This window comes from Homo sapiens, chromosome 8, assembly GCF_000001405.40.
Source record: "Homo sapiens chromosome 8, GRCh38.p14 Primary Assembly".
Lineage (NCBI taxonomy): Eukaryota > Metazoa > Chordata > Mammalia > Primates > Hominidae > Homo > Homo sapiens.
The window spans coordinates 133420771-133703636 of record NC_000008.11 but is presented as its reverse complement, the minus strand read 5'-3'; the positions used below and the strand labels follow the sequence as shown (position 1 = coordinate 133703636).

Here is a 282866-nt window from a genome sequence, read left to right as displayed (position 1 = left end):
TGTGCACACGTGAGGAAAGGGGCATACTAGAGAGATATTTGAGAGGTCAAGTTGAAAAAAGCCACTGAGAACAGGAATGGAGAAGAGTGAGTTTTAGGATGTGTAACCTGGCTTCTCCCTGAGACAAAGGATGGAGTGTGTTCTATGCCCACATGACTAAAGGTTCTCCATTTTCAGAGAGATGAAGGAAGAAAGGAGTAATTAAATGTTCAGCTTTGCCTCTCTTGAGGAAATAAACAGAAATGGATGCTCCCAACCGTGGATGATTGAATGAATGTAGAGGTGAATTACAGATGCCTTCGATGTCAGAGCTAAAAGAAATATGAAAGGGCTCATGATCCCAGGTTTCTGCACTCCAACCCCTCCCTTCTCATACCAAGCTGCTTGGCATTTATCTGTCCCACTGGAGCCTGTTATGTGAGTGACTTGCTCAGGAAGGACTTAGTTAATGCACAGGTCCTATGAATGTCTATGCCACAAAGAGGTAACAGTATCCAAAGCATCCCAGGCTATATTCAGATCAACCTATTTCAATTAAGCACCTCCACCTGGACTCTGTGCTGAGCACCAAGCTCTGAGATGCAAGAAGACAATGGTGAACAAGACATCAGCCCCCGCAAAAGATCTGCAGCATGAGCACTCACAGCTGTGGCTCAGGTAGAGGTTTTAAATAAAACCAACCCGGCAAGAGGTTTTAAATAAAAACCAATGCTCAGAATGCATTTAAAATGTTCCAGGCTCTGTTCTAATATTTTCCCTCTGCTAGCTTGATAAATCCTCTCAAAAACCTTCAGACGTAGAATTTTCATGTTGTTTTTCTTTTGCTAATGAGGACAATGGAACTCTTGTCCAAGATTTTGTACATCTTAGCAATGGAGCTGGGGTAGAACCCAGGTAACCCAGTCCCAGAACTTGTTTATGTGACCATCACATTATCTCACTGACATAATAAGTTGACGTTTGTGGACTGCTGCTTATGTGCTAGCCACACTTTTGCATGCAATTGACATCTGTTGAATCCTCATAGCACCTCTAGGAGGAGAAATAGCGGTACTGGACTGTGAGTTCTGCAACACAATTTTATGGGATCGGCTTCCAATTCCAGCATTCACTAGCCATGTGACATGGCCAAGTCTTTAACTTCCCTGTACTTCAATTTCCTCATCTGTAATAGGAGGTAATTATATGTCGACTTTGAAGGCTATTGAGAAGATTTAATGAGTTCACACATTTAAAATGATGAAAGTGTAGCTGTCACAAAAGAAATGCTTTTGTTAGAGAAGGGAAAGTGAGACTTACTAAGGTTACTTGCACTGCCCACCATTTCACAGCTGGTAGGTGATGGAGAATGACTCCTACCAGAGTGTTCAAGTTCACTACCAGGCTGTTCACATGCTGCATCTTGCAGACCCAGAAGCTGATATAAGGGATGAGTGAAGAGTGAATAAATGAATGAACTAAACATAGGATTTTGGTACCGATTATATTGTACCTGGACAATTTCACATTTGTTATTTCCTTTGACAATAAATTACCTGGAGTTTAAGGACTATTATCCCTTTTAGAGAATAAAAAACAACTAAGACTCAGGAGAAAAAAAAATCAATCTACGCTATGAGACCTTCCCCCCTCCCCACCATCACCTCAGAAGACAGACCAGGATTCAATCCCAGGTTCTTGACATCAAGGTTAATGTTGTTTCTTCTTTACCACCAGAACAAGCCGAGAACTGGTGCAAATCTAAAACAGATGCTTCCCTTTGCAAAACTCCTCTTAGAGAAGTGTAACCAGGGAGAATTGCAGAGGTGATATCCTACCTCTGCTGATTTCCAATCAGAATGTGGGCCTTTGGGCGCATTAATGATCTGAACCTTGGGTTCTTTCTTGTAAAATATGCATAGCAAAACTCATCTTCTTGGGTTGTTGGGAGGATCAATGAGAAAATGCAGCACAACATGTAGCATCAGACCAGACACACAGGGGGCATTTAGTAGACTGTAGTTAATTAATGTCACCATATGTTAATAACTATAAGTGTATTAATTAATAATGATCTCATCTTGGAAGCTGAGCAAAGTAATGAGGAAATTGGGGCCTGATGGAAACACAGGTAGGTCTGCCCTTCACAGGGCAAACCATCTCGAAATACTGTGAGAGCTCCAGGGGGTCAAAGTCAGCTTGGACAATGGTGTCTTTCTCCATTACTCTCCATGCAGCCTGTTAAGATAGTACAATGCCACTGGGATGAGGGCGAACTCACTATCCTGATCACAGCTGTAAACTCAGAAGTAAAGGGGAATATCCTTAGAGAGGCAGAACCGCTATGACGACACCCATGCACTAAGGTTTCTCCACATAGACTATCAAAATATACTGCCACAGTCTGCTCATGACTCTTGCAGACCTTTCATGTCAGTGAGAATGCTTGGGGCTGCAAGCAAAAGAACCTTCAACTAAAAATGGCATAAACAATCAGTGGTATAACCTCATAGGACAAGGAACTTGGGGAAAGAAGGCTCCTGTGTTAATTCGCCAGTTCACAATCTTGTCTGAGCCCTGAGACTTCACCTTTCCACTGTGACATCTTCAGCAGGTGGGCCATGCCGCCTTCATAGTTTTGACACGGCTGTCAGAGCCGTCCTTGCACAACCTGTCCAAAAGCAAAGAGAGGAGAATTACTATCTTATTTTTTGGAAAACCAGGAATACCTTCACAGAAGCATCCAAGCAGAATTCCCTTCATGTCTCCTCCTCTGGGGCTGTGTCACATGGTCCTACCTAACTCAAGACCCAGCAAGGGAAAATAAATTACCATGAGTACCACGGAAGGAGAGTCACCCCTTCCAAAGGTGGGGTTAACACTTGAGCACAATCAAGCCCCGTCCACAAGGAATAAGCAGGACGATGGACCACTACAGTGGAAGCTATAATGATTCACTCTCTCATTCCAGCCCTCCAGGACCCTGTAAGGTAGGAAGAATCAGGGATTTGTTTGTCCACTTCACCTATAATGGAGCTGAGACTGATATTTTAGTGGTGTCCTTGGCAGCTGATGCACCTCACTTCAAGTCCAATGTAAATTCTTTTCCCAGGTGGTTTCCAACAGGCAGATGCCTACACAACACAAGTTCAAGTTGGATTCATGTGCAAACACAAGGGCAACAGGTATGATACTCTTATTTGAAATCATGTTATCCAGTTCCTCTTTAAAGCTTAACATCTGGGCCAGGTGCAGTGGCTCCCACCTGTAATCCCAACACTTCGGGAGGCCAAGGAGGCAGGATCACTTGAGTCCAGGAGTTTGAGAACAGCCTAGGCAACATAGTGAGACCCTCCTCTCTGCAAAAACAAAAATAAATTAGCCCGGTATGGTGTTGTGAACCTGTAGTCCTAGCTACAAGGGAGGGTGAAGTGGGAGGATCACTTGAGCCTGGGAGGTTGAGGCTGCAGTGAGCTTTGAATGCACCTCTGCACTCCAGCCTGGGTGGCAGAGTGAGATCTTGTCTCAAAAAATAAAATAAAATACAAAGCTTAGCATCTGTGTCATCAAAATACGTCAGGCTGAGCAATAATCTCTGGGTAGATAGACATAGGTCTTGAGAGTCATCTAATCTGTTTTGCAGGCAAGATAGCAATGCTGACCTGGTATAGGTCTGGCTTTAACATAATTCTCACAGTTAATGGAGAGACAAGTCCATGAGAGCTGCAGACAGCTAGGAAGTGAGCAGAAGCCAGTGGTGCCCTCTAGCCCAGGGTATGAAATATTTATCACCCACTTTAATGGGCCATGGCTGCCTGACCCACCGTGCCCTGGAGTGGCTCACAGTTATGAGGCTTTAACAAGAACAATTCTGTGCTCTGCAAAGCTGGTTCAGCCTTGACTTGCCCCTGGACTATGGGAAGCAGCTTTTCAGGGAACAAGCTGCAGGTGTTCTCTGTGGGTTCTTTCCTTGAATAGGAGCGATGTCTTGCTGGCCCATTACACACACCGTCTTTCATGTGTGTCTTCATTTGGTGACTGTTCACCAGCCAGCTATGGATGCGGGGGCTTCAAAGTGGAATTGCTTCTCTTCTTTGTGGATCCCAAAGTGCTTTCCATATGATCTGCCACCCTGTGCTCTGTCAACATCATGGGATAACAGGAAACATCTTTGAGAGATGCAAAGAATCATAGCATTGAACATTTCCTCTCTCAAAGTCCAGCCCTCTGCTCTTGGGTCTCAGTACTGACCGCAGAGAGAGAGCTCATTGTCTTGCCTCTGATAGTGTTACTACTGATCAAAAACAAACAAACAAAAAAATCAATAGTAAACTATATGATCAAAAAAAAAAAATGCCTAACCTGTGAAGGTTAAAAAAACAAACTCAAAACACCTCTGAGACCCTCCATCCAGATGCTCTTAGCCTCCTCTGGCTTTCCCAAAACACCTGTGGTTCCCTTCGCAGAATAATGTTTGCCAATGCATAAAACAAAATACACAGGACTAGAGAGCTACCAATTAAGTTGCAATATGGTCATCAAAATAGTTTATTTATTTTTAGTTTATTTTATTTTTCCTTTTTTTGAGACAGGGTCTCACTCTGTGGCCCAGGCTGGAGTGCAGTGGCATGATCCTAGTTCACTGCAGCCTCAAACTCCTGGCCTCAAGTGATCCTCCCACCTCAGCCTCCCAAGTAGCTGGGACTACAGGCACACACCACCAAGTTCAGCTAACTTTCTTTTCTTTTTGAGACAGCTTTTTAAAATTTTTTGTAGGACAGGGTCTTGCTATGTTGCTCAGGCTAGACTCAAACTCCCGGCCTCTAGTGATCCACCTACTTTGGCTTCCCAAAGTGCTCAGATTACAGGCAGGAGCCACCATGCCCAACCTTTCAAACTAGTTTAAAAACAAATTGGTAAAAGAACAACATACGGGCTCTCTAGTATCAGATTCTATAACAAGAACTAATGGGGAGTGTGATAAGGGCTGTGTTTATGAAAATGATGAGCATCTTTTTCTCCTATGGCAAAAATCTCTGTGATATCAACTAATGACAAATTGATAGACACCGCTGAGGGGACTGCGCTCCGTGCCTGTATTCATGATTGAAGCAAATCCTAAATATTGGTTAAAAGTTAGGCAAAATGAAGATGGATTTTTATTCCTGCCTCTAATAGGTTGAACAGTGGCTCCACAAACAGTATGTCCATGTCCTAATCTCTGGAATCGATGAATGTAAACTTCTTAGGGGAAAAAATGTGGTCTTTGCAGACAAGTAAGTTCAGGATTTGGAGATGAGAGCATCCTGGATTACCCAGGTGGGCCCTAAATCCAATGACAAGTGCTGTTATGAGAGATGAAAGGGAAGGCATAGAGAACAGGAAAAGGCCATGGGAAGATAGAGACAATGTGACCAGCAAGACAGAAATTGGAATGATGTGTCTGGGCACAGTGGCTCACGCCTGTAATCCCAGCACTTTGAGAGGCCGAAGGGGGTGGATCACGAGGTCAGGAGTTTGAGACCAGCCTGGCCAACATGGTGAAACCCCATCTCTACTAAAAATACAACAACAACAAAAAAATTAGCCGGGCGTGGTGGCGGGAGTCTGTAATCCCAGCTACTCAGGAGGCTGAGGCAGAATTGCTTGAACCCGGGAGGGGGAGGTTGCAGTGAGCTGAGATCGCGCCACTGCACTCCAGCCTGGGCAGCAGAGCAAGACTCCCTCTCAAAAAAAAAAAAAAAGGAATGATGTGTCCAAGGAAGCCAAGGAACCCCTGCAGCCACCAGACACTGGGCAAAGCAAAGAGGTATTCTTCCTGCAAGCCTTCGGGGAGAGCACAGCCCTGCCAACGCCTTCATTTGGGACTCCGGCCGCCAGAACAGTGCCAGGATAAGTCCCTGTTGCTTTAAGCCACACAACTTGCAGCTATCTGTTACACTTAATGCACCACCCAAGTGAGTGGATGTCCCAAATCCTAGGATAAGGACCCTGTCTGGTATCACCTTGTCTCCCATTCACTCTACACATATTTGTCAAGGGCTTACCTTGTTCCAGGTTCACTTGTTAGCACTGCGGATGGGGCAGCAGCCAAGCTGCAGATCCTATGCTCAGGGAACTTTCATTTCAAAGGAGTGGGTGACAGAAAATAAACAACTGCATAATTAACAAACCTAATATCAGGGAGTGATAAAGGCCTTGAAAAAAAATAAAACAGTGATGTTTTCAGATTAATTGAGGGAGGAACCCTAGATGGGGTCAGGGAAGGCCTTGCTGAGGACATGACCATTTCGCTGAGATTTAAATAGTAGGAAGCCACCTACAAAGGTGGGGGGAAGAGTTTTCTACAGAAGGAAGGTGCAAAGGCCCTGAGGCTTGAGTGTGCTTTGATGAAGAGAAGGGCTGCACAGCCCTCAGCAGAGTGAGGGACAGTGGAGGAGGGGCCATCACCGAGGCACAGACCACTGGGGTGTTGGTCTGGGATCTCCTGAGATGGAAGTCTGCAGGCAGGGGAGTCATCGGGACGTGCTCTTGGGACTGTCCATTTGAAAAGGAGTGAAAGGGAAGCAGAAGTCTAGCAGAGAAGCCGGGCTGCCTTGTATTCACAAGAAAGGTCTCTGCTGGCCCCGCAGGGAGCATAGAGCTGGGAGGGCCTGCAGAGGTATCAGGCCGGAGGCTGGGCCTGACACCTGCATGGGTGTGTCCCCGGCTAGCTGCTCCCTAGGGATGGGAGTGTGACCTTGGATGAAGGACTCTTCGTTTCTGAGGAGCACAAGCTGCCCACACTCCGGCAGCTGGGAGACAGGGGGCTCAGTCCTGAAGGAGAGTCATGCACCGCAGCGCCCACTACAGGCCTGGAACACCTTGGCAAGGAGTTTGGGTTTTACAGCTTCGCATGTGGGGAAAACGAGGCTCAGGAGGTTAATGAGTCTCCTGAAGTCGCCTAGTAGGCTGGGAGCAGAGACAGGGCTTAGCCCCTTGCTTTCTAAATCGGTATTCCTTCCATTACTCCGCATCCTTTCCTGGAGTCATTATGTAAAATTCTGCTTCACAATCTGATGCTCTGAGCTTCCCAGGGCCAGGCCACTTCCATAAATGCCTTGCTAGTAGTTGTTTCTAAGGAACTGTCTTGATCTGCCCCTCTGTGAGACCTCAGTAGGGCTGGAGATGCACATGTGTGTACATCAATGCACTTGTGCACACACAAATGCACTCATGTGTGCACACAGGGGCATGCAAAGCATGTAAACTCACATATGCGTGCACACACACTTCAATATCTGTGCATTCCCTCCACTTCTGTATCTCTGGTAAAGCAAATTCTCCAGCCTTCTCCCGCAAGTGGGTGATTCATTACACCCCCCAGCAGTCATCAAGGGAGGTGCGGCCACACTTCGAAGAAATCACCTAAAGACGGGTAACCTGGCATGTGTGATTTCTTCTTAGCAGATAACATCTTCCAGGGGCCTGAGGCACTCAGATGAGATGTCACCTTCTCCAAAGAAAAAACGCATTTTGCACACGTTTCGGATTTTAGTTTACCAGCACTGGCCAATGAATGACTTTGGATTCTAATAACACTCTCATCTTCATACACTCTGAGGGCAGCCAGTCAAAGCAAGCCTGGTGCCTTGCAGGGCCTGGAAACAGACCAGACAAGATTTAAATGACCTCTCAGAATATCAGAAAAGGCCCTGCTAGACCTCACCCCCACTTTCCAGTGCATTGTGAATCTTTACACTTACCCTTTAAGTTATGTTTCAAAGAAAGCACACACATGCTTAGGGTCAATTTCACAGTCTTGCCAATGCTCTTAATGAGGTGAGTGGATAATGAAGGCAGTTCATGCAGTCAATGCCCCCTCGACTTCAAAGCCAAGAACTAGACCTAGCTGCTCCATCTACCAGCTGCGTCTCCTTGGCTTTATCGCTTAACCCCCAAACCACATCCACAAAATGGAAATCACAATCCAGTTTTCACATTTGGCCTGAAGACAAAGTGACACTTTATATAAATGTGGCTTTCAAACTCTAACTCCAATGTCCCTTTCAGGAACTATTGTGATGAGGCGCAGGTAGGCTAGAGCATGAGCTGCTCAAATACCCCACAGGCAGAAGCAACAGGTATGTCCTGGGACTCCAGCTTTGTGTCTGGGGCTGCACCTTCCCTCCAGGTCCACAACTGAGAGCCAGTGAATCCTTGGAATCTGGTTCTGCCACAAGTTTGCTGAGTGACTCTAGGCGAGTGACCCACCGTTGACCTCAGTTTCTTCATCTTCTGTAAAATGCTATCTGTCCTACCTACCTGTCCTTCCAAGTTCTGTGGTTGGAATTAAAGACTCCAGCCTGGAAAAGTGTCAGCCTACTGGATAAGGTCTCTCATGGCTCACACTTGCCTCCATCCCAGCTGCCACTGCACTGGTTTGGGGCCTCTGCCTGGGCTTCGTGTCCGGACTACCCCCCTCAGCCTCCCACCCTCACCCCATCATCCCTCAGGAATGGTGAAGCAGTCCATCAGAGGTCTAAATTCTCGCGCGTCATTTCCGAACTCAGAAAACACTACAGGCCCTCAAAAATGTGAAGGAAAACCTCATCAGCATCAGAACCACATCGTATAGTGGGGAAAAGTGCAGAATCTTGAGGCTGCCTGGGTTCAAATCCCATTTTCATCACTTACCAGCTGTGTGACTTTGGGCAAGTTCATTATCATCTCTGTACCTTACTTTCTTTACCTATAAAGTGAAGATGATGCTGATGAAGGCAAGAGTACCTACTTAATGGGAGATTTTGTGCAGATTATATGAAGTGCTGATCAGTGGCCCATTGCGAATCCTCAGTAAGTAGTATTCTCATCGTGACAGAATCTTTCATGTCACGCTTTCTAGTGGCAAAGACAACACTGCATCCAAGATCAAATAAACAAACGACATTTATCCATAAAATTGCAGCAAGGGAGGTAGCCTGCTGTCGCCTTCATTTCAGCAGGGCTTCAAAGGTGTTAGAAAGGAGAGTCAGTTTTATAGAATAAAAACAGGAAATGCTGAGACAATCTTGGATTGACAAGTATACTATTAAGGCGGGATTTTTAGCTGCGAGGAAACATCCTAATAGGTCCTCAGGTAGATTCAGCTGCCCTTAGCTGCAAAGGCAGGCAAGCAGCTCCTCAGTTTCAAAAGAGGAAGGATTGTTCAATATTAGGGCTAAGGGTTTCTGTGGCTAACCGTTTCCTGAAACAGGTCGGGGGTAGATGGGGTGCTTTTTTTGTGGTCAAACTGTCATAATGCATAATCACTGGTGTGGGGGTCACCAAGACAGGCACTTTTCACCCTCCCCCAGGCCCTCTGTCCCAAAAGAGTATCTGCAATGTGGCCACAGGGCCCCCAGTAGCTGCCCTCCACTCTCCAGCTCTCCCTGTCACCTGTATCTCCCCACCACTGCCCATTCTGCTCTTCCACCTACCTGGATTCCCAGGCTTCCCTGAAACCCCATGAGCCATCCCACACTGAGGGCTTCCACAGCACCAGCCCCACTCCACCCTGACCCAGTTATCCCTTGGGGATGCCTTTCCTGACATTCTGCCCCAGGGAGACCTCCTCTAAGGATGCCTCTGCCCTTGGTCTGGGATTGGCCAATCTATACTCCTAGCACTGGTTCTGCTTCTCACCTTGCCCCCATGATACCATGTGTGTGCATCTTTACCTATCACGTCTTATCTTCTGCACTTCAGCTTCTGGGGGAAAGACCTTCTCACACCTCTGCAAGGTTCAGTGTCTAGCATGGTATATTTTTAAGAGATGTTGACGGAATATAGGAATGTGTTCATGCATGAATGACTGATGTGGTTTCCATGGTGGGTCTCAAAGGTGAGTAGAACTTTACCAAGGAGAGGTGGACAGTAGAAAATAAGCCCCAGTGCATAGGGATTTAGTCTGCTTTGCTCACCTCCTATTCCAGGGCCTAGAATGGCTTCAGCATATTTGACTCTCGACAAGTATGTATTGGATTGGACAAATGACAGGAAGCCACTCTTCTCCTCCTTTCTCAGATACTAAGTAAATGAAGAGGCTTAGCCCACAGAGAGATTTCAGCAGTGATGCTTGTCACAGGGTAGTGTTTCTTCTCTGCATCCGTGAAAGCCTCCCAATCACCAAAGCTTGGAGCCCCAGGCAACTCTAAGAACATGCCAAGACTTCATCCAGACTAGAACCTGTGTTCTCAAAGCATCAACCATGTTTATAACATTCCCAGATTCTTTCTGAAATTCCCAAGGAAATGGCCCTTGGATTCCCTTCAACCTGATGCGCCTCCCACTTTATCTGAGTTTCATGAATTCGGGCTGAGTCCTCTCACTTCCCAAGGCATGAGTCCTGGGAGCCCTGGGTACTAGGGAGCATGTGTGTCTGTGTGAGAGAGATGGGGTTGGTATGGAGAGAGAACAAAATGAGTCACTACTGAGGAATGAAACACTGTGGTTATTAGTGTAAAATATTCAAATCTCACACTCTTAATTTGTCACAAACCTTTCTCCTTGAGGTCTGACATTTTGAAATATACATATTTTTTCCATTTGTTAAATTGGCCCTTTGGCATAGTAGCCTTTAAGTTTTACTTCAATGGTATCACCCCAAAATCTGCTTCTACAACTGTGGCCACTTCCCCTCTTACATCTTCCCAGTATGCTCACCTAATGTCCATTTAAGTATTCACATTTGTCAGACCACGGCCTTTTGATGTTTTGCTTTTGGTTCAGAAATGTGATTCCTGTCACTGCAACCAGTTTCTCAGTCTTGCCAACTGGCCACCTTACCAAGTAAATTGTCCTCTCGTCATTCCTTTAGAACCACTTCTGCTAGATTTCATCGTATTTTGTAAAATTACCTTTTATAGTCATGTGATATGCAAACTACGCATGGTTCTGGGTAATCCAACTGCTTTGTAATGATGATAATGAAGATGAAGATAGTAATGATGTGTGTGTTAGGCAGAATGACTCTCAAAGATGTCCACTTTCTAATCATTTGACCCTGTGAATATGTTACGGACCTGACAAAAGTAACTTTGCAGATCTTATTAAGGTTAAGGGCCATGAGATTGGAGGATTAGCCTAGATTATCCAGGTGGACCCACTCTAACCTCATGAATCCTTAAAAGCAGAGAACTTTTCCCAGCTGTGGTCAGAGAAAGAGGCATGACAACAGAAGCCAAGTCAGAGAGGTGCAACATTGCTGACTTTAAGAGGGAAAAGGGGAACCTAAGCCAGGGAACATGGGTAGCCTCCAGAAGGTGGAAAATACAAGAAATTCGATTTTTCCCTAGAGCCTCCAGGAGGAACCCAGCCCTGCTGATACCTTATTTTTAGCCCAGTGGGACCCATTAGGACTTCTCAACAACAGAACTATAAGACAATGCATTTGTGTTGTCTTAAGCCACTGCCTTGTTATTCATTTGTTACAGCAGCAAGAGGAAACTAATACAATGATGATGGTAATAGCATGCCTGATGGATTAAGAATTGTTTCCGGCCGGGCGGGGTGGCTCATGCCTGTAATCCCAGCACTTTGGGAGGCCAAGGTGGGTGGATCACGAGGTCAGGAGATCGAGACCATCCTGGCTAACACAGTGAAACCCTGTCTCTACTAAAAATACAAAAAATTAGCCGGGCGTGGTGGCGGGCGCCTGTAGTCCCAGCTACTCGGGAGGCTGAGGCAGGAGAATGGCGTGAACCTGGGAGTTGGAGCTTGTAGTGAGCCGAGATGGCGCCACTGCACTCCAGCCTGGGAGACAGAGTAAGACTCCGTCTCAAAAAAAAAAAAAAAAAATTGTTTCCATGGGTTATGCAATGTGCCAAGCACTTCACACATTGTTTCTCATTTAATCCTCACAATCACCCTGGCAAGGTAAGGACTCTTATCGTCCACACTTTACAGAGGGGGAAATTTAACCTTGGGGAGATTAAGGGACCTACCTAAAGTCTCATGGCTTGAGTTTGAGAAAGTCAGGATTCATACTAATTTCTTTTAGACTCCACGACTTAGATTCTGTCTATCAGAGAGCTCTGGCTGGGATGGGTTTCCGGTGTGTATCTTCTCTTATTTTAACTGAAAGCCATGGGAGGGTGCCTGTTGGTGCCAAGGTATTTTAACCCCATGCTAACACCAGTCAGGAAACTGTTGAGTAAGGTTGCTTCCCAAATGAGCCAAGATTTTAGAGATGCACTTGTTATGGGATGGCAATTATTTCCGTGACACAGGATCAAATCTCCACCCAAGCTGACATAGCTCAAGTTTCAGTTATTATTAGAGTTCTTTGAGTACAAGCAAAAGAAACTGATCTTAGCTAATATACAAAAATATTGGAATTGGAATTGGAATATATTGGAAAGTACGATCTACTATGACTAACTTAAAAGGAGAAAGAATATATTGGAAAGTACAATGAGCTTTTTTTTTTTTCTGAGACAGAGTTTCACTCCGTCGCCCAGGCTGGAGTGCAGTGGCGCAAGCTTGGCTCACTGAAACCTCCGCCTCCCAGGCTCAAGCGATTCTTGTGCCTCAGCCACCCAAGTAGCTAGGATTACAGGCATGTGCCACCATGCTTGGCTAATTTTTATATTTTTAGTAGAGACAGGGTTTTGCCATGTTGGCCAGGCTGGTCTCGAACTCCTGGTCTCAAGCCATCCTCCTGCTTCAGCCTCCCAAAGTGCTGGGATTGTAGATGAGCCACCTGCCCAGGCTACAATGGACTTTTGTTGATTTTTTTGGCTACCTGTTGTCATTCTCTCACACTAATGATTCCAGCACCCCTCAACTCTCACTTGTGGATCCATCCACCCACTATTCTCCATCCACATGATTCTGGTGGTGCTGACTTTACCCCCATGCCTGGGCTGGAACATAAGCCCTCTGTCTAAAAATATTGGTACATTCCTTCTTCCTGGTTTCAGTGATGGGTTCAGGGAAGAGTGGCTGACTCAAGACAGAGGGCAGGCAATTTAACCTCAGTCCAGCAAACCCTGCATTTGCCCTTTTCCACCAGGTCTGACCCTGGAGGGATGCACGAAGGAGCTACTGCAACCATTTTGCCACCATGAACACAATACCTGTGTAGATAATGGAGCCAATGTCACAGGCGGTGGAGCAAGTGTCACAGGAGGCCCAGCCAAGAGATGATGGAAGGAAAAAACCAAACCCCAAGTCAACATCTATGTCTGGACTTTTTAGTTATTTGAGCCAATACATTTATGTTTCAAGCCAGATAAGAGCTGCATTTTCTGTTCACTGCAGTGCTTTAAGAGCTCTCAGGTAGCAGAGGATTGCTTCTAAGATGCATGCAACCAGCTGTGGTTGATTGTCTTCTTCTCGTTCTTTCTGATTTTGTCTTATTTTGTCAAGATGCAAAGCCGCAGGAGATTCCCTACAATGTCTAATTTCAAGTCTGAGCCTGCCCTTTACATGTGGAGGATAAGCACCTTCACTCATTATCCCCCAATGCGAAACCATTTTCCAAAAAGAAATTAAGTTTGCTGTTGATTCCATAAAAGGTGGCAGCTGAAAATACAATTTTTAAAATAGTTAGAAGAAACATTGCTACAACTCCTGCCCCTTCCAAATTGCCCTCTCTTGGAGATAGTTTGGCCAATCTTTGCCTCCCATCCCAACTAGGATACTGGAGAGCCTTGTCCACATATCTCTGTGTGTAGGGTCTGTTTTATATCTGGGCTCCCTGTCAACTCCCTCGACCTCATCCTGCCAGGCCAAGCACATTCTTTCTTCCCAGAAATGTGCCTCTTATCGCTACCCCTGTCCATCACTCGAGGCTGCCAGGAGCCGCTGTATGCAATCGCCAGAGTCTTGCACAATCCAGAAGAAAAGATTGATGGAGAGGAGTTATGGGCCTTGAGTCCATTTGTTCCTGTGCTCAGGGCTCTTTGTCCCTGTAAATCCAGGGTTTCTATGACAAATGTTTATGGCTCACACAGCCCGGCCTGCAAAAGGGAATTCCAACCCCCTACTGCCTAACAATTGTCCACCCCCCACTTTACAAATCTGAGGCCTTGGTCTGGGCGAGGAAACACTAGGTAGAATATGCAAAGCTGTTAATTCAAGTGGTGACTCAGGCCAAGAGTGACCTGCATGTCACTTTCCTCCACGTTCATGATGCCTCTAAGACTCTGCAGACAGAGATCTGGTCCTGCCCTCAATGCACCATGGACCCTCTGGACAGTTCCTTCCTCTCTCTGGGCTTCACTTTACCTGCTCAGCTACCTCCTATCCAGGGCAGGAGTCTCCTTTACAATTTCCTTGATAAGCATGCATCCTTGCATACCTCCAGTGCCAGGGACTCACTTGCTCACAGACAGCCTGTTCCAACGTCAGAGACCTCTCAAGCTTTGCATGCATAGGTAGGGACTGGACCGAGGTCAGCCCAATGCCACTTCTAGTCTCTTGGTGGCCACCCACTCACCAACTGCTCTTAGTGTGGCTTTGAGGATCTGGGTCACACCATCATGTGGTCAAATAAAGCCTCAGTTACTGGACACATGATCTGTCTCTAAGCCACTTCTCTTCCATCTATTTTAAAGCCAATGGGTTTTGCAAGACTGAATCTGGGGTTTTACACTGATGCCTGTGAAATCCCAGAAACATTTTTGCTCACAGAGTTTGTTTCTTTGATTGTTTGTTTTCCAGAGTGAAATCTCTGGAGTCAGGTAGACCTGGTTTGCATTTTGATTCCAGCTTACTTGCTGTGTGACTTAGAGAAGGTTTCAGAAACTATCTGACCCTCCTCTTCCTCAGCTAAGGGATAGGGATGATCAAATCCACTTGTTTTGTGAATGCTGGAAGGAAGATTCAGCACATGAAAACAGAATATAAAAGACTTTCTCATTACCTGGCGCAGGGTGAGTGTCCAGTGAAAGGCTGTTATTATCCCATGCGTACCTGCCCAGGGAGGATTCCAGGTGTATGAATGTACTTTGTGAGCTCTGGGGGCACCTCCTAAGAAGCCCTGCACATCTGGGTGCCATTTCTCTGGTTACCATCCTGCCATGGCCCCCCTCTGAGGAAGCTGAGCAGGAAGAAGGAGAGAAGCGTGAACCTTAGACCCTGGATGAGTCACTTCATAACTGTGATTCCATGGTACTGCTTGAGGATAAGAGGGCACTGTGTTTGGGGAAGGAAGGGTCTAGTTTTTGGGGTGCAGTCATTCCTGAAGGTGGAGAGATTTTGAATGTTAAGTGTTAGATGTCCTGGCTCTATCTTGCCCTGAGAAGGACCCTCACCCCCAAACCAGTATGGCCTTTAGCCCAGAAGGCTGTGTGGTCAAGAGGAGAGGGCTTGGGCTTTAGGCCCAGGCTACAGGAGTTGAAATCCCACTCTACCATCACACACAAGTTCTTTTCCCACTGAGACTGGCTCCCTCTCCCTCCTCTTTCCTGACTCTTTTTTGACAAGCTCTATTCTCTTTTCTCCTTCAAATTTAGTTCAAGCAGCACCTTTCCCAGAAACTCTTGGAAGCCCCCGAAAAGACTCAGGGATTTTTCTCCCTGTTGCCCCCAGCCTACCCTGTGTTCTGACACCAGCCACACAGAATTGAAAAAGCCTGTTCAGTATCAGTCTCCCTAACCACCTGGGAGCAATTTGAGAGGAGCGACAGAGTCCTGTTCATCTGCGTCTCCAGTGCCCAGAATGATGCCTGGCACCATGAAATGCACCACAAATATTGGTTGAGCTAATTAATTTCAAATAAAAACAGAACCGAAACCAACTGGCTGGATGCTAGAAACCGTCACAGGCTGGAGAAGAAGGAGGAAAGGGAACAGGAATGGGCTGTTTCTTGAACCCAGAAGAAACCTGGACCAGGTGTGACCCAGATTCTAGTCCAGGCTCAGCCACAAACTGCTTTGACCTTGAAAAAAGGCAACTCTAGTCACTGGATCCAGCCTCTCTCCCTACAAATTCAATCCTCTCTAAGTTCCCTTTCATTTCTAAAGCACTTTGTAGAAGGAGGCCATTGACTAAGGTCAGGGTTCTAGTCCTCCCATCTTCCTTTCAGCTCAGGACCAAGCCTTTCTAGGAAAAAACACACCTCCAGGAGAGGGCATATTGTTATCTCCCCAGACAAGCCTCTAATGGGCTGCACAGCTTGAGGCAAAGAAGAGAACAATTGTTTTAGGCATGCATGCCTCATGATCCAGCCTTATTACCAGCAGGTTTTCCATCCTATTTGTTTCCTTCTGAGTGATTTGAGACATTCATTCAGCATCAGCAACACTTACAAGAAATATGAGAGGAAATAAATTTGCCACAGACACTATACACCATGCTGCAGTAATTACAAACTGCTGTCCTGAAAGCAGCCTGGGGTAGTTGAAGCATATGAATGCATAATGCTGGGGAGGAGGAAAGATAAAAAAAGAGAGAAAGAAGGAAGAGGAGGAGAAGGAGGGAAGATGGGAGGGAAGGAAAATAGACCCCACCGATTATCAGTGATCTATATGGCAAGCACAATGCCAGGCTTCTCACCGGTGCAACCTCATGTAATTCTTTCAGGATTCATATGAAATAAGATGATTGTTGACTTCAGGTTATGGAAGAGAAAGAGAGATGAAAAGTAGAAAAACAGATACAGCAACAGTAGAATAGAACAATGAGAAATGAGTCAAATCACCCTGCAGAAGCTCCGAAAGGCCCTCATGCAGAGCGCCGGGTACTTAGGAAGGTAGGAGCAAGGCTGAGGGTGGAATTGTCCGGAAATGCATATGCAAAGCAGGTAGACACCTATCCACCCAATTTCTACTGATCCTGTCCAGCCAGGAAGCCAGCTACACCGGTGCGTGCGCATGGGCATACAGAGATCAGAGGCTTATCTTCCACACAAATTGAACTGAAGGGTTCTCAGACTTAACACACCAGGACATTGGAAACGAGTGATAAGGGATCAAACAGAATTAGGAGGATCTGATGAGACCACTCCTGCCTTGTTCTCAGAATACCAGCAACCAAGTTTATACCACCCAGTAGCGTACTGAAGGATTTTTTAAATAAGAAACAACACTGCAGCAAGAATGATGATGATGACGATGATGATGAAAAATATTTATATGCAATAATCCCCCTTTGTTTATGGGGGTTACATTCCAAGCCCCGCAGGGGATGCCTGAAACTACAGTTGCTACCAAACCCTAACCAAGGAATACCAGGGTTACATTTTTACTTAAAAATCACTTTACTGGCTGACACAGTGAAACCCCGTCTCTACTAAAAATGCAAAAAAATTAGCCGGACATGGTGGCGGGTGCCTGTAATCCCAGCTACTCAGGAGGCTGAGGCAGGAGAATGGCGTGAACCCAGGAGGCGGAGCTTGCAGTGAGCCAAGATCTTGCCACTGCACTCCAGCCTGGGAGACAGAGTGAGACTCTGTCTCAAAAAAAAAAAAAAAATCATTTTACAATTTCTCTTCGGCATATCTGAATTGCCAGCATCACTACTCTTGCAATCTGAGGCAATTCTTAAGTAATGTAATGGTGACTTGAACACAAGCACTGGCGATACTACGACAGTTAATCCGGTAACTGAGACAGCTCCAAAGTGACTCAATGACGGGCAGCGTCTACAGTGTGGAGACACAGGGCAGAATGATTCATGTCCAAGGTGGGATGGAGACAGGCAGTGGGAGATTTCCTCACTGTCCTCAGCATGGCACACAGTTTAAAACAGCAATTGTTTATTTCTGGAATTTTCCATTTAATATTTTCTGACCACAGTTGACCAAGGGTAACTGAGACCACAGAAAGTGAAGCCTCAGAGAAGGGGCAACTACTATAATGCTTGACTCTGTGCCAAGCATTTTTCTAAGCATTTTACATTCATTTATTCATTTTATCCTCATCTTAAAAGGTAAGTACTATGATTATTACCATTGTTTCTATGAGCAAACTGAGGCATTGAAAAGTTAATAATCCTAATACTAAGTTCTGTTACTAAGAAACTAGTAATTGTCAGATACTGGTGTTTCAGTTTCAATCAGTAAAAAAGTCAACTCACACATAGTCCTCCTGAAATGAAACCAATAATCCATAAGTTCTGACTACCCGTAAAGAGCTCACAATAATCTTTTTTATGATTCACTCACTTCGTACTTGGGACATGGAAACTAGTAATCATAAATCATTAAAGAAAGCTTCCAAACTGGAAAAGACAGACAAAAACAAGCAGTGGAAGGAGAGAGTCAGAAGAAATGAAGCTAATGCAGGAGATGGAAGAAAACTTTTCTAAAATTCATTTTTATCTCCAAAAGAGTAAGAGAAGATATGATATCTGTCCAAAAAGAATAGTTAGCAACAAAAAAGAAACAAATGAGAAACAAAATAAAAAAAAAAGTCTTCAGCAATTAAACAAGAAAAGAAGAAAAAATAAAATCTAGGGAAAAACATAGACAGCCTGAAAGTTTAAACAATAAAAAACTCTCAGAAAGTATAACAAGAAAAAAGAGAAAAAAGACTAAAATAAATAAAAATTAAAAGATTAAACCAAGAGGTTCGACATATGGTCTTCCAAAATGAGCTAAAAGAAGAATAAGGTGAAATTGTCAAAGATACAAGACAGGGAAATTTCTGTACCTGAAAGGCATGCACATCCAGTAACAAGTATAATAAATGAAGGGGCCCACTGAGCACTCACATAATGAATGAGAAGTTGCCTTATCAGGAAATTTCAAAACTACAAGTAATAATGACATGATTCTAAAAGTTTTTATAGGGGGTAACATATAAAGAACCTGGAGAAAAAAACAACAGTGGTCTTTTCAACAGCAACATTAGTACCTAGAAAAGAAGAGGAAAAATTCTTAAATACGTATATGAGAAAAAAAAATAGATTTCTACCTGCATTTTGGCTAAGGTTCCATTGAAGACAACAGAAACCATGCAAGCTGCTAGAGCAGAGATTTACTTCTAGGGTATTGTGTAGATTTTAAAAATATGATATAACATCTGGAAAACAAGCTGTAGGCTGAGCTTCCAGAACAACTCTTGGCCCTCAGAAAGACACTGGTCTTGCTAAGATAGAAAAGTTGCTGCCATCACTATAGGGGATTGTCAAATAGGGGAGCTTTTGACCAAAATAGCCTCCCTATCTCTGCCATCCATCCTATTAAAAATGAATTATCATACAGTTAACTTCCGTCCTGTTCCAAGGTTCACACGAGTAATTCTAATCAATAAAACCCGAATTACTCAGGAACCCCAGCTACAAGGAAGTGCTTCTTCTTGTTGTATTATGACTTTTAACTTTTTATTATTGTGAAAATTTCAAACCATACTAAAGTTGAAAGAGTGAGATAATGCACATCTATATAGTCCTCAATTAGAGTCACTGATAATGCCAGTTGAAAGGACACTAATGATGAGACTGAGTTAGGATGCCAGAGGAGAGTTTATGAGACATCAAGGGAATTGAAGCAGCACTGGCAGGGAGTGTCTCAGACTATGATAAGGATCTGACAAGGTCTCAGCCGACCTAACACAGAGCTCCAGAGCAAAGATTTCCCACTGCACAGCTGGTATCACGCACTGATCAGTCACTGGCTGGGCACTGCTGGGGAAGAGTGTTGCCTCAGCTCAAAAGCAGAATCGGATCCTGAAGGACCTAATGACTAGAAACTTCCAGCTGACTACACTCTGCAACTGACTGGTAAGTGCTTTCTTAAAGGGAAATTGGAGCAGGGAGCTTCTATGGCTGTGACAGCAGTTTCTGATATTTTACTTTTTTTTCCTCTAAACCATTTGAAGGCAAGTTGTAATCACCAATCATGGCATTTTGACCACTAATTACACAGCAATATGAATCTCTTAACAACTCAACATTTTCCTACATAACCACAATACAATGATCACACTGGATAATTATTTGAAACAATAATATTATCTGACATGTTGTCCATATTCAAATCAAATTCCATTAATCATCCCAATTAAGTCTTGTTTTTTCCGGGTGTGCATGCACATGTGCACATGTGTGTATCTGTGTGTTTGAGCCATAATCCAATTAAGGGTTATGAATTGCATTTGATTCTCCTGTCTTTTTAGTCTCCTTTAATGAAAAATAGTTCTCTTACTTTTATGCATTTTCAAGACTTTGGTCTTTCTGAAAATTCCACGTCATTTGTCTTTTAGGATGAACATCAGAATTTGTCTTCTTATTACTTCATGACTAAATTCAGGATATAATTGTAATACCTCACTTTTTAGTGTTTTCGTTTGTGCTTTAAATAGTTGTGTTTTGTGTGAGTTACAAGAAACAAGAAAAGTCTTTTATATTTACCTACTTATTTACTATCTCCAGTGCTTTTTATTTTCCCTTGTAGATTTGAACGTCTATAGAATATTACATCTCTTTGACCTGAAGGACTTGCTTTAGCATTTCTTGTACTACAAGTCTGATGGAGGTAAAATCACTAAATTTTAATTTAACTGAAAATGCCTTTATTGCGCCCTCATTCAAAGGATATTTTTGTTGAATACAGAATTCTGTACTGACAGTTTGGTTTGGTTATTGCTTTTCTCATTCAGCACTTCAAAGATGTTATTCCATTATCTTCTGGCCTCCATTGTTTCTGATAACAATTCAGCAATAATTCTTATGCTTGTCCCCTACGTATAATGTGTCTGTTTGCTCTGGCTTCTTTCATGATGTTCTCCTTATCTCTGTTTCTCAATCATTTGACTATCATACTACTGGAGAGGAAACTTCTTGTATTTATCAGGTTTTGGTATTTGTTTAACTGCTTGGACCTGTAAGTCATCAAATTTGGAGAATTAGAGACTATAGTTTCTTCAATTTTTTTTTTTTTTTTTTTTTTTTGAGACAGAATCTCACTCTGTCACCCAGGCTGGAATGCAGTGGTGCAATCTCAGCTCACTGCTACCTCCGCCTCCCAAGTTCAAGTGATTCTCCTGCCTCAGACTCTCGAGTAGCTGGCCACCACGCCTGGCTAAGTTTTTTGTATTTTTAGTAGAGATGGGGTTTCACTAGGTTGGTCAGGCTGGTCTTGAACTCAAATGATCCGCCTGCCTTGGCCTCCCAAAGTACTGGGATTACAGGTGTGAACCACTGCGCCAGGCCAAATATTTTCTTTGCATTTTGTTCACTAGTTTCTCTCTTAGTGCTGATGTGTTAGACTATTTGCTATTTTCACACAGAGCCCTGGGGTTCTTTTAAACTTTATTCAATCTTTTATCCTTCTTTCCTTCAAATGGGGCAATTTTTATTATCTATGTTCAAGTTCACTGACTTTTTCTTCTGCCATTTCCAATCTTCCATTAGACCTGTTCAGTAAACTTTTTATTTCTGTTCATTTGTTTCAGTTCTAGAAATTCTATTTAATTTTTTTCCTTTTTTTAAGATGGAGTTCTGCTCTTATTGCCCAGACTGGAGTATAATGGTGCAATCTCAGCTCACTACAACGTCTGCCTCCCAGGTTCAAGCAATTCTCCTGCCTCAGCCTCCTGAGTAGCTGGGATTACAAGCACCCACCACTATGCCCGGCTAATTTTTGTATTTTTAGTAGAGGTGGGGTTTCACCATGTTGGCTAGGATGGTCTTGATCTCCTGACCTCATGATCCACCTGCCTCAGCCTCCCAAAGTGCTGGGATTACAGGCATGAGCCACCGCAACTGGCCACTATTTAATTTTATAGTTTACATTTTTTTCTATTGAATTTTTTTTATCTGCTTACTAATTAAAATCAAATTTTTCTTTATGTAAACATCTTTACAGGAGTAATTTTCAAGTCTTTTCTTAGTACAACATGTGCATTATCTTAGATTTGGTCCCTGTTGACAGTTTTGTTTTGTTTTGTTTTGTTTTTTACTATGAATCATATGTTTCTCTTTCTTTGTATATCTACTGAAATTTGCATTGAATACTGAATGTTGTAGAAAAGACATTGAAGAGACTCTGGCTTCAGTATTGTCCTCTCAAATTCACAAGTCGTTCAATTACTGGTTAATCACCTGCACTTTTAAATGCTTGGTTTAACACTTTGTTCATTCAAGTCTGTGAAAAGCTCAAGGTGTTTTCCAAACCTCTCTAACCTCGAGGGACCAAACACTAAACTCAGTATTTTCTAGAGATCTTTTCTGTGACCTTGGTTAGGCCAGGTCCATGCTATGATCCCTATTGTTAAGACACAAGCTTTCTGGAGTCTCGGCTAGATGCTAGGGTATTAATGATGGATTAAGAAGATGTCTCCACTCTGACAGGGAAAGAACTCCAACTTCCCTTGCACTTCTCCTTCCAAGAACTGCTTGACTTCTCATATTTGTGTTCTGCTCTTAACAGCATAGTATGTGCTATATGGTAAAGCTGGATGGCTTATCCTGTACATGTACAATGAAAATTCAGCCACAGAATCTCAGGGATTCTCCATCAATTTATGGAATCCCCTGTCCACAGAGGTTCTTCTACTCAAGGCCCACCTTGAGGATTCCATCTGCCTCAAGCCCATAACTCTTAATTGTGATCTCTGTTTGGTCAGCTCACTGGGGCCATGCTTTCTGTTTGGACTCCAGCTTATTGTGCTGCAACCAGGAAATTGTTCTAAGCACAGAGCTGGATACTCACAAGAGTCATCTCAGAAGTTTCCCTTCTCTCAAGAATTGCAGATTTGCATTACCTACGGCCCACTGCCTGAAAATAGTTATCTCATATTTTTATCCAGTTTTATATTTGTTTACAGGAGGAGGGATAATCCAGTCCCAGCTACTGCACCATGACCAGAAGCCTGTGAAATATATTTTTAATTTCTCAGACTCTAAATTATAGGAAAGCACAGAAAAGGCAAGATGAAATGGCTGTTGGGTAAGCCAATCCATGGTATGATTTACCAACCTGGAAATATATTATCAGTCAACTCCAAGGAAATGAGAGCAGTTTCAGACTTGCCAACACTATAATAATGATAATGATAATAATAATAATAATAAATGTAAAATGGCCTTCTATATTTCCTTTCTTAGGAAGTACTGAAGGAGGCACTTACTGAGATGAAGGAATAGAAAAGGGAGACCCAAGATCCAAGAGACAGAGGATCCAACTGAGGAGACCAATATTAGCAAAAGAATGGCCATTATGTATCAGATTGAAAAAGTGATCTATGCAGACTGAAATAAAAACATGATCCAGGAGGCAGGTTTTAAATACCATAAAAATAAAACTGAGCCGGGCGTAGTGACTCATGCCTGTAATCCCAGCAACTTGAGAGGCCAAGGCGGGTGGATCACCTGAGGTCAGGAGTTTGAGACCAGCTTGGTCAACATGGCGAAACCCCATCTCTACTAAAAATACAAAAATTAGCCAGGCGTGGTGGCAAATGCCTGTAATCCCAGCTACTCGGGAGGCTGAGGCAGGAGAATCACTTGAACCTGGGAGGTGGAGTTTGCAGTGAGCCAATATCATGCCACTGCACTCCAGCCTGGGCAATAGAGCAAGACTGTGCCTTAAAATAAATTAAATAAAATACATAAATACAACTGAAAGCTTATAACTGTGGTTAAATATTTGAAGAGCTATATATAGGCATATGATGGAAGGTGGAAACACTAAAAATGATAATAATAGGCAAGTAGAAAATAAACAATGGAAAATCAAGGCAATTATTAACTCCAAGTAAAACAAAAATTTGAAGGAGAAAGTTGATCTAACTGTGCACTACTTAGCTTAGCAGGGACCTATATTTACATAGTCATAATTCCATAAACGTTGTTACTGGTTTAACCAAAAATTGTGTACATATCTCATTCAGGGATACAGGTGAAAAGACACAGGCAAGGAAGTGATTGTGTAAAAAAAAGTGGAAGTTCTCTCATTCAGATAGCCCTGTCTAAAATCCCGGCTCTACTTACTACCACTTACCTGGGTCTACTTGGGCAGCTTCTTTTAACTTTCTGAGCCTCAATTTCCCCTTCTACAAAATGTATAATCTCTCATAAGACTGTTGTATTAAGTAAAATAATATATACAAAGACTGCCACACAAGTTGACACTAAATATATATTTCTTTCCATGGTTTTCTTACTTATGCACCCAGACAACTCTTTTGCAAAAGAAAGTGGTAAAATTGGATCTAACCCAACCCCAGCTCCCACAGCTTCCTCACCCAACTCCAGCCCCAGGCATCGGAGAAGTCTATGCTGTGATTGCACAGAACTGCTCACCAGTCCTCACAATACATTGCACTGCAAGTTATACTTCTGTGCCATGATGTTTTGTCTGCCAACAGTTCCCTCTTTAACCATCATGTCCATTTGTTAAGAACATCAATATTCTATTATACTTCCAAAGCTTCCAATTATAATGAATTATTCTTTTAGTGTTTGGCACATTCTTAGTTGTATTGTGGCCTATTTATGTATCTATGTCTTTCACCAGATTGTATAAGCAAGGACTTTGCTTTAAATTAGTCTAACCGATACTTATTTTTTGAGTAACTATTGTGTGCCAAGTACTGTGCACATTACAAATTGAGGATCTAGGATAATTTAGACACATGTATTCATTCAAAAATGAACCTACTAAGTGCCAAGAATTCTAATAGGCATTGAGATCCATGTGACCATGAGAAATAAGATCTCCTCCCTCATCGTATTTGCAGTGTGGAGAGAAGGGGCAGGCACACAGAGAGGGAATTACAAAGCTAAGTAATGTCTATATCAGGGGAAGTATCTGGGTCAATGAGAGACAAAGAAGGGACATCTGCACAGACATGAGAATTCAGGGAAGGCTTTTTGGAAAAAGGAACTTCTAAACTAAAAATAAAATGAGTAGTAGCTCACTAAGGGATTGGAGAAGAGAGTTCAAGATGAGGAAAAACATAAAAATATGTACACAATACAACAGAAGCAAGAGTAATAGGTATTCATCTCTACCTAGAGGAATCAGGGAAAGCTGTGGGGGCATTTGAGCAGAACCTTCAAGGATAAGTAGTTAATTATTGGTAATACTCTCATTCTTTTTGTTGAACAACTATATTAATGCATTAATTGTCATCCTTAGTCCAGAAAGAATAATCTAATTGCTACTATAATAATTTTAATTCAGTTGTGTTATGTTTGCTACCTAAATGGTAGGAATTTTTATTATCATAAAAGCATGGACTTACTTCATTTTGAAATATATACTACAAACTGAAAATTAACTTAGATTTTTGAATCTTGCTTATTTTGACTCCATTCTAGTATCCAATTTAATTAACATTTTTAAATAAATTCAGGTTGCTTTGTAGAGGAAAATACAGAAAACTAGAAGAAAAGATTGGCAAGTATATCTCATGACGTTTACTATAGAGCAAGACTTCAAAACAAACCATTGCATTTCAAAATTGATAATTTCGGTTGTATTATCATTATTTATAAATATAGGGCCAACATGAATTCAAGAAGAAGCAAGTATCTAGTTAAACTGAGTGGTACAGGCTAGGTGCAGTGGCTCATGCCTGTAATCCCAGCACTTTGGGAGGCCGAGACGGGTGGATCACCTGAGGTCCGGAGTTCGAGACCAGCCTGAGCAACATGGAAAAACCCCATCTCTACTAAAAACACAAAATTAGACAGGCATGGTGGCACATGCCTGTAATCCCAGCTACTCAGGAAGGCTGAGACAGGAGAATCGCTTGAACCCGGGAGGTGGAGGTTGCGGTGAGCCGAGATTGCACCCTTGCACCCCAGCTTGGGCAACAAGAGCAAAACTCTGTCTCAAAAACAAACAAACAAACAAAACTGAGAGGTATAGACAAGAGTCAGCACAAAGAAAGGCGACTAGAATTGAAATGATATTTTCTAAGAGCCACCAGTGTGCTTATTCTATGTCCTGAGGAATCAGAGATGAAGAAGTCACAACTTCTGCTATTGAAAATGTGCATTGAAGGAAGAGTAATATTTCCTAGGCAAACAACAGTCTACATCTCTCCAACTCATCTCTTTCTTTATTCCTACAATAACTGTCTTAACTTAGGCTCTCATCATCTGATATCGAGATCACTAAAATAGTCTCTTCCCTTCAGTCTTTCTTACCCATCTATTCATTACCCTGTGAACAGTGACCCTTCTAAAATGTATATCTAAACACATATCTCCTCTTATTTACCTGCATTTGGCCTTCATTTTTGAAAGATACTTTTGCTGAGTATAGAATTCTAAGTATTTTGTCTTTTTGTTAAGTATTTTAAAGATGTTGCCCCATTGTCTTCTGGTTTGTGTTGCTGCCAACAAAGTTTGTTGTCATTCTCATTGTTGTTTCCCTGCACATAATGCATTTACTTTTCCTGGATACTTTTATGATATTCTCTTTATATCAGTTTTAAGAAAATTGATTACAATGTGCACTGGTGTCATTTTCTTCAAGCTTCTTCAGCTTGGAGAGTTCTCTGGGCTTCTTGGATTTAGGGGTTTATAGTTTTTGTCAAATTTGTAAAAATTTTGAACAGACTTCTTTGAATATCCTTGTCTTCCCCTTTTTCTCTGGGACTCCAATTACACATATCTTAGACCTTGTGAAACTACACCATGGCACACTGATGGGATAATGCACATCAATGTTCACTTTATTTTCCGTATTTTTTTGTTTTATTTTAAATGTTTTCTACTGCTTTTTTTTCAAGTTCACTAATCTTGTCCTCTGCAGCCTCTAATTAGCTATTAATGGCATCTCATGTATTTTACATCTCAGGTATTTTTTATCTCTAGAAGTCTGATTTGGATCTTTGTCATATCTTTTACATGTCCATTTAACATGCTCATGTTTTCTCTATCTTCTTAAATATACAGAATGTATTTATAATAGCTTTTTTAATTTCCACATGTACTAATTATATTATCTGTGTTATTTAATTAATGTCTGTTTCTATGGATTGATTTTTAAATCTTTATTATGGGTCATATTTTTCTTTGAGTATCTAGTGCTGTTTGGTAGGATGCTAGATATTGGTGACTTTTAATTTTGGGGTATTACATTTTTTCTGTATCCCTATAAGTATTATTCGGATTTGTTCTTGGGTCCAGTTAAGGTAGTTGGGAACAAACTGATCCTCTCAAGACCTGTTTCTATGCTTTGCTAGGCAGAGACACAAACTAATCTGTCCCCATCAATGAGACAATCCCCTTTTGAATACTCAACCTGATGCCCTGCGCCATATGAGGTATCTTATAATGGCTGTCAGGAACATGAATTATTCCCAGTCCTGTATGGCTCCAGAAATTTTTCTATCTACTCCTTCCGGGTGTTTTGTTTGTTTGTTTGTTTGTTTGTTTGTTTGTTTTTTCCTCCCTGGCCTCAGGTAGTTTTCTTTAGCGCAGGTGCTGATTAGTACTCAGCTAAAGACTCAAAAAGGACTCTTCCACAAAACTCCAAAGCTCTTTTTCTGTGAAGCTCGCTCCTTTCAGGAACACTACTGAAAGAATCCCAGCCACACTGGCCTCCCTAAATTCTCAGTCCTGCCTCCTAAACTTAGGGAGACCACTGGACTCAGTTTGAGCTGCTGCTTCTTGCACTGCAGCCTGGAAACTCTCTCCAGGCCAAATAGAGAAATATTCCTAGAACTTGCCCCATTGGTTCTTTTTTCTCAAGTATTACTGTCCTGTACTGCCTGTTTTCTAGTGTATGAATACTGTTATTTCATATATTTTGTCCATGTGATTAGCTATCTAAAGTGGGAGGATAAGTTCAGTCCCTGTTACTTCATTATGGCTGGAAGTGAAAGCTGACCATTATTTAAACAGTTGGTAGCTTCTAAATGCTTTCAGAAAAACATGCCAACTGAAAGGCTACAACCTTAAGTCCAGGCCTGGAGCCTCGCATTCTCTTTCATATCCTGCTCCCATGCTTGCCCCATGGGGTCTTGTTTGACCTTCATCCACTTCAATGGTGGTGTTGAGGGTCTCGAGATCCCTCTTGGGACCTGGCCAAGAGCACGTGGGCTCCAGGGTTAGGTACCAGGGGAAGTCAAAGAATCTCCATAGGACCCAACCCTCCATCTCACTCTCCAGCTCCATTTTCCCAGAAATCTCAGCAGTAAACAATACACATTGCTTTCCCAGTGATTCTATGAATGAAATGTGTTTGCTTCCCATATGGCTATCTATCTTTTTTTTGTTTTTGTTTTTGTTTTTGTTTTTGAGACAGAGTCTCACACCGTCGCCCGGGGTGGAGTGCAGTGGCATGATCTTGGCTCACTGCAACCTCTGCCTCCCAGGTTCAGGTGATTCTCCTGCCTCAGCCTCCTGAGTAGCTGGGATTACAGGCGCCTGCCACCACGCCCAGCTAATTTTTTGCATTTTTAGTAGAGACAGGGTTTTACTATGTTGGTCAGGCTTGTCTCGAACTCCTGACCCTGTGATCTACCTGCCTCGGCCTCCCAAGTACTAGGATTCCAGGCATGAGTCACCGCGCCCAGCCTTGGCTTTCATTCTTGTACGTACAGTTCTTTTGGTCTGGATCTCCAGAGAGCAGAAGTGAGTTTTGGGATCAGCATGCTGCGTCCCCACCCTAAATTCCTAATAAGACAAAGAAGCTCACTGTATAGTCCAGAAGAAAGACATTTAAACAAACATAACAGAATGCTTCATGTAAATCCCTCATGAATGCTTGTCACATTAAATAAAATATAAGCACAAAGATACGCACTCAGTTCTTAAAGAACCCAGGAGAGAAGCCTGTCACTTGGCCTGGGGCTATCTAGGAAGGCTTTCACAATGAAGTGACTAGCCCTTTCCCTGACATTTACCCAGAACATGTATTTCCATAACGACATTCCAATGACAGTGACTCAATAGAACAACTCTGGCACTTTAGAAACATTTTGACAAGATCCTAGTTTGGAGAGCTCAGCGGTTATTAAGATAGAAGAAGCCAGCCAGAGGCTCTGTCAAGCAGCCAGGAAGGTTCCTGCTGAGGCCATTATAAAAGGAAGCAGTGGGGGAAGGCATTAGGAGAGTTGAGGATTGAGTAAGGACCCCAGATTGGGTCTCCCCGAGCCTTTGATTAAGACGGGCCAAGTTTGTCCTCACCACTCTCAAAAACGTGCTTTCCGTGAATCCAGGGCGCAGAGTTCTAAACAAGGAGGCTGTTAAAAGATAGATTAAAAGGCATAAAAATAGTATTAGATTTCACGGCACAGTGAGGCCTGTCAAGTCCAGGCTCACAGAGTGAATTGCTTAAAGGCGATGATCAAAATGAGTCACCAGTGTCTGCTCCGATTGTGCTGATGCCTCTTGGAAAAGCAAAAGCCGGGACTATTGTTTGTGTCAAAAATACTTCTGAAGAGGCTACAGAAATCAAAAGGCGCTGATGTGCCAAAGTCTGAAGGGAGACGAAGGGGAGAGAAGAGAGGAGAGTCAGGGGCTCGAAAATGCAGGGGAAGCAGATGAGCAAGGGACAGCATCTCAGGGCAGGGTAGAAGGGAGGGGCTGATGGTGGAAAGGGGCTGAGTTGTGCAAGCAGAGTGGAGTTGAGTCCTTGGAGACCCTCGCTTTATCAAGCTCCTACTGTGTGCTAGAACTTGTGCTGGGCACCTTAGGTGTGATAACTCAGAAAACAACAAACAGTTACTTGAGTGAGCGGTGTGGCCTTGAAGGTGTCTCTGAGCCTCTCTGAACCTCCGTGTCTTCTTCTGGAAAGTGAAGTTAAACAGCCATACCTCTCAAGGTGGTTGCGGATTTTATGTAAGATAACAGGGGCAAAAATGTCAAGCATCCAAAAAGGGCTCAATATACCAAGTTGAATCTGAAGACAAATCACTGGGCAATCCTAATCACAAGAACGTTCACTGAGAAAAGGTTATACTCTAGGCACTAACATGAGCAGTCTATATTCAGGCATTATCTAATTTAAACTCTCCAGACCTATGAGTTAGGTAATATTTCCATCCCCATTTGGCTTATAAAGAGACAGAGTCTTTATGTAAAGACTGGGACAGTAAGTTGCCCAATGTCACACAAGAGAGAAGCCACAATCTAAAAATCCATCTGTCTAGTTCCAAAAACCTGTAATGCTTATCATTTTGCTGGCTGGTTGTCTAGAATGATAGAAGGCTAACATTGGCGCCATCTTCAAGGTGACTCAGTATCAAGCCCTCCACCTCTCTGCAGGCCTCCTTTTCATGTGTGAACCCCTCTGAAACATCCTGCCAATTAGCCAGCCTGCTCTTGTTTGCACTCTTCCCATGACGGGATGCTCACTTCCTGCTGAGGCAGCCTGACCAATTTCCCAACAATTCGACTGGTTTGAAAGTACTTCTTTCTCCAGTCCATCGGATTGATTACAGATTCAAGATCAGCACCAAGTAGACGCATTCTCAATTGTCACTTCCAGGGAGGAAATCTTTGACAAGTTCCCACTGCTTTTTAGAAGTAAAATAGTCATAACTTGTTCTTCTTAAAAACTGCCAACAGCATGAAGAGAATCAAGACTGAAGACCAAAATTGCTTTTCTCTCCTCTCGATAACACTGTCAGCGTGGAGCAGGCCGACTGTGGAGGAACTTCAATCGGGGCTAAATTTACATTCATTCAGGTGTCACCGGACTCTGCTTTCTTGCCTCTCTTTTCTGATCAATGCACTCATTAAAGGGCTCAAGCTTGGCAATAGATTCACCTTAATGCTCGTCACCCTGGGGTTTCAATAACACAGGCTCTGAGACTCTAACAAGCTGCTGAAGAATGAAAAGAAAAAAAGCAAAAAAGCTTTATCTTTCCCTTCTTGTATAGAGTCCTGAAATTGTTTCTCTTTGTCTTTTACAAACAGTTCTATTGACTGTAGTAATTTTATGGAGGAGCTTTGAGGGGCATATATGGGAAGAGAGAAATTTGGAAAATATGTGGAGCAGGTGTACAGAACGAATATACATCTATTTATTCCAAAAGAGTGAGAAATTTGGATCACATTTATTTCTGTTTTTCCTAACTTGGAAGATTTGTTTGGAAACTTAAAATAAAAGGTTTGTTTAACTTTTACCAAATTACATTTTATTTGTCTTAACAGAAGGATGCTTTCACTTCTACACATTCCATTGTAGAATCTGTCTACATGCTCATGTATTTTCACAGTCCCAAGCATGGTATGCAGGTTGATATGTGGTTTGGATCTGTGTCCCCAACCAAATCTCATGTCAAATTGTAATCCTCAGAGGGGCATGGTGGCTCACACCTGTATCCCAGCACTTTGGGAGGCCGAGGCAGGCAGATCACTTGAGGTCAGGAGGTTGAGACCAGCCTGGCCAACATGGTGAAACCCCATCTCCACTAAAAATACAAAAATTAGCTGGGCATGGTGGTGCGTGCCTGTAATCTCAGCTGCTTTCACACTGCTGTTTTCACACTGCTGATAAAGACATACCCATGACTGGGCAATTTACAGAAGAAAGAGGTTTAATGGACTTACAGTTCCACGTGGCTAGAGAGGCCTCACAATCATGGAGGAAGGCGAAAGGCACTTCTTATATGGTGGTGGCAAGAGAGAGAATGAGAGCTAAGCGAAATCGGTTTCCCCTTATCAAACCATCAGTTCTCATGAGACTCATTCCCTACCACAAGAACAATATAGGAGAAACTGCCCCCATAATTCAATTATCTCCCACTGGGTCCCTCTCACAACACATAGGAATTATGGGAGTACAATTCAAAATGAGATTTGGGTGGGGAAACAGACCCAAACCATATCAGATGTTAAGTGAAAATCAAATATAAACTGCATAATATTTGTGGGTAGTTGTGGTTTTCCTGCTGAGCTCACTACCACTGGGCCGTGAGGTTATCTTTTCCCACCACTGCCACTAGATGTTTTCTGTACACAAGGTAGTTCTCCTGCCCAGCCCACCACCACTGGACTCCGTCTCCCTGTACGTAAGCCCCTAATTAAACCCCTTGTCTCATTTGCTGGCTCTGGGTGCTTTCTTTGGCCTCTTGAACTTGGTGCTTTTCCAACTGAGGCTAACAGGGGCTCAGCACAACACTGCCTTCTGAGAGTTAATGGCTGTGTGCCCATCTAGTGTTTTGCATTAAGCAGTTTATGATGGGTGGGCCAGCTATTGAGCTCAGGAATGAATCTTCACCAGGTGGTAAGGCTACAGCTAACACCACTGCGCTGGGAGCTACAATAGTCATGCTTATTTAACAGATGAAGAAACTGAGGCACAGACGAAAATGTTCTGCTGCTCAGTGGTTGGGCTGACCCAAAGCCATGTTTTCCACCTGACATTCAGGATGGGCTCTTTTGACTTTGCCAAAACTGTAATTGTGTAAAAGTCAGAAGTTAAGCTAAGGTTGGTGTTGTGATGCTACTACTATAGACACCACGTTTCAGCAAGGCTGGAAAAAGTCCTAAAATACTTCTCAATATCATAAGAAGAGAAATAATTCTATACAGTCATCGGATACCATTAAACACTGCTTTTGACTAGTGTATAACTGAGCTGCTATTCGATCAAAATAACAGCTGGAACTTGTGCGTCCCTACCCACAAAGTTCTGTGCTAAATGCCTTACAGGTGATATCTCAGTATCAGTTTCACTGCATTTTATAGACAAGGCACCTGAATGTTATAGAGTTTAAGAAACTTATCTAAAGGCATGTGTGCAAGTGGTAGACCTGAAACCTAAAGCTTCATCTTTCTAATTTCAGAATCTGTCACCCTAACAACAGGTTAAGCACTGGGCATTCAAGCTGGCCACACCATGGGATGCATCTTTGTGCAACTTCTCTTTTTTTAGAAGAAAAATCTTAGTTAGACTAAGAGAGGTTGAGTTATGGGCCCAAAATCACATACTGACAGATCCATCTTTAAGGCCAGGCTCCCCAAATCTTCCTTTAGAAGAATTCCAAATAATGTATCAGATACATATCCATGAGGCAGAGCTCAATTCCTTTCCTCTTGATTCTGGGCTAGACTTAGTAACTTGTTTCCAAAGAAAGAGGTATAGAAGTGAAAATATAGAAACCAGGTGGACACTACATTGATCAAGGTTACCACTACCAGTGATAAGTTATCTTGCTTGCTATCACATACCCCTCAGCACGCAACCGGAAGAACACTTCACCTCCATGATATTTTTCTCAAAAATCTATAACCCCAATCTAATCAGACAAGCTCAAACAGGGGGACATTCTACAAACTACTTGACTAATAGTCTTCAAAATTCTTTAGAGAATCAAAGAAAAAGATTAAGAAGCCCTTGGATCAGAAGAGACTACATACATATGACAACTAAATGCAATATGCAATTCTGCATTGAATTGGATCCCGTTGAGGAAGAGGACATCAGTGAAATAATAGGTACCAACAAAATGAAGTCTGTTAGCTCAGGGTACTAGACCAGTATTAATTTCTTAGTTGTCATAGTTGCACCATGGTTACGTAAAATGTTAGCATCAGGGTAAGCTAGGTAAAGGGTATGTTTGCAACTTTGCTATAAATCTAAAAATACTACAAGATACAGTTTCAGGTAACATAAAAATAAAAATAAACAGGTCACCAAAACTTTAGCTGCCATTTCATGGCCATTTCCTTATAGCTTGTAATTCACTCACTCCTTTTATGTTTTGTTTTGTTTTGAGATGGAGTCTCACTCTGTTGCCCAGGCTGGGGTGCAGTTGCACGATCTCTGCTCACTGCAACCTCCGCCTCCTAGGTGTAAGGAATTCTCCTGCCTCAGCCTCCTGAGTAGCTGGGATTACAGGCACCCGCCACCACACCTGGCTAATTTTTGTACTTTTAGTAGAGACGGGGTTTCGCCATGTTGGCCAGGCTGGTCTCAAACTCCTGACCTCAGGTGATCTGCCCACCTTGGCCTTCTAAAGTGCTGGGATTACAGGCATGAGCCACTGTGCCCAGCCTCCCTCACTCGTTACAAAAATTTAAAAAAAAAATGAAAAACAGGGGTCCAAGAAGATATGTGTGAAGACCACTATTCACTGAAAACAACCTAGAGCAGTTATTCTTGGAATGTGTGTGGCCTCACAAACACCATGCCCTACACATACACACTGCACACTGCTAAGACTGGTTCCAAACACACGGCTACATTATTTTCCCTTCAGAAAAGACAGCCTGGGGTTTCACTTGGCCACTGGCTAGGGCAGGATTGTTCCGGGTTGTTTTTTTTTTCTTTCTTTTCCTTTACTGGGGCAACAATGCTGCAGCTGAGCCTCTGTAGAAAGAGAATGACTGTTTTTCCATTTTTTTTTAAGAGGAGCAGTTAAAAATACACATTGGTACATACTGTAATTATCATTCAGAATAAATGCAGGAATGGTGACATTAACTAATGGGAGTGCAGCAGCTGCTGGCTTGTTGAAAGCCATCCTCAGCGTTGTGCGGAGGTGTCCAATGCTAATTGCTCCTTTAGTCTATCTGATGTCACGAGGGAATCCACTGGGTAAACCCAAGGCTGCTTTGTACCTCAGCATGGCCCAGAGTTGGCTTGTCTTCAATAAGGTGTTTGTTGGCAAGCAGGTAAAAAGCTACAATATGATCATGGTTTCATTAACTTAACCTTTAGCAGTGCCTTTGATTAGCTGGAATTGCCCAACAGAAGGCTCAAGGAAAACCCATAACAGACTAATTATTAAAGAGGCACTAATGTTAACTGAAAACCAACCAAATGCCAGATAGCACCAGGCGCTTGACCAGGTCTTTAATCCTCTGACCAATCTGCTGAGAAGCAGTGCCATGCAACTTGTAGAAATGGGGCTTGGAGCTGGGAAATGACCACCAGGTTGACACTTCGGCAAGCGGCAGGCATGGGCTTCTCTCCAGCTCAGCCCAGAGTGTCAGCGTCATGCCTTGCACTCTGGGTGCCTAAATGACTGTTTTACTCATTTATTGATTCTATCATACCCCCTTTTCTGAAAAGGAATGAGAATGTCTTACAGAAACTCCACAAAACTGGAGAGAAAATTATATGAATTCCCAGCTGGGCGTGGTGGCTCACGCCTGTAATCCCAACAGTTTGGGATGCCGAGGTAGGCAGATTGCTTGAGCTCAGGAGTTCGAGAGTAGCCTGGGTAACATGGTGAACCCTTGTGTCTACCAAAACTACAAAATCTTAGCTGGGCATGGGGATGTACATCTGTGGTCCCAGCTACTTAGGATGCTGAGGAGAGAGGATCGCTTGAGCTCAGGGCAGAGGTTGCAGTAAGCCAAGATTGCACCACTGCACTTTAGCCTGAGCAACAGAGTGAGGCCCTATCTCATTAAAAAAAAAAAAAAAAAGCATTCCCAAAAGTATCTCGTGTAGAAGTTGGGGCTGGAGGTTTCTGATGAGAATCTAGCAGTCAAAGCTGCAAGATCCATGATGTGAGTGAGGAAAAAGCAAACAGCAGAGAAGGTGGTGGGGGCACAGCAGGGTACATGCTTAAGGCATGCCCCCCTTCTTAGAATCTGCCTTAGACTGTGGGGGGCTTTTGTAGCCCTCTGTTGGGCTATGTGTCCTTTAAGAGCAGTAGACCATGTATTAAATCATTTTTTTCCATTCTCTACAGTGTCTTGCACCTACTGAATCACAAGTGATGCAATTTGCTCATCTATAAATAATAATATCCACTTCAAAGGAATACTGTGAATGTGATTAGGCAACACAGGTCAGCATGTCAATGGGTCAGCACACGCCTGTATATGGAAGGGTTCAACATAAACGTAATACAAGGTTATTAACTTGGATTAAAATTGTTCAAAGCAGACAAAACTGCTAAAGGTTACATAGTAGTGGGGTGACATGTTTCAGCACTGCCCACCTGTGGGAGAGGTAGAAGAGGAAAGGGAGACTAGACTAGGGAAAGGAAGAGGGGAAGAAGGCAAGAAATAAGAAGAGAGGTGAAAAACAAAGGGAAGGGAATGGGAAATGGGAAAAGCAGAGGAGGACAGGGAGAAGGGAGAGGTGGAGTGGAGAGAAAGAAGGGGAAATGAGAAGTGGGGAAGAAGAGAAGATGAAGGGGAGGGAAGAGGAGGGGAGGAGACCAAAGAGATTATCAATATGACCAGAAAGAGGAGCCTCTGCTCCTGAAGATTCCAGAGTGGGAGGAGGAGGAAGAGGGAGTTCCCGCATCTTACTGGGCCTCTCCCCAGGCACAGAAGCCACATCTCTGTCTATTTCCCTATCGTCCTGTCACCTTGTCCCGTGGAGAACGACTGAGCTCCTCTGTGCTTTGGTGACATGGAAATGGTCCTTCCCTCTGCCTCTGAGAAGCTGGGCTGGACCAACCCCCATCCGTTCACCCTTTCGTTTACTCAAAAAATGCCTGTGGGTACCACAGCAAGCAAACAGATGAACCCCGCCCTGGTGGAGATGGTGGACTATTGGAGGACACAGGCAGAGAACTGGAAGTTACAACGTGGGGTATAAAATCTTTGACAAGAAAAGCCCAAGGCAGGAGCCAAGTCTAGAGGAACATGGGAAGTTCCCCAGAGAAAGAAAGCAATGTCCCCAGAGGGACTGAGGTTCCCTTGGAGTCTCCCCACAAAGTGAGAGCTGAGAGCAGAACAGAGGGAGGAAGTAGGATGTGCAAATCTCAGAGTTCAGCAGGAACATGGCAGATCCTGGAAATGAAGAGACAATGACCAAAGCTGGAACACAGGGCTGTGCTGGACAGGGTTGGGGGGAATCCCTAGGAAGGAGGAGAGACCAGGCAGGGATGGCCTCGGAGAGAACAATGAGAAGCTAGACTTCTAAACTGTGTCTCATCGAAGTATCTTGTAATGAGACAAGAAGATCCTCTTGGTTGTTTTGTTTTGTTTTGTTTTGTTTTGTTTTGTTTCCAGGAAGAGCCTCTGATGGCAGTACGAGAGGGGACCAGGCTGGAGAAGGAGCCAGAAGATATTGTGAAGGCTGTCACAGGCAGCTAGAGAGGACCCAGGGAGAGTGCCAGGGTGCTGGGGAAGATATCCAAGGGCTACTCAGGAGACTGGATTTGTTGGACTGGATGTAGTATTGGGTGTTGGGTTGTGGGGAGATGCAGAGAAAGTCAAAGACAACTCTAGGGCTTCAGGTTTGGACAAATGGTGGAGGGAGATGCTGTCCCTGAGACACAGAAAGAAAAAGAAGGTAGTTGGTCTTATACAGAAGAAGGTCTGTGGTCTCATGGGAAGGCCATGTAAATTGCACAGAGAAGTTGCATATTTGGGTCTAGAGCAGAAGTCAGCAAACTCTGAAAATGGCCAAGGAGAGGATGTTTTTTGTCTTGCGGGTTGTACAATCCTTGCTACAACTACTCACCTCCACTGTTGCAGCTGGAAAGCAGTCACAGATGATGTGTAAATCATTGGATGTGGCTGTATTCCAGTAAAACTGATTTACCAAGGTAATGACAGGCTGAATTTGGCTAGAGAGCCACAGCGTGCTGACCCCTGATTGAGAGCATCAGATAGATGTCTGGGCTGGAAATAAATATTCAGGGGAAGTGATTTGAAGTAATGAGTGTGGATTACATAGAGAGACATAGATTTAGATATATCTATTGAGACATATACTCTATTTTTCTATGTATAGATATATAGATGTTGAGAGATTTATTTTAAGGAATTGGCTCACATGACTGTGGGCCTGGCAAATCTGAAGTCTACAGGGCCTGGTAGCAGGCTAGAACTCAGGCAGAAGTTGATGCTGCAGTCTTGAGGCAGAATTTCTTTCTTTCTGGGAAACCTCAGTGTTTGCTCTTACAGCCTACAATGAATTCGATGAGGCCCACCCTCATTACCGAGGCTAATCTGTATTCCTTAAAGTCAACCGCATCTGCAAAATACCTGCCCAGTGCACCTGGATTAGGTTTCAATTAAATGACTGGGTACTATTGCCTAGCTGAGCGGACACATGAAAGTCACCATCACAGAGATCATCTTAGAATTCTGCTACTCCACTTTTGTAAGCAGCCACATCATGCTAATAACCCATTTTGTGGTTACGGTCAATGAAGACCCCAATATGTTAGGGTATCATTTCTGTTTTGATTCCAGATGCCCCAAGTGCCCATATCAATATATATATATTTTTTGAGACAGAGTTTCACTCCTGTTGCTGAGGCTGGAGTGCAGTGGCATGATCTCGGCTCACTGCAAACTCTGCCTCCCAGGTTCAAGAGATTCTCCTGCCTCAGCCTCCCGAGTAGCTGGGATTACAGGCATGTGGCACCACGCCAGGCTAATTTTTGTATTTTTAGTAGAGATGAGGTTTCACCATGTTGGTCAGGCTGGTCTCAAACCCCTGACCGCAAGGGATCCTCCTGGCTCAGCCTCCCAAGCTGCTGGGATTACAGGCATGAGCCACTGTGCCCGGCCCAGTGCCCATATCAATATCGATGTTTCAGGTTATGTCTGCCTTTGCCCAAGAGCAGAACAGCGTTTACTGCTCTTTTTCTGCCTTGGAAAAGCCCCATTAAATACCTCTCAGGTAAGATGGTCACCCAGGGCCCTCCCTTCTCTGAGGCTCATGGGTTCAGAAGGTTGTGAAAGGAGTCACAAACTTCCTGCCTCCTTCCTCATGCAAACCCCAGTCATGAGTGCCTGCGTATCATCAGCGGAGGAGCCCCATGCGCTGGCAATTCTTCAGTGGGAGAAAGGCATTTGCAAAGCCATTATGGCACCATACATATGTATACATTTTACACAAAGCCCGTTTATTTTAAAAAATCAATTTCTTTCCTACAGATGGCACATTGCATAAAGAAACGCGAACCCAGCAGCACTCCTGCCAGCGGCAATTCTGAGTGCTCATTTCCACTTTGCCAAGACATTACATGGGAAGGCATGTGCGTTTAAGGGCATCCAATTGTTTCTGTATCAGAACAGCAGCAACATCCCGGGCAGGCCTTTCCTCTGGAGTTCACGTGTAGGTCGTACTGACACACAACATGGCCTAAATGGACCATGGAGGAGGAAGGGACCCCAAATCCAGGCCAAATGGGAGCAGGGTTGTCCTCAGGTAAGTGCCAAGAACATAGTGCCAGGAAAGTTTATTGCATTCCCTCAGTTTCCCCAGTCATAAACATTCAGGATCTGATGACTTCCTTATGAAAGGTAAGGTAGATTTGCTACCTTCTAGAGAGCATGCGCTACCCTACCCACATCCCACATCACCTCACCCACATCCACGCACATTGGCAACAGAACTGAGAACCAGCTTGCCTTTCCAGGAACACAAGCATGTTCAATACTACTGGGCACACACGTTTCATTGCAAATCACATCATAATATGGAAGCAGACATGACTGTCACTGTCACTGTGACTGTCATTCTCTTCCTCACCTTTGACGATGGCTGCCACTGGTGTGGATGTTTCCAGGGGACTTCTGTTCCCCTGGTGCTAGCAGCACCTTGCCTCAAACACGCACAGCATGGCCTTGCTTTCTGTGCCTTTGGAAGGGCAGTGCTCCTACAATGATGTTCCTCCAGGCTATATGTACAAGCATAGATCAGACATAAAGGGGTGTGAGCAGCCCTGGGGGTGCCCTCAATTAAGAAGGCAAGGTGGGAACCAAAAGCCTCCTTCCCTCCCTGCTGTCACTTCCCAGCAGCATCCTGAGTGTTTCACAGACAGCCCTGGAGAGACCGCACTCCACAGTCCACAGCAGCATCCTTGGTAACACACCTGGCACTGGTGTTCCCTTCTTACCTGCTTCCTTACCCCTTGATAACCTGCCAAATAAACCATCTAGTAGAAGTCTTCATCCAAGCTCCTTCTGATTTCAGGAGGACCCCAGCTAGAAGACTTTCTCTGGAACCCACGGTGCCTCTCACTAAAGTGCCCCAACGTTGGCACAACACCTACCGAATTGTTGTTGCTGACTCTCTATGCCCATGATTCAACCAGAACAACATTGATTCGTTAAAAGGTGCATGAATAAACTTGACTCTGGAAACAACAACAGGTCCCCGAAAAATTTATGTCTCTAGGAAATTAAGACGCCACGGGAATCCTGGGAGACCGAGGTGGGTGGATCACGAGGTCAGGAGATTGAGACCATCCTGGCTAACACGGTGAAACCCTGCCTCTACTGAAAATACAAAAAATTAGCCAGGCGTGGTGGCTGGCACCTGTAGTCCCAGCTACGCAGGAGGCTGAGGCAGGAGAATGGTGTGAACCCGGGAGGCAGAGCTTGCAGTGAGCTGAGATCGTGCCACTGCACTCCAGCCTGGGTGCCAGAGAGAGACTCCGCCTCAAAAAAAAAAAAGAAAAAAAAGAAACTACGGTAATCCCTTTACAACCTCAAACTCCCTTCCAGGGAAATTATAATCCATTCACCTTTACTTCTCCATAGTTACTTTCAACAATGCTGTGGGTCAAGTGTGTAGAGGGGAGGGCACTCACAAAACATACTGACACGATAGCAGTGAGGGGATTGGGGTCAGAGCCAGAGTAGAGATTTTTTGCAGTGAGATCTTGGGATGGAAAGGAAGCAAAACACACTCTCATCCTGGGGTCTACTTTCCCTGAAATGCTGCAGAAAGAAGGAAAATTTGTGTTGAGGGCCTTCAGACCATGAACGGGCATTGCTTTCTAGAAGGCAGAGTGGTGGGAAATCAAAAACGTAACAAATATATGGTCAAGAGCCAGACACACAAAATAAGAGTTATGTGTCTATGCAAACATCATAGTATTTTGTATCAGTCCGAATAAATGAGGTTGTGTTATGTAAGAAATAATGCAACATCTCAGTGACCTAAAGCCACCGACTTTTACTTCCCTCTTAGGTTGGCTGCCCATCAAGGGCTGTGCTCCGTGTTGTCTTCCCTCCAGGGCCAGGCCGATAGGGCAGCCCCTGTCAGATTCATGACCATGATTGCAGGGGAAAGAGTTGGCAAGTTGCTCACCGGCCCTCAAAGTTCCCACCCAGGTGTAACACACGTCACTGTTGCTTACTTGTCATTGGCAAACACCCATCACATGGCCACACCTAAAGGTTAGAAAATACAATCTGTCCTGGCATGGTGGCTCATGCCTGTAATCCCAGCACTTTGGGAGGCCAAGACAGGCAGATCACTTCCCCATACTTACTTTCAACAAGCAGAGCCCAGGAGGTGGAGACCAGCCTGGGCAACATGGAGAAACCCCGTGTCTACAAAATATACAAAAATTAGCCGGGTGTGGTGGCATGCACCTATAGTCCCAGCTACTTGGGGGACTGAGACAGTAGGATCACTTGAACCTGGAGGTCAAGGCTGCAGTGAGCCAAGATGACACCACTGCCCTCCAGCCTGGGCAACAAAGTGAGTCCCTATTTCAAAAAAAGAAAAGAAAATACAATCTTACCAGAGGGCTGAGAGCTAGAAATACTTGGTAAAAAACAATGTTAATTACTACAAACCGCATTTGTGAACGTCTCCTTCAGGCTTCAGAAGAGGAAGCTCTTGGACTTTCAGGGCACAAAGGATGCTAAATGGGTATTCCATGTGTAATTGGTTTTTATTTTTCTTGCAATTTTCAGGTACAGCAAATCCTATTCACACTTTGTTACCTGTAGTCTATCTTTATTGTCTTAATAATTTTTATTAATATATATACATGAATTTTAAAATAGTCACATTTTAGTTATATAGAAATGTATATATTTTAAGATTATTTTTAATGTAATTTAATTTATATATGAAGGCATTTATCTTTGCACTCAAGGACTTCAGCCACCCTCGTTCTTTTTTCCCATAAAGCCCTACATTCTAGAATCACACATTTGCCTCTTCTTAGTAACTTTATGATCTCTTTTTTGGTACTTGGGGAACCCCATCACAGAAACCAATTCCACGGTCCTGATATAGAGGAGCACTCCATATTAAGGGCAAAAATAGGCATGAAAAGGAGAGGGAGAGAAACAAAAATTAAATAACCAAGAAGGTCAAAATGAAGACAGAGAGGGACAGGGGCTGATGATACGGCGTAGAGGGCCTACCTGTCCCACGCCCCTGCCGCGTGAGGTGGCTGATCACGGGGGCAGCCTTGCAGGGGATTGCAGCTGCAGAAGGGCCATTCAGAAATGGAGAGCTGTGCTTCCAGGCAGCCCTAGTCCTTCCCACACAGATTGAGTCTTAATTAGGAATGTGGTCCTCAGGCCTCAGGGGGACCACCTCTGCACACGGTGGTGCCAGGGCCCCAAAGCCTGTGGGGCTGGTGGTGAAGGAGGAATCTGAGGTTTGGCCTGGGGACCAGGAGGGTCATGTCAGCCCCAGGATCCATCCTGCAACATGGCCCAGAGACTTGTCCTCCTCACCTGGCCAAGCAGGATCACCCACAACACGCACACTCCAAACCATGTGTCTCCCTCCAACCTGATCACGGCAATGCCCCGTCTCAGAACCCATCCACTGAGAATTCACGACCAAATTTGAGAATTAAAGCAGATAGGGCCTTCGTGGAAGAAGAAAGTCTTTCTGTTTGTCTGTCTCTTGCTCAGTAACCAAATGCATCTAGATAATAAAATAACCCAGAGGGAAGGAGCGTCAGGAAAATGGGTTTATTTATGGTTTCTAGCCAGGACTGCACTTAAGTTTTTCTGATATTCATAATTAGTTGGGGAGGGAAAGATCACTGACTTTTCAAGCACCATGTCTTCATTAGGCATGTGGTCCTTAGGCCCTGTGGGAACTGCCTCTGCACCCTGTGGTGTGGGTGCCCTAAAGCCCGTGGGGTTGGTAAAAGAGGAGGAAAAATCCGAGGTTCAGCTCAAGAATCATGTGCTCTGGGAGACGAGGTACCCAGGGCCCACGTGCTACCTGTGACAACCCACAGGCTTTGTGTCTCTGCACAAGTCCCTTAGCACCTCTGAGTCTATCTCCTCAGCTCTAAAATAGAAAACAAGAAGAGGCTGGATTAAAGGCTGGCAAAGGTCCCTTCCCACTCTAAATAACATACTGTTATGAATGCCAGGATTTGGGCCCCATTTTATACCAGTCTAGAGTATGATAAAAAACTTCAACACCTCATCCTCTCCACCTGGGCTACACTTGACCCTTCCTCTCATGCAGGCAAAGTCCATGGAGGCAGACTCCCTGTCCCCCCTTGATATGGTTTGGCTGTGTCCCCACCTAAAATCTCATCTTGAATTATAATCCCCATAACCTCCATAATTCTCATAATTCCCGTGTGTTAAGGGAAAGACCAGGTGGAGGTAATAGAATCATGGGGGCGGTTTCCCCCATGCTTTTCTCATGATAGTGAGTGAGTTATCATGAGATCTGATGTTTGTATAAGGGGCCCTTCCCCACTTTGCTTGGCACTTCTTCATGCTGCCTTATGAAGAAGGTGCCTTGCTTCCCCTTCCCCTTAGAACATGATTGTAAGTTTCCTGAGGCCTCCCCAGCCATGCTGAACTGTGAGTCAATTAAACCTCTCTTTTCTTTATAAATTACCCAGCCATGGTCAGTTCTTTACAGCATTATGGAAATAGAATAATACACCCCCTCCTACATCTTCCCTCTGACTGTCCAGAAGTGGAGATGCATCATAGATATTCTTTCAGGAGACATGTTGAGACTACACAAATGACAAACCCTTCTAGGCCTCAGTGTTCTTAGCTCTTGTCAGCTTTACTTAGATATGTTAATTCACTTGTAATAAGAGTTCACATTTTCTTAACACTTGCTATATGCCAGGCATTGCTCTTAACAGGTTCCTTTTTCTAAACTTTCTCATATTCAGTCCTAAGTAATGTGATGAGTCAGGTGCTATTATCATTACCCCCATTTCACAGATGAGTTCACTGAGACACAGAAAGGTAAGTACCTTTCCCAAGGTCATACCTCTAGGGAGGTGAGGAGCAGGACCAAAACCTGCAAGTCCAGCTTGAGAGCCTATGTCCTTCAATTTCTATTGATCTATCCACCCATCCACTTCTAGAGGCTTCTCTCTGCTCATGCCTCTTCCCTTCTTCTAAAGGTCAGCCACAATTTCTCTGCTCAGGATTATACAGTGTCTCTGTTTCAAGACAGTTGCTACCTTTGTACAACTATGGCCTCCTATCATCTCTCAAAACAAAAGCCTGAGAAGAGAAGAGATGAAAATACAACCTTCGTAAGATTGTGTGTGTGTTTGTGTGTGTGTGTGTGGCAGGGAGGCCAAGGACGCTGTGCCAATGCCAGTTGTGAATGGAGTTGGGGGTCTCCACCATGCCTCTTCCTCATCCACATCCACTAAACCCCAGCATTGCCCAAGCAGCAGGCCAGCTCTACTGCAAGAAACTCCACTCTAGCCCAGAAGATATTTTCTAATTTCACCTCCTTGGAGTTTTCATTTCAGCAATGACTCTTATCAAATAGCTATTGCTCCAGAAGCATTTTCAAAGAAGAAATGAAAACCATGCTCACCAGGGTGAGGAAACAGATGCATTTTATTCAGTTGTAGAAGTGAGGAGACCAAAATCACTCTCCCACCTGGAAAATGCACTCTTGTTGGCTGCTGATCCAGGCTTCTCTGTGTTTCTGACATCAGACAAAGAGCAGCAAAGGACTTTACCCAGCGATGCCTGTCTGCAGTTTCCCCAGGCCCTGTCTCTGCCCTCACTCATCTCTGGAAGACCAGGCCTGGTGGAATGAGCATCTGTCCATGGCTCCATTTCCTCCCCTGTCAGATGATGAGACTAACACCTGACCCACCAGCGGTCACCAGCATTAAATCCACGTGGCATGAAAAGTCTACCAAACAGCCCCAAGCACCGGAGGGTGTCTGTGAATGATAGCTGAATTCAAATGGAAAAGGATCTTGAGAATGAATGTGTTTGATGAGCTCAAATTGGGCAAATTCTGGCTACCAGGTGGTTGTTTAGATGCTATCTGAGAAAAAAATCCGTCTCTTCACTCAGAGTTTGCAGAAATTTAAAATGGCAAATATGCATATAACCAGTGCTAACTCAGATACAGGGAGATTGTCTTATTATTTCAGGCACAACTAGAGTAGTTTCTGCTGTGGCCATTGAACACTTTGCTTGTAGAGGCTCAGATGAATGGCAAAATACAGAACATCCGTGAGACCAACAAACATAATTATGCAATCATAACTTTCATCTATGGAGCACCTTCCATGTGTCACACATTGTGCTCATATTAGCTCCATTCATCCCAAGAGCCCTTTCACACTTCCCATTGCAGAGATGAGGAAATTGACCTCATTTCCTCAAAAACAGAAAACGTGGTTGGATCCAGTGTCCCTAAGGTTCATTAGAGATGGGGATCACTATCCCTTCTTCCTAGATGAAGAAGTTGAAGTGGTTTGTCCATCTCAGCCAGTCAGGAGTGGAATCTGGTCTACATTTTAGGTCCTGCTGACTCCAGACCCCACGGCATCAAGTACTACTCACCAGCAAACTCAGCCCCTGATGAAGTCCGTGATGCAGCAAACCAGGACTCTAACACGGGGATCAGGTGAACCTCCCACAGGCCAGCAGCTTTGTAGGAGAAACCTGCCAGAGGATGTGAATACAGATGTTGAGGACAGTCCTGGAGCGCTCTTTCTGTATCAGCAGTTCAGAATCCCGGTGTTGCTGAAGGGAGAGGTGCCATAGCAGAGATAAGATATGAGGTACCATGGGGATGCAGAAAAATGAGTCAGAAGTGGGGGCATCAGGAGGGAAGCAGAGGTTAAGCCACGGCGACCTTGACTTCGCCCAAGACTGCAGACTCTGTGCTGCCCACGATGGGGAGCCTTTGAAGCAAGGATCTGGCAGGGTCAGGTTTGTGGGTTAGAATGAGCTCTCTGCAGGAAGAGCTGAGGGTGCAGGAAGCTGGGTCTGCATGGAAGAGGATTGGCGGCCCCAGTTGCAAGGAGACCTTGGGAAACAAAGAACTGTTTGGCTTTTTTCTCTTTATTTTTTCTTTCTTTTCTTTTTTCTTTTCTTTTCTTTTTCTTTTTCTTTTTCCTTTTTTTTTTTGTGCCTTTTTTGTCGGCCTCCATTTCTTCGTGATGAGAGGAACTAAGAACTTCTAAGTAGGGGCTGTCACTGATACGTGTGCTTATTGCACAGACATTAATTATTTGCCTGGTTTGTTCACTGATGTATCTCTAGCCCCTAGAAGAGTGCCTAGTACAGAGTAGGCACCCAATGATATACATCAAAGAAATATATGAATAAGTGAATGATGGAAAGATGGCAAGAGCTGGGTGGGGGTGGAGTATGAGAGTACCCAGCCCCCAAGTTTTAAATTGGAGCCCTCAGAGGATTCAACTCATGGCCTGTGCCTGACTCCAACCTGGTGGGAGTCTGAGCACCTGGTATGTGCCAGGTGCAGTTTTGGTCCTGGGGTTGGAGAGGACACAGAGATGAAGACCGTGTGGCTCCCTGCCCTGCACAGACTGAACATCTCCCAGGCATGTGGGTTTCCACCTCAGTGAGCAGAAGAACGAACAAGGACTTCTTTGTCTCTGAGACTCATTCCAGAGACATAGAGGCCAGGGATGGAAGCAAGATGTGAGGAAGTGAGATCCCCGTTAGGCGGATCAGCCTGAGACCTTCCACTTTAATGCTGAGAGAAGCTTCTCTGGGCCAGGCTACCTGCCCAAGCCTACCTCGCCCTGGGGCTGTCTGGAAACAATGCCCGGTGGGAGGCTGAATAAAGGCCACCTGAAGATGTATATGTCCTAATCCCTCATCAGAACCTGTGACTATGTGGCCTTCCATGGTGTCTTAGTCTGCTCAGGCTGCCTTAACAACCTACCATGGACGGGTGGCTTAAAAACAAATTTGTTTTTTCTTAGTTCTGGAGCCTGGAAAGTCCAAGGTCAAGGGGCCAGCTGACTCAGTTTCTGGCAGCAACAGTTCAAGGTCGATGTTATTAAGATGCCCACTTTAGAGATGGGAACAGTGAGGCTCTTCCAAGATTACACAAGGGGTTAGTGACTTGGATTAGACTAGATCGGTTGGCTCCATTTAACGCAATGCTCTCTGGGCACCTGGTATGTGCCAGGCACAGTTCTGGTCCCACGTAGGGAGACAGATATAAAGACCATGTGGCTCTCTGCTCTGCACAGACTGCGTGTGTATCTCCCAGCCCTATGGGGTCCTGCTTCTTTGTTGCTCTGAGCAGAGTGAACTGTCCATCTCTCAGCAGCTCCAAGAGAGCAGGTTTCCCTGTAACTGACCACTCACCAGAGCCCTCTGTTCCTGACTTGCAGATGGCTGGCTCTCCTCTTGTTGCATCCTTACATGGCCTTCTTTCTGTGATCACTGTCACAAGGCCACTAATCCCATTGTGAGGGCCCACTCTCATGATCCAGTGTAAACCCTAACCCTCCCAAAGGCCCCATCTCCAAAGACCATCACATCGAGGGTTAGGGCTTCAACATATGGATATTGAGGGAGCACAAGCGTTCAGTACATAACACAAAGGGACTTTGCAAATAGGATATTACCCTGGATTATCTGGGTAGGCCCAATGTCATCACAAAGGACCTTATAAGAAGGAAGCAGGAGGGCCGAAGTCAAAGAAGCAGAAACAAGGTCAGAGTGATGTGGCCATGAGCCAAGGAAGACAGGCTGCCTCTAGAGGCTGGAAAAGGGAAGGAAGCAGATTTGCCCCTAGAGCATCCAGGAGGAATGTAGCTCTGCCCACAGCTTGATTTTAGACTTTTCCCCTGCAGAACTGTAAAAAGATGAATTTGTGTCTTTCAAACTACTAAGTTCATTGTCATTTGTTACAGCAGCAAGAGGAAGCTGCAATATACCCTCTGACCCCCTCCTTAGCCACCTGCATTTCAGCCTCAGGAGAGCCTAAAACTAGAGCCCTGTTTCCGTCAAGTATTGCTGGGACATACTGGAGATCTGAAAATGTTGTTAGCCAATAACTAAGGAGAATACCAGGGAACTAAACAGTCTGACTTGCAAAGAACAAATTCTGCTCCCTCCCCACCAGCTTGTTCCCTTTCCATATGTTGTCTCCAGATACTGACATTCTAACACATTCAGAACAACCTATATTAACACAAAAGCTACTTCAGGAAAAATTAAAATACTTACAAGCTCTAACTTTTTTCATTCAAAATGAAAATAGCTTTACCGGGCCCTAGGCAGATAATGTATGTTTGTACAGCATAGAGAACTATTAGAATTGAGCAATTCCCATGGGGAAACTGGCATGTTCAGACTCTAAATTAACATTTGGAAGAGTTGCACAGTAGTAACTGAGAGGCAGCTTTCTAATCTTTTGTTAAAGTTCATAAAGAGTGTCTATGCCCATTTCTCATTTAAACTTTAAAACAGTCCAAAGTTAATGTTATTGAGATGCCTGCTTTACAGCTGGGAACAACGAGGCTCTTCCAAGATTACAGAAGGGGTTAGTGACTTGGATTAGACTAGATCAGTTTGGTCTGTTTAGTGCAATGTTGTCATGTCGTCTGAGCACCTGCTATGTGCCAGGAACAGTTTTGGTCCCAGGTAGGCAGACAGATATGGGGGCCATATTGCCCTCTGCCCTGCACAGACTGTGTGGGTATCTCCCAGGCCTATGGGGTCCCCCACTTTGTTACTCTGAGCAGAGTAAACTGTGCAGCTCTCAGCAGTTCCAAGGGGGCAGTTTCCCTGGAACCGACCTCCCACTAGAACCCTCATGGAGCCCCCGGCACGGACCTTAGACCTACCTCACCCACCCACAGGAGCACTGGGACTTTGGGATAAGGAAGGGGACTTTTCCTCTAAGCCTGTGGGATCTCCTTGAGGAATCCACCTGCACTCATCCTAACCCATCTATGAAATAAAAATCAAAAGCAGCGTTCAAGTAAATGGGGCCCATTCACAACTGGGGGCCATGAGGAGGACTCATGCATTACCTTCTTTTTATAACCACAGACATCTTCATGTTAAAAAGAGAAAAATCGAAACAGAGTAAACCCAGTCCCTTCTGCCTGCTGGGCTCCTTCCAGGGACCTGCCTTTCCCCCCCAGTGACAGGTGATACCTGCCCCGGCCCCCAGTTGATGTGACCTCTGCCCTAGTTGGTGTGACCTTCACGGGCTGAGATCAAACCACCCTGGTGTGATGTCATTGCCAGAGCATTTAGAAAACAGGAACAACTCTCAGGAAGCAATGGGGAAGGGTCGCCCTGCAGCCTTCTGGGTGGAAACAGATGGGAGGCAGACAGAGAACCTAAAATAGCAACTTTGTGGCCCCAAGCAGAGGATGAATACACAGCAGGCTTGATGGCAACTCTCCAGCCCTCCATCATGAGGCAACCTTATCTCACAGTTCACACAAGGAAGTGGAAATCTTCACCAGCATCCAGACTGGAGATTTGGAATCTGCTCAGCCCCACGGTATTGGTTTGTTCTCAATTGCTATACCTGCAACTGGGTAATTTATAAAGAAAAGAAGTTTAATTGGTTCATGGCTCTGCAGGCTGTACAGGAAGCATGGTGCTGGCATCTATTCAGTTTCTGGTGAAGCGTCATGGAGTTTTCAATCATGGTGGAAGACAAAGGGGGAACCGGGCATGTCACAAGGCAAAAGCAGGAGCAAGCAAGACAGAGTGCAGGGGAAGGTGACACAGACTTAAACAACCAGATCTTGTCTGAACTCAGAGCAAGAGCTCACTTATCACCAAAGGGATGGCCCAAGCCATTCATGAGGGATCCACCCCCATGACCCCAACGCCTCCCACCAGAATCCACCTCTACCACTGGAGATTACAATTCAACAAGAAATTTGGGCAGGGACAAATATCCAAACTATATCACCCTCCTCTGGCTTAATGGTCACCTACTAAGAGCCACGTGCTTTCCACTCATCAGTGGAGGCCATGCAGGTATCGTGCGTGACACCACTGTCAGATGATGGCCAAAATCATACCTATCCATCCCCTTGGAGCTCACTTGAAGTCCATCTCAGAAGGACAGCGGGGTTCCCTTCCCTCTCTGGTTTTCCTTCTCCTACGATTGCAGTAATGTGAATTCATTCCCTTCTTCTCCCTGTGCCCTGCACCCACACCCCACCCCAGACCCCACCCTGGATGAGAGCACCTGATATTTGAGTTTCCATGACACGGGCCCTACCCTGCACCAAGCGAGCAACTGAGCTCTGTCTTTACTCAGGCCCAGCGCTGTTCCATCCCATCTTGTCCTGTCCGCCATCTACAGAGCAGCCCTGTGTCTGGAGCTTGGCTTGCCAATTGGCTATAGTCACCTGTGATGATATTATCTTCCTTTTCAACCTTCCTATGCTTTCTTACCCCCTCTCCTCTTAGCTCCCAAGCATCGGTGAAGATCTCCTTTAAATTTGACTCCCTTTACCTTATCAAAATTACCTGCTTCAACATTTTTTATAACTGCTTCATAACTGGGGGTGATTTTGCCCCCTAGATGACATTTGGGATCTCTAACGGGCATTTCTGATAGTCACAACTGCAGGGTAGGGGGTTGTTTTCCTACTTGTGTTGAGTGGGTAGAGAGTTGGAATGCTGGTAAGCATCCTGTAGTGCCCAAAACAAACCTCCGTCCCTAACAAAGGATTCACTGATCCAAAATGTCAATTGTGCTAAGTGGAGAAACCCTGCTCTTGACTAGCTGTTGGTTGAGGGTAGAAATCTCAAGTTACTCATTTTTAAATCCCCAACACCTAAACATAAAACCCGATACAGAGTAGTCATCCAATATACTTTTGCTGCTGGTAAATAAATGTATGAGTGAATGAATTCTCACCTTCCTGAACCCCTTGTGCTTGCAGAATCACCTACACGTAAGCCAGTCCTCAGGCCTCCAAGTATCTATGTAAGCATACCTGCACACACATGCATGGACACACAGAGATGTGCACACATCCAAAGACAGACCATGCACACACACTCCCACCTAATGCTGAAGTCCAGGGACCTGCCTGACTCTGAGACTTAATCACTCAATTCCTGTTCACCTGAGAATCAGGAGCTTCTTTTCTCTGCTACACTCGGAACGATCTCTGCCCAAACACCTCGGCAGAGGCACTAAATGTTCTCCATAATTAATTTCACTGACTAGACGCATTTTCTTATTGTGACTCTAGGATTAAATAAGCAGTGAACCCAAAAGGAGGAAGATCTTTTTTTGCAATTACACATGCAGAAGGCAACTCAACAACTGGAAAAGTGAGATGTCAATTTTGACAATGGCATAACAGCCCAGGAGTGTGGCAGGCAGGTCTGACTCATGACATCTAGCAATATTGGTGGGCATTGAAAATGGGGTGGCGGGGTTGCGGGGAGGCGGGCTGGAGGAAACAGCGGGATTGATGCCAACCCCGTGGGCAGCACGAGCTGGAGCAGGCCCAGGAGAGCAGGGGGTGACAGTGACTATGAAGCAAAGGTGCTCCTCTTTCTTCCATGCCACTTCCTTTACTGGGGACTGAGGACACTGTAGAAATGGACAGCAAAGAGGAAGGCCAGTCCACAGGGGAGTTGGCACGGAAGTCTTGGTGCCAGTTTTGTGGAAACATTGGAACAGCAAAAGACAGTGATATATATACTAGCTATTGGCTCTGTGAGGCAGCTACAATTACACCTTCCTCACTTCCTCATTGAAAACCCCTGCAAGTTCTTCAAGGGTTTGCATGGCTGCAAGCACCCTGGGCTTCCCTCTATCCTGGTATTTGTCACCTTGTAGATATTTCCTGATTACTCATTTTCCTTCCCTGTTAGGCTGTGAGCGTCTCAAGCAAAAAGAAGTCTTACTCCTTTCTGTATCTGCATTGCCTAACTTAATAAATGTGTGATGAATGAATAAGTAAGTAAACAAATCAGTGAGCACACTTCAGTCAGATGAATCTGCCTAGAGTTTCAGAATGAAGCAGGGCATAAGGGCAAGGTGACAAAAGACCATGTTTGCTGCGTCGAGGAGTTAGGATTTTAGCTGAGAGCAACAAAGAATCGGCCAGGGGAAGAGCGTGTTAAGTTCAGTGTGTTAAAGTGATCCCTTGGCATAAGCACATGCACTGAGACTTTAAACTTATCACTGATGTACTGAGTTTTTACTTTGTGCTTTTTGTCTAGTTTTTCATTGGAAAAACAGATGAACCCCTTGGTGCTGAATAGCCTCTGACAGTGAAACCCTCTTCATGTCATCTTCAGCCTAAGACCTAGAATTTGTCTCTGCTAACTACACTTTAACTTAGTGTATGCCGTATAGTTTCAACGATGTAGTACAACTCTGTACTCCAAAAATATAATAGTCCAGGAACAGTGGCTCATGCCTGTAGTCCCAGCACTTTGGGAGGCTGAGGCAGGTGGATCATGAGGTCAGGAGTTTGAGATCAGCCTGACCAACATGGTGAAACCCCATCTCTACTAAAAATATAAAAATTAGCTAAGGCATGGTGGCAGGCACCTGTAATCTCAGCTACTCAAGAGGCTGAGGCAGGATCGCTTGAACCTGGGAGGCAGAGGTTGCAGTGAGCCGAGATTGTGCCACTGCACTCCAGCCTGGGCGACAGAGCAAGACTCAGCCTCAAATAATAATATTAATAATAATAATAATAATAAAGAAACATACTAGGATATTCCAGTTTGTTGCCTCTGGAAGATAGGATTCTTTGTGTTTGGTTCAAATTATTTTGTTTGGTCCAGATATTCTCTGGTGCACATGTCAATTGAACCTTTATGGAGTTGCCCGCCCCATCCTCAGCTGTTCATTTGGAACCTTCCACTTCACGAGTTCAGTAACATAAACGTTGCCACGTGTGCAACATGACCACACGCCAGGCTACTGTCCACCACTTAGATATGGACCCATGAATCAGATTGCACCATATCGAAGTCTTTTCCACAGGGTTTCTGGAAAAGAAACTGAGACGACCCTTTCCAGGTGGTTGAAATATGAGGTATGAGAGCTTGAGAGTTGATGGCAGCTGGGTGAGGCTGAAACAGAAAAGAAAGAAGCTATTTTCCAAAGAGGTAGCTCTAAGAGTAGGTTAGAAAGAATCCCGTTGTTTTTCAGGCTCTGGCTTCTGAAGTTCGTGTTCCCAAGAACTGCCATATTCCCGTCCCTGGTTCTGGGAACTGCCTCAGTAGCTTCCCAGCAACTCTCTCTCTCTTGCAAAAACAACCTCCAGTTGGATTCCTTCCACTCATGCTCCAACTGATTATAATTCATAGGTTTGATTTCCTTTTACAATCTCAAAAATATCTTGAGAACATGAGTGGATGTCATTTAAATTTCTGGAGCCTCTTGCCTTTCCTGTAGTTCAGATCTAGGCCTCGGCAACTGCGACAAACCCACCAAACTTTGCTTTGAGGGATTTCTCTCAGAACGAAAGATGGACAACCCGTGCTTTCTGGGTACTCCAGTAGAGCAATTTGCTCTAACAAACCTTGCTCGCTGAGACCTCCCTCCCCACAAGGTCCTGGCCAGGAGCTACCATTTAATGGGCAGCCCTGCAGGTAAGCTGGCCAGGAATCCACCCATTATGAGTAGGTAGAAGCTGGCATCAGAGAGACCTGGACACGAATTACTGCTCCACTGTGTATGAGCTACATGAGTGTGTCAGTTACTAACTTCCCTAAGCTCCAATTTCCTGAGCTTTAAAATGCTGCTAATCATGGATATCCCCCTTCTAGAACTTGGGGAAGGATCAAATGATATAATGCCTATAATCTCACTTTGCAGGGCTGTTGGCACACAGGAAGCACCATATAAATGGTGGCTCACATTGTTAATGGTGTATCTCATCTTCTTGGTCCTCTTTAGAGTAACCACCACTTTAACGAGAGCAGCTCTCTCCCAGAATGTCATACTCCTGTATCACCACCGCCACCACTATGTCTGCTTGAACTGTATAATACTAATGTTTTATTTTTGATGCTCCTAGTCCTCGGCTTTTAGATCTTCTGAGGGTAACCACCTTGCATGACTGGCTCAGCCATCAACAGTGGTGTATCAGTTAGCTTAGGCTTATGCTGAAGGAACAAATGACCCCCAGAATCTTGGTGGATTGCAGCAACTAAGATTTATTTCTTGCTTGCAATCACATTCATCTCAAGATGCACATGGGCAACATCTCTGCTCCACACCTCTTTATTCCAGGACTAAGGAGCAGCTCCTATCCAGCACAAACCTGCCTCATGACAGTGAGAAGAAAAAGAGAAAACCTTAAAACAGCCACCAGAGATGATATACATTAATTGCACTTAAATATGATTGGCCAAAGCAAATCACATGGTCAAACGTTATATCAGTGGGAAGTACAGTCTTCTTGCATGGATGGATTCAAGAAAATATTTTGAACAAATAATAGTCTTCCACTGAGAGTTCCTCCTCCTGGTTTTAGGGACACTCTGGCTGTACATAGAAAAAAACATTTAACTATAATGCCCCACATCTTGGTTCCTTGTGGGTGGGGGAGGTGGGAAGGATGACTCGGTTTCTCTTTTGCCTTCCTCCTCTGAGCTCCTATCTCCCTGGGCTCCAGTGGCCTCCTGCCTTAGTAGCAACTGATAACTTAATTCTAGCTATCACAATGATGTTCCTGTCATAATAATTGGAAGGAAATTATCCAAAATCTGATTTTGTTTTTTCCTCTGAAATGATTTTTGGGGTACCTTCCAGATTTTCTAGAATGAATGTGTATTTATTGACTATAAGACTAAAAACACTCTATTAAAAAGGATGAGTCTGGCAGCATGGGGAAGATAAATTAGTGTGTCAGAGGCTCAAGGAGGAAAATGAACCTGAAAAAGGGCAGTGACGGGGTGGGGCAAGGGGCAAGAGCAGGCTGGATCCAGTCCTCTCGACTTGGACTTGGTAGGACTGGCCACCCCAGGAGGTGGGGAGTCAGGAAAAGGGAGGCTTCTTGTTGACCATGGACCTTGGGCCAGCACTGAGGGATGTGAAGGCCCTTCTGACCTGCAGAAGAGGGTATCCCTCTATGAGAAGGCTGTAAGAGTATCTTTGAGTGCAGAAAAGTTACAAGAAGTTGCTTCCTTGGATCCTCACTCCCAACACCAGTATCCCACTCAGGTTCTGCTCTGGTAAGTCAGGTCCATGTCTGATCTTTAGACATAATTTTATGATTTGGAAACTGTCATTGGACTGCCACCATCTTACTTTTAGAGAACAAAGACTTAATGGACAACTTATGGGTTATTTCATTCATCTTCCTGCCATCATGGGAGGAAAGTTCATATCCAGTTTCTCTTGACATTGCAAAAGACATAAGCTCCCAGAATAGAGAGTTGTATTCAAATGGTGTGGCCCTAGCCAAGTCAGTTGGCATCTCTGAGATTCAGGTTCCTTATTATCTAGATGAAACTATAATACCTGTTTCAAAGAGTTTGTTACAATAGAAAGAGACCATCTTTGCCAGATTAAAAATCTTTGTAATTGTTAATATTACAATGTCTAGCACATTATTAATTATTATAAGGATAGAGATATACCAGTAAAACAACACAATGGTACAAAACTTTTAGCAAGGAAATAGCTGTGGCAAACACCTATAGTCATAATCAAAATAATAAGCAAAGGCCATTGTCTTAGTTCATTTTGCACTCCTATAAAGGAATACTTGAGGCTGGATAATTGATAAAGAAAAGAGGTTTATTTGGCTCACAGTTCTGCAGGTTATACAAGAAGCATGGCACTGTCATCTGCTTCTGGTGAGAGCCTCCAGCTGCTTCCACTGATGGTGGAAGGGGAAGGGGAGCTCGCTGTGCAAAAATCACATGGTGAGAGAGGAAGCAAGGGTTAAGGAATGGGGAGGTACCAGGCTCTTTTTAACCACCAGCTCTTGCAGGAATTAATAGAGCAATAAATTATCACCAAGAGGACAGCACCAAGACATTCATGAGGGATCCACCGTCACAACCCAAACACCTCCTTTAGGCCCCACCTTCAACGTTGGGGATCAAATTTCAACATGAGGCTTGGCAGAGGAATGTCTAAATGATAGCAACCATCTATAACTTATCTATCCATTCTACCATTTAATGCTCAGCAGGTCCTTCCTTAAATCCTACCTAAATTTCTCCACTGCTGCTGAACGTATAAACCAGCAACCTACCATGTGACAGTGGCCCCAATCGGAAATGTGTAGAGTCTCATGAGTAGAACATTTGCTCTGAGCTCACATTGGTCTACTTTATAACAGCTTGACTCTGAGTATGTCACTCAAATCTCTTGAGCCTCAATTTTGTCCTTTTAAAACGGGAATAATATTGTCTCTCTTAGAATCCTGTTTTGAGAATCATTTCCAGAGCAATATATGCAATACATCTGGCTCATAGAAGTTGTGTATTAAATGACAGCTCCTTTCCATGTATTCTAATGGATTTTACCATTTAAGGAAAAGCATATTTTTTAAACTAAAGTTTTTTTCAGCTTATTATTTTGTATCCAGGACCATGATAGCTATTAAGTGTTTTGGGCTTCTCTGTCTCCAGAGACATTTTATGATGCCAATTAGAAGTGTAAGTATATTGAGATTAAAAGGTAATGACTAGCAAAATGAATCACGGCTTCCCTACTTACACCCAACTTGCTACTCCTGAAGCTCATCTCCAAATACCTTACTATCTAGGGAAAAAAAAAAAAAAATTCTAGGGTCAACGGAATATCAGAATTTTATAATTCATAATCATTTGAAGACCTCTGGGGAGAGGGGCGTTCTGTTTCTACAAGGAAACTCATTTATGTTAAACTTTTGTACAGGCCGGGTGTGGTGGCTCACATTTGTAATCCCAGCACTTTGGGAGGCCGAGGCGGGTGGATCACCTGAGATCAGGTGTTCTAGATCAGCCTGACCAACAAGGTGAAATTCTGTCTCTACTGTAAGTACAAAAATTAGCCAGGCGTGGTGGCAGCCTCGTGTAGTCCCAGCTGCTAGGGAGGCTGAGACAAGAGAATTGCTTGAACCCAGAGGTGGAGGTTGCAGTGAGCTGAGATTGTACCACTGCACTCCAACCTGGGCAGAGCAAGACTCGGTCAAAAAAAAAGAAAAATTCTTTGCACAGACAATGTTGCCGTCTTTATTAGCATGGAAATGTGACAACATGAAAATAATAATTAAATCTTAGGTAGCTGAGGAGATTGAGTCAGAAATGGGATTAGCCAAGGACCGGATTTAGTTTTACATGCACTGATCTCCCATATTTTGTTATGACACACACAGAAGTCTCTCAATAAACCTGTAGATGCATTGATGAATTCATGCTTCTGTTGATGAAATTATATTTATTTTTCCTTTCAGTTCTTTTCTGCCTGTTTGGTCCCTTTTTTCTATGTCCTTCTCTCCAAAGACCATAGGCATAAGAATAAAATTATCTAATTTAATTTTATGACTGTGAATAAGTTTCCTATCTTCTCCAAAAACCACTTTTCTCCTCTGTAAATGGGATAAGTAATGCCTACTTCCCAACCTCATCTATTTTGTGCCTGTTACCGCCTCCTTAGCTCAGGCCGTTTCTCCCTCCTGGATTATTGCAGCTGTGGCCTATCTTGTTTTCCACCCTCTAGAATTAGCCTCACTGCCTCTTCGCTTCCCATCCCACACCACCCATTGTTGCTGGAGTGTTCTTTTGGCTATGCAATCTGGCCTTGTCAAGCGCCTTCATAAGTCTGTCTCCAGTAGAAGGGACCGGCCACCAGGAGGCGGAATGCTGAAGAAGGACTGGGTAGACCTGGAGCCCATCCCCAGCTCACCACTCCTGCCCCTCCCACTCCTTTACTCTTTCACTTCACGTTCCAGCCATGTGGGACACTTCCCCCAAACCCGGTGGCTTTCTCACCTCCAAGTCTATGCGTGTGCTCTGTTCTCTTCCTGAATAATTCCTTTTTGTGGGAGGGAAATCAACTTAGAAATCTACTCTTCCAAGAAGCCTCCCCTGACTGCTCCAGGTTTGATTAGGGTCCTGTCTTATGTGACTCAGAGCCCTCTGCCCTGACAGCATCCAGGAGCTCTTCCTGCTGTTTGAGGTCCCATCTCCCCCTCACTTGTCAGCTCACTTGTCATTCTCACATCCACATAGCATACTGGAATCGTCAAAGTCGTGTTTCAGGAGGGCATGAAAAAAATGCATACTTTGTAAATGGATACATGCTATAATAGACATGTTTGAATATCCCAGAGCCTAAAGCTGGAAGCATCCAAAGAGTAGACTCATTCAGGGTGGATGCTGTTATGATCGACATTTGGTAATGTCTCTGTTGAATGGCTGAATTTGGTAAGGTACAATTACAAAATAGACTTCTTCAGATGCAGCCTGTCATCACTCCCCACCCCACCCACGAGTGACAGCTCCAGCAGAAACCATGGCTTCGAGCTCCCCTTCAAGAACAACATCTGAGTCAGAGGGCAGCCTGACTGACTTGGCTCAATTTGCTCGAGGTGGAAGTTAAGTATTACTTAAGGCTGATAGTTCAGAGCCTCCACCATGAGTCACTGGTCTCCTCCTGTCTGTGCTGTAGGAAGACACCACCAGGGAACAGTCCCTTCCACCTTCCATGGGTGGGGCCTGCACTTTTCTTCTGAATATCAGCATGTCAGGGCTCCTTTTTTTTTTTTTTTTTTTTTGACAGGGTCTCACTCTGTCACCTAGGCTGGAGTGCAGTGGCATAGTCTTGGTTCACCGCAACATCGGAGGGAGGATGTTTGAACCAAGTTCAAACGATTCTCCTGCCTCAGCCTCCTGAGTAGCTGGGATTATAGGTGCATGTCCACCACACCGGCTAATTTTTGTATTTTTAGTAGAGACGGAGTTTCACCATATTGGCCAGGCTGGTCTTGAACTCCTGACCTCAAGTGATTCGACTGCCTCAGCCTCCCAAAGTGCTGGGATTACAGGCGTGAGCCACTGTGCCCAGCCTGAATGTTAAGAGTTCTGATCAATCTTTGTTCTCCATGCTGGGATTTCATTCAAGTTCTAACACAATAGAAAAACAGTATTTTGTTATCGTAAATCATATTTTAGTAATTTTAGAGAAAAAAGACAGGAAATGTACTTTGATGAGTAATATTTAAATATTACTTCTGCACTTATGTATGTTTTTGTTTAAACTGTGGACAAAGACTTATGGATAAGTACAAAAAATAAATCCTCTTTTGCAACCCAGAACTCATTGTTCAGTATGAGTTTTAATACATATAGCCAGGGAAATTATGATACCTGAGACAGCTGATGGGAGTATTGATAGCCATAAAGGTTGGTTCCAGGACAGGCACAGTGGCTCATGCCTGCAATCCCCACACCAAGGTGGGAGTTTTGCTTGAAGCCAGGAGTTCAAGAATAGCCTGGGCAAGAAAGTAACAAACACCTCATCTCCACAAAAATTTAAAAATTAGCTGAGTATTAGGGCATGTGCCTATAGTTTTAGCTACTCAGGAAGGGGAGGCTGAGGCAAGAGGATTGAGCCCAGGAGTTGGAGGCTGCACAGAGCTTTGATGGCACCACTGTACTGGAGCCTGGGTAACAGACAGCCCCTGTCTCTTAATAAAAAAGAAAAGATTGATTCTAGGACTATAGAATAGATAGTTAAACAGCATGGGATATGAGGGAACGCCTCAGCTGTATTAATTTTGTATTCCAATTTCATGTTGACTTGATACATACATGGCTTTTTGTTTTAAAGGCTTTTATCTTCAGAACATGATGTCTGGAGTTAAAGGTATTGGCATATTCCACACATCTGTACTATTCTTGAGTGTGATCGCTTAGGAATGAATATAATTTGAACTCATTCATGTTAAGAGAGGGTGTCAAATTGAGAACCAGGAAGATCCACCACCTACAGTAAAAATGACTCTAAAGTAAATTGGCTGAAGAACATAGATCCCAAAGATTCTTGATGAATTTTGAAGTCTTCATCAGTATTTATATATTAACACGAGATGAAAGAAGCCGAAATAAAAGAACTATGGACTGACAGGACAACTGGATTAAAATAAGCTTCAGTTTCATTAAAAAGGGCTAACTTGAAGATAAATCTTTTGACTCCAGCTCTTTAGAGGATCTAAAGTGACTTTGATGGACAGTGGAAGAAATCACAACATGGAATTCCTTGAATAAAAATGTATTGACTTTAACTTTAAAAAAATAAAAAATATTACTTAAGAGTAATATTTAAACTTCTATCTCATGCAAATCGAGTCAGTCGGGCCGCCCTCTGCCTTGGGAACCAGCAGCAAGAGGCCAGGGACAAGTGGGTTTGGGCACTCCCCTAGCTGCGGCTCCCACTCTCTCTGCTGCCTCTGGGCCCTCCAGGGTCAGGAGCTAAGAGGAATGAGGATGAAAGACAGAAGAGACAAAAGTCTTTCCACTTAGCTGGGGCAGTGGGTGTCTGCTTGTCAGGCTCACAGTTGCTGCCCCTTGAACTGGTTCTCTAGAGACCCTGACAAGCATCCCTGCACCAAACCATGTCCTGACACTTGAGGACCTGCATTCAGCTTCTGTCTTGGCCAGTCCCCCTGCAGCTACCTTCTTGTGGGTTCCACACACCTAGCGGGCAGCCCTTTTGAGTAGGCTGCACAGGAAACCCATTTATCTATCCTTGCCTCATACAGCTCACACAACACTCCCCTTGTCTCCTCGCAGCTCCGCTTGTCTCCAACCTCTCCCTTCTCCAGGTGAGAGGTGCCACCTGCCTGTGTTCCATGTTTGCCCCAGGACCCTGGGACATGTATGCCAGGTTCTCCAGTACTCCATGCTCTCACAACCCGGTGTACAGAGGCTCACAAGCATCCGCCCTGATGGTGCTCAGCCGCCTTTCTCCTCCTCCTCCTATCTCTAGTGAGGTTCTCTCAGAGCCCAACTCTGGATCTCCTCTTGACACCTTGGAATGACACCTTGGTCAAGAGGAATCAACACCTCTTGACCTCTTGGAATGTCCCTCATGAGTCACTGGCCTCCTCCTACCTGCACTGTAGGAAGGCACCGCCATGCACCAGCCCCTTCCGCCTTCCACAGGTGGGGCCTGTACTTCCCTTCTGAATGTCAGGGCTCAAATCAATCTTTGTTCTCCATGCTGGGATTTCATCCAAATTCTTACACAATAGAAAAATGCATATTTTATTATCGTAAATCACAGTTTGGTAATGTCAGAAAAAAGAAAGGACAGGCAATTTGCTTTGATGAGTGACACACAAGAATGTGTGTGTTCTGCTGAGCTACAAATAACGACGGATGGGTGCTCCTTACCAGGAGAGGTGAATGTTTGTCATTTATAAGACCCGTACAGGAAATAATGTTTTAAAATATTGACTTGCATTTGTGTGTATACACTGGTGTGCAAATATCTACCTCATATGCTTAAAGAAGCTTTTAGTACCCTTGGGCAGGGTTTCAGTTAAAAATGCCTAAACTCTGGAAATCCTGGCAATATAGAAAATGCCAGATTTTAGACCTGGAGGGAAATCTTCTGTTGGGTCTACCAAAGGCCCAGGCCACAAAGAAGGGAGCCATCAGTTATGCTTGGGCCGGGCATAGAAGGCTTTACAGAGGGATTGGAGCTTGAGACTCAGCACAGTTTCTCTAGGGGAGATGGAAGATGCAGGCCCTGGAGGGAGGGAGCAGCTTGAGTCCAGCAGGAGACGCACAAGGGCCGCTCGTATACTGAGACACAGTTTGTGCTGGGAGCTGAGAAAGGGAAAGAAACCACCCAGCCCTTTCTCTGTGGTGTAGACCCTGGGGTCTGTGCTTTGGGCATCTTCTCCCATCTGGTCCTCACAGCAGCCTCGGGAGGGTAGTAAAAGCCTCTGGGATTTTTCTTTTTCTCTTTTTGTTTTTGTTTTTTGTTTTTTTTTTTCAGGTGAAGAATAAGGTTTAGAGAGGCTAGTTGACCTGTGATAAAAACAAAGCTGGGAACTGAACTCAGGTTGGGCCTAACTCTAAGACACGTGGACAGAGGGGGAAATGGTGCTGGAAAGTTAGCCTGGGCCTCAGGCCAGTCTGGCCTTGCACACAGGGCCCATTTGTGCCTGCCTAAGAACAAAACCCGTCACTCCCCACTCTGCTGAGCAAACGCAACAGGTGTCAGGAGTGGCCTCGCTGGACAGTAGCCGGGGCTGGCCCTGCTTCTAGGAGAGGGACACAGAAATCCCTGGGCACAGACAGGACAGGGTGCAACAGGCTCTTCCACAATGGGATGTCCAGATCTAGGCCCTGTTCCAGGTGTCCCTGACCCCATGAACCATCCTGAGAAGATTCCATCCCCAGAACATTTCAGAATTTTGTAAAATCATCCCCGAGGCCCCAATCTCTAAACCCGTGGAGGCTTCCTCTCTCATTTATGAGAGGCCTGCAGCTGAGGAGCTTCTTCTAGGAAAAAGCACTGCTGATGTTCACTGAGGCCTGCCTGCTCTTCCCACAGAGGCCAAATCCAGGTAAGGGCAAGACTCGCAGAAAGCAAAAGGCCAAACCCGAAGTCCTTGAGTGTAAGTTGCCCATTTTGTGGCCAGCTCTGTCCTGGGCACAAAGGGCACAAGATGAATAAAATCCAGGTCCTGCCCTCAAGGGACCACTGTCTGGGGGCCTAGCGGGGAACACTCACAGGCAGCCAGGTGCAGTGGCTTACACCTGTAATCCCAGCACTTTGGGAGGCCTAGGAGGGCAGATCACTTGAGGTCAGGAGATTGAGATTAGCCTGGCCAACATGGTGAAACCCCGTCTCTACTAAAAATACAAAAATTAGCCAGGGGTGATGGCAAACATCTGTAATCCCAGCTTCTTGGGAGGCTGAGACAGGAGAATCTCTTGAACCTGGGAGGCAGAGTTTGCAGTGAGCAGAGCTTGGACCACTGCACTTCAGCCTGGGTGACAAGAGCGAGACTCTGTTTCCAAAAAAAAAGAACACAAGCAAAAAGTGACGATGAAGCACCACCAGCACGCGCTAATATGCCCATCGTTGCCTGGCAGAGAAAGGTTTACTTAGTCATTCAGTAGTTCTAAGCTGCTCATGAAAAAACCCACTTGACTCTGTGTCTATTCCCCCAGCTCCTAGAATATGCCTAACAGGCCAGCAGGCCAGGGCTGATTAATCTGTCCAAAGGGCACAGTGGATCCTGGAGTCTCCAGCCTCAAAGAAGAGGGAAATAATAATGACAAAAACAGTGAATATTTACCGAGATTGTCCTCTGGCCCAGACGTTATGCTAATTACCTTACATATGTTGTCACATTTCATCCTAACAACCACCCGGTGAGCTGGGCACTGTGATCATCATCCCTGTTTACAAATGAGGAAACCGAGAGCTAAACATGTGGGCAAGCTGTCCTGGTGGCAGCAGACAGCATAGCCAGAACACCAACACAGGCTGCCTGGCTACACCCCCGTCTTCCATCTGGCCACTGCCCAGTACCCTCCTCTGCCACTCTACAGGGAGCACATAGTCCCCAGGGGGCTACTGGAGTGCACTGAGATGGTCACGGGTTCTTCTCTCCAGGTTACTGTGCTTGGTCATGGACAGTTCACTGCATGTTGTAGCCCTCATGGTCCAGCTTTCCAGAACTCTCCCCGACACCCATACACCATGCAGGGAGCCATTTTTTCCAAGGTCACTCTTGGGTTGGGGCTGGAAGGCTCTAGGATGAGAACCATACCCAACCCTCCATGTTGAGTCCTTCTCAGAGGCCAGTTTTACACACTTGGCAAAGTCAGATGTATCTCTCCACTAGGAATAGGCCTAATTTTTATTCTTTTATAATAAAGAGTAAAATATACCTGTATTCATAGCAGCACTATTCACAATAGCCAAAATGTGAAAATAGCCCAAGTGTCCATGGATGGATGAATGAATAAACAAAATGTGGGATGTATATACCACGGAATATCATTCAGCCTTCAAAAAGGAAGTTCAGACACCTGCTACAACGTGCATGAACCTTGAGGACGTCATGCTAAGTGGAATCAGCCAGTCACAAAAGGACAAATATTATGTGATTCCATTTATACGAGGTGGTGGTGACAGTTGCCCAGTAATGTGGATGCACTTAATACCACTGAACTGGATACTTAAAGATGGTTAAGATGGTAAATTTTGCATTATGTGGATTTTACCACAGTTTTTAAAATGTTAGCATTTAACAAATAAAGAATAAAGCAGAAAGAGCCATGAGGTGCCTGGTGCAGTGGCTCATGCCTGTAATCCCAGCACTTTGGGAGGCCAAGGCGGGTGGATCACCTGAGGTTGGGAGTTCGAGACCAGACTGACCAACATGGTAAAACCTCGTCTCTACTAAAAATACAAAACTTTGCCGGGCGTGATGGTGCATGCCTGTAATCCCAGCTACTTGGGAGGCTGAGGCAGGAGAATTGCTTGAACCTGGGAGGTGGAGGTTGTGGTGAGCTGAGATTGTGCCATTGCACTCCAGCCTGGGCAATAAGAGTGAAGCTCCATCTGGAAAAAAAAAAAAAAAAGCCATAAGCAGTCCCCAGAAGGTTCTCCTGCAGCCCCTCTATTCTCTCTAGACAGCACTCAAACATCACCCTCAGGATCCAGCCCTCTGCTTAGGGAAGTTCGTTGGTTTCAAAAGTCCCAGTAAATCTCAAGCCACCACTGCTCCTCCGCCACCTCTACTTGAAGGAGGAAAGACCCTTAGGGTTTTATCTACAACTGGACATTTGCTACCCAGGGCTTCTGCAGCTGGGACCTGAAGTCTGACCATAACCGCAATATATTCCTGGGAAGAGGGTCTCAGGCCACTCCCCCACTCTCTCTTGGAAACACCAACAGCAGGTTGGCATAAGATTTCGAGGACGATCTCACTGAATCTGCACCAGCTCTGCATGATCTCCCTGTTGAAATAATGTGATTTTTCTTATTTTTTGAGAAACAGTACCCACAGGTCTTTGAGAACTATAGACAGCAGACACAAATCACTCCCAACTTGAAGCGTGAAAGAGAAAATAAAAGGTTCTCAGCCTTAGGCCTCAGTGGGAAATCTGATAGAGGCTTCCAGATAAGAGCCCTGCCATTGGACTACCAACTGTCTTCAATCCTCCAGAGACTGAGAAAAACCCTGAAACAAAAAGAGAGTCAATATTTTCTGCCATGATCTCGAAAAGACCATGGGGTATGTGCACTCACAAGAATCAACCATTGTGTTCCCTGAACAAACATGGAAGCTTGACTCCTCCAAGGCTAAAGAGTAAAATGGCCAATGAGTTTTAGGGGTCAACTTTATTCCTAAAAGAGGAATATCTTAAGTCTTTTTTTTTTCTTTCTTTTTTTTGAGGTGGAGTCTTGCTCTGTTCCCCATGCTGGAGTGCAGTGGCGAGATATCGGCTTACTGCAAGCTCTGCCTCCCAGGTTCACACCATTCTCCTGCCTCAGCCTCCTGAGTAGCTGGGACTACAGGCACCTGCCACCACGCCCAGCTAATTTTTTGCATTTTTTTTTTTTAGTAGAGATGGGGTTTCACCATATGAGCCAGGATGGTCTTGATCTCTTGACCTTGTGATCCGCCCACCTTGCCCTCCCAAAGTGCTGGGATTACAGGGGTAAGCCACCATGCCCGGCCTAAAAATCTTAAGTCTTATGATACATCCCTTTATGAATACAGCAAATATAACCAGTTTGGACATCCTAATGAAGAGACCAAGTGGGAACCATTCAAGCTTTGGACACTAGGGAAGTCTACACAGATGATCTGAGAACTGAGTTTTGAAGGATGAATAAGAGTGTGGCCAGTGAAAGGGTTGAGAGGTCTCCCATAAACCAAGGTGTGAGTTTGGCTGGGGGAATTGTGCCTAATGCTGAGCAGAGGCAGTGGCTGGAGATCCAGCTACCAGGAAAAGCAGGGTGGCAACTCTGAAGGACCTTGAGTAACATAACAAGGAGCACCTTCTCCTACCTATAGGCCCATTTCTACACGCATTACAATGCTTGTCCCACTTCAATGAACATCAAAGTCCCAAGCCCTTTTTTCATCTGAAATTTGAAATAAACCATTCTCCTTGCAGTAAATAGAGTAATCTTTATAAAACCTAACTCACCCCATGTCATTTTTTTGTTTAAAATACCAGTTGTTCTTAGGATATAAGTCCCCAGGGGAACAGGTAGTGCTCCTGTAGAACCTCTGCTGTAGGCCAGTCCATGGGGATCCACAATAGGGGGCCAGGCCTAGGAGTTACAGATTATTATCAGCTATTGATATTTTACTACATGCCAAGTGCTTTGCCTGTACAAATTTATTTAATCCTCATGACAAAGGTATGAAGTAGGTGCTATTGTCCACCCACATCACATTTGAAGATAATTTACCCGAGATCACAGAGCTTGTACATGATTGAGCCAGGAAGAGAACCCGAGCGATCACACTCTGGAGTTCTTGAAAATGCTATGCTGCATGGATTTCCGTGATCATATTGGAATGTTCATCACCATATGCTTTTCTCCATCTTCTTTTTTGCCATTTCAACTCAAGCCACCACCATGGTTTGCCTAGGCAATGGCCATGGCCTTTGAACTTGACTTCCTCTACTGCCTCCTACTCACTCCTAGACCTTGTCATTACAGTGACTTTAGCCCCTCCAGAATTCCAACCTCAAGCATCTCTCTCTCAGACCACCACCTCTCTTATTTGCAGTCCATCTGCTATATACTACGTTAACTCTAACAAGTCCTTGGCCTCAACACAACCCTATAATCCATTGACCCTACCACAGTTTTGTTGTCCCCTACCCCACTCACGTGGCCGCTTCCCTGCAGCCTAGCATAGATGTCACAGAGCACCATTATAATCATCTCTTTCATACACCTTTATCTCCACTGCCCTTTTCTTTGTCATTGTACTTGCCTGGAAAAACTACAATTCTTGTTAAATCCTCACTGCTCACACTCTCTGCCTGAACCCAAACAACTGTCTTTCACTGGAAGACAACCCAAAGCAATGTTGATTTTAAATTAATGACAACCTGACCACCAACCTCAAGTGAGTCTTTAAGGCTACCCAGCTATCTTGCCGCCTTTCCCGCATCAATCCAATCTCCTACTATTTTAGACTACTCCATGTCTACTCTCTTCTCAGACTTCCAAAAGTTCTCTCCACTTTTACCCTTTTCTCGCTACTTTGCTGAGCAAGTTAGGCAATTAGAAGATAAATTCCACATAGTGCCACTACCTCATGTACCTCCCTGCACCTGTACTCCCAACCTCTGCCTTCCTTTCAAATGCTACAGACTGTCTATGCTCCTATATAAAGCTAGTTCCCCTACATCCCATCTTCTTACCATTCTCATCTTTCTCTTTTGCATCATTATTTTAATATTTTAATATTGAATTAATATTGAATATTAATTCAAATATTCTCTCTTGTCCATGCATCTCCCTTCCCCCTCTTGGAATGAATTGTCTACATTCACCATTTTTTCATTCTCTATTTAACTCCAACCAACCCTAATTCTGTCTCCACTAATCCAACAAAAGAACCATTGTCAAGGACTCCAATAGCCTGCACATTGCTATATCCAACAGTTATGCCTCAGTCTTGTTATATTTCACTGTACCAGCCATGTTTGATAAGTTAATCACTGCTTCCTTTTGAAACCCTTTCTTCAGTTGGCTTCTAGGACATGGCTCTGGACTGTCCTCCTCCTCCATTGACTTCTTGCTTGCCAGTTCTTCCCCATGTCAGCCACTAACAAACACTGGAATGACCCAAGCCTTACTCCCCAGACCTCTTCTCTTTCTACATGCACCTTTGAGGTCAGCACCTCAAGATAATGACCTAAATATCATCTATTCTTTGATGACTCCCCCAGTTTTATTGTGGAGAGGTCTGATATCTCTCTTGCACCCAAATATCTCCACTGGATTGCATAAAAAGCATCTCAAACTTTATCTGTCCAAAAATTTCTGATTTCCCACCCTTCTTCCAACTTCCTCCTCCCACAATTGTCTTCATCCTAGTTAATGGTAATTTCATTCTTTTGGAGCTTGGAAAGACCTGAAGTCACCCTTTACATGGAATCCATAGCAAATGTTGGCTGTACTTTCAAATAAACCCCGTAGCTGACCGTTTCTCATCATTCCTATCACTCACACATTGCTCAACAGCATTGCTCCATTAGCCCCCAAACTGGTCTCACTGCTTCTGCCCTGTGCCCCTATAAGGGCAGAGCAGCCACAATGACCCCTCTGAAACATAGATCAGATCATGATACACCTTTCGACCCTCCAATGGCTCCCTATCATTGTTAAAGCCAAAGTCCTTGACAATCACCCACAAGAACATAAGTGCTCTGCTCCCCAGCCCCCTCACCTCTCTGCCCTCAGCTTTACTGCTCTCCCTTGCATGCCCTCTGGACCTTACAATGTTATATTTAATGCCAGGGACCATGCCCATTTTCTTCACCTGTGCATGTTTAGAACCTAGCATCATACCTGACGTCTGTAGGCACTCAGTAAATACGGGCTGACGGAAGCACTCTGTCTCTGTCTCTCTCTGTCCCTCTCCCTCCCTCCACCCACCAGATTAAGCACTCCTCTAGACCACAAGCCTGGCCTCATTCCCCTTTTCAGCCCTGTTCACTCCCCAGAGCCTGACACATGGTGGATCATACAAGCAACAGGCTGTTCCAGTGGTACTCTTCCCGCCTCAATTTAAACACCATGCCTGGACAAGGCCAACAGAATCCCAAAGGGGATATGGGGAAAAGCCCACACCAACACAGGCAGCTGCAAAATTTACAAAAAGAATGAAGGAAAGCCTGTTCTACTGCTCTTTGGATCCCTCAGTGGGAAACAACAAGGTGAGAAAGAAACTGAAAAGACAGTAGTGGAGAAACCTCTGGAGAGAGTGATGTGAGTCCATAAGGTGAGAGCCCCTATCCCATCATCTGGACAGGATGCTACCTTCCATCCCAGCTCCAGAAAGAGGGGCTTCAACGGGGCTTGCAAGGACCTGTTCTATTCTACCCTCTGGAACAGGATAAACTAGGTCTGACTTCTGCCTAAGTGATTAAAGAAGATGAGCAGCTGCCCTGGGGGCCATGAGTGCACTGCTTCATTGGAGTATGTTCGCTCATAGATGGGCAGGGGTGTAAGTGCATGCTGTGGTCAGACGGTGACTCTGCAAAACGTGGGCTATGGCAGGCAGCTTAGAACAGCCTCAGATCCTTCTCAGTGGAGGGTGGGAAGAGGAGGAACAAGAAGCTGCAGGTGAGCACCTGGTGGCCGAAGAAGGGGATTCAGGAGGCCACCTCCCTGGGTCAGAGGGGTGCAGGGAGGCCCTAGAGGGCCGTCCAGAGCCCACAGGAGGAAAAGCTCTTTTTTTGGACCAACATCCAGGCCCAAGGGGACAAAGCTGGTTTATAACTAGGACAGCTCTAGGGAGACTTTTTCGGAAGGTCTGTTTGCATTTTCTATGGCACATCAAAACCAGTCATAGAGAACGAAAAGAGCAGACCAGGTAGAGAGATGGAACAGAAGCAGAAGCCAGCCACACCCCCATTTGCCACTGCAGGCTGCACCCCAAAGCCAACCCAAGCTATGAGAAAAGAGATTTAGCACCAAGGCATCTGGGAGTTCTGGTGAATATGTGGGACTGGAATTACCACAACTCTCACATTTCAAAGTCTCAGATTTCGAAGTGAAAACCTAAAGCAACGCAGGGAATGTCTGCTAATTTTCCTGTGAGTAAAAAGAAATTATTAGCCTATCGTTTTCATCCCCAGTCAGAGGACAGGAACCAAAACTGCCTAAGGTTGAAAAGTTGCATCTTGATTATCATTCAAATGTCATCTGGCTTATGCAATCTGCACACAGATTGAATAAACCACCCCCTCACCCCCCAACTCTCTCTTTCTGTCTCTCTCTTTCTGCTTTTCTCTCTCTCTCTCTCTCTCTCACACACACACACACACACACACACACACACGCACACACACATTGAACTCAACTGGGGATACAGTAATAAATAAGACATAAACTCTACACATAAAAAACTCATTTGGGGGGCTGGGCACGATGGCTCATGCCTGTAATCCCAATACCTGCACTTTGGAAGGCCGATGTGGGTGGATCACCTGAGGTCAGGAGTTTGAGACCAGCCTGACCAATGTGGTTAAACCCCAGCTCTACTAAAAATACAAAAAATAAGCCGGGTGTGGTGGCATGTACCTGTAATCCCAGCTATTCAGGAGACTGAGGCAGGAGAATCGCTTGAACCCAGGAGGCTGAGGTTGCAGTGAGCCGAGATCACACCACTGCACTACAGCCTGGGCGACAGAGTGAGACTCCATCTCAAAAAAAAAATTAAAAAAATTAAAAAATAAAAAAAAACTCATTGACTCATTTTTTGAAGGGGTCAAATACATCCTTACAGTACATTGTAACAATTCCTGAGATAGACCTCAAAGCAAAATGCTGTGGAAGGTCATGGGAGAGAGACTGGGGCAGTGCAGTGCCTTAGATCACAGGTTTTCCTGTCTTTGAAATGTTTGAGAAACCCTGAAACAAAATATTTTGATTCTTTTTAATAAGTGTAGAAGGACCATTGTCTTAGAGAATAAAGGAGGTTGCACTCGCTTCCCCAGTCTCAGCAGCAAGTGAAGTTCAAAGGTCTGATCCTGGCCAAGAAACTTGCCCCATCCTGGGGTCATTGACAGTCTCATCGAGGGCTTCCAGAGACAAAATGCCTAGGAAAACAGTGAAGAAGCCCAGAAGCTCCAGTTTGGAATTTTACCAAATTCAGTACCTACGTCCACGTACAAACACTCCATCCTCCAACTGGAATAGCTGGATTATCTTGCCCGGTGGTTCTTCAGCCTCCACTTTCAAGTATCCTGAGGCTGCTCAACTCAGCTCTGGACAGGTCTGATGGGGAGAATATTCCCTCCTAGTGTTACCTTAAAGATGTGGCTATCTCCCTGTGGTGTCTAGCTCTTCATCCTTGTTCTCCCCAAATTTCCTCACACAGCAAGCCTGCTGTCTTTCCACGATAGTCCCTAAGAAGCATGATAATTCCAACTCAGTCCTGTCCCCCAACTACCAGGTGCCTCTTCCCTGGGCTAAACTGCCCTTGTTCTTCAACTGTTTTTTTGTTTTGTTTTGTTTTGTTTTTGTTTTTGTTTTTGTTTTTTGGGGGTTTTTTGAAACAGTGTCTCCCTCTGTCACCCAGGATGGAGTTCAGTGGCGCAATCTCGGCTCACTGCAACCTCCGCCTCCTGGGTTCAAGCGATTCTCCTGCCTCAGCCTCCCGAGTAGCTGGGACTACAGTTGCGTGCCACCACACCTGGCTTATCTTTTGTATTTTTAGTAGAGACAGGGATTCACCATGCTAGCCAACAGGGTCTCGATCTCTTGACCTCGCGATCCACCCGCCTTGGCCTCTTAAAGTGCTGCAATTACAGGTTGAGCCACCGTACCCAGCCCTTCAACTGCTATTTTAAGCCATGACTTTGAAACTCCTGTTCATCCTGTCCTGTCTTGTGAATGTATTTCAGGTGGCCTCTCAAATGAAATCAGCTTTAAACTGAGAGATGAAAGAACTGAATGAGCAACACTATAACTGTGAGAAGGTTCCAGGAGGAGGGGAAGGCAGAGGCAAGACCCTGAGGCAGAGGCATGCTCACAGCTCCTAGAACAGCAAGGAGCACAGTGCCGCAACAGAAGCATGAGCCGAGCAGAGTGCAGTCAGAAATGAGGTGAGAGGGCCAGGCATGGTGGCTCACGCCTGTAATCCCAGCACTTTCGGAGGTAGGCGGATCACCTAAGATCAGGAGTTCGAGACCAGCATGGCCAAACTGGTAAAACCCCATCTCTAATAAAAATACAAAAACATTAGCCGGGTATGGTGGTAAGCGCCTGTAATCCCAGCTACTCCAGAGGCTGAAGCAGGAGAATTTCTTGAACCCAGGAGGTTGAGGTTGCAGTGAGCCCAGATTGCACCATTGTACTCCAGCCTGGGTGACAGAGCAAGACTCCATCTCCAAAAAAAAAAAAAAAAAAGAGAAAGAGAAATGAGGCGAGAGGCAGTCACAGGTTAGGCTAGGCTGGGTCTTATAGGTAGACCGGGACCTGGGATAAACTTCCAAGTAATGAGAGTGGCATTATTAGATTGATTTTTGAAAGACATCACAATGTAGTTTGAGAGGCAGGTGGCAAGAGATGATAGAGCAGACCTCTGAAGCATTGGTCCCTGGGGTCTGGGAGACTTGACATGGCATGTCCTGGTGCACAGACATTGGTCATTGTCCCTGCAGGAAGCCTAGTTGGGGGGGAACTCAGAGGCCAAGATGGAAGAATCATAACATCAAGGGTTAACTTTATTTTTTTTTATTTTTATTTTTTATGCTTACGATGTGTCTGCCACTTTTCTACATGTTGCAGATGCTTTAACTCATGGAATTCTCATGATCATCCTGGGACAAGGGTTTTGTAAGAATTAAAGCCCCCTTTTACAGCTAAGGCAACTGGGATACAGAGAAGTAAAAACGAACTCCACGGGAGAAAAAACTGGTGCTGCGGGGAAGAGGTCTTGGGCTTCCCAACTGCCAGCCCCACACTCCTCTGAAGTGTTCTTGTGTTCATCTTTGTGTTCAAAGCCTCGAGAATGTACATTTCCATCCAAGGTCAGCATGGTAGGGGGTGAGGCCAATGTCCTCACCAGAATGCAGCAGTGTTGTCCACTGAACTAACCCCATTATGTCACAGTTGGATGTGGAGGAGCAAACCAGGCAGAGTCACTTTGTGAAGGGCTTCAAGTTGCTCTGCCAACCAATGAGGAGTCATTAATGATTCCATAGTCCCCCTGGGCCGTTGGCATGACATTGATAATGGAGATGAAGAGATTTGTGTCCTTGTTCTCCAAGGCTAGGCAGAGATAGAGCTCATCGCCAGGTTCCAAATTAGCAGACAAGGCCCTTGGAGAACTTGTGGGGCTAATTAGTATTAGGGATGAGTTTAGAGATGAGCTTGTGTGCACACGTTCTCGGGACAGTCCCACTGGACCCATCCTTGGTTCTGAGTGTTAATTAAAGCTTCTACACTGTAGCTTGAAATTTAGTAGGAAATAAATTAACATAGGTTAATTCCATAGACAAAAGAGACCATCCTTCCTTGAAGTCTCATTCTCTTCCATATTTGGGCAGCTGGACAAGTTCCAGGGGCACCACCTGGTGATCTTAGAGTTCATTCTCCAGATTTGTTATAATCCCTGTAGTGTCTCTCTAATTAGCAATGTCAGAATCTTCCTCCTGGCTCCCAAATCTCTTAGGTTAACTGAAGGGCAGAGTGGTGAGAGGAAGTCTGAAAGATTGGGGCTGAAATTCTTGTTCTGGCAGTAACTAACTCCAAGACCTTAAAGTTGCAGAGCCTCTCAGAGCCTCAGTATCTCCATCTGGAAAATGGGAATGAAAACAGCAAAATGCCTCCTGGAGTTAGTGTGAAATGAGAGGACTGAGTGATATCCAAGGAAAAGGCATGAAGTGAGCCCTCGGGAAAGGGCTGTCTCCATGTGCACAGTCCTGGAGTGTGTCTGGTCACTGTCCTCCAGGTACCTTTGGAGAAATGCACCCTCCTGATTCTAATCTACAGCAAAAAGCACAGATGTATCTCCAGTGCCCTAGGACTGGTACTTTATGCAGAGGCACCCTGGTACCCAGAGATACTGGGTCTTTCACTGTGTTGCCAGGCAAGCCTCCAATGAGAAGGAGCTGCTAGACACCAAGGGGTGAATCCACAGTAAGGAGGGCTCTGATTGTACTTGGCACTTGGACTTGGTCCAGTAAAGGCAGAGATGATGAAGAAAGCCCTTCTTCTAAATGGTTCCAGAGCCTTCTGCAGACCATCACATATTAGGACTCTGTGGGGGTCATTAGCCAGAACTCTGCCCACCTCACCCAGGGAACTCTGACCATCCAAGGCATGCGGCTCCTAGTGCATTTAACTCTCAACAGAACCCACATCGCTCCCTCACTTTGATAAAAGGCTGCCCTGCGGCAGCTGGAACCCACTCTGGGGGTCAATGCAACAGACAGAGTCCCTGGGAACAGCCTTGGGTTGATGGGTATAGGTTATCAGTGCTGCAGCTCCCTGGCCCCTGCCTAGGGCAGCTCCGAAGTATGACCTACACCGTTTCCTGAGCTCCTCTGTGGAGTTGAGCCAAAGTCAACCTCCGCAGGCCTTTGCTTGACATCACAGCCTTGCTTGGTCTCCTCCCCTACGCAAGCCCACTGCCCCAAAACCACACCAGTGTTTTCAGGTGCACACTTCCTAATGCACCACTTTCACATTCATTATTTCAGGATCTGCTTCTGGGGAAGCCAACCTAAGGCAGAAGGAAATTCAGATAACAGGTATTTTGTACCCGCTAAGTGCCAGTCACTGAGTTATAATGTTTTTCTTATTTTTAATACATTATCTCATTGTATTCTCATAATTAATGTTTGGGGATTTTTAAAGGTAAGGAAACTGGGGCTCAGAGATTTAAGCAACTTGCCCCAGGTTACACAGCTGGGAAGGGGTGAGCATCTTAGCCTGGGAATCCAGTCCTCTTGCCTCTGCCTCTTTGCCTTGGAGGGTAGGGTAGAGATGGAGGCAGGAATGCTAAGAGCATCTCCAGGATGCTGCAAAGCTTCTGTCTCTTCTGTATGTTGAAGTTTCTGTGCTATATTTTATTTTTAAAATAGGTTCTATTTTACAAAGAGAAAGTTGAAAGCCAGTGCATTTTATCTTCTCCACGGGACAGCAATGAAGATAAAATGAAATAATGACTGTAAAGTGCTCAGCACAAAGCTTGGCACACAGCATACAGCCCATAAATGTCTGCAAACAGGATTATATATTTATAATGTGCACTCACAATTTATATGTGCTTGTCATAAATATGCCACCTATAATTTAAGAAAACAAATAATTTACCTATTTTCAACAGATGCAAATACTGTCCATGTCTAGTTAGTAGAAATAAATTATAGAAGCATGCATATATGCATTATTTCTACCTATATATTTAGAGTGAGTGGATACAAATGATTTGACTCGGCCGGGCGCTGTGGCTCCCGCCTGTAATCTCAGCACGTTGGGAGGCCTAGGTGGGTGGATCACCTGAGGTCAGGAGTTCAGGACCAGCCTGGCCAACATGGCGAAACCCGTCTCTACTAAAAAGTACAAAAATTAGCCGGGCGTGGTGGCAGGCGTCTGTAATCCCAGCCACTCGGGAGACTGAGACAGGAGAATTGCTTGAACCCGGGAGGCGGAAGTTGCAGTGAGCCGAGTTCATGCCATTGCACTCCAGTCTGGGAGACAAGAGCGAAACTCCGTCTCAAAAAAAAAGATTTGACTCTAAGTTATGTGCATGTGTGATTCCTCACAGTAATGTAGCGGGTTCTGGAATGTGGGTCCTTAAGAAAGGTGAAAATTGGCCGGGTGCAGTGGCTCACACCTGTAATCCCAGTACTTTGGGAGTCCAAGACAGGTGGCTCACCTGAGGTCAGGAGTTTGAGACCAGCCTGGCCAACATGGTGAAACCGTTTCTACTAAAAATACACAAATTAAATACACAAATCAGCCAGGCGTGGTGGTGCACGCCTGTAATCCCAGCTACTTGGTAGGCTGAGGCAGGAGAATCCCTTGAAACCAGGAGACGGAGGTTGCAGTGAGCCGAGATCGAGCCATTGCACTCCAGCCTGGGCGACAAGAATGAAACTCCACCCTCCCCCCACCACCCCCCGAAAAAAAGAAAAAGAAAGGTGAAAATTGGCCAAGCATGGTGGCTCACACCTGTTATCCCAGCACTTTGGGAGGCCGAGGCTGGCGGATCACTTGAGGTCAGGAGTTCAAGACCCAGCCAGGCCAACATGATGAAACTGCCATCTCTACTAAAAATATAAAAATGAGCCCGGTCGCGGTGGCTCATGCTTGTAATCCTAGCACTTTGGGAGACCGAGGCAGGCAGATCATCTGAGGTCAGGAGTTCAAGACTAGCCTGGCCAAAATAGTGAAACCCTGTCTCTACTAAAAATACAAAAATTAGCCAGGCATGGGGGCACAAGCCTGTAATCCCAGTTACCCGGGAGGCTGAGGCAGGAGAATTGCTGGAACTTGGGAGGCGGAGGCTGCAGTGAGCCGAGATCACGCCACTGCACTCCAGCCTGGGAGACAGAGCAAGACTCCAAAAAAAAAAAAAAAAAAATTAGCCAGGCATGGTGGTGGGTGCCTATAATCCCAGCTACTCAGGTGGCTGAGGTAGTAGCTCGCTGGAACCCAGGGAGTCTGAGGCTGCAGTGAGCCAAGATTGTGCCACTGTACTGCAGCCTGAACAACAGAGTGACAATCTGCCTCAAAAATTAAAAAAAAATTTAAAAAAAAAGGAAAGAACAGGACAGAAAAGAAAAGTGAAAATCAGCTTGATACCCCCACCTCAGCCCTATCCCTACTCTCACCCTCATTGTCTGTGTATTTGTCAACAATTGAGGGAATTTTCCTCACCATCATCAGCTCATCCCATCCCTGTGCCGCTGTGCACCAGCAGAGAGGACCCACGGACCATTCTCCATCCAGGTGTGGGCCACCCCTGCCCCAGACCCAGAGCTCCATGCTGCATCCACTCATCACATGGCAAATACTTGGCAGGACCTATTGCGTGTCATGTTCTGTGATAAACACTGGGACAGACAACAGCAGAGAAACAGCAAGGACAATAATTCATCAGACACTCCCCCTATCCCCATAGTGAGGGAGATTGATAATAATCAACCAACTGTACACACAAATGTATATGAGCAGCTGTAGTAACTCTACAAATGCTATGGAAAGAAAACTGTTTCATGATTCTAGGACAGAAGCGTTCTCTGCAAAAGAGACATTTGAGAGGAAATCCAAAGATGAACAGGTGTTAGCCAATGGAGTGAGAAAATCTTCAGATGGAGCTAAGACCCTAAGGTGGAAGGGAGCAGGGGATGCTCAGGCACAGGGCCGGCACCCGGAGAGGATGCGCAACGTGAGGCTATAGAGGTGGTCAGGGCCATACAGGCCACATTAAACACATAGGGCTGGATCGACTGTGGGACCAGGCAATTATTAAGTGATGAAGTTCAGAATTTGCACAAAGCACTCTAGTGACTAAAGAAAAATGGAAGATGGGAGAATGGAGAAGCCACAGGCAGCCTCCAGTCCGGAAGCTGCCCATTGCTCCATCGTTCAAAACAAGACAGCAACCCCCTTCCCGCTGCTGGCTCACTGGTCTATGATTTAGGGGACATGCCGTACCCGCCGAACCACCAAACATTACCCACTCTCACCCCACCTACTCCCCTCTGGCCACGTGGACAAATATTAATAAATTATTTCCCAATCCCCAGTTTTCCTTTCATTCCACTTGGAGAAATAAAATCAGATTCAGAACATGGAACAGCTTATTAAAAACGTAAACTCACTCCTGGCCTCTATGTGTTTGTAATAAAAGGTACTTTTTAATCAAAAGAAATTTCTAACTTACTGCAGGGCTCAGCTTGCTGAACTTAATCTGTGTGAAATGCCGCTTTTCTATAGGACATGGGCTGGCATCTGGTAGAGAATTAAGCAGCTATCTCAGCTGGCTCTGATCAGCTCTTTAAGAGGCTACACACTTGGGAACACATCAAGATTGGAGGAGTCTGAGGCTCATCACCAAGAAGGTGTTTGGGTCGGATATGTTTGAAAATGGATGAACACCTGAACAAAGCTTGGCCCGAGGAATGGAACAAGTCGATTTCATTCACTCAACTGTTTGTTCAACAAATATTTATTGGGCTTCGTCTATGAGCTTGTCTGTCTATGAGACAGTCACTGTCTCAGGCATGGAACGTCTAGAAATGACTCCCATATGGTTCCAGCCCTCAAGGAACACCCCAACTAGTGGGGAATCAGATAGGCCAATCATATCCTGCAACACAATGAGCCAATTATAAACTACAACACAATGATGAGCGCACTCAAGGAGAGATACACAGCGGGAAGGCAAAGAAGAGGAAGAGAGAAGAGCTTCCCCCAGGAAGGAAGCATTTTACCTGAAACTACTCAAGACCCTTTCTTTTTCTTTTTCTTTTTTTTTTTTTGTGAGACAGAGTCTCGCTCTGTCGCCCAGGCTGGAGTGTAGTGGCCTGATCTCGGCTCACTGCAGGCGCCGCCTCCTGGGTTCAAGCCATTCTCCTGCCTCAGCCTCCCGAGTAGCTGGGACTACAGGCGCCCGCCACCGCGCCCGGCTAATTTTTTTTGTATCTTTAGTAGAGATGGGGTTTCACCGTGTTAGCCAGGATGGTCTCGATCTCCTGACCTCGTGATCCGCCCGCCTCAGCTTCCCAAAGTGCTGGGATTACAGGCGTGAGCCACCGCGCCCGGCCTACTCAAGACCCTTTCTGTTGCCGGGGACTTATCCGGACTCAACTTGGCTTAAACGAAAATTTATCCGGACTCAACTTGGCTTAAACGAAAAAAGGGAATTTATTGGCCCAAGTAAACAAGTCTAGAGGTAGAGCCTCAGGCATGGATGGACCCAAGGAATCTGGCCAAAGGAAAGGCCTGTTTGCAGGCCCCACAGCAGCTCTCTCTCCACCTCCTGGCTTGGCTTTCCGCTCTCAGCAAGCTTCAGCCTTGGGCACATTTCCCTAAGTAGTGATCAAGCAGCCCCCAGAGCCTCCAGCAACTCCTGAGAAGAAAAGAGCGTATTTCCCAGTAGCTCCAGGAGTAGTCCTGGGCCGACCGTCTTTGGCCTGACTTAGGTCTTGTTTTTTTTGTTGTTGTTTGTTTTTTTTTTTATTTTATGTTTTTGAGACGTAGTCTGGCTCTGTCGCCCGGGCTGGAGTGCAGTGGCGCGATCTCAGCTCACTGCAAGCTCTGCCTCCTGGGTTCACGCCATTCTCCTGCCTCAGCCTCCTGAGTAGCTGGGACTACAGGCGCCCGCCACCATGCCCGGCTAATTTTTTTCTGTTTTTAGTAGAGACTGGGTTTCACTGTGTTAGCCAGGATGGTCTCGATCTCCTGACCTCGTGATCCGCCCGCCTCAGCCTCCCAAAGTGCTGGGATTACAGGCGTGAGCCACCGCGCCCGGCCCTGGCTTAGGTTTTGTATCTCCCTGGGCCAATCCCTGCTGCTAGCAGGTGTGAACCCAGAAAATCTGAGACAGGTCTCAGTTAATTTAAAAAGTTTATTTTTGCCAAGGCTGAAGACGCACCCATGACACAGCCTCAGGAAGTCCTGGTGACATGTGCCCAAGGTGGTCAGGGTACAGCTTGGTTTTATACATCTTAGGGAGACAGGAGACATCAATCTATACATGTAAGAAGCATATTGGTTCAGTCTGGAAAGGCGGGACAACTTGAAAGGAAAGCAGGAAGACTCACAGTGGGAGGGAGCTTCCAGGTCACAGATAGGTGAGACACAAACTGTTGCATTCTTTGAGCTTCTGATTAGCCTTTCCAAAGGAGGCAAATCAGATATGCATCTATCTAAGTGAGCAAAGGAGTGACTTTGAACAGAATGAGAGGCAGGTTTGCCCTAAGCAGTTTCCAGCTTGAGTTTTCCTTAGTGATTTTAGGGGCCCAAGACATTTTCCTTTCATGCAGGGGTAGGAGGTGTTGCCTGGGGTAGGCCTGGGCCATGTGCCCATCCTTACAGTCAGAGGAATGGGGAAGAAGTTGTGCCAACCTTTCCTAGTGACATTTATTCCCAAACATTCATTAAGGAATATTGTGAGCCAACCACTGCCGTGAGACAAGAGGGGGCACCAGGACAGAAAGAACAGAATTCCCTGCCCTGGGGGAGTTTACAAACGAGTAAAAGACACAGTGGGGCAGATTCAGGAAGTGCAAGCACTCGGGGAAATAAACCAAGCAATGAGGGTGCAGTGCTGGGAGAGGGGTCTAGGCTGCTGTATTAACAAGGGGAGTTGAGGGTCTCACTGAGAAGGAGACACCATTCGTACAGAAGCTGAAGGGGCTGAGGCCTGAGCCAAGTGACTGCCTGGGATAAGAGAAAATTTAACAGAGGGGGGAAGATTTTTTTTTTTTAGATGGAGTTTTGCTCTTGCGGCCAAGGCTGGAGTGCAGTGGCGCCACCTCAGCTCACCACAACCTCCGCCTCCCAGGTTCAAGCAATTCTCCTGCCTCAGCCTCCCAAGTAGCTGGGACTAAAGGCGCCCGCCACCATGCCCAGCTAATTTTTATATTTTTAGTAGAGACAGAATTTCACCATGTTGACCAGGCTGGTCTCAAACTCCTGACCTCAGATGATCCACCCACCTCGGCCTCCCAAGGTGCTGGGATGACAGGTGTAAGCCACGGCGCCTGGCCAGGAAGATCCATTTTTAAGGTCCTGAGAGAGCAAGGGCCTGACAGTTTTCAGGAGCAGCAAAGAGTCCCCTAGCTTGACCCAAGCGAGTGACAGGGAGAAGAGCAGGTCAAACGGGGGTGGGAAGGTGGGGCCAGAGCATGTGGCACCTTAGAAAGTGTGAGAGAGGTGGCACCCCAGAGGAAAATTAAGATTCTCTGACCAGAGACCCAAGGATGGATCCTGGGGAGATGAGACAGAGGTGCCTTGCTCAGGGTCCAAGAGGAGCATGAACGGACAGGTGAGGAGAGAGTGGCCTTGATACAGGGAATGGCAGGGAACAAGGACAGAGAGATTAAAGACACAGTGCGTTCTAGGAGCCAGCCGCTGTTTGGGCTACAATATTTAAAGAAAGAGACTGCGTCTGGGTCAGGGTTGCCAGGAGGAGACACAGGAAGGAGAGGGACAAAGTGTGCAGCTACGCTTTGCTCCAGGCCCCTGACGGAACTGTGCTGGCGTTCAAGAGAGTCTCTGGAGGCAGAAGAGGGCTCACAGAATCAATTGCGCCTCCTAATCTCCCATCCCAGGAAACCTGCAAATATTAAAATGACCACTCAAGGGGAACATAATTTGATTTCAGGTTTAATTGAAGGACATCGTGCAAATGTGGAAATTTAGAGAGAGAAAATTATTCCTGGAGATGGTTTCATTTGCATTTCTTTCCAAAAACATGGCAAGCTGCGTGTTTAAAATGCTAGATGAAGAATATTGCAAGCAGATAACTATCTATCTTCTTTCCCTAGAAAGGGTAGATGACATTTGGGATCCCCTTGGCAGATAATAATATTAGTGAATATTCACAAAATACTGAAGTTGGCAACGCACTGTGCACATATGTGTATCATTAGCAGAAACAGTAGCAGCTAATATAGTGGAGTTCCACCCCACATAGAGTGTGAAGGGCCCAGAGTCCTAGAAAATCTAGTCCCACCCAGCAGACACATGAAATTCAGCAAACTCTTGGGGAACTTCATCAATATGCCACAAACTGGGCCAAGCCCTGGGGGTAAACTGGGTTTCTGCTAGAAGCCAGGATGGTCCTGGAAACCAGAAAACGTGAACCAGAAACACAGCCCTCCAGGATAATAAGAACAACTCCATAAAAATGGTCACAAGCACAAGCTCTGACCTTATTTCGGGATTTGTAGAGCATTTTACTCTTAGCAAAGTGCATTCTTGTGCACAACTTCTTGCCCTGGCAGCAACTCTGTGCAGTAGGAATTGGGCCAGATCTGCATCACTTTGGTGTTTTGGTGAATAGGATTTGATCTTTATCTTAAAATCCTGGGTGACCTAATCCAGCACGTCCTTCTACTTGCTTCCTGGCTTCTACTGTCAGCCTAAGAGCCGTGATTTTCATTGATTTAATTCTCAGAATAACCTATGAAGTCCCTATCTTCAGGTTAGGACATTGAAATCTAGACTGAGTCAACTGCTTCAAGGTCACTGTCGAGACTTGACCCCAGGCTGTCTGGCTCAGGAAGCTACAGTCTTCGCTACTTCCCTGTACCACAAATGGGGGTGAATGTGGGTGTACCCAGCCCTATGCTTGTTGTCTGAGGGTTGAGACTTGGATGTGAATGCAATTTGTGTTCCCTTTTTTTTTTTTTTTTTTTAGACAGAGTCTCGCTCTGTCGTCCAGGCTGGAGTACAATGGCATGATCTCTGCTCACCTCAACCTCCACCTCCCAGGTTCAAGCAACTCTCCTGCCCTCAGCCTCCCGAGTAGCTGGGACTACAGGCATGCACCACCATGCCCAGCTAATTGTTTGTTTGTTTGTTTGTTTGTTTGTATTTTTAGTAAATACAAAGTCTCGCCATGTTGGCCAGGCTGGTCTCGAACTCCTGACCTCAAGTGATCCACCTGTCTCAGCCTCCCAAAGTGCTGGGATTACAAGAATGAGCCACGATGCCCAGTCTGAGGTGTTCTTTTTAATGCTCACTACAATCCCTAAAAGCTTGCTCTTCGTAGCCCCACTCTTAGGCCTGGAAATAAAGCCTTAGAGATACTAAACCACCACTAACGTCAGAGTTTATCCATTTAAAAGAGCCAGAAGAGGGGTCCTGATCCTGCTCAGCTCCACTCAACTCTCTGAACCTTTATCCAGGACTTTGCATCTGTTAAAGGCTCATCTTGTCATCATTTTCCTCTCTTCTCCTCCAAGAGAAGCCCACTTACTATGTCCCTGAGGGCTCAGATGGGAGCAGGACTCACATTGTCACTCAACTTCTGCCATGTCCTGTCCCGAAGCTGAAAGACTCCTGGGGGAAATCAGGTCATCGGTATTTCTATGTCCACAGACACAACCAGTCTGACCACAATTCAACTAAATGGATCCACTGTTAATCAGGAAATGACTGCAGAGGACCTGTATTGATGGAAAAGATTGCTGAGCTGGGATTCAGTCAATATGGCCTGAAGAACCGGTCAGTTCTGTCGTGACCAGGGAGTTTACTGTTGTGGAAAGGATGCTAGACCCAGGGTGGGAGGACCTGGCTTCCCACTCTGGCCTTGCTCAGCTCTGTACCTCTGCTTCCCCAGCTGTGAAATGGTGGCAGTGAGGACTCAGTAAGGACGAATGTGTAAACATGCCCAACACATCATCTGCTCATAGTAGGTGCACAAAAAACACTAGTGAAATGTACTGGCTGAATTGAATGGAACCACTTAAGTTTGTTAGTTAATAAAGGGAGACCTTTTTATTTTTTTGATGTAGTCTCGCTCTGTAGCCCAGGCTGGAGTGCAGTGGCATGATCTCGGTTCACTGCACTGCAGCCTCTGCCTCCCAGGTTCAAGCAATTCTCCTGTCTCAGCCTCCTGAGTAGCTGGGATTATAGGCGTGCACCACCACGCCCAGATAACTTTTTGTATTTTTGGTAGAGATGGGGTTTCACCATGTTGGCCAGGCTGGTCTCGAACTCCTGACCTCAGGTGATCCACCTGCCTTAGTCTCCCAAAGTGCTGGGATTACAGGCATGAGCCTCTGCACCGGCTGAGGGAGACTTTTTAAAGTGACTGTTTTTACTGGGTAAATAAATAGTTAAATTTTTTTTTCTTTTGTTGACTGGTAGTGTTTGTAGAAGGACCTTGTGAAACGAGTCCTTGCACTGGCCTCAACAGCCTCTTGGTCAAGCTGGTTGTGTTGTTGCTGTTTACTTCTCCTGCTCTGAAATTCCACAAAGAAACCTGCTGCAGAAATCCTGAAGGCCACCTGGAGACTGTTTCCTTCTCCAGGGGCTTCTTTTGAGCCTTTGATCCTCTGTAGGAAGGATATAGTTGGAAGAAGGAAGCAGCTGCTAAGAAGGAGACCCAAGGGGGCACCTGAGAAGTAGGAACTTAGGGCTGGGAACAGAGTGGCCTGAGACCAAAACCTTACTCTTCCACTAAGAGGCTGCTTACCTTTGAAAAGCCACTCTATTTTCCCTCTGGGTCTCTTCAGGAGGGGGAAGGGATGGGTTAGAAATCTAATACCCACCACAATAATTAATTAGAAGAAGAAATATTTTTCTGAGCCGAGAGGAGCTGACCATGTTATTAAAACACATGACAGTCACCATCTCGTCAAATCCTTACCACAAACCTGCAGACTGGGGTGAGCCTCCCCATTTTCCACATCAAGATATGGAAGGAGAGATGAAGTAGCCAGCCTACTGTCACAGGAAAAGAGGTGGCAGAAACAATTTCGAGGGCAAGCCCTTCAGGAGCCAACGTTGAACACGTGGACGCCCTCTTTTGGATGGTCTTTCGTTAGGATGCTCTGTGAGGGTCAACTCTGACATATTAGGAGCTGATGCTTCCAAGTGAAGTTGGAGTTAGTCCCTGAAACATTAACCGCAGTTATGTTTTGCCTTTTAAAGAAGACATGAGGGCCAGGCACAGTGGCTCACGCCTGTAACCCCAGCACTTTGGGAGGCCAAGGCGGGCAGATCACCTGAAGTCGGGAGTTCGAGACCAGCCTGACCAACGTGGTAAAACCCCATCTCTACTAAAAATACAAAAATTAGCCAGGCATGGTGGCGTGTGCCTGTAATCCCAGCTACTCAGGAGGCTGAGGCAGGAGAATTGCTTGAACCTGGGAGGCGAAGATTGCAGGTGAGCCAAAATCGCGCCATTGCACCCCAGCCTGGGCAACAGAGCAAGACTCTGTCTCAAAGAAAAAATAAATGAATAAATAAAGATGACAAGCATTAAGCCTGACTTTGTGGGAAATTAATTTCAGTGTTTCCGTGCAAGTCAGGAGGGGCTTGGGAGGGCAGGAAGGACACATCACCATGAGCCTTCTCCCACCCTCTCTGTCTCTCAGGGCATGGCTCCATGCTTCCCACAGTCACCCAGTAAGAGACCTCAAGGTCTGCCTCACGCCACCTTCTTCCCACTGAAATCCAATGAATCACCCACTCCTACCCAGCACTTCAGCCCCATTCCCACTGCCTGACATCAAGCTCTGTGTCTGGCTGCAGTGTCAAGAGTGGTGATGCCTCCTCTCAGAGCCAACACCTTGTGGTGCCAACATTTACAGGCATTCAAATGAGTATTACTCTGCTTAGCCTGCACTGATTATTCACAGGGTGCTTCACAGTTTGTAAAGCTCATCCACACATATGGCAGTGTTGGGATGTGCTGTCAGTTTCACCAAACTTGGGGTCTTCAGGGTTCAGAAAGCTCCCCTTCCATGGTGCCCCAGTCTCGCTGACATCTTCACACCACTCCCTTTGAAAACCTGCAAACTGCCGTGGTGCTCAAAGGCCAGCTCAAATGCCACCCGCTCTGGGGAGCCTCACACCCTCCCTTGGACTTCTGGCCCTGCTTCCTCTGGAGTTCCACATCTCACACTGACCTTGGTGCGGCATTTTCCAAGTTGTGTTGCAATTTAGTCATCACTGATTCTCCCTGCTGGATGAGGAGCACCACAAGAGCAAATGGCTCAGTTAACACCTGAGGGTATGAAGAGTGAATGAATGGATGGACGGATGAATGAATGGGTACCCAGCTTCTTATTAGCTAAGCTTATTAGCTCATAGGCTTCTGTATTAGCTAACTTCCCTCCACTCCCTGATTCCCTAAGTCAACACAGCGCCACCCTCACACTCACCATACAGCATACTTATGAGGGCCTTCTGTGTCCCCAGGACTATACCAGTTATGAGAGACACAGAGGTGAGCTGGAAAGGGAAGGCCCCTGCCTGTCCTCATGGAGTTTCCATTGTGCCTGTACACAGTCAGGGCACTTCTCACACAGATGTATTGATATTCATCGCTCCAAATCTCTGCAAAGACCAGCACTATGTATGGCTTATCTTCATACCCCAGCACCCAGCTCAGTGTATGGTGAATATGAGTACTCAGTGAATGTTTGGGGGATGGATGGGTGGGTGAGTGGAAAGACATTCACCATAAGCTGGGTTCCTTTGCCTGCCCTATTTCTGGGTTCTATCCAGGACCTAGGAGTAAACTGTAAACATATTTCCTAACATTCCAGAATTTCAGGCAGCACCCTGAGCAATGAATGCTTTTATTCTTAACCTATTCATGCTCAAGACAGGGCTATGGGTAAAGCCTGCATGAGTGTTTGTGTGTGCGTCCCGCTCCCCCTCCCCGCCCCATACACACACATTCATTTATATCCATCACCAGTTCATTTGCAAAACATGGAACAGAGTCCTGTAGTCAAAACCTACTTTGGTGAAGATTTAGAAATCAAAATAAAGATGAATAGTTGTGTCTGACATGCTGGGACCACTTCAACAATGCTGTCTTTACACACACACATGCACACACACATACACAAACACATGTATGTATGCACGTATACCCATTTGGAAACAGTCCTCACATTATGGCTCAAGACAAACATTAATTCATGCCAAGAAAATAAAACAGAAATCTGCTTTCTGCTTTTCTCAGAACTGCCCTGGAAGCCACTGAGGTAAACAGGCAAGGTGGCAGGGAGCTCAATAGGCCTGGAGTCTGCTTGGCCACCCACTAGCTACATTAACATAAGCAAATCACTTCACCTCTTTGAGCCTCAGTCTTCTCACATGTAAATCAGTGTAGGAATAAAATAGACAACCACATTTTACCTACTTGCTGTCACTGATTTTTATTTTTTTATTTTTTTATTTTTTTTGTACAAAGAGGCCAGGAGCAGCCAGGCGTGGTGGCTCACGCCTGTAATCCCGGCACTTTGGGAGGCTGAGGTGGGTGGATCACAAGGTCAGGAGTTCAAGAGCAGCCTGGCCAAGATGGTGAAACCCTGTCTCTACTAAAAATACAAAAATTAACCAGGCACGGTGGCAGGAGCCTGTAATCCCAGCTACTTGGGAGCCTGAGGCAGGAGAATCGCTTAAACCAGGGCAGCAGAGGTGGCAGTGAGCTGAGATCGAGCCACTGCACTCCAGCCTGGGTGACAGAGTGAGACGTTGTCTCAAAAAAAAAAAAAAAAAAAAAAACCAGGAGCCTAGATCTTCAAAACAGGCAGAGGAGTTCAGAAGGAGCAGGAAGCAGAGTGTGCACCAGAAGTCAAAGAGGCAGGTGAGTGTTCAGTGAGGTATGACTGGGGCTTTACTTCTGGTAAAAATATAGTCTAATCCAGATCCTGTCTCCTAGCAATACTGTGGCCTTGGGCATGTCACTCCAGCTCTCTAGGCCTCTCTTTCTTCATCTGTAAAGTGGAAATCATAATGCTTTATCTGGCCTCAGGGTCTATAGCTGTCAGGTGCCCTCTTCCTGCCTCTGCTTCCTGCCTCACATCTCTGGTTTCTGGTCTGCAATGGCCTGTGAACTTGTGGTTTCCAGTCCAATAAGGGTGTCTGTGCTAAGCTCAAAAAAGCTTGCTGCACCCTCCAGAATGATTTAAATATAAACTACAAAGTTACCTAGTCTCAGGGAGGTATGAAACAGATGGATCTGCTAGTCACTGAAGATGGAAACCATAACCCCTTTATGCAACTGTTTGGCAGTACCTACAAAGGTCGAATACACACATAAACTTTGACCAGCAATTCTGCTCCTAGCTATGTTTATCCAAGACATGCACTAAGGTACTCATACCAACACAGCTTCTGGTGGAAATACCCAAATGCCCATTCACTGTAGACTGGACAAATGGATCAATTGTGGACCCTTCACATCATGGAATATTACAGAGCACTGAGGACACAGCCCAGCAACTACACACATCAGGTTTATGAAGAAACCTCACAAACATAATGTGTGGCAAAAGAAGCCAACACAAGAGTCTACCTGATTCAATACATATAAAGTACAGAAAAAGAAAAAAACAAATATATAGTGATGGTGTTGGAAGTGAGTGTCTTGAGGCATGGGTCACCGTCTGTATCTTTATTGGTCTGCTGATTTCATGAGTGTGTTCAGCTTGTGAAAGTTCATTAAGCTATTTATATACTTAGGTTAGGTGCACTTTTCTGTATGTATATTACACTTTACTTTTATTTAAAGACAGAGAGAGAAAGAAAGGAAGGGAGGAAGGGAGGGAAGAAGAAAGAGAGGAAGGGAGGGAGGGAGGGAAAGAAGGGCCAGTGAACTGTGAACCTGAGAGAGGGAGAGGGGAAAAGGAAGATGAACAGAGAGATTCCCTTCAAAGGAATATCAATAGGACTGATAGCTTACTTTTTAACAGAAACAATATGAACTGGAAGACAATGGAATAACATCTTTCAGTTGCAAAAAAGGAAATAACTGCCAACTAGAATCTTATATAGGTAGTAAAGTTATCCTTTGAAAATGAAGAAGACAAAATATTTTCAGGCAAACTGAAACAGAAAGAGACAAAAAATAGAGTGTTCATCACACAAGAGGAAAACAATCCCAGGGAGAAACATGAAAATAAGAGTGTGATAAAAGAACGTTGGGGAGGATAAATATAAGTAAGTAGTGACTGTATAAAGCAATACTTGTAATGTTTTGTGCAATTAAAAACTCTGTTGATTCAAAATGCAAAATGCTAAAACCAAACAAATAAACACAAATGGTGCTGGTGTAACAGAGCTGCCTATCCCCTCCCTTACATGCAAGAAAGAAGCATGTGCCCCCCTCAGAATCGCCATGACAAGCAATGACTTCTCTGCTGAGTCATGTCAGTGCAGCAAGTGCTGTCTAACACATACTGCCAACCCATAAGGCCCTGTGCTGGGACTCTACCAATCAGGAAGTCCACAGTTGAGGAAACTGCAGGTCAGAAACAGGAAGATCTTTATTCAAGTTTACACAGCTGGGGCTTGCACCTTTGCCACTTTGACTCCAAGGACTCCATTCCTAACCATTTCATCTAAAATGTATATGACCATGATGTATAGTTGGTGTACAGTCTGATACGCTTCGATTGTTAGATGCATTCTATACTTACCTATGGATCTGCAGTGTCTGTCTCTGAATAACTAAGTACAAGGGTTAAACTTACAATGATTCCATTAATTTGGTACTGTTATTCTCCATTAATTGGATGAGAAAGCTGAGGCACGGAGAGGTTCAGTAACTTGCCTGAGGTTACAAAGCCAGGAAAGGGTAGGATGGATCTGAACCAAGCATTCTGCCTCCCTTTTTTCCCTTTCTCTTAGCCAACACAAAGGCATCACAAAGCCTAAATCCTAATCCTTCTATGGGGGCACTCTGGAACCCTCTCTTCTCCAGGCTTCATTTCCCCATCAATAAAATGGGGTAGTTTCAATGGATTTACCTCTAATTCTCACCTCCATACCCCACCATGGCTCTAGCAATTTGGGCGCCCACGTATATGCACTGATTGTATTTAAGTCCAGTTGCAATACAAATGGAATTTTCATCCAAGAAGTTAAGAGAATTAGATGACACTCCAAAAGATGCTTAACACAGAATAAATGCCCAAAAGGACAACCCTGGCAGATCCTCAACTCTGCAAGTGAATTCTTTCAGTTACTCCTTTCCTCTGCTAAGTCCATCCTGTCAGCTATAACTGAGGACTCAGATTTGATAGACATTTATTTATGTGCCACAAGGGTGATGTGTGTGATCTCACCTCATCCTCCTCTCCAGATGAGGATGCTGATACTGAGGGAGACCAAGGTATTGGCACAGGATCACACCCCAGTAAAAAAGTGAAAGGTCCCTGAAAATCCACCCTTCTGCACACCCCAGCCCCTCTGCAGTCCTCAGCCATCTCCACTGCTCCAGATCTCATCCTCTGAAAGGCCTTCTCAGCTTTCTCATTCTAATATCTATCAGGACAGAGGATTGTAATCTTTCTTTTGAGAGAGGGTCATCTCTTTCACCCAGGCTAGAGTGCAGTGGTGTGATCATTGCTCACTGCATCCTAAAACTCCTGGCTCAAGCAATCCTTCCGCCTCAGCCTCCTGAGTATCTAGGACTCCAGGCATGCACCACTATGCCCAGCTAATTTTTTTTAACCGAAATTTTGTAGAGACAAGGTCTCACTATCCTGCCCAGACTAATCTCCAACTCTTGAGTTCCAGCAATACCCCCACCTCGGCCTCCCAGAGTGCTGGGATTGCAGGCTTGAGCCAACATACATGGCGATTGTAACATTTTTGAAATTAAATCTCTCCTGCTTGTCTTCCAGTTAAGGAGATGTGCCAGACCTTCAGCTGTCTCTTTAAACCTCATCCTCTCATTTTCCTCCATCATTTGATCTTGCTTCAAGACTCTGTTTGGTCCTTCATATTAAAATGTTCCTTGCAGGATAGAATCATCTGAGAGTCCCCTCCAAAACAAACAGAGAATGTTATTCTCCCTTTTTCAGTCTTACTAGGAAAAGGAGATAGCAATCCTGGAGACTTGGGATCCTGACTCTCTCATGGATTCCACTTATTGTCCAGCCTCAGCTGCTTCCACTGGACCCAGGTTTGTAGCTCCCTGGGGAGTCAGGGTTTGGCACACAGCACAGCCCTGGAGTGGAGCTGCACCAGGTGGCCTCTGCACTTCCACTTCTTCGTCTCTAAAATAAGACTAATGTTGCCTAACTGGAGCACTGTTAGGGTTGTGGAAGGATTAAAGGTGGTGGGAGGATTAAATGAAAATATCCAGGTAAAGTACAAAGCCAGGTGGTAAGCAGAGAAAAATAGTAGATGTTGCTGTGGTGGTGGCGATGGTGGTAGTGGTCCTTCTCATGACTGTTGTTTTATTACTACTTGCCAGGTAATACCCTAGGCACTTTACATGCATGACCTATTTCATCCTATGAAATCTGAATTATCCCCATCCTACTGCCTTGAGCATGCCACAGCTGTACCCTACAGAGTGAGACATGCTTACTCACATGACACCACAACATCACCATCCCAAGCCACTCTGACACTGTATCAGTGTCTCCTAGTGTCCTCACCATGTCCTCAACCCAACTTCAGAGGCAAGCTGGGCAATAAGGCTACAAGGGCTGGATCCAGCCAAGCTTCCCAGATTAGAAGAAAACCTGTTCTTAGAGGGTGTGTTAGTCACAGCTGTCCAGAAACACAGAACCAATAGAATATGTGGAGATGTGTTATAAAGAATTGACTCACACAATTATGGTGGCTGAGAAGTCCCACTGTCTGCCATCTGCAAGGTAGAGACCCAAGAAAGACAGTGGTGTTATTCAGGCCAAGTCTGAAGGCAGGAGAACCAATGGAGTTTATGGTGCATATGCCAGTCTGAGGGCAGATGATGATGAAAGAGATGATCCAATTCAGGCAATGAGGCTGGAAAAAGAGGCAAGTACCTCCTTTCTTCACCTTTAATTCCTCAGGCCCTCAACAGATTGGATGAAGCCCACATTAGGGAGGGAAATTTACTTTACAGAATCCAATCCAAATGCTGATCTCATCTGAAACACCCTCACTGACACACAAGAAATAATGTTTAATCTGGGGACCCCTTGGCCTAGTCAAGTTGATACATAAAAATAACCATCTCAGGATTGTTATGAAAGCCAATTGACATAATACCACTCATTCTCAAAGTTCAGCTGCATGGTAGACTCACATGGAAATCAAACAAAAAACTCATGCCCTGAGATGTGGGCTGAATTGATCTAAGGTATGGCCTGGGGATGAACATGTTTAGATTCTTCCCTCCTTCCAAGTAACTTTAATGCATAGACAAGTTTAAGAACCGCTCCCTAGATAACATGCAAGCGTGTGCTTTCCAGCCCAGTGTCCCGCACAGCATGGACAGAGTCAGAATGCGACTACTATGGAGCTGGGGAGGTGTGGTCAGCCATCCCAGAGGTGGTGCATATCTCTATCATAGGCACTCACTTGTTCTCTCTGTTTATTGTCACTTTTTACAAACACAATTTGTTATTTTTACACTTTTGCTGAACAAATAGAAGTCCCAGTCAGATCACATTTTGTGTGGAAATGCACATGGCCAGCTTCCTGTGCCACTGAGCTGCCTACTCCATCCCATTCCCAGAGCCTCCCTAGCCCCTACCTGGGAGGGACTGCAGTACAGTGGGAGGCAGAGCTCTTCCAAACAAGGGAAATCCAGTACCTGCTCTGTGTCATAGATTTTCAGTTGAGATCCAAATCTCCCCCCTGCTCCTCATACTCTGACAGCTCATGTGCTACCTCATTTTTTTTAATTTATTATTATTATTTTTTTTAGATGTAGTTTTCACTCTGGTTGCCCAGGCTGGAGTGCAATGGAGTGATCTTGGCTCACTGCAACCTCCCCCTCCTAGGTTCAAGCGATTCTCCTGTCTCAGCCTCCCAAGTAGCTGGCATTACAGGTGTGTGCCACCACACTTGGCTACTTTTTGTATTTTTAGTAGAGATGGGGCTTCACCACGTTGGTCAGGCTGGTCTTGAACTCCTGACCTCAGGTTATCCACCTGCCTCAGCCTCCCAAAGTGCTAGGATTACAGGCGTGAGCCACCGCGCCCGGCCCACCTCCTTTCTTCTACTCAGATTGTGCTGCCTAGTCCATGGTCATAAATGTGACCCAACAGTGGGGTCTACATCTCAGCCAAAATATCAATGAACTGAGCAGCAGTTGAACTTGTTCTCAACCAGAGCGGAGGCAGCCTCTTAGGAGCCAAGGAAGCAGGGCTCTATTATACCCAGGTAGCAGAAAGGTGAGGTGCAGGGAAGGCCGCCCTCATGCTCCAAACTATGCACTCTAACTGCACCCCCGGACATACTTGGGGCTATACCTGTTCAACTGTAAAGTACTACAGTGCAAAAAGCAGGGTTTTGAATTCAGGAAAATCTAGGTCTGTTTAGCAATATAGTATTTGGAAAGTCATCTTGCTCCTCTGAGCCTCAGCTGCCTCAGCTTTCATATGAAGTTATCATTTCTGCCACCTGGGAATACTGTGACCATGTGCAATGACATATGTAATATCCCAGGTGTGTGACAGGTGCTCAGGAAATGCCACTGTCCTTCCCTTGCCCATGCTTAGCTATAATAGCAACTATCAACAACCCCTCAATCTCTGCCTCTGGCCTGAAGCCTAAGGAAGGAAAGGTGCTTTCGAGAAACTCTAAGCCAAGCTAGATCTGCTTTATAGATTAAAATCACCACCCGTGCCTTAGAACTTGGTATTACTTCAAGAAGGCTGAACAGAAGATGAGGAAGATAGGGAAGGAGATGGTGAAGGATGTTAGGCACTTTTTCCCCTAGAGTTGGCAGGATTGTATCTGATTTTCCACCCACTGCCTGACCATCTCCACTTCTTCATTTGAATGCACTGATCTGATTCAGGAAAACAGTAGTCTCTGTTATTCATCTCTCCATTCCTATGTGTTTATTTGAGTGAGCATCAGCTGACCATTTATAATATTCTAAGGTGGGGGTTGGCAAACTATTCTAAAATAGGACCAGATAGCAAATATTTTAGGGTTTTTTTTGTTTGTGGTTTTTTGTTTTGTTTTGTTTTTTGTTTTTTGTTTTTTTGAGACAGAGTCTCGCTCTGTCACCAGGCTGGAGTGCAGTGACTCAATCTCGGCTCACTGCAACCTCTGCCTCCCAGGTTCAAGTGATTCTCCTGCCTCAGCCTCCCAAGTAGCTGGGACTACAGGTGTGTGCCACCACACCTGGCTAATTTTTGAATTTTTAGTAGAAATGGGGTTTCACCATATTGGCCAGGATGGTCTTGATCTCTTGACCTCATGATCGACCCACCTCAACCTCCCAAAGTGCTGGGATTACAGGCGTGAGACACTGCACCCGGCCAATATTTTAGGTTTTGTAGGTCACAGGGTCTCTGTTGTAAGTGCTCAACATTGCTGTTTAAGCATGAAAGCAGCCACAGACAATAAGGGTGTGTCCATGTTCCAATGAGGCTTCATTTATAAAAACGGATGAAGGGCCAGATGTGGCCCATAGTTCAACCCTGCACTAGGACATATGCTCAGTGCTTGGGAAACAGAGATGACCAGTTTCCCTTGGAGAAGTTCACAGAAAATGAAATGGCAAATGCAATACCCCCAGGCCTTTAATCCAGAGGTTTCTATAACAAGATGAAGGGTCACACAGAGAGGAGCGGTAGACGCTTTCTGGGAGGCCCAGAGAAGGATCAACATGGGAGATGACTTTGATTGGTCTTGAGAGGTCAGTAGGAGTTCACCAAGTCAAGGGCAAAGAGTCTTAAGGTGAGGGGAACAGTATATGCAAAGCAACAGGGCTGGAAAGGATGCTGCAACTCAGAAGCCTGGGGTTACCCTTGGAGCACCATGTTCCTTCTCTACCTACCTTAAGGCAAATCTTCTGTTTGACTTAACCTACTTCCTTGTGAGTGGGCTCCACCTGTGTAGTGTAAGTTCTGCGAGGGCAAGAATGACCCATAACATGGAATGAAATGACCCCCTTTATGTTTTCCTAGCACCCCATGCCTGCTAGCACCATGGAATCCACTACCAGTTTGGAGTAATTGTCTGTTCGTGTGTCTACCTCTCCTTCTATGGTGAGCTGCCCTGGGACAAGACCTAGGTCATCCTCTGCTCCAAGATCAGTGATTGAGGCTCAGTAGTTACATGTTGTTGGTGGCATCAACGGAAGTCACTCTGTGTAGTGCAAATGTGGAGGTCAGGGACTAAAGCAGAGGTGTAGGAGATCAGTCAGCGTGTGGGAAAAAGTATAGAAAGATGCAAACCTTCTTGGAAGGCTGGAAGGTTTTACAAAAGCTTTGGGAAAAGATTTGGCTGGAGGCAGCCAGATTCTCTTATCCAGTGCCTGAAAGCTTAGGTTAGATAACAAGCGGATGTAAAGAAACTGATCTAGATAAGTTGGTTTACTTAGTCCTTGGAACCTGCCCTTTAATCATCTGAGTGCAGGATTACTCTCTCGGAAGGGGGCGGAGGGGGCGGTGATGGAGGTAACCATGTGAATTGCCCACAAGTGTGTTAACTCAAAGTCTTTGTCATTAAATCTATACTGAATAAATGCCTGCAGCGCTGGCTTGTCAGGGCCACAGCTGCTAACTCTTTACAGCACCCTCCTCGGTGTCTGTGAGTGGCCCGGTTCCCTAGCCCACTCTTTCACTGAATACCTGTGTCTGAGTGCATTTGTTCATCCCTCATTAGGCTAGGGTCTGTGGGTCGGACTCGGCAGAGGGAATGTCAGGAAACGAGGCTCGAGAGAGGTCAAGAGCTAGGACGTAGACGGCCCTGTGTGTCATGGGAAGGTGTTGGAAGGTTGTTCCAGATGTGCTGAGCATGGGTTAGACCGAACAAAACTCAGTCCCTGTGCTCACAGACTGGGGAGACCGTTCCATAAACTGACAATATTAACACATTGTGAAGACATCGATAGCAACAAGGTAGGGGCTCCTACATCATGAGGAAGGGGTGCCCTGGCTGTCTGATAAAGGGTAGGTAAGCATGGTGATGGACTTCAACACCTGTCTTCCCGCTAAACTAGGGGGCAACCACACCCCTCAGGGAAGGGGTATTTACAAACCTGTAACCTGAGGCAAGTTAAATCACTGTGTGGTCCCTCTTTCTTCATCCAAAATACAGAAGGAACCAGAACACCACTGTTCAACCTCAGGTTCCCTGGGAAGCAAGCCTGGGGAGAGATGTGGGTTGAGAAGGGGTATGAGGGAGTGGACCCCATCAGCGTTTGTAGGAAGGGAGAAAGTCAGGTTGGGTAGGAGGAGGAGCTGGGCTGCGAAGTTGACTCCTCAGGGAGCTCTGGGTATGAATGGTCCTGCAGGGTTGGGCTGATTTGGGGTCAGAGGCCCTGGCTCTGTGCCCCTACTCAGACCAGTCATTGGATTCAGACAGCCTGGGGACAGAAGCATGGCCTGAGGGGAGGCAGCTCCCTTCAACTACCAGCAATTCCTGGTCGGGAGGATTCAGCTCTGAGTTTATGGCTGACAACTCTCTCAGCAACTGAGGGCCAAGAGTGTTCCTGAAGGGGCCCTGGGCAGCCCACCACACCCACTACAAGCCTGCTGGGTGAAGCACAAATGTGGACCTCCCCAAAGACCCAGCCACTGTGAATTGAGGAGATCTTGTCATAATTCTTGTCTGACAACAAGTTAGGTGACTGTATGGGTGTGGGGCCATTTCTCAAACACTGGAATGACTTTCTTTCATACGCGTCCATGTGAAGAGACCACCAAACAGGCTTTGTGTGAGCAACATGGCTGTTTATTTCACCTGGGTGCAGGCGGGCTGAGTCCGAAAAGAGAGTCAGCAAAGAGTGGTGGATTATTATTAGTTCTTATAGGGTTTGGGATAGGCGGTGAAGTTAAGAGCAATGTTTTGCCGGCAGGGGTGGATCTCACAAAGTACATTCTCAAGGGTGGGGAGAATTACAAAGAACCTTCTTAAGGGTGGGGGAGGTTACAAAGTACATTGATTAGTTAGGGTGGGGCAGGAACAAATCACAATGGTGGAATGTCATCAGTTAAGGCTATTTTTTACTTCTTTTGTGGATCTTCAGTTACTTCAGGCCATCTGGATGTATACGTGCAAGTCACAGGGGATGTGATGGCTTGGCTTGGGCTCAGAGGCCTGACACTTTCTATAGTTTCCCCTTGAAAAAAAAGTTGAGAATCCCTCTCAATCCCTGAAAAAAAAAAAAAAAAAAAAAAGACAGGGAAGCTTGAAATTGTCACTCTTAGGTAATGAGTCTCCTTCAGGTCCTCACACCATCACAGCAACCAATTCAGCCTCCCTTTAAACTCATGGGAAAACTGAAGCCCAAAAAAGAAAATGGTAGTTGTGGATCAGAATCTACATTTTCTGGGACCAGGAGCTGTTGCTCATGCCTGTAATCCCAGCACTTTGGGAGGCTGATGTGGGAGGATTGCTTGAGTCCAGAAGCTTGAGACCAGCCTGGGCAACATAGTGAGACCCTGTCTCTACAAATAACCAAAAATTAGCTGGGTGTGGTGGTGTGTACCTGTAGTCCCAGCTACCCAGGAGGCTAAAGCAGGAGAATTGCCTGAGCCCAGGAAGTCAAGGCTGCAGTGAGCGGTGATTGTGCCACAGCACTCGGCTTGAGTAACAGAGTGAGACCCCCTGACTCAAAAATAATAATAATAATCTACATTTTATTTTCCAACAGACAAGTGTCTTTCTATGTCATCCTGCTGGCTTTCCTTTCCACCAAGATTCTCTCAAAGCTCATATCCAATTGTGGAAACAAATTTCTTAATCCTGATTTTTTAAAGTCCTTGTGATGTGATCCAGGGATTAAGCTCTCTGGCTTTGGAATCAGGCAGATGTTAACGTGGATCCTGGCTCTGTCATCCACCAGCTGCAGGACTCAGGAGGAGCCCCTTGCCTTCTGACCTTGTTTTCCTATCGGTATACTGGGCATGATAATACCTACCTCATAGATGATTGCAAGAATGTAATAAAATACAGTGTGGATAAAGTGCTTAGCGTGGGACTCAGCACACTAAAACACACAAAAAAGGCAGTACCATTATGATTGTGTGGTTGGTGCTGGGTTAGGCACCAAGAGGCTTGGAGGGAGGATATGAGGATGATCTCTCTCTTTGTGGGATTTATGATAAAGAGCAGAGATTTATAGTTAGGGATGAATGCTTAAAGGACAAGTAGCAGGGAAGGTATAATTAAGTGATGATATATATGAGATTGAGTAAAATATATTTTAAAAGAAAGGAGAAGGGGGGTATATTTTAAAATATATTTTAAAAGAAAGGAGAAGGGGCTGAATTCCAACTGATATTAGTGGGCATTTGACATCTTTTTACTTTCTTATTAAAAATTTAGCTTTAGGGTCTGATATCAGGTGCTCCCTTATCTAATCGTCAAAGCAGTTCAGCTAGGCATGGGAAAAGCATTTCCATCTTACACAACAAGGCACATGACTCAGAGGAACCAAGGGACTCACCCCAGACCACACAGTCAGACACTTTCAGGGTTTTTTTAATGATGAAAGAGCATTTGTGGGTGTCTTTTAGTTCTTGGGATACATTTTTTTCCATTAAGATGAAATTCATATAATATAAAATTATCAGCCGGGCATGGTGGCTCACACCTATGATCCCAGCACTTAGGGGGGCCAAGGTGGGTGGATCATCTGAGGTAGGGAGTTTGAGACCAGCCTGGCCAACATGGTGGAACCCTGTCTCTACTAAAAATACCAAAAAATTAGCCGAGCGTGGTGGCACATGCCTGTAGTCCCAGCTACTGGGAAGGCCGAGGCAGGAGAATTGCTTGAATCCAGGAGGCAGAGGTTGCAGTGAGCCAAGATCACGCCACTGCACTCCAGCCTGGGTGACAGAGCGAGACTCCATCTCAAAAAAAAAAAAAAAAAAAAAAAAAAAAGACAACAAAAAGAAAAAGAAAAATAGAAAAGGAAAAAAAAAATAACCATTTGAAAGTATAGGCCGGGTGTGGTGGCTCACGCCTGTAATCCCAGCACTTTGGGAGGCCGAGGAGAGTGGATCACGAGGTCAGGAGATCAAGACCACCCTGGTTAACATGGTGAAGCCCCGTCTCTACTGAAAATACAAAAAATTAGCCGGGCATGGTGGCGGGCGCCTGTAGTCCCAGCTACTCGGGAGGCTGAGGCAGGAGAATGGCGTGAACCCGAGAGGCGGAGCTTGCAGTGAGCTGAGATTGCGCCACTGCACTCCAGCCTGGGGGACAGAGCGAAACTCTGTCTCAAAAAAACAAAACAAAACAAAACAAAAAAGAAAGTATAGTACAATTGATTAATATAAAATTAACCATTTGAAAGTATACAGTTGGTTAATATAAAATTAACCATTTGAAAATGGTATTTAGTACACTCACAATGTTGTACAACCACCACCTCTATCTAGTTCCAAACACCTTCATCACTCCCAAAATAAAACCTCATACCCACTAAGCAGCGACCCCCTCTTCCCTCCTCCTGTAGCCCCTGACAACCAGCAATCTGTGTTCTGCCTCTGTGGATTGTGAATTATGCTGTCATGAGCATTGGTGTGCATGGGTCTGTTTGAATACCTGTTTTTGGTTCTTTTGAGTATATATTTGGAGCGGAATTGCTGGGTCATATGAAAATCCTATGTTTAATTTTTTGAGGAATTGCCAGTTTTCCACACTGGCTGCACCCTTTTACATTTCCACCAGCAGCATATGAGGGTTCCAATTTCTCCACATTCACACCAACACTTGCTATTGTGTGTGAATGAGAGTGTGTGTGTGTGAGTGTGTGTGTGAGTGTGTGAGAGTGTGTGTGAGTGTGTGACAGTGTGTGGGGTGTGTGTGTGAGTGTGTGTGAGTGTGTGAGTGTACGAGAGAGTGTGTGTGTGTGTGAGAGTGTGTGTGTGTGTGTGTGTGTGTGTGTTCATACTATCGGAAGGGAAGTAGGTTGTCATTGTGGTTTTAACTTGCATTTCCCTAATGCCTAATGATGTTGAGCATCTTTTCATGTGCTTATTGACCATTTGCACACCCGCTTTGGAGAAACGTCAGTTAAAGACCTCTGCCCATTTTTAAAAATGATTGTTTGTCCTTTTTTGTTGTTGAATGGTAAAGATTCTTTACATATTTGGGATACTAGATACCTACCAGAAAGATGATTTGCAAATATTACCCCCCCTTCTGGGGGTTGTCTTTTTACTTTCTTGATAGTGTTTTTTGATGATCTTGAAGTCCACTATGTCTATGTCTCCTTAGTTGCTCATGTGCCTTTGGTGTCCTCAGGGCTGATATTTGAACCCTGGCCCTCTGGCAGCAGATCGAGGTCATTCCTGGTATAACCCAGCAGCCACTGATGGGGACACGAGGGGAGCTTGTGCCTGATGAACACTAAGCAGTGGGTCATGAGGTCTGGGGGTTCTGGGGCCAGAGACTGGGTGAACAGACAGTCCCAGGTGAGGGATTGGGGCTCCCACAGCTGTTTCTTCCCTCTCAGCTGGAGGATGAGAAGTGGGGTGGTCCCCATTCTAGATGCTTCTATGGCACTGCACAGGAGGGGCTTGGAAAGGTACTGCTCTTAAAAGAGGGCAAATCTCCAAACAGAACCTTTGAGGCAGGGAACTAGGGGCAATCATGTGGGATGCAGGTGACAGCAAGATAGAGGAGGGAAGGGACAAGGTGGGGAAGAAAGAGAGGAATGTCTTGGGCTGAGGAAGGGACTAGAACAGATGTTGGAAAAATAACTGCTTTTCCCAACACTCAAGCACAAACTCAAAGGCCTATCTGGGAGAAATAACGGAGCACGGGCAGCTTGGGGCTCCAGCCTGTGACCCCCAGGGTGCCCTGGAGACATGTGGAGTGAGGGCTTGCCTTGAGCGGCTGCAGGCTCAGATATAGGGATAAAGGGCACGTCTGGATCATCTACCAGGTGCCAGGTGTCTCCACATACATCATCTCATTTAACCTGTCTGGCTTATTCCCTGTGGAATAAGTATTTGTCTCCTGTACTTCACAGGTGGGTGAACTGAGACTCTGAGAGCTGAAATAACTTGCCAAAGGCCCTATTATAAATCAGGGACAGATTCAGACCAAGATTTGGACTCCTCTGACCCATAGCCTTGGATTATTTCTGCTACAACAGAGCCACAGACAAATCAACAGTGACCCTCAGTGAATCCTAGAGGTTACTTAAAAGCAGGGGCAACCTCCACGTACAATTGGCTTAGAAAGTCTTGTTACTCAGGCCAGGTGTGGTGACTCAAGCCTGAAATCCCAGCACTTTTGGAGGCCCAGGCAGGCAGATTACCTGAGGTCAGGAGTTTGAGACCAGCCTAGCCAACATGGTGAAACCCCATCTTTACTAAAAACACAAAAAATTAGCCAGGTGTGGTGGTGCACGCCTGGTATCCCAGCTACTCGGGAGGCTGAGGCAGGAAAATTGCTTGAACCTGGGAGGTGGAGGTTGCAGTGAGCCAAGATTGTGCCACTGCACTCCAACCCAGGCGACAGAGCATGACTCCATCTCAAAAAGAAAAAAAAAGAAAGCCTTATTACTCAAAGTGTGATCTGTGGACCGGCTGCCTTGTGTGCCCTGGGTGCTGGTTAGAAATGCAGAATCAGGTCCACGCTAGGCCAACTGAATAAGCAACTGCATTTAACAGGATCCCTGGGTGATCTGTGTGCACACACATTTTAGGAAGCATGCATCTATGGGGTGTCATTTTAGACTTTTAAGAACTTTTGTTTTTAGAAATAAAGATAATAATAACAGTGATCATCATAATTGAGCTTAGCATCCTGATCCATCCACAGACTACTCCAGACTTTCAAAAATATCATCTGAAGAGAAGAGCTTATAAAGTGCTTTGCTTATCAACCAATGGCTGATCTCAGTACCTCTGGCAAGACAAAATGTTCTGCTCTCCCAACGAGATCAATATTACACTTCTGGTACTGTATTTATTTAGTTATTATTTCTGACATGTATTACATAAAATGCCCCTCTTCTTTCTGCTATCACTGGTTTATTTGAATTTCTCTTACATTCACCCTAAACCACATGGAATCTTATGCAACAACCCAAATGGCATCTCCTCCAAAGTCCTCTCTGCCCCCTGCAGTGGCCTTGGCTCCCTGCCCTCATCCCACAGGCATGACAGCTGTGTGCAGCCTCTGATTCTCTAGGCAACTTTAGGATCCAGCACTGGCTTAATCCTTGATGCCTTCTATTCTTTGAGGATTTTCTGGACTTGATGAAGCTCCTTTTCAGACTCTCGTTCTCAGCTTTGCAGGTCTTAGAGACTCATAGAGAGAAGAGGTGCCTGGCTCAGAATCTAAGCAGGAAATACTGAACAGCATCTTCCTCCCATATCTAGATGGGGAATAGGGTGGGCCAGCTGGTAGGTCAGAACCAACCATGGGATCAGCTCTGCCTCTTATTAGGTGACATTGGGTAAATTACTCATTCTCTCTGAGCCTTTCTGGCCTCATCTATAAAATGAGGATATGATCCCAACTTCTGAGGGTTAAATTAGGTAATGCAAGTAAAATACTGGACACTATGCCTGTTAAGGACTGTATGTTCACGCCCTGCCCCCAAATTCTTATGTTGAAATCCTAATCTCCAAAGTAATGGTATTAAATAGTGGGGCCTTTGGGAGGTGATTAGGTCATGAGGGTGGAGCCCTCATTAATGACATTAGTGCATTTATAAGAAGAGATCCCAGAGAGCTTTCCTGCGCTTTCCATCTCGTAAGGACACAGGGGCAAAGAAGACATATGAACCAGGACGTAGTCCCTCATCAGACACCAAATGTGCCAGCATCTTCATCTTGGACTTCACAGCCTGTAGAACTGTGAGAAATAAATGTTTGTTGTTTAAGCCACCCCATCTATGATGTTTCTGTTATAGCACCCAACCTAAGTCAATGTCTGTCACATACAGATATTAAATAAGAGGAGCATGCATTTTCATTAGACAGTAAATCGTTGAGGGATCGTGTCAACAAATACCACGAATCTCTCAACTTTTAAAAACAAAACAATTAAAAAAATGTTAGTGTGCTTCCAGCATAAAATTCAACAAAGGACGACTGAAAAAATAAAAAGATAAATGACTCCTTTAAACACTTGATGCAATTTCTAACACATGACATATGCAGTGTTGGCAAATAGCAGTGCACTAACCAAATTGACCCATGCCATAGATGTCTATTTTAATGATCCACATGAATTTTACATGGCTAAAGATTTGTTTATGTACGAATACATATATATATATTCAGCAGAGACCATATGTGGGCAACGAAGGCGAAATTACTATCTTTCCTTTGCGGAAAATTATTGCTGACTCCAAATTACAGAATAAACATAAGAAGGACCCATCCATATCACAGGCACACATGTTGGGAGCCTTTATGGATAACGTTTAGTCTTCACACTAATCCCATAAGATACCCATTATCATCCCATTTTACAGCAGATGAGAAACACTGAGCACTAGGAAGTATAAATAACTTGACCAGGGTCACAAAACTAAGGACCTGCTGAGCCTGGATTGAGTACCAGTGCGGTAAACAAATTACCTTATTGTAGGTCTTCTGAAATGACTCTACAAAGAGTCAAAACCTACAAAGGAATATCCACAAATGCCAAGGGACCACTTTACACACGGAAGGAGATCCAAGCCTGTGGCCTTGTCAGGGAGGCTGAGGTCAGGCAGGTCCAAAGTGAAAATGGTCTGTCTGGGTCAAGGCAGGAGCTAAGAGCAGGGAGAGAACTGGGGTCTGCTGCCAGTGTGGGCTGCCCCGATGCTGTCTGGGGCGCGTGTTGGGATGCTGGAAGACAAATAGGGTATGGAGAGTAGGCTTTGCAGCTTACTTCCTCAACCCCATTGATCTCAACTCAATTTATCAGTGGTGGGGCCCCATGCACATGCTAGGTGTGGTCCCAAGTGCTAAGAGAATGCAAAGATGAGGAAGATCTACTCCCTGCCCTTCAAGGTCAAGCTAGTGGGTGGAGAACAGGCTGCAGAGATCAGGCCCATGCATCACACCCTACAGCTCAAATGTGATAGAAGAAGCATGGGCGAGTCCACTGGGGTCTCTTTTTTCTCTTTTCTCTCTCCCTCTATCCCTTCTTTCCTTCCCTCCTCCTTTTCTCCCTGTCTCCCTCCCTCCCTTCCTTCCTTCCTTCATCTCTCTGATATTTTCTGAGCATGATCAAAAGCCAGGTGCTGTGCTTGGTATAAAAGGAAACATAAAGAAGCAGCAGGCACATTCTTCATCCTCACAAGCTGGTGAGATGATGAGGAGAAGCATGGAGCAGAAGTCCACCACAGCAGGGCAGAGGCATGTGCAGCCATCAGGGAAGCTGGAGGGGCCGGCAGATGGGGAGGCCCTCCAACAGAGCTTGCCAGGCACAGTCAAGAAGACTTTACCAACAGGGTTCCATCTGATCTGGATCTTAAAGTGGCACAGTCAGAGCAAGGACTCAAAAAATGCAAATATACCGAGGCAACAGCCAACTCTGTGCAGGACCATTGCAAACAGTTCTGCAGGTTGCTCACCACACAAAGGGGACAATGAGTAAGGGCAAAACCCAGCCCACCCTCTTGTGATCAAATTGTGTGCCCTGGTGGGTGCAGCGCTACACCTGCCCAAAGCAAGTGGGACTTTTTTTCTCCAAAAGTAGCCACCGCATCCCAAGTTGAGCACTGCCCAGCAGATGCACCTTTTCCTAAATGCCTGAAGAATTTATGTAAGCCAGCGATGCTCAGACTCTCTGACTGAGGATTTAGAGGGAGCCAAGCCTAAAGGGTCTGGAGCAATACGGCATCTTACCTTTAAAGCACACCAATAAAAGCAAAGCAAACATTGCTCCCTCTGTTTTACAGATGAGAAGGCTGAGGCTCCAGGAGGCAAACCAACCTGTTCAAGGCCCCACGGTTTTTTAGTGGCACCACTCAAAGAACCCTTACTTGTGGCAGTCCTCCCTCCCAGCCCTGCAGCCTCTGAGGGGGTTCCTAGAAATGCAGGAAATAGGACAGGGAGAGCTGACTCCAGGGCTCAGTCCTCAGCGTCACAAACAATGACTGGGCCACAAGATGGTGTCATGTCTTTATGACTCCTTGGAAACTCAAATTCCTTGGGGTCGGAAGAGTTCCAAGTTCTTTATAAACAGCAATCATCGTATTCATGACTATATTCAACACAGGCCTGGTGAAAATAACAATAGCCGCAAGAGTAGCAATACATTGCGGTAATTTTCTAGTCAACTTCTATTTTCTAATATAGTGCTACATGTTAAGGTCTTTTGTATCCCTGTAAGTGAGGAGTTAGAAAAAGAGAGTATAAGTGACGGGGGTAATGTTTATTGGCGAGAGGACGGAAAGGGAAAAAAGAGAGGGTCACTTACATTAAGAATTCCAAGAGTGTCTGGGTGCAGTGACTCACATCTGTAATCCCAGCACTTTGGGAGGCCGAGGTGGATCACTTGAGCTCAGAACTGCTAGAGTGGAGCAGTGTAGGGTGCTGGGAATGTTGCATAATGTGATTGAGGTGACATTTCTTTATGTAGATACAGACACGTGTTAAAATGCATTGAGCTCTCCACTGAAGATTTGTGCATGCTGTATCAGTCATGCAAAGGAGAAAGGTCCCTGCCATGTACCTTTCTACCATAGGCCATTTCATGCATTGTCTGTTCCCATCGCCATGCACTCCTGTGTGGAATGATTGACAGCTTCATAGAGGAGGGGACTCAGTTCTGCCACTTGAACACACAAGCTCAGACAGTCTGCTGGAAAGTCTACTTCTTTACCTGAAAGTGATTCAAGTTAAGTTCGATTCCATGGAATCATCTGTCCACCATTGGTCACAATGGAGGGGGCACATCAGCCTCTGTCACCTTCCTCCCCCTCCCTGCCACACTTGCTCATCATGCTAATTGATGTGGATGCCTTTGTCTGCTCATGAGTGGGATGACAGGCTGGCTGTTGGAACAAGAAGGTGCACTCCATCTAAAGAGTCTTCATGTCTCACTTCTCCTTGTGCCAGCTGCTTGAACACATCATGGAAGGACGGGCATGGCCCCTTCTTCCTGCTTAGTGTAAAATACTCCATTGCACACCTTTGTTAAGCTGTCATAAAACTGTTTAAAAACCTTAGGTGGAAGGCCGAGGCAGGCCTACTGTTTCCATGCTACTTAAAATGAGATCATTCACTGTTAAACCTGGAAAACCACTGTGTGTGTTATGTGTGTGTGTATGTGTGCGTGTGTGAGAGAGAGAGAGAGAAAATGAGATCATTCACTCTTAAACCTGGAAAACCACTGTGTGTGTTGTGTGTGTGTGTCGTGTGTGAGAGAGAGAGAGAGAGAGAGAAAGGAGAGAAAGAGAGAGAGGAGAGAGAGAGGTTAATGCAGAAAGTAAACACCCCAAATCCCTTTTTTGGGGGGCGGGGGGACGGAGTTTTGCTCTTGTTGCCCAGGCTAGAGTGCAATGGCGTGATCTCCACTCACTGCAACCTCCACCTCCCGGGTTCAAGCAATTCTCCTGCCTCAGCCTCCTGAGTAGCTGGGATTATAGGCATGGGCCACCACGCCCAGCTAATTTTGTATTTTTAGTAGAGACAGTGTTTCTTCATGTTGATCAGGCTGGTCTCAAACTCCCGACCTCAGGTAATCCGCCTGCCTTGGCCTGCCAAAGTGTTGGGATTACAGGCGTGAGCCACTGCGCCCGTCCCCAAATCCCTTTTATCTTAGAGACTGCCTGGTTGTTTTTTCTGCTGAGCTGTTAGTCTGGTCAAAGGACATGGACAAATGTGTATTCATTTAAAATGCTCCTCAAGTGGCTAATTTGTGCAGGGGTTTGGAAGAACTGGTACAATAAGTGTAGAAATTAGGGCAGGGCTGCGTGTCTTTCATCAGCCCCTGCCTGTGCCGGCTTCAGCCTCATTGTGGTTGGTAATACCATGTTTGTTGAACTGAGCAAGGAAAAGCTAAAAAACAATCCATCTCAACTGTGTTCTCCTAGAGATCAATCCAGGCATGCTCACATCTAATCGAGTCAAATCCCAGCCACCAAGTAATTACTGAGCTGCTATTATGGACCAGAACATATTGTCTTCAGTTGTTTCCTACTTCATTCAACAGGCATTAGCTATTAAGTTCTGTATCTATCGGAAACTATGTTGGGTATGGGGCAGTCAGTCACAAAGGGGTAAAACCAGAAGCCTCACCTTAAATAACCCTAGAAAAGGACGGACACACGACCTGATAAATATAAGAGTGTGCTGACTCTCCTGGCATGTGCAAAGTGCAGAGAAGCATTTTGGCTGGGGGCATTTGGAAGGCAGATACGTTACAACAAAGTAATCTCACTGCAAGTTCAGAAGTTCAGAAGAGGAAAGGGAAGAAAACAGGTATTGGCTAAACGCCTCTGTGTTCCTGGAACTGAGTTAGGGGTTATCCACACAATGCCTGTCGCTCTTCGAAAGACCCTCTTAAAGAAAGGGATTTTCCTCCTTCTGCAGATAAGGAGACGGAGCCTCAGAGAGGTGAAAATGACTGTTCAGGGTCATGGACTTAGAATGTAGCAGGTTCAGGAGTTGGATTGTACTTTTCCTGACACAGGCAGGGGGAGCAGAGGGTAAACGGGGTGGTGGGGTTGGGGAGGCTGGCTGGGTAGTATATTCTACAAAGAGTTTGCACTTTGTCCTTCAGGCAAGATTGCAACTTGGCAGCACAGGGGCCAAATTTGGATCCTCATGAGCCTTAAAAAGCAATGAGGAGAAGTATAGAAGGTAAATTCTAGAATAAATGCCTGGTCTGTAATCACAGTTCCACCTCCCACCAGTCGTGTGATGTGGGGCAAGTTACTGAACTTCTCTGTCCTCATTTACCTCCTCTGTAAAATAGAGATATTCACGACCAAATCTGTCTCCCAGGACTGTCTGGAAGGTTGCATGGGTCATACATGTCGCCCCACATTGAGAAATGCTTGGAATATAAGAATTGCATAAAAATTGCTAACCATTCTGATGGATATACAGCACGGTCTCTGGGAACTAAGAAGCACTTAAAAAACGACTATTATTCTTATAATACATTTTATCAAAAATTACCAAATATATTGAATAATTAGTTAACCTCTTTCACAGTAAGGCAAAGCAGGGGTGTGTTTATTATCCACTGATCCCATCTTCAAGCAGGGACATTGGGTTATAAATTGAGTGCATGGCCAGGTGAGGTGGCTTATGCTTATAATCCCAGCATGTAGGGAGACCAAGGCAGGAGGATAGCTTGAGACCAGGAGCTTAAGATCAGCCTGGACAACACAGGGAGACCCCATCTCTATAAAAAAATATCAGCGTGGTGGTGCACACCTGTGGTCCCAGTTATTGAAGAAGCTAAAGTGGGAGGATTGTTTCAGGGAGGTTGAGGCTGCAGTGAGCTGTGATTGTGTCACTGCACACCAGCCTGGGCAACAGAGTGAGACTGTGTCCAAATAAATAAATAAATAAATAAATAAATGTATAAAACCTTTTTTGACAGCTCAGATGTTAGAGAACAAAGAAAAGTCATTTTCTTGACTCACTGTGAGCTTGTACTTCCAGATGTGCAGGAGGGATGTGAGGGAGTGAATGTCTGTTTGCAAATGGGCTCATGTGGTTTGTCCTGTGGGCTCCTTCAGCTGTGGGCTTGGAGACAGTCAAAAGTTTCTTACTCTGAAATGCTGCTTGAAAACTATCTCAGGTCCCTGGAACAGCTAGATTTTTCTTTTGGCTCTACCACCAGTTGTGTAATCTTGGACATGTCCCTTTCCAATTCATGTTCTTACTGGATCTTTTTACTGTTTCATGTAATAAATGGAAAAGTGATAGAAATTAAGAGATGCATCTCAAATTACAGACAATTAGCCTAAGGATATGACTGGAATGAGGAGAATACACTGGACTGAAAACTCCTGGCCAGATCTGAATGTCGAGAGGATTCTGCACTCTACAGGGCAGGTGGAACAGACCCCCTCTTCCCCCAGGAGTCCCCTCAGCTCCTCACAGCTTCTCCTGTCTCGCTACCCTGGCCACCCCAGCTGTTGCTGTTCCACCCCAACTCTGCATGGGCTCAGGCCCCCGCCCCCACCACTACCATGACAGTCTTCTCAAGGGGTCCATCTCTCTGTGGTTGCTGAAGTGGGAGACACCCATCCCCCAGCCATGGCTGTGCACCAGTACCCTGGACAGGGCAGGAAAGGTAATGTCCATGGGGAGAACCGTGGGCTGATGGGAAGTAGGGCTGATGGGAAATAGTACAGACATTCTGCTCCCTCCCTCCTCCCACCTTCACAGTCTGTTCCGAGGTGCTGTAGTCCCTAAGCATCCTGGAAGACAGTCCAGGAGATAGAACACTCAGTGCACTTGGCACCAAATGTGGCCAGCTTGGTAACACGACCTCTCATTTGTCCCCTTCCTTCCCTGCCTACCTCCTTCTCTCTCTCTCTCCAGCTTCTCTGGGATCATTCTCTCTGGTAAAGTAGCAGCATGTCAGGTTTTCATTAGCCTCAGCTTTCTGGGAAAGCCAGGCTGAGACAGATTCTAAAACAAAGTAATTTCTACTCTCATTAATTGGGATGGCTAAAGAGAGAGAGGAAGGGAAGAAAGGTGAAGGAGAGAGAAAAAGAGAGCCTTTGGCTGTCGATGGATATTGAAGAGGTATGGTGAGTATTACAGGAGTGGAAACCAGTTCAACGCACGGAATTTGGAACCAACTGCCTGGGTTTGCATCCCTCTTAATAATTACAAACCTGTAATTGAGCAAGTTACTTAACCTTCAGTTTCCTCATCAGCAAGGTGTCAATAATAACCCTAAATGTCATAGGGGTTTTGTGCATTTAAAAAGTGCTAATATCTGTAAAGCACCTAGAACACTGTCTGATACACTGTAAGTATTATCTACGTCTTCATTAAATGTACAAATCAACAAACAACTCCCTTGAATTTATAGGCAGGACTCTGAGGAAGTCAGTGAGTTTCTCTGGGCCACAGTTTCTTCAGCAATAAAATGACAGATCTGAATTAGTAATGTTCAAGTATCTGGCAGTTCTGACCCTTGATATTCTAAGGATAACCCAGGCACTAACATGAATTCGGCCCCTTTGTGGCACAGGAATATTCTGAAGAGCTTATATATATGGTCTCAATGTTGGAAATATTATACTATAATTAATCCTCGCAAGAGCTCTGTGACATTGTGGTGCGTTCTCCTGTAATTTACAGATGAGAAAAAGGAGGATCAGAGAGGTGAAGTGGCTTGTCCATGGTGCAGAGTGAACTGAAGGGTTAGGATATAAACTTGGATCTGGTTGAGTCAAAAGCCCTTCTTTGCAGTACAGAACCCACTGATTAAGTAAGACTGGAGATACCTAAGCTTTGGTGTTGAAGATGTAAATAGCAAGGCTGGTTGCATTCTTGGCAATTTTTAGATTATGGAAGGGGTATCCTTCTGCATATTTGACAAATCACAATTATAAAAACACAAATGGTCTGGGGCAGATGTGTGAAATGAGATGGATTCATACTTGTGCTGCATTATAAAGGTCTGAATAAAGAATAACACACAGGCTAGGTGTAGTGGCTCATGGCTGTAAGATCAGCACTTTGGGATGCTGAGACAGGAGGATCCCTTGAGGCCAGAAGTTTGAGACCAACCAATACATGGACAACATAGGGAGAACTCATCTCTACATCAAGCACAAAAATGAGCTGGGCATGGTGGCAATGCCTGTGGTCCCAGCTACTCAGGAGGCCGAGGCAGGAAGATTGCCTGAGCCCAGCAGTTGGAGGCTGTAGTCATGACTGAACCACTGCATATCTGCCCACATGACAGAGCAAGACCCTGTCTCAAGAAAAAAGAAAATGCTATTTGGATTAGAATCCACTTGCTTGTTTCCCTGCCTGCCAGGCTGCGTGTTAAATCTGGCACATTGTGGGTACCCAGCCCAGGACCCCATGTGGCTGTTGCAGCTTCCCTAACAATTTTGGATAAAGAAGTGAATTTTTTAATTAGTTTTTTTTTTTTTGCAAGATGCTGTCTGTTATCATAAAACACTTCATATTTTATTAAAGAAACAATTGCATAAAATAAACAATCTATGGTTTCTTTTGTCACCTTCATAGAAGAACCGCCATTGGAGAATTTCAGAGCCTTTGACTTCGTCTGTCGGTTTAGAAGGGGAAGATGCTGAGAGGTCATGGGTGCAGGGACTGAGCAAGAGAGCCGCGCACCCATAATGTCGTCTCTCTGTCTTGGGTCCCGTTTCTGTGCGCATCCTATCATGTTCCTTCAGTCCAAGCTAACGGCATTTGCCATGATTTTGTTTTGACACTGTCACACTGTCCCCAGGGTGACATTGACAAGCTTTCTTTTCACCTTGGTATCACAGTACCAGATACATTGCTCACGGGTATCAGAATCATTTCACCTTGACACCAAACCCTGGCATCTACAGATTTCAAGTAACAGGCTTCTGCTTCCAGGGAAAGCTCAGACAGTCCCTCACGTTGGGGCGAGCAGAACATGACAGCCCATCTATTTGGCTGAGATTGCCTTTTTATTTAAGGCCACAGTGGGCCTGCATTTACAGAGATATGCAAATATGTGAGTGGATAAATTTGTTATTCTATTTAAATCAGCTTCATTTGAGCATCTTCTTAAGTCACTCACGTTAGGCACCGGGGAACCAGCTATTAAAAAAAATAAATAAGACAGGCTGTGTCCTCATGGAGCATCCCTTTAAGAGGAGATGCAGAAATCAAACCAATACTTACACCAATAACCAACCCAGCTAGAATAATGATCTACCAGCCAGGCCCAGGAAAGAAAAGCATGTCAGAGAGGAACAGTGTGGTCTGGGGAAGATTACATTTGGGAAATATTCAAGACCACTGGGTCTGTGTCAGGGACTAGGTTGACAGTCTGTTCTCAAGGAGGTCACTTCTACTGCTTGTAAAAACGGAGTTATGTACCAGGTGCAAATGGGCTGTAGAGGAAGCAATTCAATGGCAGGCCTGGGGAAGTTGGGGACAGTTTCCAGGAAAAATAGCATGGAAGCTGAGGCTTGAGGAGAAGTAGGTATTGCCAAATGGCCAAGAGAGCAAGAAGGAAAGGAAATGCATAAGGTATGGAGGCATGAGAGAACATGGAATCGATAGGATGTAGTAGGAGGCTGGTGTTGCTGGAACATGAAATCTGATGGGAGGAGAGAAGAGGAGAAAGATTTGAAGTGGAGAGGTGGCAAGGGCAGTCCGTGGAGGTCTGTGAGCATCCTGCTGAGGAGTTGTCACCTTCAGTCCACAGATGAGAGGGGTCATAGAAGAACATGTTAAACTACAACACCTAGCTGTGGTCCCAGCTACTGGGGAGGCTAAGGTGGGAGGATCGTTTCATCCTGGGAGGTTGAGGCTGCAATGAGCTGTGATTGCGTCACAGCTAGGTAGTCCGGAGGAGGAGGTGATGGTGCTGGTGCTGTTCTCCTTCTCTCCCCCTTCCTTCATTTTAAATTGGCCTTGTTGAATGTATTGTAAAATTACGAGTTTAGTTCCTTGTTTTAATCAGCGATTCTTGTGAACATCATAGGTCCTCCTTGGCTATTTGTCCAAAGTGCGAAGTCACTCTTCTGCACATGACCCTGTGGCCCAGGCCCACAGAGGTAACTGGAGAAAGAAGTCAGAGCCTCTAAACCAAGAAGGATCTCTTATCATAATTGAAGGCAGTGGGTCTTGAACTGTGTTAGTTGGTGGCCCCTGATCCGTGATCTTAAACTGCAGCAGGTAAAGGGAGGTCAATGAGGTGAGGCCAGGGCTTTCTCTTCCTGCACTGAGGACACCTTCTTTTACACTAGGCTTGCTACACCCAGAAGACTTTGCTTACAAGGAAAAGAAACCAACCCTAGTTTAAAAAAGAGGCAAAAAGACATTTACAAAATTGAAAGAAAACCTCAGCAACTAGGTCTTAATAATAAAAATGGTAATGATAAATAATAATAACAATAATAATAACAATAATAATAATAATACATCTCCTGTGTAGCAGTTGTTATTCTAAGAGTTTTACATGTATTAACTTACTCTTACAAAAATACTAGACAGAGGATACTATTATGATCCTGATTTTATAGATGAGAAAACTGAGACTCAGAGAAGTTAAGTAACAAACCCAAGGTCACACAGTGAAGAAGCATCAGAGATGTGATTTGAACACACAGAATCTGGTTTCTGAATCAATACTTCTTACTACTATGCTAAAAACTGGAAGCAAGAAGGTAAAGGCTAGTGATCTAGGTAGAAGGAAATAAAGCACAGGCTCTTCAAGGAAGTGGCACGGAGGATATACCTGGCTGGGGACACCTGCCACCCTGCAACTGAGGAAGGGGAGTCTCTTGCCTGACAGGTTTCCCAAATGACTTGGAATGGGGGAGGGTCACTTCTCAAAACAAAGGCCAAACGCAAGATTTCACATTAGATTTACCTTATTTATTTAATTTTTTGAGATGCAGTCTTGCTCTGTTGCCCAGAATGGAGTGCAGTGGTGCAATCTTGGCTCACTGCAACCTCCACTACCTAGGTTAAAGTGATTCTCCTGCCTCAGCCTCCTGAGTAGCTGAGACTACAAGCACTCGCCACTACTCCCGGCTAATTTTTGTATTTTTAGTACAGATGGGGTTTCACCATGTTGGCCAGGTGGGTCTCGAACTCCTGACCTCAGATGATCCACCTGCCTCGGCCTCCCAAAGTGCTGGGATTACAGGTGTGAGCCAGCCTAGATTTATCTTGGAACAACAAACAAATAAACAAATAAGAGTTCCCCTAATAGACAATAAAGAAATTATCCCCAGAGCCCTTTTAGTTTGTTTATAAACAAATAAAGATAAAAGTGAAGTTGTCAGTGTGAGTTTAAATATGTTATTATCTATGAGGGCAGCTTTTACACACAGAAAAAATATTTAAGGTTGGTTTCTAAAAATGTATTAACATGAAATCCACTTTTCCTCAGGTTTTAACTTCAATTTGCAAATTCATTTAAACATAGATGATGCTTTAACCATTACTTGCAAGAGGTCTCTTGGTCAATGTTGAAATAAACTTTACGCGGTGAGTTCAGGTAACAACTAAATTCATTAAATTGCCCCCAACGTTTAAAATGATGTAACAAGCAAAGGTAGCCAAAACATCTGGTACAGCAGATAGGCACAGTGGCTCATGCCTATAATTCCAGCACTTTAGGAGGTTGAGGTGGGAGGAATGCTTGAGCCCATGAGTTCAAGACCAGTCTGGGCAACTTGGTAAGACCCACATCTACAAAAAATTCTACAAAATTAGCTGGGCACAATGGCACTCACCTGTGATCCCAGTTACTCAGGAGGCTGAGGTGGGAGGATCACTTGAGCCCAGGAGTTCAAGGCTTTGGTGAGCCTTGTTTGCACCACTGCACTCCAGCCTGGCAGACAGAGTGAGACAAAATCTCACTCTCTCACCCAGGCTGGAGTGCAGTGGCACAATCTCGGCTCACTGCAACCTCTGCCTCCTGGGTCCAAGCAATTATCGTGCCTCAGCCTCCTGAGTAGCTACGGATGCAAGCCACCATGCCTGCCTAATTTTTGTATATTTAGTAGAGACGGGGTTCCACCATGTTGACCAGGCTGATCTCGAACTCCTGACCTCAGATGATCCGCCCGCGTCAGACTCCCAAAGTGCTGGGATTACAGGCATGCGTGCGCCCGGTGAAAATCTGGTAAAGTAATAACTAAGCTTACAGGTAGAAGGACTCTTGAGTTCTTTTAAACAAACATAGTAATTTTTCTAACATTTTCCTGAATTTTTTTCAATGAAAAAGCATGTCTAAATCAAATTACTACTCAGTTACATTTTAAATGGCCACTGTAAGATTAATTTGTCTCTAATATGTCAAAAACTTTTCTAAAAAAATTATACAGAACTCAAATACCAAACATAAGCTGATTTCCTGCACAGTGTTATTTCTGTGATTTACTTTCTAATCTCTCTATATAATTAATCCTAAACTTTTCCGGCGTGAAAAGATAAACAAGCTGTGTTTAATATCACAAGAAAGTTTCATTCTGAACTCATGATCTATCAGGCTGAGATTTTCTGCTAGAATACAAGGTCTAAGGTGTAAGAACAACTTTTTCTTCATCACAGTTGGGCATATTCAGTCTTCTCTCTAGTTACTTCTAGTTACTAAGGCAACAAGAAACTCCAAGTCCACACATTATAGATGAAACTAGTTTTTGCACCATTGGCCCTGATCTAAGTTTAGTAATCTAACCCCTTTTACCCTGAAGCACAGACTGCTAATTGTCCCCTAAATGCCAGTACTCCTCGGCACATATGTTCCTGGGATAAAGGCTAGATATACCAGCATTGCTTGCAACTAGGCAACTAGGAGAAGACTGAGGGGTGAAATGTAAGAAGTAGTGTTGTGAGCAATCTGTAAAAAATGCCATGAAAGGTAAAGATCATGTTCTTCTCTCTCTTTCTGCCTGGAATAAAGATTTGATTGCTGGAGCTACAGCAGCCAACTTTGGACTATGAGGTAAACTTGGGGATGAATAGTATTTATTATTTACTATTGCAAAACAACAAGGTGGATGAACCCTGAGTCCCTGGAACTGTAGAATGCCATACCAGCCTTGTTTACCAAGACTTATAAAAGGAATAAATTAACTTCTATCTAATTAAGACACTCTTATTTTGAATTTTCTGCAGCAAAACTTAATCCTAATGGCTGCAGACACTATCACATGATTTGTAGAGATGAAATTCTCCCACTCCCCACAGGATTGTTCACTAGTGAGCTGTTTGACTGCTTGATACAATTCAGCCTTCTCCCCATGTCTGGCCATAGAACACAGTCCTAAGGCACCTTAATGACTTAAACGGTTTTACCTTATTGGTATCCAAAATCAGTGGCAGGATATCACATCTCCTAAAACTGGGAACATAGCTCCCAAGGTAACTTCAAGGTCGATTTAGCTGCCTCCAGAATCATTAAATGCAGATCATTCAAGGCAAGAAGCTAACATTATTTTATATTTTGTATGAGTTTGCAGTTCAAAATTTGTAAGTCAACACCAGAATATTTGGTAAATCATACACCAAAAAATAGTAATAGCTATTTTTAGTAAGTTGGCTAACTTACTGAGCACTTACTTTGCATCTGGCTCATTTAATACATCACCTTACTGAATTTTGCAACAGTCTTAGAAGATTCATTCTAGCATCATTCCCATTTTAAAGACAAGAAAGCTAAGGCAGGCCATGCGCGGTGTCTCACACCTATAATCCCAGCACTCTGGGAGGCTGAGGCAGGCAGATAACCTGAGGTCAGGAGTTTGAGAACAGCCTGGCCAACATAGTGAAACCCCGTCTCTAATAAAAATACACAATTAGTTGGGTGTGGCAGTGGGCACCTGTAATTCCAGCTACTTGGGAGGCTGAGGCAGGAGAATCGCTTGAACCCGGAAGGCAGAGGTTGCAGTGAGCCGAGATGGTGCCATTGCACTCCAGCCTGGGCAAAAAGAGCAAAACTCCATCTCAAAAAAAAGAAAAAAAGAAAGCTAAGGCTAAACATCTCGCCCAAGTTCCTACAGGCAGCTTCATTCCACAAACCATTAAGTGATAGAAGTACTCCTTAGCTTGGACGTTCTCTGTATGGTTTTAATTATCAAAAAAAAAAAAAAAAAAAAGGAAAAGGAAAAGATTTGAAGGTTTAGTCTCAAAGAAAGTTAACCTATTAAACTGCAAGATATCCACATAAAATTTTTTCCAGACCTCTTTTCTTTTTCTTTTTTTTTTTTCTTAAGACGGGGTCTCACTCTGTCACCTAGGTTGGAGTGCAGTGGCGTGACCTTGGCTCGCTGCAACCTCCACCTCCCAGGTTCAAGCAATTCTACTGCCTCAGCCTCCTGAATAGCTGAGACTACAGGCCCGCACCACCATGCCCGGCTCATTTTTGTATTTTTAGTAGAGACAGGGTTTTACCATGTTGGCCAGGCTAGTCTTAAACTCCTGGCCTCAAGTGATCTGCCCACCTCAGCCTTCCACAGTGCTGGGATTACAGGTGTGAGCCACTGCGCCTGACCCCCTTTTATGTTTCAACAACATATATGGGTGTCAACTTCATTCTTTTTGAGCATGGAAATCTTATATCCCAAATTTGGATACTCATGCTTGGTTTCAACTGGGAAAAAATAACCTGCTCTCCCTTGCAAAAAATAAAGGGAGGGAACAAGCTCAAAATTTTAAGGCTATCACCATGGGCACATATTGGTTTTTTTGTTTTGTTCTGTTTTTTGTTTTTTGTGGTTTTTTTTTTTTTTTTTTTTTTTTTTTTGGAAATGGAGTCTCACTCTGTCACCAGGCTGGAGTGCAGTAGCGTGATCTCAGCTCACTGCAACCTCCACCTCCCGGGTTCAATGATTCTCCTGCCTCAGCCTCCCGAGTAGCTGGGACTACAGGTGTGCACCACCATGCCCAGCTAATTTTTGTATTTTTAGTAGAGACAGGATTTCACCGTGTTAGCCAGGATGGTCTCGATCTCCTGATCTCGTGATCCACCCACCTCGGCCTCCCAAAGTGCTGGGATTACAGGCATGGGCCATGGCATCCGGCTGGGCACATATTGTTAAAAAGAATTACAGGGCTTTCTTCCCCAGAGAGATGCAGTTGGCCTGACAGATTTCTGATACTGGGCAACTCTCAAACGATGTAATTTTCCATTCTCCTTTATAAAACATTTGCAGATATGCTGACAAGCATAGCACATGTAAGAAAGATGCTAAAATTAGTAATAACCATCACTTATTGAGTGCTTACTATCTGGCACTGAGCTAGTAACTTTTTCTATGTAATCTTTCTTAAAATGACTGAGGCCAGTACCAGATGCCCATTCTGCAGTTGTAAATCTGAAGACTCAGAAATATAAATCACCGCTGGACACGGTGACTCACGCCTGTAATACCAGCATTTTGGGAGGCTTAGGTGGGTAGATCACTTGAGGTCAGGAGCTCCAGACCAGCCTGGACAACATGGTGAAACCCCATCTCCACTAAAAATACACAAATTAACTGAGCGTGGTGGAGCATGCCTGTAATCCCAGCTACTCATGAGGCTGGGGCGGGAGAATCAACTGAGTCCAGGAGGCAGAAGTTGCAGTGAGCCAAGATTAGACCACTGCACTCCAGCCTGGGTGACAGAGTGAAACTCTATCTCAAAAAAAAAAAAAAAAAGAAAGAAATGTAAATCAGTTGGCGGGGCATGGTGGTTCATGCCTATAATCCCAGCACTTTGGGAGACCGAGGCAGCTGGATCATCTGAGGTCAGGAGTTTGAGACCAGCCTGACCAACATGGTGAAACCCTATCTCTACTAAAAATACAAAAATTAGCCAGGCATGATGGTGCATGCCTGTAATTCTAGCTACTCAGGAGGCTGAGGCAGGAGAATTGCTTGAACCCAGGAGGGAGAGGTTTCAGTGAGCCGAGATCATGCCACTGCCCTCCAGCCTGGGTAACAGTGGGAGACTCCATCTCAAAAAAAAAAAGAAATGTAAATCACTTGGCCAGCACATCTGGTGAGCTGCTCAACAACACATGTCTGAGCCCAGAGTCCTCATCCCCATCCTCTGTGCTCTGCAGCTTCCGGTGCCAAGCAGGGCTGCATTTCAGTTTTCCTTTTCTGATCTCTCACTCAATCTCTCAGGTTAAAGTGCTAAGTTTTGAATGCCATCAAAGTATGATATAGAACATTTTTGATCCCTAAAGAGCCCCATAATTTATTTTCAAGAATGAAGGTGGTAACCTTGGGGTCTTAGACAGATGTAAAATCCAGTAATTGCATTCTGACTAAATGACTGTACTTACAGGTAAAATCATAGGACTATAATGTCCTTCTATGATTTTACCAGTTGCAAGGTTTCCAGTTGCAAGGGCCCTTAGAGAGCACCTAAGCCAGTGTTTTCCATCCTGAGAACAGTTTGTCCAAATGGCAACCCAAGCAGAAGCACACACACACACACACACACACACACACAGACACACAATTTCAGCTATCTTTGCTGCTGTGCTTTGTGCTGTGTGTGTCCCAGTAAATTTCATGTGTCGGAACTTGAAACCCAAGGTGATGGTATTATAAGGTAGGGTCTCTGGGAGGTGAATAGGCTGTGAAGATGGCACCTCCTGGATGGGATCAATGCCCTTACAAAAGGACTTTAGGGAGTGAGTGTGTCCCTATGTCCCTTACACCGTATGAGGACACAGAGTCTGTCTCATCTCTTCCACCATGTGAGGACACCTATATGACACCATCCATGATCCAGAAAGCAGGCCCTTGCCAGACAATGAGTTTGTCATTGCCTTGATCTTGTACTTTGCAGCCTCCAGAACTGTGAAAAATAAATTTATGTTGTTTATAAATGACCCAGTCTAGGATACTTTCGTTATAGCAGCAGAAATGAATGAAGACATTCGTTGTCTCTTACCTTTCTTACCTTTTCTCACAGCACCTAGTGCTTCTCCTTTGAAGCATCTTTCATAATGATGATGATTATTATTATTTTGAGACAGAGTCACCCAGGCTGGAGTGCAGTGGCACAATCTTAGCTCACTGCCCCCTCTGCCTCCCAGGTTCAAGCAATTCTCCTGCCACAGCCTCCTGAGTAGCTGGGATTAGAGATGCCTGCCACTGTGCCTGGCTAATGTTTGTATTTTGTAACGATGGGGTTTCACCATGTTGACCAGGCTGGTCTCGAACTCCTGACCTCAGGCGATCCACCTGCCTCAGCCTCCCAAAGTGCTAGGATTACAGGCATGTGCCACTGCACCCAGCCCCATAATGATAATTATTCATTGATTTTGTAATTCCTGGCCTTTTCTCCTACAACGTCAGCCCTCTGAAGAACACACAGTGCCCATCTGGTATGCCACTTCATGCCCACCACCTAGTCCAGGGACTGACATCCAGCAAACATTCAATGAATATGAGCTAAATTGATTGATGCAGATAGGTGTCCAACGTGGAACCCCTCAGGTTCCATAGAGGCTAGTTGGAAAATACTGCTGTAACTCAACTTTCTCATTGTACTGATGAGAACATTGATGTCAGAGAGGGAAACCGTCAGAAGTCAGGTGGCTGCAAAGCAGCAGAGCAAGGACCTGAAGCCAGAACATCTTAGCAAAAAGACTGCCTTGTCTCTTTGGGATTTATGCATGGGTGGCTGAGGACGGGACTGTCTGTGAGTGTGGTCGGCCCAGCCTCTACAGTCATGATAGGAGGGACTTGTTTTAAACAGGCAGATTCCTGGACTGCACTGCAGGTCTACTGTTTCAGTCTGTTTGTGCTTCTCTAACAAAATACCTTAGACTGGGTAATTTCTAAACAACAGAAATGTACTGCCAACAGTTCTGGAGGCTGGGAAGTCCCAGGTCAAGAGGCCAACTTATTTGGTGTCTGGTGAATACCTGTTCTCTGCTTCATAGATGGCACCTTCTAGCTGTGTCCTCACACCGGGAAGGGGTAAATGAACTTCCTTGGGCCTCATTTATAAGGGAAGTAATTCCATTCCGCCTTCACGATTTCCTCAACTCCTAAAAGCTCCACATTAATATTATTGCACTGGGAATTAGGTCTAAACATATGAATTGGAGTGGGACGAAAACATTCAGATCTCAACGTCTACTGAATGAGAATTTCTTGGAAAAGGGGTTCAGGAGTTTATATTTAGAATAAGCCTCCTGAAGTGGTTCTTGTGCACATTAAGGTTTGAGAAGCAGAATTCTAAGGTTCCCTGTCTGACCCCAAAAGGTCACTAGAGGCTCAGCCAACTGAGAACCTCTTACTTGGGCCTGACTAAACAATCACTGACCTGGAGAATTAGCTATACAAAGTCATGTTATTGAATGAGTTATTCATTCCATTAGCCTTTCCTGTGAATCACCATGTCGGCAGGGCCCCATCCTTGGCCCTCTTTTCATTTTCTGCAATATTCCCAGGCAATCTCCTCCACATCTGGCTTCACCTCCCTCTGTTGGCTGTGAATTGAGTCTGGCCCCCAGCTCCTGAAAATGCAGCTGCCTGTGGCTGCATGACTTTCTAAAACATGGCCACAGACTCTTTGCCTTTCTCCCCCATCAAAAAGAATACAGTTCAAAGAAGTAAAGCTACCTTACTTCTGGAGCTAGACCACAAGAGGCACGTGGCTTCCCCCAGTTCCCCGGGAAATCTCACTCTCACGATCTAGCCCCCTTGCTGCAAAAAGCCCAAGGCATGTGGAGAGGCCACATGGATGTGCTCCAGTGGGCAGTCCCTGCTGCATCCAGCCCTCAAGTCAGCTCATTCCTTATCCTACGTACATGAGTGAAGAAGCCTCTAGGTGACTCCTGTGAGTTACCCTCAGTTTCAAGTCTTCCCAGACACGGTGGGGCAGAGACATGTTATCCCTGCTGAGTATCATCCAAACTTATGACCCACAGATTCCATGACCATAATGAAATATCAGTTTTATGTCTCTAAATTTTGGGATGGTTTGTCAGGCAGGATTATTAACTAGAACCAGCAGCAACTAAATGGTGCACAGAAAGTACCGTGACAAATAAAAACGACACTGCCTCCTCTCCTCCGTCTTGGCAGATGCCCCATTCTGCAGATTGTCACCATCCACTGAGTGTCGGTGAGGGTTGTACTTGGGTTGCAAGTAACAAGAAACCTCCATATGCTATCTTGAAGGACTAGGACTAGGGCTGAGTATTGTTGCATTTTTTTTTCTTCCTTTCTTTCTTTTTTTTTTTTTGTTTGAGAAAGAGTCTTGCTGTATCACCCAAGCTGGAGTGCAGTGGCGTGATCTCAGCTCATTGTAACCTCCACCTCCTAGGTTCAAGCAAATCTCCTGCCTCAGCCTCCCAAGTAGCAGGGGTTACAGGCATCTGCCACCATGCCTGGCTAATTTTTGTATTTTTAGCAGAGATGGGGTTTCGCCATCTCTGGCTGGTCTTGAACTCCTGACCTCAAGTGATCCACCCGCCTTTGGCCTCCCAAAGTGCTGGGATTACAGGCATGAGCCACCCAGCCCAGCCATTGTTGCATATTTTCTTTCATAAAACAAAGAAAAGATCCCCAGATAGGATACTGCTGGCATCGATTCCAATGCTCAAGAATGCCTTCAGGGATCAAAGAGCTTTCTATCTTTTACCCCATATTTCTCACGCTGGTCTTGCCCTACTAGATGGATGCTACCTCTCCAGATACCACATGCGTGTTTAAAACAAAACAAAAACAAAACAAAAATAATTCTGTTGCCAGAAAGAAGTAAGAGATGGATGCTAGGGGGCAGTGTAATTAGCAATGCCACTGCTTGCTCTCATGGAAAACAGAAATACAAGCTTTTTCCTTCTCCTCCTGCCCCTGACCAAAATTGTTGTGATCTATCTATTTCACCTTCTTTGAAACTCATCTACCTCTTTTTAGGCTTCTGCCACTTCCTTAGGTCAGAACCCTGGCAGCGCTTAGATGATTGAAATCATGGTCTCATTGCTTCTTGTCTGGACATATGGCCACAAGGCTGCCTGAGGTGTCTGCCTAGCATGCAAATCTGCCAACGCTCACCATGTAAAATTCTCTGAGAGCTTCTGACTGCTCTCAAAACAGAGCCAGACTCTGGCTCACAGAGTTCTGCTGGCTTAGGGCGGCACCACACACACTCGGCTTGCACACTCAGTTCTCGGCGAAAGCCCAGGGAACCTGACCCCAGAGGAGGTCTCACTACACCCACTTCTGCCCAAATGTGGAGAAATAACTGGAAATTAGTCAGGCCCCCACCAAACTGTGGATTCCCTGAGGCAAGGAACTACGTCATGTCCACCTGCACGTCTTCAGCACTTAGCACAGTGTCTGGCGCACAGTAGATGCTCAAAAAATTTCTGCTGAATGAATGAATGAATGAATGAATGAAAGAAGGGAGGATTGCACCTCTCCTTCAGGATCTGTCCATTGAACAGGAAATAGAGCCTAATAAGCCCGTAACTGCAAAGGTGCAAAGTGGTGATGGATTTTAAGGGAGACCCAGTAGGGATAAGCGGAAGGGATGAGGACTGTACAGGGCCAATAGCAAAGGCCTCATGTGGGGGCAGCCCTTCCACTACCCACCCCCACTGCCCCCGCTGCCTCAGGAAGAGCTGTGCACATTAGACAGGAGGGGATTCAGGTGGTGGAGAGCCTTCCAGGGAACTCATGGTTCATACGCAAAGCCAGGTGGTGGCTCTTCTAGAAGGAACGATGGGTATTCCATTAACTGATGTGTGTGGAATGCAGGTGCAATAGGTATGGCAGGACACTTCAAATATTCATTTGTGGTTTTCATCCCTTATAGATTCCCATTTCCCCCATTTCAAGCCTGAAGTCAGGCCCTTAATGTTTCCTTGCCTCAAGGACTAGCTACCTTAGGGAAAATTAGAAGTTGCTGAAGGTCTAGCTTTTTGGAAATCAAACTTAAATCCATTTACATGAAAAAAGGGGACAGGAGTCTGCTTCTGAGAACACCATAAAGAAAAGGATGAAAAGGGTTTCCAGGGCTGCCCGTCAGCTGGAGCTACAGAGAATGGAAGCCATCTGCTCCAGAGGTGGGCATGGAGATGTTGGTGTCCCTGGTTTAGTGGGTTGAATAATGTTCCTGAAATGTTCATGCTTACCAGGATCCTCAGAATTTGACCTTATTTGGAAATAGGGTATTTGCAAATGTAATTGGTTAAACAAGTTGAGATGAGGTCATATAGAAAGGCACGGGACAGTTTCTCTCTGAGTCTCCAGCAGGAACTAACTTTTGCAACACCTTCATTGCAGCCTCCTGAACTGTGAGAAAATAAATTTCTGCTGTTTCTGGCCACACAGTTTGTAGTAGTTGGTTATGGCTATCCTAGGAAATGCATATATCTGGGCCAGCTGGACCTTATGGCAAGGAAGCTTAGGAACCATGATCCTTATGGATCTCGCAGCCCAGGACAGTGGGAGGCTCTGCAGAAGCAGTGAGGATTGCCAGGAGTCAGAGTTTCCTCACACCAGGCCCTGCATTAGCCCTCTGGACTTCTGTATATCTTGGGGGCTTCACCAGCCCAGCAAGATAGAGATCTATGTTGATTTTAAGAACATAACATATAAGTTAACCAGAGCTTCTGGGCCAAGCTATGCCTGCTAGTAGAGGGTTTGTAAAGAGGAGTATTAGAAGGAAACAAGTGAGAAACACACGTTGGGACCACACCGAGGGTCTTAACTGCTAGACTCAGAAATCTGGACTTACACCCCTAGGCAATGGGAAGCCACAAATGTTTTAAAGGGTTAGAGCTTGGAAATGACTTGAGGGAAGGAGAGGGGCTTCGGGACAATCAATCTAACTGTCGTTATCAAGGGTTTTGTTGCAAGTAACAGAACTATGACCTAAAGTGGAGTAAGCAAAAGAATTTTATTGACTCATGAAACAGAAAGTCCAGAACAGACTTCATGCATTAGTGTGATTACGACTCTGAACCTAATGTCTTTATTTGGCTTTCTTCATGGGCACAAAGATGCCTCCCAGAGCAACTGTGTTAAAAATGCTCTTTTGTTCATGTCCAGTTAGAAATAAGCTATATTCAGGGCTTACTCTTAGAAACTTTTTTCCTAGAAGACTCAATATATTTATCTCTTTATCTTGGTGGTCCAAGTAGGGATTAAAGCTATTCATTCATGAGCTGATTTTTGACAAAGAGATTAGGGTGGGCAGGATGGACTGAGACTAACCAGATGGCTTAGCATAGATTTCGGGTCTAAGACCATCAGGAGTGGCTTAATGACAGAGACACATTCCAAGAAAAGCGTCATTAGGCAATTTAATGGCTATGCAAACCTCACAGAGTTCACTGTAATACAGCCTCAGGCAGGACCTTCAGGATGTGTTCCAGGGAAAGGCACTGTTACCTTAGGGGATGGCAACTCCATGCAGGTTATTGCCCTTAAAGACCTTCCTGTGTTTCAAGATATGCAGTGAAAGACAGTGATATTGATGACTGACGCTGTGTGGGCCCAAGCTGATGTGAGTGTTTGTGTCTTAATTTTACCAAAAAAGTTGGAAAAGTAAATGAATAAATAATTTGTAAATAGAAAAAACTTGTGAAATAGGGATATAAAGAAAATATTTTTAGGCTGGGTGCAGTGGTTCATGCCTGTAATCCTAGCACTTTGGGAGGCTGAGGTGGGTGGATCACCTGAGGTCAAGAGTTCAAGGCCAGCCTGGCCAACATGGCGAAACCTCGACTTTACTAAAAATACAAAAATTAGCCTGGCCTGGTGGTGTGCACCTATAATGCCAGCTACTCGGGAGGCTGAGGCAGGAGAATCGCTTGAACCCGGGGAGCGGAGGTTGCAGTGAGCCAAGATGATGCCACTGCCATCCAGCCTGGGCAAAAGAGTGAAACTCCAATACCAAAAAAAAAAAAAAAAGAAAAGAAAATGAAAATATTTTTAGTGCAGCTGTTCAATGTGTTTGTATTTTAAGCTAAGTTTTATTACAAAAAAGTCAAAAAAGTTTAAAAAGTGTATAAAGTAAGAAAAGTAACAACAAGCTAGGGTTAATTTATTATTGAAGAAAAACACATTTTTATAAATTCAGTGTAGCCCAAGTGTAGTGTTCATAAAGTCTACAATAGTATACGGTAATGTCCTAGGCTTTCACATTCACTCACCACTCACTCACTGACTCAACCTAGAGCAACTTCCAGTAACGCATGCTCCACTTATGGTAAGTGGCCTATACAGGCATACCGTTTTTATCTTTTATACTGTTTTTCTATAGTACCTTTTCTATGTCTAGATATGTTTAGATACATACATACATACCTACCATGGAGTGACGATTGCCTACAGTATTCAGTACAATAACATGCTGTACAGGTTTGCAGCCTAAGAGGAATAGGCTAAACCATATAGCCCAGGTGTGCAGTAGGTTTTACCATCTATATTCGCATAAGTACACTATGATGCTGGCACAGGGATGAAATTGCCTAACAACACATTCCTCAGAACGTATCCCCATCACTAATAGACTCATAACTATGTCCATGGTGGTTTGCTTCATTTGTTTCTTTTTTCTTTTTCTTTTTTTTTTTTTTTTTTTTTTTTTTGTGCTTTGAAGCTCCAGCTCAAAGGGTTTTTTGAATCCTGGTTTTGCTTGTAGGCAGATAATGCACCATGAACTTTCCTCTCTATTAGTGAAAACCTTTCAGTTTTGGGGTCCATGTTTTCAGACTTCTTAAGGAGCTTGTTGGAGACTGAAGAAGCTTCTGCTAAACCCATCACTGTGAGTATTCTTGGGAGTTCTTTTTTCCCTTCTCCTGCACTTTCTTTTTCTTTACCTCTTCTTCAGCTATGCACTCCTATTCCAGTTCCAACAGCAACCCATTAGTCAATTCCTCAGGAACCCCCTCTAGGAATTACTCAATGTCATCCACATCCACACCCAGGTTAAAGTAGTTTGCCATCTCAACCACAGCCTTCTTGATTTTTGCAACTTCCTCATCCTTGGCAAATCCTTTGAAGTTATTGACAAACCTCTTGCGTGTCTTCTTCCAGGTGCCATTCCTACAGTCCTTAGCGACATAATCCAAGCCTAAACAAGGTTCTTGATGCTGTTCAGAATTTCATCAGAGTCTTCTCAGTGTCTTCCTCCACTGCAGTATGGGACTGGGCAAAAGTCCTCCCTTCTCAGGTAGTAGAACTTAAAAGCTGCTATAACTCCTTGATCCATTGTGTGGATCAAAGAGGTGGTGCCTGGAGGAAGAAATATCACTTTGATATTAGGAATGAAGATCACCCGTAAAAAAGAGGACATGTGGGAGCATTATCAACAATAAGTAAAATCTTGAAAGGTGGATCATTCTCCAAACAGTGCTTTTCCTTTCAGTGGTACAGCATTGCAGGAGAGCATCCTGGAAAAGAAGCTGCATCTGTTATGACTTCTCACTACTCCTGTAGCCCACTGGCAGTATGTGCTCAGTGCTGTGCTTGAAGACCCTCGGGTTCTCACTGGGCCAGATCACGAAGGATTTCAACTAGTAGCCTGTACCATTTCCCTCAAGCAAGACTGTTACCCTGTCCATCAAAGCCTTGAAACCTGACATTGACTTGGCTTCCTTATAGATAAAAGTCATTCCAGGCATCCATTTCCAGAATAAGGAGATTTCATCCATATTGAAGATTTGCTCCGGCAAGTAAATTTCCTCCACAGTCAGCTTATCTACAGTTTCCAAAAATTCTTCAGCTGCCTTCACATCAGCACTCACAGACTTACCACTCACTTTCATATTACATAATAAAGAACGATTCCTGAGTCCTTTAAACCACGCAGAGCTAGCAGTAAATTCAACATCCTAGTCAAATCCAGCCTTTTCTTTCAGCATCACAAACTTTCTGTTTTGGCTGGGATCATCGTGGGGCTGGGTGGAATACATGTGTGTGTCAGTCTAGTCTTCAATCCGGGTCATAAGAAATTTCTCTGTATCTGGTATAGACCCTTCTTAAATTGTTGATAGTCTCATTGCCTCCAATGATGCAGATAGTTTCAACTTCTGTCACTTTGTTCTTCTTCCCCAAGATTGTAGCTATGATCGAATGCGACCTACCTGCCTGGGGAGCAATAACCATCACCAATTTTCCACCTCCGTGGTCTTTAATCACTTTTAATTTCATTTCCAGCTCAATCACTGATATGGTTTGGTTGTGTCCCCACCCAAATCTCATCTTGACTTGTAGTTCCCATAATCCCCATGTGTCGTGGGAAGGACCAGGTGGAGATAATTGAATCATGGGGGCAGTTTCCTCCATCCTATTCTCATGATAGTGAGTTCTCACAAGATCTGATGGTTTTATAAGGGGCTTCTCCCTTCACTGGGCACTCATTCTTCTCTCTCCTGCTGCCTTGTTTTTTTTTTTTTGTTTTTTTTTTTTGTTTTTTTTTTTTGTTTTTTGTTTTTTTGAGATGGAGTCTCACTCTGTCACCCAGGTTGGAGTGCAGTGGCGCGATCTCGGCTCACTGCAAGCTCCGCCTCCCGGGTTCACACCATTCTCCTGCCTCAGCCTCCCGAATAGCTGGGACTACAGGCGCCTGCCACTGCGCCCAGCTAATTTTTTGTATTTTTTAGTAGAGACGGGGTTTCACCGTGTTAGCCCGGATGGTCTCGATCTCCTGACCTCCTGATCCACCCGCCTCGGCCTCCCAAAGTGCTGGGATTATAGGTGTGAGCCACCGCGCCCGGCCCTGCTGCCTTGTTAAGAAGGATGTGTTTACTTCCCCTTTGGTGGTGACTGTATGTTTCCTGAGGCCTCCCAAGCCATGCTGAACTGTGAGTCCATTAAACCTCTTTCCTTTGTAAACTACCCAGTCTCAGGCATGTCTTTCTTAGCAGTGTGATCATGGACTAATACAATCACTCAATGTGGCTTCTCTTTGGCAACATTAGCCATGGATTCTGTACGCTTAGGGACCGTGAGGAACAAAACAGCATGAGATTAAATCAAGCACAAGAGAAAATGATGCAATCGAAAAAAATGAGATGAATGAGGCTACTGCCGGTATGACACAGAATACTGTTTTACAGTAAACTCTTGGTTTTATAAGCAGAAGAAGCACACTCTAAAATGATTTAAAGTATAGTACAGTAAATATATAAGCCTGTTACATAGCTGTTTATTATCATTATCAAGTATTATATACTGTACATATTGTATGTGCCATACTGGTAGTGCAGTAAGTTTGTTTATACCAGCATCGCCACAAACACATGAGTAATGCACGGAGTTGATGTTATGCCAGCTACACCACTAGGTGACAGGAATTTATCAGTGTCATCAGAGGGGACCACTCTCATATACGCATTCCTTTTTTGACCAAAACGTCATTACTCAGTGAACGACTGTACATGTGAGAAGTGTGGCTGGGTTCTGCCAAATAGTTTACTAACTCAAATGCCTGCCAAGATTCTCAGAGTCAGGACCATGTCTCCTACACTCCCTCTAATGCATCATCTCCTGGAGGACTGTCCTTCTGCACAGTCATTCATGGGATGAGCTCAGGCTGCCTGGGCAGTCCATCCAGTATTGGATTGGTGATTCATGACTCTGTAGATGAGGCCTGTCAGTCAGATTCCTCTCCTGGAAAAACTAAAACACCTGGTGGAACCACAGTGGGAAGTGAAGCTGAAAAGATTATTTCCACAATTGCCAGGATGCAGAAAGGCTGAGGCCATAAACATGCAGAAAACTTTAGAACAGACCCCAGGATTTAACAGAGAAAGCCTGTGGGCAGAGAGAGAACAGAGCGGAGAGGGGGAGGGGGGGCAGCGGTGGGGGTCGGGAGGGAGACAGAAACACAGAGATGGGCTCTCTCTCCTTGCAGCTTGTTTTCAGCTTCAGTCTGCACATCTCTACATTAAAACTCTTTTTTCTAAAGAAACTTGAGTGAGTTCCTCACAGTCCCAAGAGCCCTAAGGAAAACACTGTCTAAAACACAAAACACCATGTGCTGTGCCCAGCACCTCTGAACTCATCTCTGACAAGTGGTGCAGCCCTTTTCTTTTCTGCACAATCACCCAAATGGGACCAGAACCCATTAGGATCTTTCCACTCTGCTGTGCCAAGAAACGGGGGTAGGGAAAGGATGAAATCAATTTCCTTAACCATCATTACTGAGAGCTTTGCTGGTGCTCCAAAAGGTAGGAGGTGGCAGCATGCAGTAAATCAATGTCAGCGCTCCCTGGAGACCCACTGTGAAGACACTCCCAGTAATGACTATGATCCTTGTTCTCTGGCAGGATGTGATGGGACATACACTCAGGGTGACAAAGAGGAATGCATGCACACACTTCTGACACACAGCCCCTGGCAAGGGTCCTAAAAGGGGGTGTTAAGAGAGCTACTTGCATGGAATGTCAAAACTCTGGAAAAAAAGGGAGAGGGAGAGGCTGTCCCTGTTACCTGGGAAGAAACTTAACAGAAAGAAAGTGGGGCTTTCAGAAAAGGCCTTGCCCAGGTTAACCCTTCAGAGATGAACTAAAGATGCATCTGATGTACAATGTTTTATTCAAATAAGGTGGTGATTTATGTGTGTTTCACCACAATGTCAATTAATAAGGAATTTCCATCTCACTATGGAGTCATCCAGGGGAACTTCCAAGACATGGTCCTGAAGCCTCCCTCCAACCCTGAGAATCTTGGTGGGATTTGCGTTAGCAGAACTGTTTGGCAGAACCCATACAATCTACACTATTCACATATATAGTCATGCATTGGATAACATTTTGGTCAATGATGGACCACATGCATGTAAGACAGTGGTCTCACAATATATTAATGTAGCTGAAAAACTCCTGTGCCTAGTGATCAGAACATCAACTCAATGCATTACTCACATGTTTGTGGTGATGCTGGTATAAACAAAACTACTGCACTGCCAGTATTGCACGTGGAATACATACAGTAAGAACTCAGCTAAAACTGAGCTGCTTTTGGTTCTTGGCTGCAAAGTGCAACAGCTGGATGACCTGGGGCTCCTTACTTGCCAAATCTGATCCTCTTTCCACAGAATCTACTAGGATATAGTAGCATAGTCTTATATGAGTATAGCATTTTCTATTTTTCGAATATGTTCCCATACATTATTTGATCCATACAATAAACAACACTTTTGTTATTTCATCCAAAAACTCTTTATTGGCCCAGACGATATTCCCAGCCAAAGCTAAAAGTCTGGTGCATGTTAGAAGCTCTTCTTTGCTGGAAGACGCTGCTGGTGGAGGGGACAGTAGCCGATGTAAGCAGAACTCTCTGCCCCCCTCCTCCCATGCACACAAGCAATCTGGAGATGCAGTGAACACCTTGACCTGAGTTTCAGAAAGAGGAAAGCCCACAGGATGTGTCCAGGCAGACAAAAGGGCTCACCCCTTCTCTAGAATTCTATCAAAAACCAAGGGCGTCAGGCAAGAGGTCTCAGAGCAGGTCCCGAAGTACCTAAAAGGCTATTCATCTTTTCCTTCCCTTTCTAGTAGTTATTTTTCTCATTCTCTCTCCTCCCCCTTTTAAAAGCTGGTTTTTCTTCTACTTTTCTCATCTCTGAATATTTCTCCTTTTCTCTCCCAAGTCCCTGAAGTCTTCCCCAACACCCTAGCCCCCATCTTCTAGCACAGGTCATCTTCCTGCTGTGGGCAGGGACCTGACACTGGAGAAACCCACCATCTACACAGCTGACTTACTACATGTCAAAGACAGTTCTAAAGGTTCTATGTGTACGAATTCACTAACTCATCACAACAGCTTTATCAGACAGACACTTCTTAGGTCGGTTCTCACAGATGAGGACACCGAGGCACAGAGTCACCTAGGCTGGGAGGTTCAGTCACTAGCCCAAGCTCACACATCCGTTGAGTGGCAGTGCAGGATTTGAACCAAGAAGTCCGGCCATGCGGGCCCTGGCCTGAATCCCTGTACTACAGCAGCCGTCTGATGAAACAAAGGCTGGGGGACTCTCCCCTTCCACTGCAAAAGGTTGATCTCTCTCCAGCTGGAGCAAGGGGCGCTGGAAGGATGCAATGACCCCAAAGGCAAACTGTGCCTCTTTCCTCTAACATTCCTCCGAAAAGTTGCGAAAGAGGTAGTCTCAGTAAGGGGTTAAGAACCGTAAAACCAGATTTACATGACTTGTGTACTGCATTTAGCATCAAAGCGCTGCACTCTGCCTTTCAGCAAAAGAAGTCTCCACCGCCCCCGCTTCCCTGTAAAAGAGGGAGGGCTGAATAACTGCAAGCCTAATCCGCAAACCCCAAGCTCCAGCCGCAGCCTCCGCATCTGGAAGGAAAAAGCGGCGGCAGGCGAGCCAGGGCAAGGGCTGGGCCAGGGCCGGGGCCGGGACCAGGGCCGGCCGCAGTGCCCGGCTCTGTGGCTCTGAACGCGGTTCTGGCCGCAAGAGTCGTCCAGCCCACGCTCCTCCCTTCCCCCTCCCTAAATCCCACCTCGAGTCCCGCGCCCTTAGAGGAAGTGGGTGGCTCTGCCCGGTCGCCAGCAGGGGATCGGCCCCTTCTCCCCACCGTGCCCCCGACTCGAGTTCTTCTGGGCACTGCCATCCTCTCGGTGCGTGCCCGTCTTCCTGCTGAAACGGACCCCAGTGGCTCCCGGGCCTCCCGGGCGCTCTTCCTTAGCCCCGCCAGCTTGAGGGCCGCGTCCAGAGAGCGGGGAGCTCCTCTCGGGGCGCCGATCAGGTCCCCGCGCCGCAGCCGCCGCCTCCGGCGTCTCCCAGGCTCGGCCTCTGCCGAGCCCGCTGCGGTCCACGTGGCTTGGCAGAGCTAAATTCGGCTTGCAGGAAGCCCGGAGCCAAGGGAAAGCCGAGCCAAGTTGGGGTGGGCGGGGCCGAACGGAGGCGCAGAGTCGGGAGGGGCGGGCACTGGGCGGAGGAAGGGGAGGGCCGCGCGCAGGGGAGGCGGTGGCTGGGCTCTGGCGCGCCCTGGCACCCGGCCCCGGCCGGCCAGGGAAGGCGGCCCCTCCTCGGTCGCCCCGCCTTTCACTCCCGTTACACCCGGGGGAAGGTGTTCCCGAGCCCTCTCCCACCCTCATCCCGCCTCCTCGCTTCCTCGGCTCCAGCCTCCGCCGGCGGAGCCCACTATGCCAGACAGTTTCGACACTTTGCAAAGACAAAGAGCCCTAGACCGGAGGGAGGAGGAGGAGGAAGAAGAGCGGAGAGAGAAGGAAGAGGCGATGTGAGCTGGGAAGGGGGCAAGTGTCCGGGACACCCACACCCCTGTATTCTCCTCCGAACCCCTTCATGCCCAAATCCCGGAAACTCCAGCGTGTCTCCAGCCGTGGTGAGTGCGCGCGCGGAGGCGAACCCTGCTCGGGGTGCGCGGGGGCTGCGTCCGCCTGAGTTGGGGCTCGGGCAGTTTCCTGTGGATTCTCGGAGTGGAAGGTTGATTGTCTGGACCCGGGAACTGAAGGGGTGGGGAGGGGACTAGGAGGGTGTGACAGTGGAGCTGGGACTGAAGACCCCGGGATTCTAGTGGAAGACATTCGAAGGGAGACCCCTTCCTTGGCAGCGGCGACCACCCAGGGCTTTGGGAGAGGAAGAAGGTCGGGGTGGAGGTTCGGGCTTAGGGGTCTTCGGCCGACACTGGAGGAGCTGCCTGGAGCTCTGTGGGGAACCTACGCCAAGTCCCGGGCAGCGGTTCCCGAAAGCAGCCCCAGTGACATTGCACCCGGCGCCGGGCTGGGATCTCCTCCGCTGGGGCCGCCCGTGGGAGGAGACCTCGCTGGGTGGCCGGGCTCAGGCGCTCTCGAGCGGATTTGGGGTCACAGGCTGGGACACCGCGGAGGCCGCCAGTGTTCTGGACGAGCGGCCGTGGGACAGTATCCGGATCGAGTCCCCCAATCCGCTGCAAGCAGGCGCAGATCCGGGAGGTGGCTATCGGCCCCGGGGACGCCGTCAGAGCGCGCTGCTCCGGATCTGGGGGTGAAGTTGACACCCGGGACAAGAGAGCTGAACGCGGCGTGGCGGACAGTGGGGGACGCGGGTGGGCCAAGGAGAGCACGGCCGGAGTCGTGTTAGTGGCAACTCGAAACTCTGAATCCGCCCCAACCCCGTGAGGCGTCGCAGCTCCCAAGAAATAATCTGACAAAAGTTAGCAACTTGCCTGTGTCTCTCGTGTGTGTGACCTGCGTGGGGGCAGGGCCACCCCTTCTGGGAGCGCACGGGGACGGACAGCGGTGACCCTGGGGCGAGGCGCTCTGGTGAGGGTACAGTTAGTTTGGAATCGGGACGGTGGCGCAACTTTCCGCTCCTCCTTTCTCTGCGCGAGTGTTTAAGCGTGACCTTGCGGGAGGAAGCGCGGCTGAACTTGAGATGGGGGTTGAGCTTGCGCCCCGGCTTGGCACAGAGACGTCGGAGCGCGCATTAGCCTGGCCTTGCAGCCGGGTCTCCCAGGAAGCGTGTGGGGATCGTCTGGCTCTGCTCGTCAGCTGGAGCCCTGACTCGCTCCTCCCTCCTACGCTAGGGTCCTCGGCGGCCGTACCATGCGCGGGGCTCGGTGGTGTGTTGGGCGAGGGGACACGTGCGCACCCAGAAGCGCGCAAGGGGGTGGGGGTTGGGCAGGTCACTGCGTCTCGCGGGCTGGGCGAGTCCCGCAGAGGGAGTCAGCCGTGACCCTGAGGGCAGTGACTGGCTCGCCGCGTCCCTGCATCAGGCATTCGCCCGGCTTTCTCGTGATTGTTTCCGGGCACCCCTGGCCTCTCCCGACTTCTCCCCCTCGCGGGTCCCCAAGCCCCGCAAGTTTGCGACGAGCTGGTTCTCCAGGGAGACAGCGAGCGCCCACCCCCGCTCTGCGGCTGGGTGTGTGTGGTGAGAGGAAGAGACGGGAGGAGGAGGCGAGGCCGACTCGCCAACGAGGAAAACGGGGTGAGAGGGGAGCCGGGTTTTCCAATAGTCGCCAGGGCGCCTGGCACGTCGTAGGTGCTAACGCAGTGTTCATTGACAAGGCCCCAAGGTGGAAGGTGCTGGCAGGGGCCCGGACGCCCCCTTCTTCCCTTCCAGTCTCTAAAATGGAGTTCAAATGTATCGACCAAGCCCTTTAGGCTTCTAGACGTGCCTGGAGCACCTACTACGTGCGGGGGCTCTACTCCTGGCCTGTTCGTAGAAGCTGCGGGCGGAGCCTCCTGATTTTCTTTACCCCGCGCTGCCCAAGCGCCCAGAGGCTTCGAAAAGGCAAGGTGCACTGCCCCCTGCCGGCTGCTGTGGAAACTGCCGCTTGTCTCTGCGGTGGGGAAGGGGCGCCCAGTGCGGGGGTCCCTCAGTGCCTTCCCGCACCTCCCCTTCCTGCCCCAAACATTAGGACCCCTGCCGGCTGTTTTCTGAAATCCCATGGTTGGCTGAAATGACTGACTAGAGTTCACCACTCCGTGCCCCTCAGCCTCTGCCAATATCTGGGTACAGCGTGGGGCCTCTTCTAGTCTCCCGTCTCTCTGTCTCTGTCTCTCTTTGGTCGCCAGACTTAACCTCTCGGCGTCTCAGTTTCTATATCTGCAAAATGAGGCCAATAATACATTCTCCAAAATACGTTCTGCATAATTGCGAGTGGCGATAATACATATAATTAAGTGAATGTGTGTATGTATAGGTAGTTCATACTCTACATGTGTGTATGTGTATACCTTGACTTCAGGTCTAGGGAAAAAAGTTCCATCGTACACTTTTTGCTAAATAAAGAATGAATAGAGGGCTCCTTCTCCTCTTGCCTTTTCAAAATCCCACAAACCCTGAAGTTTGCTTTCCCTGCATTTTTCTGGGCCGGCATTTGCTGTTTAGAGTCTGATTGGACAAGGCCAGGACCTGGGCTTGAGCAGGGCCTTTGTTGCCTACCTCCCTGGCTGGGAGGCCACAGCACCCCACCCAGGGTGAGAGAGAAAAACAGGAAGCGTTGCTAGAAGTGATGGCAGAGGAGGGTTTCTTAGGGAGTGTGGAGTCTGTTCCTCGAAGCTCTGCAGCAGCAGGCGGAAACTGCCTTCTGAGCAGCCTTCTTGCTGATTGTAATCAGGGCTGTACTGCCCCCCTTCCCTGGTGGCGCTCACAGCATTGGCTGTCGCTGATCTGGAAGCCCTTCTTATGGGGATGAAGTCGTCTGTGAGCTTGACAGGAAGGAGTCCTTCTAGGTCCTGGGTCTTTGGGGGTGAGGTAGATCTCTGTCTCCCCTCCCCACCAAGCAGCCCCCGAGCCAGGACACCACCCAAAGGCAGGCAGTTGACATTACCCAAGGAAGGGCCCTCTCCCATGTGTGACTCTGAGGCTTCTGGTCAGGTAACCTTGCTTGAGTCAGTTCCTGTGTAGAAGGTTGCTGACTCAAAGGGTTTATATTTGGGTAGAGCTTTGGCCAGGGATCTAAACATTAACCCTCACTCTAGGCCCCTCCCACACCACCAAAAGCGACCAGGAAAGCAAAAAATAAAATCCACCAGCCATCTTGTAAAAGCTTTCCAGTGAGTTCTGCATGCCTGTGTGCATACACTCCACAGGCTGATGGAAGAGCTGGCCCGGTCACAAAGAATTCTAGAATAAGACTTAGATGCAGCTTCGTTCCGTTGTGTAGACTTTGTGGAAACTTCAGCATCCCTGCTGGCACACCTGAGGAGCTGAGAGCTCTCTTCTGCTCTAATTTGGTCACAGGAGCCCAGACCGGGGCCCTGTGAGAGCCTGCATTTGAGTCCCAGTGGCAGCGCTCAGTTACTTTGCAACTTGGCTCCCAAACTATTCCAGGCTCTGGGTCTCAGTTTCACTCTCAAAATAAGAGGCTTGGCTGGGCACAGTGGCTCAGGCCTGTAATCCCAGCACTTTGGGAGGCCGAGGTGGGTGGATCATTTGAGGTCAGGAGTTTGAGACCAGCTGGCCAATGTGGTGAAACCCTGCCTCTACTGAAAATACAAAAATTAGCCGGGCATAGTGGTGGGCTCCTGTAGTACCCAGCTACTCAGGAGGCTGAGGCAGGAGAATCACTTGGACCCGGGAGGTGGAGATTGCAGTGAGCTGAGATCGTGCCATGGCACTCCAGTCTCGGCGACAGAGTGAGACTGTCTCAAAAAAAAAAAAAAAAGAGAGCAAGGCTTTAGAGTTCTGCTGCCCGTCACTGAGGGTCCATTAAAAGCTTCTCTTTGTGAAGACAGCCACCACCTGATTTATGTTTGCTTCAGCCAGCATCATCCTCAAAACCCTCCCGGTATCACAGACAACCCTGGCTTGGGGCAGCTGGACTGTCTACTACCCCATGCCAAGGGCATCTCCCCTCTCAAAGAGTGGCCAGGACCATTCGGAGCCCACACCCGCTTGGCAAAGTCATTTTCTAGCAGTTCTCAACGCTAGATTTTGAAAGCAGTCCCAGAAGTTTCAGACTCTGAGGTCTGAAACCTGACAGAGCCAGGGTGCCATCTGTGGGGACTCCCAAATGGTACATATTGCAGAAGGAACCCCAGTGATCTCACCAGGGCCTGTTTTGCTTCCCATCCACAAGCTGAACATGACCTTAGAAATCACTTTGGTCAGCCCTTTCACTTTAATGTAAAAATATTGAGGCTCAGAGGGGAAGTCACTGGACTGTAAAATCTGGGGTTTTATTGTTTATTTGGTCTTGTTATTGGTGGTGGTTGGGTTGTTTTGATTTCAGTTGAGCCAACATTTACTGGGAACTTATTACCTTCCAGGAGCACCATGCAAAGTGCGGAGATGCAGAGAGGAAAGACTACTCGGTCCTTGTTCCTTGCTGTCCCAGAGGTCACAGTGCTGTGGGGAGGGGGACAAGGACATACCCTGTCAGGCTGCGTATATAAATACACAGGTGCTAAGCAAAATGGGAACGGAGAAGGGAAAGGTTCCCTCCACCTTGAGAGACCCACAGAAGGGTGTTCTAGAGATGGATGAGTCAGACTGCAAGAGAGCAAAGATATCTTCCTGAATACATTCAATATCAAAGCATCATGTGCCCTGTGTGTGCAAAATAATAATAATCATAATAATAAAGTAAAATAAAAGATTGGCTGTAAGCCTGTTCCACATGGTTCTGAAGAGGTAAGGGAATTGGGAATTTTAGAGGTTCAGTGCTTTGGCCCCATTTCCCTCCTTAGGTCCTGATCTCTGGTTTGTTTGTGTGAGAGGAATGGTTGCCTTGCAGCCAGCCTGCAAGTTCCTACACCATGAGAGCCTCCAAGCATTGGAATGCCCGTGTATAAAACAGAGAGTGGCTGCTTTGCATTTGCCTTTTTAAAAAAATAAAATAAAACTTAGTGCTTTATTTTTAATGCTCATCCGTATACTTTATCTCAGATTTTCATAGCTGATTTGGGAGGGTGGCATGGCAGGTGGCAGGTAGGAGAAAGCGCCCAGGTTTTCAGGGGGACGCTACTATCCAGGCCGGCTGAGTGAGCTGGAGCAAGTCCCTGCATTTCCGTGAGCCAGGTTTGAGGTGCATGTGGGTGATCACCCCCTGCAATGCGGGGGATGCAGGGCCCCCAGGAGGATTAAGGGAGAGGATTCTTGGGAGAGTTGTGCATGCGGGAGTCCCAGAGCCTCCTTGATTCCAGTTGCATTAAGTCTGTTTATAAGAGAAAGTGATCGCATTCCTCAAGACAGAGCCTACGGGAGACAGAGGAGTTGACTGAAGGCAGGAAGTTTTGGAAAACTCCTGGAAAAGCACTTGAAGTAGGAGGAGGCTGATTTTAAGGTAAAATGGTTTGTGAATGATCCGCCTGGAAGCAGTAAGGCCTAATGACTGTGTTGGGGGAGCATGCTCCTCTCATTCCTATGGGTTGTGTCAAACTTTTGGCTTCTTTGTCCCTAGGGCAGGACACAGCATTACTAGTTAGCCAGAACCCTGGCCTAAGAAGCCACCCAAAGCACTGTTACCAGGAGCAGAGACACACAGGGGAGGTGGGGGGCAGCATAAGATGGTCGGGGTGCCCAGCATCATAAGCCACCTGGAGGGAGCCCTTCCTATGTGGCCTGGCTGGCCAGCAGGGATGGGATTTGTGTCAAAGTTCAAGGCACCTGCAGTGGACGCTATTGTGGTTCCCACCTGGGACAACTGTTAGAGAGGGCTCTGGAGTTGAGGTGTTTTCTACAGAGTCAGGGGAATCCCTGCAGGGAAACCACTGGCCAAGGACACAGAACTCCTGGGCCCTGGCCCTGGCCCTGGCCCATCTGCTCCGGGCCGGGGACCTTGGGCACGTTGTTTAACCTCTTTGACCCTTCGTTTCCTCACCTGGGAGATGGTAGTATAAATTCCCACTCCCTCTGTTACAGGAGAGTTAGGAGGACCCCACAAAATGAAGCACAGGAACCTGCCTTATTGATAAGAATTTTAGTAGCATCTACTTTTTATAGTTTAATGTACACCCAGTAGTGCCAAGTATTTTGAACATCTTATCATTCTGGGGTTCAGCAGGAAGCATTGAATGGAGGGTCTGAATAAAGATGTGCTTCCAGAGATGGTGCCCACATTCAGAGAAGTCAGCAGGGGATGCTGTAGCACCTGGGCCCATTTACCACCCCCAGAAGAAGTGGCACGGTAGGGGAAGGGCTAGGGGAACCAGGAGAGCATCGCAATAGTTGCCAGAAGCCTCTGGAAGAGAGAGACCACAAGGCCCCCTCCTCAACTTGGCAGGAGAGGAGCCAGGCGGATCAACCCTGCAACCTTGCTCTCCTCTGTCCTGCCCTCTGCAACTCTGTGGCACCAAGAGCTGAGCCCACCCAGCAGCCAAAGGCAGGGAGCTCCCTGATGGAGCCCCCCAGGGCAGGACAAGGTGGAGGTGGATTAGGAGCAGGCCTGGAGGAGACACACACACACACACACACACACACACACACACACACACACAGGCACACAGAGCTGTTATCTCATTTGAATCTGCAACAGCTGGGGGTGGGGAGGAGTAGTCACAAGATTACCAGTTGGCAGGTAAGATGCCCAGGAACTGGAGGGTAACCCCCTTGCCTAAGGCCACACAGCTGGTGGGAGCCCACATTTTAACCCATTGTGTCTTATCAGCCCTAGTAAAGTAAGAAGATCCATTGTAAGACATTATGAAGACCTTCAATTGTTATCAGTAGCATCTTAATGAGAAGCAGAATAGTTTAAGTGTTAAGGTTTGCCTGGGTTTCAATTGGAGGTTTATTACTTAGTGATCAAATTACTGACCTTTTCTATGTCTCAGCTTCCTCTTCTATCATGAAGGCACACTTTGTACAGTTGATGTGAAAACTAAACAAGTTTATTCAGTAAAGGTCTCTCAACAAATGTTAGTTTTGATTCCTGAGAAGGTCAAGATTTAGACAGGGCGGTGTGGGTGTGAGTGGTACTTCAACATGGCCTTTTAACCTATTCAGCATTCAAATAATATGGTTTGAATATTTGTAGGTTAAAAGTTTCTTTCTTCCAGTTATTCTGACGATGTTTGTTTCATTTCTTCTGACTCTGTGTGTGTGTGTGTGTGTGTGTGTGTGTGTGTGTATTTTCTCTTTAAAACACATGAAAGTGCCAAAGGAGAGAATGACAAGAAATTTAAAGACCTAAATTGGCTTTATTGTGATTCTAGAATTGAGCAACACTTCGTTCCACAAAACAAACAGAATAGGTTTTCCAGTGAGCTGAGCAGAGGAGGTTGGCTTTATAAACAGGACTGAAGAAACCAGAAGCAACAAAGTGTGTACTCATTACATTTAGAGAGAACACTAGAAAAATAACTGATTAGTTAACATCCGGTTACTTTAGGCTGCCTTTTTTTGTGCTAAGGATTAAAGCCGAGAGAACTTCATGATCATACCAGTTGACAATTTAATCCTGCTTATTTGAGAAATTGACTCTCTCTTGATTTCTCAGGAAGTCAGATGACAACTTAGTTTTGTCGATGGCTGTTGTAAAACCTCGGTTCTTGTCTCCTTAGTTTAAAAGAAATTAAACAAGAGACACACAGCAAAGGAGATGCAGCATGGAGCGATTTGTTGCAAAAGAGGCAGGATATTCTGAAAGTGACGTGCAGAATAGACAGTACACTCTGAGACAGGATTCAGGGCGGGCTGCTCGTGAGGATGGGACAGCATTGACTTACTGGGGAGACTCCCTTGATGACAGCCTTACACGGTTATTCATAAGGAGGCAGGAAGAGGCGCTAGCAGTAAGCATGTTCTGGGTGGTCTTCGGGGTGCACATGTGCAGCAGCTGTACCTGCTTGCTTGTATGTTACATGTCTCATTAACATCTGAAATCTCCACCCGGGAGTGTGTTTTTTACTATTATAATGAGCAAAGGTTCAGTCTGAGGACAGGTAAAATCAAAATGTGCACCCTCTTACGGGGGAAATTCCTTACTGGAGCTAGTTTGGCTTGAGTGAACTGGACTACAGTGTGAATGCTGGCGCTTATCGTGTTGACCCTGTGGTCGCCATGCCACGGTTGCCACATCTCGAGGACATGGCTCCCTTTTTGACTACCTATCCCGCCTCAGTTTGGATTTGGGGACCTGGAACTTTAGCGTGGGTAACTCCATTTTGATTCTCAGCCGGCCCTGTTGGGGCCTAGTGCGGAAACTTAGTCCAAAACAATGGCCTTCTATAATTTTTATTAAACAAATCCTATGTAATCATGTATGATTCTAAAGCCCTTAATGGAGTATAAAATATGACTTAAAAATTACTTGCAATAATTCAGAAAAGTTGAGAAGAAAAGAACATTAGCTCCAAATTATTTGGCAGAATTAAAAAGAGGGTTACAAGTGACTTTTGGAAAGTACACATTGGGGTGTACAAATAAAGTACTTTCTCTGAATTTCATTAGCTACATTAAAAAAAGAAAAGATCAAATGCAATAGATAGCACTGTAATAGATTTTGCTACATTAAAAAAAATCCATTTGAATACACAGTGAACTAAAACACCAGAGTGGCTAAAAAGTCCCTTCATGCATATTTACTTAGCAGAGAGCTCTTGAGAAAGACCCAACCAATAAACCCCAACCAAAGCAAATCCAGCTACTTCTCTAGCTGAGAGGGTGGAATGACTCCAAAATATTGTTTCAAGCTCAAAAAGCCTAAAACAACTCCACATAAAAAAACAAAAATCTATCTAATTGGACATTTACCTTTTTGGAAATAAAAGGCCCAGTGGGAAAAAAAAAAAAAAAAAGAAAGAAAGGAAGGAAGGAAGGAAGGAAGGAAGGAAGGAAGGAAGGAAGGAAGGAAAGAAAGAAAGAAAGAAACCCTTTTCTTAGATCCTTAGAAGACTCGACTGGAGCCCAAAATAAATCCCCTGAATTGGCCAAGTATTAAAGGACTCTATTCTCCTTCCCTGCCTTTAGTGTGCTGGAGCCCTAACAAGGGCAAAGAACTGCCAGTGGTCAAGAGCTCAAACACCCGGAACAACCCAGCGACATTCACAGACACCAGCAACTACAGCCCTGACCCGAGTTGGCCCTCAGTTCAACTCTTCTGACGGTCCTCCTGATTTTGCAGATAAAGATGTGGATTCAGGCCAGGCCCTGTGGCTCATACCTGTAATCCCAGCACTTTGGGAGGCTGAGGTGGCCAGATCACGAGATCAAGAGATCGAGACCATCCTGGCCAACATGGCGAAACCCCATCTCTACTAAAAATACAAAAATTATCTGGACATGATGGTGTGTGCCTGTAGTCCCAGCTACTCGGGAGGCTGAGGTAGGAGAATCACTTGAACCCAGGAGGCGGAGGTTGCAGTGAGCTGAGATCCTGCCACTGCACTCCAGCCTGGTGACAGAATGAGACTCTGTCTCAAAAAAAAAAAAAAAAAAAGATGTGGATTCACAGGGGAGAAGTGACTTACTGGCCAAGGTCACATGGGCCTCTGCCTCCAGATCTTCTGTGTGTCTGAAATTATCATTTCTACTTGGTAGGTCTCTCTTTTTTTTTATTTTTATTTTTGGAGACAGGGTCTTGCTCTGTTGCCTGGGCTGGAGTGCAGTATATGATCTTGGCTCACTGCAACTTCTGCCTGCTGAGCTCCCACCTCAGCCTCCTGAGTAGCTGGGACTACAGGTATACGCCATTGTGGATCACTCTTGGTGAAGGGATAAGCCCAGACCTTCACCAACCTTGCAGTTCTATCACAGTCGTCCTTAGTTTATTCCTTTAGAGTCCCCATCAATCACCCTTCCCACTCTGAACTGTAGAGAGGTACACAGCACAGTGAGTTGACTTGATCAACATCTGGTCGAGTGTCTGGGAAATGGCAGATCTAGGCCTTGAGCCCTGGTAGAGCTACCTCGCTTCATTCCCAGCACCCCAGTACCTTACTGCCTCCACCTCACCCCCGTGCTCCCTCCTTGGCTGAGCGTGAGAACAGTGGCAAAAAAAACAACATAAATCTAAGTCTCTACATCCTCATTAGATCCTAGAGTCAGCTGATGGTGCCCAAATTATCATCACAACAATATAACGTAACATAACATAACACAACCACCACGACCACCATTTACAGTTCATGTGAAATAGGAGTGAACCGGAACCACAAGCTGACTTGGCCAAGAACCAGCTTTAGCATTAGGATGTCAGAGAGCTCAGCTGCCACCTGTGAGACTGAGGGGAGGCAGTGGAGGGTTCTGATGGTGAGACCCAGGTATGTGTGTCTCAGTGGAACCTCCAGAAAGCTCAAGGAATTCATGGCACTCGGAGACATGTAGTTGGGTGGTTTGCCCATTGTTTAGTTATTGTGCATGTAAATCCTTTTCTTGCAGAGGTGGAAATCAGCTTCTAAGGAGATGGAGTCAAAGTCAAGCAACAGAGGCCAGAGGGGAGGAAAATCTTGCAGACGGTTTGGGAACAGGGGATCTTGCTTGAAATTTTTTGGGGCAAACTGATTAACTGGCAGCAAGCAAAAAAAAAAAAAAAAAAAAAGATGGCTCTGGGCAAACCTTGAGTAAGGCTTCACAGAAAATAATTTCAGTTGATTGCATTTTCTAGAAAACTTTAAGAGTTTAACTGTGCACTCTACGTGACAGGCTGTCTGCCCTCCACCTGGGCTGGGCTGCATTGCCTACTTCCCCTCATTAGAATTTCTCATTCGTTTACTATGGGAGCCTAGTCTTTACAGTGACTCTCTGTAAAGTGTATGTTTCCACTTTTTTCTTAATCCCATTTTATAGATGTGGAAACCAAGGTTCAGAGAGGTTAAGTCACTTAACCGAGGTCACTTAGCTCGAAAGTGGCAGAACCAGGATTTATAAGTGCACCATTTCTGTCTGAAGCCTGAGACCTCAGGCCCCATGCAACGTAATTCCCAAGTCATCCTATATCCCTGGCTAAGTGGGGACTCTGGAAGGGAAGGGCAGCTTCTCTAAGGTTCAGATAGGAAACTAGTCACACCAGGTGCCTGGCCCCCAGCCCAGCCCACGAGACGTGCTGTGACCACCTGGGCCCTCTGGTGACCATGAACCCATGCTCTGTAACATCCTTTTGGGCAGGAGTTCCTGACTTTTCTCCACCTGGTGCTTTCCAGGTCTCACACCAGCAGCTTCATTCTCCCAAAGCCTGGGGCTCTGAGTCTTCTCCCCGATTCACCATCACTGGGTGAGTCCGTGGGTTTATTTAGCCTGTTACATTCTGGCTTTATTTTCTTCTAAGCTGCTAAATTCATCATAATTTATTACACAGCAATAGATAATACACACGAAATGCAAATACTTTTTCTGTTATAAGTTGTCATGCTGATGGAAGTGATGGTATTTCAGTGTGTTTTTTTTTTTAGTAAAACTGACACATAGTAATTGTACATATTTATGGGGTACGTAGTGAGTTTTCATACATGCAATGTAGAGTGATCAAATCAGGGTAATTTGCATATCTGTCACCTCAAACATTCATCATTTGTGTTGGGAACATTCAAAATCCTCTCTTCTAGCTATTTGAAAATATGAAAATATATTATAAATCCTTGTTTACTATAGCCACCCTGCAGTGCCACAGAACACTAGAACCTATTCCTCCTATCTGTAATTTTGTTTCCTTTAACTGCTCCACATCCGTCCCTGCATGGCTGCTTGCAAGAACTCATCTTTGTGGCTTGTTGTTATAAATTGAATTCGAAGAGCCCCAAGGTGCCTGGGGATTGAGGGAGGCGGTGAGCCACTTTGAGCCTGCCGGGGGGTTTGGAGAAAGGACTGAGCAGGAAGGCTGAGTGCAAAGTTTGCAATCAGGCGTGTAAACTTAGCCAGCTCCCTAGCTAGATGGGAGCCTCTTGGAGGCAACCTGCTTCACGTAAAAGGAATCGTCAGCGTCGCTGTTGCAACCTTGGAAAATTCCCTTTTAATAACATCTTCACAATGGAGAGAAAGGTTTGTTGTTCTTCTTCTTACTTGAAAACACTGTTAATCCTACCACCTGGTGGAGAGTTTGATGAATAAAGACCGTTGCTCAGGAAACATGTTAGCTGCCACGAATAGGAATGTCTTTGTGAGGTGTATTACTGGTTGTTTCTAAAACATAATCTTATGTTTTAAAATTCAGTCTTTTGGCAAAAAAAGGAAATTAAAATGAAAGGGAGAGATTAGGCAGACAGTACCATCGTTCTTTCTTTCACCACCTGATAGAAGCTTCAAATGGAAAACACACCTTTCAGAATGGGTTGAAGAACTGGTTCCAACCTAAGGTCTGCTGCTATTTTCTGTTTCTCCCTGCGACCTGGAACAAACTGAGCTCAGCAAACATGATCCTTGGACCACAGTAAGTCCTCATTTAATGACATCGATAGGTCCTTGGAAATTGTGAGTTTAAGGGAAACGACATAAAAAACTGATTTCACCATAGGGTAACTGATATAAACAAGAGTTAAGTATCTCTGATGTATTTCTGTTCATAAAAATATCACCAAACTTCTAAATGAAGGCCCCAAACAGCATCGCAGGTGGCCACAGCCTGTCCCAGTGGCTTAGGACGTGCACACATGCACACACACACACACACACACACACAAAACCACACTCTATCGCCCTGGGACCACATAAACACAGCAGTTCACCTGATATGCACAGCTTTTTGGGGTGTGGGAAACTGGAGTGCCTGGAGAAGACCCACGAGGACATGAGGAAAACTTGCAAACTCCACACACACAGTGGTCCCGGCCGGGAATCCGTATTCTTCTCATCAATGTTATAATGAAATGCTGTTGAATGAAACAGCATTATTGGAAGACCTGCGGCATAGGATTTTATACATTAAACTGACATTTATGCAATGTCAGAAATCCAAACAAGGAGAAAAAAATATACTGGCTGTGGAGACAGTTTTGAATATCAGAATACTTCTGCATTGTCAGGAACCTGCCCCGGATGGAGTAAAGGAGGTTTTCTCTTTTTCTCTGAGCCATGGTGTCATAAACTTTAGTCACCATTACTTGCGGGAGGACGGGGGCATGGTATGTTGGTTGAATAATTAGTTACAGAGGTTGCACACTTAAATAGTGTCAAAGAATTATAAAATCTTAGCATTTGCAAAGAGCCTTTGCAGTAACCTTGTTCAACCTTCTTCTATCTACTGAGTCTTTCATTGATTCCTTGATTTACTCATAAAAGTATTAGCTCTGCCACTGCCTAACTGCGTGTCCTTCAGCAAGTTGCTGAACCTCTCTGTACTTCCCTTTCCTCATCCATAAAATCTGGATAACAATGGTACCTACCTCCCAGGAGGTAATAAATAAGCATTCAATGAGTTAACACTTGGACCGTGCTCAGAAGAGTCCTTGTTAAAGATATGCTGTGGCAACACATCATCATCAATTACATTCTTGTTCCGCCTCCTTGAGCTGCATTTTTCACTACCTGTGGTAGGGAGCTCTGTGCCCCACACAGTGGTGTTTTGACCTCTGGGCAGCTTTGCGGTTTAGAAGGCTCTTTCTCATTCAAAGCTTCCAACCAGAGAGCGCTTCCTGGAGCAGATGGCAGAATGGTGCTCTTAGGAGCTATCTGAATTTAAGGATGGGAAAGTTGTCTGGGCTGTGAAGCTAGGGTATCATCACTGGACATCAGAGGCACAAGAGACATACCTAAGATTTTAGCCATGAGGGGGACCTCAAGACACTGGCCTCTTTTTTTTTTTTTTTTTTTTGAGACGGAGTCTCACTCTGTTGCCCAGGCTGGAGTGCAGTGGCATGATCTCAGCTCACTGCAACCTCCGCCTCCCAGATTCAAGCAATTCTCCTGCCTCAGCCTCCTGAGCTCACTGCAACCTCCACCTTCTGGATTCAAGCAATTCTTCCGCCTCAGCCTCCTAAGTAGCTGGGATTACAGGCACGCGCCACCACGCCTGGCTAATTTTTGTATTTTTAGTAGAGACAGGGTTTCACCATGTTGGTCAGGCTAGTCTCAAACTCTTGACCTCATGATCTGCCTGCCTTGGCCTCCCAAAGTGCTGGGATTACAGGTGTGAGTCAGACCACGGCCTCTTTATTTTACAGCCGAGAGGACAGCACAGACAGGGCCTGGCTGGTGCGACAGCTCAACCCATCATCAGGCAGAACCTGGATAGGAGGCCAGCCCGTGGGGTGATACTGCCAAGGCCTGCATTACCACTCAGTTATCCTCTCATCTTGGGCTGCTCAGGGTGCCCTAGAGAACATGCCTTCTGTGCCCTCCTGCACTAGAGCAGGCAGGAAGAGCAGCCTGGACCATGGGTACCACATATCCTATGAGGACCCCATTGTGCCACGCGTTGGTTGACTGGATGACTTCCACTGTGTTTACACTGCACAGTCTCCTCACTTCCTTTAGACCTCCCGGTGAGCAAGCTTGTATTGTCTTTTGTGAATTCTGGCATCTGCCTCCCCTCTTTTTCTTCCTGAGGTTCTGCCCAGGAAATACCACATACTGGTCATTCTAGGCCCATTCACTGTCTAATCAGGCTTTGAGCTTGCTAGTGCTATCAGTGTTTTACAGCTGAGAAGGCTGGCTCGCTGAGGTTGGCCATTGCCTGAAGGTCTCCCAGGTTGGGAGGGTCAGGTTGGGGGGTTGTCACATACCCCTTTCCACCATGTCACAATGTTTCCTTCTAACACATGCATGCACATCATAAAAGGCTCGAGACCCAGTATATCTGGTCTCCCTGCCTGCATTAATAGCACCGCTGCCAACCTCCCTCCCACTTCCCTCCACTTAGTTTTATCATCTAAGAGGCCAAAAGAACAAAATGTCCCCCCTCCACCACACCATATTTCAAAGGGCTATAAATAGGACTGTTAGTGGTGGCATTCTGGGTCACATTTGCCAGGGACAGACTTTATATGATGTCAGCCGTGTCCTTGGGTGCAAGGTTTCCATGGCTAATAGTTTTCTTTCTCCCTTCTCTTCCTTCCCATTTTCGTTCCTTCTTTTTCTCCCTCCCTTTCTTCTTTCGTTTCTTCATCCTAAAAATCTTGTTCGAAAGTACATAGTTATGCAGCCTTCATTAGCTGAGGTTGCTTAGAAGACAAACAGGTCCATGTTTCACAATTCCTCCCAGATCTGAGAAAGGAACGTGACTCTGAGCGGACAGAACAATATATGCTGGGCCCAGAGGACAGCTGTACAGCCTGCCAGCATCTCACTCCTCTGAAAGCAAATTCAGTCCATCCAAGAGCAAGGCCAAGGGGTTGTCTCCTGTCCAGGAGGCCAAGGCCAGGGGGAGAAGACAGGCTCTGGAGTCACCAGGCCTGCTGTTGATCAGTGGTGAGATCTGGGGCAAGTGACTTCCACGTCCGAGCTTAGTGTTACCCCTTGTGCTCTGGGGGTGACACCAACTCATCTTCCTGGGTGAGAGTGGAGATTCAAAAAGAAAAAACAAGCTGGGCATGGTGGCTCATGCCTGCAATCCTAGCACTTTGGGAGGCCGAGATGGGTGGATTGCCTGAGCTCAGGAGTTCGAGATCAGCCTGGGCAACATGATGAAACCCCGTCTCTACTAAAATACAAAAAAAATCAGCCAGGCGTGGTGGCAGGTGCCTGTAATCCCAGCTACGCGGGAGGCTGAGGCACGAGAATTGCTTGAACTTGGGAGGCGGAGGTTGCAGTGAGCCGAGACCGTGCCACTCCACTCCAGCCTGGGCACCAAAGTGAAATTCTGTCTCAAAACAAAACAAAGCAAAACAAAACAAACAAACAACAACAACAACAAAAAAAATGGGTAGGTTGGGAACAGCCCCAGAGAAGAGATGGCCTTCAAGCTGGGACTGGAAAGATGGTGAGCCGTTCCAACAGCAGCAGTGAGGGGTGGAGAGGGCACCCCATGGAGGAATCCACTGCCCAAGCCAGGCACCCGCCGACTCCTGTGATTGGAGGGAAGAGGTGGAAAAAAAGGAAACAGGGAGGTCCCAATCAGGTGGGTCCTAAATGGCTTGATCCTTTCGGTAATGAGGTGCAAGCAAGGTTTCTTTTCCTTCCTGCAGAATGGGATTTCATCAGACTCCCCCTCCTTTCTTTTTTTTTAGGAAAACCATGTGGCCCAGGTTCACAGTGGATGGGAGGGCAGGACGAATGTCCCATCAATGGTGCGGGTGGGAGTCACTGTGAGCCACATTTGGAGTGTTTGCTCCAATGTGAGAATTGGTGACTTTATCTCTGGGGTTTGAGAACAGATTGCACTACGGTGCTGAGAAACGACACATGGAAAGTGACTTGGAGATTACGAGCCTGGTGGCTGAGAGGACTGGGGAGCCAGGGATGACAACGGCAGGGGGAGCAACAGAAATCCACACCAGGGAAGCGTGCTGTTCCTCCCATTACAGACCCATTGGATCTGAGATGAGGAAGATGAACTAAAGCCCGGCCAGGCTGAGACGGGTGAAGAAAAAGCAAAGGCAGAGGAGTGAAGCTCAGTTCAATTCTGGAAAGGCTGAGCAGTCCCCCGCGGGGGTGGCCTGCTTCCTCCCCAGGCCGCACAGACACCAGCCGGGAAATCCCTTCCCATTCCCTTGTCTCCCCAGCCCTCAGAGTGAAGTAGAAAAACCCAAGTAGGCTGGGCGCGGTGGCTCACACCTGTAATTCCAGCACTTTGGGAGGCCGTGGCTGGCAGATCACGAGGTCAGGAGCTCGAGACCATCCTGGCCAACATGGTGAAACCCCACCTCTACTAAAAATACAAAAATATTAGCTGAGTGTGGTGATGTGTGCCTGTAATTCCAGGTGCTCAGGAGGCTGAGGCACGAGAATCGCTTGAATCCAGGAGGCGGAGGTTGCAGTGAGCCGAGATCGCGCCACTGCACTCCACCCTGGCGACAGAGCAAGACTCCGACTCAAAAAAAAAAAAAAAGAAAAGAAATAAAGAAATAAAAAAACCCCAAGTAGATGGCTGGACCAGCACTTAGGAGGAAAGCAGGTGTTCAGTTAAAGTTTCTCCAATCTGAATCAGACAGGCAGTAGCAGATGTGAAGAGGAGGAGGTGGTGGCCCAGGAGAAGGTACCCTCTCTCACTCATGCTGACCTGGTCATGGGCAGTCAGCGCAATCCTAGCCTTCTTGACATCCTTAGTCCTTTCAGAAAGGGCCCATCTCCTTTGATTCATAGTTCTCACTCTCCAGCCTTCAGCCCTTCATCTGCCTACACCCCTACATCCCACTGTCGAGTGTAGGATTTTGGAACACCATTGTCAGAGGGTCAGTGGAATGGATCCACCCCCACCGCTGCAGTGTAAACGTGGCTCATTCATGTCATTCGCTGCAAGGGAGCATAGGGTTGGGGCAGCCGGAGAGCAGCAGATGGTCATGTGCATTCAGGTGTCTTCCAGAGTAGCCTGGTGACTTTGGGCAGGTGATTGCAGACTCTGAAAAATGGGTCTAGAATTTGACTCATGCTCATGGTTGTGAAATTAACTTTTGGAAAAGTGCCTGGTACCTAGTAGGAGCTCAACAATGAGGAGCGGTCCTATTCCCTAAAGACAGAAATCCTCCACCTTTGATGAGAATCAGAAACCGCTATACAGCCCTGATTGGGTGGATCTTGTCGAAGGGTCCCAGTTCCAGGGGCTCAGTGCATGGAGTCTGCAGAAGCAATAAGGCCCCGGACACCTCCCTGTACTCTTCTCCCTTGTGTCTCTTCCTCCTGGCCCCCTTAGCACCCTGCTCACTGGATCCTTCTGGACCCTCACTGTGAGGCCTCTTAGATTGCCGCAACCTATGTTGCAAACTTTGTTCTAGGAACCTGGTATCCAGGCTGTTGGCCATCTCTAATTTAGTCCTAAGATAGATTCCCAAAGGTGGCACAGGTTGCCTGTGGACCTTTTCACTGCATGATCCTAATCACAGCTGATGTTTTCTGGTGCTCTATGCTTTACTAAGTGCCCTCAAATGATGATAACAGAAAGATACTCGCTACCACTTCTCAACAAGCATACCAGGCAGTGTTCTGAGCTCCTGTGTACATTTTCTAATTCATTCTCATAACCCTATGAGGTCAGGGACTTTTATTATCCCCATCACCAAAAGAGGAGACACAGGTACTGAGTGATGAGATAACTTGTCCAAGACCCTGGTCAGTTGATGGCATAGCCATTGGCCAAGTCATTATTGTGTTTGTCCCTTTTGAACAGCAGGTAAAGTGAGGCTTTTCCTCATCTGTCTTCTTCATGACCATCATCATCAGCATTTCCACATTACAGATGAGGAAACTGAGGCTTCCAGAGGCACACGGGCAAGGCTGGTGAAACAGGAGCTGGGATCTAGGGGTTTGGATGCTGGGGTACAGGAACTCATCCTGGGGTTGAAGGTGGAGAGAGCTGGAAGTTGATTGTCTCAGTTCTGCTTACGTTCTGGCCACAATGAATCTGCTCATGGCCCATGTGGTACTAAGAGCTGTTAACAGCAAAGCAGAGTGGAGCAGGGAGGGCTTTTTATGCAAACAGTGGGGTGCACAGGGGGTTGGATAGTGTGTGCCTCAAGGTCATGTCAGCCCTGGCGCCGTCTCTACATTTGAACTCAGTATCCCTTTGAGCACAAAGGGATATTGTGTTGAAGACAGACCTGACTTTGAGTCTCATCTCTGCCAATTTCTAGCTGTGTGGCCCTGGGCAAATTATACTCTTTCAGAATCTTAATTTCCACATCTGTGAAATGGGAGTAAAACTACCAGCCCCAGAGGACTGCTGTGAAGCTGGAATGAAATCATGCACATGAGATGCTTTGCGTGCTGTTGGCCTCATTGTCTGTACTTAACCTATGGTTGCTATTGTTGATGATAATAGCTCTTCCAGCGAAGCAGCCAGACCTCAGTGGTTAGCCTTCAAATTCAGAAAGGCACTTCATTATGAGAGATCCCATGTGTTGAGCCCATTTCAGAGAGAGAGGTTATAAGTGAGAACAGCTTTCCTAGTCTAACAGGTGCATGTGCTTCCTGCCCAAAGTTCTTCTCACTTTTACTTTCAGATCAGCCAAGTTGGCCTCTGGAGTCCCTGGGTCTCCACAGAGGGAGATGCCACCGCACCCAAAGGGGACCCACTCTCTGAGCTTCCCTGCTCAGTTTGCTCAAACGCTGGCATGAACCATGTCATTCCTGGTTCACACACCCAGAATTTCTGCCCATAAACCTGGTTCTCGACATGCAGCCCAGCCAACGGCTCTGCTGAGGGCCTTCCAGCACTCACACCAGATGTTTCTAGGTCCTCTCACCATTCCTCACTCAGCTTCTGTGTCTGCTCTTGCACTTTCCTACTTCCGGGGCAACTTGTCCCATTTGCGAACTGATCTGGCTAGACTGTCTCAGTCTTGATCTCCTTCTCCGTCAGTGTCATGTCCCGGATGGGAATCTAGATTAAGAAACCACCTACTTGCACATTCATGAGCCTGCCCTGGACACAGAGTGGTGTGGTTCCTTGCTGATGGACCTGTGTTCTCTCTCCCCCTGCAGTGGGCTTTTCTAGGGCAGAGCTCAAAAGTGTACTGTTGTCCCCAGCAGGGCAGAACACAGTGCTTGGCCCAGCCCAGTGCAAGGCTCAGTAAATACTGATGGCAAGTAAACTGTGTTAGTCCCAGACTTTACAATAGAGTAGAGTTAGGAATTAGTTAATCATTCAGGCTCCAGCCTTTATCAGTCATATGACCTTGAGCAAATTACTTAATCTCCTCAAGCCTCCATTTACTCACCTTCAAAATGATGAAAATCATAGTATACACATCCAAGGACCATTGTGAAGATTAACTGAGCTTTTGAGTATAAAGGGCTTAGTTTAGCAAGTACCTGTAAGTACTTAAAAAATGTTATCTGTTATGCTAGTTTAAGTGTTATCTGTTATTGCTACTACCAGTATCAAAGTGATTTCATGTTGTTTTGTATTCACTTACTTCTTATCAGAGCCCTGCAAAGTAGTTGAAGCAGAGACAGTTCCATTTTACCAATGAGTAAAGTAAAACTCAGAGAAAGGCTTGCTCGCTCTTTCTTTCTTTCTTTCTTTCTTTCTTTCTTTCTTTCTTTCTTTCTTTCTTTCTTTCTTTCTTTCTTTCTTTCTTTCCTTCTCTTTCTTTCTCTTTCTTTCTTTCTGTCTTTCTGTCTCTTTCTTTCTCTTTCTTTCTTTCTCTCTCTCTCTCTTTCTTTTCCTCACTCTGTTGCCAGGCTGGAGTGCAGTGGTGTGATCTCAGCTCACTGCAACCTCTGCCTCCTGGGTTCAAGTGATTCTCCTGCCTCAGCCTCCTCAGTAGCTGGGACTACAGGTGCACACCATCACACCTAGCTAATTTTTGTATTTTTAGTAGAGACGGGGCTTCACCATGTTGGCCAGGATAATCTTGATCTCTTGACCTCGTGATCCACCTGCCTCGGTCTCCCAAAGTGTTGGGATTACAGATGTGAGTCACCAAAAGGCTGTTTTTCTAATATCACACAGCTTGACTTGACCAGTGTCCCCTAGGGGCACACCTAGAAGCAGGCCACACTTTTTGGATGGAACATGTCATGCCCACAGGCCTCAGAAAAGATCCCTATAATTTAAAAATGCAGCAATAGTATTCAGCCAGACCCAGTGGTAACAGTTATCCAGATGATTGTTTGCATGGAGAGGAAAAGCTATGATTTATTAAGCAAACTTGCCCTGCTCCTCCAGGAGTGGTATCCAGCTTTACTTCTAGTTTGCTGCTATACTTCAAGAAGACACAAAATTGGAGAATACACTCTCTTATGAGAGTTATTGTATTATATTGTACAGTAGAAAGGAGCCTCAGGTGGCATGAGGGGGCTGTGGATGGTGGAAGCGTGAATATGGGCCAAGAAATAATGATTTATGGGTTCAGAACAGGAGGAATGAGAACATAACCATGATTTGTTTGAGTGGAATTTGTCCTAATCTGTGCTCTAGCTGGAGAAGGTAGACATTTTTCTTGCTTCCGAGTCTCTTGGTTTAAGCCCAGCAGTTCCCTGCTTGGCTCCTAGATTGGTGCTAGTGGCTACCAGTTGGATGGATGGAAATGAAAGGGATGAATGGGCTGGAACAGGATGATAGTAATTCGCCTGGTATTAGGAAGAACACTGAACCCCGGGTCTAAGGCCCTCTGCCCACTGTCCAGCTGCACAGCTCTCCAGCTGTGTCATGGAGGAGCCACTTCTCTGGGCCTTGGTTTCCTCATTTGTGGTCTTGGAGAGTCACATGAGCTTTTCTGAACCTCTCCAAAAATGGGGACACTTTCTGATTTGTCTTTCTTGTATGGCTCGTGTGTATGAACATGCTTCACAGATGTTTCAGCGGTAAGAGTTTAGTTGTTGCTCTTAATTGGAAGCAATCTTGGAAGGGTGGGGAAATAGGGACTCAATATAGAAAGAGGCATGACAGCAGAGCACGAGTGAGAAGAGAACTGGGACATGGCTTTTAGAAAAGATTTCCAGGGCTCCTGTTAAAACCAAAAGGCAAGGAAAGTCTAAGGAGCTCATCAGGCTGTTCCTGGGATCTGGGGCAGAAAGACAGTGGAATAATTGCCTTTTCTCTGCATTTAACACCCCAGTGCTGTATTAGAGAAGCTGAGAAACTGAGGCTGCAAAAGGTGAGCCCCACATGGGGTGCAGTTCTAGTTTTGTTTGTTTGTTTGTTTGTTTTGTTTTTTGAGACAGAGTTTCACTCTTGTTCCCCAAGCTGGAGCGCAATGGTACGATCTTGGCTCACCACAACCTCTGCCTCCCAGGTTCAAGCGATTCTCCTGCCTCAGCCTCCTGAGTAGCTGGGATTACAGGCATGCACCACCATGCCTGGCTAATTTTGTATTTTTAGTAGAGACAGGGTTTCTCCACGTTGGTCAGGTTGGTCTCGAACCTCCGACCTCAGGTGATTTGCCCACCTCGGCCTCCCAAAGTGTTAGGATTACAGGCGTGAGCCACCACGCCTGGCGAGTTCTAGTTTTTAAGATAAGCCTCCAGGTTGCAAACTTGTCAGTTGGAATTTGGAATCCAATGCCATTGCCAACTTATTTTTTTCAAAGCCAACTTAAGACCAATGAAAGAATTGGTTCAAGATGTTATGCGTTGCTTCATGAAGAGTCTTAGGCTTTAATTGAAGATCACAGTCGGCCACAGGTGCCAGGCTGTGGAGTCAGAGGCTTCATTCAGAGCAGGGCTCCATGTTTAATCTGATTCATAGATTACCGCCTTATATCTTTTTTTTTTTTTGGAGACAGAGTTTCACTCTTATTGCCCAGGCTGGAGTGCAATGGTGCAATCCTGGCTCACCACAACCTCCACCTCCTGGGTTCTAGTGATTCTCCTGCCTCAGCCTCCCGAGTAGCTGGGATTACAGGCGTGTGCCACCACGCCTGGCTAATTTTTTGCATTTTTAGTAGAGACAGGGTTTCTCCATGTTGGTCAGGCTGGTCTCAATCTCCCAACCTCAGGTGATCCACCCACCTCGGCCTCCCAAAGTGCTGGGATTACAGGCGTGAGCCACCACGCCCCGCTACTGCCTTATATCTTATGGCATAGAACAGTTGCAGTATATATCCTGATATAGGCATATATACATGCAGGTTTTTATATTACAAGGATTCTCAACTATTTAGTAAGATGTAACATACATAAGGCCCAAACTCAGTAATGAGCTTCTGCGGAGTTATAAATCAGCCACATCCTGATGGATTCTCTGAGATTGATCTGGCTGTTCACCCATTTATTCATGGATTCACTGGTCATTATTTAGTGCCTCCTACACCCATATGATAGCCAGTGGGGTAAGAGTGGGGAAATCTAGTGACAAGTAAAATATAGCTCCCTTCCTCACCTCTGAAGTCTCAGTCTAGTGAGAGCAACCAACAGTGGGATTGAGGTGATGCCCGGTGCTTAGTAAATTCTTGCTAAATGAGAGAATGAATGAAGAAACACATGAATGTGTGCTCCCAGGGTGCTCCCAGGTAAGGCCCTAATCCAGCTTCGAGTTTGGAAGGTGGTGTGTCCAAGAAAACATCTTAGAAGTGTGGTACCTGTATTGTTTTGGTCACCCTCTCATTCAAGAAATAGGAATAGGCCTTCTCCCACATGCCAAGTGGTGTGCTGGGTGGTGAGGGCACAGTGGTATGTAGGGCAGACATGCCCTTGCCCTTATGGAGTTAACGTGTTGGCGGTAATGCTTTGTAGGAATGCAGGGAACACTGAAAATATCGAGGGGCAGTGCCCAGCCTTGTCCCCAGAGTCAGCGAAGATGTCTCTGTGAAGTGGTGTTTACACTGAAATGTGAAGGGTGAGTAGAAAGTACAGAGGGAATGGGGAAGGTGTGAGCCAGTGATGCAAGGGAGGGAGGCCTGAGTTACAATTTACAAGGATCCCCCTGGCTGCTGCCAAGAGAGGGAGTTGGCATTAGAGGCGATGGCTATTTTAAGACTGGCTAGGAGGCTGTGGCAGTGAGCATCGTGCCTTAATTCTCATTTCTGAAAAGAAAGAGTTTCGTTCCTATAGCTTTCCTGGACCCTGACTCCTAACTGTGCTGACTCTGGTCATGTTCATGTATCTTCTAAGTAAACATCCTGCCCCCATCAGCAGGTGCCAAATAGAATCTGTTTATAGTCAACACCACACATGGTTTCCAGAACCAGGCAAATGCCTTTAGACAACTCTGGGCTTAGACAGTCACTAAATGCTGTTGTCTCTCCCTCTAAAAGAGCTCTTGAATCTCCCACTCCTGCTTTTGCCCAGGGCCCTGCCTTCTGGCCCTCATTATCTCTTCATAATCACCAACTCAACAGGGGCTGAACTTTCTTCCTAACACACAAGTTTATCCTCATGTATCACCATTGCCAGCGGTATAAAGAAACCTCAGTGGTTGTATCAGTCAGCTTTCTCTGTATAACAAACAGCCCCAAACCCCAGTGCCTACAAACAGACATTTATGATTTCTGTGGGTTGATGATCTGGTCTGCACAGTTTGTGTTAGGCTGATTGCCTGTGCTGGCCCATCCACACATCTGGGGGCTGAGCTGGGGTGCCTCAGCCTCTCTCCACACATTGTCTATTATCCTCCAGGGGGCTACCTCAGGCTTGCTAATGTGGCAGCAGAATGATTTCCAGCAGCAGCTGGGCATGGTGGCTCATGCCCAGGAGCTCAAGACCAGCCATGGCAACATAGCAAGACCCTACAAAAAATAAAAATAATTAGCCTGGTGTGATAGCACGAACCTGTAGTTCCAGCTACTCAGGAGGCTTAGAGGGAGGATCGCTTGACCCTGGAGGTCAAGGCTGCAGTGAGTGGTAGTCATGCCACGGCCCCTCCAGCCTGGAAAACTGAGTGAGACCCATCTCAAAAAAAAAAAGAATGATTCTCAGCAGCAAGAGAGAGGAACTTTTAGGTATAAGCACTTTTAAAGCCTTTATTTATGTCACCTTTGCTATGGTGCCATTGGCTAAAGCAAGTCTCGTGGCCAAACTTCGATTCTCCCTCATGCTGGGAGGGGAGGCAAAGCCACACTGCAGAGTGTGCGTGCAGGTGGCCTGAACAAATTGGGGCCATTTCGACAGCAGTGGTTAAGAGTTGAGGGTTTCTGTGCTATTCTTCCTGTCAGATGAAGTCTTTTTTTTTTTTTTTCCTGAGATGGAGTCTCGCTGTCGCCCAGGCTGGAGGGCAGTGGTGTGATCTCAGCTCACTGCAACCTCGTCTCTCAGGTTCAAGCAATTCTCCTGCCTCAGACTCCTGAGTCTCTGGGACTATAGGCATGCGCCATGTGCCACCACACCTGGCTAACTTTTGTGTTTTTAGTAGAGATGAGATTTCACCATGTTGGCCAGGCTGGTTTTGAACTCCTGACCTCAAGTGATCCGCCCACCTTGGCCTCCCAAAGTGCTGGGATTACAGGCATGAGCCACCGCACCCTGCCAGATGAAGTCTTCAGAAACCCTTTCCTATCTGGCCTCAGCCTGATTTATCCTAACCCCGATGTCACACTTTCACATTCATATCTTACATATTTATTTTTCCTTTCCCCATGTTTTGTGTTTTTACTAAACAGCACCTCATTAGTGCTTTGTTTAGGGAGCAGCTAAAAATATCATCTCCTGTTCAAATTCTTCTTCTAGATGGAGTTGGTCATTTGTCCTTTTTTTTTTTTTTTTTTTGACGGAGTCTCTCTCTGTCCCTGGCTGGAGTGCAGTGGCACGATCTGGGCTCACTGTAACCTTCACCTCCCAGGTTCAAGCAATTCTCCTGCCTCAGCCTCCCAAGTAGCTGAGACTACAGGTGTGCGCCACCATGCCCAGCTAATTTCTGTATTTTTAGTACAGATGGGGTTTCACCACGTTGGTCAGGCTGGTGATGAACTCCTGACCTCAAGCGATCTGCCTGCCTTGGTCTCCCAAAGTGCTGGGATTACAGGCGCCCAAGCCGCCTGTATTACATTGTCCTGAATTGTTTGTGTATTTTTCTGTTTTCTCCCAGTCTGAACTCCCTGCGGAGAGGAGTTGTGAGTTACTCACCTTCCTGTTCTGGTGTGTGGCTCTGTGCCGGGAACAGAATAGGTGTTTGTTTAACAGATAGTGCTGTATAAATAATTGGGTGAGTGAGTGGAATAAGTGGGTGAATATCTTTTCATTATCTTGAGTCATCCTAAAAAGGCAGAGGATGGACTAATTGTCAAAACTGACTTAAACTTTTCTCCTCTTCTCTTTCAGTTGGTACCATTTTCAGATTTCATCTTCCTAAACTGGAAATGTCAATGAGAGGAAATTAACACCCCCAAGAGCTGCAGTGAGCAAATGCATTGAGCTTGGGTCAGGACAATTCCATTTGGGGACCAGAGATGGACGGTCACTCAGCCTATGGAGGTAAAGTGACTAATCTGTCCGCAGCACAAGTGAGATGTGCTGTCTTTTCTGTTTTGTTTTGTTTTCCATTGATTATGTTCCATGGAGGATGTGGAAGATATTCTCCTATTTCTTGGTCTCTGAAACATGTCCTGCTTGCCCAGAAACGTGCCATTAAGAGGAGTTCCCATGGAAGGGGAATACAGTGTCCCTCAGGAGAAATATGCAGACTGTTAGTGTCTAGCAGCTTTTCTTTTTCTTAAATGGAGAGCTTTCTGAGCTCTCATGAACACTGGTAAGTAAAAACCTGGATTCAGAACATCTTTTGATGACAAGGGCCTGTCATCCTGACGAAGGCCTGGCATGACACTCTGGTGTGTCCTAGAGCAAGCATCAGCAAACTGTGGCCTACAGGACAAGCCTGGCCCAGTCTGCCTTTGTAAATAAAGCTTTGCTGGCGCCCCACCATGCTCATTTGTTCAGGTGTCATGTATGGCTGTTTTCACACTGCAGCAGCCCAGTTGAGTCATTACCATAGAGACCGTGTGGCTGCAAAGCCTGACATATTTGTTCCCTGGTCCTTAACAGAAAAGGTGTTGCAACCTCTGGTCTACAGCTGAGCTGTCCACACAGAACCACTTCTTATGGGGATAATGAAATTTTAATTAAAATGAAATAATACGAAAAATTCAGGCCTCAGTCACATCACAGTTCATGTGCTTAGTAGCCACATGTTGCTTATGGGTACCCATGGATAGTGCAGAGAGAGGACATTTTTATCAGCGCAGAGTTAGCTTGGGAAAAATTGAGATCACCCTGGATATGTCACTTCACTCTGCTGGTCTCTAACCCAGCTTGGGCATGATTGCCATCACTGCAGAAGAAGAAGGAAGGCTGATGTCTGTGAGTGTGTATAGCTGTTTTTTATATGATTATTGGCAAGGACTCTCTCTCTGTCGTGCACACTGTCTCACTCTCTCCCTCTAGTATAAGAATGGAGTAACTTTTAAAATTTCTTTGGGAGCCATCTTGTGGTCTCTGTATGTGACTCCATGTAAAACAAATCCACTTGGGCCATGGGGTTTATTAGTTTTATTTATGCAAGTAGATATGGATGTGAGCTTGAGCCCTTCTGGTGTCACAGGTAGGTCAGGGGCCGTGTGAGGCCTCCTCTAAAGGGGAAGAAGCAATCGCTTCTGTGTTCCCAAGGGGTAGATATATGGGCAAGAGCGATAAGAAACAAGGAGAGGAAGAAAATGAGCTGAAGATGTGGCATGTGTGAGTCTTAGAAGAATGAGGAAGAATGGAGACAAAAGACCATGTGATTCCTGGTTATGGTCATAGGTTTACTTTGAAAGAACATGTTGAACAAAGTAATGATGCTTGGGAACATACCACATCTCAGAATTGTGCTGAACACAGCCAGTTCTATACGATAGACAGGTTGGGAAGAGCCTTGGACCTGGAGCTAGCTCACCATCTTATGGGACAAGACTGGGGGCATGGCAGGAGGTTCTGCTTGGTGCATAAGCCAGTGCAAGTGGGAATAACAAGGGCTGATCATTGAGATGCACAGTTTGTATGGAAGGGACCCAAGAAGGAACAGAGAAGAGACTCTAGATGGCCTACAGGTCTGGGCAAAGGCCCCAGGTTTGGCATTTAGAAGTTGGGCTTTCTTATCGTTGGGTTACCCAAGCACAAGCAAGAACAAAGCAGAGACTCCACTGATGAGAAAAGATCCAATTGATATGTATTCTGCACATCTAGATTTGAAAATGGCCTCCTGCCTCTTTCTTTTGGTTGGTCTTCAAGCACCTCACCATTACAGAGGAGTGCTGTATGCATTTTAAGCAGGCATTTCTATAACAAACCTTCAAACAATGGAGTTTAACGCAGATATGAAGTAATTATAAGTAACACAAATAGTAGTATTAAATTTTTAGTTCTTTCTTACAATCAAGCATATCCAGAATGATGATGATGATGATGATGATGATGATGTTAACAGTGATAATATTTTTTGTCCATTCCCAGCTTATTATGTGCCAGGTGCATGTTCTACTGATAATTATTATTACTACTAATAATTATTATAGCTTTAAATTATTGGCACATACAATGCACTAAGTAATATATTGATTTTTTTCTCAATCTCATGAAACCAGAGCATTCGTTTCCATTTTTAATTTTTTTCAATTATTTTATTTTTATATAAATGCAAATTTATAGAAAAGTTATAAGAACAGCCAACAAATTCCTGGACCTCCTTCGTCCAGGTTTTCAAATGTTCGCATTTTATTATGTTCATTTTTTCTTTTTTCTCTATATTTTTTCCTGAAATCAGAAACTTGCATCTTAGAACACAACTTTCTAAGTCAGAAACTTAACATTAATTTGACTATTATCTAACCTTCTGATTTCTCATTCAGATTTCATCACTTGCCCCTGCTAAATTCCTTCAAGGCAAAAGAAAAGCCAGTTGGCATGTGTCTTTCTTGGAAAACTTTCTTAATCTTGTATTTCAGCACGTTAACCTTTTTGACAAGTTCAGGCCAGTTATTTGATAGAATGCACTCAATTTTGGCTTTTCTGATGTTTCCTCCTGATTAGGTTGGCAGGACTAGCCCAGAGCTGATGTGTCCTTTTCAGTGCATTGTATCAAGAGGCACTGGTGTGGCTGTCTCCCATTACTGGTGATGTTAGCTTGGAGCTCTCAGTTAAGGTGGTGTCTTCCAGGTGTCTCCACTGCAAAGTTATTGTTTCACCTTTGCAATTAATAAGCATCTCATGGGGAGAACTTCCGGGATTGTGTAGATTTCTGATTAGTCCTCAGTCTATCAGTCATTAGTTTTAGCATCTTTTGATGATTCTTGCCTGAATAGATTTATTATTATCATAGTTGCCAAATGGTGATTTTTTAAATTTTGCTGGTTCTTTTTCATTTATTAGTTGGTTTCCTACTATAAAGAAGAAATTTTCTTCCTCTGTTCATCTTTTTTTTTTTTTTTTTTTTTTGAGATGGAGGAGTTACTTTCACCCAGGCTGGAATGCAGTGGTGCAATCTTGATCTTTGCCCACTGCAACCTCTGTCTCCCAGGTTCAAGCAGTTTTCCTGCCTCAGCCTCCTGAGTATCTGGGATTATGGGCATGTACGACCATGCCCAGCTAATTTTTGTACTTTTAGTAGAGATGGGGTTTCATCATGTTGGCCAGGCTGGTCTCCAGCTCTTGACCTCAAGTGATCTGCCTGCCTTGGCCTCCCAAAGTTCTGGGAATACAGGCGTAAGCCACCATGCCCAGCCCTTCCTTTCTTTATATCAGTGTGGACTCACAGATTTTAACTTTATTCAATAGGTTGCAGTCTTTTGTGATCATTAGTTATTTTGACATTTACGTTGCCCCAAATCTGTCCACTAGGGCCTGGCTCCTGTGTCTCTAACATTTCTCCATCGTCATTTGAGCACTTGCTGCCTTGTTGTCATAGCAAGGTATTCTAGCCTCATCTTCTACTCTCCTCACCTCAGTGGTGGAATCAACATAGGAGCCCTGGTTCCTTTCCATGGAAAATGGTGTTTAGAAACCAAGATCTGGCCACTAGGTGTGCTCACTGTTTCTGGGGTAGCATTGCCTCTAGGCCCTCTGAGCAGACATAACTGGGATGTGTGTGTCTGTGTGTGCGTGGGTGTGTGTGTGTGTGTGTGGTGTATCACACAGATACCCACATTTATATACATACATAATCACATCCACATGTATATCCACACATCATTCAGATCATTTTCAAATTGACCTATCTATCTATTAAAATCACCATAGGTTCATACTAATTATGCTAGGACATTCTGGAAATTCATGTCTATCTGAATGATGCTGAACAGTCATTCTACTCTCACTATCAACGCCGCCACCAACTGCATTTATTAAACCGTGTTCAGGCCCAGTTTCAGACCCTTTCCCTTGCTGTTACTTCTGACATCAACTCGGTGGCCCAAGTACAGATGAGCAAACCAAGACTCTGAAAAGCTAATTAACTTGTGCAGATTATACAGCTGGTAAAGCAGCAAGCTTATAGCAAGCACCTGTTTGTCCCTCGGCTTTTGATCAAAAGGCCTAGGGAGAAACCTCTCTCAGGACAGAAACTAGAGCAGAAGACTGGGGAAGCATTTGTCCCTGCTGACAGCAGTGTCTGGCCGTCACAGTGTAGGCCAGCCAAAACATGTGGACCGTGTATATGGTCTGCATCTCTCAGATGGAGTCCTGTTAGGAGGTGTGTGTAGACGCACGTGGTGGTGTATGAGTTGCATGTGGGAGTGAGAGTTTCTGTGGGGGATGCAGGACTGCTGTCCTGTCCTTGTGAAGACCTTGATCAGGTTGAGGGTGTGATTACAGAACCAGGCGTCTCTGCAGAGGGAGCATTTGTTCTCTTGCAGAGTGCTTTCCTGGGAGAGCTGCTTCAGTGTGGAGGCCTTAACTTAAACACATTTGTGTCTCCAGCTCCCAGCAAACATGCAGAATGTGCACCAGATAAATGTTGGTTTCAGGCAGGCATTGACAAACATTTCTGAGCTTCTTCTGTGCCAGGCACTGCTCTAATCAGACAAAGATCCTAGCTAGGGGTGAGAAAGAGGGAGAGACACACAGTCTCTCTCTCTCTCTCTCTCTCTCTCTCTCTCTATATATATATATATATATATATATGTTTATATATATATGTCTATATATATGTCTATATATATATGTCTATATATATGTCTATATATGTCTATATATATGTCTGCATATATATGTCTATATATATATGTCTATATATATGTCTGCATATATATGTCTATATATATGTCTATATATATGTCTATATATGTCTATATATATATGTCTATATATATGTCTATATATATGTCTATATATATGTCTCTATATATATGTCTCTATATATATGTCTCTATATATATGTCTCTCTATATATATGTCTATATATATATGTCTCTCTATATATATGTCTATATATATATATGTCTCTATATATATATGTCTATATATATATATATGTCTATATATATATATATGTCTATATATATATATGTCTGTATATATATATATGGTGTGGGCAGGGGCAGGGGGTCCCAGGGCAGGGCATAGCATGGGTGTGGTGGTCAAGGAGTGTCTCTTCCAGGAAATGTTTCTAGAACAAAGTCACATGACGGACAGGAAAGAGCAAATAGGGAGGTGAGAAGGAGAGCAGGGGCTGTTGATCAAAGGATACACAGGGACTGATTCAGTCTTCTTCAGGGGGCTGTGGCTGCTGTCATTTCCCCTCAGAGAACCAGGCCTGTTTTCCTTCTGGGCAGTGTCACATGGGTGGACACTCCCCGTTGGAGCTAAAGCATTTCCTCCAACAACAAAAATGTGTTATCAGCTGGCCCAGAGACCGAATGCAGGCCAGGGCACTCTGACTAGATAAGAGGACAACCTGGCAGTCGTTCAATATTCCGATGGGCAGCAGCGAGGAGCTGTTGGAATTTCCGTTGCTGATAACCTTTAAGAGCAGCAGTGGCAGAAACAGGGGTTGTTTGGGGTGGGAGGGGAGAGGAGACTTGGGAGCACTCTGGAGTATCTGAAAGGCTGATGGGGAGAGAAGGATTAGCGGATTAATGTGTAGAGGGTGATTTTGAGGATGGATCCAAGTGGCGTGAGTGAAATGAAGAGCGGGGGAGCTTCTCATTCAGGCTGTTTTTCCTTTCTTCTTGTTCATTCAGTCATTTAGTAAATACTTACTGAGTGCCTTCCAGCTCACTGGCACTTGGCTGAGCACTGGAGGTAAAACAGAATAAGATGAGAGCTATGTCCTCAAGATGTTAATAACTTATTTGTTTCCTTGTTTTATTTACTTATTTATTTTGAGACAGAGTCTCACTCTGGTGCCCAGGCTGGAGTGCAGTTGTGCCATCACAACTCACTGCAGCCTTGACCTTCCAGGCTCAAGCGATCCTCCTGCCTCAGCCTCCTGAGTTGCTGGAATACGAGCGTGCGCCACCATGCCTGGCTAATTTTTATATTTTTTATAGAGATGGTGTTTTGCTGTGCCACTCAGGCTGGTCTGGAACTACTGGGCTCAAGCAATTCCCCAGCCTCAGCCTCCTAAAGCGTTGGGATTTCAGGTATGAGCCACCATAACTGGCCGATGATAATAATTTAATGGGAGAAAAAGATCAATTAATAAATCGGTGGTATGTTTAGGTGCAGTTCTGGTTCTTTGGGTCCTGAAGCTTATACAATTTGGGAGTTTTCTTTAAGGAAAAATAATGCAAAGTTATGACTTTGAAATAAAATGCAAGCCCTAGATAAGTGGGGTGCAGCCCAGGGGCTGGAGCGTCAGCTTCCTGGACGTGCTCTGGTTCTTTGCCCGCTTTGTGAGCTGCAGTGTCAGCGAGAGTGCCTTCTCTTACCTGCTGCCTGCCGGGTGAGCTGGCCACAAGGGGAGTTGGCGGTGGGAATCCTGGTGCTCCATGGTACAGTGAATTTACTTGCCTTCTGGATCCTCTGAGTCCTTGTGCTTGGGCTCAGGGAACAGGGCGAAAGAACTTCGTTCTTCTTGGTTCTGCTGGGATTTTCGAAGGCACTTTCCTTGAAGTTCTGCGGGCTGACCTGTGATCCCACATCAGGGACTGCATTCTCAGGAATCAGCTGAGCTCAGGAGTCCTGGGGCTGGGGGAGTGTTTGTGAGCACTCTCGCAGGGCTGGCTGTGGCCCTTACGCCTTTGTAACAACCCCACACACATAGATTTCACCCCACAGCCTCCCTGGCAGCCAGCTGCTGTCATTTCCCTTTTTTACGGATGATGAAACCCAGGCACAGACTGGTTAAGTAACTTAACAGTCACACAGCTAATAAGTTGGGGGGCTGCGCTGTGAAGGCTTACAGCGTCTCCAGAGCCCAGTCCCCTTGCTGCCTCCCCATCATCCTCACTGCCTACTGCTTTTAAGCAATATGCTGGAAATACCTGCAATGTCAAGATTAGGAGATGAGCTACATCCAGTACAGCCGCAGAATGGAATAATATGCATTTGAGCCACACAAGGAGTTTTTAACCAGCATGGTGGAATGCTCTAATTTTTGGTGTGAAGGTGGGATGTCTAATTACATATGCACAGAGAAAGGAATGCCAAGTGCTAACAGTGCTTGGATTCCCTCAGCCTTTTGCATCCTCTCCTGGGCAGCTGTAACAGACTCACTCACACATGCATTCAATAGGTTTTATTTATTTATTTATTTATTTTTTGAGATGGAGTCTCGCTCTGTCGCCCAGGCTGGAGAGCAATGGTGCAATCTCAGCTCACTGCAACCTCCGCCTTCTGGGTTCAAGTGATTCTCCTGCCTCAGCCTCCCAAGTAGTTGGGATTACAGGCTCCCACCACCACACCTGGCTAATTTTTATATTTGTAGTAGAGATGGGGTTTCGCCATGTTGGCCAGGCCGATCTCGAACTCCTGACCTCAGGTGATCCCCCCACCTTGGCCTCCCAAAGTGATGGGATTACAGACATGAGCCACCATGCCCGGCCATTCAGTAGGTTTTAATTCAATGCCTTTGACATGCTGGGTACTTCGGATACAGCAGCAAAAAACAAAAACATGGTTTCTGCTGTCATGGAACTTAGTCTGGCCTGCTGTTTGCTCCTTCTGCCTATACTTTCTTCCTCCAGCTTTCACTAGAGAGATCTTTCGGAAGCCCTCCATGGTTCCGCAGTGCCCTCAAATGCAGCCCCTCCCTGCCCCTATTGTCTCATGTGTAAAATGGAGCAGAAGACGCACAGACCTTCCAGACCTCAGAGTGTAGCTCTTCTCAGTTGTTGGCTAGAGGCTTTGCAGTCACAACTCTCATCATTACCATCTTCTAGAAAGGTCAGGCACCGGACAGCTGAAACCATGGCAGCCGGCAACAGGAAGTGCCCTCCCTGGGTGCTCAAAGATCCAAGACAGCCGGGCCCTGTGTTTGTAGGAACAAGATTCCAGATGCCTCTGCTGCTTGCCAGCCTCGTGACCTTCATTCATGCAGGGCCTTGTTTTCTTGATTCAGTGGGGCCAATCCCGGCCCCCAGGGGAGATGGATGCTGCAGGGATGTGCAAGCTGTAGAGGGTTCCAGAGAATGGGCCTGGCGTTCTGCAAGCCTGGCACCCCTCCTGGATGCTTTTCTCCAGCCCTTGGAGCTTAGGCAGTGTAGTGTTAGGATGATTATTGGATTTCCTCCACAGTTCCTGGCTCATTCTTTTGTAGCCCTTGTTACAGCCTTTTGTGATAATATTGGGTGTGGCAGGCCTCAGGACACAGGATGTCTCCAACTTTCTCCTGCCTTCCTTCCCCTGCCCTAACACAGGACTCTAATCTTTCCCTGACTTTCTGACTGTGGGTCTTGAGATCCTCCCCAGAGAGGGTCCTACCCTGTACCCTGGGAGAAGGAATGCTGATGTCAGGAAGCTTCCATAAAACCCCAGAAGACTGGGTTGGAAGAGCTTCCAGATAGCTGAGCACTGGAGGTTCCTGGAGGGTAGCATGCCCCTTCCCCCATACCTCCCCCCACGCATCTCTCTATCTGTATCCTTTGCACCAGTAAATATGTTTTCCTGAGTTCTGTGAGCCCTTCCAGCAAATTAATTGAGCCCAGAAAGGGGGTCATGGGAACCCAATTTGAAGCCAGTTGGTCAGAAGTTGCAGAGACCCGGACTTGAGGCTTGTGTTTGGGGTAGGAGTTGGGGGCAGTCTGGGGCACTGATCTCTCAACCTGTGGGAACTGACCCTGTCTCCAGGTAGATGGTGTCAGAATTAAATTGGAGGACACCCAGCTGGTGCATGGTGTGTGGGCACAGAAGTCTTCTGTGTTGACCGTTCGGGTGTGAGAGCAGAGGATAGGCAGGGTTTCAGAGATTTTAGGAAATAGGTGGGAATAACACTTTCTGAGACTTGGTTTCCCCATCTGTAAAAAAGGAAGTAGTAATAGTACCCACTTGGGAGAGTTCTGTGAGGACTCAAATGACACGAGGACTCAAAAAGCTGGGTACGGTGTCTGGCCCATCGTAAAGGCTGAGTAATTGACAGGTGCATTTATCCCTGTGGTTCCTCACTGAGCCCGTGATAAATGGGCCTGTGGCAGGACATGAGTGAGCTGCAGGAACAGGAGCCAGGCCTCCCACCTTGCCGGCTTGGAAGACCGTCTGGCTGCAGCAGAGACATTCTTCCCAGAAAGAAGGGGCTTTCCATGGTGAACCACTGTGGCCAGGCCCAGAGGCCTTTACAATGCCAATGTCCCAAGAAGAGAGGGGCCATCAGAAGGATGGAAATTTTCTATGTGCTTCCAGAAATCAACCTACAGATTGATCCCTTCTCAAAAGACTAATTTTTATTCTAGTCATGCCCAGCTATAAGCATTTGGGCATTTACAGATAATCTTTGTTCCTGAAGGGCATCCGAATATGTCCTTCCTCCTTTTAATGCCCATGACCCTTACTATCCTGGAACAGAGTCCACATTGCAGAAAGGACAAGGCTCACCACGTTCAGGGCCCCATCAAGACCCCCAGCCTCATGTGTGCTCTCCCTGTCCCACCCCACCCCACCTTCTGCTAATCACAGAGTCATCTTCACAGTGTGAACCCTGAATACAGATGACCCGGGTTCAAATCACACTTCTGCTTCTTTTGCCACCTTGGATACAGTATCTTCTCTTGATCTCAGTTTCCTCATCTGCAAAATGGACATAACGGATAACAACAGCACCAAACTCCAGGATTGAATGAGTTAATACAGATGTGGAGATATTTCAGGCTTGGTTCCAGGCCACTGCAATAAAGTGAGGATTGCAGTAGAGCAAGTCATACAAATTATTTTGGTTTCCCAGTGCACACAAAAGTTGTATTTATACTATACTGTACTGTAGTCTATGAAGTGTGCAGTAGCATTATGTCTAAAACAACAATGTACATATCTTAATTAAAAAATACTTTTTTGTATTTTTTAATTAAAGCCATGCTGGCTTATGCTCCTAGCACTTTGGGAGGCTGGGGCGGGCAGATTGCTTGAGGCCAGGAGTTCCAAACCAGCTTGGGCAACATAGCGAGATTCACCCCCTACCAAAAAAAGTGAAAACATTAGCCGGGAATGGTGCATGTGCATCTATAGTCCTAGTCACTTGGGAAACTGAGGCCAGAAGTTCAAGGCTGCAGGGAGCTATGAACAGAACTTGACAGAGCGAGACCTTGTTTCTAAAAAAAAAAATTAAAAAATACTTTCTTGCTAAAAAATGCCAATGGAATGAGCACATACTGTTGGAAAAATGGCACCAATAGACTTGCCCAACACAAGGTTGCCACGATTAGTAAAGACAATAACAACAAAAAAATAATGCAGCACCTGTGAAGTCTGATTAAGTGAATATGCCTATGTATGTGAAAGTGCTTAGAACCCTGCTAGACACAGCAGTCTCTAACAGCCAGTATTCTATAGATCTATAGAGAATATGAAGCTAAAGATGTGGCTATGGATATAGATATAGATATAATGTAGCTCTAGCCTGGGCTCATCACCCCAAATGTAGTACCTGCCATGTCTGCAGGACTTGGTCTGTGAGGTTTGCATGTGCTCTTCTCTACCTGGAATGCCCTTCTCTTGCTTTCCTGGGGAGCCCTCAGCTTTAGCGTTGTCTCTTCCGGGACTCCTCCTCCCGCTTTCCACTCCATCCTCAGCTGCAGGGCTTCTCCCTCGTCAGCCCTCAAACCCCTGCCTGTGTCTGCCTTCCTTTCACTGACCACACTGTCTTGTGAGGAAGGGCTCATGTACCTTTCCTTTTCCCCTGCTGCACTGGGAGCCCCTTGAGCGGTGGTAGCCTATGCTTTATTCTTCATTGGACTCACAGAGCACCCTGTGGGCCAGGCATGCCTTTCCCTCACCAGCACCGAGACTGGTGCTCTGAAGGCTGTTGCAGTGTGTCCATTTGTGTCAGCCGCACAGAGCCAGCCCAGCTGCTGGTTTGATAGACATGATATCTGGCTAGCTGGCCTTGCTACTGGCCTGGACACATGCCTGGGCCCCCTTGGGGATTAATTCTCTCTTCTTTAGCTCCTCCGACTTGCCTCCAGCCTTTGGAGAACTGGAAATGGGCGGACCCCATGTCTGTGGGCTCCTGGTCCTTTCACTTTGCTATCCACGCCTTATCTGCGTTCCATGCAGGCCAGAATACAGAATACCTGCTGTTTGCAGCCCTGTCTGCCTCCAATTAACTTAGGCAAACACACCCTGCCAAAATATCCCACGGCCCTTTCTGATACGGATGGCATGGGGTGAAGGAGGAAGGAGACACGAGTGAACCCAAAGCCAGTGTGTCTGAAATCCATTTGGCAAGCATTTGTGCCATGTCCTATAATATATATATGTCCATATATATATTATAACATATAATATTATATAATATATGTCCAATGCCTGTGTGGGGAAGTCACTTCACCATTTTGCTCAATGGCAATGAAGAAATGGCATTCATGTAAACACTTTCTCAGTCTCTAAAAATATCCTTTGTGCTGGAGGATTGGGTGTCAGAAGAAGAGGACGAAGGGAAGGCCTTTGGGTCTGGGGAGATGATTTGCTTATTCTGTTGGTTGAATAGAATGGAATTGGCTTTCTGCACTTTGCAATCTCGACAGATGGTCAGTCATCTAACTGGAACCTCCTTGGGGGTTGGGCCCGTTTTTTTCCCCATTGAATCCCCAGTACTTTGGTGGAGGAGAGGTCACTCAGGGAGTGTTCTGGAATTGCCCCAAACAATTATGCTATATGGTTGTATTGTGTTAATATTTCATCAAGAGGAAGTGCCATACTTAAGTACTCATCTCTCCCTGTTGCTGCTTATTTGCATATTAACGTATGTCATCATCATCATTATCACAAACACCACCGTGTTGCCTTTAGCATTTTCTGTCATTTGAACTATGTCCTTTCGATAAGTTCCCAGGAGAGAGATACTGAAAACGCTTTGAAGGTTCTTGCCACCTGTTACCCATTGTGACTTTGCTGTGAAATTAGGAGTGGAAGGGAGATGGAGATGGGGGAACAAGAGCTGGAAGGGGATCCCTATTGAGGCTGGGACAGGGAGCAGTACAAAGGTCAGGATACAGCCACAGTGGGATTGTTTGACGGGCAAGTGGATCTGCCTCCAATGGGGCACAGAGTGCAAGTCAGGGAGGAATGGGGAGCTGGGAGGGATGGACACACGGATGAAAAGACAGGAAGTTCAGACAGAGGAACTCGCTCCTGATAGGAGAGAAAGCCCATTCTCATGGCTCTCATTTCTTGGGGACTAATGTGCGGTGAGTTGGTGGGGAGCGGGGTGAGCTCTCACACCTGTGTGTAGGCTGCTCGAGAGCCCATGCCTGCACTAGAGCCCATGACTCACCTCAAGTCCATTTGAAAAATTAGGGTGTTGGTAATTCACGGGGAAAAATAGCACAGACAAGGATCATGAGATCCTGGGTGTCTGCAACACCTGCACGTCATTCTCTCTGGTCCCCAGGGTACCACAGACTTAAGGAATTTTACACAACTCTGAGGTTTGGAATTCTATGGGTCTCCACGGAATTCAGAGTGCCATTGGACTGCGGGGGCGCTGGGGGACTAGAAGGCCCACATTCCATGGAAATCCAGGGATTCCAGGAATTCCAGCATCCAGCGGAAATTCAGAGAACCATGGCCCCTGAGTAATTCCTCTGAAGGAAACGTAGTCAAGAAAGACTAATTAATTTATACCTACTCCTTCAGCTCCAGCCCGGCACTTAATTAGTACCTTAGTGGTTTCAACGAATGAATATGGGAAAGAGTGAGAGAAGGAGTGAAGCAGAAGTTAGCCCTCCAAAGCTATGCTTCTCGTCCCCAAACTATCACCCCCTCCACGCTGGGGAGGAGCATGTGGCTGTCCCAGCACCTGCGGACTCTTCTGGCATTTTGTAGGTGAGGGCTAAGGATGCTATAGATCCTGCACAAGGGCAGGAAGAACAGTTCTGGCAAATTGCTAAACGTGTCCTCCTCAGAACACCACTGGACATTCGGTACTGAGGAACAGCAGAGTATGGCATCACACGAGCCGCCCCAAAGTTTTTGCTCTCGAGGATGAGCCTTTCACTCTATTACTATTGATTGGTCCCAAGTAGCTTTTGATGTCATGGCTTTTATCTGTTAATATGTATCATATTCTATATTAAAATTGAGGAATTATTTCAATATTTATTTAGTACTTCATTTGAAAAATCACAATAAAGAATCTATCATATGGTAACATAAATGACTTTTTTTTTTGAGACAGAGTCTCGCTCTGTTACCCAGGCTGGAGTGCAGTGGTGCAATCTCGGCTCACTGCAACCTCCGCCTCCCAGATACAAGCGATTCTCCTGCCATAGCTGGGATTACAGGTGCATGCCACTGCACCCGGCTAATTTTTGTATTTTTAGTAGAGATGGGGTTTCACCATGTTGGCCAGGCTGGTCTCGAACTCCTGACCTCAGGTGATCCACCCGCCGCAGCCTCCCAGAATTCTGGGATTACAGGTGTAAGCCACTGTGCCCATCCCATAAATGACATTTTCATGAAAAAATAACTACTTACCCAAACAAACAACAACAACAACAAAATTAGAAGAGTGGTATTATTTTACAGATCCCTTTACTATCTGGCTTAAAGGAAAACAGCTGGGTTTTCATCTCTGCCTCTGTATTCAGTCTTTCGTGAAATCAGATGTCATTTGTCTCTGGGGAGCTCTACTGTACATGCAGGACAGAATGAGTGTGAAAGAGTAAATGAAGCCTTCGTCTCATTATGAAAATGGCTTTGATATCATGGATTCCCCAGAAGTATCTTAATGACTCAGAGATCCCTGAAACGTAGTTTTACGAACCGCAGTACAGTGGTTAAGAACATGGCTTTTTTTTTTTTTTTTTTTTTTTTCTGTTTTTAAGTTTCGGGATACAAGTGCAGAACGTGTGGGTGTGTTCCATAGGTATACATGTGCCATGGTGGTTTGCTGCACCTGTCAACCCATCATCTAGGTTTTAAGCAGGCATTAGCTATTTGTCCTAATGCTCTCCCTCCCCTCACCCCCTGACTGGCCCTGGTGTGTGTTGTTCCCCTCCCTGTGTCCATGTGTTTTCACTGGAGAAGAACATGGCTTTTTAAGCAGGCTGCCTGGGGTCAGGGAGGTGGCAGGGAGGAACTGCATCCTGGATCCACTTGCAGCCCACTGGGTTACCATAGACAAGAGATTTCACTTCCCTGCACCTCACTTCCTCTGTAAAGTGGGATAATAGTAGCTACTCGTAGGATTATTGTAAGAGTTACATTAGTTAATATTTTAAAGCTCTTAGAACAGCCAGGTACATATTAAACGCTATACAGGTTATGTATCTATAGCTACACACACATATCACATACATACTATATACATACATGTGTTTATATGTACACATACATAATGTATATATACTATATGTGTGAGTATATATGTGTGTGTACTATATAGTCATGTATATTTATGCTATATATATATTACATATACTAAAACCAATTGAAAAATCACAAATGTTACTATAGCAAAAGTCACCCATTTCACATTATTTCTAAAAATATGAATGTGTAAGAGCTATTTCTTAAGGCAGCTTTTCTATCCCCTACTAAGAGCGGGGGACAGCCACTGCTGTGTTTGGGGTGCTGCAGAGCATAATCATAAATGTGGGAGTCCAGATACAGGTCAGCTGTTAGGGCTCCAGGAGTCTGCGGACCCCTGCCCTCACCTCTTTGTGTCACCGGAGCTCCGGATTAAGGGCTTTCTGACAACTCCTGACCACACTCCTCATCTTCTTTCCCTCCCTTTGCTGATGAAGCAACTGTCTTCATTTAGCTGCCTGATGGAGAACATCTGCCTCCAGGCACCACAGAAATCAAAGAAGGAACCCACGATGCTGGCCCCAGGAAGTCCCCAGAAACCCCAGGCTGCTCCTCCTGTCACACAGGATGCTTTTCCCGAAATGCTTTTTGTCTGGAAGCTCTCCATATGAGCTTTACAAAGGCATGTGCATTCCCTTAGCCTTTGAAAACTCTCATAGGTTCAAGAACAACAACAACAAAAGCCTTGGTGTCAGTGATCTGAGCACAGCATTGGAGTATGCTAAGAAGGCATCAGGGACTGGGCACGGTGGCACATGTCTGTAATCCCAGCACTTTGGGAGGCCGAGGCGAGTGGATCACCTGAGGTCAGGAGTTCACAACCAGCCTGACAAACATGGTTAAACCCCATCTCTACTAAATACAAAAAATATTAACTCAGCGTGGTGGCACATGCCTTTAATCCAAACTACTTGGGAGGCTGAGACAGGAGAATTGCTTGTACTTGGGAGACAGAGGTTGCAGTGAGCCGAGATGGTGTCATTGCACTTTAGCCTGGGCCACAAGAGCAAAACTCTGTCTCAAAAAAAAAAAATAAAAATAAAGAAAAAAAAAAGAAGGCCTCAGGACACTGGCTCCTTGTCCTCTGAGTGCCTGCTGTGCGTCCAGGTCCTCAGCGTGATGCTCACCTGGAAGGCATTCTGAATAGGACAAGACCCACCATGTCACCCCCCCTGCTCTAGTTTATTCATTAATTCAATTATCAAATGTCAGTGGAATGCCTTCAAGGGCGGGGCAGGGTTCAGAGCCCTGGGGACACTTCCATAAACTCACAAGCAAACGTTCCTTGCGAAACCTACAGTTCAGTCAAGGAGACTTCTAATAAATAACAAAGTTAACAAATAAGAGATTTCATGATGTGTAGGAGAACAGGTGCTAGAAAGGAGCGGGCAGGGGGCTGGGGAGTGCTGGCAGCAGAGGGGCCCGGGGTCAGCAACACTGAGAAGAGAAAGATGAGCAGAGACTTGAGGAAGGCAAGAACCTTGTCCACGTGGGTGTCTGGGGGACAGCCCTCAAATGGGGGTTACAAAGCTATGCCTGGTGAGTCAGGGAACTGAGAGTCTGGGAACCTGGGCAGTGCATGAGGGGCTAGTGGGCAAATGAGATGAGAAGGGGGTGGCCAGACCAGAGGGGTTCTTGTTGACCTTTGGTGACATGACATGCCTCCAAGGTAAAACTGCCCCTTGCTGGACTGCAGTGACTTCCTGTTGCTGACTTCCTAGGCTTCTCTGGCCATCTACCCTAGAGCCCACCATGGGGCCCGGAGCCCCTCCTCTGGGTCCCTTGATATTCCATGTTAGCTCTCGCCTGGCGTCCTCACCTTCAGGTGGGAGTTCATCTGTCTGCCTGTCTGCCTCCCCTGTTAGCTGGGCCTCTCAATTTTCCATCCCACCATAAGGGACAGCCAGCAGGTCCTGAGTTTTACGACCTTGTACATTTGCTCGGTAGCAGCACCTTCGACCTATAAGCTCCCAAGGCCCATCTCTCTTCTTCATCAGAACTGCCGCATCCTCTCTGGCCCGCTTTCTGTCTGGCATTTGCCTGACATATTCCTCCAGTAGATGCCAAATTCCACAGGGCGAGGACCTAGTCGTTCTCCATCTGCGTCACCTTAAGCACTGTGGCAAGAGGGCTAGAAAGCCGGTCCCATTGGTGGGAGGACCCATCACCACAGGGGTTGGCCCGCGAGCCCCGTATGCCTGGCCCTGCCCAGCTGTCTGCAAATCTGTGTATGCTCTGCTCGGTCACCACTGGTTCGCTTTGTCCCACCTGTGCTGTGTTTCTCTACTAGCTTGTTAGTTGCAGAGCCCCATGTGTCTTAGCACAGGCTGATTCCTCTACCAGAAATGCCATTTTTTCTGTTTATTCATCCAGCAAGTGTATTTACTGACCCTTGCTAACTCATGGGAAGGACCATCTCCATTGGGAAGCTGATGCCCCGTCTTGTGACACGTTTTCATCTGGTCACATTGGACTGCGAATGCAAAGCCCTGGGGTGGAGAGGGGAAATGTGGTCCTACCCTTGGAGCCCTAATACCCTAGCTCCAGGGGCAGCAAATGTTTTCTGTAAAGGGCCAGGCAGTAACTATTTTAGGTTTTGTGGGCCAAATCATATCTCTCATGACTATTCACATTTGCTGTTGTAGCACAAAGCAGCCATAGACAAAACATAAATGAATGAATGTATTTGTGTTCCACAAAACTTCATTTACAAAAATAGGTGGGAAGGCCAGGTTTGGCCCGTGGGCTGTCATTCGATGACCCCTGGTCTTGACTCAGTGTAGGCTGTAGAGGGAAACAGCTTGTATAGCTCAATGTACTTGTTAATTGCTAATTACTAGTGTTCCCATCACTGGACAGAGACTCTTCCAGGGCACAGACTGTCCTGCAGTCAGGATTGTGCCCTCAATGCCTAGCACAGTGCCTGACACAGGACAGGCATGCAGGATATGTGAATAAATCAATGAGCAAGTGAATGGAAATTCTGTAGGTACTGAGCTTAGCAATCTAGGCTAGGTCCTGCTCCTTCCCTGCAGGCACAAAATGCTGGCAAGGGGCTTGGTGTGGTCTCTGGGGGCCCTAGGAGTGAAACTAAATAGGTTTCTCCAAGTGCATCATTTCTGGGTAATTTTTTTTTTCTTTTATTTGAGACAGAGTCTCGCTCTGTCACCAGGCTGGAGTGCAGTGGTGTGACCTTGGCTTACTGCAACCTCCGCCTCCCGGGTTCAAGCAATTCTTCTGCTTCAGCCTCCCAAGTAGCTGCTACTACAGGTGTGCGCCACCACACCCAGCTAATTTTTTTTTTTTTTTTCAGTAGAGATGAGGTTTCACCATGTTGGCCAGGATACTCTCAATCTCTTGACTTCGATCTGCCCACTTTGGCCTCCCAAAGTGGTGGGATTATAGGCGTGAGCCACCACGCCCAGCCCATTTCTGGGTAATTTTAATGAGCTCTCGATGGGAATGGGCTCAGTCCCCTGGGGTGGCCAGAGCCCATCTGGATTGACTTCAAGGAGTTATGATGCGAGCTGGGGTAGGTGGAGACCTTGCAGTCTGGGACCGCCCAGCAAGCAAGCTGTTTTTCCTTCCCCCAGATCTTCTCCAGCTCTGCGTGAGCCATGGGCTGAGTCCTGGCATATAGTTCTCCCGTGCCTAGGATGAGCCAAATGCTATTTTGGTTGCACGCACATGATGTCATTTAATTGTCATGACAACCTAGGTTGTGAATATTATCATTATCCTCATTTTACACAGGGTAAACTGAGTCACAGATCTGTGGCTTGCCTGACGTCACACTGTAGCTTAGGGCAAAGTTGGGATTTGAACCTGGCAATCTGATTCCAGGCTCCTTGCTCATAACCGTCATTATTCTAAGCTGACATGCAGTGTAAAGGATTCAGACTTGCAGGGACCAAGAGTGGACACTTCTCACCCCACCACCTCAACCCCTTTACTCCCGATGCCGACACTGTTGCACAGAGAACTAAAGTAATTGGCCCCAGACCACATGGCATTAGTAGAGGCAGAATTTGAAGCTGGGTGATTCGATTTCCAACTCAATGCTTTCTCCACAAGCTCAAGCCCCTCTTTTGGCTTGGCACCTGTAGGCAAACAGAGGCAAGTCTCTCCCCTCTTTCTCTCTGCCTCCCCTCCCCTCAGAGTAGAACAACCTCTCATTTTATCCTTTGTTAAAGAGCAGCCCCTTCACAAAGAAGTGACAGTACGAACTTGCACCTTAGTTAGCATGGATGGGTGCCCTGGGCCTTCAATCAGTCAGGTCAGGGATCAGGTGAGCTTGGGCAAGTCTCCTCACCTCTCTGACCCTCTGTTTTCTTGTCTAGTGACTAGGGGTACAAGGCCTGACTTCGCTGAGTTGTTCTGAGAACTGAGTGCAGCGATATGTCTCAGTGTCTGCCTGTCACAGCCCTTGGCCTTCAGCAAATGTGGTTTCCTGTCCTGCTTCCTCATCTCTCCCCACAGCTCCCTCGCCCACTCTGCCCCAGGAACAACAGTGCACCCCACCCACTGTACTCAGCTGGAAAACTGCATCCAATGACCTCTCTTCTAAGCAACCACTCTGACGTCACCTTGTGCAACATTCTAGGTCCATCCAGGAAGCAACGTCAGGCTATTTCTACCCCAGGCACTGTGGCAGCTCACTTTTTTCTTCTTGCCCTGTAATTACAGGGTTTTGCAGTGGTTTCTCTGTTGCCTAAAAGTCTCAAAATTTTCTTTGTTTCTCCGTAACACATAATTGTATCTCAGGAACCCACAAGCCATTAGGTCCCTGACCCTCAATAGATGTCCTTTTCTATGGAGACAGACATCTAGATCAAAAGAAAGATGCTGGCTGGTTGGAGCAAACTATTTGATTAGACAAAACCCTTCATGAGGCCTCTACATGGATTTTGTGGCCCTGGGTGGTTGGAGAGACTTAGGAGCCTTCATGAACTTTTCTACTTCCCCTGTTTTTGATGTAGAATTATCTGCAGGAGCCCAGGTCCCAGACTCTGGCTGGGGAATGAGTATGGTAGAATAATAGCAGAGGGTGGGGGCTCTAGTGTCTAGGAGACACAGGGATGGGTAGAGTTGCCATGTTTGCAAAGGTGGGCATCCTCAGCTCTTGAGCTTGCCTGAACGCAGGCTGCCTGGAGCCTGACCCAACTTTCCTAATTCATGGCTACCTTTGTGAGCTGAAAGAATTGTCAGTGATGGCAGCAGTGGCCTATCTGGAGCAGCTGCTGTGGGGATGCCAGCTGCAGCAGGGGAGGCATAGCTGGGGCTGCATGCTCCACAGAGCTGGCAGGGACCAGGAACAGGTGGGAACCCTGCCTTCTATCAAGTTGGCAGGGCAGGAGCCCTGAGCTCCCAGGCACAGCTGCAGCTACCTAGCCACAGCTCTGGACCCAGGCATCCCTCTGCTCTTGGGGACCCAGGAAGCCCCCCTGTCATGCAGGCTTGTAATTGCCTGCTCCCGCTCCCTGGCATCTCACCACTCCCAGTGTCCACTCTGATTTTTGGAGCAAAGTTGAAACTGAGCCTGGGTGCTGTCGCAACCCAGCTGGGTGTGTATGTACTCTGGGTGGTGTTGACATGCCAGACCCCTGTCATCTTGGCCCCCTCCAGACTTTGGTCACCGACAGGCACAGGAGGGAAGCCAAGAGGAGACTGAGGGCAGCTCAGTGCAGGCCTGCAGGCGTCCCTCAGCATGCACAGCCTGGGTGCTGTGGATGCCATGTTGATGGTAGCAGGAGGCAGACAGGCTCCTGGGCAGAAAGGGGCAGGTCCCAGGTGAAACACCACCTTCAACCCAGGGACAGCCTGAAGCCTGGGGGCCAGGCTGCCAGTTCCAGGGGGAGTCCATGGCCTAGAGGAAGAACTTATGGTGCTTTATCCAAGCCCATCCATGGCCATCCATGGACCAATCAGCACACACTTCCTCCCTTCTGAGCCCATAAAAACCCTGGACTCAGCCAGACATGTAGGTGTCAGGACTACCAGCTGCAGGAAGGAGCTACCCACTCTGGGTCTCCTTGACTCTTTGGGATGACCTAACTGCAGAAAGGAGCTACCCACTATGTGTCTTCTCTGCTGAAAGCTTGACATTCACTGGGACGACCTGCCTGTGGAAACGAGCTACCCACTGCAGGTCTCCTGAAAGCTGTTCTGTCACTCAGTGAGGCTCCTCTCTGCCTTGCTCACCCTCCAGTTGTCTGCATACCTCATTCTTCCTGGACATGGTACAAGAACTCAGGACCCGCTGAATGGTGGGACTGAAAGAGCTGTAACACAAACAGGGCTGAAACACACCCTCCTCCCTCCATTCACCACGTTGCAGGTGACAAGAAGGAGAGAAGAGCTGTGGCCCGTTGGGAAGCCCAGATCTAGGGGCTCCCCAAGCCAGGGCTGTGACACCTTCTTTGGGACTGCACAGTTCCTGGTGTCTCCAAGCTTCCGGGTGCCACCGTGTTCTCCTAGAACATTTCTAGATGTGTTACTTAGGAATGTGGCAGCTGTCTTGCTTCTTCATCCAGACATGGGTCCAGAAATGGGTGCCTGCAGCAGAAGCCATGTGTGGTACATCTGGTCCAGCCACAGACTCACATGGAGCTGGCACCTGTGCCAGTGCCCGGAGCTGTCCATCCTGTCGCAGCAACCAGCGTACCTGGCTGTGCACAGTGGCTGGACCCTGTGCTAGCTCACCCACACACCCCTTGCTGCTTCACGCCTGGCTTGCCCTTAGCAGGTGTGTGATCTAGGCTGGTAGCATAAGCTGAGCACAACCTGTTGGGCCAAGTGGGTGACATGAGCCCAGCAGGCATGAGCAATACTCAGGTAGAAGGCGCTGCTGGCCACAGAGGTGTCTGGCTGGCAAAGTGACACCCAAGGATCCTGTGACATCAGGATCTGCTCACCTGCAAAATGCTGGTCTCACCTGGGGCTGTAGTGTTGCCTGGTTGTTGAGAGCTCTGTCTCTAGGGGACAATGCCTGGGTTTGTGTCCTGGCTCTACCACTTTCTAGCTGGGAGACCTTGCACAAGTTCTTAACTCCTTTGTGTTTCACATTTTCATCTGAAAAATTGGGGTAATAATAGCTCATTCAGTCTTCATTAAAAGCTTAAGAGGTAGGTTTTTTAATTATTGTTCCAGGCTTTGCTTGAGCTGAGAGGGCCAGCGAGAGTCAAGGTATAGGAGCAATTGAGCAGAGAGAGTGTATCAGTCAGTTTTTGCTGTGTAACAAAACCATGAAATGGCATAAGAGCATTCATTCAGATTTCATAGGTCTGTGGGTCACATGTGGTGGTTCTGGCTTAGTCTTTGAGTTGAGTTGGCCCTGACTGGAGGGTCACAGGCTGCCTGAAGCATGTTTTTCTCATAATGGAGGTCAGAAGCTCCCCGAAGGACACAAAGCTCTTATGATTATGGTTCTGAACTGGCATCTTGACACTTCTTCCCACATTCCATTGGCTAAAGCGTGTCACAACATCCAGTGGGTGAAAAAATACACTCCCACTTCGAGAGACGAGGACGAGGGATAGAGACCCTTGTGGCTCCCATACCCAGCCTTCTGCCAGTCCGTTTGTACTTGTTCTCCAGCAAGAAGCTCAACAGACATTTGTCAATTGGTCATAAATCTGGTACCTAGGAATGGTGCTGACCTCTTGCAGGCCTCCAGGGAGGTCCTGAGAGTCCCATGAGAGTCGACTTTGCTTTGTCACAGAGCAGGACAAGTGGCCATTCCATCTGCAATAAGACCCTTCTAAATGCTCTGCAGGAACTCCTGATGCATCCTTCCAGTGCCCCTTTGAAGTAGCTGCCACTTTAAGCATCACCATCTTCACTTTACAGAGGAGGAAATGAAGGCACAGGGAGGTTGAGTTACTTGCCTGAGGGTGCCCAGCAAAGTGGGCAGAGCCAGATTGAGGCTCAGGTGGTTTGGCTGTGGAATCTCTGTACTGCTTCTAAGGGTGGAGAAAGCAACAGCTGCACACCTTTGTGACTTGTGCTAGGACAGAGGTGTGCATGGGGGTGTGGCAGTGTCTGTGAATTGAGACCTGGACCCTCCAGTCTCCCATGTTCTCTGTGGTGTTTGGGAGATTAGCAACCCCCCACAGAAGAGTTAGGACCCACTTCCCCTGCTCCCAGAAGCCACGCAACTCCCCTCTCAGCAGGGCAGAAGGGAGAGGCCCCTTGCTGCTCGCCAGGGCCCTGGGCCAGGTGGGAGTGACAGAGCGCAGCCCCATCTGTTTGAAATTAGAAGTGAATTGAGCACAGTTGTCCAGAAACTCCATGAAGTTTAGAAACACCGTGCTGAATGTCTCCCCCAGCAAGGCTGTCTCTTCTTGAGAGATTTCATCCCTGTCTCTTCCCCACAGTGCTCATTTTCTTAGCACCTTCTCTGCCCTAGGCTCTAGGGACAGAGACAGTGAGATGAGCCCCTTCCCTCGCCTGGTGAGGGTGTTGGGAGCACACCAGGAGGCCAGAGAAGGATTGTACTCCAGGGAGGATAGTGGTGGCAAAATAACGACAGTAATTAGTGTGTCCATTTAGTGTGTGCTTGTGGAGTGTCACGTGCTTAACACTGTGCCCCTTAGGCCAGTGTTATGTTTGTCTTCAGTTTTTGGATGAAACCCAGGCTCTCAGGGGTTAACTAGCAAGACCCTGCGGCCACCAGGTGACTCTGCTGGATATGAACGTAGGCTTTTCTGTGCCAGCGCCTCAGCACCCTGGACCAGCTGGGGTACAGGGTAAAGTACTCTGAGAGTCAGATCAGAAGGCTTAAGGTCCCACTTACTGCTCTGCCCCACACAGGCTGTGTGGCCTCAGGCAAGTCAGTTGACCTCTCTGAGCCTCAGACCCTCAGCTATGACTTGGAATTGCAACACATTTCCAGAGGGGTAGAGATCAAACCACACTGTGCCTGTGATGGGGCTTTGAATTAAAGCAGGGAACCTTCTGTGCCTGGAGAGCCTCAGCATCTAGGGGCAGTGTCCTGAGCCACCATTCCAGGGAAGCCATTTGCAATTTTTTTTAGATTTTTAAAAAATGTTGCTGGGTCTGCGTTTTTCCACATCCTCTGAACTTTCCTTCCTGCTAGCTTTCTATATTGCTTCCTACTTTTTCTCTGCTTTGGGTATAAGCTTCTAGGAATAGAATTTTAAATCTTAGATGGCTTCCCCATTCTATATAGCTCTTGGGAGTGCTCACGTCAAAGACTTCTGGGAGGCTTTCTGCCCAGAGTTGGGCTGCTGGAGAAGATTATAAAGGCACCACCATTTTTAAGGTTTTTGTTTTGTTTTGTTTGGAAGTTTGGAAGTTTCATTCAGAAAAGTAACCCATGACCACTGAAACAAATCCTGAAAACAGAGAAAAGTATAAAAGCTCAAAACAGAAACAGAAAATCCTACAGAAACCACTCTCCCAGAAAGTACCTATCTTAGTAGTTCATACTGTTTTCTTTCACGGCATTTTGGTTCCTCTAGGTTAACATATACTAAAATTGGAATTATAATTCTGAAATGCTTTTCTCTTTTCGTTTCCAATTTAACAGTGTAGTAGATATTCCTCCGTGTTATTTAAAATTCTTCATGATCATTATTAATGATTGAAAACTTCTGTCCTGTAACAGATATTTTAACATATCATGGTTTAATTAATAATTTCCTTAATGTGGAGCATGCAGGAGGAGCTCTCTACATTTTGCTATTAAAAATAACATGATAGGCCTGGGGGCGGTGTTTCACGCCTGTAATTCCAGCACTTTGGGAGGCCGAGGTGGGTGGATCACGAGGTCAGGAGTTTGAGACGAGCCTGGCCAAGATAATGAAACCCCGTCTCTAATAAAAATACAAAAATTAGCTGGGCACGGTGGCAGGCGCCTGTAATCCCAGCTACTCAGGAGGCTGAGGCAGGAGAATTGCTTGAACCCAAGAGATGGAGGTTACAGTGAGCGGAGATCACGCCACTGCACTCTAGCCTGGGCAATAGAGCAAGATTCCGTCTCAAAAAACCCCCAAAAATTAGCTGGGTGTGGTGGCACACACCTGTAATCCCAGCTACTTGGGAGGCTGAGGCAGGAAAATTGCTTGAACCCAGGAAGCGGAGGTTGCAGTGAGCCAAGATTGCACCACTGCACTCTAGCCTGGGCAACAGAGCAAGACTGTCTCAAAAAAAAAAAAAAACAACCCACAAAAACAAAAATTAGCTGGGTGTGGTGGTGCACACCTGTAATCCCAGCTACTTGGGAGGCTGAGGCAGGAAAATTGCTTGAACCCAGGAAGCGGAGGTTGCAGTGAGCCAAGATTGCACCACTGCACTCTAGCCTGGGCAACAGAGCAAGACTGTCTCAAAAAAAAAAAAAAACAACCCACAAAAACAAAAATTAGCTGGGTGTGGTGGTGCACACCTGTAATCCCAGCTACTCAGGAGGCTGAGGCACAAGAATTGCCTGAACCTGGGAGGCAGAGGTTGCAGTGAGCTGGAATCGCACCATAGCACTTTAGCCTGGACGACAAAGTGAGACTCTGTCAAAAAAAAAAAAAAAAAACCCACAAAAAATAACATGATAAACATCTTTGGGCACAAAACTGCACATTGAGCCATTTCCTGGAATAGACTCCGAAAAGGGGAATTACGTATGCAGTAGAAGGAAAGAGCACTTTTTGAGGCTTTTGATACCTCAAGCAAATGTCCTTTTGTTCTAGACTGGAGGCTATGGTGGGGTGGGCTGCCAGAGACCCTGCTTCCCTGCAGGGGATTCATGTTTCTGCTGAACAGGGGTCCAAACCCATGAGCTCCTGGCTCAGGAAAGGTCCTAGGTGGGCCCATACCCAACAGCTTTTCACAGTGACTTGTGAGAAGCTCTAGGAGTCCTGATGATCTAAATTGTTTCAGTTGAAAGTGGAACAACTAGGAGCATTTTGAAGGCAGAAGTGTCAAGACGCAGAAACTTCTGTGGTGCCAGAAGAGGGGGCTGCCTCCAGCAAGATGGAATTCACCACGGAATATATACCAAGCAGCGTGTGGGCAGGTGTTGTGCACACCACACCCCGCTGCGAGTTGTCCCCGGCTCCAGCCTCTCTATGTTCCTCCCTATCAGCTGACCTCTACACACTCATTTCTTTGCATAGTCTCTGCCTCCCCTAGAATTTCAGCTCCCTTCATCTGTTTTGTTCCCTGCTGTAGACTTAGCCCCCACAAACGTTACCTGGCCCATTGCAGCTGCTCAGTAAATATGCGTGGGCTGAAAGAATGATGAGTGGGGAAGATTGTAAAGACCTGCACAGAGGTCCCAAAATATGATGCTTGTAAGTAAGAATCCTTGCCCGCATTCCTTTACTGGGTTCTTTTTGTTTATTTTGTTTTGTTTTTGAGACAGAGTCTCACTCTTTCACTCAGGCTGGAGCACAGTGGTGCAATCTCAGCTCATTGCAGCTTCTGCCTCCCAGGTTCAAGCAATTCTTATGCCTCAGCCTCCCAAGTAGCTAGGATTACAGACAAGTGCTATCATGCCCCGCTAATGTTTGTATTTTTTTTTAGTAGACATGGGGTTTCACTATGTTGGCCAGGTTGGTCTCAAACTCCTGACTTCAAGTGATCCACCCACCTCAGCCTCCCAAAGTGCTGGGATTACAGGCGTGCGCTCCCGAGCCCGGCCTCCTTTACTGAGTTCTTAATGTGTGCCTGGCATGTATCTCTCGGACACTTCCCAGGTAATTCTGTTATGGATAAGGTGACTACTGTCATCCCATTTATTTCCTGACTCATGCCAGCTTGACATTATAATAAAGCATTTCCCCCATGCTATTTTAAATTCTTTGTGAGCCATAATTTATCTTCCTTTAACATACATAAGAACATTCTGGAATTTGCTCAGTAGCTTGCACAGCTCTAGTATTTACCCAGGAATGGAATTGCTGGGGCCTAGGGTGTGCCTGTGTGTAACCTGCCTCTGTACCTCCAGGTACGTCCTTGCACCTGTACCTCCATTAGCTAGTGTGGCTAATGAGTCCACACTTTCACTCACAGGGCATGAGGCATGAGTGTCTGCACATGCCTGCTAACACTTGGCATCACTGTGCCTTCTTGGCATCACAGTGTCTTCTAATTTTTGCCAGGCTAGTAGGTGTCAAAGATGTCTTATTCTGTTTTTATTTGCATTTCTGATTGCTAATGAGGCCCTAGACCTTCATGCCTGCCCTGCCTGCCCTCACCAGGCCCCTCTGTCCTCCCTTTCCCTACCCTACCCTGACCTCCATGTCTCTTCTGCTTACCCTTCAGAATTTAACATAGACAGACGTTTGCACCTCCGAGGGGCTCTAATCTCAGGCCTCCTCTCTTCCCTCCACGGGCTGCCCTTGTCAATAGCAGCCTGAGGTCGTGTTTACAGATTCTCCTCCAGAGCCTTGCACTGCTGGGATCAGAGTCTGCTCCAGCACCTACAGGCTCTGTGGCCTTAACCAAGGGCCTTAATCTCTCTGAGCCTCAGATCCTTACTTGCAAGCTGGGGATTAAAAATAGCACCTCCTAGAAGACTTTTCTTGAGAATTAGGTGGGATAATTTATTCAAAGTGTTTGGCGCATAGTACTGCTGAGCAAATGTAGCTTTTGGGTTTTAGAGTCCTTGCAGTCCTTGCTTGTCACTATGTTTACCTGACCAGCCTCCAAGCCTAGGGAGTCCTCCTGGGTGGGGCTGTGTTTGCTGCATTTTTGTATTCCCAGCTTCCAGCAGTGCTGGGCAAACCTGAAGTCCTTGACTAATTGGTATGTGTCAGTCTCGCTGGATAAGATTTAAGCATCAAATGAAGGGTTGCTCTAGATGCCCTTTTAAAAGTCTTTTCCAACCCTGAAATTCTCTGATCAGGAAATTATCAAGGAAAAAGTTCTCCTTGCAGGATCTTTTCTAAGATTTCTAAATGGGGACTTTATTACACGGGGCAGGTAATTACAGGAGGCTGCAGCTGCAGCAGAGAGCTTCACATGGCTGGTGGCTGATTGGTGCATTTTGGAGGCTGTCATCTTTGTTCTGACTGGGGGATTGGAATCCTGGCAGAGGCAGGGCCTCTCCCTTAGCAGTACAGTGGAAGGCAGCCCTGCAGGACCCACCCTCAAGCTGGTCAGCCCTCCACTGACTGCCCCAGGGGATGGCAGGCAGCATCTGTTGGCATGTGAATATCAGACAAGTCATGGACAGTAGGAGCAGAGGTGACCGTTGGAACACTCAGCCCAGGAGTCAGTTTCATATATCCCCAGGGGCCACGTGGGTAACACAAATGGGTTGAAACATCTGGGCAAGACAGTAGAGAGCAGTGGGGTCTGCAGTGAATTGTAAAACTGACTAGGTGCCAACCAAAGGAGATGGCTGCCACTCAGCTCTGTGAGATCGTCCTATGGATAATGTGAGCTCAGGGTTCCTGGATCTTCCCCACCTTTTTCAAAGGTAGCCAGAACTCTAGATTTTTATGTAAAACTTTCTGATTATTGTTGCACCTAATTCAAAGTTTTGTTGTGCTCTACAGTGCAGACAAAACATGCCTGTGGGGCAATTGTTTTCATACCTCTGATTTAGCCCAGTATTTGACAGGTTGGGAAACTGAGGCTCAGCAGTTAAGGACTTTCCAGAAGTCCCCAGGGAGTTAGTGACCATGATGGACACAAAGTGCCCAAGTCTGGGCCGGGCGCGTTGGCTCATGCCTGTAATCCCAGCACTTGGGAAGGCCAAAGCAGGCAGATCACTTGAGGTCAGGAGTTCAAGACCAGCCTGACCAATATGGTGAAACCCTGTCTTTACTAAAAATACAAAATTAGCCAAAGTGGGTTGGCACGCGCCTGTAGTCCCAGCTACTTGGGAGGCTGAGGCAGGAGAATCGCTTGAACCCGGGAGGCAGAGGTTGCAGTGAACTGAGATTGCACCACTGCACTCCAGCCTGGGTGAGAGAGTGAGACTCTGTCTCAAAAAAAATAATAAAATAAAAAAATAAAAAAGTGCAAGACTGGGTGAGTTATCCACCAGTTTGGTGGGCTCTTCCCCAGCACCTTTATTCAAGGCAGGGACTAAAGCTTAGAGGAGTAAAGGGACAGGGACTTGCTCAAGGTCACATAGCTTGGAACAGCAGAATCCAGAGAAGGACTGGGGCTTGCTGGCCCTCATCCATGGGACTGTCCAGCCACTGTGTTACTGAAAACGTCCCCATAATGGTTTCAATAAAGTCCTAACCAGGAACTTGGCACAGGGCAAATTCTAGCCTGCTGCCAATCAGCAGGAAAACAGCTCTTATGCCAGTGGGCAGGAAGCTGCCAAGGTGTCACTTCTGCTCAGAGAAAGTGGTTTGTGTATTTGCTGAACTAATATGTTCACCCTGAAGGTACAGAGATCAACTCTATCTCTTTCTGGAGGGTCCCTCCAGCTGGATGCCTGGAGTCTGATTTGACGACATTCCTTTTGCCCTTGACCTGGTGTTCTTAGAGAGCCTGCCTATCAAATCTCATAATCAGTGAGGGATGTTGATTCTTCTTTGTGATCGGGCACATGACTTAGGAAACAAACCTGGGCTTAGAGTTATGAGGGTTGTAAGCAGTTCCAGCTTGCAGTGTTTTAGCTGTGACATTGGGCTGGCCACTTTTATAATTGCTGCCCTGCCAGCCTCACAGAGCTATTGTGAGACTCTGGTTGAATGGATGGATCTAAATTGCCAAGAAAACAGCTAAAGAAATGTAAACTGGTTTTGGCCTTATATTCCTCCTCCTTGAAGGATGACATTTGAGCTGGGACAGGAATGATAGGAGGGAGCCAGAAAATTCAGCAAGTGCAAAGGCCCAGGGGCAGGAATGAGCTTGATTCCCCAAGAATGGATGGGGAGTGTATTAGTCTGTTCTCTGCATTGCTGTAAAGGAATGCATGAGGGTGAGTAATTTATAAAGAAGTGAAGTTTATTTGGCTCACAATTCTGCAGGCTGTACAAAAAGCATAGCACTGGCATCTGCTTTTTGTGAGGACCTCAGGAAGCTTCAAGTTGTGGCAGAAGAAGAAGGGGAGCTGGCATGCCCCATGGAGGGAGAGGGAACAAGAGAGAGGGGAGAGTGCTCATAATAAATATTGATAAAATTATACCTTCTAGGCATAGCAGGGAGGATCAGTAGACTTACCCCCATTAAAGGCATAATAAGGACCAGTGCAATGGCTCATGCCTATAATCCCAGCACTTTGGGAGGCCGAGGTGGGTGGATCACCTGAGGTCAGGAGTTCAAGACCAGCCTGGTGGGTTTAGTAGAAACTCTGTCTCTATTAAAAGTACAAAAATTAGCCAGGCATGGTGATAGGCACCTGTAGTCCCAGCTACCTGGGAGGCTGAGGCAAGAGAATCACTTAAACCTGGAGGTGGAGGTTGCAGTGAGCCGAGATCGCACCACTGCACTGCACTCCAGCCTGGGTGACAGAGCAAGACACCGTCCCCTCCTACCAAAAAAATAGACATAATAAAAGCTAACATAATATTTATATAAATAGAGGGCATTTGGTAATTATGATTTATCACAATCTACTGAGTTGAAATCATTTGTTTTGGTTTAACTGAGTACCAATTCATTCTAACCTCTTTTGGGCTTACTCATAGGCTAGGCCTAGGATTAAAATAATAATTAGTATGAGAGCTGTGCTAATTATTAATTTTAGGTTGCTTGTCTGGAAAACTCATGGTAAGGGTAATAGTAAGAAGATTTCTCCATCAAAGAGGAGAAATGTCATGACTTCTAGAAAAAACTTTATGGAAAAGGGGAGGTGGCCAGAGCCTACTGGGTCAAAACCTCATTCGTAGGGGCTCTTTTAAACAATGAGAACCCTTGAGAACTAGTAGAGTGAGCACTCACTCATTACCCGGAGGACAACATCAAGCCGTTCATGAGAGATTTGCTCCCCATGACCCAGATGCCTCCCACAGGGCCCCACTTCCAACACTGGGGATCACATTTTAAGGTGAGATTTGGAGGGGACAAATATCCAGACTATATCAGGAGCTGACATGACTGAAACAGAGTAAGGGAGAAAGCAGTAGGACAAAGCAGAAGGGGGCTGAAGTCTTGCCAGGAGCAGGGTGTGGGCCCAGGAGGCCTGCTGCCTGGCGTGGCATGGGAGCGAGCTCTCTTGCAAGATGGCAGTGAGGACCTCGTCCTCGGAGGCAGGCCTTTCCACTAAGGCCAGGACCATGATGGGAGAGCAGAGAGGTCCAGAAAATGAAGAAGCTGGCAGAGGGTGGGGGAGTTGGATCACCCCAAAGACATCATCAGGAAGGGAGGGGCAGGTCATCTGGGCTGTGAAATATGAGTAGGGTTTGTCTGGGCAGCAAGAGGGAGATGGACTTCCCAGAGGGCTTGGCATCTGCTGGGGGAGCGGGGGGCCATCGGAGGACGGCACATGGCAATGTGTGGTGTTGCTTCCCTCCTGCCTTGGAAGCTGTGAGTACCCCCACAGGATTGAATTGAAGGCCTAGAACCCTGGATGGGAAAAACCAGGAACCCAGGAGATCTCGAGGGTCTTAGCGGGCAGACCCATGTGATGTCTGAACCCTGACCCTCCCCACCTAGTGCCCCAGGATTGCAGAACACCTCCTTCCTTGTAGCCTTGCTCATTTGCTCAGAAGTCAAGGCCCAGGATGGAATCTCATTGCCTGAGAATGCAGGAGTACGAGGAGCTTCTAGGGAGCCCTTGCTTCTGTCGTGGGAGGGCAGCCTGTGCATTTACCATCCCACTAGGAGAGCATGCGGTGGAGGAGAGGTGCTCCCCAGGAAAGGACTGGCGGCTGTAAGATGGGAGCACAGGATCCTTTGGGAGCAGGGCAACCCCAGCCCACCCTCACCCTCTTGATTCCTGCCTGTTCCATTCTCTTCCATGGCATGGAAGGAGCCCTCACCCCAGGCTCCTTGCTGGAGATATGACGGGGAGCAAATAGCTGTGACACTGGTCCATTCTGAGCTCCTGCAGTGATCCTAAAGCCAAAATGAATAGTACCCAATGCCTGTGGCCAGGGAGCTTGCTGTACTGGGTGGGAAATGGTCCTATGAAGAATGAACTAGGGATGGGTCATTGGTGTTAATCTTAGATCCCCATGAGTAAGAAAGGACATACCTTTGTTGTCTGTGTCACTTTGATTATTAGTGAAGTAAAACTACTCTTTGTAGCCTATTGGTTGTGTGCATTTCTTCAATATTGATTTGCCTTTTATCTACTATTTTAAAAAATTTGTGTTGTGTGCATTTGTGATGATCGTTTTTGCAAGAGCTCTTTGTGTTTATTATGGATATTAGCCAGGTGCCCGACATGGGCTGAAAATACGCTTCCTGGTTTGCCATTTAGTTTGCACTGTCATTCAGGGCATTTAGTCTCTTAGCACAGGGATCAAAATTTTTTCTTTTCTTTTTTTTTTTTTCCAGACAGAGTCTTGCTCTGTTACCCAGGCTGGAGTGCAATGGCGTAATCTCAGCTCACTGCAACCTCCACCTCCTGGGTTCAAGCAATTCTCCTCCCTCAGCCCCCCAAGTAGCTGGGATTATAGGCGCAAGTCACCACGCCTGGCTATTTTTATTTTTGTATTTTTAGTAGAGATGGGGTTTCACCATGTTGGCTAGACTGGTCTTGAACTCCTGACCTTGTGATCCGCCCGCCTCAGCCTCCCAAAGTATTGGGATTACAGGTGTGAGCCATTACGCCCAGCCAAAACCTTTTTCTAGAAAGAATCAGATAATAAATATTTTAGGCTTTGAGAGCCGTGCCATCTCAGTACCATCTGTTTGTGCCATTGGAGCACGAAAGTAGCCGTGGACACTGTGTACACAGACGTTCACATTTCTTATGTGTTCAGTCTTTTCTTCTATATAAATATGGGAGGCCTTCCGTACTCCAAAATTAAATGAAAGAAAAACAAAAAACTAGAGAAGAGGAAAAGTCCTGAAAAGTGATGTAAGTGTAATGCCCCAGCAGTGATGAGTGCTCACAGAAGATGTACTGGAATCTCCTTGGATCTCGGTAGGTCTTTAGTTCTCAGGAGAAGAGGCGAGAGTGGGCGCTGCTGCAGACAGGGGCAAAGTCACGAGTGAAGGCCGAGGCATCTGGGCCTGGGGGAGCTCTTCAGCAGGGCTGGGGTGGGGGTAGCACTCCAGAGGGGTGTCCCCTCATCCTGTGCCTCTCCTCTGATCTTTATTCTTTCCACTGACATTGATGACCGTGTTCTCTGAGGACACTGGGCCCATTGTGTCTTGAGAGACATGTTCAGCCAACCACCTGGTCTTCGTCAGTCCCAGTGAGACCCCAGGTGAGACCCTCCAGCTTCCTTCTATGGAAGCCATCAGGCCCCTTCCTCCCCTCTAATCCGGACCCTCCCAGAGACTGGATTGTCAGGTTTGATCTTAAGGAATCACATGTGAATTTTACTCTTAGCTCCTCTACCCTTTTCTTTTAATGTTGTTTCAAAGATGTTCTTAAACCCAGTGCTGTATTCAAGATATAACTTTCCTATCCTATAACTTTGAATGATAAACTAAAAAACCCAGCTGGTTTTGCAAAGGGTTTTCTGAGTGTGAGAGGGTCAGATGGGTGTTCTCCCTGTCTCCTCCCGACCCTCAGTTTGGTTGGTCTCATGACGTACTGGAGAAACAGGCTCGGGCCTGGACCAACCCTGTGCGGACTCAGACTCACAGCTGGCCATAGGACCTGGGACAGGCCCTTCACCTTTCAATGGCCTCCGAGATGATGGTATGTGTGATGCTTAATATTGACTGTCAACTCGTTTGATTGAATGATAAAAGGTATTGTTCTTGGGTGTCTTTGAGAGTGTTACTAAAGGAGATTAACCTTTGAGTCAGTGGACTGGGAGAGGCAGACCCACCCTCAATCTGAATGGGCACCATCTAATCAGCTGCCAGCATGGCTAGGATAAAAGCAGGCAGAGGAACGTGGAAGGACTAGACTGGTAGACTGGCTGAGTCTTCCGGCCTCCATCTTTCTCCTGTGCTGGATGCTTCCTGCCCTCGAACATCGGACTCCAAGTTCTTCAGCTTTTGGACTCTTGGACTTACACCAGTGATTTGCCAGGGGCTCTTGGGCCTTTGACCACAGACTGAAGGCTGTGCTGTTGGCTTCCATCCTTTTGAAGTTCTGGGTCTCATACTGATCCACCACTGGTTTCCTTGATTTTCAACTTGCAGACGGCCTATCATGGGACTTTACCTTGTGATGGTGTGAGTCAATTCTTCTTAATATTTTTGTTTTGTTTTGTTTTGAGACAGAGTCTCGCTCTGTTGCCAGGCTGTAGTGCAGTGGCTCATTCTCAGCTCACTGCAACCTCTGCCTCCCGGGTTCAAGCGATCCTCCTGCCTCAGCCTACCAAATAGCTGGGACTACAGGTGCATGCCACCATGCCCAGCTAATTTTTTGTATTTTTAGTAGAGATGGGGTTTCACCACGTTGGCCAGAATGATCTCAATCTCTTGACCTCATGATCTGCCCGCCTCGGCCTCCCAAAGTGCTGGGATTACAGGCATGAGCCACCGTGCCTGGCCTTCTCCTTAATAAACTCCCCTTTATATATACATCTATCCTATTAGTCCTGTCCCTCTAGAGAACCCTGACTAATAGTATGTGACTCGAAAGGTCTCTAGTGAAGGTGCAGTGAGACAACTTAGGTAGTATCTGTTGGTGTGGCACGTTGGCATCACTCCGGAGCCTGGTGACCTAAGTTTGGGTGACTGACTTTGCTGCCTACTAGCTGTGTGCCCTGGAACAAGTGACTTCACCTCTTTGTGCTTGTGTAAATATGGAGAGATGATAAGTCACCTACTAATAGATTGTTTGGAAGATTGAATGGCTTAATCCACATCAAGTGTCTGAAACAGTGCACATCTACATAGCTGGGAAATGTTAGCCATTGTAGGCCAAGGGCCAGTCACATACTAGGTGTTCAATAAATACAACCACCCTTCTGTTATTAGATGTGCTGGAACAATTCCATTACACTAACTTTTGCTACTTTTGCAAGAACCACAGATTTAATGCCTATCTACCTCCCCATAAGTACTGTTAATTAAAGTCCCCAAGCCCAGATAACCTTGCTTTCCTGTCCTTAGCAAGCTCTGGCTGGACAAGAATTTTTAAAATGTGTTTGTTGATCTTTTAAAACCCCTAAGATGAGTATTTACTGCCAAAATGTGCAAGTGTATCACAAGGATTTAATTCAGGCACTAGATAATAATGCTGGAGATTTAAAGAAGGAAAATGACGAGGTTTTCATTTCTTTGCCCTCTATCTGCTATGGCTACAAGCACTTCTGTTTATCATTTAAAATCCTATTTGAAAAGGTCACTGGTTATTTGCGTGAATCATACAGTGTGAGGACTTAGGAAAAAAGAGCCAAAGATTGGCCGCCGCAGTCACCTGCTTCATTCCCTGTCCTTCCCCTGTGATGGAGTTTGCTCCGAGTCTCTGCTGTTCTCAGCTTATGGTGGCCACCATGGGGTACAGGAGGACCACTGGGTCCAGGCAACATGACGCTGTCAGTAATGATGAGAAAACCAGACACTGCTCAGAGTGCATGGAGTTTGTAAATCCACTTGAAATTGGGCTGGTGCAACTGAGGAACGGTGCTTTAAATTTTATTCCATTTTAATTATTAGCTAATTATTTTAATTAATTAGCTAATTAATTAGTGGCACTAATTAGTTAATTAATGCAATTGAAAAACTGCATTTTAAACTGAAATTTTCAATCCACTCTCATTTTTACTTGCATTCCCATTTTACAGAGGAGAAGTCTGAGGGTCCAAATGCTTTAGCACAGGTTTAGAATTGCCCGGCATGTACATAGTGGACCCGCTCTCTTCAGATAGGTGCAGACTATCTCTGAAAGCTCACTCTGCCTCAGTTCCTCTCTAACGATGTGCAGCAGGTATTCACCAAGCTTCCAGTAGCCTGTGTTTCACATGATGTGAGGTGAAGGGGTGATGGTATATTTATTGGCCTCGTATCTGATAGTTGCCTGCACATTGTGCCCAGAGAAGCACTTTGGGAAGTGGAGCTGGTGTTCAAAAGGCCACTAATTGGCTTATTCCCCAGGATTCATCTTCAGTTGTTGAAATCTATTTTTTGAAAGGCTTAACCTGGGAAGTCCCCTGAAAACAGGTGTGTGATGCAGTAGGGACAGCGGGAAACCAGGGGAAGTTTCCAGAGAGAAGTGTGAAGAGCCATTCTCCATTGCTATTTTTTTTTTTTTTTTTTTTGAGACAGAGTTTCACTCTTGTTGCCCAGGCTGGAGTGCAATGGTGTGATCTTGGCTCACTGCAACCTCTGCCTTCTGGGTTCAAGCAATTCTCCTGCCTCAGCCACCCGAGTAGCTGGGAATACAGGCGTGTGCCACCAAGCCCAGCTGATTTTTTGTATTTTTAGTAGAGATGGGGTGTCACCATTTTGGCCAGGCTGGTCTCGAACTCCAGACCTCAGTTGATCCACCCGCCTTGGCCTCCCAAAGGACTGGGATTACAGGCGTTAGCCACGGTGCCTGGTCCTCCTTCACTAATTTTTGCTGGGTTACATTCACTGCCCTCCAGAGGGACATGATCAGCTCTGCTTCCCTCACTGACCTCGTCCTGTAAAATTATCCCTTTTACTCAGCACACCTGTCCCACACCGGCTGAATACCACCAGCTACTTTCCACCCTGTGATCTCCCACTGGCATGTCCCTCCGCCTGAGCTCCGCTCTCCTCACATGGTGTTTGCAAGCGGCTCACTCAGGAGCTCAGTCTCATGGTCCCCCTGGTGCCCCACGCCCTGTCATTTGCAGTGATGTTCTGTGATCCTCACAGGAGGCTTGTGAAGTCCTATTCTCATTTTACAGATGAACCTTAGAGAGGCTCCATAGCTAACTCAGAGTCTCCCGTCAAGTGAAACACAAGGGTGGAACCCACGTCTGTCTGGCCCTAGACCCTGTGCCTCAACTGCACAACCAGTGTTCTCCGATAGAACTTTCCCAGTGATGGAAATATTCAATATCTGTACTGTCCTGTTCAGTAGCCGCTCACTGCATGAGGCTACTAAGCACTTGAAATTTGGCTGGTGACACTGAGGAACTGTGCTTTAAATTTCATTCAGTTTTAGTTAATTAGCTAATTATTTTAATTTATTAGCTAATTTAGTTAGGAACACTAATTAGTTAATTAATGAGTGCATCTGAGGAACTGCATTTTAAACTTAAAATTTAATTTTAATTGGAAATAGCCACATGAGGCTAGTAACTGTAAAGAACTGTGACAAGCCTGAGATGTCTCCCTATTTGCAAGCTGACAAATTAGCCTGCTGACAGATGCTGGCAGAAGACAGGAGCTTCCTGGATCAGAGACAAGGGACTTCATTACTCAAAGCACAGCGGGCAGCCAGCTTGAGTTTCATACTTGCGTCATTTCTGCTTGCCTCTAAGTCTTATGGGGTTTTGTGCAAAAGCATTTACCATTATCTGCACTGTTTTGTATGATGCACAAGCTTTCAGAGAGGGACTATATATTTCACTCCTCATTGTATCTCCAGTATCCCAAAGAGAGCCTGGCACATTCTTGGGACCCAACGAGTCTTTACTAAATGACCAATGGCTCTGGTTCCTCACAAAAGCCAAGAGTCTGGACTCGGTGGTTATAGAGGATCCTCCCAGCTCTTGAGAAAGGTCTCTGAATTTGAGCGAGTGCCCTGCTTCTGAGATTGTCTCTTCCTTACAGTCGCTGCAGAGATCAGCCTCAAACAGGGATCTCAGTTTCCTCCCTGTAGAACCTGAGTCTGGGACTCCGTGCACGTAGATTGCAGAGGAAGTGTTCCAGGGAAAGGGTGGGGGACACAGGGCTACGCAGGGGAGCTGCTGAGCAGGGATGTGCTCCCAGCTAGAGTCAACCTTCAGCCTGATCCCACGGCCAACCCCAGAGCACAAACTGTACCATGAGGCTGTCCCACAAACCTGAAAATTTGGCCTGGACTCAGGGACATTTGGGAGCCTCAGAAGATTATAGGCAGCAGAAAGGAAAGACAGGAATCCGATAATTCCACATAAGAAACGTGTTCTGGACTCTGGAGTCCAGGTAGTTTGGTGTTTGAATCAGACTCCAGGTGGCAGTAGGGAAGAGAAATGAGTGTGCCTCCACGCTGTTGGGGAAAGATGCCTTTTTTTCAACTCTAGTACTTACCATCAGTGGGGGAAACTGAAGGAAAAGGTAAAGGAGGCCAACCCTGTGTAACCCCATGTCCCTCTGTCATTGTCTGTGGGCTGCCTAGGGTGTGGGGGGTGAGAGGGTGGGCACCTCCCAGGGGAGGCAGCTCCTCTGTGGCCAGAGGCAGTTCTCTGGATCAAGGGACAGCTGTGAGCTGTCAGCAGCCAATAGTCACAGCAGCTGAGGGGTGGTGGCCCAGCCAGAAGAGGCCTCTGGGCAGAGTGCCAGCAGCATCTACTCTGCAGGGACCCAGCACCTTCCAGGTAGCCTGACCCCAGCTAAGGAAATGAAAACCTGAAACCTGCCTTTCCAGGTGAAGTGGCTCCGAGGGTCACCGGGCGTAATTTGCTACCTAAGGAAAGTCCAGTGGTTCTTGATTACCATCCCCTGCCCTCCATGCTGCTCAGGTTTCCTGCTCGTCCTTTGGGCTGGCCTGGAGAAGAAAGAAACAATACGTCTTCTTTTCTTCATGTCCCTACAATGTGCCAGGAACTCTCCAAGAGACTTGGCCTATATTATCTCATCTAACTTTCCCAGCAACCCCGAGAAATGGGCCTGGTAATGCCCGTGCCTGCAAGGTGGAAGCCGTGGCTGGCAGAGGTGAAATACCTTCCTGGGAATACCTTCACAGCTAGGAATGGCAGTGCCAGGACTCGAAGCCAACCCTCCTGGGCCAAAGCCTATGCTCTTCCCTACCATCGCCATGGGCGTGGGTTGTGGGGAAGATGCATCACAAGACTGTGCCTTCCTGTTCTTTCTCTTTCTCCAGGCAGACCCAGAAGGCACTGCAGGACTTCAGAGAGCAAAGAGGGAAGTCAAGGAACCTTATCCTGTGGTTTCCTCTACTGATGAGTGGTGGAGTTGAGAATGTCCATCTTTCCCCAACAGCATGGTAGCACACTCATTTCTCTTCCCTACTGTCACCTGGCATCTGATTCAAACACCAAATTACTTGGACTCCAGAGTCTAGAACACGTTTCTTATGTGGAATTCTTGGATTTCTGTCTTTCCTTCCTGCTGCCTATAATCTTCTGAGGCTCCCAAATGTCTCTGGGTCAAGGACTAACTTGTAGGCCTGGGTTTTGAGGTCCCTCTGCAGTTTGCCAAGTTTCTTTATTTTTATTTTTATTTATTATTTATTTATTTATTTATATATTTATTTTTTAGTAGAGACAGGGTTTCACCGTGTTCGCCAGGATGGTCTCCATCTCCTGACCTTGTGATCCACCCACCTCGGCCTCCCAAAGTGTTGGGATTGTAGGCGTGAGCCACCACACCCAGCCCAGCTTTTTTTTTCTTTTTTTTGGGACAAAGTCTCACTCTTGTCCCCCAAGCTGGAGTGCAATGGCACGATCTCGGCTTACTGCAACCTCCGCCTCCCAGATTCAAGCAATTCTCCTGCCTCAGCCTCCTGAGTAGCTGGGATTACAGGTGCGTACCACCACGCCCGGCTAATTTTTGTATTTTAAGTAGAAACGGGGTTTCACCATGTTGGCCAGGCTGGTCTCGAACTCCTGACCTCTGGTGATCTGCCCACCTCTGCCTCCCAAAGTGTTGGGATTACAGGCGTGAGCCACCGTGCCCAGCCGCAGTTTGCCAAGTTTCTTCCAACCAATCCTATCTTTCAAGGTTGCCCATCACCATCTCCCACTGTAATACAAAGGAGATCTGCCATTTATTTGCTTAATACCTAAAAATATTTGCTCTTATTTAGGGAGCCCTTGCCACATGCCCAAGCTGGGCAGATCGCTTTGTACGTGTTGTCTTGTGTGAGCCTCACAAGGACCCCATCAGGTCAGTCCTGTTGTTCTCATCTTACAGATGAAAAATTGGAACTCAGTGAGGTATAATAACCTATTCAAAGTCTCAAAGCCAGTGAGGAATAGAACAAGGGTTAATGCAAGTCAGTCTGGCCCAGAACCTGTGCTCTCTACTTCTCGGTCAGCACTCTCCAATAGAACTTTCCTGATGATGGAAATGCTCTATGTCGGTACTGCCCAGGTCAGTAGCTGCTAGCCACATGAGACTGTTAAGCACTTGAAATTGAGCTGGTGCAACGGAGGAACTGTTCTTTAAATTTTATTCTATTTTAATTCAGTTAATTTAATTAGTGGCATTAATTAGTTAATTAATGAGTGCAACTGAGGACTTGTATTTTAAATTTAAAATATAAGTTTAATTAGAAATAGCAGGTGAGTGCAGTGGCTCACGCCTGTAATTCCAGCACTTTGGGAGGCCGAGGTGGGTGGATTGTGGGGTCAGGAGTTCGAGACTAGCCTGGCCAATATAGTGAAACCCTGTCTCCACTAAAAATACAAAAATTAGCCAGGCATGGTGGCACACACCTGTAATCCCAGCTACTCAGGAGACTGAGGCAGGAGACTCGCTTGAACCCAGGAGGTGGAGATTGCAGTGAGCCAAGATTGCACCACCGCACTCCACCCTGGGCGACAAGAGTGAAACTTCGTCTCAAAAAAAAAAAGAAAAGAAAAGAAAGAAAAGAAATAGCCACGTGAGGCTAGTAGATATAAAGAACTGTGACAGACCTGAGATGTCAACCTATTTGCAAGCCAACAAATTAGCTCGTTGGCAGATGCTGACAAAAGATAGCAGCTTCCTGGATCAGAGCCAAAAGACTTTACTCCAGCACGGCAGGCAGCCTTAAGTTTCATGTTTACATCATTTCTACTTGTACCCCAAGACCCACGGGCTTGCTTCATAGATGAGGAACCACAATCTTTTATTATAATGGGCTGCAAGTGAACCTACTCAACTTCTCTCTTGGAGGGAGGCATTATCTTTATGATACTGGAGAGTAAGCACACCTGAGCCCTGCTCTGGAAGGAGACACTATCTCTATGTTCCAGGCTCTGTGCCTCCTTAAAAAGGTAGTTCAGAAAAGAAGGCTGTCAGTGCTTCTGCTTGCAAGACACACAGAAGTGCAAGAGACCCATGAAGAATTGTCTGTCAACCATGGATCCTGCATTGGATACTGCAACTCCAAATTGTCTGCAGTGCCTGTTCTGGGATGTTTCACATGTACTACATCATTGACCACCCCCAGGTGTCTGCAGAGTTAGCCCGTCTTTTCTGTTTAGCAGATGAAGAAACTGAGGCTCACTCTCACCCAACTTCCTGAACTTCGAGATCGTGGATTCTCCTCCCCATTACCAACTCTTTCTACTTCCCCCTAGATCCCCCGAAAAAACAAAAATCTGGAATGTTTGTCCTCCTCACTCCTTTTCAAAACTTTACCCTCCAAGACTAGAATTCCTTTTCTCTTCTGCCTTGTCATCTTCTTCCCATTTTCCAGAAGAGTTGCCAGTCTGACCTCCTCTCCGAAGCCTTCCCTGCCCAGCCCAACCTATGCTGAATTCCCCTGTCTCTTCTCGACCATAGAAGGTCCTATCTCATACTCTTGAGTGGAAGCTCTTGAGGGCAGAGCCTGTACCTTCCTGTGGCCACTCTCCCCCAGCATGGCCTATCTCAGGACTTGGGGGAAAAACAAACTAACAAATAAGGACTCAAAAAACCAAACCAGAAACAAGCAGCTATTATTTTATGCCTGGGATTGACTTCCCACTTCACTACCCACTTTCAGTTCCAGGCCCCAGGCAGTGGGTGAATGGGCTTGATTCTTTCCCAGAAACGGGAGATGTTTTGAAATGACTCAAAGAAAAGCTGATTGGATTGGATTGAGTTTTGGTAAATCCACCCACAAGAGCAGAGAAACTTGACATTTGCCTTCCAAGCCAGCAAAAGGGATGAATCTCATTTCCTTCTAACTGAGCAGGAGGCCCAGCGATGGAATGATGACTGAGCAGGTCTCAGGAGACTGGGTTCTAGTCCAAGTTCTGAGGCTGGCTGGCTCCATGACCTTGGGGAAGGCACTGCCCTTTTCCAGGCCTTAGTTTCTCATCTATGATGCAGGACTGGAGGAGGGGGAGAGGAGTCAGACTCTCCAGATGCCCTCCCTCCCCACCTTCCATGCTGGGCTTCAGTGATCCTCCAGGCTGGGAAAGCCCAGCCTTCACAGGAACCCAGTGAAGTTCTGCTCCTCCCAGCCTCCTTTCTGCCACCTCCCTGAGCAGGACCAGCCTCCCCTCCTCTCCATGTACAGTGTAGACATCCCACACTGCCTGGCTGAGGGAGCACCTACTGTAAGGCTGTGCTGAAAGAGCAGCACTTGATTCTAATCCAGACTCCTCTATCTTCAGCCCTAATGCATCACCTCATCGTAAACATAATTCACAGTGCTGCCATCTCTGCCTTTCAAGGTGGGCAGTGCATGTTTTTTTCTCCACTCTCGTTCAGTTATTTTTAGGAAATGCCATGTAGTTCCATATACTTGACATGTACCTGCTTTCACTACATCTGGAGATATTCAGGAAAGTCCTTGTTAACGATAAGGCCTAGGGTGGAGCTGCGACGTACTTGCCATTTGTAAAAGCCAGGCAGAAGAGTCCATGCGGGTTAGACACAGATAAGGAAAAACAATTGATCAAAGAACAATTGGCCCAGCTAGGGTGGAGTTTCTTAAGGCAGCCAGGAAGTGGGGGGCTGGACGGAGGGAGGAAGGAAAGGAAGGAGGGAGGGCCTTCAAGGAGGGGTGGCGGAGATGGGGCGGAGGGGGAGCAGACAGTGGATCCTAATTGTTACAGGCACTGAATCCTTACAACAGCCCCAGAATGTAAGGATGCTTATTATCCCTGTTTTGCAGATGAGAAAACTAAAGTTCAGAGATGAAATGGCTTATCCATGGCCACTGAGCTGCAAAATGGCAGAGCCTGAGTGGAAGTCGGCTCTCCTGACTATCTACTCAGTTCTTACAAATCAAACGTTTGTTGGGGGGCGTTAGAATACTTGCAAAAGGAACTCTGTGTTTGTCAGCTTTGCTGCATAACAAAATCTTCCAAGCTCAGTGACTTGCAACAGGTGTTTATTTCTTGTTCGTTACAAGTGAAAATGCTGTGGGTAACCTGCAGGTCAGCTGTGGCTCAGCAATGCTCTGTGAATTTTCTCAGTTTAAGGTCCAGGGTGAAGGTAGTCGCTAACCAGGACATGCTGTCCTCTAACCAGAACTGAAAGAACTACTTAGTCAGATTTCAGCTTTCTGCTCAGAGATGGCACATACCAGAACTGCACACACTCTGTCAACCAAAGCAAGTGACATGGCCAAGCCCAATGTCAGTGGAGCAGGGAGGTATACTGTCTGTCCTCCCACAGTGAGAGGTGGAGGCTGCTAGAAGGGGAATAAATAGTTGCATAATGCAGTTGGCCACACTGGGCTCTGCAGACAGATGCCTGGGTCTGACTCCTATCTCTGTCACTTAATAGTTGTAGTCATATGGCCTTCAGCAAAGTGCTTGACCACACTGTGCCTCAGCTTCCTCAACTGCAAAATGGGGATGATAATTATAGTCCTGCATTAATTTGCTAGAACTACCATAACAAAATATCACAAACTCGGTAGCTTAAACGACAGAAATTTATTTTCTCACAGATCTGGAAGCTGGAAGCCCAAGATCAAGGTGTCATCAGGGTTGGTTTCTGATGAGGGCTCTCTTTCTGGCTTGCAAATGGCAGCCTTCTAATTTGTCCTCACATGGCTTTCTTATGTGCATATGGTGAGAGTGCTTTCTGGCACCTCTTTTTTTTTTTTTTATAAGGACATCAATTCTAGCAGATTAGGGCCCCACCATTATGACCTCATTTAACCTTATTACCTTCCTAAAGGCCTTATCTCCAAATACAGTCATCTTGAGGGTTAAGGCATCAACATATGAATTTGGTGGGGGTGTGGGGGACGGTTCATTCCATAGCAAGGGCCAATTCTGCAGGGCTCTTGTGATGATTTAAATGGGTTAGGACAGCGTCTGGCCTACAGGCAAGCACTGAATAAGAGCTAAGCTGCTCTTAGTACCCCAGGGATAGCAGGCCTCACATTATCATATTGGCTATTCCCTGCACTGATAATGCCTCATTTGCTTTCTTTGTCCTTTGGCAACCTCTCCCAATTCCTGGCATAAATGAGGTGACCAGGAAATGGATGCTTGAGTCCCCCGGTGAATCCTGAGGCAGTTGACAGAAGGCACGCAGGGTTTGAGGTGCCCTGGGCTGCACTCCCTGCTGTGTTGCTGACCTGCTTGGAGACTTTGGCCAAGCCACCATCTTCTGCCAGCCAGGATGCACCTCATTAAGACAAGGCTTGTTCTGCCCACGACATCTCAGCAGATTTCATTTCCCCATGGCCTTCTGTGGCTATTCCTACGTATTGGGTAGTGCTCAGAGCCAAAGTCCTAGAGATTTTTGGTTGTTGTTGTTGTTTGTTTGTTTGTTTTGAGACGGAGTTTCACTCTTGTCACCCAGGTTGGAGCACAGTGGCACAATCTCGGCTCACTGCAACCTCCACCTCCTGGGTTCAAGCGATTCTGCTGCCTCAGCCTCCTGAGTAGCTGGGATTACAGACGCCTGCCACCACACCTGGCTCATTTTTGTATTTTTAGTTGAGACAGGGTTTCACCATGTTGGCCAAGCTGGTCTTTGAACTCCTAACCTCAAGTGATCCGCCCACCTCGACCTTCTAAAGTGCTGGGATTACAGGCTGAACCACTGCACCCGGCCAGAGAGATTGTTCTTTTACATAAATGTTCTTATAGATTCCAAATTGACAGTACTTCTCCAAACCCTCTCCCACAGCTACTGCTCCCCACCTCAAGAGAGCACCTAATGACCCTGCCGGATAGGGCTGGGCTGGACGGGCATAGGAGAACTTACTCTAGCTGCCTGTGTCTGGGGCAGTTTCTGGTTATGACTAGGAGCCTGAGTGTTTTCCTGCTCTTGAGTAGCCACCCACAGACACAGAACGACCTAGGCTTGGGGTGAACTCTTGGGATTCCATGGCAACACTGAAAAACCCTGTGTTGATTTTTCTATCCTCGCTCATGTTACCTTTCCCACATCTGGCCTTGCTTAGAAAGAACGATGTCTGAGGCTGTTTGTTTATTAGAGAGCTCTGTTAGCCGAGGAGAGACAGATTAAAGGCCGTGGGGACAGCCAAGCCTGTCCAAGTCCCCTTGCCTGGTGTGGCTCAGCCCAGCAGTGTTAGGAAGGAGAGCACCAGGTGAAAGTTCTTGGTGCCCTCCCAGCTCACTGCTAATTCATTATTTGTATGATGACTAATTCAGTGCATTTTTGACCTTCTCAGTCTCAACTTCCTCATCAGGGAAACAGGAACAAAGATACCTCCTGTGAGATGTACAGCATCTGACCCAGAGTAGAAGGTGATGATGATGATGAAGATGATGATAGTTCAGCCCTCAGGGAGCATGGCTGAGAGGCCAAGCATGCTTTACGCACTTCATATTCATTGATCCTCTTAATCTTCTTGGCAACCCTAGGAGGTGGGGACTACTATTCTTTTTCTTTACAGATGAGGAAACTGAGGCACAGTGAGGTTAAGTGACTCCTGGCAGGATGTACAGCCAGTGAATGACAGGGCTGAGAATTGGACCCAGGCTGTCTCGCTTCATAGCCCCCCACCCTCATCACTGCCCTCAGACCCAGGTGACATTAGTTATGTTAAGCTGTGTCTCCTCCCTATAACCTTCCCTGCAGTGTTGGGGAAAAGGACGCAAAGAGCAGGTGTTGCTTGTTCTGAAAAGTACTTACTTGTAATTATACTAAAAATGTCCCTTTCGAGTTGTTTCTTTAGAGAGTCAGAGGCAGGGCAGCCCCACCCTAGGCACCTCCTCCCTCCTTCTGGCCCCCGTGGGCCTCTTGGTGTGATATTAACGTCTGAGGGCCTCAGACTCATCCATTATTGATGGGGCATGGGGAGAGGGTGAGAATGAGGCCCAGGCGGTCTTAACAGCTCAGAAAGTTCTTTTTATCCCTGTCCCTGGTGGAAAAGTGCATTACAGGTGACAGGAGCAAAAGCAGCTGTGACCAAAGCTGCTGCCAGCTGTGGGTAGAGCATGATTATCATTTGTTATTGCCCTCAACTGAGCACCCTCTTCTCATTCAAGATTTAGGAAAAACATTACAACAATGACAACACCACTTCTCTGATCTTGAGTCTTAGATTCACGTCTCTCTGTTCCTTCGCAAAATGCCTAGCTGTCTGTTTCCTGCCAGTTAGAAGAATATGCCAGACTCAGAACTACCTCCCGCCCCTGCCCAGTGAGATCTGTGACCTGCCCCCAGCCCTGTTGCGAGTGCACACGCTTCCCTGGGGATGGGGGTGGGTGAGAACAGCCTTTGACCTGCAGACCTGGATTCCAGTCCCCATTCTGCCCTTGCTCCCCTTAGTACGCCGAGCTGCTCGACCTCCGAGCTTCGGTTTCCTTGTGTGTGATGGCGAGGCTGGAGCTACCCCAAGGGACTGTCATGAGGCTAAATAATGTATGTGAAAGGCCTTAACCCAGTGCCAGGCACACAGCAGGTCCCAGAAAAAGGATGTGCCATCCTCTCACTTTCTGTCTACCCCACCCATCCTCATCCTTCAGGGTTTGAGCAAGAGCCCTTTGTCCTGGCCCTCTTTGCCTCATTCTTCCCCCATTTCGGTGTTTTGCATGTTGATTAAAACTCTCTGGGGCAGGCTCTCCAAATTTAGCATTTTTACAACAGGAAGTGGTCTTAGAGATCATGCGGTTCAGAGCTTTCTGTTTGCAGTTTGGGACAGGAAGCTTCTGCACGTAGGTCCCCTGGCTCCCATCCAGTGCTCTTTAGGTGACTCTCTTCTCTCCCCACACTGAGTGGCTTGAAAGGGCTCAGAGGCTTCACATGAGCACTTAACATTTACTGTGTATATCTGAGCCAAGTAGGGAAAGAAACTGTCTCACCAATCCTCACGCCCTCTCCCCATGCTAAGTCTCCCGAGTATTTTCTTCTGTTTTTCAGATGAAGAAACTGAGGTTCAGAGAGGTTAAGAGACTCCACTGAGGTCACACAGCCGGTAAGTGGCAGAGCTGGGATTCGAACCCAGCTCTCTTTCACTCCAGAACCTGTGCTCTAAATTGCCTTGCTTTCTTTGCCTTAAAAAGGGGAGACCTGCGACTTTGTTTTCTGTTTTGATGGTACTCACACAGATTCCTGGGTTGAAAGGAGAGGGCCCCTGGGTCCAAAAATTCAGAAGGGTGGTGGCATTTGAGAAAAACATCCCCATTCCCAGTGGGTGCCGTGGCCGGGACAAACCCGGAGCTTAGGCGCACCTGGGTTCAGGATCGAGCTCACTGTAGCCAGCAGGAGCCTGGGTCTGTTCTCCCAGGAGGGTTGCTCCGAGGCCTCAGGAGCTCTAGGAACCAGACCCCTGGGACCCCACAGCAGGGCCCAGGTGCCTCGTCGTGTGCTGTGTGCCTCACATTCTGCCTCAGCCACAGAGGAGCCCGGCAGGCAGGACTCAATCTCACTCAGCACCACTCTGGATGGTTGCGTAGTTACACCGTGTGGTTTGTAGTATTTTTGGTTTTGTTGTTTTTGCAAAAGCCAAAGGAAGTCTGTGGGCTGAGTTCTACCTTCCCTTCTTTGAGGATAGTTGGTCTGCTCAGTCAGGGACAAGCAGAGCTCAGCTAGAGAAAAAAAAAACCCTCCAAACACGAGGTTGACAGATCTGAGGGCACCTGCCCTAGCTGGACACCAGCCCTGGCTGTTCATGGGCAGGGCTCATTGGAAGTTTCATTATAATCATCCCATTTTCCAGATAAGGACACTGAGGCCCAGAAACAACCACACCCCCACCTCTTGGGAGGCACAAATCAAAATGAATCTTTGCTCCCTGAGTGCTGAGCGCTTTGCTGTTTCACAGCTCACTGTCCCTGCAGTCCACATGTACTCATTGAGGGCCTACCACTGCTCCCAGCAGGCACACAGCAGTCAGGGAGTCGGATGAACTGCCTGCCTTCTGGCGGGGGAAGACAGAGGGACAGACATTCAGTCCACTGTCGAGCGCCAGTTCCTGATGAAGGCTGTGAAGGGGAATGCCACAGAACAAGTGGCAGAGACAGCGATTTTAGGGTGACCAGGGAAGGCTTCTCCAAGGAAGGCATTTGGACAGAAACGTGAATGCAGTGAGTGAGCAAGCCATATGGATTCTGGGGTAGGAACAGTTTTGGTAGAGGGAACAGCAGGTGCAAAGGCCCTGGGGCAGGGAGTGTGCTTGGTGTAACATCCCGCTCTTTGAGTTTGATTCTCTGGGTGTTTGCTCCCATACCCCACTACCATCACAGTGGCTGCTCACCTCTAGTATCCCTTCCTTAGTTACCTCCAAGTGTCTGCAGGAATGTGGCAGTGGGGTGGGGGTTGTGTAGCAAGAAAAATCCGCTGGGCATGGTGGTTCATGCCTGTAATCCTAGCACATTGGGAGGCCGAGGCAGGCGGATCACCTGAGGTCCGGAGTTCAAGACCAGCCTGGCCAACATGGTGAAACCCTATCTCTACTAAAAATACAAAAATTAGCCAGGCATGGTGGCGGGCTCCTGTAATCCCAGCTACTCGGGAGGCTGAGGCAGGAGAATTGCTTGAACCCAGGAGGCACGGAGGTTGCAGTTAGCCGAGATTGCGCCCGTGCACTCCAGCCTGGGCAAAAGAGCGAGACTCCGTCTCACAAAAAAAAAAAAAAAAAAAAAAAAAAAAAATTCCAACAAAATTGCATGGGAGAGAAGAAAGGTGTATCTCTAATAGGAAACTACTTGTCTTAGTCCTTAATCCTCTTTGCACAATTTCTGTGTTTGGTGAAGTTTGCAATGGTTTTGTCTTCTTGCTTTGCATGTGTTCTCAAAATGCCTTCTTTAACTAAGGCTGTGAGTTCACAGCACACTGCAGTCCACTGTGTCAGGCCCGTCTTTCCAGGCAGGGCAGGAATCCGGATTCAAAAACCACAGAAATAGCAGAAGAAACAGTTTTGGCAACTACACTGCTGACCTTGTGCTGAGCTCAGGGAGGGAGGTGCAGCAGGCAGACAGGGCCCAGGTAGGGGTGCAGTGGCTGACAGACCTCTGTCTTGGCACAGCCATTAGGCTCAGGCCCCTGTGTGCGGGCTCAGGTCCCTCCTTCATCACAGGGTGGTATTGGCACCAGCCTGGGGGAGCAGTTCATGGGGCTGGGTGTGCTGGAAGAGACGTGCTGAGAAGTTAGGGACCCCAGGTTCTCTCTGACTTTGTTTTCTGTTTTTATTTTGCTCACATAGATTTGTGAGTTGTTAAAAAAGAAGGGCTCCTGGGGCCAAGAACTCGGAAGAGGGGTGGTATTTGGGAAAAACAGCCCCATCCCCCTTGGGTGCCGTGGCCTGGACAATCCCAGAGCATCAGCATACCTGAGTTCAGGATTGAGCCCATTATGGCCGAGAGAGGCCCTGGTCCCCGTCTCAGGAAAGTTGCTCCGAGGCTCCAGGCGCTCTAGGAACCAGAACCCTGGGCTCCACAGCAGGGCCAGGTGTCTCCTCAGGTGCTGTGGTCTCATCTTAGTGCCACCTCAGCCAGTGTACAACCTTGGGCAAGTCACGCCCCCTCCTGGAGACTCTGAAAATGGAACAGAAAGGTGTGGTCATCTGTGTGTTCCTCTGTGATCTGGAAATGCTACAACCTTTGCTTCTAAGGCAGGTAGTAGCCAGGCATGGGGACGGGGCTTCTGTCAGCTCCCCTTTGATTTTGTAGACCTCTGGCTCTTAGCAAAGAGATGTCCTAGGAAGGAAGGGCAGTACCTTGGTGATCCTGTCTTGCACATATAGACTGGAGCTTCAGCCCATTCTCACCTCTCCTTCACCTGAGACCTGTGGCTGCAGAACCAGAAACTCATTTCCAGAAGCAGCAGAATGTCTCTCTTTCCGCAGGGCTCAGAAGTATGTATTAAGCCTTCCATTAACTGCATCTTACTCAGCTGGAAAAATAATACTCAGGATGCAATTTTATCTGATTTCTGGCCTGTAAGCTCCTGAAGGGTTCTCTTAAGAAAGGCTCAAAAAACTCCTGCGCTGTGTGACTCGGAGCCCAGCCCTGTAGCCTCCCTCCAAGGAGCAGGCAGCTCAGTGGTTGACCAGCAAGCCCATCATCATTCAGCACTACTGGGTTATCCATCTGTCCGTCTGTCAATTAAACAAGTGCTTATGAGGGCCTGGGGCCAGGGGCACATACCGAGATTACTAAGACTAAATAAGACACAGCGTGTGCCCTCCACAGCAGTTCAGGCGCAACCTGACCACTTTCTCTATTTGGTTAAACTCCAGAAAGTTCTTGACTTTATTATTCGCAGTTCAAAAGCAGCATGAGCTTTTGTGTCTGCTCCCCTTCACCCACTAAGTGTCATGACGAGCAGGCAGAACGCCCATATAGATGCCACACATGCTATGGGTTACGATATAGGACAGGAACACCGAGCTTGGGGTATCCACCATCTTGTGGCAGACAGCAAGCAAGCCAGCTTTTTGTCTCAGAGAGAAACATTACCTCATGTCTCAGGATTGGTTGCTGCAAACCCAACCCAGGTACAGAGCAGTCAGAGCCTTGCATTCTTTGTCTACCCAGCAAGATGTGTAGGAATGCAAGAAACTCATGGAGAAGTGTCTCCAAACAATGCATTAGCATTGCACATGTCTGGATTTGAATCCTACGTCTAACAATTTAAGTGCGAAATTAAGTGCGAAATTGGGTAAATTGCAATGGCTGAACTTCTCAGCCTCAGTTTCCTCTTCTATAAGATGGGGATAATGCCTACTTTCCAGGTGACTGTGAAAGAGAGTGTAGGGTCACTCGTCTGGGAACACAGTAGTGAACTAAGAAAGCCCTTGAGTTCAAGAAACTTAGTTGCACGGGGAATCCTTTCAGCTATGTATTAAGTATGCAATGCCAGTTAGTCATGTGTGTGGAAAAGAATAGAGGAGGCTGGGCACGGTGGCTCATGCCTGTAATCCCAGCACTTTGGGAGGCTGAGGCAGGCGGATCACCAGGTCAGGAGATGGAGACCATCCTGGCTAATATAGTGAAACCCCATCTCTACTAAAAACACAAAAAATTAGCTGGGCGTGGTGGCACACACCTGTAGTCCCAGCTACTCAGGAGGCTGAAGCAGGAAAATTGCTTGAACCCAGGAGGTGAAGGTTGCAGTGAGCCAAGGTCGTGCCACTGCACTCCAGCCTGGGTGACAGAGCGAGACTCTGTCTCAAAAAAAAAAAAAAAAAAAAAAAGAATAGAGGAAAAACGCAGAGGCCGATACACATCATGGTTCAGGGACAGTTGCTGCAAGGATTTGCCATGTGACCCAGCACCCTGAATTGAGTAAAGGAATGACCTTACTACCTGTGGGAAGAGCATTCTGGGCAGAGCAGATAGGCTGTGTGTAGGTCCTGTGCTTGGCCTGCTTGAGGGACAGCATGGAGGCTGAGCTGGAGTGAGCAAGGAAAAGTCGTGGAAAATGGAATCAGAGAGTAGGCAGGGACCAGTTCATGTAGGATCTTGCAGGCCTTGGTGAGAGCCTTGGATTGCATTGTGGGTGTGCAGAGAACCCACTGGAGGCTTCAGGTAGGTAGGGGCATAAGCAGAAAATAGCATGGAAGAGGCCAGGAGAGGCTGCAAGGTCTGGGATTTGCTTTTATCCTGCTGCTACTAACAAGTTAGCCTGTTAGTGTTTCATGGATCCTGGCAGAAGACATGAGATTCCTGGGTCAGGAGTGTTGTAAAGTGGGAAAGATCTCACTGCTTTTTGTGCACAAAGCCTGAGCTCAGAGGGAACTCTTCTGAGTTTGAAGGGGAATGATAACTCAGTCCATACTTTCAGAAGCTGAGCCTCAGTCAACAAATAGGAATGAGAATCTTGGAACAGATTCCAGGGCACAGTGTATCAGAAGGCTCTTATTCTCTCAGCCTGCATGTCTTACCTGCAAAATAGGGAGAACATTGCTTCCCAGGCATATTGTGGGGTCTTGTAAATAGAAATTGAATCTGAAGACCCTGTGCTTATTCTCTGCGTTAATAAGAAACAGCAAATTCTTCCTAATAATTTATCCTTCTAGGTTTTTGATTATCCCTTTTCTTCACTGAGAAGCTATTAATGTTTGCTTTGTAGCTCTAGTGCATAACACACACACACTCAGACATGCTTGCAAAATGTGCCTGCCAGCGTCTTCCTGGATAAAGGGTGGTGTTGGTCATTTAGGGGAGAAGGAGAGAGAAGAAGGTGAAAAGAGTCAGAACCCCAGAGAGGCAAGAGAAAATAGCTAGGGTGGCCTCTCTCTCTCTTTTTTTTTTTTTTTCCTGATACAGAGTCTTGCTCTGTCGCCCAGGCTGGAGTGCAGTGGCGTGATCTCAGCTCACTGCAACCTCCACCTCCCAGGTTCAAGTGATTCTCCTGCCTTAGCCTCCCGAGTAGCTGGGACTACAGGCACATGCCACCATGCCTGGCTAATTTTTTATATTTCTAGTGGAGACAGGATTTCGCCATATTGGCCAGGCCGGTCTCAAACTCCTGACCTTGTGGTCCACCTGCCTGGGTCTCCCAAAATGTTGGGATTACAGGCATGAGCCACCACGCCCAGTCAGGGTGGTTTTTCTTTAGATCATGTTTCTTCCTCCTGCCCCATTCTGTACATCTGAAGGGAGCTGAGGCTTATACACAGCATCCCCCACATGCAAACTCATGTGCACCCTCCACCCACCCCAGGATGCTCAGCCAGCTGGCCAAGCATTACAGCTGGAATTCAGATGGCGGTCTCTAGCCAGTGCTGGGCACATTCTGCCATCGCCGTCCCTAGACCTCCTGCCCTTCCAGTCTTCGTTTCTCTCCAAGACCCAAGCAGTACAGCCAGCCTTGGCAAGGCCCACCTCTTATCACTGCATTGTGGGAGGAGATAAAATGAGACTTGTGTGTTTTAAAGTTGAGCAGAACAAGATGTTTTTAAAATGCTGTGTTCCCTATGTGGGAGGCCTTCTAATGATCAGCTGGGGACAGTGCGTCCAGTCCTCCCACCCCTGGGAGGTCCCGGAAAGGACTGCAGTGTGGGATGGGAGGCACACTCCCAGTGTTGGATGCCTACCTGGTGGCCAGCTCAGACAGAGCTGGGACAGAGCTGTCTCTAGCACCTCTGGCCATGAGGGTGTTTGGCCATTCCCAGCGGTCATTCGGCGTAGCTCAGTTTATCTCTCCTGCCAGAGTCGCCTCCTTATTGGACGGAGGGTGAGGAGCACTCGTGATCACTTTGTGGGGAGAGTGGGCAGAGTAGGGCTGAGTGGAGGTGAACTCCCCCTGCCGCATGGACGCTCCCCGAGGTGGGGTATGGGCGCCATCCAGAGAGACCAGCTGAGGCCGAAAGGTAGATTCTTAGCATGAAGAGCTGGGCCTCTGGAGCCGGGCTGTTTGGATCACCTTTTATCTTATTTTTTTGAGACAGAGTTTTGCTCTGTCACCCAGGCTGGAGTGCAGTGGTGCGATCTCAGCTCACTACAACCTCCACCTCCCAGGTTCAAGCAATTCTCATGCCTCAGCCTCCCCAGTATCTGGGATTACAGGCACATGCCACTACGCCCAGATAATTTTTGTATTTTCAGTAAAGACAGGGTTTCACCATGTTGGCCAGGCTGGTCTCGGAAATCCTGACCTCAAGTGATCCACCTGCTGCAGCCTCCCAAAGTGCTAGGATTACAGGCTTGAGCCACCACGCCTGGCCCCATTTCTTCACTTTGAAAGAGAACATACCACCCCTTGGTAAAGCTGTTGAGGTCAAACAAGCAACCTAAGAGAAGTGCTGACTTGGAGCCTGGCACAGAGTTGGTGCACTTTAGGGACAGGACCCAGTGCTTTCTTCCCCAGCCATCTCCAGGACTCATGAGCTGGGGGTGCACTTGGGGAGACATCAATACTAGTATCTCAGTCTCTCCATGGTCCACGCCTCCTGACCCCCAGGGACAGGCTCTGGGAATGCCTCCTGGTCAGAACTGGCCTCTGTTCTCCCACCTGCTTGCTGGGCCTCTGCTGGTCCAAGCTGCCCAGTGTCCCCTCGTATCGTCCATCCCGAGCCTCACCAGGGCTGCCAGGCCTCAGCTGCTCTGAGCATGCCCTGACCCCGTGGTGCCGATCCTTGCCCATATGCTCCGGCCACCCATGTTTTCGCTCCTCCCACTGGACAGCTTGGCAGCCCCTGGTCAAGAGGGCAAGGTCTCCCTCCTTTCCTGACTGCTGGGCCCTTTCTGATGAGAGCTACTCTTCCTCTCCTCTGGGGCCCAGGTATGGGGGTGGGGCTGAGCCTGGGCCAGGGCAGTTTAATCCTGTGATCCAACTGGACACCGTGACACCCCTCCAACCTTCAGTGTGTAGGGATGGGATGGTTCATGCGAAATGCCTGCTGTCGCCTGACGCTCCCACCCATCCCGGAACCCTGGAGGGTGCTGCATGCCTCGCCATTGTAGTAGCTGGGTTTATAACGTGATCTTAATCCCCATTAGGGACACTGCTAGAGGCTGCCCCTCAGCTCCTTCAGGCACCTCCTGGATGCCCCTGAAAATCAGTAGCATTAAAATATTTCCGTGAAGTCACGGACTAGGGAGAAAGGGGCCTCTTTAAGCCACGTGTCAGACTGTGAATCTCGGCTCCAGAGCGGCCACACCTCCAGCCCTTCCTTTATGCTGAGGGTTTTAGAACCAGCGACAGATGCCTGAGGGCAGGTGTAAGGGGCATTAGGAGCTCTGAATTGTCTCTTCTTTATCAGCCTCCAGCACCACCCAAATGGGGGGAAATCCTTTCTTCTGGGACAGGTGTGAGCCTGGGTGCGCGCATAGTGCAACCCCTGGAATTCCCAGCCACGTTACACGCTTCTAATGTCATTTGGCTATCCTAGGACTCCAAATGTAGCACTCCTCGATCCACACACATAAGAAGATTTGTGGATTTAAATTCTTTTTGTGAGGCTATGAATATGAAAACATATTCGCCTCCTTCTCATGTGACCCTAATCCTGGTTAATCGTGTTTCTCTGGGGCACTTCTCCACACTGCCTACTCTGAGCCACTATTTGTGCTTCAGCAGAATCTTTTTTTTCCCCGACTTCCCCAGCAAAGGAACAAGCAGGAGGCACTAAGGTGCAAAGAGGAAGATTTGCAAGCACATCGAAGGGTTCTCCCAACCTGCTGGCACTGCTGGGCTGTGGGGCAAATGGGCAGGCGCCGATGCAGAAAGGAGCAGGGAAACAGGCTCCAAAGGAAACGGACTTCCCAAGTCATGCTCATGGAGACCGGGCCACTCTCTAGACTCCCACAGGGTGTCCTGTGCACCCCTCTCCAGTCCAGCCACGATGTGCCAGTTGCAATCACTACTGTCTGCTGCTCACAAGCCAGCCGGGCTCCCCTTTGCCTTCAGTCCCCAAGTCCACGTTCCTCAGGACTTCCACGATCCAGCTCCACCCACAGCAGCCCCTCTGAAGGGCGCCCTGTTTTCTGTAACATACCAGCGTCTCCATCATCACCACCATGTGCTTTTTTGGGCACAGGCCTGGTTTACCCTCCCCCTCTGCCCTCCTCCATCAGTGCTATGCCCCCTGTCTCCATGGCCACCTGCCTTACACAGCCTTCCCTCTCCCTTTGGTTGTCATTCACCTGCCACTTGTGGATCACTAAGGCCCTTGGCATCATGTCTTGGGAGGCACTGGTTCCTCCTGAGCAGATTTATGCGTGTGAACTGCCCTGGGCTAGATCCTGGAGCCGGCCTAGTGTGCGGCTTCGCTATCTAGCAGTGAAGATACGCATGCCGCCAGCTGTGTTCTTGAAGCATCGCAGGCATGCTTGGGTACCTGGGTGAGGTACGGCAGTGGAGCATGGAAGAGCAGGCTCAGGAATCGGCCCTCACCCCTTCCTAGCCATGTGACCTGGAGTAAGCCACTGATACCCAAGGGCCTCAGCATCCCCTTCTGTAAAATGGGATTATGGTGTCACCTCCCTCATAGGACCTGGAACTGCACTTTAGCTAGTCCCTAAAATACTGCGTAGTCTCTCAAAGCCCAACTTCCTTCTCTGCCCAAAGAGCAAATGCCTGCCCGAAGAGCCCCTGGGGACTTTCGCCAGGCATCCACACACAAGAAATGTATTAGCTATGGATGGGTCAGGCATGCACAGATAAGTTGGGGAGGGAGTGAGTTGGAGAGAAGGAGGGGCAGACCAGAGGCCACTAGATCTAGTTAGAGATATTCCATGGGCTTTTGTCTGCAGGCTTATCAAACAATGAGGATTCTTTGATATTTAAGCCCGGCAGGAGTCAGAGAACAACAGGAGAGGACCCAGCAGATCAAACTCCAAGAGGGGCCCAGGAGTGGGCGGTGGTCAAGCCACAGGCGCTGATTGGAGCAGCCATGGGCGGGCTAAGGGGACCTTGCCCTCTGGCTCTACTGGTGTTGACTACATTTCTATGGGAGGGACTGATGCTGTCATCAGGGAGCTTGGGGGACAGGCTTCTTGGAGTGTCCCCCTGGTGGGACCTGGAATGTGTTGAACTTGGCTGAGTGGTGCAAGGGATCCCCTGGTGCCATCCCTGCCAAAGACCCTATCAGTGTCATGAGCCTGAGGATGAAATCTCCCGATGGGTGAGTGCCCCAGCAGCAGTTGGAGCAGAGTTTGGGCAGATTCTAGCGAGAGCAGCTACCCAAGGTGGAGGGGAGGCCAGGGCTCAGGGCATCCAGCTGACCCACGTGCTTCTTGCAAATCCTCTGAGGTGGCCAGCGCCTCAGAGGGGTGTCCGGGGAGGGGCGGGAGGCATGGCTTTCTGTGGGGCACAGCTCCTGGGGCACTCATTGCTTAGACCACATTGTCAGCTGTGCCCCTTGGAGTTAGGTCTGCGGGGTCACCTGGACTGGTCATGGTGCTGGCAGGACACAAATGGTGCATTCAAAGTGGGCAGTGGAGGGGAGCTGAGTTGAAAGGTCATTCACAAGGTCATAGTGTGGTGTAGGAAACAGCAAGTGTGGTGCAGTCCCTGGGGCTGGAAATGGTGGGACTGTTTCCAACCCTAGGGCTGAAGGGACAAGAGGACATAGACTTACTGAGACCCCCAGGACACAGCTAATGTGTGGATGGGGTCATTTGACAGGAGCAAGGGACCATCAGCCCTTGGCTGTCCCACAGGGAGGGCGCCAAGGCAGTCACTGCCTGTCCCCAGTTCCCTCTCTCCCTCTGGCCTTCCTCCAGGGCTTCCTGTGGCTCCCAGGAGGTTGTCCAGACTTTAGGGGGGCCACCAGACCTTGCCTGGCCCCCCCTGTCTGCCAGTGCCGCTGCAGTCTTCCAATCCACTTGACTTTGTTTTCTTTCAGTTCGTTGGACTCACCTACTGTCCCCACAGGCCTTCATACCTGTAGCTTCCCCTGCCTGGGAGGCTCTCACACTCCCTGCCCAATCACCTGTCCACCCTGTGGACCCTCAGTCACTACCACTTCCCCCAGACATCAGCCAGTCCCTCTTACGCCCTCTGCTCGTGGCACTGAAGGCTGCCAGTCAGGGCTCTCCAGGGGAGCAGAGCCTATCCCATATTTGTGTATGCATATTAAGAGATTCAACTTTCGGAACTGGTTCAGGCAGTTGTGGAGGCTGCCAGGTTCAAAACCTGGTGGGCAGGCCAGAGGGCTGAAATCTCAGGCAGGACTTGACTTCTCTGTTACAATCTTAAGGCAGAATTTCTTCTTTTCCAGGGAACCTCAGTTTTTGCCCTTAAGGCCTTCAACCTATTGGATGAGGCCCACCTGCATTCATCTCCTTTACTTAAAGTTAACTGATTGGAGAGCTTAACCACATCTGCATGCTACCTTCCCTGAAATACCTAGACGAGTGTCTGACCAAACTACTGGACTCCATGGCCTAGCCAAGCTGGCTCATTACATTTATTTATTTACTTAGAGATAAGTCTCGCTCCCCCAGGCTGGAGTATGATCATAGCTCATTGCAGCCTTGAATTCCTGGACTCAAGTGATCCTCCTGCCTCAGCCTCCACATAGCTGGGATGACAGGGGCAAGCCACATGCCTGCTGATACATTAAATCTAACCATCACAGCTGGTCTTTTGTGTGATTCCTTAATAATCTCAGCCTCTGTCCCACCCTGTGATGTTGCTTTCAGTGAGCAAGGACGAAGATCATTCTACTTTCTCTCTCCTTTTTTTTTTTTTCGACAGAGTCTCGCTCTGTTGCCCAGGCTAGAATGCAGTGGTGCAATCTCGGCTCACTGCAACCTCTGCCTCCCGGGTTCAAGCAATTCTCCTGCCTCAGCCTCCTGAGTAGCTGGGACTACAGGCATCCGCCACCACACCCAGCTAATTTTTTTGTATTTTTATAGATAGGGTTTCACCATGTTGTCTGGGCTGGTCTTGAACTCCTTACCTCAAGTTATCCACCCTCCTTAGCCTCCCAAAGTGCTGGGATTACAGGCATGAGCCACCACACCCAGCCATTCTACTTTGTCTAACTTTTGTTTTGTTCAGCACTTGACAGCAACTGCTAGATGGCCGGAGCCCAGTGAGTAATTGTCAAATGAAAGAATGAAAGCAAGAGCGAGAATCCACAAAGGGGCTTGGCAGTGTCCAAGTCAGAGATGTTGCCAAGACAAAGTGAGATGCTGTATGTAAAGGGTCTGCATGTAGTAGGTGTGAAACTCACACATGCCATTTCTTCTTCATTTTCAACCCCACTAGCCATTATCCACACACACACATATGCAGTTCTGAATTTCTCAGAGGAATGATGATCCTGGGTAGGTGACATTTTCCTAATGTTAATGTTAATGTTAAATATTCTTTTGTGATGGTCAGGAATTGTTCTAAGCACTATATATATATATATATACCAATAGTATTGTTTCCAATATGTGTTAAATATTCAAGATTATTAGTAACATGATTGTACGGTGTGGTAGCTCATGCCTGTAATCCCAGCACTTTGGGAGGCCAAGGTGGGCAGATCACGAGGTCAGGAGTTCGAGACCAGCCTGGCCAACATAGTAAAACCCCGTCCCTACTAAAAATACAAAAATGAACCAGGCATGGTGCACATCTGTAGTCCCAGCTACTCGAGAGGCTGAGGCAGGAGAATCGCTTGAATCCGGGAGGCAGAAGTTATGGTGAGCCAAGATGACACCACTGCACTCCAGCCTGGGCAACAGAGCGAGACTCCGTCTCAATAAAAAAGAAGTAAGAAAGTGACTCTCAGGACTAACCAATAGTCATTAATTTGTTCAATTAGCCAAGTCTAGGTGAGCAGGGGCTGGGATCATTGTTGCATTTTACAGATGAGGAGCTGACTGGCCTCGGCTTCTGAAGTGGCCCAAGTCACGCTGTGCTCCGTGGCTGCTGTCCCTGGGGTTGGGGGTGGGTGTTCTCTCCTCTCCTGGGAGGCGCAGGGAGCCTCAGGGCAGCACAGTTGCTGGCTGGCTGGCTTCATTCGAGACTGATTTTTTTAATCGACATAAGGAGAGAAATGTCCACCCCAGTCCTGCCATTGACAGGGAGCTTGTCATCACCTGTTTACCTTGCAGTGGCCAGGACCTCCTCTCAGGCCTCACCTCACTGTGGCCCTGTTTCTCTTGGATGATGTTTTCTGGAGGGAAACGGGTCTGGCTCCCCTCACGGCTGATCCTTCCTGACCCAGGGGAGGAGAGCGGCGTTGAGTGGGTCCAGGCCTGGCTCGGCCATGAGAGCACAGCTGTCAGCTTCAGGGGTGACTCAGAGCGGGTGGAGCCCAGCTGGAAGGAGAAAACAAAACAAGGGAAGGGAGGGCTCACACTCGCCCCTGCCAGGCCCTGAGCTGCGCCACACACAAAGCCCACTCAGTGCTCACAGTGCCACCATGGAGTGGGGATAGGCTGGTTCCTCTTCCACAGCTCAGACAGCAAGGAGGCCCAGGGCAGGGGCCGACCTCAGCCTGGCACCATCCACTTCACACCAGTAGGTGTGAAGTTGGGATTCTGCATTGGCCGTAATCCTGACTTTACACCTACCGGCCGAGGGCCTTGGGTAGGTGGCTTGACCACTGTGGGCCTCTGTCCCAGCTCTGAAAGCTGGAGATGATACCCAGTACCTTCATCGGGAGCTTGTTGTGGGCCCAGCCAATGTGCACCGGTATTGTGCTTAGAACACAGTATAGAAAAGACAAAGGTGATGGTAGGTGTCCTCAGTGTTGACACATTACTGCTCTGTGCAGTCACCTCAAGTAGGGATGGTTTTTAACCCCCGCTTTATGGATGAGGAACTTGAGGCTCAGCAGCCCATGTAACTTCCTGGGGGTCACCGCAAACAGCCCCCCACCCCTTGTGGCAGCAGCTAAACCAACTCCCGACCTTCTATCCCCCCCAAAGCTCCACCCTCTCTTTTCAGTTGCAGCCCATGACACCTCCTAAGATCCTGCCCCTGGGAATGGGAAGAACACCTACTCCGGGGTAGCCACCCTGTAGAATACAGCAGGTTTTTTCTAAGGAGTCAAGCGGGTCTTGGGACTTGGGCATCTGGTTTTCTTTAGCCCTGGTGCACTTTTCCTGTGTATCCTTGGAAAAGTCACTTCCCGTTTCTGAGCTCAGCTTCCACATCTGTGGACTGAAGTGAGGCAGCAGCTTGAAGCGTGAGGATTTGATTCGGGGATCCAGGTGCTTATGAAGTTCTTGGAAGGGCAGTGAGAATGGGGGACCTCCAGGGTTTGGGCTGCAATGCTTCAGGTTGAGGCCCACAGGCCACGAAGCTTCAGGAAGTCAGGGCAGAATCTGCAGCTGCCCCGCTGCCTGGAGGTAGAAGAAGGCAGGTTCTGGAGTCCAGATTCTGGGGCAGCTACACAGCAGCTTCTACCACTGCCAGAGGAAGGAAGGCTCTTGCCTCGCCCACCTGCCCGTCCCAGCTATCACTGGTCAGATCTCAACTACTTCCAAAGCGCTATGGACAGGGATGCTGGGAAATGTAGTTCCCAGGCTTCCAGCCCCTGCAGTTAGGGGAAGCACACAGCGAGTGGGAACAAACTCTCACTCCTGTAGACAGTGGCCAGCATAGGAACCCCTGCTGGCAGCAAGAAACAGGGTGCCCTGAGAACCCTCGAATGCAGGCAGGATTGATGCAACTCTCAATATGGGATTTGAGCCATGTGGATTGCAGATACCACTCTAGCTTCTAGCCTTATTCGTTGATCATAGCTACAAGTTTGCTGAGTTCTTAAATGTTTCTGAACAGTCTCCCATCACAATTCCCAGTGCGTGATACCCAGGGAGCAGGGAGGGTTAAGGACATCAGCAAAGAGAAGGCCTCATCACCCAGGGTCAGCGGTATCAGGCCAGGAGTACCCCTTAGCTTCAGGGGGATGGACAGGTGGCAGGAATCCTGGGGCGGGGTGGGCTTTTTAAAGCCCAGCAAGGCTTCCAACCAGGTGCCTCTAGCTCTGACTCACTTGGCCCAGGTTTCTTATTAGGCTGATTCTCCAAATGAGGGATTAAAGTGGAGGTCAGACACACTCCCTTGTAATAACACAGGGGCACAAGGGACTGCGCTGGGAGAGTTCCATGTGGAAGTTCCACACACTCAGCTTCCAGAGACAGCATCTTCTTCCTGGGGACCCATGCCGAGCACAGAGTGTGTAGGAAAGGAGGGAAGGAAGGAGGGAGGAAAGAAACGTTTAGACATTGATCCCAAAGATACAAAAGACCTGGTCCAAGTTGGCTCTGCCATCTCCTAGTTGTTTTAACTCAATCCAGGTGCCTGCCCTCCCTCAGCCTCAGTTTTCTTGTCTGCAAGTTGACAGTGAAGGTAACTCCCGTGTATTAAGCATCTGTTAAATGTGAAGCATTTATGCACTTAACTCTCATGTGAACCTTTGAAGAGATGTGATTTTCCCCATCTTGCTGGTGCAGGCCCTGAGCCTGATGAGGTAGACGAGGTCCCTACCCAAGACCTCTCAGCTAGGAGGTCGGAAATTTAGGAATCAAACCCAGATCTGGCTGACCCCCAATACCCATATTCTGTTCACCACCCAGTGAATGGGGCTGCTGAAAGGGTCAAATGGATGGCAGCTGTGACTGTTTTGGCAAACTATAAAAAACAATGCAAAAAAAGAGATGACCCCCAATTCAAGACTGGCAGTCGGAGGTTGTGAGGTGGCCAGGCTTTCCTGCGGATGTGTAAATCTTGGATACTTCAGAAGACAATGCATCTGCGTTTCCAAGTGTGTGGGAAAAAAGACTGATTGGAGAGTGGAAAATTGGAGCTACCAGAGCAATTTTGAGGAACCTTTTCCTGGGGAAGATCAAAGCTGGTGGCAAACTCAGGTGGGCCTGACTCTCTACATAAGCCTCTGGGACCAGCTGCCTCCTGACCCAAGGCAAGGCTGTTGCAGAGTCTGGGTCTGGGAGCCCCTGGGAACCCTGACATTTCCCCCAGTGTGTTAGGAGCTCCTTCCTGCAGGTCCTGGGAGGTCTTGGCCACGGGAGTAGAAAGCATGAAGATTTAGCTGTTCAGCACATCAAGGAATTCACACAAATAATGAATTCGGCCAGAATCATCATTTGTGTAATACCACTGGTTTGCATGATTTGATGCCTGATTTCATTTGGTCTTTTAAATAACCCTGCGAGTAGGACAGGCCAAGGGTTCTGCTGGACTTTTTCCTTTTTGTTTACAAATGAGGACCTTGAAGCTTAGTGGGGAGAGACAGAATTGACCTTTGTGGTCATCTACTCTGTGGCGGGAACTGAGCTGTTCACTTTTGTGCAAGGCCATTTATCCCACAGCAACGCTTCGTGTGAGCATTTTTGTTTGTTTGTTTGTTTAAGATGGAGTCTTACTTTGTCGGCCAGGCGGGAGTGCAGTGGTGCAATCTCAGCTCACTGCAACCTCCACCTCCCAGGTTCAAGCGATTCTCCTGCCTCAGCCTCCTAAGTAGCTGGGATTACAGGTGCCTGCCACCACACCCGGCTAATTTTTGTATTTTTAGTAGACACAGGGTTTCACCATGTTGGCCAGGCTGGTCTCGAACTCCTGACCTCGAGTGATCCGCCCACCCCAGCCTCCCAAAGTGCTGGGATTACAGGCGTGAGCCACCATGCCCGGCCTGCGTGAGCATTTTTAATCCTATTTTGTAGATTCAGGAATTGAGGATCAGAGAGGGCAAGTGCCTTGCCTATGAACACACAGCCAGGAATGGGAAGAGTCAGGATTTGCATGCAGGTCTCTCATGCCTTTGTTGTTGTTGTTGTTGTTGTTGTTGACAACTGTTGGCCATGATCCACTAGGAAATTCTTCACAAAACCAGAATAAATGGGTTCCAAGCGTCCAGTGACCAGGCATGGGCCGGACAGCAGTTCAGAAAGGAGTCATTCTTCTTACTGGAAGGTTTGAGGGCCATTAAGTATCCAAGATTTACTGGTCAGGTCTTACTTGGTCCCACCCTGTGCCCATACATGAAGCCAGCCGGCCAGGATCCCAAAGGCCAGGACATGGGAGGATCTGTTTTTCAATAATGGGAAGTCCCCGGATGTGTTGCATTGGAAGTCATCTCACTGTCTGTGCAGAGCTGGCCTGGGAGCAGGAGGTTCTGACATAAAGTGAAAGCAGATGCAGTGGGGCCGCTTGGGTGGGGCAGGGAGGTGGTGGCTGCCATGGCTGCAGCTGCAACTTTCCAGCCTGCAGATCTGCCTCTTCCTCCCACCATCTGTGCACTTGGCTGGTGTGAGGAGGTTTGCCTCGGCACCTCTGGGGCCTCTCTGGGCCCCATCCTCTTCTCTGAATTTGCCACGCCCGTGACACATACAGGCAACCACTCCAAGAACAGGAACATGGAAAGGCAAAGAAAAGATGCTGTGACTTCTACTTTGGGCAATGGCAGAAGCTTGTACCAGATCTTTTCTCCCACTGAGAACTATAAAAGCTGGAAAAACTTGAAATCCAGCTCTTTGAAGGCATTAGAGAACAACTAAAGCAGCCAGGACTTGAGGTGCGAAGACCCCCCAAGAGAAAGGAAATAAGTTGGGAGAAACCCAATATTCCCTGCTCATTTTCTGCACGAGGTATGTGCTGATTTTTGCAGAGGGTTCAGAGGACGAGCAGAGAGCAGCAGTTCAGAGTGTTTGGCAGTCTCGCAAGGTGGGGAAACAAAACAGAGATAGGTAGGTAGGTAGAGGGAGTCAGTGAGTTCAGGACTGCTAGGTCAACCAAAACCCAAGGAACCAAGAACCTAGAGCAAAAACAACCACAAAGAAAAGAACATGTGCTCTGTGCCTTCTAAAATTTTCCTTTCAAGGCATTTGCCAGCACTTAAGTTTCATGGGTCCAGAGTCTAAGAAACCAAGCAGAAAACAGCAGATGAAAAGCTAAAAAGACTGGGCATGGTGGCTCATGCCTATAATCCCAGCACTTTGGGAGGCCGAGGTGGGTGGATCGCCTGAGGTCGAGAGTTCGAGACCAGCCTGACCAACATGGAGAAACCTCGTCTCTACTAAAAATACAAAAATTAGCCAGGCATGGTGGCATGTGCCCATAGTCCCAGCTACTTAGGAGGCTGAGGCAGGAGAATCACTTGAACCCAGGAGGTGGAGGTAATAGTGAGCCAAGATCAGGCCACTGCACTCCAGCCTGGGCGACAGAGTAAGACTCTATCTCAAAACCAAAAACACAACAACAACAATGACAACAACAAAAAAACCCAAACAAACAAAAAAGAAAGGCTAAAAAGTTAAGCTTACGGTGATCTCATAGTACAGGGGAGACAGAAATTGGAGATAGGAGCCTGTAAGGAAGAGTCACCCTGATAAGCATCTTGGTTTACCTGTTGAGAACGGCTATGCCCCAGGGGTAAGAGTAAACCAGAAATAGACCAGTCTTCATGAAAAGTGAAACACAGCTGCAGTTAGAACAAAGTAATGTGCCACTTCTGTACCTGCTCATCAGGAGACAACCGGTCCTCTCTGAAGGAGGACAGCCTCATCCAGAGCCTCTGCATTTTTGTCATACACAATACAAACAGCAACCAGGCCTGCCAAGGACAGAACCAAATAACCAAAGAAAGAAAGAGCAACCGAGAAAATAGACAATAGAAATACACCCACATTATCCAAGTATCACAGGATATCCAATGTGGGCTTTAAGACGGCTGTGGTGAATAAAATTGCACAAAGATAGATGACAAGGTGGAGAAATTCACCAGCAAAGTAGAACCTGTCAAAAAATTAGGTAGAAATTCCAGAACTAAAAGACACCACTGAAATGAAGAACTGAATTCATAATTCAAATAGAGTAGGCACAGCAAGAAGGGGGAGTAAACAAGGCTGGAAAGATGACAGTAAACCAAGTCCAAAGAAGTTATCAGAAAGGGAATGGGGAAGATAGGGAAGATAAGAGCAGGTATTGATGGAATTGAATGATGAGCCACGGCTACACAGAAAGCCACAGGAGAAGGCAGGAGTCTGCCTTTGCTACCATTTTGCTGTGTGACCTTGGATAAGTCACTTGCCTTCTCTGGGTTTTAGTTTTTCATTTCAGGGAGACAAGCGTAAGGGTTACCCACCTCTCCTGGTGGCTTGGGGATCACATGAGGAAAGTTGTGGCCACTCTGTATTGAAAGCGTCAATTTTGCCAACAGCCTGCACAGTTCGCTCAGGCATTTCTCTAGTGACCATAGTGCCAGGGGCTGTGTGAAGGGCTGGGAGGGCATCCCAGCCTGTGATGGGTATTTACTACCATCCCGTTCAGTGGGTATTTACTACAGGTTCAAAACCCCGTGTGGTTCCTTCATTTGTGTTTCCAGGAGTTTCACACAGTTCTCTCAGTCTCTGGTCATTGCCCCTCAACTCCCTATTGCCAGAGGAGTTTATCTTCATTAGGGACTCTCCTTAGGGAAATTCTTACTTTTCAGTCCCCAAAAGTGTGCTGACATTTGTCAGTCTTGTGCTGGTGACCCCGCTAAGCTCTGTTGTGTGCAGGTGCTTCATGCCTCCTCGTATTGAGCATGTGGCTGGGAAATGACTGCCATTTGGCAGAGGACAGGGAGCCAGCTTCCCTCCTTCCCCATCCTTCCCTGCTCCCTCTCTTCTTTCTCCTTGTTCTGGGGGGCCCGGCCTCCCTCACCGCACACTTGACATGCAGAGATCTTTGGTCTGTGGCGTCTTGGCCCAGATGTCATTTCCGGGAGCCAGGGCTGGCATTCCCCCATGCCTGCAGGCTGCCCCACGCTTGCTAGAGCACGGAGAAGACATGCAGTCCTGGTTTCTTCCCTGCAGCCAGGGAAGGGGTATAGCGGTGTTCTTGCTTTTCCATTGCAGTTTTATCCAGGGCTTTGGAAAGCGCTAAATGATACCAGCTCAGAAGCCTCTGATGGTTATGGGGAGTGCCCTGGCCTTGGAGGTGTGGCTGCAGGATGCCCCAGAGGAGAGGAGGCTGTCACAGTCCCACAACCTGTGCAGCACAACCTTGCCCTCTGCCCTGCCTCTCACGCCATCCCTAGCAGCAGCCTAGAGCATTAATATCTCTCACGCAGAGGCAGGACATTGTAGGAAACCTGACCTCTCATCCAGAGCCTTGTTTGATCAACACGGATCAACAGTCATCTGTTTCAGGGAACTCATCTCTGCCCTGGCATTAGGGGTGCAGAGGCACTAAGGGCAAGGGTGTCCTAGGCCCTGCTCATTATAAAGGCAAATGTAGTAAGACCATGGCATTCCTCTGCTCAGCCCCACCAGCAGGTTTCTATGTCACCCAGAGAAAACTTAGTCTTGACTGTGGCTTCTCTGGCCCAACACACTCTCACCCCAGCTGCATGCTCAGATTCCCCCTCACCCCCCACCCACTCCTCTCCTCCACACTGTGTCTGATCCAGCCATACAGGCCTCCTTTGCTCCACAGGGTCTGGGGCCCTATTGATGCCTGGGAGGCGCCTACCTTAGATCCTTTTACGATGCACCCCAGCCACCTTGTCCAGGGCCTGGAGAACGCAAGGACCAGCAAATATGCAGTCAATGAATGAGATGAATGGACAACCTTGATGGGCTGACGGCCCCGAGAAATGAGCAGAATTTGTGTTATCAATCCGTTTTTCCCATTGAAGGGATGGTTCGGAAGGGCTAGGTGACTTGTTCATGGTCACGCAGTGAGTAGTGTGGGACAGGCTGCTGAGAATGGAAATGTGACTCAGAGTCTGTGCTTTCTTTCTCAGTTCTCCCTCTGGACTGTTGGCCGTTTTGTTTCCCTTCATTCATTTCTGGGTTTCTTCATGACCCAAGCCTCCACTGAGCATTGAGTGTGTGCACGGGTGACAGGGTCACTGCCATAGTGAGGCTGAGTTTCCATCCTCACATTGCTCCCAGTCCAGGGAGGAGACATATGTGTGAAGAGCACAGACAGAGTGCAGCCAGGACCCTAGGGAGCCAGGAGAGGCCCCTAACTCACCCCAGGAGAGGGCAGGGCTTCCTCCAGGAGTCAGCACCAGCTGAGCCCTAGAGAATGAGTAAGAGCCATCGGCAAAGCAGGGTGGGGTGGTTTTCTGGACAGTGGGGACAGCCTGAGCAGGGACACGGAGGTAGGAGCAACTGTGACCTCTGGGTCAGTCACATTGCTTCAAGTTACAAATAACCTACTTTACCCCATAAAGGGGATTTATTCCCTCATGTAACTGAAAAGTCAAGGTGAGGGTGGGGCTGCAGGTTGAGCAGGATCAGGGATTTAGCACCATTTGTTCGGGTTGTTCAGCTCTAGTCTCTTCTACACACGCTAGCAAAATAGCCAGCAGGATGTTCCACATGTCAACAACAAGCCAGCCAGAGCAAAAGAAAGTTTCTTCCCTCCCTACAGAAGCTTGGCTGGATGAATTAAGGCACATGCCCATCCCTGGATCAATTACTGGGGTAAGAGGTGGGAACCCTCTGCCAGTCAAGTGAATTGTGAGCCTATCTGTGATGATGCAGAAGTTATTCTTACTTAAATTACAGAGCTGCTCCTTGATGGGGGCAGGTGGGGAGAGAATTGGATGGGATACCTGTGGACACCACTAGGTTATAAACAAAATCTAGGTTGTCATGAAAAGTGAAAACTGGAGCAGAGACCGGATAAAAATGACGTTGCCAACTGAGCTGCAGAGCTCAGACCTTGTCCTCCATACGTTGGGCTTCTAGTTCTGGAAGCTGTAGAGGGTTGCACCCTATGCATCTTGGGCCCTGGATGTCTTCAGAAGGGCACTGTGGATTTAATATGGTTTTGGAGCTGTCCCCCTTTCTACCAAAAGGTGATCAATCTCCTTTCAACTCTAATTTTCCTGGAAAAAAATATACCCTGCTTATTGACAATCTACACCTTGAGAATGGGGAGGAATCGATCAGATTTCTTCCATTCTTCAGCATTCCAAGCAAAGACCAAAAAGACCACGCTCCAGGGCAGACGTGCAACCACAGTTGTACCATACAGAAATCCCAAGGTGTCGGTGAGAGCCAGAGGGGTCTCCGATGGGCATTTGAGAGGTACCTGTTTGCCTTCTTCAAAAGAATACTCCCCCCTTGCTCTATATCCCTCCAGCCGTAGTAATCTGAAGACCAGTTAACAAGACAGGTGTCTGCTCCAGGGTAGAGCCCCCCAACCCCCTGTTCCTGGTCCCCCAACCCCTCCCGATGTAAGGAATCAGAGGACTGTGGATTTGGACTCGGATCCTGCTCCTTCCTTTCCTTAGGCAAGTCATCTAAGCACTTTGAGTCTCAGTTTCTTCCAAGACAAAAAGGGAAACTAATATCTAGCTGACAGTATATTCTGAGGATTATCTGAAGAGATACGTATGCATGAATATCTCATCCTCTCAGCTCTTAGTGGATCATCAGAGAATATTGATTCATTCACATGTTGAAGAAGAAAAATTAAAGTTCAGCAATGGCCTAATAGATACCAGAAGCCCAGCATACATCATTTTATCTTATCTTCATAACCATTCTATAAGTAGGGGTGTTAGTATCCCACTTTGCAGAAGAAGAAACTGAGGGTCAGGAAGGTCAAATAACTTTCCCAAGGCTCCACAGCTGGGAAATCAGAACTTGAACCTGGACCATCTAAAGCCCCTTTTTATGGAACTGAGGCCAATTGGCAGAGCTTGAATGCCCAGGTAAAAGGAACCCTGGGCCACTCTCTAAGCATACCATTGTTGTTGTGCTTGTTGCTGAAATCCAAAATCTGGAAGAGAATGAAGTAGAGAGAAAGGCAAATAACATGCATTTAACAATTCCTGTGTATATTGTACCTACATGCATCACGAGCTCTTTGACAAATGTTTGTTGAGTGTGTCAATGTGCTAGGTTCTTGTTGGAAACATGGAGGGGACACCTTCTGCATCCCATAATAACCTTGCAAAGAGATGATAACATCCATTGTATGCACGCACTCAGGCTCACAAAGGTAGATAAACCATCCAGAGCCACCTGCCAGGTTGGCATGACACCAGAAGGAAGACCACGGAATACGTCCTGGTGGAGATGTGGAGAGAAACATTTTTTATAGCAGGATCACAGAATCTCACGCTGTTTTCTTCCTCCTTTTCTTTGCAGATGACAGACAACCTTCTGTGCCTTCATCAAGCTGGTTGTGTACCCACCATGTCCCTGGCGACAGGATGGGAAAGAAAAAGCCCTAATTAAGGATCGTCAGAAACCACAGTTGGAGGAGGACGGCAGAGACAGTTTCCCTCCCCGCTATACCAACACCCTTCCTTCGAGGTCCTCGCTCCTGAGGGACCCTGGACTGTCACAGAGATTAATGACCCCTTATCTTCTTTGGATGTGAAAGGAAATCACTGGTTAAAGCTTGATCGAGAGACATTATCAGCTCTTTAAGGATTGCAGAAGAATAGGCTACTTTATTTTCTGAAAAGGTAAATATATGCAAGCAAAGCCAACATGCCACGAATGGCGTTGGTCTACCACACAGCCGTGTCTGGGACACAGTTGGGGGTCATCCCCCAGCAGGAGTGAAGTCGAGCTTAGCGGCCCTTGTGTCCTCCCTTGGAATTCCTGCCATCCCTTTTGATTGAGCCTCCACCTCTGGGATTTTTCTTCCATTTTTCTCCTCTCTTAGGAGGGAGTTCCTGCTACCCATCGTGGGAGGCCACCATCAGGACTGCGAAGATGGTGACCCTGCGGAAGAGGACCCTGAAAGTGCTCACCTTCCTCGTGCTCTTCATCTTCCTCACCTCCTTCTTCCTGAACTACTCCCACACCATGGTGGCCACCACCTGGTTCCCCAAGCAGATGGTCCTGGAGCTCTCCGAGAACCTGAAGAGACTGATCAAGCACAGGCCTTGCACCTGCACCCACTGCATCGGGCAGCGCAAGCTCTCGGCCTGGTTCGATGAGAGGTTCAACCAGACCATGCAGCCGCTGCTGACCGCCCAGAACGCGCTCTTGGAGGACGACACCTACCGATGGTGGCTGGTGAGATGCTGCCTGAGAGCGGGGTCTGGGCTGAGAGTTGGGGTGTGGACTGAGAGTGGGGTCTGGGCTGAGAGTGGGGATCTGGATAAGAGTGGGAGGCCTGGGCTGAAAGTGGGAGTCTGGGCTGAGGGTAGGGGTCTGGTAATGAGAGTGAGGTGCTCTCAGAGTTAAATGCTCAGTCCCCGTGTACACCTGGGGCCCTGCCAGGCAGTTAGTAGGATTCAGATTATTGTCCCACACTATTTATTGAGGATCTATTATATCTAAGTCAGAGCAGGAAGCACGGCTTTAGTTTCCTGTGGCTGCCATAACAAATTTCTGCACAATTCATGGCTCAAAACACCAAAAGTGCATCCTCTTGCAGCTCTGGAGGCCAGAAGTCTGAAAACAAATTATGGGCAGACTTGGCTCCTCCTGGAGGCTCTGAGGGGGAAGCCGCCCCAGGCCCGCTCCTGGCTCCTGCCAGCTGCCGGCAGTGCTGGGCGTTCCTGGGCTCAGAGCTGCAGCAGTCCAGCCTCTGCCTCCACTTCCACAGGGCCTTCCTCCCTGTATCCCTTTATGTCTCACATGTCCCTCTCCTTTTCTTATGAGGACACCTGTCATCAGGTTTAGGGCCCACCCTAATCCAGGATGATCTCATGCAGAGATCCTCAACAATTTCACCCACAGAGGCGCTTTTTCCAAATGTCATGCTCACAGATTCCGGTGACTAGCACTTGAACGTATCTTTTTGGGAGCCACTATTTCACCCACTACAGCTATTGAAATGCAAAAAGAGAGAGAGATCCTTATTCTCATGGAATTTTATTCTGGCTGGGAGGGGAAGATAAGAAATAAACAAGGTAGGCTCACACAGAAGTGCTTTGAAGACAGATCCAATGAGGTTTGTCATAGAAACTTAGAGGGGGCTTCTGTAAATGGGGTCACCAGGGAGGTCTCTGAGACAGCAGGACTCAAGTTGAGACCCACAGGCAGAGAAGGCAGCAGCCATGAGAAGAGCAGGACCATGCACTGCAGGTGTCTGGGACAGCGGGTGCAAGAGCCCGAGGGTGGCCTCTGCTGGATGTAATGGGGAGTAGAGGAGCTCTGCATGGCTGGGGGGCTGTAAATCAGGGGAGGTGCAGTGAGACGAGGCCTGAGAGTCAGCAAGACCCAGGGGAGGACTCTGGGATTTCTTGTAAGTGCAACAGGAAATCACTGTAGAATTTTTGTCAGGGGGTTTCATGATCTGATCTTGTCATTTGAAAGGTCATTCCCATGTTAAATGCAAAATAGATCGAAGAAGAGCAAGATATATGTGTTCATGTCTTATTTATTGAGCACCTACTATATGCCAAGCATCACTACATTGAGATGGAAAAGATAGAGTCTTTCCTTTCTTGGGTTGCAGGAGTGATGGGGAGAGAAGGGAAAACAGACAAACTCAAGCCAGGACCATAGGTGCTGTGCAGGAAGTGGGCACAGGAGCGATGGTCTTCATGTCCAACTCCCCTTGGAGCCTGGGGTTATCGCAGAAGGCTTCCTACAGGAGTGATGGCCAGGTTCATCATGAAGGATTCAGAGAGGTTATCCAGGTAGATTCTGGGGAAGGTCTATTTGAAATGAACAGAAAACATGTGTGAGACTTAGAAAGGTCAAAAGCCCTGGGCTATGCTTCCAAAGACCTGGCTGAGTCCTGGTTTGCTAATCTGTGTTGAGCACCACTGTGTGCAGGTCCTGGGGTGGGCTCTGGGGAGGTAACAGAGAACCGGGCAGGTAGGGTCTTTTCCCTTTCAAAGATCCAAGGGTCTAGGGAAGGAGGTGGCGAGCCAGGCATGGTAAGGATTAGGGTCTGCTCTCAGCCTCAGCACTATGGACTTGTGGGGCAGGATCAGCCTTAGTCACAAGGGCTGCCCCGTGCATTGCAGGATGTTTAGCAGCATCACTGGTCTCTACCTACTAAATGCTAGGAGTGCCCCATCCCCAGTTGCGATAGCCAGAAGATCTCCAGACATTGTCAGGTGTCCCAGGTGGGGTGTGCGTGTGTGTGGGTGCACATGCATGCACAAAGTTGCCCTCCCTTGAGAACCAGCAGGGTTGGGAAAATGACACATTGATGGCAGAGGTGGCTTCACACACATCCCATCTCCTCTCTGGATCTGATTCCCCCTGTAGCAGCAGTTGCTGGGACCACGTTAAGTCCAAACTTCCTCTTCAGAGCCTGGAGTCTGTGATGTTCAGTGTCACCATGGGATTCTGTTTACAAAGGCCTTTTGGGGACAAACAGGGTACTACACAGCCTGTTTATATAAACCAAACAGGAAGGGACCTTACACAACAGCAGGTAAAGGAGAAACTTGGGGGCCTTTGTCCTCATTTTACAGACAAGGAAACTGAAACTCAGAAAAGTTAGGTGACTTTTGCAAAAGAGAACATCAAATCCAACCTCTGGAAATACCGTATTAAAAACTGTTATTAGAGAGTATCACCAAGACAGTATCGATCTTTCTTCTTGGGGAGGGCGGTTTCTAAAACTCTTAGGCTGGTGTCGCCCAGGAGGGTTAAAAAGGCGTAAGGGAAAAACATCAGCTTCTGGATATAAGCCATGTGTCTTCAAAGAACACAGGCTATAATGTAGACTTAGGAACTGGGGCCTGGCATCAGCGTTCCTAGGTTTTGTCGCAGAGTTTGTAGGTCCCATCAGGAGTGACTTTGAAGAAGCTCTTCATCTCACTGAGTCTCAGCCTCCTTCGTGTTACATGGGAGAAATGTTACTTCACCAGGTTCTCTACAACCCTGCAAACATTAGTTTTAACAATTGTATTTATTTTTGTTGGTTTAATGGGCAAGTAATACTGAACTTAGGTGGGTTTTTTTTTTTTTTCAGTACTAATTAAGGCTGAATATATTTCCACTTAGTTGTTTCCCATTTACCAGATGTCTTCCCCTACCTGCAGCCCTTCTCTGCAGTCTTTTTCTGAAGTTTAGCCTCTGGTGGCTGATCCCAGGGCAGCCACTTGGAAGGAATGGGGCTTCACCCTCTGGAAATCAACAGAAAGGAGCAGGGCTTTAGAGCTTTGGGGTTCTAAAAAATGCACAGATAATACGGAAACCACACGCTTTGAATAAAGAATCGGGATACAGGCATGGAATATCTGACAACAAAGCCATCCTGAGAACTCCAGGCTGCGCCATTGCTCTGCTTAAAGGCCCCCCTGCAGGCAGGACCATTTCATGAATGGAACTGGACTTGGGTCATGATATGGTTTGGCTTTCACCCAAATCTCATCTTGAATTGTAGCTCCCACAATTCCCACGTGTTGTGGGAGGGACCTGGTGGGAGATAATTAATCATGGGGGCGATTTCCCCCATACTGTTGAGGGGGTTGGAAGAATCTTAGGTGAGAATGTGAGGTCCCGAGCTCCCATCCTGCCCTGAGCTTCATAGTCCTCCTCAGTCAAGTGGGCATCACAATTCCAGCTCGTCCCAGCCCTGGCAGGAACAGGGACACAGGAGCAGTCACCAGGGCTCACTCTTTTAGTTGAGTTGAGTTGAGTTGAGTTAAATTGAGTTGAGTTGAGTTTACAAATCAGCCCCGTGCCCTGCAAGTGAAGAGACTGCACCACCATCCCAGGCTGGACCTACTGACCCCTGTGACCCTCTCCTCGGGTCTCTGTCCCAGACACCCAGGAACAGGGATTCCTTCTTCCCCAGTCCCCATGTCCAATTCAGAGACAAGCCATGTCGAATGCTGACTCTGCCTTCTCTACTTGCCCCCAACTTGGGAAACCGTTTTGTGATACGCAGGGGACATTCTCAAGGGACAGAAAGAGTGCGACCCTCCCCTGATTTCCGCCCCCTGCCCTCCTAAGGCATCTTCCCATCCCAGACATCCATGCCCAGTGCCCAAATGCAAAATAATACCATCATACTGTCCACCCGGCGCCTAGCACCAACTCTGGCCAGGTCCTGGGCCCAGCTTTCCAGGTACCACTGCTTCGCCCTTACCACCCCCACCACCAGGAGGGTGTAGGTATCTCATTGTCCTCACTTTGCACTTACCAGGTCACCCACTGTCAAAGGGCACAGTCAGATCCCCTTGTAGTTAAAGGACATGGTCTGGAGTCAGGCCCAGGATATTCAAACTGTTTTGGTCCTGGGAAACTCACTTCACCTCTGTAAGCCTCAGTTTCCTCACCTGTAAAATAGGTCTATAAGATCACCTTTCTCATAGAACCATTATAGAAACTCAGTGAGAAGCTGCCTATCAGGTTATCAGCACAGGGTCCTGCATAGGGCAACCATAGAACATGCGCTTCTGCTCAGGGTGAGCCATCTGAGTCCTGCACGAGCCATTTCTAAGCACCGCCTGTCCCGGCGCTAACCTGTCCACCCCACCTGTCCACCCCACACGGCACCGGGGATGTGATAGGGGCTCAGTTGTGATGAGTTGAATGAATGAATGTGTGTTAGCTTTAGCAGTTGTCATTCACTTATTCAATGGACATATCTTGAGCCTGTACTACCTAGCATGCTTGTGTCTGCTGCTTGGATGCCAAAGGGGCCAGGGAAACCAACAGCAGCTGGGGATTGGAATGAGGCCTGCGGTGAGGCCCCAGTGGTGCCACCCATGTGTGGAAGGCCAGAGACTGATATTTCCAGGGTCCAAGGGAGGCTTCTCAGAAGGCGATGCATCATTCATTGGCCGTGGAAGGAGGAAGGAGGATGGGAAGGGAGCGCGGGTACCTCTTCCCAACACTCTCGGGACGGGTGTGGCCTGTGGATAGGGAGGACTTCCAGCCATCGTGCCTCAAGACAGGACAAACTCTGCCATAGCACAGGCTCCAGAGTTCCTGTGGATCATGCCCGAGTGCAGGGTGAGGTGAGGCACCCAGGGCTCCAGCTTCAAGGAGATGTCCGCTCTCGGGCCGTGCCCCTGGGCATGAGTGGGCCTCCTTATCCCACTTGCCCGACTCCTCACTCGCCTCGCCCCCAGCCTGCAGTGCTTGACTCCATGGAGACCTCCCCTTCCTTCTCCTGCCTTGCTTCTCATCCCTCTCCAGACAGCACCCACCATGGACACCTGCATCCGTGCCCCAGCCTCTGCTTCCAGGGAAGCTGACCCGAGGCCCCGTGCTTCCCAAGGAGCTCAGGCCACCAGGCGGCAGGCATTGATTGAGCGCTGATTGTATGCAGATTGAGCGCTGATTGTATATACTTGGAAACTAGTCTGGAAGGCTGGAGAGGGCGTGTCCCTGAACTTCCAAACACTCTGTCCTGTGTTCATATCAGTAGCACTGTCATACTTTTTTTTTTTTTGGCATGGAGTTTCTCTCTTGTTGCCCAGGCTGGAGTGCAATGGCGTGATCTCGGCTCACCACAACCTCCGCCTCCTGGGTTCAAGTGATTCTCCTGCCTCAGCCTCCTGAGTAGCTGGGATTTCAGGCATGCACCATCACGCCCAGCTGATTTTGTATTTTTAGTAGAGACCGGGTTTCTCCATGTTGGTCAGGCTGGTCTCAAACTCCTGACCACAGGTGACCCACCCGCCTTGGCCTCGCAAAGTGTTGGGATTACAGGCGTGAGCCACCGCACCTGGCCAGCACTGTTGTTCTTTTATTGCCACTGACAAAAGGCAGAGAAAACCAGAATATTTCTTTCCCAAAACAGTGACGCCACATGGAGTAACCTGCCTGCTCCATCTCAGCTGGTGTGGGGAGGACTTACTATGATAATCTAGAGAAAGAGCCAGTTTCCCATCTGAGCTCTACCTGGCCCTGCACTCACTCTGGGACCTCAAGTGAGCCCTTTCCAGGGTCTGGGCCTCCATTTCCCCTTTTGCCAATGAAAGATTGGAATGGGTCTGAGATTTCTGAAGCGTGGGGCTTGTGATGTTAGGTGAGGCAGGGCACTAGAGAAAGTCGCATCACAGAGCCCGGAGGTCATTTCTGCCGTCCCTCCTTCCCACCTGTCTCTGCAGTGCTGGGGCTTCAGTTTGGCCTGGTGTCTTACTTTGCACCTTGTCAGCGCTTGTCAGCCTTGTTCTAAGGGAGAGGAGAGTTTGCCTGGGCAGGCAGCAGGGTAGAGCTGCAACCGAATACAGTAGTTTTGTTTTCATTGCATTGTACAACTACCATTTTACTTCTGCCAGGTAATTCTTGCTTTCTACGTGTGGTAGAGATGAGAGGTTTCCTTTCTAATAAGTTTATTTTTATTATTTGGCCAGGCATGGTGGCTCACACCTATAATCCCAACACTTTGGGAGGCTGAGGCGGGTTCATCACCTGAGGTCAGGAGTTCGAGACCAGCCTGGCCAACATGGTGAAACCGTGTTTCTACTAAAAATACAAAAATTAGCCAGGCACAGTGGTGCACACCTGTAATCCCAGCTGCTTGGGAGGCTAAGGCAGGAGAATCCCTTGAACCCAGGAGGTAGAGGTTGCAGTGAGCCGAGATCGCACCACTGCATTCCAGCCTGGGCGATAGAGTGAGACTCCATATCAAATCAAATCAAATCAATCAATCAATCAATCAATTTATTTTTCTTAAATAAGTCATTAAAGAAAAGTAAGTCAGTCAGAGTCCAGCAGGATGATGTGGTGCTGTGTGAAGCAGGCAGCATACTCTCCACACACGTCCATGGCCGAGCTTGAGTCCTGGCTTCTCAGGCCTCTGTGGCACCCAGTAGACACTCAGTAAATGTCACTGCATGATGGATACACGGTGCCAGGCTCCCAAATCAAAGTAGCGGCGTGATGGAAGGCCACCCCCTGGGCCTGGGCACATCTTTACAAGCCTAAGGGGCACAGCAGCCCTTGCTAGTTGGAGACCTCCATGGAGGTTCAGGGGAGTCTGGCTGTGGTCCTCTACCCTGGGGCTCTCAGAGTGTAGTCCCCCCACCAGCCCTGGCAGCAGCATCACCCAGGAGTCTGTTAGAAATGCAGGATTTCGGGGCCAGCTTTAAACCTACTGAGTAAGATCTGTGCCTTAGCAAGCCTCCAGGGGGTTTTCCGCACATTCAGGATCATGGAGCCACCCTGGATGATCCCATCAGAATCAGGCATTTTATCTGGATATCACATCTGTGTGTGTGACAACATATTCATAATATTTATCATTTTCACCACTTGTGTGTGTACGATTCAGTAGCATTAAATATATTCACAGTGTGTGTAACAATCACCATTATCTATAACCATAACTAGCAGATTTTTGTCATCCCAAGCAAAAACTCTGTCCCCATTAAACAGTAACTTCCCCTTACCTCCTCCTCCTCCCAGCCCCTGACAGCCACGCTGCCACTCTCTGTCTCTATGAATTTGACTACTCTAGGTACCTCACATAAGTGGAATCATATAATATTTTTCCTTCTATGTCTGGCTTCTTTCATTAATCATAATATTAGTATTTTCAAGGTCCATCCATGTTGTAACCTATTTCAAAATTTTCTTTTTATAGCTAAATAATATCCCATCATATGTCTGGAACGTACTATGTTTGTTTATTCATCCATCGCTGGAGACTGGGTTGCTCCCACCTTTTATCTATTATGAATAATGCTGCTTTGAACATGGGTATACCAATATCTGCTTGAGACCCTGCTTTCAATTTCTGGGGGTATATACGTAGGAGTGGAGCTGGTAGGCCACATGGCTGTTCTGTTTAACCTTTTGAAAAACCACCCAGTTTTTACCTCGGCTGCACGGTTTTACATCCCCACCAGCAATGCACGAGTTCCATTTTCTCCACATCCTCACCGATACCTGTTGTTTTGCCCTTTTACTTATGATAACTGTAGCAGTGGGTGTGAAGTGTGGTCCAGATCATGTTGCTTCCCATGACGTGTCTAACGGTCTTAAGCCAGAGGAGAGGCTGCCTGGGTTTAACTGGAAGAGCAATCTGGTTCTGCTTGTGTGCCTCCCCTTGGGGCATCCGATTCCTTCCATTGCAGTGGGGACTGGGTGCCCCGGGATCTCCCTACATATGCCCAGGTCACTCATCTTCTGGACAGTGGCCAAAGCCACTGCTGGCCACTCCTTCCTCTCCCAGCCACCCCTTGCCCCTGGGGCCCGGAGTAGCCGATGGGAATCACCCCACAGCTTATCACCCCTACCCCAAAATCCAGGGTCTGGGCTTTCCAAAGGCCAAGATTCCAAGAGCCAGAGTTAGGGTTGTGTGGTGGGAGAAACCTGCTGGTGGGTTTCTAGAAGCCTGGGTTCAAATCCTGGTTTGTATTTGGGATGAGTTGCTTACCTCTCTGGCCTCAGAGCATCCTACCTCACCCACAGTGAAATGACACAGCACTGTGGCATGGGGACAAGGTCAGATGCAACACTTTTATGAAATCTCTCCAGGGTTTACCACGAGTGAGGAAGGCTGAGGCACCAACAGGCATCACTACATAGTGTGGCCAGAGCTCCACCTGAGGTGACGGGCGGGCCTGGGCATGCAGCGGGGGCCAATAGTGAAACCACCGGGGGCCAATAGGGATACCAACTCATCCTGGTTTTAGCACTGAGAGTCCTGCATCTAGGGAAACCCCTTAACCTGGGCAAATAAGTAATATTTAGTCACCCTGGAATAAGACTGGCATTCAATCTGCGAGCAGCTGACCCTCGAGCTAGGTCTTTTTTTTTTTTTTTTCGAGTTGGAGTCTCGCTCTGTCACCCAGGCTGAAGTGCAGTGGCACTGTCTTGGCTCACTGCAACCTCCGCCTTCCGGGTTCAAGAGATTCTCCCACTTCAGCCTCCCAAGTAGCTGGGACTACAGGTGGGCACCACCATGCCCGGCTTTTTTGTATTTTTAATAGAGATGGGGTTTCACCATATTGGCCAGGCTGGTCTCAAACTCCTGACTTCGTGATCCACCTGCCTCGGTCTCCCAAAGTGCTGGGATTACAGGTGTGAGCCACCGCACCTGGCCCAGGCTAGGTCTTAAAAGATGAAAACAATTTGCTAGGCAGATCGCAGAAGCCTTGTGCATCCAGCAAACTGCTGATTCTTCAATCTGGCTGGAGCCCAGCAGTGCTGGGGCCGGGGGAACTGAGGGTCAGGCAGGAAAGATGGCAGATGTCCCTACTGCTCTGTCCCCCATCCCTGGCCGGGGCTGGAGAACTGGCATTTCCACCTACTCCTCGCTCTTCTTGTTAAGGCTTGAGCGGGAGCACGCAACCCCTGGGCCCTGGTGTCTGAGCAGGGTGGGAGTAAGACACAGCTAGAAGGCTTCTGCTATTTTTCTCTCTTTCAAGTGGTGACACGTAGGGGGATGGAGGGCCTTTCAGAGAGACAGGAGCCCCCAGGGAGGAGCAGGTTGGAGAAACGCTGATCACATGTGGAGTGGGAGGGGCCTGTGAGTCCAGGTGTGGCTGGATCACCCAAGCGGCTTCAGCAGTGCCTGGCACATGGTAGGTGCTCAGTAAACACTTGCAGAATACATGAATGCTCTCTTTACTTCCTGAGTAACCCTTAGTCTCCTTGAAGGAGGAAGTGGAGGTGTCTGTGTGTGAGCCGCCTCCATCTCCGGGGGCCCAGCAGAGAGAAGGGTGAACAGGAGGGCCCCAGTAAACGACAGCAGGTAGCTCAGGGGCTCTGCTGCCAGGAGGCTGGAGCCACAAAGCCAGGTTGACCACCTTCTGTCCTCCGCCCACAGAGGCTCCAGCGGGAGAAGAAGCCCAATAACTTGAATGACACCATCAAGGAGCTGTTCAGAGTGGTGCCTGGGAATGTGGACCCTATGCTGGAGAAGAGGTCGGTGGGCTGCCGGCGCTGCGCCGTTGTGGGCAACTCGGGCAACCTGAGGGAGTCTTCTTATGGGCCTGAGATAGACAGTCACGACTTTGTCCTCAGGTGAGTGCCAGACCCTCTCCCAAGCCTACCGTGCTGCACCCAGGGGCCCCTTGGAGCTGTAGGAAGCATCTTGGCTCAGGCTCAGGAAGGCAAGGTTCAGTCCTGGGACTGAACTTACCCAGGGACCCCAGGCTCCACACTGCACCCCCTGGGCCTCAGCTTCCCCATCTCTGCATCATTGCAGGATTGGAATGGACTAGAAGGGCCTCTGCGTGCAGAGAGGAAGCCATACACGGGAGGTCCCCCGTTGTTGGGAGCTTGGCACATGGAGGCCTGGGGAGAGGGCAAAATTAATGTGAGGACTCTTATCTTTAAAATTCATCCCCATTTTGTAATCTAGGCCATAATAAAACCACATATTTTATGTAAAATATATTTTCCCCTGTCGCCAAGTGAAACAGACATTTCAGGAAGATGCCCCAAGTCTGTCCTGGGTCTCCTGCCATTCCCACTATACCACTCACAAGTGTTCCACGCTGAGAAGTGCAGGGGTGGGGGCTGGCCATCCCCAGCAGCCTTCTAGAATAGTCTCTCCTGTCTGTGATTCCTGACTTTAGTCCTTAGACCACTTACCTGCCTCTCAGAGCCTCAGTGTACCAGGTGTCCCATGGGTACATCCATGGTAAGGATCAGAGTCAGGTTTCCTTGACTGCAAAAAAAGGGCTGTGGAAATATCCTTTGGATGAGATTGTCTGTGACAGGCGGGCAGTGGTGGTGATGGCTAGACTCCCTTGAGGTCATGAAAGAGAGAAAAATAGCAGAAGCCTTCCAGCTATGTCTTCATTGTCTCTATTTTACAGATGAGGAGAAGGAGGCCCGGGGAAGGCAGGTGACACCCCTGAAGTCACACTGGAGGCTCACTCTCTCGGAGCTCTCAGGCTGTCTGAGAACGGGTGCCCGTGCTACAAGACTCAGCTTTCTCCCCTTCTCTCCCAGGATGAACAAGGCGCCCACGGCAGGGTTTGAAGCTGATGTTGGGACCAAGACCACCCACCATCTGGTGTACCCTGAGAGCTTCCGGGAGCTGGGAGATAATGTCAGCATGATCCTGGTGCCCTTCAAGACCATCGACTTGGAGTGGGTGGTGAGCGCCATCACCACGGGCACCATTTCCCAGTGAGTCCCTCCTGTGGCCCCGCCTCGCTGCTCTGCCCCTTGCAGTGGCACCCTGTCCCCCCACCCTGCCGTGGTCCTGCTGTGCCTCCACCGGGGTGCCTCCCCTCCCCCAGCCTCCTCCGGCACACACAAGCCCAGTTCCCGTGGCCGCCTCCCCGACTACTCCAACTCTTCTCTCCCTATCACTTAACAAACCACAAGCTTTAGTGTCCTCTTGCTAACAATTCCTGAAGGGACCTCCACGCGCCCTGGAGACTCTATGGGAAGGGGCCGCCACTAGAAAGGGTCAGCCCATGTGAGTTCAGCCTCCCTTTATTTCTGAAGTGCAGCCTGACAAATAACAACACCTTATTTTTCAAACTTATGTGAGCGTGGCAGGGTGAGGGTTCCTAAGAAATGAGGAGTGGGGAGTGCAGGTGCAGCCTGGGCCCCTCCCCAGGGCAAGCAGTGCTGAGCAACGCGGCTGTGGCTTCCCTGACAATCAGGAGCTTAGTTTCCTGAGCAGACACCGCACGTGGCACTCGGCACATATTATCTCAATGAATCCTCACAATAGCCATTATCATTAGCTCCTCCCAGTGAGGACTCTGGAGCTCGGCCAAGCACCTTGCCTAGGGTTGAACTCGACACAGAGCCTGTGCTGTCATCTGACCCTTACTGAAGGGAAGTGTTTTGATGTCCAGGTTTCCACAAGCTGTCTGTCTTCTGCCAGGTTTTCTAGGAACAGAGCTAGCCCCCGGATGTGGGTGCAGGAGACTGTGGAGCTGTGCCCTCAGGAGACCGGGAGTGAGGGAGGCAGACCGGGGCGGGGTGGGGTGGGGTGGGACCCAGGTCCAGAAGTGGCTCAGCTGCAGTCTCTCTGGGAGCAGGAATCACACCCGTGGGACCAGCTTTGGCACCTTTGCACTCAGGGTGCATGCAACCGCCCAGGTGAGAAAGGGGCAGCCGCGGGCCTCACCAGCCAGTGCCCCAGCAGCTGGGCAAAGGTGCTCTGGCCCTGAGAGGTGGAGGCACCACGGCCCCACTCCACTCCTTAAGGCTGTGCTTGGAGCAAGTCCTCCTCACCTTTTTGGGGAATGGGGCCAAAACCCAGCAGAATGTCCTCAAATTAGGAAAGGCCGTCCTCTGGTGTCTATTGGGGCTTGCTGTGGGCAGAAACCCGGCTGGGGTAGGGAGGTGGGGGTCCCTGAGGGAAGCTATGGGGGGCAGGAGAGGCTATGCCTGCTTCATTATCTAGCCACTACCCCCAGAGCTGCATGCCCAGGTTCCTGGGCCTGTCCCCTGCCCCATTAACCAGCTTCTCTTTCTCCAACTGCAGCACCTACATCCCGGTTCCTGCAAAGATCAGAGTGAAACAGGATAAGGTGAGTGGAGGCCCCGGCCCCTCTGTTCTAAGTTCAGGCTTCCTCATCTAAGGCTCTGCTCTAAGGTACGGCATTGAGTTGCAAGACAGCCCCCAGATCCCCAGGCCGCTGGAGGTAGCATCTCCCACTTAGCTATCCCCCTGGGGGAAGAGGTCAAACACTGGGAGAGATTCTCAAAGTGGGGTCCCCCGGGCCAGCAGCATCACCCGGGAGTTTGTCACAGATGGACATCCTCAGGCCCATCTCGAACCTACTGAATCAGAAACCCTGGCTGCCCCGCATTCTGGTTTTAACACATTCTCCGGGGACCCCTGTGCTTGCTGCGGTTTGTGAATTACTCTCAAAGCCAGGCTGCACCTCCTGCTTCTCCATCTCTTTCCATGTCTCCATCTTCCCCAGCAGGCCCCTGGCATGGGGCTGGCCAAGAGATGGGCAAAGGGCAGAAGAAGGAGGGAAGTGAGGTACCCACCACACTGGCCTTTTGCATACTCTATCAAACTTAGATAGGCTCGGAGAGGTCAGGAAACTTGCCCAGAGACACACAGCTAGTTCTGGATAAGGCTAGAATTGAAGACTCCCCGTGCCTCCAGCATCTTGCCCTTTGCATTGGGTTGTGCTGCCTCAGGGAAGAAGCCACTTATGTGTCTCTATAGGGTGGGGTTGGTGGAAGGGACAGCCTCCTAGAGATGGTAGGAGGCCACACTGAGAGGTGAATGGTTTACCAGAGACCCACAGAATCCACCCTTCCAGTCCATTCCTAGGGGCTGGAGTTTGGCTTTCTGGACGTGCACGCCCTCTCCTGCCTGAGAATTCCCTTTCGTTGTGCTCAAGGCAGGCTTTGGGTGGTGGAATCAAGGCCAGGCCTGATATCGGCCTCCTCCCAGCTCAGCCACTGCTGGCTGTGTGACATTGGGCAGATCACTTAGCCTCTCTGGGCTTCAGTTTTCTTATCTGCAGCATGAGGAGAGGGAAACCTGGGACATGAGGTCATTTTAAGGATTGGCGATGATTCCAGCCATCATCAGGTGGCTTGGTGCATATGTCTTCACTCACTGACAGTGTCCAGTCCCACCTCACACTGTTCCCTGGAGCCCCCTTCTCCTGAGCAGCCTCCCATCTCACTCCCTGGCCTCCTTGGATTTTTCTGTGTGTCAGCTCAGTGATCCTCCTCACACGGTCCTGTAGGGCCCTCCTCTGCATCATTGCTCTCCATAGCACTTATTAGCTCAGCACCTCTGTCTCTTAGTGATGTGGATGAGTGTCCATCTTTCCTACGAGCATGGAAGCCCACAAGTGCAGGCGTATCTATTAGGCTCATGGCTGTGCCTCCATGGCCACAACAGTATGTACATCTGACAGGCGCTCCATGTCCTTTGCCCCCCAGAACTCACTAAGGGCCGTGTCTTCCCATCCCCGCAGATCCTGATCTACCACCCAGCCTTCATCAAGTATGTCTTTGACAACTGGCTGCAAGGGCACGGGCGATACCCATCTACCGGCATCCTCTCGGTCATCTTCTCAATGCATGTCTGCGATGAGGTATGCCACCCTCCCCCTGCCCACAGGGCTGCCTCGAAGCTCACCGTCCTGTGTTCCCAAGAGAGGCCAGGGAGGGGGAGGGCAGGTAGACCTAGCCTGCCTCTTCCGGAAGCTCGGATTCCCTGTCTCTACGACAGGACTTGCAACATGTGTCTCCCAGGGTGTTTTAGTGAGTAACAGTGCTCTATGAGAAAGTTCTCAGGAGCAATAGTTCTGGCACATTCTGTGTAAGTGCCCAGGACCGTGGTGGTGGAAGCTCGGATCTCGCAGCAGATTCCGGATACAGAAGCGGATTCTCATAGCGAGAGTTGTCTAAGGCCACAGTTCTCAATCCCACTTGCTCCTTAGAATCATCTGTGGGTCTAAGTTCCAGCACCCAAGCCACACCTTGGCCCAATTTTACCAGAATTAATGGGAGCCAGGTACCCAGGGGTTCCACTGTCTACCGAGGTTGAGAACCCGTGATCTCGAGAAGCATGCATTTGCCTTCCCATGTCCTTCGCTGTCCGCTAGGCTGTGTTCGGGTTTCCACTTATGCTCTGAGAGGTTTGCTGCCACCCCAGGAAGAGGGGCAGGAGGGCAGGCCACACAGCCCCCACTTCCTCCCTGATGTTGGGTTCAGGCAGGGCCCTCACGTGTCCCTTCTTGTCTCATTCAGCCCAGCCCCAGCCCCACCCTGCCTGGTGCCTGGTGGGAATCTCAGAAAGGGTCAGAGGCATTGCAAGGCAGGTCCCCAGGCTCAGCCCCACCCTGGTGTTCCCAGGTAGAAACATGGGTGCCCCTGTCATTTCCCCACCCCACCCACCTCCAGCCAGCTGGTCCCAGACCCTTGCTTGAGGTTCTGCTCAAGAGCCCTTTCTCCCATCGTCCCACCGATTTGGCCCTAACGTTCTTGCCCTGGAGCAGGCCCATGTCCATGTTGCATTTCCTGAGAAAGCCACATGTGGCATGGTGCTGTCCCCGTCCCCTCTTTGTCCCCACCCCTCCAATCTATCTTCCACGCTGCAGCCCAGATAGCACGTCCTCTCCCTGGAAGCCCCTCCATGCAATTCCTTCTGGTCATCTTGTACTCATTTTCCAAGACCCAACTCACATGCCACCTCCTCTGAAGAGCTTCCTCTGACCTCTCAGGGCATAGCTCCTCCCTCCTCTGTGCTGCGGGAGCCCTGAATTTAGCCCCATTTCCAACAAGGACCACTCAGTCAGTGACTCCAAGAAGCTATAAGCTCCAAGGCTGCTTCCCCCTGCAGCTGCCCAGCTGGCATCTGATCAAGCTCTGCCTGAACTTCAGTACAGCCAGCAGGGTGCTGGGCTCAGAATAAATGCACAGGGTTTGTCATGTATGTGAAAGGCCTGGTCTAGTGGCCCTGAGGGCGCCTGGACCAGATGAATGTTGGCCACAGAGAAGAAAGGGATCAGCCCTGCCCTCTGCCTCACTGCAATCATGATTCTTGGACCCATTTTCCAGATGAGGAAAGTGAGGCTCAAAGAAGTGACTTCACATGCCCAGGGCACCACGGAGTGGCAGAGCTGGGATTTGGGGCAGTTTGCTTGGCCCCAAAGCCCTGCTCTCCTTCCACTCTCTTCCATTCCACGCCCTCCTTCCTATTCCTTCCCTCTGTAGCTCCTCAATCCTGGGAGAATAGGTTGCACTTGCTGCAGAGGTAAGACCCGGGCCCCTGAGACCACCCAGATGCAGTAATCTCTCAGGGTGCTTCTGGAATTAGACTTGAGTTTTACTTAACTTGCATTTGCTTCACCAAGACTCTGAGAGTTCCAGGAACGTAGAGAAGGGTTTTTAATGAAGGGTTAGTCAGAGTCCTTGGAAATGCTGTTTATGGTCCTGTGGGATTCCAGGAACGCCTACAGGCTTCCTTTCTCAGAGGTGCCACCAGCAGCCCTGCTGTCTGGTTCTCATCTTTGCTTTGCTCCCACAGGTGGACTTGTACGGCTTCGGGGCAGACAGCAAAGGGAACTGGCACCACTACTGGGAGAACAACCCATCCGCGGGGGCTTTTCGCAAGACGGGGGTGCACGATGCAGACTTTGAGTCTAACGTGACGGCCACCTTGGCCTCCATCAATAAAATCCGGATCTTCAAGGGGAGATGACGCAGTGAAGGGCTGAGGATGGACGCACTGTCACACCTCTGCATTTCCAGCCCCAGCATCTTGCTGGAGCCGTTCCATCCCGGAGCTTGGAGGGGCAGCCTCAGGTGTGTGCCTGGGCACCGCTCACAGCCTCTTGCACCCAGCCGTTGGCAGCATCTACTCAGCAAGGTCACTAAGCTCTGCCAGCGTGGCAGAGCATGTCTTGGAACCTGTCTTGAGTGGGGACAACGTCCCCCCACTGCTGCCCTAGAGCTGGGGAGACGCTGGGAAAGGTTCAACCTCCACACACTAAAATCATTTTGGCTCCTGGGGCAAGCTTGGGGAATGAATGTGGAAGATGCCTATATTCTGAGAGACAGGACAGTTTCCCAGGAAGATGGGCAGAGACTTGAGTGGCGATTACCTCCAGCACAGAGACGTGCCAGGCGGTGTTGGCGCTCGGGGCGAGATGCTGCCCTTCTTTGCACGAAGCCTGGCCTCTTGCTTGGCGTGATAACCCTGTCATCTTCCCAAAGCTCATTTATGAGCCACCAGAGGCTCCTACCCCAAAGATTTTCACAGAAACTTGAGGCCAGGTGCCGTGGCTCACACCTGTAATCTGAACACTTTGGGAGGCCGAGGCGGGAGGATCACTTGAGCCCAGGAGTTCAAGACCAGCCTGGGCAACATAGTGAGACTCCTGTCTCTACAAAAATAAAAGATTTAAAAAAATTAGCCAGGCACGGTGGCACACACTTGTAGCCCCAGCTACTAGGGAGGCTGAGGAGGGAGGATCTCTTGTGCCTAGGAGTTCGAGGCTGCAGTGGGCTGTGATCACACCACTGCACTCCAGCCTGGGCAACAGAGTGAGACCCTGTCTCTGAAAAAAAAAAAAAAAGAAAAGAAAAAAAACCCCAAACTTGGCACCGTGTTTCTGACTCCTGCAGATGCCTCTTCCCAAGCAGTTGTTCCTTTGAGTAGTCAGTCTCATGGTTCTAATCGTGGCGAGAGCGGATCTGACCACTTCCATGTGCCTTTGTATTTGGGAAAGAAAAGCATGCATTGGCTGAAATGAAACAAAAGCCCTTACTTGGGAAAAGGGACCCCCACCAGCGGCCCTGCTTGCTCCGTAGCTGGGAACATCTTTTCTGGTTTCCTGAGCCAGCACCTGAATTGCAACGAAGCTCTGAGGATACTCAACACCACCCAGCAGTGCGTCAGAATGGAACGTACATTCTCATTCTCAGACTGTTCAATATGGTGCCCGTAACCTCCAAAGCCACACAGGAGGCTGCCAGCAGCATTTTCCCCAAGGGCCTGAGCTCAGGGTCAAGTCCCTGCTGGCCATCTTGGGGCTGTCACTGGGGGTCTGGGTCAAGGACATCCCAGGAATGGTAACTGCCACATACCTCATCTTCTTACTCCCCAGCTACTCTCTTTTCCTCATTAGCCTTCCTGATTATTTATTGATTTCTTTTTTTTATTCAACTGACATTGTTTGCACCCTGGCTCTGTTGGTGGTCCTGGTGTTTTAATGAAGCTTGCCTCACCCAGTAGCTGGGAAATTAGGTGGGGGTGCTTAAGGGAGGTTTGTAGGAGTCCTCGGACGTGGGATATTGGGGGTATCTAGGGCTTGGATGGTTTGTGGAATGTCCTCAGCATCCTCCCGTCCCAACCCAACCTTCCTTCTTCCTCATTGTGGACTTGGATTTATTCTCAGGCTAGGAGTCTCCAAAACTCCGTGAAACCTTATTGCTGCTGGGTGTGGAGTGGAGAGTGACAGGAATGTGGGGGACGGTGATTGTTGGCTCCAGTTACTAATGTTTAAGCAGAAAAACCACTTTCTTGTTGAAAATATCCCTGAAAAGGTCGCTGCTGCTTTGAGGAGGCGTGACTTTTTCCTGGTGGAGTGTGACGGAGGCATGGGGCCTGTGCTCCCAGGCTCGGGGGAGCCCCCTCTGCACACGGGGAGGGAGGAACTTGGGGACATCAGTCATGGGTCACAGGTGGCTTCAGGCCATTCACAAGAGTCCCCGGAAGTTGCGTGCCAAGTTTGGTTTTTTCCCTGAATCTCTGCATATGAGCATTTTTCTGGAGAAAGGACCATAGCTTTTATTAGATTCTCAAAGGTTCAGAATGGGGAATGTGTTAAACAAACCGAAAACCTGTTTCAGCTTTAAAATCCTCCAAAACTTTAAAGACTTTTCTTTTTTCTGAGAAAGGCTGGTAAATCACTGAGTCATCATTCAGAACATACAGCCTCGAAGGGCAGAGCTCACACCCATATATGACGTTAAGAGCTCAACAAATGTTTGTTGAGTGACTGAGTGACCCCAGGGGCAGACTCCAGATCATCAGACACTGATACAGAGAGCGATGCTATCTCCTCAACTCTCCCTCTTCTCCTAAAAGCTGAGTCTATATAGGGATGACAGGCTCAGGCTGAGCAGTCGACTTCTCTGGGTTTTGCTGTGTAAGAATAGGTCCCTCAACATGAAGATGTGTCTGCGTCTGAGCCAGATGCTGCCTGGGTCGGTTGCCTGGCCTCCGTCTGGTCTCCCTCCCTCCTACTAGGGTGGTCAAGCTGTGAGATCTCTTCCAGCCTCCAAATCCAGCTTTCCCATTTTACTGATGAGAAAATCAAGGCCACATTGCAGCTGGGTGGGGAGTGGAGCGTGACAGGCACGGGAGAGGACAGCGATTGTTGACTCTAGTTCCTGATGTTTAATCAGAAAAACCACTTTTCCTGTAGAGCACATTTCCTAAAAGGCTGCTGCTGTGTAGGGAGGTGTGGCCTTTTCCTGGTGCAGTGTGAAGGAGGGAAGTGACGGGCAGTCGTGAACTGTCTGGGACAGATAGCACAAGTCAGAGTTTGAGCAAAACTAGGGTGTTACCGGCGCTATGTTGAAATTGTCTGGAGGCGGGCTTTCCCAGCGAGTCTCCATTCAGCATCTGGAAAAAGTGTAACCAGAATGGAGGTGTCTGACTCTCCTGTGCTCTCTCAGCGCCGAGCTCTAGCTGCAGGCTGCCTGGGTGGCCTTCTCACACCCTCCCGTGCAGGAGACTGCATTTCTCTTTCCCACAGCCCAGCAGATAGCTCATTGGCTTAGCAATGGGCACTTAACAGAATCCAGTTGTTGCAGCCAGAATTAAATGCACCAGTCTGGCTTAAACCAACTGGAACTCATCCCTGGGGTGAAGGTGGCTGGGAATTAGACAAGAGTGTGTGTTAGCCAAAAGGCACATGCATGCTGTCAGCAGGAGAATGAGGAGCACTGGTTCTGGGCAGGCAGTGGCAGGGGCTCCCTCAGGCCCCTGATTCCCAGCCCACAGCTCTTTCTACTCTGCAGACAGAGTTCCTTGGAGACTGGCCCTGCATTCAGGCAGGGAGCAGAGGGGTCCCTGCCTGCAGCACCCAGAGCTGAACCTGAAGCTACAAAGATGGGCTGATGAGGTGGCCCATGAGGTGTCAGCAACATCCCAACCCCCTGGGTCTCCCCAGTGAGTCAGGGCACTGATTTGCTATAGCTGGAGCTACATGCACCTCTCCTCCCCTCAGCCACCTTTTAGGGGAGAAAGGAGGGCAGATTTGTAACCTCTGGTTCTCTGCAGGGATCCTGGGCTGGAAGAAAGTTCATAAATGGATGAATGCCTTTTAAAACTCCAGCTTTTCCAAGCATCATTCACCAAAGCATTTGGTTAGGCTTAGAGAGAAAAGCTGGATATGAGAAAATAGAATGTAAAATAGGAGGGAAAAAAAAAAAGAAGGTGGAGAGGGCAGTTAAGATCTGGGTGATTCTTTAGGGAAACGGCTGGTTGAGAGGCTTTGATGGAATCCCATTCTCTGCTGTGGCCAGAAGGTGGTGCTAGAGGCCAGTCCCACTTGGATGTGACCCTGGCCTCTGCCAGGATTCAAACCACAAAGAACATTTGGAACTGGGATGTTTGCTTTGAAGCAGCCCGAAAACAAGTGAAAGGAAACCAAGATAACTCTCTCTCCCTCCGCTGGCAAGGATCAAAAATACCTTGTGCAGGGAAGCCCGAGCCTCGAGGGGCCACTGCCCAGCTAAAGATGACTGGACACCAGCCATGCACCATCAGGAACCAGCACCTGTCCTCACCCCTGAGAAGAGCCCCGGGGGTATCATTATATCCATCGCAGACATCTGGTTTGCAGCAAATGTGGCTACACGCCATCAGGATTATCCTGCCCTGTGGACTGGGCTAGCTAGTTTTGAGATAGAGTCAACCTCCCCATTTTTGTTTGTCATGAAAACACCAGCTCCTGCACCCCTGGGGTGCTACCTGACACCTGTGCAAAGAAAAGGAGGAAAACTTAGAAGAAAAGGCAGAGACAGGCAAGACAGCATCTCACAGCTTGTCAGGATCAGGGCATTACCGACTATTTTTTCTTACCAAAAGAGCACTGAATTTCCTAGGGGAAGGTGAGCCACCTTTACACCTCCTGTCCTCCCTCCCAGCCCGTCAAGCGATCCCATCACCCAGCCTCATCACTCAGCTTCTTCCTAGTACAAAACTGCCATCGGTTGTACGTCCTGAGCTGTGGGACGTCAGCTTTAACCCTAGCCTGTCTCAGGGCCTCGCCCTCCAGCCCCCCGCCCCTTAGGGTGATCGTGGGTTTCTTCCCTTCCTCCTGCACAATCGCTTCCCTTCACTGAATTCCCTTCAAAGCCAAAGTTTCTTGAGCACTTTTTCTTGTGTGCAGTCTTGTGTGTTTGGGTGTTGGTGTTTTTAAATTTGCTTTCTATTCCCCCCTGCCTCTCTCCATGTCGTTACGCAGCTGAGCACTGGTTGGGATGCATTCGAATGACTTCAGCAAGATCCTGCTTTCCTCAGCCCCCGCTCTGTTTTATTTATTGTTTAATATTTCCAATGATCCAAATCAAAGTGAATAAACAAAGAGCTATTTTATTGTTTGGGTGTGTTTGTTGCTTTTCTACAAGGGTCATGCATTTGCGCCTCCTTCAACACTCCAACTCAGAGGGCCTCCTGGGTTGGCGTCGCCACTACCGAATGGCCAGAATTCAGGATACAGAGGAGAGCCCCAGCGTAGGCCTTGGAGAGGCCTCTTCTCAAGCCCAGGAGTCCCATTACCTGCCGTGTGACTGGCGAGTCACCTAAGTTCTCTGAACCTCAGCTGCGTGTCTCATGTATTAAATGGGCGCGACAACACTGGCCTTCAGAGGGGATGTGGGAGTAAAAACAAAAGCATCTCCAGAGGCCCAGTAGACATGCACCACCTGCTTGAACGTTTGCTGAGTGAATTCACCTTGGCCAGGGCCTGATTGGGCTGGGCTAGTGTCTGTCCTCCCCCGACAGAGACGGGCACACCCAGGGATGGACAAGAGTTTGGTCCAAAGTTGGCACTAATCTCCCTTTAAAAAAAAAAAAAAACAGATTCAGAAACCCAATGTTGCGAGCCTGTAAGATAAAATTGGTATACACAGTAACCAGGCCTCCCAGTTTGTATGGCACACAATACCTCCATGGGCGTGATCTTTAACTCAGAACAGCCCTGCGGGCTGCTGCATGGCTGAGGGCGGAGGTGGGTTCACAGCCAGGCGCCTCTCTCCAGTCCCGGGCCTCCTGTCTGCCCTGCCGCCTCCCTGTCACTCTGTGCTTAGCAAAGACGTTGAGTTATTTGAGACACTGTCTATGGGGACCTTCTGAGGGCAGCCCCCAGAGGAAGGATGGGGCAGAGATTCACACAGGGGCTCTGGAGCCAGGCCGCCCTGGGTCCTACCTATTAGCTGTGTGAGTCCGAGCAAGTTACTTAACCTCGCTGCCTAATCTCCTGATGGATAAGTTTGGAATGATATAATACCTCTATATAAATACACATAGAGGATAAAATGAGTTAACACACGCAAAAGGCTTACAACAACAAATGTTAGTTATTAGTACATCAGACACGGGAGAGGAGAAGGAGCTGTGTGCAAGACTGAAATGAACAGCAAGGCTCTGTCGGGGAGCCCGGTCTGTTTCCCTCCCCCCATGCCTCTGTCCTGCTCCTGCCCCCTGCCACGGGCCTTCATGTTGCCTGTGTATCTTCTTTAAGTTGTTTCTTCAACTCTAGAGTTCCCTTTCCTCCTTGCCCTATCACTTCTCTGTCCTCTCCCTACAGGGCCCTGCCGTCATCTGGCGCTAACACGCGCTCCCACCCAGCCATCCGTTCTATAGGAGACACAGCCTCCCCCAAATTCGCTCCTGGTTGGCCTCACATCACAGCTGCAATGTGGACCAGCGGCCACGAGGTGGTGCTATGCTGCAGTCGGCCCCGCCGCCCGCTTTTCCAGGCCAGCTCTGTAGGGCTCCAGCGCCTGGCCGCCCTGTCCTGCACATCGCACCCTGGTCTCAGGCTAGAGCCCATGGCCAGGGAAAGAAATTGTCAGGGCCCTCCTTGGACAGCCCTGAGGGCCTAAAGGCATTCCTCCAAGACACCCCGGCACCTGCCTGGAAGCTGGGACCAGAGCCAAGGCCCATCTGCTTCTGCACCCCCCCGACCCCTCCCCAAAATGCAGATCCTCCCAGGATTTGGCCTGGGAACGCTGGGAAGTCCTAGGAATAACCGCGAGGCTGCTCCAAACACATGCTTGGCCGTCAACAAAAAGCGAAGGGACTAAAAAGAAGTTCCTAAGTGGAACTTTCCGATTTCCTCTTCGCTTTCCCAGGATATTTAATGTGCACAGGGATTGAAAGGAGAGTGTGGCGACCCTGTTGGGTCATTCTCTACATTCAGCCATGGCTGGTGTTTCCCACCCATGCCCCCTCGTTTTTCTTTTCTTTCTTTTCTTTTGTCGATGGCCCACAGTGACCAGGGGTGACCCTCAGAGGCTGCCACTTTGCCCCTGACTGTGAGTGAGCACCTTCCAGGGGCAGCCGTCCTGCCTGACCACAGTGTCACCTAGCAGGGTAGGGGGTGGGGGTGGCCCTGTCCTCCAATGTCCAGTCATAGGAGCCTCCCCGCTTGTCCTCCCAATGCCTCTGGCAGGTGGTTTATTCACACAGGATTCACTGAATGTCTGCATGCCACAAAAGGAAATTGTCTGTGTGCCCTCAGAGTCTCCTCCCCTACTAGGGGACAGAGGCTATCTGAGGCATGTCCAGGAAGCTGATGCCCTAGGGGACCTGGAGAGGAAATATCTATGATTCTCCAGGCCTTCCTCGCCTGCTGGGGAAGAGCCAGCCTCTGCTGTTTCCATTGCTTCATTCAAGGATTCTGGGGGTCATTTTCAAACACCTGTGGGATATTACCCTGATGACATTCCCTATAGCAATGATGGTAACAATGTATCTATCTGCCCTGCCCCCTCCCTCCCTCTGATGCCTGTGCTGGGCCCAACCATTCCTGGAGAACAAGGTGAAGCTTCATCCACGTGTCAGAGTCAAAGCTCTCCTGGTCATTTTCAGCTGAAACTTGAGGTCCTCATAGTTCAGCAAATTCCAGGTTACCTGCTTCTCAGAGATGCAGCTGTTACGTGCCCGTATCCCCCCAATATCTTGCAAGTGCTTGACTCCAGTCCTACTGCTAGAGACTGAATTGTGCCACCCCCACCCATGCATATGTTGAAACCCTAAGACCCTGTTGGGGTGGTATTTGGAGATGGGGCCTTTGGGAGGTAATTAAGGTTTGATGAAGTGACTGGGGGCTCTTATGATCAGGTTAGTGCCCTAGAAGAGACCCCAGAGACTTCTTTACCATGTGAGGCTGCAGTGAAAGGCAGCCATCAGCAGCCAGGAGGAGGGGCCTCACGAGAACCCCACCACGCTGGCTCCCTGATCCCAGATTTCCAACCTCCAGAACTGTGAGAAAATACATTTCTATTTAAATCAGTGATCTATGGTATTTTTTTAATGGTAGCCTAAGCTGACTCACATGCCCACACTAACACTGCCACCATTTCACAGGGTAAGGGACCTCAGGCAGGCAAGGGACTTGGCCTCTTTGAGCCTCAGTTTCCCCCCTCAAAATATAGAAGTAATAATAACACCTGCCCTGAAAGGTTGCTGTAAGGGGTAGACTAATGACCCATGTCTGCCAAGCAGGGGACATGGAGTAGCGGGCTGCAGATGGTGGTCGAGGAGGGAGCTTGGTGCAGGGAACCATTTTCTCCCTCTCCCCAGCCCTAAGCCCCCCGAATACGGCAGCTCTGCCCTCCTCTGATTCCCTTGGAACTGCACCTCCTGCAGGTGGAAAAGACTCAGCTGACTGATCAGACCCTGGGGCCCTCAGCTCAGTCACCTCTCAGCTCAGCTGTGAAAAGCAGAGGCTTCCTGTTTTCTGGGCCCCCACGTGGCTCCATGTGGCTCACCTTCCAGGCTGATGGGGCTGCCGCAAAGAGGAGGTTGTGTTTGGGTATAGAAAGTCAGTTCAACTGGATGAGATAACGAGCAGGGACATTTTGCTGCAATTCTAAGCCACATGCCCCAATTCAGCTTGACTCAGAACACAGCTGCAGGTGGTTCCTGAATCAATCCCTCCATTAGCTCAGAGCCCATACTGAGGGTAATGGGATTGAGGCCCTAAGACCCCACCCACTTGGAGACAGAAATCTGGGCCTCATCAGGCTATAGATCACGAAGCCCTGGGTCTGCATGTGGCCTGCAGGGAGTTGAATGAGATGGTCCAAGGAGCAAAATACAGGAAAGGAGGTTAGAAGAAGCAGCCAGGGAGGCCACAGGTCTCTGGCTTCGTGGTGCCTCTGAGGCTATAGCAAGGTCACTTCAAGGAGACTGAGGCCTTGCCCTGGTGACGCCTGTCCCCAGAGAGGTGAAGGGGCACCATGTATGGCCTGGGTAAGAGCAAGCTCTCTTTGGGATGGAGGTGGAAACTAGGCTGGAATAGAGTAATAGCTACAAAGACCCATGTATAAGGAGTGAGTAGGGCACTCCAGCAGTGTACCAGGAGAGAAACAGGGAAGGGCCATGAGGGGTGGGTGCAGGGTTAAAGGAGAAGGTCACATATTTGAGGAAGGATGCTTTGTCTAGCAGCAGAGACTGCAGCAGACTTAAATGCTGTCCAGAAGGAGCCAGTAGAGAGAGGAAGATGCAGCAGAGAGAAGGAGGAGTGTGGAGCAGGGCCCTCGAGAGGGAAGGGGCTTGGAGGGACCCCCGCCTCCATCACAAGAGGATGGTGAGGGGCCGGGGTGGGGATCCAGGCAGGGGCAGACAGCTTTAGCGGCACGAAGCTGAGGTCATTGCCGTCTGATAGCTTCCTTTTCCCCTAGAGTTGGGGAGATAAAATGCTGAGCTGAGGCGAAGGCAGGAGGAGAGAACAATGGAGGAACGTTTTCCCATGGACTGTGAACCGTCGGAGAAAATGACTGTGAGTACAGGCAGCTGGTGGCTAGGGTGGAGGGCCGGGTTGAAGTTAGAGAGGATGCGTTAGAGGGCGCCATGACTGGGTCATGGACACCCATGGACAGTCACAGGCCCCAGCAGTCAAAGACCGGGGTCCACGGATAGACCCTCTCTGCAAACCGGGAACAGTGATTCCGGGGGTGTCTGCCTCACAGGACTGTGATAAGCGAATGTGCTTTATGTATATATTTCACTTGGCAAATACGCACTGAGGGCCATGGGGACTAGAGATACAGAGATGGGCAAGAGAAGGTCTCTGCCACCAGAGTGTGAGAGTTAGTGGGGGGACGGGCGGGCAGCCAGACAGCTGCAACACCCATGAAATAAAGGAGCTTTTAATGACCGCGGCTGGTTCTTTTTCACACGCTGGCAACGGGGGCTGAGTGCTTTACCTCCATTAAGCTCGTTTAATCCTGCAACAATCCTGCCAAGAGGCATTGGTCTCTCGAGAGGGGAATTTAAAGAGGAAACTGAGCTTCACTCAAGGAGGTTAAGTGACTTACCAGGGGGTTAGGGATGTAGCCAGAACTTAAATCGCAAGGGCTGGGGTTCCTGAGTCCCGGGTAAAGATTGCAAGTGCGCCATACTCCCCAGGGGTGTGGGGACAGGGGACGGTGTTGCTCCAGAGAAAAGCACTTTGAAGATGAGTGCCCATGGCTGGCTCACGGCGACAGAGCTGGTCCGGCCCAACGGCCAGGTTTATTCATTAGGACCTTGGCCAAGAGCGCCTGGTGATGGTGGCCACCAGAGGGCGCAACGGACCCACCTTCCACCAGATTCAACATGGGGTTTGGTTGGGAACCAGACACAAGCTGAAAACCTCAAGGGAAAAGCCACACACCCACGTGTAAGGCCAGAACTTAAAAGAACTTGATCTTAGATAGTAACAAGGACAACACCTTCCAGATGAGGAGATTATATCTCTGTCATCCAGCTAACAAAATAGATTGAGAAGAAGTCTGTGTCCAGTTGGAAAATGTCAAAGCCCCAAGCAAGGGTGAGTGTCTGACCAGCTGCCCACGGCTTCACAGGGCCACGTGGCACCACCGGCTCCTGCCTGCCCAGACCTCCACACCTTGGTGTTTCTACTTGGCCTCCCTCTCCCACCCTTCATCCTTGACTCTGCAGTGATTTCTTAGCTGTGTGACCAATGGGGAAAACCTGACTTCTTTGAACCTCAGTTTCTTAATCTATAAAATGGGTATAAGGTGACATAGTATATATTAAGGAAAGACGGCAGGCAGACTTTTCTGAGTCCTTTCTGTGTGCCAAGCATTTCACACGCATTTTCTCCTTTAATTCTCACAACAACCCCCATGAATGACATGGGGGTGGTATCCTCATGGAAGATCTGAGGCACAGAGACTATTAGTTATGTGTCTGTAGCCACAGTTCATAACTGATCAACCAGGGTTAAAAACCAGGTCTGATTCTGTCTCAGTCAGGACAGAAGAGGCTGCTGCTACAATACTGACAAACTCCACAATCCCAACAACCTAAGATGGAACAACAAAGGTTTCTTCACTGCCGGGTCAAAGTCTGATGGAAATTGCAGTGTCCTACGTGAGCCCTGCATGTGGCGGCTCAGGCTACCCAGCTGTTTTCATCTTGGGACATTGCCAACTTCAACTTCAGCATGTGCCTTTCAAGGTCACTGCACAAGGGGAGAAGGAGATAAAGGTGGCTTGTTGGCTCCTAACTCTCCCCATGGAGTCGATACCCATCGCTTTCAATCAAGCTCTGGAGCCAAAACCAGCTACATTGTCCAATCAAAGCTGTAAGAAAACTGGAAGGTGCCTTGGAGCCTCCGGAACAGTGGAGGGGCACTAACCAGCTCCCTCATGCCTCTCCTCGATATCACAGGCCTGGACTTGGAGCCGACTGGTGAGAGGCTCCTGGTGCTGCCCTTGTCAGTGCTGAGCGAACACAGGCCGAGTGCTCCATTCTGCAGGCTCAGTGGGACAGACCAAGGCAGACCCTCGGCAGGGACTCCAGGGGACAGGAGTGCTGCAGGCTCAGTGGGGTGGACAGACCAGGGCAGGCCCTCGGCAGGGACTCCAGGGGACAGATGTGCTGGGATCAAGGCTGTTTACCCCAGTCTCAATCCCTGCCTCCTGCTGTCTGAAAGGCTGGTGTGCTGGATAGGAGCTGGGTGTGCTCCTGGTGGCCTCTGGCCCCTTCTGCAAAAGCCTGTTCCTACTGCAGACTCTGTGATGGCTGGGCTGCTGTCTCATGGGGAAGTGAGCTCTGTCCTCAGAGCCATATGGGCAAAGGCTGGAGAGTTGCTTTTTGGAGATGCTATACAGCAATTTGGACATCAGGGAAGAAACAATGGAAAGAGAGTGGGTTCTGCTAATGAATCCAGGCCATTTGCTATTTTGCAGACAGCTGGCTGCTTCCCTACACTGGCTTCTGGTGCCTCCGTTTCCAAATCTGTACATTGGAGGGCTTGGAAAAAAATCAGTCTGTCTTACAATTTTTTGCCTAATTGCTCACTTCCCAGGATAGTTACAAAGAAGTTCACTGAGGGTAGAAATGGTGTTCTTTTTTCCCTTCTGAATGTCCAGCACCTAACACAATGCCAGGCACATAGTAGGCGTGCAAATAAAAATCCTGTTTATTTAAGTAGAATAAGAGCTAACATCTGCTGAGTATTTCACATGTTTCAGCCCATTCTCAGTGTTTGCATGAGGTCACCCATCTGCTTCTCACATGACCCCGGGGACAGGGAGCCTCACTGACATGCATGTTTTACGGAAAAGAAAACAAGTGCTCTGAGAGGTGGACCACCTCGCCCAGGGTGCATGGCTGAGCAGCCATCGCCGCGAATGTGAACCCGGCAGTCAGGCTCAAAGCTTGAGTTCCAAACCGTACCATTGCAGCATCCCTGAAACAGCCATTACACATGCCTTCAAGACACCTGATGCTGTGTTAGCACCAGCAGAGATCGAGCTCCTGGAGAGAAAATGTGCCTGAAATGATATGAGCCCTGGCTAGTGATGATTCGCACTCCATCCCCCTCAAGGTCGTAGGGACGGAGAATTTCAGCTTTGCTCCAGAGGCACTACAGTGGTGGCCCCTGTCAGCTGGTTCATCACCAACGAGCCAGCCCTGTCCAGGGAATACCAGGTGATGCCAGAAGATTCTTTTGTCCAAGAGCACTGAGCAGCCCCAGGTGGAGGAGTGTAGCAGGCGGCAGGGAGAGTGCTCATGCAGCTCAGAGATGAGAGTGTGGTCACACCAAGCTTGTTGCTGAGGGTAAATTAGGAGTTTACCAAAAAGGTGCCCTCCAGTGACTTCCAGGACACGCCTCTGTCCTTGTTTGCTGTTTTCTTCTCTGATTCCTTCTCAAGCACTTCGCAGGTCCCCCACTGTCAACACTGCCTTCAACTAGTTGCACTCGCCAAGACTCCATCCCTGGCCCATTTCTATAAACCACAGTCACAGCACACTCTTCCTGGCCATGGGTACCCAGCTCCCCATTTTCCTCTCTTTCCTTACTCGGGTTCCCACATCTATAACCTTCTAAATAGCTTCTCTTGGATGTCTGAAAACTCTCAACAACCACAGGCCCATGCCACCATCCTCATCTTCCCCTCTCCCTTGCTCCTGCTCCGTGGGTCTCTATTGCAGGCACACTGACCCCCCTGGTATGCCAGGCAGAGGCCAGCTCACCATCCTGGATGCTCCCTCTCTCTGATCCTCCATGGCTGCCCCATCACCAAACTCTGTCCATTCTGCTTCTGTAATCTCTAATGAGATGATATTAAGAACCTACTAGCTACAGATTTCCTTTTCTGCTACTTATCTTACCATGTTCCAATCCATTCTCTACACAGTGTACAAACAAATCTATCTAAATTCCAAATCTGATTGTATCTGTCAGCTATTTGCCATAGTAATGCTGCATAACAAACTATGAGACTAGTTACCTGAGAAGGCTCTGCTCCAGGTTTTTGCTCACTTGCACTTACCTTCAGCCTGCAAGGGCATCCAGGTCTTGTCCACTCATCACTCTTTGTCCAGAACATCCGCATAATGCAGGAGCACAAGGATACAAGTCCCACTGGTAAAGCACATTTAAGCCTTTGTGTTATGTCCTCTTAAATCAGGTGAACTGAAGAAAATCACATGATGAGACAGATTAAAGATGACCACTTCTCTGACATTCCTCCCATCGAGTGTTCCTTCAGATTCCCTTGAATCTGCACAAGCTCCTTTGACTCCTTCAACTAATATAAAATGGCAGGGAAGCCTATGCCAGTTTTGGGTTCAGGCCTTAAGAGTCTGGAAGCTTCCAACTTCTGTTTCTGGGGACACTTACTCTTGGGAGCTGGCCATGACAGTGCAAGGAAGCTCCAGCAGCCCCACAGAGAGGACCATATGGACAGGAATCAAAGCCAATACCAACTCACCAACCAGGTGAGGGTGCCATGTTGGAAGAGTATTCTCCAGTCCCCATTGAGCTGCTCCAACTGCTATCATGTGGAACAGAGATGAATCATGCCCACCAAGACCTATCCTAATTGCAAGTTTGTGAGCTGGGTAAATTAGTTTTTTGTTTGGGTTTAGTTTGTTCTTTTTTTTGAGCCACTAAGGTTTGGAGTAGTTTGTTACATAGCAATGGATAACTAGAAAAGATAGCCCAGCGTCAATGATGAGGAAAGACTCTCTTCGCACTAGGAAGCCACGGCAAGGGTATAGCTGTACCCCATTACAAGACACTGGGGCCACTCATTTAATTTACTGCAGTGACTATGTTGTTCATATGCTCAGACTTTCACTGGCTCCCCCATCAAGATAAAGACCAAGACTTGCACACACTTGGTGGGAATATAAATTAGGACAGCCATTATGGAAAATAGTAAGGCAGTTCCTCAAAAAATCAAAAAGAGAACCAGCATATGATCCAGCAATATCACTACTGAGTATATATCCAAAAGAAATGAAACCAGGATCTCAAAGAGATATCTGCATTTCCATATTTATTTCAGCACTATTCACAGTAGCCAAGATATGGAATTAACCTAAGTGTCCATTGATGGGTGAATGTGCAGAGAAAATGTGGTATATATTCACAATGGAATACTAGTCACCCTTTAAAAAGAAGGAAATCCTGTAGTTTTTGACAATATGGATAAACATAGAGGATATTATGGTAAGTGAAATAAGCCAGGCACAGAAAAACAAATACCACATGATCTCACTCATATGTAGAATCTAAAAAAGTTGAATTCATAGAAGCAGAGAGTAGAATGGTTATCAGAAACTAGGGGTGAGGTTGACTAGGTGTGCTGGTCAAAAGATACAAAATTTCAGTTAAATAGAAGGAATAAGTTTACAAGATCTATTGTACACTATGCTGACTATAGTTAATAACATTGTATTGTATTGTTGAAAATTGCTAAGAGAATTTAGTTTTTCTCACCAAAAAAGTTTTCTCGTGACACACTAAAAGATATGATGTAACGCATATGTTAAGTATATATTATATATGTTTATATATTAATATATAAATATGATAAAAGTACATACATATATTTATGTAGAAATATAATAAAAGTATATAAATATACACATAATTTTGTCAGGTACAAAAACATGTTTAAAAGATGATAATGGACTTCTCAAAGCATTTCATTCATTCAACAAATATTTATTGAGTGTATACTAGTTTCCATCTTAGGGTTGGCAATATGGCAATGAATAAAACAGACAAAACGTCCACCATCTTGAAGCTTACATTTCAGTGGAATTTATCTGTCTTCAGTACATTCATTAAAGGACAGTGACATGGTGGCAGATATAAAGGCTTTGCAGCAGATCACTTGTTAGTCCTGGTATCTTTTCTTAGACTTCATGTTCTTAGCTGCAAAATAAGGAAACTTATACAAGGGGTATTTAAAGGGTTAATTATAAGCAATGTGTGTATACTTAGTAGATATGCAAGAATTTACTTATCTTGATAGACATTACTTTCTTATCTAATACTGAGGAAAAAGTAAAAACCAAACTCCAAAGAGAGCCAGGAGCTGGTTCCAGCCAACCTTCTTCCTCACCACATTCCACAGGCCCCATCAGTGAGGCAACAGTCCCTGAGGGCCCATGTTGCACTTCACCTCTGGGACTCAGTGCCTGCTCTCAGTATTTCTTAAAGTGCTCTTCTCATTCTCCTTGGATTGGCCAACTTCTGATCCGAGATTTGATGTCATTTCCTCCAGAAAGTCTTCCATGATTTCCCCATAGGAGCACAGAGACCTTCTAAAGGATCCCAAGCTTTCTTATCACGTAGTTGGAGTCATCTCAGTACTCATCCATCTCTAACCTTAGCCTGGGGCCCCTGAAGACCAGGACTCAGTTTGTACTTGGTACGATGTCCTCAGAGCCTGGAACGTGCTTGGACCAGAAGGGGCACTTGAGCAACAGGAGTTGTAAATATCCAGTGAGCACCTGCTCCACCAAGCACTGAGCTGGGTGCTTCCAGGAACCACCTCTAGTCTCCACAGCAAGTAAAAACATTGTTCGCCTCATCCTACAATGAGGCCCTGATGGAGCAAGGCTACAGGCGCCAGGGGTCCGGCACTGCACATGGAGAAGGAAGTGCGCCAAGACATCCCCAGGCCCTCCCCATCTCAGTTCAGGCCAGACTCCATCATTGCTCGGTTGCTTAAGCCACGAGGACTTGCCTTGAGTCCACTTTCTCCCACCAACTCCCAAACTTCAATCCATCCCTATAATCTATGAGATCATCCTCCACAAGATGCCATGTGGTTTTCTCTCACTGTTCCAGCCCATTGCCGTTTTCTGTCTTACCTGTCCTGTGCCAGCGCATGAGGTTCTTGGTACCTCACCTCAGTGCATAGTATGCTCTCGGTGGATATCTGTTCCCTCCCTTAGATGATGGAAATAGGGATTCAGAGGGTTGTTGTGAGGATGAAGTGAAGAATGGTCGGTGCTTGTTGCATAGCGAGCACCAAGCTCACTATGTGGTGGCGGTGGAGGTGGCAGTGGCAGCAGTGACATTGTTCATGAGATGAAAAATGAAAAAAAAACAAGACTCAGAAGGCTCAATAACTTCCCAAATTCACAGAGCCAGTGTGTGGCAGGGCTGTGAGCAAGACCACATCTGCTGGATCTCAAAGCCCAGGTGTCTTCCAGCAGCATAGCGGAACCCCAGCAGAAGCAGAAGATGGAGGTATAGCTGACATCTTCTCTTTCTCTCTGGAGCCCACATGTGACCAGACTTGGTAATCCAGGGTAGTGGGATGCCACAGGGGTTGGCAAGCATTTCGTTACCCCAACAGAAGAGGCAGAGGAGGAAATAGGCTGCATGCTTCCTGAGCTGGGCCTGGTGGGGGGTGGGGCGAGGGCAGCAGTATTCGGGTGATCTCAATTCTGTCCTGTGTGAATGGACTGGATGGACAAGAGCCCATTGGCTTGAGGACAGTGGAAAGGAGGCTGGAGAGCTGTCAGCTAAGAAGGGGACTTGCCTCCTGCAACCACCAACAACCTCCCTGCACATGAGTGCCTCAGTCTTGGCTGCAACCTCTGGGGTAGATAACAGTTGGTTTGGCCCTTACCTGAGGATTCAGATGCCCCACAAGAACCTGGGGATAGCTACCACATCTATTCATTCCAGCCAAGTTCATTGGTCTCAGCACTGTAATAGCTGTCAGAGGCTCTTACTGCCCTGATAAAATCCTTGCATTCTCCCAATGGAGATGGCCAAACTAGCCACCAGAAGACAGTGTGACAAGTGACCAAGGAAGAGTACAGAGCCTGAGTTTGCCTAGAGAAGTCATGGAGGACTTCCAGGAGGAGGAGGACTTCCAGGAGGAAGAGGCCATTAGGCTGACATGTGAGGGATAAGAGTTAGCCAAGCACGGAATGGGGAAGAGAGTGTGCCAGGCAGAGGGAAGAGCACTGTGAAGTCCCAGTGCTGAGGGAGAGTAGGGCACAATCACAAGGCAGATGATCTTCGTACCAGTGACCCTGGGAACAAGGGAAGCAGTGGCAAAAGATGGGAGCAGGGGTGCAGGATCCAGGCCCCTTTGGGTCTTTTAGGAAAAATGGGCTTTATCCCAAGAAAACTGGGGGCCACCAAAGGGTGCAGAGTGAGGCCAACAGGGAAATCTTAAGGGCCATCACAAAGAAAAACATTGGAGTGGTAGTTGAACGTGTATTTGAATAACATGCACATTTTAAAAATGTCTTTGCATTCTTGCTCTCAGTTAAGCAACATCCCACAAGGAGCAACTAAGTCAGCACGGGCTCTGGCAGTGAAATATCTGCCTCCACTCCACCCCGAGACTTAGGATGAGGGAGCCCAGGTGCAGTGTCCAGCCTACTTCTCACACTCTCCAGACAGTCTGACTCGTATTGGGATTAAGGGAGGAAGCATGTGTCTCCCCAGATGGCCTGGAGATCCTGCAAAACCAGGACTACCCTGGATCCCCAGAGATGAGGGGAGAGACCGGTTCAGGCACATAATGTGTGTGAGGAATTGAACTGGTTTGGACTGAATCAATTTATAATAGAAAGGCCCGGCCGGGCGCGGTCACTCATGCCTGTAATCCCAGCAATTTGGGAGGCTGAGGCGGGTGGATCGTTTGAGGTCAGGAGTTCGAGATCAGCCTGGCCAACATGGTGAAATCTCATCTCTACTAAAAATACAAAAATTAGCTGGGCATGGTGGCACATGCCTGGAATCCCAGCGACTTGGGAGGCTGAGGCAGGAGAACCACTTGAACCCAGGAGGCAGAGGTTGCGGTGAGCTGAGATCATCCCATTGCACTCCAGTCTGGGTGACAGAGTGAGACCCTGTCTCAAAAAAAAAAAAAAAAAAAAAAAGGAAGGAAGGAGAGAGAGAGAGAGAGGGAGGGAAAGGAAGGAAGGAAAGAAGGGAGGGAGGGAAAGAAAGAAAGAGAGAGAGAGAGAAAGAAAGAAAGAAAGAAAGAAAGAAAGAAGGAAGGAAGAAAGAAAAAGGAAGGAAGGAAGGAGGGAAGGGAAGGAAGACCCAAGTTCAAGTTCAAGCTCTGGGGCTTTTTTTTTTTTTTTTGTCACAAAGACTTGGTCAGGGGTTAGCTGCACTCCCAGGTTCAATGCCCCCCTCCCCCAGGTGGGCAGTGGGCACCCAATAGCTTCGAGGACGGCCAGCTCTATTGTTCAAAAGAGGGCAGTCTGAGATGCCTCACCAATAGCCACCTGGGCATCCCAAAAGAGCCCAAAAGCTCCAGAAGTTCTAACTGGATTCTCTTACAGAAATACAAGGCCATTCCTCTTTCTTTTTGAAAAAAGAGAGAGAGAAAGAAAAGAAAAAGAAAAGAAAGAAAAAGAAAGAGAAAGAAAGGAAGAAAGAAAAGAAAGGAAAGGAAGAAAGAAAGAAAAAAAGAAAGAAAGAAAGAAAGAGAAAGAAAGAAAAGAAAGAAAGAAAGAGGAAAGGAAAGAAAGAGAAGAAAAGAGAGAAAAGGAGAGGTGAGGAGGGGAGGAGAGAGGAAGGGAGGGAAAGCCTGGAGGGCGGGAGAGTTAAGAACCCAGTAGGTGGTTCCTTCTTCCCCCCTCCTTATATATGCAGGTGTATTTTAACAGAATTGCAATAATAGAGGGTGATGTATTTTTTGGATTTTATTTATTGGCTTGTTATTCTATAACCATTACTCTCCACACTGAAACATTTCCCAATCCCCTTCAACAGCAGTGAGCACCTTCATCTAGGAGATACACCTTATTGAACATTCACTGTGCACTGCACTGCATGTGGTGTTATGGAACACAGAGAGAGGCCCTTGGTCCTGGCAGTCAGGGAGTCGGGGGGTTGGTGGGTGCTTAGTGGGGGAACATTATCATTGAATGAACAAGCCTGATAGGAAGGGGGCAGGATGCCTCAGGGACCCAGAAGACACCTCTCACTGCTAGAGGAAGCCCAGGCTGATGGAAGGAGACAGAAGGGCTGGGTGAGATGGGAAGACAGCAGTAGTTAGCCAAGTGAAGAGGCCAGAGAAGGATGTCCAGGCAGGCAGAAAAACACATGCAAAGCCCTTCTGCTCCTTCATTTCCGCCTCTTTAAAGTAAAAATGACTGTACCTCCAGAATAAATTATAAAATACATGTAAATGTTTTGGGAGGCTGAAGCAGGAGGATCACTTGATCCCAGGAGGCTGAGGCTGCAGTGAGCCATGATCATGCCACTGCACTCTAGCCTGGATGACAAAGTGAGACGCTGTCTCAAAAAAAGAAAAAGAAATAGAAAGAAAGAGAGACAAGAAAGAGAGAGAGAGGGAGGGAGGGAGGGAAGGGAAGGGCATGTAAAGCTCTTAGCACAGTTGCTAGAACATAGCTAGTGTCCTAAATAAATAAATAACAAACAGTAAGTAAGGCAATACAAAAGCTACTACTACACAACTTTTTAAAATTATTTCTAACTAGCATTATAAATCATTTTTTAAAAGACAACCTGAAGAATGGGAGAAAATATTTGCAAATCATAATAAGGGCCCAATATCCTGAATACATAAAGAACTCTTGAAACTCAACAATAAAAAGGCAATTCAAAATGGGCAAAAGGTGTCAATAGTCATTTCACCAAAAAAGATATATAAATGGATGACAAGTAATTAAAAAGATGTTCAACATATGAGTCATTAGGAAAATACAAATCAAAACTACACTGAGGTAACACTTCACACCCACTAGAATAGCTATAATAGAAAAGATGGAAACTAACAAGTGTTGGTGAGGATGTGGAGAAATTGGAGTCTTTGTGCATTGCTGGTGGTAATGTAAAATTGTGCAGCTTCTGTTTGGCTGTTAAACATGAAGTTCAAAAAGTTAAACATAGAGTTACCCATATGACCCAGCAATTCTACTCCTAGGCATAAACCCCAAATAATAGGAAACAGGTACTTAAATAAACACATACACTATTCACAATAGCCAAAATGTGGCAACAATCAAAATGGCCAATAGAAGAATGGATAAACAAATTATGGCATATACAGTCATCACCCAGTTTCTGTGGGGAAGTGCTTCTCGGATACCAAAATCCATAAAAACAAAATCCATGGATACTCAAATTAGCAAATTCTTGAGTCCCTGATATAAACAGCTGTAGTATTTGCATATATTGTGATCTATGCTCATCCCCCTGTATACTTTAAATCATCTCTAGGTTACTTATAATACCTAATACAATGTAAATATTATTTAAATAGCTGTTATACCATATTGTTTAGGGCATAATGACAAGAAAATATGTCTGTACGTATGTAGCACAGATGAAAATTTGTCAAATATTTTCAATCTGTGGTTGGTTGCATCCATAGATACAGAATCTACAAATAGGTAGGGCCGACTGTACCATAAGATGGAATATTATTCAGCCATAAACAGGAATGAAGTACATGCCGCAGTGTGGAGGAGCCCCAAGAACATCATACAGAGTATAAGAAGCCAGGTAGGAAAAGTCACATGTCATATGATTCCATTTATATGAAATATCCGTAATTTGTAAATCCATAGAGACAAAAAGCAGACCGGTGGCTGACAGGGTTGGGGGAGGGAGGGGTGTCATGGGTTGGGGAGAATGAGGAGTGACTGCTTAGTGGGGACAGGCTTATATTTGGGGTGGATGAAAATATTTTGGAGCTAGATAGAAATAGTGATTACACATTGTGAATGTACTGAATGCCACTAAGTACTGCGCTTCCAAATGGCTAACAGTATGTTATACACATTTCACCTCAACTTAAAAAACAACTAAAAATAATAAACAAATTTATATTTATTATATTAAATGCGAATCTTATATTATTATAATATTCATGTTATGAATATAAATATTATATTAAAATTTTATATATTTTCTGATTTGATAATGAGCCCTATGAGACAGGCAGAGCATGTGTTAATAACCCCTTTTCATGGATGTCAAAACCTTGGCCCAGGGTGGTTAGAAGACGTGCTCAGAATCTCACAGGGCATTAGCAACAATAGAAAGCTTAGATAAAGCTAGCCCCCTTACTGCTTTTGGGGAGAATGTAGGGGTCAAGCATCTCCATTGCTGGGCCTCAGCGCCAGAGGTTGGGGAGACAGGAGCCTGTTGCAGGTTGAGTCGCAGGGCAGCTGTCCAGTCCTGTGCTCGATGGGTGGGAATTCTTCTAGAAGCCCCGATTAGGGGGTACAGGTTACACATTCCCAGCAGCAGGCCTTTAGAATAGAAAGGAGCAGAGAAAAATAAGGAGGGAGGGTCAGAACAGGAACAGTGAGAGAGAAAAGCTGAGCCCTTCCATTGTCCATTGGCAGAGGTTTCATTTGAGTTTCTAAGGAAATTGGAGCCCACAGAATTGTTCCACAAATAGAGCTTTGATTGTATTGCACGTCCTGGAAATCAGGCTTCCTGTTACATAAACGTGGCTTCCCTTTACCCGCTGAACTTTCCGAAGTAAGATGGAAAATGCAGAGTGCACCGCCACTCTGGGCCATGATTGCGTGGTCAGTGGGAGTCTCGTTGCCCTGGCTCACGTAGACACAGTGAGGGTGGGAGTGTTGGAAAAAGCAGGGCTGATCAGATTATCCCTCTGGCTGAATTCTTCCCAGAGCTCCCAACCCCCTGCAAAATCAAGTTCAAGCTGTAGTGAAAAGGCCCTAAATTCTTCTCCCCGAGGGCCCTGTCCCCCAGCCCTGCTGAGCTAGTTGCTGTGGCTGCCAGCGATTGTCTCCATTTCTGCTACTGGACTAGTTCGTCCAGGATGGGAGCAGCCTTCCGGTCTATGAGAAAATCATCCCCTGCCCGTTCCAGCCTTGGCTGGAGCATCAGTCGCCTCTTTCTATCCCTTATCAGGCTTCCAGAGCTGCCAGGACCACTATTGCTCTCATTTGATCAGAACTGTTTCTCTGTTTCTGTCTACCTCCCGTAATGGGGAGCTTTGAGTTAGAGATGTGTGAGTTTTCTTTGTGTTCTCAGTGCCTGACACAGTGCCTGGCATCTGGTAGGAGCTCAGTAAGGGCTGGTTGAATTGAAAAGGGCATCGCTTTTTAAAAGTTGGATGGATAGGTAGATGGGTAAATGGAAGGATTGGAGCTGAGTGCAAATGAAAGGGGACTAGAGGTCAAGGTCAGAGACTCCTTCCCACATTGATCCCAACTCACTGGGAAGCCATAGGACCACCCTGTTTCTCCTTGGACCCCAGGTCTCCCATCTGTAAGATATGGGGTTTAGGCAGCATGGTCCCTCAAAGCCTTTCCTATTCTGATCCTCTATAAGATTTGGAGCCCATGTTCCTCAGTGGGATGGAGGGGACCCTACCAAGGCCAAAGGCTCCAGTCAGGGAGTTTTGGACAGTTGCCTTCCACGGAAGGGTCCACCTGGGGTAGGGAGGAGGACCAATCTAGATCCCTGGGGTTCTTTGCTTTAGACTCGCATTCTGACTTTTCCCTTATACTTTAGTGTCCACCATTGTATCTGCTTTCTTTGACTCTTGCAGAGAGCCAGGGAGCAGGGGCCACCAGCTCCACATGTAGGGACGTGCAGTTACTTACCCAGGGGCTCCCAACAACATAACACTGCTGTCCTTTGTTGGACTTTGAAGGTATCTGTTGAAATGCAAAACTGATCTAGGAGAAGGAGCTCAGTAAGTCCAGATGCCCAGGACCCCTTTGTGTAAATTACCTAGCACGCTCTCCTGAGTCCCTAGCAGGGCACAGAGGGTTGAGAATAGAGTTCACATATGTTTTGAAGGGATCAGGCTGGGCAGGGAAGCTCCAGAATGCAGTGTCCTGCCAGTTTGGGTGCTATTTGAGGGCAAGGGGTCCAAGGAGTGGCAAAGTGAAGGATGAGGGTGGACAAGGGTGTGGGGGAGTAGGAGGAAAACAGGGTTGGTATCCAGGGATAAAGAAAGGCATCAGGAGAGTCATTCATTCCAGCCTGCTCCCTCCTGTCCTTCCTACCACTGCACAAGCAACTTCCCACCTTTGAAATCTTTGATAAGCCAGAGGTCCTAGTGAGATCCACAATATTTGCCTCTTGCTAACCTCTCCCAGCTCCGTGGCTCACATCGCCAGCTTTTCTCATCTCGCCCCTGCGGTGCCCCACATCTCACCACTCTCTCCACTTGTATGTCTCCCGTGCCCTGTGCTTTTGTCCCGGCTATTCTCTGCCTCTAATGCTCTTCCCCACACTCTCTACAAGATCAACTCCTCCTTGTTGAAGTATAATAGAAATGCCAGTTCACCCCTCAGTCAGAGCTGGTTCCTTCTGTCCTCTGCCCACCTTGAGACTAATGACAGTGCCCAAGTTAGAACTCAGTGTAAGACATTAAAATAGTGTGGTCTCTGCCACCTCTTACCTCCCCATGATACAACACACAAGGACTTTTAGCTTTGTGTCCCCATGCTTAACACACTATCCTGCACTTAGATTCTTCTGTAATATGCGTAACAGCCAATATGTGTCGGGTGCAGACTAGGCACTGGGCCAGGACTTCATATGGAAGAATTTATTGAACCTTCACATCTACGGGCAGGGCTGTGGCTGGCCCCAGACACTCAGAGGCACCCTTGAATGGTGAACAACCTGCGTGACTGTCCGTGGCAGACCTGCCTGTCATATAGACATCATAATCATCATCATCATCAACACTATAGTTGGCATCACCAGCTGCACTGTAAAAAATGAGTAATAAGAGGCTCAGAAAGGATTACAGGCGAGGTTGTTCACGCCAGTAATCCTAGTACTTTGGAAGGCCTAGGCAGGCACATCACTTGAGGTCAGGAGTTCAAGGCCAGGCTGGCCAACATAGTGAAGCCCTGTCTCTATCAAAAATACAAAAATTATCCAGATGTTTTGGCGGGCGCCTGTATCCCAGCTACTCAGAGGCTGAGACATGAGAATTGCTTGAACCCAGGAGGCAGAGGTTGCAGTAAGCCAACATCGCGCCACTGCACTCCAGCCTGGGGGACAGAGCAATAATCCATCTCAAAAAAAAAGAGGCCCAGAAAGCTTTAGTATCTTGCCCAGAGTCACAGAGCTAGTCAATTACTAGTAATTGACTAGCTCTGTGATGACAGAGTAGTAGCAAATGACAGAGCTGGATTTGACCTGGACATCTGACTCTAGAGTTCAAGCTCTTGGCTATTATACTATGCTTTGCTGTTTTCTACCGTGCTTGGCTGCCAATGTGTATGATCTGAATGTTGGAAAGAAAGTAATACCTTTAAGAAGGGAGAGCACTAGACGGCATTTCAGGTACAGCATCAGCCAAAGCGCATGGGCACCATGGATCAGGGCAGTGTCATTTGTAGACCCAGCACCCTATGATGAATGGATGCTTTCCATGGGTCTCTGACTTCTAACCTTCCCCGGCCTGCCCACCATGCTGAATCACCCCCTGCTGGTGCAGCAAAGACCTGACCCCACCATATACATTTTATGTGAGATTTGGGGCAAATTTCTTTTATTTATTTTATTTTTTTATTTTTTGAGATGGAGTTTCGCTCTTGTCACCCAGGTTGGAGTGCAATGGCGTGATCTCGGCTCACCACAGCCTCTGACTCCTGGGTTCAAGTGATTCTCCTGCCTCAGCTTCCCGAGTAGCTGGGATTACAGGGGCCTGCCACCACGCCTGGCTAATTTTTATATTTTTAGTAGAGACAGGGTTTCACCATGTTGGCAAGGCTGGTCTTGAACTCCTGATCTCAGGTGATCCAGCCACCTTGGCCTCCCAAAGTGCTAGAATTATAGGCATGAGCCACCGCTCCCGGCCTTGGGAAACATTTCTTAATTTATCTGAGACTCAACGTCCTCACCTGTAAAATGGGGGGAAAAATAGTGCCTTCCTCATTTGGTTAAGGATTGAGGGAAGTAATAGAGTTTGCTTAATATGGAGCCACAAATATTGGGAGAGCTCAAGAAATGGCTGTGGAAGTCTGATATCACATTTTTGGTAAATATAGTGACACTTACAGGATAGACACTGTGCCCTTGTCCTGCTCTGCCTGGGTCCCAGAGGCCTGACTTCTGCAAACTACATTTCCCAAGCTCCTTGCCAATGGCTTGTGGCTGGGTTCAACCAATAGGAGACACTGAGAGAAGAGATGAGGGCAGGAGGAAGGAAGGAGTTTGGGCATTTTCCCCTCTTGCTGGTCTTCAGGCAGCATCTCTGCAGTGGCTGCACCTCCTCCCTGGTCCCAGCCTCTGCCAGGCAGCCCCTCCTGGGGTTCTAGCTCTATTAACCCTGGGATGCTAACACCGCATCCTCCAGCCCCAGCAAAGGAAGCTTCCTGCTGTTCTAACCTCTCAGTTGTCTCAATGTCCTCCTTGTGAGTAGGGTTACCAAAATTAGCAAATAGAAACACAGGAAGCCCAGTTAAATTTGCATTTCAGATAAACAACAAACCTATTTCCAAATATTACACGGGACATACAGTTTCATGTAAAAAAAATCATTGTTTATCCGAAATGCAAATTTAACTGGCAATTCTGTATTTTATCTGGCAACCCTACATAAAAGGCTTCTCAGTTCTTCCAATACCATTGAACCTAATTCTCTGGATTAAATTTCCTCTATTAAACTTTCAGTAGAAGCTCTTTGATTGCTGGATCCTACTTGCTACAGATGCTGAGTTCAATGTGAGCCAATGCATATTTCTGGAATCCTCAGATTATTCCCTATTCCAGCCTTCTACTCACCTTCCCACTCCCCATGAGTTCAAAGAAGAATACGGAATTTAAAACCAACATTCATTAAGCGTCTTATGTGCAAAGTACTAAAAAACTTGGCAGAGATAAAACACTTTGTTATCTTAATTGCTGGCATCAGAGCACCTCCAAGCTTTGTTTAAGAAAATACCTTCACAAGCCACTTGGGGTAGAATGTGAGACCCTGAGGGCAGGGACTGAGACAACGAAAGAACCGACTGCACAGCTCTGCTGAGGAAAATGAAGGGAATTTTTTCTTTGCCTCTGAGAGAGCAGGGAAGAGATGTTCCTGTTGATATATTGCTGTGGAGCAAAGATCCTAAAACTTAGTGACATAAAACAACTATTTTATTGTGCTCACGAATTCTGTGGGTCAGGAACTGGGACAGTGCATGGCAGGGGTGGCTCGCCTCTGCTCCAGGGTGTCTGGGACCTCAACTGGGAAGACTCAACCAATTGGGGTGACTCAATAGCAGGCACCTCGGGCCTGCTATTTTCGGTTTTTACAGATGGCACTTTTGGTTTTTACAGATGGGGCTTCATTCAGGGCTGGTGACCAGAGCATCTGTCACAACCTCTCCAGGTGATCAAGACTTCCTCACAGTACTGTGGCTCAGGGGAGTCGAACCTCTCACCTGTCAGCTCAGGTTTCCAAAAGCAGCGTCCAGTGGAGGAGGTGGAAGCTGCTTTGCAGGGAACATAATTACTCTCTCCATGCCCTGCTGGGGTGGAGCCGTCGCAGGCTGAGTAGTCCAGGGGCGAGGCAGAAACTGCCACTCTGGTTGGGAGCATGGCAGAGTTACATGGTAGAAGAGCATGTGAGATGGGATATATGGTTGCAACTTTTGTTGAGTCAAAAAGCATAATATGGAATAGAGGAGAGGCAGAAGAAGAAGAGGAAACCCAGAAAACTAGCATGCCATTAGAACAAAATGTGGAGGGAATGGCAGTGAAAACAGCCTGGGCGAGATAAGAGGTGGCCCTAGACATTTAAAAATGGGTCATTGCTGAGCATTGTTGTTCATGCCTGGGATCCCAGTACTTTGGGAGAGTAAGACAGGAGGACTGCTTGGGCCCAGGAGTTTGAGACCAGCCTGGGCAACGTCGTGAGACTCTATCTCCAAAAAGAAAAAAAAATAGCCAGGTGTGGTGGTCTGCACCTGAGGTCCCAGATGCTCAGGAGGCTGAGATGGAAGAATGGCTGAGACCAGGAGATCAAGCCCACAGTGAGTGGTAATGGTGTCACTACACTCCAGCTTGGGTAATAGAGGGAGACCCTGTCTTAGGAAATAAATACATAAACAAAGTAAAAAAAAAAAATAGGTTGTTGCATGTGTAGACATAGCTATGGAGTGAAGGCTCTCCTCTGCCTTCCACCTTTAGCCAAGGATCCTGCACACACACAAAGGCCTTGGGATGCTGTGTGTGTGTGTGTGTGTGTGTGTGTGTGTGTGTGTGTGTGTGTCAGTCACAGAAAGGGATGGAGTCTTATGCCTGACTTATCATAATGTAAATAAAGATGGAATGATGACACTGAAAATTAATGAATTCAACAGGAAGAAAAGCAAAGTGCCAGAACCCTGAGCCCTTGAACCCAAGTCCTCAGAAATGAGCAGACACTTGAGGTGGGCTTTGGATCTCCATAGAACATAGAACTCCATAGAACATTCATTTATTCATTCATTCAGCAAGCTTTGGTTGTGCACCAGAGACTGTGCTAGTTGCTGAGGCATCAATAGGGGCAAAAATAGCCAGGGACTGGCTTCATGGAGGTTCTACTTTAGTAGGAAAAGACTGGCAATACAACAGTAAGAAAATATAATACAAATAAAAATGTCAGGTTGGCTGACACCTGCAAAATCTCAGTGGCTTAACACAATGAAAATACATTTTTTTTCCTCAGACAGAAACTCAATATGGGGGTTTATTAGGAGGTCTTCCTTGATGTGGGGGTACAGGCTCCACTATCTCATGACTCCACAATTGGCTAAGAACATCTAGTCCTCACTGAATTCTCTGTGCCTGCCCTTACAGACAGGAGTAGAGAGAGCACAGAGGACAATGTGGAAGATTTTTTTCAAACCAGTACTCAAAACAGACCACACTACTCTCACCCACATACCATTGACTGGGGCATCGTCATAAAGCCACCCACACCTCACTGCAAACAAGGCTTGAAATGTGGTCCAGCAGGGTGCCCAGGAGGATGAGGAGGAGGAGAAGGAATGAGACAAATGCTATGAAGGAAATCAAGGAGGTATCAAGACTGGGAATACTAATTCATATTGGGATAACTAATTCATATTGAATGGCCAGGTCAAGACTGTTTGAGGACGTGGGATTTGGGCTGAGATCTGGAGAGGAATTAGACAGCTATTCAAATTTTTGGGGGAAGAGTGTTCTAGAATCAAAGGAAAACAAGGACAAATCTCAGAATTGGGACTTTGCTATGGTTTAAATGTGTCCCTCAGAAGCCCCTATGTTGGGAACTTGGTGCTACTGTGATAGTGGTAGCCCTCATGAATAGATTAATGTTGCTATCATGGGAGTGAGTGAGTTGCTGTAAAAGTTTGGCCCCTGTTTTTCTCCGTCTTGCCTCCTCTCTCCCTTCTGCCTTCTGTCTTCTGCCTTCTGCCTTGGAATAACCCTCACCAGATCCTAGCTCAATGCCCTTGGACTTCCCAGCCTCCAGAACTGTAAGAAATAAACTTCTTTTCTTTGTAAATTACCAGTCTGTGGTATTCTTTTATAGCAACAGAAACTTGAAGAAGACAATCATAGTTCGGTGTGTTCAGGGAACAAGAAATAGCTCAGTGTGACTGGTGCCTGGTAAGCCAAAGAGAGGATGATTTTGGGTGAGATTACAGAGGTAGGCAGTGGTCAGATCATGCAGTTCCCACAGGCTACAGGAGGGGCATTTAGGTCTTAATTTTAAGTGCTATGGGAAGCCACTGCAGGATTTAAAGCAGGGGAGTACTGGTATCTGAGCTGTGTTTTTCAAATATCCTGATTCCAAGGGCCAAGGAAACCTTCACAGGTATCTGAGTTATATGGCCATCATTTCAGTCCATCCTCACAACAGCTTAGGAAAGAGATGATACTGGGCTTTTTCATGCCTATGAAGAAATGGAGGGTTAGAAGGAGTCTATAATCACACATGACCTTGGCACAGTCAAGTCTGATTTCAGACCCAAGCCCAGGAGGGGAAATGTGGTTGAGAACAGAAACCAAAGCTCCATCAGGATCTAAGGGTGGAGAAGTGGCCACAGGGTTATTGCTGAAGGCCCAAAGCCTGGCAGCATGAGAACCTCCGCACCTGGAGGCTAAAAGGTGCACCCTGCCTTCCTGAGGGAGGGGTCTCCAGTGCCTACTCCCTGAGCCATGGGGAGAGAGCCCCAAAAAAGAAGTCTGGGATGCCTGTGCTTTTGGGTCATTGGGAAGCTTGGTGACCTTTGGGACAAAGGGTCTGTCTATGATCACTGCAGAAAGAGCTCCAGCCACTGTGGTTTGCTGAATAATGGCCCCCATGTCCTAAACTCCAGAATCTGGGAATAGGTTACCCTGCATTACAAAAGGGATTTTGCAGATGTGATTAAATTAAGTATCTCAAGGTGGAGATACTACCCTCGATTATCTGAGTGGGCCCAATGTCATCACAAGGGTCCTTATAAGAGGGAGGCAGATAAGGAGATGTAATGATGGAGTGGTGTGGGGCCCTGAGCCAAAGAATGATGGCAGCCCCCCAGAAGCTGGAAGGAGCAAGGAAATGGATTCTCCTCTGGAGCCTCCAGAACAAATGCAGTCCTGCCTCGATTTAAGCCCATGGAGATGCATTTTAGGCTTCTGACCTCTAGAACTTTACAATAACAAATTCATGTTGTTTTAAGCCACTGAGTTTGTGGTTATTTGCAACAATCCCCATAGCAAACTCATACACCCAGCAACCAAGACAGTGACAGGGGGAATATCCAGAACTTTTTTTAGTGGTTGTTTGTTTCCTCTGGCAGTCATTCTCCTTCCCCTCTCTCTGTTTCTCCACAAAAATTATTCATGAAAAATTTGAAGCCAAGAACAATAGTGGGCTTATCTTGGGGGCACCAAAGAATGTCACCAATGGCCCTGACTTCCATCCAGCCTGAGGACCAGAGCAGTGGTGGCAGCTGAGGCCCTGAGTCCAGTGGGAGAGAAGACAGTCAAGCCCCCCAGATGTCCCTGAGGAAGGCAGGAGGAAAGCGCGTTTCTCCATTTCCCCTCAGTGAGCCACATGGCGTCAGAGAAAGCAGGACTCAGAGACAACTTTCCTAAAGTCACCCAGCAATGGGGCCTTTAAGAGGCTCTGGGAGTTGGCACCAAAGTCAAGGGCTCCTTTCGGCTGCCAGGTTTTCAGATTCCTGATGAGCGACGCCTAGCAAACAAGCCCAGCCTTTGATGCTTGGCCACCTTGGCAGAGGCAGTAGTTTTGGCCCCTCCATGGCTGCTGGGCAGCTGGCAGGCCTGGAAGGCAGGGCCTTGGTTATCCAGCAAGGCTCTTGTTTGTCTGGCTTGGCCTTTTGGTGACTTACTACCCTTTGGCCTATTTATGAGAGTTTGCGATATCAGCATTTAGTACAATGTAATGAGTAACCAGGGTCCGGAGGCTTCTATACCTGCCTTTTATAAACACAGCTGATTAGCCTTAATCTCCCTGGGGACTTTGAGCTCAGGGTTTGGGGGTAGGGGTTCAGGGGTAAATTTGATGCGATTGAGGATGTGTGGCTCCCTCTGGGGACAGGGTCCTGAGCCCTGAGCCAGCTAGCCTTGGATTCAAGTCCCAGCTTTCCTTATCCACTGTGGGATGGGAATGTCAACCAGCCTCTTAGCGCCTCCACTTCCAACTCTGCAAGAGACGTGACTTTGTCCACTCAATAACAAGTATGGTTTACTTATTAACCATAAACTCTGCAACCTGTCTTAAGGGACATGTGATACAATGGAGCAAAGCAGATGTGAGATTTTTTTTTTTTTAGCACTTAGTAAGTATTCAATAATTGAAAATCTTCCTCTGAGTCCGTGGGTGTAGATAAAGGTGGTGAGAGTTTTCTCCCAAGGGCTCCCAGAGACCCAGGGTGTCTAAGAGAGAAGCATAGAGTGGCTGGGGGCATGCTTAAGGTGAGAGTGGTGCAGAAGTTGCCCTCCCAGTGAAATCAGGTTGGGCTTTGTGTCCCGACCAGCATGTGGCACAAGGCAAGGTGCTCAGGCTCAGGCATCCCTGATGTACATCCTCCAGCAAGTGACCCAGTGTCTCCGAGCCTCAATGTTCTCATCTCTAAAAGGAGGATGATTAGTCATGCCTCCCAATGTTACCAGAAAAGGGTCCAGATCCAGACCCCAAGGGAAGTTTCTTGGATCTCACACAAGAAAGAATTCAGGGCGAGTCCATCGAGTAAAGTTAAAGCGGTGGTTCATGCCTATAATCCCAGCACTTTGGGAGGCCAAGGTGGGCAGATCACCTGACATCAGGAGTTTGAGGCCAGCCTGGCCAACACGGTGAGATCCCATCTCTACTAAAAACACAAATATTGGTGGTGTGCGCCTGTAGTTCCAGCTACTCCAGAGGCTTGGACAGGAGAATCGCTTGAACCTGGGAGACAGAGGTTGCAGTGAGTGGAGATGGCACCTCTGCACTTTAGCCTGGGGGACAGAGTGAAATTCCATCTCAAAAAAAGAAAAAAGAAAAAGGAATAAGGAATGGCTGCTCCATAGTCAGAGCAGCCCTGAGGGCTGCTGTTGCCCATTTTTATGGTTGTTTTTGATGATATATATATAGGGTAACTTCCTGATGTTGCCATGGCATTTGTAAACTGTCATGGAACTGGTGGGAATGTAGCAGTGAGGATAAACAGAAGTCACTCTCATTGCCATCTTGGTTTTGTTGGGATTTAGCTGGCTACTTTACTGCAATTATCAGCAAGGTCTTTATGACCCGTATCTTGTGCCTACCTCCTATCTCACTCATGCTGTGACTAAGAATGCCTTAACTGTCTGGAAATGCAGCCCAGGAGGTCTCAGCCTCATTTTACCCAGCCCCTATTCAAGATGGAGTTGCTCTGGTTCAAATGCCTCTGACACCAAGATTGTTAGGAAGATTTGGTGAGATGACTTCCAGAGAGCTGTGTCCAGTGTGACTGGCACCTCCTAAGGGCTTAGTAAGAAGTTGGCCCCCTTTTCTCTCCAGCTTCATTGCCTTTGCCCATGCTCTCAGAGCCCCCCAACAATGGAAAACTTTATTCTGTATGGCAGGGAGCTCCCCATAAATAGAAGCATCTCAGCAGAAATTGGACTTCTGCATGTGGAGCATTAATGGTACCAGAAAAGGGGTCCCAATCTGGGTGCTAAGAGAGGGTTTTTGGATCTTGTGCAAGAAAGAATTCAGGGCAAGTCCATAGAGTAAAGTGAAAGCAAGTTTATTAAGAAAGTAAAGGAATAAAGAATGGCTACTCCATAGGCAGAGCAGCAGCTTGAGCTGCTGGCCTAAAGATACTTCTTGTTACTTCTTGATTATAAGCTAAACAAGGAGTGGGTTGTTCATGAGTTTTCTGGGAAAGGGGTGGGCAACTCCTGGAATTGAGGGCTCTTCCCCTTTGTAGACCATATATGGTAATTTCCTGATGTTGCCATGGCATTTGTAAACTGTCATGGCGCTGGTGGGAGTGTCTTTTAGCATGCTAATACATTATAATTAGTGTATAATGAGCATTGAGGATGACCAGAGGTCACTCTTTTTGCCATCCTGGTTTCGGCAGGTTTTGGCCAGCTCCTTTACTGCAACCTGTTTTATCAGCAAGGTCATTATGACCTGTTTCTTATGCTAACTTCCAATCTCATCCTGTGACTTAGAATGCCTAACTTACTGGGAATGCAGCCCAGTAGGTCTCAGCCTTATTTTACCCAGCCCCTATTCAAGATGGAGTCACTCTGTTCAAATGCCTCTGACATTAAGAAAAATTGACAAAGATGGCCACCTTCAGTGGCCTGAGATCCAACTGAGCCACAGGGAGCTACCAGGATACTCCAGGGCAGCTGACCACTGGGGAGCCAGGAGCCATGAGGGCAAGAGAGCAGTGGAGCTGATGGGTCACAAGGACTCACAGCTTATTCTCCAGGTCCAGAAGTTTGAAAACATCAAGGACATTTCGTAGAGTATCCACTCATGTAATTGGAACATGTTAAAGCTTGGAAGAAGGCTCAGACATGAATGAGTCTAAACCTTCATCCTACAGACTAAAAAACTGAGCTCTCAGGGAATGAGGACTTGCCCAAGGTATTAGCCAGGAATCTGAGCAGTTCTTCATAACCAGAGCCAACCTGCAACCTCAACCCCACCAGTTTTAACCTAACAGGCTTCTCTCCAGTGTCTTCAGGCTCCCCAACCACCCCTGATGGAAAGAAGGCCCCATAGTCCATGCTGGGCACTGGCAGCCAGAATTATTCCAGAGCTCATACGTGGGAATATGAAGATGCCTTGACTTAGCAACCAAGGCCAAGGGCAGGAAAAGACATCAACACCTCCAGGAAGCTATGGCAGAGCCACTGTGGGGGTCTCACAGGGGGTGATTGTGAGGATAGGAAGTAGGAGGGTACTGTGCCAGAAAGTGACAAATCATTTGAGCTGAGATAGTAGTAAGATTTGGTCCAAAGAACAAAGCAAGGGAAATATTAAGTACCATGTACTGAGTTATTAAGCACTTTCCATATAGTGGACATTGTGCTATGTCCATTGTGCTATATGGTGTCACTTCATTCTTAAATATCTCTTCTTTAAAGAGTCCACCTATTTCAAATAGTTATTCCTATTACTTTTTGTATTAGTTCATTTTCATACTGCTATGAGGACATACCTAAGACTGGGGAATTTATAAAGAAAAAGAGGTTTAATGAACTCACAGTTCCACATGGCTGGGGAGGCCTCACATTCATGGTGGAAGGCAAAGGAGGAGGAAAGGCATGTCTTACATGGCAGCAGGCAAGAGAGCATGTGCAGGGGAACTGCTATTTATTTATTTATTTATTTATTTATTTATTTATTCAGACAGGGTCTCACTCTGTTGCCCAGGCTGGAGTGCAGTGGCACGATCTTGGCTCACTGCAACCTCTGCCTCCTGGGTTCAAGTTATTCTCAGCCTCCCGAGTAGCTGGGAGTACAAGCATGAGCCACCATGCCTGGCTAATTTTTGTATTTTTAGTAGAGACCAGGTTTCGCCATATTGGCCAGGATGGTCTCAAACTCCTGACCTCAAGCAATCCACCTGCCTCAGCCTCCCAAAATGCTGGGATTACAGGCATGACCCACTGCGCCCAGCCAGAACTTCCCTTTATAAAACCATAAGATCTCCTGAGACATATTCACTATTACGAGAACAGCATGGGAAAAACCTGCCCCCATGATTCAATTACCTCCCACCAGGTCCCTCCCTCGATATGTGGGCTTATGGGAGTTACAGTTCAAGATGAGATTTGGGTGGCGGGGGGGACACAGCCAAACCATATCACTCTTGATCTCAGCTCTTAACTCAACTTCTGATTATTATGTTTGTTACTAAAGACATTCATTTATTCAACACATATTATAAGGTACATACAATCTGTTAGGGCTGAGGATGACATAGCAAGAATATGTTTTCTTAAAAAATAAATTGTCCCTGCCATCACAGAGCTTCCAGGCTAGAGGTAAGACAGGTATATATTAAGCAATTACACAAATGGCACAAACTGGTTTCCTCCTATTGAATCATGAACTCCATGAAGACCAGGACCAAGTTTGTCTTCTTGGGACAAATGGTGTGCTGATGTTTATAGAGATCCCAAAAGCTGATTGTCAAATACGCAGGACTCTTGCCAACCAGTTAAACTTTGGTAGCTTGAAATTGGCCTGAGTGGGAGTATTTACAGCATGAGAATTGGCAAAGGCTAAAAATCAGGGGTTTTTTCTTCTTTCGCAGAGTGTGGTTTCCCAGTACAGCCTCTTCCCCTCTGTACCAGGCCCACCCACATAAAGAACTTGGTAATACACATCTGATGAATGCTCTCACAATCCAGTCTTTGAGAGAGTCATTGCATTACCTCTATGTTTCAAATTAGGAAACTGAGCTTTAGGGAGTTTAGCAATCTGCATAGTTATTAAACCACGTAACTTGTGAGTGATGAAGCTGAAATTCGAACTCAGGTTTCCAGCTCCAAAACTGTGCTCTCAACTGTGCGAGACCCAACCTTTTAGAAAAGCACAGTCTCCATGGCTGGAAGGAAGAGGGAAGGAGTCTGGTGCCTTGGGAGAATAGGGGCTGCCCTGTGAGGCCAGGCCAGGCCAACCTGATGTGGAATGTAAGGGAGGGGTTTGTGAGGGTCCATTGTGGAGTGAGATCTGAATCTCCAGAGTTGGGACCAGGCTCCTGAAAAGCGGAGCCAGAAAATGCTTTTGTCTATTGTTGGTCAGCTTTGTTTTCAAAACTATGACCGACCTCCTGAGAGGCCTGGAGCCCTTTCCAGGAAGGCATGTTGGAAACCTGTGCGGAGGTGAGGTCAGTGCCACACTGGAGGCTGATTGCTGAAGATGCAGCTGTTGGTAGAGCTCTGCAGACAGACCTGTTTTCATCCTAAGACCTTTCCTTAAAAAGGTGGTTCACTAAAGGCTCTGTGTGACTGGGCCAGCCACGGCTTTCACCTCCTCCACAAATCTGACAGCTCCTGGAAGGAACTCACACCAGACCTTAATTGTCTCTGTAACTCCCGATTTTATGAGTGCTTACCACATAGTAGGCACTTGGTCAATGTAATGAATGAGTGAGACAATATAGCTCAGAGGCAGGTTAAAAAAAGAACACCTATATTTATTCTGATTTAAATGTAACATAAACTTAATGTAATGTTATTTTGGAAAACACAGATAATTATAAGGAGAAAATTAAAAATTACAACCCAGGCTGGGAGCGGTGGCTCACGCCTGTAATCCCAGCACTGTGGGAGGCCAAGGCAGGTGGATCACAAGGTCAGGAGTTCAAGACCAGCCTGGCCAAGTCTCTACTAAAAATACAAAAATTAGCTGGGTGTGGTGGCAGGCACCTGTAATCCCGGCTACTCGGGAGCCTGAGGCAGAGAATTGCTTGAACCCTGGAGGCAGAGGTTGCAGTGAGCCAAGAACACATCACTGCATTCCATCCTGGGCAACAGAGTGAGACTCCATCACAAAAAAAAAAAAAAATTACAACCCAGTTACAGGGATAACCATGCTTAACATTCTCATGTATTCTTTAAAAAACATGTGTGTGTGTACACCCATGTATATGTACATATGTGCATGTGTGTGTATTCTTATTGAATCATGTAGATTCATACATATTTGAATCTTCTTATTTTCACATAATCCTTCATCAGAAAAAAGGTGTCGTGTTAACAACATATTACAAAACTTTCATTTTCTAGTTAGTCTCTTTAACATAGCATCATATAGAATTATTTCACCCCCTGATGTTTGACATTTGTATTGCTGCTTATTTTCTATTCTTATAGATAACACAACAATGATGATTTTTCAACATTAATAATTGTCCAGATGTCTGTTTTTTTTTCTTTTTATTATGAGTCCCTAGAAGTAGAATTAGGGGCTCAGAGGATAAGAAGTTTATAAAGGAATACATAAGGCTAAGTTGAATTGTAAGAAACGTGTTCCAGGAACTTCAAGAGTGATGAGTACTAGCATTTTTTTTAACTTTGGGAATTTGCTAGGTAAGCAATATGTTTCTTTGACTGCTAGTGGGGGAAATCTTTTTCCATTAATTCCTGAACCATTCACATTTCCTCTTGCTGTCTTTTGTGCCCGTGGGAGCCAACGATGTAGACCTCAAGCACTGACTTTGGAGAGGGCCTTGGCCGCTGAGTCTGGACGGTCTGCCCCGAGCTGCTGGGTCTCAGCACCCTGCCTCATGCTGCCTGCTCCAGGGAGGCAGATCAGTGCAGCAGCATGGAACTTCACCTGGCAGAGTGGGCAGGCAGATTCCAGAAGAATCTGGCACAGCACAGAGGTTTCTGGGAAAAGCCACAGCCCACCTGGCTAGAACCTGAGGCTGACTTGGCACCCCACCACCTCCTTTCCTCTGTGGGAGGCTTGGATGGGGCAGGAGAGGGGGAGCCTTGAGGAAGAGGCAGCCATGCGGCCTGGCTGGCTCAGGGAGCTGCCTCCCAGCTCACTTGGCTCCCATGAAGCCTGTTTTCCTTAGTGCTGATGGCTTCCTTGTGAGGAAGGAAGGAGAAGAGAAGATGAAAAAATGTGGAAGAGGAGGAAGAGATTCTTGCTTCTGGGGCCTGGATTAAGGAAGGTCCTAGGAGCATTCTAGATTCTCCTTCAGAATTGATCCTAAATTAGCCAGCCGGTGAGTCTCTGGATCACAGAGATGCAGGTTTCTAGATTTCTTTTATTCAGGGGTGAGACTAAGAGCTGGGGCTCTGGAGCCAAACTGCCTGTGTTCCAATCCCCACCTGCCACTTACTATCCAGGTGACAGTGACATCACTTCCTTCAGCCTCCAGGAGCTGAACGCAATGTGCGGAACACAGTGGAGGCATGTAGGAAGGCTTCAATCACTGTTAGCTGTTCCAGAAGATTTAGTGAACATCTTCTCACTTGCAGCATTTAGCTGCCAGAAACTGTGGATGTGGTATAATAACAATTGTTCAGTTGGCAAGACGGCCTAGGACTGAGCAACTGAGTTTTGGTCATTTTAAACATCCAACATCGCATTGGCTCATACGGCACAGGGGATATTAACTGGTAAATGGAATGTCTTTTAAAAGTTCTTTAAAAATCCTTAGGAAAATTGATCCAATTTTCTAATATCTTATGTAAAAGCTGCACATATAATTGTTGAAGCATAAAGAAAGACAATATCTTAGCTCTGCCTCAGTCATCAACCCCTCCCCTCCAAAAATGTGAGCTGTTACCATTTGCGTTGGTTTCCAATTGCTGCTGCAACAACCACAAATTTAGTGCCTTAAAACAGCATGAACTTATTATCTTACAGTCCTGGGGGCCTTATTATCTTACAGACCTAGGGGTCAGGCACACTCAATGGAACTCAATGGGCAAACATCAAGGTGTCAACAGGGCTACACTCCTTCTGGAAGCCTTGGGGAAATTTCGATTCCTTGCCTTTTCCGGTTTCTAGAAGCTGCCTGCACTCCTTGGCTGGTGGCCCTTCCTCCATCCTCAAAGTCAACAATCACATCTTTCTGACATCTGCTTCCATCATCACATCTTTACTGGCTCTTCTGCCTCCTTCTTCTAACACTTTAGGACCCTTGTGATTACCCTTGTCCCACCTAGATACTTCAGGGCAATCTCCCTGTCTTAAAATCCTTAACCTGGCCGGGCGCAGTGGCTCATGCCTATAATCCCAGCACTTTGGGAGGCTGAGGCGAGCGGATCATGAGGTCAGGAAATTGAGACCATCCTGGATAACATGGTGAAACCCTGTCTCTACTAAAAACTACAAAAAATTAGTGGTGCATGGTGGCAGGCACCTGTAGTCCCAGCTACTTGGGAGGCTGAGGCAGAAGAATGGTGTGAACCTGGGAGGCAGAGCTTGCAGTGAGCCAAGATCACACCACTGCATTCCAGCCTGGGTGACAGAGTGAGACTCCATCTCAAAAAAAAAAAAAAAAAAAAAAAAATCCTTAACCTAATAACACCTGCAAAGTCCCTTTTCCATGTAAAGTAACATATTCACAGGTTCTGGGGATTAGGTCATGAACATCTTTAGGGGCCATTACTCTACCTTGTCATACTATTATGTTTTAACACATATTTATTGAGTGCCTACATTTTGCCAGGTGCAGTGTCTTACTCTGAGTTGAATAAAATCTAAGCCTGTTTTCTGAAGGAATTCACAGGGTAGCGCCAATGACAAACAGGT

The 282866-nt window shown here is 47.2% G+C and overlaps 1 protein-coding gene, 2 long non-coding RNA genes and 1 other non-coding gene across 12 annotated transcripts, besides 32 other annotated features; 3 read left to right on the top strand and 1 right to left on the bottom strand.

The window, feature by feature from the left end:
• Positions 6702-7203: an enhancer, noted in NCBI's record as "H3K4me1 hESC enhancer chr8:134708677-134709178 (GRCh37/hg19 assembly coordinates)". NCBI's record gives its function as "activates a minimal SCP1, AML or CMV promoter by ChIP-STARR-seq in primed H9 embryonic stem cells {active_cell/tissue: H9 hESC(primed)}" and the evidence as "EXISTENCE:reporter gene assay evidence [ECO:0000049][PMID:30033119]".
• Positions 9336-9605: an enhancer, noted in NCBI's record as "active region_28007". NCBI's record gives its function as "activates an Ori minimal core promoter by ATAC-STARR-seq in GM12878 lymphoblastoid cells {active_cell/tissue: GM12878}" and the evidence as "EXISTENCE:reporter gene assay evidence [ECO:0000049][PMID:35858748]".
• LINC03024 (long intergenic non-protein coding RNA 3024) lies at positions 19571-39876 on the top strand. 2 transcript variants are annotated; one of them, NR_134463.1, is made up of 4 exons: positions 19571-19668; positions 20342-20422; positions 38662-38935; positions 39704-39876. It is a non-coding gene; the product is annotated as a long intergenic non-protein coding RNA 3024 (long non-coding RNA). The 2 variants fall into 2 exon arrangements; NR_134462.1 differs by lacking the exon at positions 20342-20422.
• Positions 39877-58911: 19035 nt separating this feature from the next.
• On the top strand, positions 58912-59039 carry LOC124900268 (small nucleolar RNA SNORA40). Its single transcript, XR_007061206.1, has one exon. It is a non-coding gene; the product is annotated as a small nucleolar RNA SNORA40 (small nucleolar RNA).
• Positions 72016-72214: a silencer, noted in NCBI's record as "fragment chr8:134643666-134643864 (GRCh37/hg19 assembly coordinates)". NCBI's record gives its function as "represses an EF-1alpha promoter that drives an FKBP-Casp9 reporter gene in an ReSE screen in K562 erythroleukemia cells {active_cell/tissue: K562}" and the evidence as "EXISTENCE:reporter gene assay evidence [ECO:0000049][PMID:32094911]".
• Positions 85394-85563: an enhancer, noted in NCBI's record as "experimental_101278 CRE fragment used in MPRA reporter constructs". NCBI's record gives its function as "activates a minimal promoter by MPRAs in K562 erythroleukemia cells, with activity observed for both the introgressed and non-introgressed 8:134630402 variant alleles {active_cell/tissue: K562}" and the evidence as "EXISTENCE:reporter gene assay evidence [ECO:0000049][PMID:34662402]".
• Positions 129781-133065, bottom strand: ST3GAL1-DT (ST3GAL1 divergent transcript). Of its 2 annotated transcripts, NR_186509.1 has the most exons (2): positions 132767-133065; positions 129781-132579 (listed from the first exon to the last, which is right to left on the bottom strand). It is a non-coding gene; the product is annotated as an ST3GAL1 divergent transcript (long non-coding RNA). The 2 variants fall into 2 exon arrangements; NR_186508.1 differs by having other exon boundaries at positions 129781-133065.
• Positions 131001-131060: a silencer, noted in NCBI's record as "silent region_19566". NCBI's record gives its function as "represses an Ori minimal core promoter by ATAC-STARR-seq in GM12878 lymphoblastoid cells {active_cell/tissue: GM12878}" and the evidence as "EXISTENCE:reporter gene assay evidence [ECO:0000049][PMID:35858748]".
• Positions 131251-131740: a silencer, noted in NCBI's record as "silent region_19565". NCBI's record gives its function as "represses an Ori minimal core promoter by ATAC-STARR-seq in GM12878 lymphoblastoid cells {active_cell/tissue: GM12878}" and the evidence as "EXISTENCE:reporter gene assay evidence [ECO:0000049][PMID:35858748]".
• On the top strand, positions 131750-248789 carry ST3GAL1 (ST3 beta-galactoside alpha-2,3-sialyltransferase 1). 7 transcript variants are annotated; one of them, XM_006716617.3, is made up of 11 exons: positions 131750-131944; positions 157711-157863; positions 196316-196438; positions 204448-204502; positions 227037-227359; positions 227563-227918; positions 237547-237743; positions 238680-238859; positions 240178-240223; positions 241643-241762; positions 243700-248789. In XM_006716617.3, the coding sequence occupies exons 6-11, from the start codon at positions 227613-227615 to the stop codon at positions 243871-243873; spliced, it is 1023 nt and encodes a 340-aa protein (XP_006716680.1). In that variant the 5' UTR covers positions 131750-131944; positions 157711-157863; positions 196316-196438; positions 204448-204502; positions 227037-227359; positions 227563-227612; the 3' UTR covers positions 243874-248789. The 7 variants fall into 7 exon arrangements, with proteins under 7 accessions (XP_006716680.1, NP_775479.1, XP_047278062.1 ...); NM_173344.3 differs by lacking the exon at positions 196316-196438; XM_047422106.1 differs by having other exon boundaries at positions 196316-199823; positions 227037-227918.
• Positions 133110-133963: an enhancer, noted in NCBI's record as "H3K27ac-H3K4me1 hESC enhancer chr8:134581917-134582770 (GRCh37/hg19 assembly coordinates)". NCBI's record gives its function as "activates a minimal SCP1, AML or CMV promoter by ChIP-STARR-seq in naive H9 embryonic stem cells {active_cell/tissue: H9 hESC(naive)}" and the evidence as "EXISTENCE:reporter gene assay evidence [ECO:0000049][PMID:30033119]".
• Positions 133110-133990: a biological region, named in NCBI's record as "H3K27ac-H3K4me1 hESC enhancer GRCh37_chr8:134581917-134582770".
• Positions 133531-133750: an enhancer, noted in NCBI's record as "active region_28006". NCBI's record gives its function as "activates an Ori minimal core promoter by ATAC-STARR-seq in GM12878 lymphoblastoid cells {active_cell/tissue: GM12878}" and the evidence as "EXISTENCE:reporter gene assay evidence [ECO:0000049][PMID:35858748]".
• Positions 133921-133990: an enhancer, noted in NCBI's record as "active region_28005". NCBI's record gives its function as "activates an Ori minimal core promoter by ATAC-STARR-seq in GM12878 lymphoblastoid cells {active_cell/tissue: GM12878}" and the evidence as "EXISTENCE:reporter gene assay evidence [ECO:0000049][PMID:35858748]".
• Positions 151054-151163: an enhancer, noted in NCBI's record as "active region_28004". NCBI's record gives its function as "activates an Ori minimal core promoter by ATAC-STARR-seq in GM12878 lymphoblastoid cells {active_cell/tissue: GM12878}" and the evidence as "EXISTENCE:reporter gene assay evidence [ECO:0000049][PMID:35858748]".
• Positions 158739-158908: an enhancer, noted in NCBI's record as "experimental_101271 CRE fragment used in MPRA reporter constructs". NCBI's record gives its function as "activates a minimal promoter by MPRAs in K562 erythroleukemia cells, with activity observed for both the introgressed and non-introgressed 8:134557057 variant alleles {active_cell/tissue: K562}" and the evidence as "EXISTENCE:reporter gene assay evidence [ECO:0000049][PMID:34662402]".
• Positions 170472-171322: an enhancer, noted in NCBI's record as "NANOG-H3K27ac hESC enhancer chr8:134544558-134545408 (GRCh37/hg19 assembly coordinates)". NCBI's record gives its function as "activates a minimal SCP1, AML or CMV promoter by ChIP-STARR-seq in naive H9 embryonic stem cells {active_cell/tissue: H9 hESC(naive)}" and the evidence as "EXISTENCE:reporter gene assay evidence [ECO:0000049][PMID:30033119]".
• Positions 176671-176830: an enhancer, noted in NCBI's record as "active region_28003". NCBI's record gives its function as "activates an Ori minimal core promoter by ATAC-STARR-seq in GM12878 lymphoblastoid cells {active_cell/tissue: GM12878}" and the evidence as "EXISTENCE:reporter gene assay evidence [ECO:0000049][PMID:35858748]".
• Positions 176851-176930: an enhancer, noted in NCBI's record as "active region_28002". NCBI's record gives its function as "activates an Ori minimal core promoter by ATAC-STARR-seq in GM12878 lymphoblastoid cells {active_cell/tissue: GM12878}" and the evidence as "EXISTENCE:reporter gene assay evidence [ECO:0000049][PMID:35858748]".
• Positions 179811-179980: an enhancer, noted in NCBI's record as "experimental_101228 CRE fragment used in MPRA reporter constructs". NCBI's record gives its function as "activates a minimal promoter by MPRAs in K562 erythroleukemia cells, with activity observed for the non-introgressed 8:134535985 variant allele {active_cell/tissue: K562}" and the evidence as "EXISTENCE:reporter gene assay evidence [ECO:0000049][PMID:34662402]".
• Positions 200548-200617: a silencer, noted in NCBI's record as "silent region_19564". NCBI's record gives its function as "represses an Ori minimal core promoter by ATAC-STARR-seq in GM12878 lymphoblastoid cells {active_cell/tissue: GM12878}" and the evidence as "EXISTENCE:reporter gene assay evidence [ECO:0000049][PMID:35858748]".
• Positions 201508-202008: an enhancer, noted in NCBI's record as "H3K4me1 hESC enhancer chr8:134513872-134514372 (GRCh37/hg19 assembly coordinates)". NCBI's record gives its function as "activates a minimal SCP1, AML or CMV promoter by ChIP-STARR-seq in primed H9 embryonic stem cells {active_cell/tissue: H9 hESC(primed)}" and the evidence as "EXISTENCE:reporter gene assay evidence [ECO:0000049][PMID:30033119]".
• Positions 202787-202876: an enhancer, noted in NCBI's record as "active region_28001". NCBI's record gives its function as "activates an Ori minimal core promoter by ATAC-STARR-seq in GM12878 lymphoblastoid cells {active_cell/tissue: GM12878}" and the evidence as "EXISTENCE:reporter gene assay evidence [ECO:0000049][PMID:35858748]".
• Positions 203306-203831: an enhancer, noted in NCBI's record as "H3K27ac-H3K4me1 hESC enhancer chr8:134512049-134512574 (GRCh37/hg19 assembly coordinates)". NCBI's record gives its function as "activates a minimal SCP1, AML or CMV promoter by ChIP-STARR-seq in naive H9 embryonic stem cells {active_cell/tissue: H9 hESC(naive)}" and the evidence as "EXISTENCE:reporter gene assay evidence [ECO:0000049][PMID:30033119]".
• Positions 204017-204116: an enhancer, noted in NCBI's record as "active region_28000". NCBI's record gives its function as "activates an Ori minimal core promoter by ATAC-STARR-seq in GM12878 lymphoblastoid cells {active_cell/tissue: GM12878}" and the evidence as "EXISTENCE:reporter gene assay evidence [ECO:0000049][PMID:35858748]".
• Positions 204587-204636: an enhancer, noted in NCBI's record as "active region_27999". NCBI's record gives its function as "activates an Ori minimal core promoter by ATAC-STARR-seq in GM12878 lymphoblastoid cells {active_cell/tissue: GM12878}" and the evidence as "EXISTENCE:reporter gene assay evidence [ECO:0000049][PMID:35858748]".
• Positions 204647-204706: an enhancer, noted in NCBI's record as "active region_27998". NCBI's record gives its function as "activates an Ori minimal core promoter by ATAC-STARR-seq in GM12878 lymphoblastoid cells {active_cell/tissue: GM12878}" and the evidence as "EXISTENCE:reporter gene assay evidence [ECO:0000049][PMID:35858748]".
• Positions 206310-206529: an enhancer, noted in NCBI's record as "active region_27997". NCBI's record gives its function as "activates an Ori minimal core promoter by ATAC-STARR-seq in GM12878 lymphoblastoid cells {active_cell/tissue: GM12878}" and the evidence as "EXISTENCE:reporter gene assay evidence [ECO:0000049][PMID:35858748]".
• Positions 212350-212895: an enhancer, noted in NCBI's record as "H3K4me1 hESC enhancer chr8:134502985-134503530 (GRCh37/hg19 assembly coordinates)". NCBI's record gives its function as "activates a minimal SCP1, AML or CMV promoter by ChIP-STARR-seq in primed H9 embryonic stem cells {active_cell/tissue: H9 hESC(primed)}" and the evidence as "EXISTENCE:reporter gene assay evidence [ECO:0000049][PMID:30033119]".
• Positions 214373-215156: an enhancer, noted in NCBI's record as "H3K27ac-H3K4me1 hESC enhancer chr8:134500724-134501507 (GRCh37/hg19 assembly coordinates)". NCBI's record gives its function as "activates a minimal SCP1, AML or CMV promoter by ChIP-STARR-seq in naive H9 embryonic stem cells {active_cell/tissue: H9 hESC(naive)}" and the evidence as "EXISTENCE:reporter gene assay evidence [ECO:0000049][PMID:30033119]".
• Positions 220946-220995: an enhancer, noted in NCBI's record as "active region_27996". NCBI's record gives its function as "activates an Ori minimal core promoter by ATAC-STARR-seq in GM12878 lymphoblastoid cells {active_cell/tissue: GM12878}" and the evidence as "EXISTENCE:reporter gene assay evidence [ECO:0000049][PMID:35858748]".
• Positions 249669-250169: an enhancer, noted in NCBI's record as "H3K4me1 hESC enhancer chr8:134465711-134466211 (GRCh37/hg19 assembly coordinates)". NCBI's record gives its function as "activates a minimal SCP1, AML or CMV promoter by ChIP-STARR-seq in naive H9 embryonic stem cells {active_cell/tissue: H9 hESC(naive)}" and the evidence as "EXISTENCE:reporter gene assay evidence [ECO:0000049][PMID:30033119]".
• Positions 250170-250670: an enhancer, noted in NCBI's record as "H3K4me1 hESC enhancer chr8:134465210-134465710 (GRCh37/hg19 assembly coordinates)". NCBI's record gives its function as "activates a minimal SCP1, AML or CMV promoter by ChIP-STARR-seq in naive H9 embryonic stem cells {active_cell/tissue: H9 hESC(naive)}" and the evidence as "EXISTENCE:reporter gene assay evidence [ECO:0000049][PMID:30033119]".
• Positions 253968-254017: a silencer, noted in NCBI's record as "silent region_19563". NCBI's record gives its function as "represses an Ori minimal core promoter by ATAC-STARR-seq in GM12878 lymphoblastoid cells {active_cell/tissue: GM12878}" and the evidence as "EXISTENCE:reporter gene assay evidence [ECO:0000049][PMID:35858748]".
• Positions 254189-254347: a silencer, noted in NCBI's record as "fragment chr8:134461533-134461691 (GRCh37/hg19 assembly coordinates)". NCBI's record gives its function as "represses an EF-1alpha promoter that drives an FKBP-Casp9 reporter gene in an ReSE screen in phorbol 12-myristate 13-acetate-treated (for megakaryocytic differentiation) K562 erythroleukemia cells {active_cell/tissue: K562(+PMA)}" and the evidence as "EXISTENCE:reporter gene assay evidence [ECO:0000049][PMID:32094911]".
• Positions 280420-280919: an enhancer, noted in NCBI's record as "H3K4me1 hESC enhancer chr8:134434961-134435460 (GRCh37/hg19 assembly coordinates)". NCBI's record gives its function as "activates a minimal SCP1, AML or CMV promoter by ChIP-STARR-seq in primed H9 embryonic stem cells {active_cell/tissue: H9 hESC(primed)}" and the evidence as "EXISTENCE:reporter gene assay evidence [ECO:0000049][PMID:30033119]".

Excerpts from the sequence above, each read along its gene's own strand:
- ST3GAL1 (XM_017013736.3), top strand. The coding sequence starts at position 227,613 with ATGGTGACCCTGCGGAAGAGGACCCTGAAAGTGCTCACCTTCCTCGTG. Across the intron at positions 237,744-238,679 it reads AGTCACGACTTTGTCCTCAG|GATGAACAAGGCGCCCACGG; the intron begins GTGAGTGCCAGA and ends CTTCTCTCCCAG. Across the intron at positions 238,860-240,177 it reads ACCACGGGCACCATTTCCCA|CACCTACATCCCGGTTCCTG; the intron begins GTGAGTCCCTCC and ends CTCCAACTGCAG.